Source organism: Pholis gunnellus, assembly GCF_910591455.1.
Source record: "Pholis gunnellus genome assembly, chromosome: 4".
Taxonomy (NCBI): domain Eukaryota; kingdom Metazoa; phylum Chordata; class Actinopteri; order Perciformes; family Pholidae; genus Pholis; species Pholis gunnellus.
In genome coordinates this window covers 12811835-13046425 of record NC_136530.1, presented here as the reverse complement: position 1 = coordinate 13046425, position 234591 = coordinate 12811835, and the positions used below count along the sequence as shown (strand labels likewise).

The following is a 234591-nucleotide window of genomic DNA, read 5'->3' as shown; positions in this document are numbered from 1 at the left end:
TAACGAATGTATAATAATGATAAAAAATATATTTAATACCTTGAAATTGAGTTACTACCACTCTCATCACTTATTGATTCAACTAACTAATTTAGCACACTTACATGAAGATGTCAAAGTATACCCCATTAAAAGAGAAGGAAGTTTAGCTGCAGAGGAGGCATTCAAGGTCAGTCAATGTCAATTAAAGGTTTAAGTCAGTGAAAGGACTTGCATCGGCCAGGAAATACATGACAAGTTATTAGATAGACCATCTTGGCTTTTTGTAACAGAAGTTACCATATTTGGACTGTGGAAAAGTGACATAGAGATGCCGTTTAGGGCTCTGGTAGATGCACAAGTAATTTGAGAGGTCCATTTGTAATTATCCATTTTTTTTATTATTTCATATCTGTGACTGGATCAATAAGACTGACCTGACTATTGCTCTAACATTAAAACATATCCTGTGAGAAGTAAATTATGCTGAACTAAACACTGCATGCAACATGCAAGCCCAAAACTGAAATATGCCCTTATCTGTTAAGCTTATTTCATCTCGTAATGGTACCCTGAAGGTGATGTTCTGTAGTAGTGACAAGGTAATACAAGGTAGTGCAAGGTGGTGCACCTCACCAAGGTTAAGTCAGATCTTATCACCGCGCTGGTGCGAGAGGGATGCTGTTTTGCAGGCAGTTGAAGTGGAGCAAAGAGGTGTAGGCAAAGGTTGGTTGATAATGCACTGATGAGCTGCAGCCCAACTCCCTGACTCACTGCCTGCTTTTTTCTTCCTTTGGTAGTCTTGTATGAATATATAAAGTGTCGGTGTATTATATTGAACTAGCTCAGGGTGACTCCTGTTTTTCGTTAAGTGGAGCATGCCACTTTAACTGTCAGGGTTAAAGGTTTCATTCACTGTGTTTGCGGCTATGGTTCTAAAGAAATTTGGATAAAATCACCAATTTGTACATTTTCTAAAATATCTTTTGTATTGTGACATTATTGTTAAATACTAATTTCACCACACTCTGTGACATTGAGCCCTGCCAAAAAAGCCATTTAAGGGCTAGAACTTCACTAAAACAAGCCTATTGGAAAAGTTAATTAATGAATGGCATGTATTTGCTATAAAACAGCACAGTTTAATTGTGTGAGTGCATGCGATAACACTGTAACGTCCCAGGTTCGGTTCAGGCCTTGCAACCTCTGTTACATGCCTCTATCCATCTCCACCATTTCTACACATAATAAAGGGGAAAATGGGGGATGTTTTACCCATCTTGCGGGGACACACATGTTTGTGTATAGTTATTTAGACTGTCACATTGTGGGGACTTGCATTCCTTTTGGGTGCAAATTGCACATCCCCATAACATTAATCATTACATTTTAGTGTAAAAACTTGGTTTAAGATCAGGCTAGGGTTTAGGATTAGGATGTTAGTGGTTATGGGTTAGAGTTAGGGTAAGTCTCTAGATAATTAATGCAAGTGAATGTCCCCAAAAGTTGTGAAAACATGTCTGCGTGTGTGAGTGTGTATGTGAAAGACAAACTGTTACATGAAGATCAAAATATAACCAGAAGTTCATAACATCGTCTTCAAAATCATGCCTAACTGGTAGACAGGACACGCCACTGTGGGTGCAGATTGCTCATTCACACTATGAGTACATCATGAATCCAAACAAGCCCACCCAGAACTATTTTTACCAGGCTGCACTGTAAATACAAATTAAATTGCTATGATGACAAAACAACCTTGTAAAGATCCTGTATTTGTGCAGATATCATATATCATGGAGTTGTTGTTTAATTGTCTGAGGGATGTTCACACCTTCGCCCACCTGAATGTCCTGTCAGGCTGTTGCTATAGATATCCACGCAGAGCACAGCGAGGAGGAGAAGGCAAAGACTGAGGAAAAAGTGAGAAGAATAAGCAAATGAGGAGGAAGATGCAGCAGAAAAAAGTCAGTCAGGAAGTAAAGAGAGCTTAGAGAGAGTGAAACAGTGAAGACGCCGAATGGGGAACAATAATCCAGCTGGTAGTGAGGTTATTAAGAGTGAGAGAATGTGTGAGAAGTGAAAAGAGGGAATGATGACAGGGAAAGAGCAGGAGAATGAGCTATCTACCTGCCAGCGCATCAAAGCCTTGTCGTGTCATATACTCACCAGCTCATACACCCACTCATCACCTCAATGCCTCAACCTAATGAGCCAAGTGCCTCTCAATGGCTCCCGTGCCAGCATCCTCACACAGGCATTGGAAGTCTCTGTTTCAGACAATGTATCACCCTGTACAGCAGTGTATCTATTTCCATTCACACTTGTCACAAACTGCACCCTTTACACTGTCATGTTACCTACTTATTGACTTTATCCATAGGTAAATCTTAATGCCACAGCATGCCTTTTGATGGGTGGCTTCTATCCATTGCACCTTAAAATAAAATGAGTGACTAGACATGGGTAGATGGGTAGTTCAAATGGGAGCAGATATCCTTTAACACCATCTCTAAGTAACATGTGTGTGGCAGGCATTGCATTACCCAATAGCATCACCTTTTTTTACACTCGTCCAATCCCAATGCTTTGTCCTGCACTTAAATGCATTTTCCTTATCCAAATGACATATCCCTTCACATATTTTGTTTAAATACCAGGTGTAAATGGTATAACACACTTTCAATTGTTATTTTATTTTAAATTGTTGTATTTGAAGGGTACGACATAAATACACTTGCCTTGCATAATATACATTGTGAACATGCCCAAAATTGTTTGAGGACCAAAGCACAGAACAGATCAATAGTTGTGGTTGTATTTCGACAGAAATTCAAGTCACCTTGGTCAAGAGAGTGCTTTCAGCGCAAAAACTCCACACAGTTGGTGCTGAAAGGATATTAGCGTAAACTGATTCAACCGCTAAAGGAATCTCTTAGAATTGCAGGAATGCTGTGAGTCTTTGAGGTTGGTGTGTGCTGGTATGTGCAGATAGCAAACCAGGATGTTGAGTGTGTAACCGTAACTGGTCTAAGGCAACCTAGTACGATGCCGTGTGGCACTGCCTCGGATTGTTGTATTAGTAAAGAGTGATTAGGATGGTTCAGTTTTGATAAGATAAAAGAAATTGTTGCAGAAGTCAAAGAAACAGTTCTCCAGGACTCCTCATTGTATTACTAGGAGGTTGATTACTTTTCATTTAACTTTGGTTCACAAAAGGGGTCGCAAATTTAATTCTTATCTGTAAATGAAATCAAAAGAAAATGGTAACCAGTAAAACTGGCAAGCATTCTTCCAGTTTGACAACTTTTCATGGGAAAAATGCGAGAACATGAAATTTGAAAAGAATTGTTTTGGGAGGGACAATTCCTGAGAGGTACTGATTGTATTAAATTTCACTCATGCGTTCAGCGGCTTACTTCTAAATCATGGAGGTTATTGTTGCCGTGGATTTCCAAAGAATCTCTCCTCAAAAGCCATATCTGCATTAATGTATTTATCGCTCTTACATGGACATAATAGCAATTACCCCAATATTCAGATTCACATTATACGTTTCATTATTCCTTTTTAATTGCTAAATTATACTGATAGTTAGTTTGTGGGATAACAAAGCTTGGTATGAATGAATACGATGCTACTGAGGATGTTAACAAATATCTTTTTTAATGTTTTAACTAGTACGGGAAAGTTCTCCTGGCCTTGTGTCAGTGAGAATACTCAGCTACATGTTTGAACCCATTGTCTCTTTCTGCTCTAGGTGTCATAATGTCCTTTATGTTTAAATTAAGTGGTAAACACAAATTATAAAAACAATATCCATGGAAATCCAATATGGCCCCGGGTAATTGAAAGGATGCGACTCAAATGCTGTTTTTAATCCAGTCCAGCCATATTTTCAGCATTCCAGCTCACTCTTATTGTTGCAATCTCTTCTCTCTTGTTTACATCTGCTTTTTTTTACATCAAAGTTTGAAAAAAAAAAAGTTTGAAAATTACGATGCATAGCAGGACCAGAGCAATGATGGATTTCTCATGAAAATGGTTTGAACAATATGCCCAGTCTCACTCTTGCCTATCATGTAATACTCAAGCTTCTCTTTCAAGAGCGTTATCTTTGACTGAGTAGTGCAAAGTTCTCCAAAGTTCTAATGATTTTAACGGCTGCAAGCCTGAGTCTCGTTCAACGTGTTCAACACAGGCGCTCTCATTTTCTTTGGAATACAAGGTGTCGAAACTGTCTTAAATTTTAAAGCAGGAGAGAAAAAGCTGTGGTAAGATATAGATGCTCAAGTTTTATATACTGTAGGTGTATAAGGAGATGTTATGTTTGTCTGCATAGAACACATTCATTCACTTAAAGTGCTAGTAAGTGATGCTTTATATATTATTAAGAAGGTTCAACCTTAATGTGAGCGGCTAATCAAGGGCCATGTAGACAGTTGGAAAGTGCATATGCCATTTGGGGGACACTTTATCCAAAGCACCGCGCAGTAAGAGGAATGCCACATTAGTGTGCTGACCTGTGGGGAATTGAGCCACTAAGTCTTTGTAAGTAATCACTAAGCTGCACAGAAGACTAGTTACTTACATTCGAAACCGAGCATATCTGAGCCGGTGCTGTAAACATCGGTGTCTTGTTTACTGTTATTTTTCATGGAAAACTAATATTTAGAAAGTTGTGCAACTCTTACTTAATTTTTTGGTATCATTCATTATATTGCAGGACATGGATGCTCCAAGATTTGCTTTACAGTGGATATGTATTGTTAATCTGTGAATGCCATATTCCCCTGTGCTGATCTACATATTGACAAGACAGTTCAGATGTTGAATGATGCGTAAGAAGAAACTATACGTGCAAACAACAAAAAGAGCACAAGAACGGAAAGAATAAACTGATCACAGTTGAAACATTCTTCATGTCATTAGTATTTCTATTGAACAATATATTTTAATACTTCATTGTAAAGTTATGAAACATGTTTTAGTGCAGACAATGCATACACAATACAGCATAATATGATATAAGACCATTACGACAGCCTTCACTGTTCAGCATATTGAGTGCACATTAGCACATACACTAGCAGATACAGATTATGCCTGATCTGAGTGGAAGCTCTTTTAGCGCATCATGTAAGCTAAGTAACACTTCTACAATCACCAATCAATGAATGGCCTTGTCTGACTTTTCTTCAAGCCAGTGGCTCCTGATTGCCGATGCTCAGACACACACAGACCGCCACTTCTCCTCTAATTAAACCACTCATCCAGCCACTCTGAGTGGCATGTGTTCCCTACACGCATGTGAACACGTTAAAGTGAGGACGGTCTAAGAGAGTCAGTCAGATGAGAGGTCAACTGAGCAGGGCAAAGTTGGAGAAGAAGAGATAAGGTGAATGATATAATGGAAGTAGGTGATAGGAAAAGGAAGGAATGAAATAGGAGGAACAGAGAGATGCTGTGAGATAATCAAAGACAAGGTGCAGTCTCTTGTTGTAAAGGAGAGTGGGTGGACCACTTCCCTTATCTTTCTTTACACAGAACGGCAGCTGTGGGGGATACAGACTCGAGCAAACACCAAGGGAAATGTTCAGGGCATAAGGTTCAAGGTGTCATTTTATCAGGAAACGGGAAGAGATATCAGCCCCAACAATTTCATACTTATCCCTTGTCCTCCGCAATACACTATATCAAGTGTCCACAACAATCTCAGCCCTCCTCAAAGGTATGACTAACTAAAACTACACCTACACTTCCCTTTAGTTGAGGTCAGCTGTTAGCCATCATGCACTGCAACGTAATAGAAACAATTTTTTTCTTTCCTGCTTAGACAACATTAGATCTATGACATCAAATTCACAGCAGAGTGCGATTGGAAAACTGCAGAAACGAATGCACGTGGTGTACAGCTGGAGAGCATGTGCTTGCCCTCTACAACGCTTTTGAGATTGACAAGTTAATTGACTCAAGGCAGAATACAAATGAAATAATTCTGCTCCTCTCACTCTGAGATTAACTGAGTAAGATTTGTATTAGAAACCAATGTATTTCACTGCTGTACCCCTTTTTTGATCGTTAGTGCTGTTACCCTGGAAATGGCTCCTGCAGCTGAGACACACTGGCCTCTATTAATACTTTGAAGTAGCTGGCTTTTTTCATTATTGAGGTTCTTTCTGATTCATCCACCTTGAAGGCATGGCAAGGTTGCAACCGACATTTTACCCATAAGATTACGTTAACTGTTTTATTGATTGGTTTTAATGATGTATTGACATGACATTGTATGACATGTAATGTCATCTCTTTAAACGCCGACAGTGATGGGAAATTGTAACAAAACCGCCAAAATATGCATTTGCTAAATATGCAAATTTCTTTCTCATTTCCCGGGAGACATTCCTTGACTGAAGAAAAGATCATTTATATTACATATGCTACATGTGACTCTTTTGGAAACAACTTAGATAACCTAGTTATAGAGCAACAAGGCACAAGCTCAAATTTACACCAGAGTCATCTAGACATAAATATTAAAATACATAGAGCATGTTAATACCTACAACATTGGGACAACAAGCTCACTTATACAATTCTAAATTCAAATTACACCATTGACTTTTTGATGTGTCTCTACTGACGCGAGTACACATTATCAAAGAAGTACCCTATTATCTGAAGTAAAGGCACAGACAGGCAAAGGACAATCACATTTTTAGTCCTGGGGACTTGCTTTAGTTGAGCTTTAAGGTCACACGTGGTCCTTTCTCGCTCAGTGGGTAGAGAATGGCTTCTACACTTCCAAGGTTAGAAGTCTGATCCCCACCGGGGCCACAAACGATGACATTTTTGGCTCTTGTGGAGTGCTTTCTGGAGTTCTTAATATATGCAGACTCGTCTCTTTGTTGTACCAGCCCATGACGCAGGAATCAGTTGAGGTCTGCCATCTCTTGTTGGTCACCTTGAACACTATAGTTGTTCTTCATTCTTTTTTAAATGTTTTGAAAAGACAGAAAGAATGGAAACAAGTATGTATTGACTCATCAGGTTGAGTGGCTTATGTACAATGGGATTTGTATTTTGAATCTGGCACAACCAGCAATGTGTGTATATTATCATGTTGTGATTCAGGTTAACAATAATAACACCTTATTAAACCAACATGGATATAAGAGTCCATCCATTAAGGTTATCTTTGCATGGACTCATGTAATACATAGCAACATTTGAGCATGTCAAGTACGCCTTTAAATTCAATAATGGTTTGTTTAATCTTAATTAATACTGCTTGTATTATTAGTAAATTATATTATTACTACACATCAGACTATTCTGAAGGATGACAAACACCTCACATCTTATCTTGTCAATGAATATAACAGTTAAGAAAAAGGTCTTGGGGTCACACGATGGCTTGGTCGTCAGCAGCTGCATCGGTATTCCCCCTGGTCCTCTGGGTGCTGCAATTCAAAAACATTCAGATCCACAGATTTGAAGACTCACTGGTGTGCATGTGTCTGTGTTTACCCTACGATGTATTGGCCAGTCAATGACCTGTACTGTGTATCTGTCTTCTGTTTATATCCCCCTGCCCATAACATGAATAAGTGGGAATTTGAGGATTATCATTTGCAAGTCCATGCAGTAAGGGGAAGCATGAATGGCCAAGCTCCAGCAATGGCCACATTTCAGCTGAAAGCATCTGTGCACCAATATATGGCATAGAGGAAAGCAGTCCTGCCACTTTAAAGATTTGATTAAGTAAAACCTGCAGCTGAAGTTGATTGATTAAACACCCTTGCAGTCTTTTTCTTTTAGCAATCAGCCAGCAGCAAAGTCGGGATGCAGAAAATACCTTATAGCTTGTTCATCCAGTGTGAGGAATTTCAATGCATTTGAAGATACATATGCCAGTTTTAAAAAAGGCTGTTAGTCACTGTTATGCCCTGAACTAGTCCGTTAAACTGTATATATGTACATAACATGATCTACAAAAAAAGTAAGATTTTAAAAGATTTGTGCATAATTTCAATCTCCACAAAATGACCAAGCATTTGAACACATGAACAGTTTTACAAATGCATCAGCGTCTGAATAATGGTTAATATTTTACATACAGATTTTTAACATCAACTTCAAATAGTCTAATCTAATAGTGTTCCCTTTTGAAAAGTTTCCTGCGTATAACAATGTCTTGAACCTTTTGTGATATGTAAATGCATGGCTAAAATAATTTACTGCTAGGTGTTTTCCAGTCCAGTCCAGGCTGGTTGAACCGGGAAAGACTAGTGCTTCAGCATAGATATGATGCTAACCAGTACAATGAACTAGACAAGCCCGGGATGAGAACTTTTGTTCCCATAGTCAAAAAATAGCTTACCCGGTCTGAAAAATGGAGGGAATTTTAAGCAAAATCTACTTTGCAGATTTCATATATCGTTTCATCAGAGAGAAAAAAATATGGAGGCAGGAGCAGGAAAGGGCAGCAGGGCCCTTGTTGAAGGCTCCACATCCAGGGGTGCATCGACACTGGAAGACTGCATGGCGGGTACAGACCCCGAAGATCTCCCACCCTCCCTCAAGTTCTACAAATGGCACTGGCTTGAATCTCCGTTGCCTGGCTTTATTCCACAGCCCTTAAACAGACTCCAGCAACCTCCACTGTGCTCTGCTCCTCTTACAGAGAACCAGAGGGAGGGCCGGAGGTTTGTTGGTGGGGGTCCGCCTCGGTCTTGTGAAGATATTGTTAATGTTTACTTACTCAACTCCAAAAACTGTGGAGCAAATTTTTGAAAAAACTCCCACATTTCGAAATCAACACAGTTGATTACTCGTCTAAAAAAATACCAGAAGTGAAATGAATGATGAAATAGCTTACCAAAATTGTAAAAGAAAAAAAGCATACCTTTGTTCAGACGTGGTAACGTTCCCCAGCTTGTCTAATTTGTTGTGCCAGTTTGCATCATAGGCTAACGTAAATCTCTCCAGGTTCAACCAGCCTAGACTGTCTGTTTTCCAAGCCAAAGAGCAATTCCACCACCTAGCAGTAGTAGGTGTAGGATATATGTGTTTTAACCGAGGGATGATGAGCTATTCTGTCTATTTAGAAAAAACGTCTTTCCCACTTTGAAATGAAACACAATTTCATCGAACGCCCAGATGTCCCAATTTTCCACCAACACGTAAATGCGGAACTGGAGACCATGAAAATAGATTCAAAACTACACACACAAAGGTAAATCCGTTCACACACATTTTACAATCTGTAAATAAATACAAAAGAATGTAACAAATATTAATTAGATATGTGAAGTTGAAGTTAAAGGTCTGTACTTAATATATTAATATGTATTCAGATTGTGATTTTACTTGTGTTCAAATTGCTTGTTATTTGTGTGTAGATTGGAATTTACGGACACAAATTACACACACATTTTTGTACACATTTGTAAATTTTATTTTCATTTGTAGATCATGTAATACACATTTGTGACCATTCTGAGACTAATTGTATTCCATAATAATAATAAAAAGAAGAAATCATCTTTCAAGACTTGCAGTGGAACTAATCCAATTCATCCACAGTCCCATAGAAAACAGTTGCATTTCCAAAATGAATCCCTCTTGAAACAAGATCAAATGAGTTGTTAAAGCACTCTTTTATTTGCAGTCTAGTATGTGATACACACAATGAACCTCACTCATAACTGTGACAAGAAGACGGTGTGCTTTATCTTTAAGATGTGCCGGCTGCACCAGGGCGGGGGAGGCTGCGTTGTAGCAATGCGCGGTGTGCATTGGTCTGTTTCATGCTACCTTACCTCCCCTCTTATCCCGGGTAAAGCCAGACTGACGATGCTACTGGACGGTACCTTCAGTGAGGCGTGGGGGAACGGCATGACTTCATCACGTCATGTGGAGCACTGCAAAACATATCCTCAAAAGCAAGTTTATACAGCCGTGTGTTTCAGCTTCAAACCTAATTTGAACGCATGCGGAAAAAAAGTGTTTCCAGTGCTCAACAAACAAATGACCGATTTTTCTGATAAATTATTCCGTGGTTATTTTTAATTCTGGAAACATTCAATGAGATGTTTTCATCCCAGCGAGTTAATGTAACATTCGCCAAATCAAGATTTTAACATTCAGAGCTAAATTAATGTTTTGTCTTTTTTCAATGATGTTGAAACAACGTGTCATAACGAAAGAGGGGGGAAGTGAGAAGAGAGGGGAGAGAAGATGGAGAGAGCCGTGAGTTGAGGGGAGGCTGGAGAGGGAGGGCTGGACGCATGACATCATTCCCTCAGCTTCCCTGCGCGTACAGAGCTCTGGTTTCTCCAAGTGCGCACGGCGGCTGCTGCTGAGGGAGCGACTCCTCCTGCCGTACCCAGACGCGTCCTGAGCGAACTGCGCTCTTGGGGTGGATATTAAAAACATTTATTTAACCCGAAAGAGGAACCCGTGAAGTGCTCCTCACTGGACCTGCCGCAGGAAAGCACACATTCAATACAAACCCGGGGATTATTGCTTGTTTTAATAAGGAAGATGTGAGGGTTTATAAGCTGAGAAGAAAGAAAGAAGAACTCCGAGGCTGACAAAAAGGTAGGCATACTTCCCTGTCTCTCTTTTTACCCTGACTCAGCCCAGCTACTTTTGTCTGCCGGGTTTGTTTTTTATACAAGAGCTGGGAATTTGAATCACGGCTTTGTCATTTTCTAAACGCTGGAACCAAAAAAATAGGCATGCGGGGTAGGCTATTTGGAGCGCGCGAGCTGTGCGTCCTTCTGCCGTCTTAACACCCGCGCAGAGACGCAAGTGCCCAAAGAGGAGCATCATTTCAGAATACTGCAAAGAGGCTCGTATGAGCTGGTGCGGAGCGTTGCGGAGGGGAGGGATGCTCGATAGTCCCGGACTCAGCGGGAGACCCGACTCTGCCACCGCAAAGCTGCTGCTGCTGGAGAGCAGAGAATATCTGCCGCTTGAGTAATATCCATCATTCTGAACGACGGTCGTAACAAGCACGGATTCCCTTTCATTCCACCACTGAGAGTTCATTATAATTTCAATCTCCCAAATAAAAAGAAAACACGGATGGTTCAGCAGACACAACAACGAATATTCTCAAGAATCTATCCTACACTTGTATGCGCTTTATGGCTCTGGAGCATAACGCATATTTGTGAATCATCCTTTTTTTTCGGGCGGAGGTGTGTGTCTGTGTGTGCGCGCGCGCGCGCGTGTGTGTGTGTGTGTGTGTGTGTGTGTGTGTGTGTGTGTGTGTGTGTGCAGGGGTTGGAGGGGGGGGGGGGGGGGGGGGGGGGGGGTGCTCCATCTAACAAGTGCATCTCCACAGGGGGGTGCTTCATTAGCCAAGTCAACCGCTAGAAGCTTTGCATTAGAATCCAGTGATATGAACATGCCAGCAGATCATGAGACATTCAGGTCTTACAGGCATCAATCGGAAATGCAATTTTTGATATTTCATCTCTCTCCCTCTCTCTCCCTCCCTGCCTCTATTTTATTGACGCGATGTCAAAACCAAGGTATAGCCTACATGTTGGACTTTTGAGACTACTGTAGTGTCGGTCTACACCACTGGACCGTGTTTGCGCATCACGTTTTCTTTTCAATGGCGTGTAAAGGAGTTGGGCATAATTCGATGTGCGCAACCCGGGCTTTCCACAGCCACCGAGGTGGAGTCAGCACGGCTATGACACTGACTTTTTCTAAGTGCTGGTGATGCCCTTGTTGAATGCTGGACACTCCGACTTCAATGAAGACCCTGTTGTATTTGTAAAATATTTGATGTTGCTTTATGTTGAATGAGGATTATAAATAGTCAAGAATATCTCAGTTTCAAACTTTCAAATTGGTCATCGTTTTAAAAGAGTTCTGCTTTTGTTGTCTTCATTGTTTGATCCCCTTTTCATGACGGTTCCTCGAAATTACGCACACGATCTGCTGCCACATAATTGATAAGGCTGCATTTTACAACATAATGATACATATTTAGAAAATGTAGAAGAGCCCTATGTGTTACCATTATTTCTCTCTATTGTTTTGCATTTCACATCATCCGGACGTATATTAAAGCATTAGAGAAGATTCCGAATATGAGCTCATTTTCATTTGGAGGTATACGTGTTGAAACGTTTGCTACTGAACAATCTTGTCTATTTTTTCCAGAAGTTGTGCATTTTCCATCTTGTTCCGTCTCCTGTTTCGATCGCAACGAGCGCATCCTGCGTTCTGCAAAGCTCATAAAAGCCAAAGGAGAGAACAATATCTCGCCAGCGCCCGGGTTGTTAAAAGAAAATGGCTTTATTCATTTTTCTTTGTACCCGTGGTAACTTAGTTATAGCTTTTTTATGGTGCCTGGAAATGGCTTAGAGGCTTGCAGTGCAATGTAATGTAATCAAATTTATGATGTTGCTGTGTATTACAATTCCCTGTTATGCTCTGTCACATGAGAAATTTGGAGCCACTCCCCCACCCCCCGACACACAGACACACACACACACACACACACACAAACACATAAAACACACACATAAACACACACATACAGCAGAATGCCCAGGAGCATCAGAGCAAGGCAGGTAACATCCGCCTTTGGATTTGTATGAGAGGGAGCACACAACACTCGCTTGCACCCAACCTCTCTGGAAATCGTCCACAGTCCTTTCTAAATCATATTCAGACATATGCCACCACAGATTTATTCTGGCAACCAATCATATGCTTCTTGAGTTTTTCCCTTTCCATATTTCATGCACATTTTCTTTTTTGAATAACAGTAAAGTTTTTCCTCATGCAAGGAAGACATTAACATATGTGGAGCTGAACCACAGTGATTAAAGAAATGATGTAATGCATGAGTTGGTGTAACACACAAAGACACACATTTGCATTCGCTTTCTGCTTGTCTTTGTGATGTCAAATGTGTTTCTGCATGACAGCCTCCGTGATATTTTAGGCTATTTGTAAGATGTTATTATTTCAGTTTAGATTATAATTCGTATCCCCAATTCAGCACGAATGTGTCTGTATGCTACAGTCCTCCCCCTGATAATAAGGAGGTTCGTTGTACAGGACAGCTTAAGTTAACTTTGATGAAATAGCTAATCAAAGAAACCCTACCTTGAAGATACCCTGTTTTTTTCTCTCTCCCCTTTTTCCTATCATTGATTTTCATACATATGACACTGCACTAGGTCTCAAAAAAATTACGAAAGATTTAAATGACTAAACTCTCATTGTGAAGCCTATTCATTTTTAGAGTGCACAGCGTCACCTTTTAGTGAGGTGGCTCTTGGTAGAGGCGGCAGGTTAGCTTTTCACTGTGTCCACCTCCTAACTTGACATCAATCAACCAGCCTCTCTGTATGTATGAGATGGGTGATTGGATGGCATGCCCAAGCATCCGTTGTTTTCTCCTGCAGAAATGCACTTCAATCATGCTCACCTGTCACCAGCCGGGCAGTAAAGATTCAGGCATGTGAGAAAGGCTCGACACACATCGCAAATGCAAATAGTGAGAGACATGAACCTGCTCACACACATATACTTTTTTATATTTAAAAGATGAGCATTAAGTCACATTCCGCAGTCTCATTACAGGCTACCAAGCCCAAGTGTGTGGCCGTGTCATTAATGCAGTGGAAATGGAAGCAGATGCGGATAGCTGGCAGAGCTGTTTAAGGGAGCCCAAACATGTAAAGCAAGAGGCAGAAAAGAGGGAGAGAAGAACATCTTTAATCATAAGCAAACTTTATGGTGAGCTTCGCCCATGTGCACTGCGGCAGTCTAATTACCCGGATAGTGCTTGTTAGTTGTCACCTCCAGACAAACAGCGGGCTATTTTTTTTTCTCTCATGTTTTTGCCCCCCCGCCTTTGGCAGAATTTGAAATTCAAAGTAACAAAATGTTAATTTCAGAGTATGCCATTTCATCCCATCCTCACCTCCACTAAAGTCATTTGTTATTCAAGCATATCAACAGTCAGGGTAAATAAAACAAGTATAAGATTGACATCTATAACCAAAACTCCAGTGGTTGCCACCACAGAGTTCATTTAGAGTGCGTTAAAATGATTAAAAATGAAAAGCAAAGTAGGGGTTGTATAATGTGACAAAGCCTTTTTGTACTCAGCCTTCTGTCCAACAGTGCCATATTGTACAGTACATCTTGTCAGGAAGCATATGGATCGCAAATCCATATGCAAATGAGTGCTGGAATATTCTAACAGCAGAGAAAGAAACTGTCCTTGCATCTTTTGAACACTGCTTTGTCACTTCAAATGGCTAAGATATAAGCTCTTTAGAGGAAGTCTTGACTGCCAGAATGAGGGCAAAAATGCACTATTCACAAGTTTTTTTTATGAACATTCTGACCTGGTTTAAGCGCACCGTGGAACTTGACACTTTAATGGCTTTGATGTGTACAAATTTCCCTGCTACACGTCCAACATGTCGGAAAGGGAAAAGCGGGATGGGCGATCTCAGAGCAAAGCAAGATTTCTCTTCCATTCCCTGGAAGGAGAGGAAGACCACTCACTTGTGAGGGATCGGACCCCTCTCTCCCTGTCAACCAACTTAAGCTTCATTTTAAAGCAATATTCCATAAAGAAATGTCTATTCACGTCTGCCAGCCACAATCCCAATCAAAACAATTCGAAAGGATGAAAGTGGCAGGAAGAAGTACACCTTTATTTTCTGTGTGGAAGGTTTCAGTGGGTTGTTTTCACAGTAATCACAAAAGTGTATATATTGTAGGAAAAATGTAACCTTGTCAGAGTTAAATTGAACTGGTGCGAGGCACACATTATAATCACTGAGAAAGTCTTAGTTCAGGTTAAAGCAGCATGTTAAGAGTACAAAGGCTCTTTTCTCAAGGATAATTGCATTTGTAATGTGTGTTTAGACAACCTGAAAATATAGGGGGCATATCAGTCAAAAGGGTCAACTATGGGGAAAACTGTAATTTGTGCAATATGTCCATTTCTTATATAATACATTTTTCATGTGAAAGAAAATATGGAAGCAGAAAAAAAAAATGATTTCACTTGATACCAATGGTAAATTGTGTGGTAAATATAAACTGAAATATATATTTCTTAAAGAATGTGTCGCTTGTGTTTTTTTAATGCTTAGAACAGGGGTTTTCCAAGTCTGACTTTGCAGGCACCCCTCAGACAAAATTGCGACAACTGCACCCAAAAACAACCCTCTGGTCTATTTACAAAATATAACATGAATTGTTAATATAACTTTATTATGAATGGACTTTGTCACATCTATTACTTTTCTTTCTTAAATATTTTGAATAATCAGTAGTTTTGGTATTACTAATAATGCTTTGGGAGATGAACACAGGGAGTACAATGTTGCTGTGGAGTTAGGGTCAAGAGTCATTAGCTGTGGGCGACAACTTTTTTTTGTTTATAATTTGGCAAATTGGCACCATTAAACGTATTTTTGTATAAGCTGTTCCGGTTTGCAGTTCACCCATGGATGTACAGGCAAGGATAGCTAAATTACTTTGATGACTGAATACAACTTAAAAACAGTGATTTCCATGGAAGATCTGGAATTACAAAGAAAGTCTTTTTGTGTGGATTTATGGACATTTATTCGCAATGAACCTCGGATGTAATGGTCCTCGGATAATGTAAGTCACGCTTTCTCTAAAAATATCTGTATCGTGTATGTGTGACTAGATTTAAGTATGAATTTTGATGCAAATTGCACAATTTGGGCATTACGGGCTATTTTAGCAGCTAAAGTTACGTTGCTGCACAAGATATTGCATGAAGTGAAACGTTAACTAAGCCTCCGTGCCTCATACAGCATATGACTACCCCAAACCCGCTACTCACAGTTTGAAAACCTCTGGTCTCTGAAGATATTCGTCAGTGTGTAACGTTAACGTTAACCGCCTTGAACTGGTATTGGGCATCCAAACATTGTGTTTCGGCTACTGCAGCCGTATGCATTGTTGCTGCACAAAGAAATACTGAAGAAAATATTCCCATTCCCAAATATTCCCATTCTCTGTAACTACAGTGAATGGCTTGGTAACTAGTTGATCTTGCGACTCTGTGTGTTACTGCATGCTTTGGAGCTCAACATAAATTAAAAATGTGTTGCTGTAGCATTGCAAATGATGACTCATTATGATGATACAGGTTATGCATGAGGTAGAATTTTTGTTGAAGTGCCTTTACATTTTGGAATAGCACCACACCCTTCTCTTTATAACTACTTGGAGCCAGTAGGTCTGAATAACTAACAAGCTGTCCGTGTTTGCCAGCTTGGCAGGAAAGCAGACAATTAAGAAACCTCTCTCCGAATGAGATAGATGTAAATCTCCGCAGGGAGAGAAGCTTACAGAGGGTTATTCACCACTGCAGCCACCACACGCCCCCGAGGGTCGTTACTCCTGAAGGTCGCGGTAGTGTTTCACCTCCCACTCTTTTTTTTTTGCCCATGACAACTCCAGCGGGAATTGCCGGATGTTTCCCGCCATTCCCCATACTGGTGAGTGGCTGCTGACGGTGGGGGTCTGAGCGGATGATGCATCTCGACAATGGCTGGAATAACAAAATGCTGTCTGGCCCGTTTACTACTAGCCTGCATCATAGTCAAAGGCATCATAAAGAATGAATGATTCATACACTCCCTGGGATGGTCCGTTATGTTTAATTCAGAACCGTACTGTAACTGTACCGTCGGCCATGGTCCTCTTGTGGCATGACGGGGTCTTCACCGGGAGTGGGTGGATAGTGCAGACGGCGAGAAGGAAGGGGTGTGGAGAATGTCACGCTAGAGCAGGACAGAATTAAGACAGAGAGAGAAGAGCATTGGCGGTGGCCTTGTACGTTTCATCTGCAGGCCCTAATAAAACCCTCACAGGCCAGCATTGATCTCTCCCAGAATAATCCATTTAGACTGAGCGTGCCTGGCCATGTGGGGCCTCTTCAATTATTTATGGCAGAATGCTGCGCAAGCTTCCGTTGGGATGCAACAATGTGCCCTGGGAAACCTGTGAACAAGGGAGACACAGAGGGTGGAAAAGGAGACATGGCAGATGGAAGGAGAGGACTGGTTGGAGAGAGGTGTGAGGTGGGACAGAGGAAGGGAAGGAGAGGTGGGGTAAGGAGGAAATGGAAGGCAGGTGAATTACACTGAGGGATGCAGGGGAGAGGTAGTTGAGAACAAAGTGGTAGAGGGGACAGATACAAAAGGGAAAAAAGAGAGGGAGAGAGGAAAGTGAGGAGAGGGGGGATGGGAAACATGGGATGTACATGCAGTGCTGTGGAGATGGATGCAATAATGGGAATTGAGAGTTATGATGAAAAGGGATGACTGACAAGTTTAGGAAGAGCTGAAACAAACCCAGATCAGAAGGAGGAATTAATGAAAGAATGCAAAGACGGGCTGTGTGGTCATGTAGAGATATCAGGATGAAGAAAAAAAAACAATAAGATATGGATGAGGGAGAGAAGAAGAGGAATGATTGGATGAAATCGAGAGGGAAAGTTGGAGGAAATAAGAGAAATGAAAGAAAAAAGAGACACACTATAAGGGATCTAAGGAAAAGAGTGTAGGAACAGAGGAAAAGGTAGGTGAAGGAGGAAAGGGAGGAAGGGAAGGACTGATTAGCTAGAAGAGGTCAGGAAGCATGACAGGAAACAAGGTGGAATTATAGATGAGACAAAGAGGAAGAGATGATTGGAATTGAGGCAGGAATAGATAGGAAGTGGGTGGAGAATGGGACCTTTTTAAAGCAAGTGATGAACAGCTATTGATCACGTCGGAGTTATGGTTGCTATTGTGCTAAGTGGAGACATGTCAGCTTCACTGTCATAGTCGATCATTATTTCGGCTACACCCACCTTTTAATGCTACACTTAAAAAAAACACACACAAAAATTAGAGTCTGTCTTGTGTGCAGCGTTATATTTTGTTGGACAAAAATCAAAGAAATTCTTCTATTGTGGTCAGAGAGTTTTCTTTTCTGGAGAATGAGCAACAGTGCTTGTAAAGCAAGTCGTTCCACCTGTTTCAAGATGACACAATACACAAGATGATTTGGACAAGATGATTCATCCCATTGGCAAATTCCTTTCATAGTTTGAAGGCTGAATGTTTTTTTTATTGTTTTTTTGCAGCATACTGACGCTGTATGCTCAGAGCTACGTATCATAAACTTCCCTCTGTTTGCCTGGTCCCTAGTCTGCTATTAGCAGATTCCCCCAGCATCCATTATCAAGCTCTCCTCCCATTGCTGTATTTCCCAGCACCCTATTAGTTTTTCACCCATTGCTTGCTGCTGAAGAGGATTTTTGATTCAGTGGAATTGAAATTTCCTTTTGTAGGGTTCACTAATTACGTCTGGCACATTTAAAGAGGGTATACCCTTATTCACAAGGGCTCTAACCCTTGTGACCTCTCTAAAGCTTTTGCTGCAACATAAGAGGACATTTTAGTCAAATATCCATAATTTGGACATGTGCTTTTCTACCTCATGCAGTAACAGCCATTGTACAAGTACCTCTTTTATTCATTTAGTATAATTTGCATTAGTACTGTAGTGGTAGTCATTTTAGAGGTCCCTCTGCATTTATCTTTTATCTACCTTACAATAAGACTGCGGGAATTTGATTTGAGTGATATTTAGATTCATAATCATGTGCCATATGCATATGCAACACAAACTCTCTGGCAGACCCACACATTGATTTCACACAAAGAGCAAAAGGAAAAGCAGCCTCAAAGCAATGGGGCCAAGTCTAACAGTACTTTAGCAAGCATGCAGTTAGGAAGAGGACTTCGCAAAGGATATAACATTGGCTGAGTCAAACACAGCCTAATCAGATGGGCTAAACGGTGTAGCGGGGTAGCTAATAGCCAACGATAGCATACCAGCAGGTTTCTGTTTAATTAGTAGGACCCCATTTTCCACCACTTGTCGTTCTCTGAAGCAGCCACCATGGATTTATTGTTGGTCCACAGCCATAGATTATGGGATTCTAGTAATTGTTTTGCCTTCGCTTGATTAACAAACCTGTGTTTTCTCCAGAGGCTAGCTCAATAGCTGCCTCTAATGGCAGGACCCCCAAACAAACTCCTAACACTAACAGGGTTGATTGCTATGGAGAATCGGAGAGGGGGCTACAAGAGAGGAAGAGACAAACCTTCCTCGTTCTCCTATTTTTGTGTTGTTTCACACCAACGAGACAGTTCATTAACTAAGGTGCCAGTGCTTAGCGAATGGGGCCACACACAAATCGGTGTATGGGGGGGGGCCCTGTTGCTGATGCATCCAGGTGCACTGTGTTTTGGGATTCCTGTCCAGCAGTGTGCAGGATGATTGATGATAGACATGTGGATGTTGCTTTTTAAACTGTGGCATTACTGGCATGTTAGGAATTTGAGTAGCCTGCCTGTTTTCTTTTCTCTCTTTCTCTCTCTCTCTTTTTTTTGAGGGAAGTTCAAAGGATATGAGGTGGGGGGGAAGTAGAGTGTATCACAGCTGTGGAGGAGTAGATGCATAATGATGAGGGGGAGGAGCAGAAGGGGTGATGGAGAGCTTTTGGAGCTCAGGGGTTTGGAGAAAGTGAGGGGATAGCGGGTGGGAGGTAAGCAGATATATCTCCTTTCATAAGCCCACCCTGGCTCGTGTCAGACCTTTACCTTTCATTAGGAGCCTTTCACAGATGCCGGGCTGGGAACGTAGCGTTCCCTCCCCTCTCCCACGACACCCAGTCTGAACTCTGACTCTAATCCCGAGAAGAAGTGTTTGGAAAAATCATCTTCTTCTCTCTAACTGTCATCACAAGGAACGCTCTAGTTCCTGGAAGGGTGAGAACAATTTGTTGCTTGTTCCGTTAAGTTGTTCCGCTCAATTCCCAGAAACATCCCGCATGACACTTTTTCTTTTTTTTACACAGCACAGGGCCATTTTCATTGTGCCGTTGAACTCTCAGTAATGCAGGATGTTACTTCACTCCAGCTGACTTTAGACTTCTCCTTGCCAGTTTTCCAGTTCTTTGTATCTGATTTTGGTTGTAGCTTGAAAACATTTTGCCAAGAAGTACAACACCTAGCCAAAGTATTCTCTTTATATGCCTCACTCCATGGGTTTTACCTTGTGGCTTTCCTCTTTGCTCTTAGATGTCTTAATCATTTTATGGTCACATGTTTTTTGTTAAGACACTGCTTGTTTGTTTTGTTCATGTAAGAAATCAAATGAATCCCACTGCTGTACACTTTGCATTCCGCCCTAATGCCCCCATACCTCTATTTAAACGGAGCAATGCTGCAGGATAGGCTGGATATAGGAAGGGGGGAATGCTTGCTGCCATTGTAACAGCTAACTTAAGGCCACAGTCTGCTGCCTGATTTTTACCTTTTTGTTGTCCATCAGTTTGTTGCCGTGAGCTACAGGATGCTGAGGTAGAGGTGCAGCGAGGCCTACTTAAAGGTAATTTATTTCTGCTGTCACTTTGTTGGGTGAAGAAGAAGTGACAAACGCGAGCTGGTTGTTTATGAGGCCTGGCTAAGTGCTGGCTGGGCAGCTTTCCTCTGAGGAAGTCGGCTCTCTGTTTAATTCATGTCCTTGGGAGGTGCATTGCTTTGTGGCATAGCGTGTGTGGCAGGCGAGCTAATGAGAGGTGAACCTATCTGCTTCTTATTCTCCATCTGTTCCCTGCTTTCTCCCACTTTTTGCCCCCCTGACCCCCTTACTTTCCCCCCCCCCCCCCCTTCCCCCCTTTCTTCCCCCCCCCCCCCCCCATCCATCCCTTTCTTTTTATACAGTGCTGAGCCCTGGAGTCAGAAAAGCACAAAATGCGCACAGAATCTCCTTCCAATCGCCCCTAGCTTGCCCTGCTTGTCTGGAATGGAAACACCTCTTTGCGCCAAATAAATCAGTCAGACCTTTGACAAACCCCAAATGGGACTGCCGATTTCTCAAAGCTGTCCCGTTCATCAGTTTGATTCATCTTCCCAGTGATGGAAGGCATGTATTCTTCTCATGTCATCTTCTTTTTTCTCCTTCCTACGTTTACGGTCAGTGAGTTAGCGGGGGAGGCTAGGTCACTGCATTCAGTCTTTAGTGTTTGAAAATAAAAGCCGTTCAGTGCAGTACCAGCGGCCAAGCTTTGAGCTCTTTAACACTCCGAAAGATGGACAGCAGAAGGACAGGCTGAGCTGAATTGCCGACCTCTCCGCCACCTCAGCTCCACTACATCCTCCAGCCTTTTCCTCTCCCTCCTGTATACCTTTTGTAAAGTGCTGTTTTAATTGACACAGAGAATAAAAGCTCCCTGGTTATCTGGCGGTCTGCTCTTGTTTCATGTCAATTGAGTTCATTTTTCCCCCTCCTGTTCCCTGTCCATCATTCCTCTTCTCTGTGTCTCTGCCTCTTGAGCTCTCCGTTATTGTCTCTGCGCTTCTGTTTCTCTCTGCCTCTTTTCTCTCTCTCTCTCTCTCTCTCTCTCTCTCTGCCACTCATTCAGCTCAAAAATCATTCCACTCCCCACTGATTGCCTGTGTTGTTTCTGTCTTCCCTCCATGTCGAGTTATTTACATCTCCCTGTTGTCTCACTCGTCTCCCGACTTGTCTCCCCCTCTCTCCTCGGCTCTGACTTCAAAAGTTGTATACGTTTGCTTCGTAAATTAAGAAATGAAGATCTCAACTGAACAATATAGATTCAGTTTGGAAAACAAAACAGGGAAAGTTATTTTAAAAACTTCTCCGCGAAAACGAAGTTATCTCCACACTGAATAATTTACATGTACAATAACTATTACATTTGCAATGAATGTTAATGAATCGTTAGCTGATGATCATGGTGATCAGATGATTTGTACATTTTTAACATGAGGTTATGAATATTTTGAACATGAGGTACGACTGATAATGTGTCATAATAGATGCTTTCTTAGGGTTTGTAGGTAGAATAGGTAGAATTTACTCTTTTGAAAATGCAGCAACTTGATTGAGTTGTATAGCCTATTGAAGGTATCTGTGCCTGACATCTTTAAATAATTTGCACATCGTATTTTACATAATTGATAATCACATAATTATCCTTAGCAAAGATGTATAATGCTCTATAATGGTTTTGGAAATCGCGCCAACATTAATGCAAGCTCAACAAAAATATTTTCAATTATGCACAAGTCTATATACATAGTGTTTAATAATTAAATACGTAATGTTTAATAGATAACTTACAGTTGATCATACCACAGCACACTGCCTCAGCACTACCGGTGCCGTCTGGCTTTGTGAATGCCTACGAACCAGCAGATCAACCTGTCCAGCTCTGGTACCCTCCATTACTGAGCTATCCGAACATCCATCTGACATCACAGAGGCAAACTTGACTCTGGAAAGCTCTCCCCCCCCCCTCATCTTCTGCTCTGCCGTGCAAGGAGAGGTTTTCTTTGACTGACACTTCGGTATGTGCTTCCTATGTTCGGGCCCTTCAGCCCTGAAAATGAAAGTAATACAATTTCACATACGTCTGTTAAGATAGCTCTCTACCTCAAAACTGTGTGTTCTTATCCTCTCCACTGCGGTCATGAGCAGGTGAATCTCAAACATGACTGCAGGCACACTTCCCCCTGTGATAGGAGGCAGGACTGACAGGAGACAGATAAATGGAAAATGTACTTTGGTTATTAATGGACCCGTTAACAACCGGGTCTGTAGATCACTTCAGCCAAGTGTGACACAGTTTTCCAAATGTTTTTGTTTTTTTTGCCAATGTTGAGTGCCACATACCAAATAGAGTTTAGACTAATTTGTGCACAATGATACCAGACAACTCTATGGCCTAATGGATAGAAACCACTGTGGATAAGAGCAAAATATGGTTTTCTGCATTGAACAGACACTTTATACTAGTACACAACATCTGCTGCTGGTGATGTTAATACAAAAACAAGAACAGTATATTTGATTGGCTAATAATCTTTATATGAGTCCTTGTCTTCCTATATTGCAAAAAATGACATGTCAATATTTTATGAATCCCCACTTTGCCTCATTACACTGCTGTTCAGTCTGTATGTTTCTTTCTATATGTCATCTTCCAAAAATAGCTCTTAAGTGCACAGCCTGTCATGGAACCCTTTGTACAAACGCAGTCCCACTTAACATTGATAGTCACCTATCGTGTAGGCTATTTTTTGAGTGCTTCTCCCTTTTTTTCAACCTTCACTCCCTTCCTCCCCTCCCCTCCCCTCCCTCTAACCACCCCGTTCTGTCACTCTGAGAAGTGACTTTAACCTCTGTGCAGTTTTTCACTGGCGCCCTTTGTTTTCATCTATTGTTCTTAAAAGCAATTATGACCATCAGACAGGCTCATTAAATATTTAGCTGCTGCTTTCACTGGCTTCACAGGAGCACACACCACAGATGTTCAAAGTGTCTTTCTCTGCAGCAGGGACGTGCACAGATATTTCATGGGGCAGTTGCTCAGTAACATAAAAGCCACTGTTTGACACAGGGTTGAGCGTGTGTATTTGAAGGGCAATTGTGTGTGTCTTTGTCCTTTAGATTCTGAAATGCAGTACAGATTTCTGTGTTTGTGTGCGAGCATGTGCATGTGTTATATTTTATGTTGGTGTATGTGAGGTCTGTGTGTGTCGTATTTATTGCTCTAAACATTTCTGCTGTGTGTGTGTTTTTTTCAGTGGCTGCCCCTCAGATTACCTCACTGGTCAATATTAGAAAATATATTTGCAAGTCCATCCTCCATTTCAACTGCAGGAAGAATAGGAATGATCAGTTGCTTGAGAGAATAATAAATAAGCTCCTCTGCTATTGATTTGTCTAAAGACACTGTGGGACAATAGCTTCGCAAATGATCTTTCCTTTCACTGCAACATTCAAGACACTTCGTCCACCACACATGTCACTTCCAAGAAGGCAGCACGGCAGCACGTCTCTCTGTCAGCGCCAAGCATTGATCCCCTCCCTCCAAGTAACCTCCACTTCTCCTTCCAGCCAGTACAAGAGATTGAGGTGCTCATGGAGCTGCTCAAACTGGATCCTCATATTTCAGCTGGATTGGATATACTCTAGAGACCCTTTCTTCTTGAGGTTAGCAGCTCATGTTATTGCAGCCCCCATCACTTGTCTGTCCAACCTCTCCTGGCAGACCTGTGTATCCCCCCAGGACTGGAAATCGGCGGCTGTCACCCATCTATTCAGGGGGGAGGGGGGGGGGATATCGTAGACCTGAACTATAACAGACCTATTTCCATCTTGTCTTTCCTGTCCAAAGTCTTTCAGAAACTGATCAACAAACAGCTCACCCACCACCTGGAGTCCTACAGTATTCTCACCCCCATGCAGTCTGGCTTTAGAACCGGCCATGGGTGCAACACTTAAAGTGTGAAATGACATATGTTCCATCGATAGGAAAGAATGCTGTGTGGCACTCAGCTTCAATAATATCCAACATGCCTTCTCCAACCACCTTATATTAAACACAAACAAAACAAAATGCATATTTTTTCAACCCACACTTACCACAAACTGCCCTCTCAAAATCTCCTCCCTGGAGGGATCAGAACTCCAATTTGTCGATTCCTACAAGTACTTGGGTATCTAGCTAGACAGTTAGCTAACCCTTCACATGCACATAAACACACCGTTTTCCAACGTCAGATCAAGGATTGGTTTTCTGTACCGTAACAAAGCATCCTTTACCCACTCTGCAAAGCACACTTGTGTGATGCTTATACAAGAGAAGATGCATTTGATGTGTCAATTTATTATTCTTTGAAAATCAATTCTTGCGGTTTTTCACTCCCTTCTGTTCCTGTTAAACCAGACAGCAGAGATGTATTTCTAATATTATTATATAATCATTTCAACTTAGTGTTTTCAACTTATGTTCAGCATGTTCATTGAAGGTTTTTTGAAGTAAATGTTTTTTATTTAGCACTCCCGTATAATAGAATATTACATCTAAAAAGCTGTAACATGTCCTTGCAGCATAGCAGAGTTTTGTTGTCTCAGCTGTTATTATTCAGAAGGATTTACTCCACATTAGCAGTCAGGGGTCCGGTGTCTTGCTCAAGGATGTTTTGGCTGTTCTAATAATGAAATGTGATGTGCCAGTTATAGGACTTCCAACCACCCTTCACGCTTAGACTCTCACTTAACGTTGACTGCAAGAAAGAAAGAGATGCAAGAGATGTTTAGCCCATAGAAGTAAAAAGAAGAGTAGAATAAATTCCAATTCAAATATACATAGTAGGATAATCACAGTGGCGTACATCAAAGACCACGTTCAGATTTCATTAATTCATGCAAAGTAAATGCAGTCATTTTACAGCACGTTTGTATTCCTAAATGCTATTGTTTCAAAGAAAAGTGCTGCACATCACAGAGCAAAGGTAATCTCAGATACAGTTACCAGGAAGTTAAAAATGGTTTCATCCAACAAAAGCAGAGTAAAAATAATAATAATGATAATAATAACAGCAATCTAATGAAAATGATGTTGCATGCTAAGTACCATTATCACAAACTATTAATAAAAAAGAGTCCTGGGCTCTGTCCTGCGGTCTGCCTGTCAAATACAGCTTGATCCGGGATGCCAGAGTAGAGCCAGGTCTCTGTAAAGATGGGGGCACAACAGTCTCCAACCTCCCGTTGCTCTGTTAGCCTGAAGTCTTATTTATTCATCTTATTTTCCTGCGACTGGACATCAGACAGCTCGGAGAAGACTGGTCGGTGGAATAGCCTCAGGTCCTAGCTTCCATGTCAGCTCTCCTCCTGAGGGGGTCAACTGCGCTTCAGGTGGCGTTTATTTTTCCTGGCTGGGTGGTCGGAAGATGAATTCATAACCAGATCAAACATTTCTGTTATTACACTGTACGAATACTTAGGGGTTGGGTTGTGGTTTAACACTTCTGATTCCGATTCTACTTATCAGTTCCGGTTCAATGATTCTTGATTCCGGTTCTTTGGGTATCTGGGTAGAAAAAAAGTCACATGCTTGTTTCGCAGAGAAAAAAAATATAAAAAAAAACGTTCATACTCTGGCATCATATCGATCAAAATCATTTTTCGGACGGTAGTTAAAAAAAAAAAATCGTCTGGAGCCTTGTATACCAGCTACTGAAACAATCCGACCTGTGACTCAAAACCGTGGTATGAAATGGTGAGTTTTACGATTCGTTGCACACCTACTCAGTCCAGTCCAGAAAGAGCGTCGATGTAATAGTTATTTTGGAACCAATAAGCAAAACAGAAATTAAAATGTATTCATGATTTCTTTCGGGATCAGAATTTTGAAACAGGTTCTTCGGGTCTTCCAGCTCCGGCATTTCACTTGCTTTCGTCATTGTGTGATCGACTGGCATGACACATAGTTGTGATAAATGTTGATAACGGTGCATCGGTCTACAAACCATGTACAGTGTGTACGGACCAATACAGCCCTACCGCTAGATAATATAATACAAAACATATAAAGTGCAGCGTTAAGGCTCAAGATTACATCACTGGTTTGGGCCAATATTCGTAAAGAATATTTCAAAGACAGTGAAGAACATATTCATACTTATGCGCAAGTGAGGTATGTTAATTGATGAAAGTCCTTGGTTTTAATGGCTATCTAGTAGTGAGTATAGAGTAGAAAGTGACAAGCTTTGATATGTGCTTGTATGGGCCAGCCAGCTAACCCTCTCTGAGTCTTTGCCTAATGGCTGATAATGAACAAGGCATCTTTGCAGAGATGACATGTGCATGTCCTTTACTGGGCGCGCACACACACACACACACACACACACACACACACACACACACACGCACACACAGAGAGGCTGGGCAGACTGCCCTTCAGAATACCAGGCCTGACATTAATCTTTAAATGACTGTTGCCTCTTCCCCACGACTTTCAATCCATTAGTGGCCACATCTTGAGATGGAGAGAGATTGCCGTAAAGAAGAAGGCAGAGAGGATGCAGGCAGCGTCTGTGTGTATGTATGTGATGAGGGTGGGTTGGGATGGTGGAGAGTGCGCAACGGAAAGGATGATGTCAATGATAATGGAGGATGAAGACAGAGAGAGAATGAAAGAGAGAGAGGGAAAGGTTGAGGCAACACAGAGGTATGAGAGAGAGAGGACATATGTTTCAGTTGCTAGGATGAATTTAGCCTCTTCTACCATTGTTGGTTTGTTGGAATATTTTGTATGGAAGTAGTTACATTATGTCTTTTATGTCCCACTCTCCAGTGGAGACGGTGGACCAGTGAAGGGGTGGGATGATGAGTTGGTAGGGGATTAGGCGTTTCTGGGCGATGTTTATTTATTTTTGACTAACTAAAAGCTATAAACACTGAATTTAATCTTGAGTTGAGAGTATTTTGTCTAAATATTGTTCTCAAGGCCAAGAAAGAAGTTAAACACTTTAGATGTTGTATTCCCACGCCTCTTTTTTTCTCCATCTCTGCTAATCCAAATCTGAATTGAATCCCTGCTGCCTCTCTTCCATCTCTACACACCTTCTTTCTTTCACTCTCCTTCTCCACTGTCCTCCAATATCTCTCACCTCTCTGTTCTTTCTATCTTGTTCCCATACCTCACTTCCTGCTCACGCCCTTCTTCCACATCTCCTTTTCAGTCTTCCATTCCTTCCAATTCATCAACCCACCCTCACCTCTCTCTCTCTCTCTCTCTCTCATAATCCTGCTTTGTTCAATTCTTTCTCTTCAGCTTTTAAGTCTGCCTACCTTTTTGCCTTTCTCCTTTTTCTGTAGACTGTCCCCGCTCATGCTCATATTCTTCTATTCCCTCCTCTTCTCCCTCATAACATACTCTCTTTTTTCTATTTTCTTTCCTCCCTCTCTCACCTTCCATACCCCTGCACCCACCCACCCACGCACACCCTCACCTGCTTCCTCCCAACTCTGTCTCCTCCTCTCTTCTTTCCATTCTCTCTCAGCCTTCTTCTCTTCCCCACATCCTCCTATCACCTCGTCTCCCTTCCTCTGCTCCTCCAGCGGTGAGCTATAGTGACTCTGACATCATTACCCTTGTTGTGACAGGTTTCATTTGTACCCTGTGGACCTATACATCAGCCTGACTGATAGTCCGGGGCCCGGGGCCAGCGGAGCCCCACCCAGACTGGGACAGAGTAACAGACAGAACAGTCCCAAAAACCACTCCAGCTTGGGTACCACTGGATATTTTTCCATTACCCTTTCTGATATGTCAAACTCAATGCCTGTTCAAAACATGCCCCAATCGTTGGCTTGCTTCAAGTAACAATCTGCGACAGTTTCTTGTAAATAAATATCCACTGTGAAAGATGTCAAAGTAGCACTCGCACTGTTTGATTGACAGGTGATCTCTGGAAAGCGATTTACATAGAAAAGCAAAGCTTAACAAACAGCAAATCATTAAATTTGGCATTTAGCCTTAAGCTAGTCTTTTTCTTTATGCACGACAAAATGTTTTTTTCATAGGTTTTGTAATGTGATGAATAGTTTTTCTGTTTACTGAATCAATCACAAATAGAAATCCTGTTTGAACCGGTTCTTTTATCATATGGTGAGTCTTGAAATGTCATCATATTAATTTGTATTGATTCTGGTGGAGTTTCAAGGTTGTTTTAACTCTATTTCTAATCCAATAAAGCATATTTCCCTCCACTTGGTCTTACAATTTATACATATATTAACAAATAATGTATTATATTTATTCTCACGCCAGTAAGTAGTTTAATTATTTAATACATAGTTCACTTTGTATTTTTGTAGGTCATGATTGTTTTCAAATACTTAATGTAGCGGTTCTAAATGAACTGTGTTTAATAGCGTGCTGAGTTTCAACAGCACCTTGAGTCATTAAATTATGCATAATTGTCATTCAGTGCAGTCCAGATCTCCAATCCCACAAGAAGAAATTGCCTTAAAATAATTACAACACAAACAAAATAATAAAAGTAATTTGCTGTACACACTATACAAAACACAACACAAACAACATTAGATATAGTGTGTATTATTATATAGTGATATCTATCAAGTGGCTTCCTGGGCAAAAATGTTGTTAGCATAAGACCTATGAAGAATTGTATTACCCCTGAGTTTCATTTTAATAAAAAATGTGATTTAGTTACGTAAGATTATACAATTCATTAAAGCATGAGTCAAAATAACAATGATCACTTAATTGAATCAAGTGAATTACTTTATTAGAACCTTTAATCTAAAAGACGTCTTTCTGTTTTGCATATATTAGACGTCTTCCAGTCAACCCGAACCCATTTCCATCTCTGCAGCCGTGTGAGTCCAGCCAATACATCAACAATACCTTCAGACGGCTCACAGCCCCATTGATCTGTGGTCATATTAATGTGCGGCTTATAAGCTCGCCGGCATCCTTTGTGGCCAGACAAAAATGAATCCTCTTGAGTATGGAGCTTTTAATGGTCAAACTAACCTGTTCTTTCACAATGGAACAGATCCCAATTGTATTCATTCACTTGTACAGACTAGAAAGCTTGGAAAAGGACCATTAGGGAAGCTTTCATTTTACAGGCGCCTGGACCCCCATCAAATATAAAATTGAGGTATTTAAGGGAAGGCATTGTGGGAGAGGTTTGAACATTAAACTAAGTGTTGCACAGTAGCCGAAATCCTGCATCACAATATTTTTGTCATGATATAACAGGATTGGATTTTTCGGATTTCTTAGTTCTTTCTTTTTTTAGATTTCGCTCCCTTATAAATTACCTTGGGATATTATGTGCTTTTGTCTGTGGAGAACATAATCATCACGGTGCAGCCCCTCAATAGTAAATCCTATTTCTAAAATACATACTCTTGAATTTCACGTAGCAATTATGTTCCAAATAAGCTTTTGTTTTAAATTAAGCCCTTCATAATATGTTCCTGTGAGCTCAGTCTCTGAGACAATCAAATGAGCTCAACACCTGGTAATGACTTATGGTTAGCTATGGTGATGGAAGATGTAGTGTATTTAGTCTGTGTGCTTAGCGTGCTGTGAGGCTGTCTGTTGGCTCAGCAGGGGTGTTTGTTAATAAAAGCTAGCTGTCTCTGTATTTAGTCAATATCCCTCCATTAGCCAAGAAAGGACTTGAGCTCATGCATTTTTTGTATCTACTATCCGCTGTACCCTTGCAGTGATAATGTTTGCCTGTTCATATTTCCGATCGTGTGCAAACATCTGCGTCGGTTTTGCGTAAATGGCCATTTTGGTGTGAGTATATCTGAGCCTCTGCTTGTGTGTATATGTGAGTGCTGGAGAAGGCGACTGACCACACAGAGGGCACATTAATCATTCTGGCTTTTTTATTCCCTCCGCTTCATGTAGTGTGAGTTGAGGCCTGATGGATGGCTTGTCTCTCGGCCTGGATTCCAAGAGAAAGGCTACAGCCTATCGACGGGCCAGAGACCCCTTGGGGAATCCCCAGCTTACCCCACAGCCCATACAACTTTGGATTCTGAGTGTGGCTCCTAATGTATTTATTCCACAGATGGTGGATGCACAGTCACTTTCTTAAAGCTGCAGTGCACAGTCCAAAAAGGCAGCACTTTAGTCACATGATTTCCAGGTGCCAGACTGTGAATCATTTATTCAAAGTATACAAAAGCGATAAATAAAATGAAAGCCCTATTACTGGCGAGACCAGATTTCTCTGAACAGAGATCACTGCTGTGATGAATTGCTCATCATTTCTTATCCATTATGCAATTATTCGCTATGCACCACTGACCATTCTCGACACCAAGACTTTAAGGGACAAACAATTTAGCAATGTAACTGGAAGATGCACCATGTAGTGCTTTAAAAGTAATCCGTAGAATCTTCTAAAACATACTGGTAACCATTGAAGGGAGTCAAAAAAGGGCTGATATGATCTTGCCTTCTAGTATTTCTTAAAAGCTGATGTGTTTTGTGCCAGTTGAAGGCTTGAGATGCTTTTTTGGTTTAACTCCGAACAATGAATTACAATAATCTAACCAAGATTAAATAAAGGCATGAATGACCTTCTTAAGATCAGGTCAAAGACCTGCTTTTTGAGATGCTCCTCAGCTGATAAAAAGATGATTGAACAACCCTTGTGACCTACTTTTCAATTGAAAGGTCACTGTCAAATATAATACCCAGGTTTCTGGCCGCAGCTTTAACATTTGTAGACTGGGAGCCAAGAGATGTTTTACAAAAAGCAGTTTAACGTTGGCGGGCCGAGGATAATTATTTCAAATTTATTTTAATTGCCTGATAAATATTGCCTACTTGACAATTTTTTAAATGGCACATAAATGTGTGTGTCGTCTGCATAGCAATGGCAATGAACATCGTCGATTACAATAGCGCACAGTCTACGCCCTTGGGCCCTCAGCAATACAACCTCCAAGTGTGAAGACGATCGGATGAACGGTTGTTGACAAAATGATTGGTGATCTTGTGAGAGCAAATTAAATGGATGGTGGAAATGTGCAGCCATCACAGAATATTGGTTAAGCTCTACCAGTATCTATCGTCCACAAGGTTGTATTTAAGGCTCCTTCCTTGCAGTCGATTTAATTCCTTCAACTGTCTGGCAAAAGAGGTGTTGCATTGACAATGGATTGTTAATTCTAAGGGAGACAGTTGCCCTGAATTACAACATGTGTGGGTCTGGAAAAGTAATTGGAATTGCTCATTTATGCAATCAACATGTTAATGGCTTAAACTTAAACTTTGCTTCACTTAGTTTTGCTGGCAGTCATGTTAGAGGTGATCAAAAGTTACAGTTCAAACACTTTTGAACTAGAGAAAAGAAGTTGTAGCAACAAGTGTTGCACTTCTGAAGATATTTTACCATATTGTTGTTGTGGCATGAGTGCAGATATAATATTTACTTCAAGTGAAATGCCAATGACCAAAAAAAGTTGCCATATTGTGTATGGAGAGCATCTCTAAGCATGGCATTGTCGTATTTGTGTTATCATTAGAGTGTAATAAAGAATAAGGAAAATACACAAAGATATGGAAAGTTAATTGGAGTTTCCTCAACATTTTTGTGAGAACCAGATTTCATGGGTTTTGCTATCTCTAACAATTCCCCCCTGAATAACTAACCCAGATATGCCACCACGTCACTTGTACTCTCTCTTTTGTAACCTCGAAATCTGTCTCTTTCAGAAACATGTCATGTGCTTCACTCTTTGACTTTCCCCTCTTTCCTAATAATGCCCTTTGATAACGTCTCCCTCTTTTTATGTTGAACATTCTCGAATATGCATAGCAAGGCAACATACATATTTTATACTTTTCCAGGCAGTCTTTACGTAGATCATCATTCATTCAGTGTCACTGTTGCTCTGACCATTAGACATCAGAAAAGAAGGCCCCAATCCCAATGTCCCCCCTAAAGCCTCAAACCCTGAACCCTCAGGGACTTACTGACGTCACCTGTTAATGGTTGAGTGTGAGAGACAAATGGGACAGCACTTTACTGCATTACATTACCACACACATAATCGCATTACCATGACAATGTCAATCAATTGTGGGTATTTATTTTATACTTTTTACTCCCTGATTTGAAAGTCTTCCAGGCTCTTTCCTCACAAGATGAGAGGTAATTTCAGATAATCTATTTACTTGTTTTTGTCAAAACAGCTTAAATGAGAAAATGAAATATTTCATGAATAAATATATAAAAATCTTCTTATTTCATGTGAGTTTTTATGTTTCATCTTTAACCCTTAATGTATCCGTGTAAATGTAATATTCCAGGCTGAACACACATGTGCCGTCCTCTTTCTTTGTACGTCTCCACGCTTCCACTGGTTACCCCGTGTTCAACGTCACATTGCAATGAATTGTGGGTAATTTCCTTGGGCAAAGTCTGCATCTAATACTGACTTACGAAAAGGGTTCATAAAGGGCTCAAAATGTCTGCGAGAGAGCCCTCAAACACTCGACAATTTGACAGTGGGACAGCCCTAAACCCTCTCGGACTTTGCGGGAGCGTGCCTCAAAGTCCATGAGTCCGTGACTGTGGAGGTTGGGATTGGGCCCAGCTAGTTGCCCTGATTGCAAATGTGTTTCCCTCTCATAAACAAAAATAGATAATCTATAGGACATGACGTCGATTGTCCTCTGTCACTGTATGCTCTGCTAGGCAATCAGTTTGAATAATTAGATACCGTCACATTCTAATGGTAATGATATATATCTTTGTTTTGCTGTTGATTTTAATGCTGCTGCAGCAATTTTGGGAGTTGCATGTGAATGATGTTGATGCTTGATGTCAGCTGTTGGATATGCCAACGTTTCTCTCATTGTACAAAAGTCAGACAGCATTTGGCAATTGAGTTATTGAGTTGTTTACGTTGCCCGGTATTTTGCATATACTTTGCATTCTCTTTCCTGTGTGTCTCTCCCAAATTCCAGAGAAAATAGAGCGCTGCTGGGTTAAGTTTCTCGGCTGGCCAATACTCCTGTTTGACCTTCATTTGGATTTTTTTTCAGCACCAGTTGCTCCTTGTTGTGTGATGATTAATAATGCAGGGACAGAATTAGCTCCCCTTTTTGTTTCTGAGGTGAGAGAACGAGATGGTTCAAGGAAGTACGGCAGAGAAAATTGTGAGTGTGGAGAGGAGCATTGTTTTAGTACAGTGAGTGCTTTGAAAGTTACAAAGAGAAAATATAAACAGAAAAAAAACAACCTAAGAGAAAAATGCGGGGGCAGAAAACGCAGCTAGGTATTCCAAAAAAATATGGAAATGAAAAGGGCCAGGAAAAAGGAAAGGAATGTACAGATGGACGTGACTGTAGCCTACCTCTCCTGTTTCTTCCCCCCTCTATGACTGTCTCCTCCCTTTGCTTTTGTCTCAGTAACTCAGCGTTGTCATTCACCTAACCTTGGTGGCAGAGTGGAAGGTTTCTTTGCGCCTGCCAGTTGTTCTTGGCACGGCAACGCGAGGGAATAAACCTCGACGCTTTCATGATGAGGCGTTTAGCAGATGTCTGATGAACAGCTCGACGAAACTTCGATCTCCCAAGGACGCTTTACCTTTGGGATCTTTGGTGGGATGTGAATGTTTGTGTGTGTGTGTGTGTGTGTGTGTGAAAGATCTGATTTTGAAATATCAAATCAGATATCAGATGTTTACAGATACCTGGCCAGGTGGCCCCAGTGCAGAGTGAGAGAAAAAAAAACTAACAGTGAATAGAAAAACAATGTAATCTGATACACAGCAGGAGATGTGACATGCTGACATTCCACACTGTAAACGCACCATAGCCAGCATTTTACATCAGTGTTTACACATTTAAGTTGCTCACTGTAACCCAAAAGAGCATTAGACATAATGCAGAGGATATGGCCTGAGTCATATAAGCATTACCACATACAGAAGTCTGACATATACAATAGGATTGCGGCCTGCCTTGTATAGGTAAATGGTTCGTGACAGACGCTTGTGTCAATGCAGACTGACACAATTGATTGTGACGGTCTGGGTCGACGTGTCTTGAGAGCAAAGGAAACGCTGTCTAGATTTCCTGGAGGAGATGAAGAATTTTACCCCCGGGATGTCTCAGCCTTGAACATAATCAAGCCCATCCACTGCCAAGGTGGATGGACTGCTCCAAAGAGGGCTGGAACAAGGTTAGATTGTGGATCGCATACCAAATGCTGAATGTTTGCAAGGAACAGAAGTTACTTCCAGTAAAAACAGCAGTAACTTTAAAACACAAAGATCCAGTTTAAAAAGAGCCTTATTAAAGCGATACAAGCCACTAGTATTTAAAAAATGCGGTTAATCATTTTTAAATACTTTGTAACTGATTTAAATGCTAAATTTGGAGTTTCTAATCATCCCCACATCACTGTGTTCCCTTAAATGACTTGTTAAGGCACAACACTACTATTTAATTATTTTGCTAACAAGCTGGGGGTGTCTGGAAGCTGGCACACAGAGTACGTAGAGTTAATTTTGACTTAAATAATGTGCAAAGTAATTTATCAAATGTAATGCTGATGACAAGAGGTTTTAAGTGTAGGCTTTCCAATTCAGATTACAATGTTGATTGCTGCAGTTTCCAGATCACAAAAAGCGAGGCTTCCTGGGGGGAAAAGGATGCCAAGATTATCAAGATAAGCGGATACTGTTAGCTTCCCCGGTGTACACTCATATGCATTAGGTAATTCATGTGATCCAAAATGTTGTCTTTTCTAGAGCATTTTAACGTACATTTCTCGCAATCCATACCATAACTGCATTATTATATGACATTGTGATTCAGTAGTCTCCACTCTGGATAATCCCTGAAAGTCATTCAAGCGGAAGTCCTTCAAGTGGCTCTGTGTGCCTTCTGGAGTATTTGGCAAGCCTCTTGCCTGGGTTAAATACCTTGTTCCTCCATTGATCTTTTTGCCTGTTTCACTGGCATTGGTGGGGCCAGCGCATTAACTTGATTGAAATGTGATGGCTGGTACAAGAGGTCGAAAGCAGGGGTTAACAGCTATCGTGGATAAGTCTCATTGTCACCCAGCGTGCCTCTCCGTACCAGGTATGAGGTGGCAAGTATGCAAAATTCTTAAACAGCCTCTTGTACAGGCATGACTCAGGATGCAAATTGGTAAGGCTCTCAAATCCAACTCTATCAGCGGAATGAGAGGGGAGGGGGAGGGGGCATCAGGGCACTCAGGCATTGACACATATACAAGTGTACAAAAGCGCACACACACACACACACACACTCCTAGCTCACTCTCAAGGTCAGGCAGCATTGGCAAATGGTAAGATAAAAGCATTCCTGGCAGACATGGAGCAGTCTGAGATAACATCACATTCAGACCCGACATGAAACACGAATGCAGCTATGTATTTAGGCTATGTATTTATTTATATTGGTGCCTTTTTATGAGAGCCGGTCTTCTTTTCATGATATTGAGACAAATTGCGACGTGGCCATGAAAGCTACTCTGCTGATTAACTCTTCGCGGATGGCTTTTTATCTGTTGGCATTTGATGTACGACATCTTTGTAAGGGTTTCGGTCGAATGCAATCACGGGCTCTTTCATTGCAGGGGCCCCCCCCTCAGATTGCCTGCTAGTTCTCGAGGGAGGCCATCCTTCAGAAAATATTGACTGTTGGACAGTGAGCGCCTGCGTGTGTATTAGGAAGGCTTCTTTAGTGAGAAATTGCAAATGCCTTTGTGTGTGTGTGTGTGTGTGTGTGTGTGTGTGTCGTGCCTGTCGGTCTCCATGTACTAATGGAGAAATAGGAGGAGAGAGCTCGCCAGAGGGCAAAGGTCACTCGTCTTGTAAAAGGGAGAGAGGAAATTCCATTTTCCTCGAAACATTGCTCCCAAATGCACCCGCTCTCCTGTCTCTGTGTTTTCACTCACTATTGATAGTCTAAATTTACACATTCTCGAGGAGGTCCCGAGCTTTCACAGACTTACCGCTCACTTGCTGCATATCTTTCAGCAAGGCTCTCCTTTCACCAGGCCCCACTCATGAGTAACTAGCCATTCACTTTTTCATGAGAACATTTTCCACATTTTGAAGGTGTCATCTTTGTCCTCATTGTTTTCCTTTTGCTAATTTTGTGAGGAGAAGCCGGGCTGCTTGTGCTTGAGAGAGGGCAACTTCAGCAAAATGTCCCTCTCTTGGTCCGCATCTTTCTTCTAACACTAACAATAGCTGATGTACCTGCACATCTCTTCCACATACGGTATGGACTCACTTCTGGGATGGATAGGCTCCTGTGGTTCTTACCTTTTCATTTCTATCGACTCATTAGTTATAGCATACATCTTAATGAATGCCTGCTGTTTGTGTTTTAAAACGTGCTGGAAAAAGCGCACTGAGTAGCGTGAGTTATCCTGCTTGTATTGTCAGGATTCTCAGGAGTCAGGACCGTCAATGAGCTTTAATAGGCCCTTTAGTCAGTTGCTGAATAACCGAAATATCTCTCTCTAAAATGAAATTCACAAGATGGTGAAAGGTTATGCTCTGTCATCCAAAAAGCCATCCAGCTTTCTGAAGAATGCCTGGTGGGATTTGAAGCTTTGTGACTACCATTATAGGTCACACTTGTCATGCATAGTCCCACAATGATACTAAACTGAATATCAAGTGACAGTAATGTGAGGAGGGTCAAGGGTTAATCGGTTGTTTGGCTTAAGGTTAGAAAAGGGTTAGGTTGTGGTTATGCAGAAAAAAATGGATTCAGCGGTTGTCTGATGATCGGCTTTCTTGGTTTGTGCATTAATGTGTTTTCACCCGCTCTCTGGTGCCAGCATTGGACTTTTCAATTGAATTGCTAGTTATTTCTAGCTGGAATTTTAGCTATTGCATTTGGAGATTGTCCTTACAAAGAAACCAGATAAATAACTGGGACAAGGGAACCCGCTGCTCATCTTGTTGAGGAGATTATTTTTAATAGGCATTCAACATGCGGTCAAAGGCCCCTTGTGTTGCAAATAAATCTCATATGTGGGATCAAAGTGTCCTAATTGTTTGACTATGTTGAAATGCAAAGCCAATAAAGCCCTTGCAGCCACGAATGTATTGAACCACCCGCACACAGCAGGTAAATGCTTGTAAATCTAAATGTTAGATGTTAATTAATGGTTCAGTGGTTAGTGGGCCTTAACAATTGTTAATGTTCTCCATCCGCAGTGTGTCCTTGAGCTAAACAGTGAGACTCTACCGTCTCTCTCTCAGTGTAAAACGTGCCAAAATAGTGAAATTCAAAAGAGCTGGAAGGATACACATGGTGCTCAGGGCTGGGCCTTTAAAAGTGGCCAAGGGGCAAATACAGTTGAACAGTTGCATTTCCTGAAACGAATCCTCAGACAGCTGGTGCGAGTTTATCTTACAAAGACAGTCACTAGCTAACAATAATCCCCGCCAGTGCTATGAGCTTTCTGCTTGAATGACAGTAATTATCACTTCAGTCTTGACGTGGAGACACCAACACGCTTGATGTCTTTGTTTAAACTAAGGAGAGAGCCCTGCCTCAATTGCCCACACAAACGTTACACTGCCAAACACAGTCGTTTAGCCAGATGTGCATTTAGTTTGGGTGTGTGTTTGTGTGTGTGTGTGTGTGTGTGTGTGTGTGTGTGTACTCTCAAGATCAATTACAACAGGTATTAGTCACATTTGCATCTGTTCTGGATTTTTGGAAAGGAAGTTTATAGAGAACAATTGGGAGAGCTGTTTATAATAGAGTTATACAGCTGTTCATGTGTGTTTGCATGTATTGTCATATTTATATATACAAAATAGCAACCAATGTCTGTCGTCCTTATTGGGGAAATAAAAGTAAAACAGAGAATTTCTTTGGCAAAAACATCGTTAACCATTATAGTTTATCAAAAGATAAAGCCTACTCCCCTCACATAAAATGAACACTGGCCTTTCCTAATATCTAATATTTCTATAAACTGAGAATAACTCTTTTTCCCTGACATCATTCTGTTGGAAAATAATTGCGTAACCATCCAACCTTTAAGAAGCATGATACATCCAATGTCAGGCACTTTTCAATCTGTATATGATTATAGAACAAACAAATTCACCCAAAATCCTCCGATTGTTGAACCACACTTAACCTAAAAATCCAAGCGCGATACCATGTCCATCCATCTGGTGTCTCTGGAGGAAGGTTAGAGGAAGGCTGGACAGGAGAGGAAGGTCAAACCTCACAATGCTTTTTCTGAGCTCGGGCTAAAAACATGTCTTTGCTCTGTGCAGGCTGGGATCGTATGTCATGTAGCGACTCTGCCTCGCTCAAGCGATGTGAGCATGTCAGGGAGAAAAAAATCAAGGTCTTGCCCTTTTTAACCGTGTTCCTCTGCTCTGGGGTAACAGCCCCTGGGGTAGATAATAATGGAGTAATCCTCTTATCTGTTGCTGCTTCCCTCACCCTCAAAGATCATTTTTCTTCTGCTCTAGTGTATCATTCCATACTGAGCTGGCACAGTACTGAATGTTTTCCCATTTGGGTTTTGTGCACAGTTTGGGCTCAGTTCAGATTACACTGGTGAAATGCCAAGAAAATGAGAATGTATCCAACCATTTTCAGAGAAAAGTCAGCTGGTATTAATACGGTAGCATATAGAGCTGCTCTCTTCAAGTAAATTAATTAATCATTTAATTGATTCAAATGTGTCAAATTAGTGAGATTAGTCTTTTCAATGCGAACACTTAAACATATCCTAAATCATTTAAAAAACAAGGAGAAGACTATTTCTCCTTGTTCCAATGGAAAATATGATATTTTGGTGAATATGTCAGTGACAACATGAAGCATTCTTCATTAAAATCATTTAAAAAACAATACTCACACACGCACTCAGTAGCTTCCCTGCAAAGCTACACACAAATTGGCACACATATTAGCGCCTCGGTCCAGGCATGTTGGACATGGTGTGCGAAAGGTGCCCTGCTGTGTGGTCGGTGACAAAGACTATTTCTGTACTCGCTCTCAGACAGAGAGACAAGCAGGATGTGAAGGAGATGAACTCTCATCACACTGTGCTAAATAGCACCAAGGGGCTCAAACCACACCTAACATTAGCATGCTCCTCTCTAAAGCTGTCATGCCTTTGGGCCACCAGGCTAGAGCTATTGAAAGGTCATATAACACCCACGAGTACAAGCCCTAATAGCTGATGCATAGGATTTTTGTTTCATTGCTGTTTTTTTTCAGGGATGGTCAATTTAGCATGATTGCTCTTTTTCAGTAAAACTTAGTTAAATGCAAGTTATGACTGGTGCTTTACAGCATTGCTCTGAAGAAAGTTCTGTGCCATTCCAACGATTCTTTGTATTGTGTGCCGAACATAAAGAAACAATGCTCTATCCGTAATATATTTTCGCTATTCATTTCAGCTGCTAATCTCACCACTTATCACTCTCCTGTTCAACCAAAAGGGGTAGAATGGCTCTCCTAGTTAATAAGGCATGCGCGTATTCCCTCTCTATGCAAACGTGTTTGTATTACCCCACTGTGATGATGGGTTGTAAAGAAAAGTACCCCGGTGTGATGATAGCTTCTGACTGAATGGCAACACCAGCTCCGCATTTGTGTGTGAGTGTGTGTGAAAAGTCACTGAAAAGTCCTCTCTCAGAGGGCCGCCTTCATCGGGAATCCAATCCAGCAGCCTCTGACAGGTGCTGACTAATTCTGTTCAGATAAACACATGAGAATATAGGGAATTGCAGTCCCACGGTTGAATTACGAACTGGATTGGTTCTGGAGCAATATCTCAGACAAAAAAAAATAGTCTAAAGTAAAACGTCTTCTTGCTGTAGAACTTAACCAGTATTTAAGAATCTCTTCCTGTGGGCTCGAAGGTTAGAAATGTGGTGTTGTGACAGCAAAGTCCTTTCAGATGGAAGGAAAGTGAGTGAAAAAGCAGTCTGTCCTTCCTCAGTCACTGATAACCAGGTTGTCCTGTTCACTTATTGCAGAAAATAGATTTTTCTTGTAAAAAGCACTTACAATAACATTTCAAGAACTTTGCTCAACACAGCTATGCAATAGAGTTCTTTTTAGCGTTCAACTCCTATTCTGTTTCTGTAGTCTCAGCAATAGAACTTCATACCAAGTGACAGGGATGATGTCTAATCCCTTTAGATTTGCCCCGTTTGGATCTCTATATGTTCCTTGCCAAAGCACAGGATTTTCATATCGTACCCACAATGCCTTTCTGTTCTCGGCACTTCCTGGTTGCACTCATCCACGGTGTGATATTGTATCACATAATAGAATCTAATAGAGGTGGGCGACAGGGGGACGTAGGGAGATGTATTGTTTGTTGGATGAGGAAGAGTGGGGCCCATTTGTCAAGCCGTTATCAGTAGCATCCCGAAATTTGTCAGAGTCAATAACAAGACCGGCTGTGCATTGACAGACAAGCCTCCAACGTACAGTCAATCTGTAATTCTTCACCAGACATCGATGTCTAAGCATCAGCTCTATATATTATGGCTTGTTTTGGCAGCGATTGAGGAGACACGTAGGGGACACCAGCAACAGGAGTGGAATACTAACTAAGTGTGGCCTGGAAGCGTAAATAGCAGGAGAGTTTAGACACAACAGCCCCTTCTTTTTTCAGAGTGTTTGAAGAACCAATATTGAATTTGGAGATAATGTGGCGAAGATGAAACACTGGCTGATCAGACGGCTATTAGCTGCATCCTGCCACTACTCGTTTAAGTGCTTTTTCGCTCTCCTCTCCTCCTCACATATGCTCTTTTAAGTGTATTCATATTGAATGTTGGGAGATACAAATCTTTAAATAGAAGAGTGTGTGTAAGAAGGGACCTTGTGGAGGAGGGGTGCAAAGAAAAACAAGTTGATCTTTGATGTCTGTGTTTTACTTAACCCTGCAAAAGAAGCCTTGATGAGATTCCAGGATCGATAAATCTCCAGGGAGTACACAAGATCAAATATGGGCCCTTCGTTCACTTCCACTTTTTACTTGTTATTCCCGATCCCCTCGATGGCTCTCCCGTATCTGTGCGCCTGTGCACCCCAGCGAGTGTATGACTCTGCTCATTGGCTCCAGTTGCATTTTCAACCCTGCGCGGCAGCCGCTTCCATAACATAATGATTACCGTTTGGAAAAAAAGTGCCTCCTGGGGATTGTGAAGCAAAGCTGTGGTTGAAAAATGATGTTCCCACACAATTATGTGTGGATAGTGTAATATTCCCCTCCCCCCTCTTCTCTGCATCTTTTGGTCAGCTGACAAAAGGAAGGAGAAACATACTCGCTGTTAGCAGCAGATTGAAAGTTGTGGTTGGAGTCGGCAAGGTGTGCCAAGTATCACAGCTGTATACTGCAATCGATGACCTGGCTACTAGAGAGCTGGGATCAATGATGCCCTCCCTGTTCACACTGCAGGCTTCTCTTGTTTTTTTTCTCGTGAGCATGTGCTACAGTCTTATTTTCTTCCGTTGCTCAGCCTAGGAGGTGAGATTAGTTGCAGCATAATTCCAGACAGACAGTTGGAGACGGATCAGCACTTAGTTTTATTTATTTATCTATTCATCGCCGATTGACTGCAAATCCCCTTTTTTTTTTCTGTCAGTCAAATTCTAAAGAGCTGCTCATGACCATGTGGTCGACCATAAAGCGCCCGGCCTTCTCAGAGATTTCATCCTCTATTACTGGCTCAGACGAACATGGCACAGCAAGAGCTAATTTCTGCCGGTTTGGAGGGCAATTGGCTCATCGCGTCTTCAAATCCCTGCAAGGAAGGAGGGTGCAAATTCCTGGTGTTAGATTGCGTTTAATTGGAAGCAATGTGAATGTAATGTAGATTGCCATTAGGTTGACACTAGGGCTATTGCTTTTAAGTGATTGGCTTGTTTGTTTATAAATTGCCTTGGGGCGGGTAAACTGGGTTATTGCTTGGGTCTCGTTACGGTGAGTGTGATTATTACGACCCAAGCTGCGCTTGGTCATACCCTTGTCTTGCGTGATACACCACCATCTCAAAATTCTAAACTCATGGACTCTCGTCCGAATGAGAATCGAGACGTTTGCAAGAGGCACCCAGTCCCGAAAGAGGCGGTTGGGGGTAGGCTAGGAGCGTCTCATTCACCCTCTGCCTCTTAGGTCTTTTGGCGAGCTGAGATCTCTAGAGAGAGAGAGAGAGGTTGTGGGAATGCCATCTCCCTGCTCTCGTTCCTTATTCTGTGGCCCTGGCTTCGACTCCGTCGGATAAAGGGGCCACCGGCACAGCCTCTAGTGTTTCAAGTCTGATTAATCCTCTGATTACGTTAATCCAGCAATGCTTCAATGGAGGGAAGACATCCCTCACCGGAAAGTCTCCTGCTCCAAAAGAGAACCCCTCTTCATGATCATCTTTACTCTGAGGTAAAAGGAGTTGCTTACTTGAAAGTGTTTAAAGTTGACTTTACATTAGCTTTGTGCTTGCTGCGTGGATCGCTGCTGGATCGCCTCCTGATTTGATTTCAGTCTAATTTCTGTTAAATTGACCCATGGCACATACTTTCTAAAACCTGTGTTCGATCGAGGTTCCGCTTATTGTATGAAGAGACAAAAGCTAGTGAAAGTTAGGTGCGGGAAAACGCTGTACCTCACACACTGTAAAATACAATAGGAGCAATTTCCTGATTCATCACCAGAGCACAAGCAATGAATAGAAGATGTTAATGAAGGTCAAATGACAAAATGCTTTCTCTGGGTTCAAAGTGAGGCTGGGTCTATTAAATTTCCCCCTCACCACGCACACACGCACACACGCACACAAACTAATTTATTTAGCTCTCTGCTGCCTAATGATTGGGGGACATTTACTTCGCACAGTGTCTCCTGTTCTACTGTTATTGTAAAGAGTTCCCACCTAATTAGCCTTTTGGACCTTACCCATCTCTTAAACACTAGATAAATAGGATGTGCTTTGCTGATGTGCAGTCCTCCCAGGCAAACCTCTGGTGTATTTAGGAGTGAATTTATTTTTAATTATCAAGCATTAGAGTTTAGCGATAATCCTGTTTCTCTCTGCGTGCTGCCTTATTAGTCTTCGGAAGGACAAATACATTTGTTTTGTTTATTAATCAGTTTGAGTGTTTGTAATTGCTGTATACATTTAGAGTTCTTTCTATTTATATCCAGCATTTCACTGCCAAACACAATCATTGGAGCTGTGAGTTTGAATCTGCCAATGAGCAAGTCCAACCTTCAGTACAAAAGTCTGTACGCGTGTGGATGTTCATTGTGTTCATAAAAAAAAAAAGTCCAGCTCATCTTGGTAGAAGCCAGGTTTAGCACCTCAAGCCTACATTTCTACAAGACACTCATTTTCATGTAACTTCATGAGTATGTGTGTGTGTGAATTTGACGAGTAGGAGGAAATGGGAAAAAAAGGAAAATAAAACTGGCACATAGTTCAATCATCTTCAAAGTAGAGTCTTTGAAGTTCTGTTTCCGTTTTAGGCTTTTGGTTCTAGGTGTCACACGGAGTGATTCACAGGGAGGGAGCAAGTCAGAGTTCGGTGTCTTGGCACATTGACACGACACGTCGCTGCGGGTAGGAACGCTGTTTTGCTATGAGATCAAGCCGCTGACCTTTTAGTTACACGATATATTCTCTCCAACATCAAGGCCACCCTGCTTCCTCTCCGGATGCAGCGCCCCAGAGCAACAAGCATCGCTACTAGCCTAAGTACTGCTGTGACACAACTCTGGTTGGATATCGCCCCTTGCAACCACACTGCTTCAAGTTACACAGGGCACCAGTCTAAATGGGCTTAAATTTTTAATTTGCGCTGGAGAACAGAGATCCCATCTTGGGAGGATAGCATATCTGTAATTTATTTAAGAACCCCACAGAGGGAGAGTTATTTTGGAGGCAGAAAGCTGGACGGGAAGTATCCGTGTGGCATTTTTTTGCTCAGCCCAAGGGGCTTGGAGGTAGACTCCACTCAGCAGTGACCTTCTCAGTGATGTGGAGGAGCGCTGAGGATGAACATTCTATTTGTGTTCCGATCCTCGGGTACAAAAACTGTTGAGTGCAGAAACTATTTCTCCTCCGTCCTGTGGAACAATGAAAGCGTTTGAATAATTGATTGGAAGCTTTGCTGAAACTCTGAAACCTTTTGCATTTTACCAGAGAAAAGCGATTCACCAGCTCTGTCACCTTTGCAGCCTGCCTCATCTTGAATTCCTCCCCCCGTTTGGAGACGCACTCCTCTGAAGAGTGTGGCGAAGAGTGCTCAACTTCCCTCGGTCAAACGCGTCGCCTTCGCTGGAGTGAAATAAAAGCTCTGTCGCTATTAATTAAACCGGGCCTGATTAGCACTGGCAGGTGTGGCAGGTGTTCTGTTGACTCAAACAGCGGCAACAAACATGCATGCAACAATCTGCAGCAATTGCAAATCACCGTCAAAGCTGCCACTTGTCCACGGTGGCGGGGTGAGTGTGTACACGGGTGAAAGTGGGGTAAAGGGGGGGCCGGTGCGTGGAGGCTGCTGGTGGTGGCACGCTATCATACAGTTCATCCTTAATGAGTATGGATTAGCAGGGATGATCCGGGCTTTGCAAAACCCCTGGTCCAGAGCTGGTGGAGGTTTTGTGTGTGTGTGTGGGCGAGCAAGTGTGTGTATAGCGGTGGGAGGTGACATCATGACTGAATCCACAGTCGGTTTGGAAATCTTTCCCAGAATCCTCCACAATGGCAGATAACTGTAATAATACATTGGATGATTTAGTGTGTGTGTATGTGTGTGTGTGTGTGTGTGCGCTCACTCATATTCTCCTCTCCCCACCAATCACCATGCAGTGCATCAGCCACCGCCTCCCTCGCAGATGAGCATAAGAGCTGATTAATATTTCTGCACGGTGATTTATTCAGATTTATTTGCGAGCTGTTGCCTGCGAGGGGATAACAAAACATGTTTGTTACTCTTTTTGTTTCTTTTTAATTTCTCAACATTGTGTAAAGAAGGAGCATTTAGACGTGGGAAATGGGATTTAAAATGTTATGATTATTTCATGATTGGACTGCATAGTGTTTTGGGATGCTTTGTTGATAATGCTAACCCCTCAAGGCATGGAATTTCTGAGCATGCGGCTACTCGGGGCACAAATTATGCCACAACTAGAGAGGGTTTGGGGGAAGCTTGTGACCGTCACGTCACCAGTTTGAATTTGCATGCTGGAAGTTCAGTCAACGTCTGTGTGGTGAAGCATGTGAATGAGTCAAACTGCTCTCTCCCTCAGCAACTACTGATGAGCTTCTCTCAAACTTTGCAATCGAACCAGTGAGGCTGCTCAAAGGCCAGCAGGTAGAGGAGTGCGTGTACTGAGAAGTTAGTTGAAAGAAATGTGTGCAATGTGGACCTGCAGTAGGGCAGACAAAAGTCTATATCCTTTCATCCCCGAATGAGTGAAACAAAGACTTCATATTGCAAGAGACGGGAAGTTGCCATTTCACATCCTGAAGCTTTGGCCTCTCTAAATGAAACGACTGATGCCCCTACACTTGTTTTGACCCAGAGGTCAAGGTAACACGCTGACTTTTCAAACACCCCATTGTCTCAGTTTGATGACAGCCATCTCTCTTCCCAGTCAGTTGCTAATCCTTTAGATTTGCAGCGGCCGCACAAAGACGTTGCAATGATACGGTTGCTGTCAGAATGAAATATGGGGCCATTGTCACAAAACAGCAAAGCGGTTCTTCTGCTCAACCCGAGACCTCTACGGTCGCAAACACACAGGGCATACCGGGCGGTGTACGAGATGGAAATCGCACAGTCAGGCAACAGTTTGAGTAGCAGCCGTGAACATGTGGCCTGGGAGATGATTTATAATAATTAATCTGCTGTGTCCAGTCCCAACAGCCTTCCACTCAAACCCCCCACCAATCCACTCCACACACACACACACACACTCACAACCTCCCCACCCCTTAGTCAGTCAGGCTTCACAGCTGTGACCAGCTCGGCACCTTTCCAAACCAATGTCACCAACGTCCCTATCGAAGGACATCGAAGGGGATTTAGTCCGTCTATCTCTCTCTCTCTCTCTCTCTCTCGCTCTCCCTGCTAAACCCCTGCCCTTTCACAATAGAACGCACGCTGTACTTTATCACGGCCATCGTATCATGAACCATTAACATGAGGGCCTACAATAACATTATTTATGGAGGCGTTAATATTAATATCGACCTGTGGGCTGTCAGGCGAGCTGATTTACTGAGCGGTGGAATGCCGGGCCATGTAGGGCTGGCAGGTGGACTAATTGAATATCAGTCACCTCATACAGCATGCCGATAGCAGACAGTCACCATTGAACAAGAGCATACACGGATGTCCAATCTAAAGAACTTACACGCATGACCTCACTCCAAACCAAGCACTGAGAACTGCCTTGTGTGTGCAAGTGTGCTTCACACAGGTCACCTCATAGACGTTTTTTTAACCGAGGCTGCACAGCAGTAGTTATGACTGGGGCTCTGCTGAGAGCACGTTATAATAATGGACGCTTTCGCACTTATCTGCACAAAACAGGCCCCGCTAATGAAACTTCAGTCTGAGTGGCTCATGGCTGGAGTGTTTCATCTGTGAATGGTGGCGTTTGAGTGTTGCGGCGCTGTTCTGACAGCGCACAGAGGTGCAGGATTAGTAAGCAGCCGTGGAGAATAATGAGGCTGCAGGACAAAGTCACTCTGGTTGAGTGTGGCGTTTGTTTTGAAGGCAACGTCCAATTTCGGTGGATTTTAGTCACTTTGACAAAAAGGTAAAAAGTATTTTACAGGAAACCAGTTGAAGAAGGGCTCTCTGCACATCTTCCAGCAGTGTTGCCGCTGAATCGGGTGCTTTTCAGTTCGAGGACTGAGCAGACGTCCAATGGGACAACAGAGGACTGGAACACCCAATCGACTTGCAGCATTTAATTGGGCAAAAACGTTCCTATTTGTTCACATGCTGTATGTAAATACATTTGACTGGATATTCATGAATTCATCCACACAGTTGAAATGAGTGAACACCAAAAAGTAGATTTTTAAATCTCTTATGCCCTTGTTGCAATGTTAGGCAAAAATCATTTTCACTGGTTTGATATGAGAAGATCTTTCTCCTCAAACCCTTCCTAGATTATTAAACTAATTTTTTACAGAAGAGTTGATGATTGAGATACTGGATTTATTACAGTGATCTCTCTCTCTCTCTCTCTCTCTCTCTCTCTCTCTCTCTCTCTCTCTCTCTCTCTCTCTCTCTCTCTCTCTCTGCATATTTAAACTTGTGCTGCTACAGCCTTTACATTGATTTGACTGCACTCAAATTGTTGACAATGAACAGGGTGCCCATTCTGACATGAATCCAACATGTTAAATCCGTGAGGTTAATGTTAAGGGGTGCATTTCTGACAGTGAGCATAACTCAACACTAACGTTTGATTGAAAGTCCCCTCAATGACACCATTAGACAGCCTATAGCCCTTTTTACACTATTGTCAAGATATATAGCTGGCTGGAGATGTAATGGTACAAAAACAAAGGAATGGTCTACGCAAGACGTGTGGACATTTGGTCTTTTGCAGTCTTTGTCTTTTATGGGTCAGAATGTTGCCTGGAGTACATTGGCAAGCATTTGAATGACTAAAGGAGGTTATTATCCAATGACTGTCTCATTATGTCTTTGTCAAAGCCCAAAGGGGCCTTGACTGGTGCCTCAGTGCCTTGCTAAATGGCCTTGATATGAAACAGTAATTTCCATGAAGTCGATTCTTCTTTTCTACATTTGCATTTTTCGGCATTTAGCCAATGCTCTTAACCAGAGCAGCTTACAGTGCATGATCAGGTGGAGACTTGTTCAAGGACATAAGAGTGCACACAGCCTTTGACAGCTGCTCATTGCGACTGCTGAAAGAATCTCACGGATGGCATTTGTGTTACATTTCTTTTCATTAGGACTCTTACTAAACCGAGGTAGCCTTTTTTTGACACAAACGTTGTAGTGTACATGTACTGTGACCATGTTGAGGTCAACTCCTTAATTAATTCCGGGAATTCCAAGTACTTCTCCTCATGCGTCGCGCTTTCGCGAGTATGCTCGGGTCGGTGTGAAGTACATTTTGTCATCAAAGTGTGTATACGTGGGCTCATGTGCGTACGTCCACGTGCTGGCAATTTGTTGTGAACATGCAGACCTGTACAGACTTGTCCACGTAGCGACCTACTGCACATGTAAACGCGTCCTGAAAGGGCACAGTATGAACAGAACTACTACTGGTCCCTGATGTCCGCAGCAGTCTGTGTAGGTTTCACGTTAAGATCAGGACAGAGAAAGGAAGGCTCAGTGGTATGTCAGTAGAAGAATCAGCCTGCTATCCATTGTGTGGTGTGAAATAAACTGAAATTAAGTTGATGTCATTTCTCAGAATACCTTTCTATAGTTATGAATAAATACAGGAGGAAAGACTTTCAGTTGAGCGGTGGAATGTGACTGTATGACATTGGCATTTGTGAAATCATTCAAAGGTCAACGGTATCAACGAGATGGCAAGAAAAGTTTGTAATTGTATCACCTCTTCCTCCCCAATGTTTTGACAAACCTGTAATTTTTCCGGACGGAACAGTCGGTGTGTACCGTAGACAACTGCCGAGGGCTCAAATTCCCTTTCAGTCACATATATAGAAGCAGCACCTAAGCTCTATTGTTTCCTCATTTCCCTTGACTTCCTTCCTCTCTTCCTCTCCCGATCTTATTTCTCAACTTGTCATTTCCTTTCTCTTTCACTCTCTCCTCCTCTTGGCTCGTTCCTTTTGTCTCCGCCCCCATTATCTCTCCTCTTGTCTTTTCCTCTCTGCTCATACTTAATTCTCCTCCGAGTTCCGTCTCTCCCTGCCTGTCTTCTCTTCTGTCTTTTCCCTTGGCTTGTGTTCACCTGTCGTTTCCTCACTGCTTTCCTCTCCTTCAACTTGGCTTGTCCCCTCCTCTCTCCTCTTGACTTATCTTCCCCTCCCCTGTCACTGTCTGCTCTCCTCTCTTTGAACTCGTCCTCCCACCTCCCACTTCTCTTCTCATTTTTTTTTTCTCCGTGACACATCCCTTCTGATTACCTCAACTTCACATTTTCCCGCCCTCCTTTCCACTCACACCTTCTCTGTGCTTCGCAGACGTTTCCTCTTACTCCCCCTTTCTCTCGCCATCCTCTCTGTTCTCTTCTCTTCTCCTTACTCTGGTGAAGATTTGGCTTTTAATTGCTTCAGGGCATATCAGTTCTTTTATCCCTGGAGAACAATGGGCAGTGAGGAGGTCAGGGTGAGATGAGGACGAGCGAGGAAGACCTCAGGTGCTACCATGGCAATGTTTTTTTTTCATTCAAAGAGAAAACAATCTCTTGACTTTTGTCACGTCAAGGTTGAAACTATGTTGACATTTCTTCATCTGATGTGGAAATGTGCAGTTTTTTACTTCTCTGGCAGCACACCTGTTGACATTTGCACAGAGTTGGTCAGCCTTGTGTTTTCTTGCTTTGGACTTTCTATTTTTCTCTGAAAGTTTCCTCTTCTTCCATTCGCAATGTACCCTGTGTGGTCATGTTGCAGGAGAGAAAATACATGGACCCATTTCTGAGCATGCATGTTTTCATTTCCCAATTTGCCATGCACCATGATGCTCGGCCATCTGTCTCAGCACGGTGACTAAACTCAATGCCAATATGTTGCAGGGTCACGAGAAAACAAACCGGAGCTGATTTCCACATGAGTGGACGAAGCATTAACCCCCGATCCGCAGCAAAAAACAGACACTGAGCGTCACGCTCTCGTGAGGAGGCCGAGATTTTCATTATCTTAAGATGTTGATTTAGGCTGAGTTTTTGCTTCCATGCTGTCCGGCAAACGCTTCATTCCGGCTTATTAATGGCGACTCGCCCAGCCAAGGGAGTGTCTCATGCGACGGGAGGAAGCGGTAGTGCAACAGCGTGTGTGCAGTGAATAAATGCTGTACATTAAACAAATTCCCCCCGCCCTCGTCTTGGCAGCCAAGCGTGTGGGGAGATTGAAGTATTGCAGAATCTGCTTCACTTTTTCTCCCTCGCTCTCTCACTGACACACAAACGCACGCGTGCTCATGTGTATGCAGCCACACATGCATTCGTTTCTAGACAATTTTTATTCTTTTTTACAAACCAGTGCTGCTTGCTGTCCAACCCGCCTCACGTAAAAAATGATTTATACACTTTAGTTTCCTCACATTCGCACCCTTACAAACAAACACATTTTCACTGAGCTTCATGAGAACTGCATTTGCCCCCATGTGTACTCTATAACATGTTCACAAACCCATGTTGTAACACACACACACACGCACACGGACACATTCATCTCTACTCTCCGCTGTGCTGCAGTCGGTGTATCAGGGGGATCCTTCTGCAGCCAGAATCTTAGTTGACACTGATTGTCTGGCGAGGGCTGACCTGACCCGAGTGGCCTGTCAGAATAAAGGATCATGTTGACCGTTGAGATAATAATACCCATAGAGGATGCTGGGAAACTGTTTTCAAGCAGCGTCCAGTTCATGAGTCAAAGACTAAGCGGGAGGAGGAGAGAAGTTAGCAGCATCAGGCTGAGGACCCGAAATTGACTGTCCCTTCTGCTGCCAAACATTTCCTTTTTCATCCTACAACACAGCATAAAGTTGTCTTGCTCATCAAGACTTTTTGAGAAAGTAAGCAGTTTAATTTCGGTTAATATTTTATTTTTTAATTTGATCCGCAAGTTGAGGTTCAATCTCAGCATCACACGGCAGACGTCCAGAAGCAGAACACTTGACAGTAGCAGCAGTCAGCATAGTTCAAGATGTTATGCCTTGTGGATAATATCATAGCACAGGCACTGCATTTGCACTTGGTATGAATTATGTGCTCTCATTACTTGCACACTATCTGCATAGTGATTTGATCTCTCAGTATGCGGAACTTGCATAAATATTGCATTTTCAACTCCCTTTTTTCCCCAACACGAACTTGAAGTCAAAACTCTGTTATTTTGAAAACTCTACCTCAACGAGCAACGCAGTGCATTTGGGGAAGCTCTCCTCCCTGAACCTCGGTTGTCCATATTAATTGATCACGCCCCTGACGTCCATTCCAGCAATGATATTGATATTATTATCTAGAAGAAGACTCTGGGCGCAGGGTAATGATGAGCTCCTCTGACCTTTCACTGGAGATAACCATGCTCAGCTGCTCAGCGGAAGCTCCTTAGGGTGGACCCATGGCTGCCCACAACTGCAGCCCTGACCGAGAGTATTGGCTGAATATCGAGTGAGGCTAACGTGCAGGAGACATGGCCTCCAGATGCATAGAAACTCACACCATGACCTGTACAAACTCAAGTCGACATGCAGTAAATAATCACCACCAACAAAACTAAATGCCCGCTCAAACCTGGATACACCCGTCCACGTACACAATTGCTATAGAAACCAAAAACGTATGGATCTCTTCCTAAGCGAATATCCAAACACGCATCGACCACGCTCATGCACACACATACACACATGCTCTCCCACAGATTTGGAACAGGCTCATTAGAGATGTGGAGGAGAAAATGATGAAGAAAGTCAAGAGGGATTTCATGCAGATTCGCACTCCACCGCTCTCAGGCAATCAGCGGCAAGCCTCCTCTTCGCCCAAGAACTGTCGTCCTGCGGTCACGAAGGGCAAAGAGGAGAGAGAGAGAGAGAGAGAGACTCATCTCTGCGTTTGTCGAATTCCCCCACCTACCACTTGAGGAGGCAGTTCATTTAGTAGTCCCTTTCATTAATGTTTCTCTTTCATTTTCCCTCTTTCTCTTTTACTCCCTCTCCCCCTTTTTCTATCTACTTTAAAGGTGCAAGTGAACGAGTAAGAAGAAGAAGAAGAAGAAGAAGAAGAAGAAGAAGAAGCCCCTGGAGCAGCTGAAGATATGAAGCTAAAGAGGTTTTGAAAACAACCCAGTTGTAAGTGAGCCCCTAATTCTTTTGCACAGTTCACCGCCATATTAGGTGTTATATAATGTGAATACGATATTTTCCATCCTTGTCCATCTCGGGTTTGAAACCACTGCAGATGGCATTTAACAATTGTCTGAAGCAAGTGAAAGCTTCAATATTGTTGAATCTATTTTGAAATGGCAATTTCCATTCAAATATTCATCAGGTGAGGCTTTTTTTTATGTTCAAATACCTTGTTCACAATTCACAAAGTGGGGTTTGAAAGGGGATCTTTCTACCCCCTAACTGAGAAAGTGCAGACAACTTCTTCTTCTCTAACAAATAATGTTTTGCTGTCACTAATGGACTCTCACACGGCGCACAGGAAGCAATGCATCAAAACAATAGAGAAACACACCCATAGAAAGCCGGATATATCACTAGATGCCTCTGCTTGGTCACCAAAGTCAGTGAAGTGTATTCTTACTGTACATTTCGTGCTGACTCATGTAAGCAATTCTGGGCATGGACGAGCACAAACCAGTAAAGTTTATTGAAGTGTGGTAGAAAAGGGACACTGCAGGACCATCATTATTTTCTCTTCCTAACGAGCACCATTACATGACGCATCGTAAACTGTCATCTTCCTCCACGTATTTCTGTTCTCCCGGTGCTAAAGGCATCCGTTCCTATTGACAGCGGAGCTGAGGCAGAGGGAGAGCTATCATCTACCTGTCACAGGAAGCTGGCACTGAGGAGCTCCTCCTGTACCTCTGCAATTCTTCTATTCACCTCACAGAATTGGCGGTTTTCAGACCTGGAAGCTATCATGCGTCGGTTTAGAAGTGCATACCGCTCAGTGCAGAAATCATTTTAAAAGGTTCCCACACATACGCTCTTTGAAATGATTTGACTAATTCTTTTTTGCACTGTATGCAGCATCTGACATCTTCTCGAGATTAAAAGCCTTGTAAAAAAAGAAAAAAACCTTGGCCTTCTTTAATTGAAATCAACTTCTGCTTTTAACTCTACTCGTCTCGTATCATTTGTTTGTATATTTTGCTTTTATTTTACTGGAATAGTCTCTTGAGATTAAAATCTGTCATTCAGGGAATTCCTGGACAACATGACAGCACAGTTAGTTTACACAAGCCGGAAATGTGCAAAGAAAATGCATTATAGCAACATTATAGCATGAAAACTTCAACATTTTTTTTACAGAATACAATAGTCTCTGTTTTACTATCATTATTCAATAAGTAATAATAAACAATAATCATCTGTGTTATTTCTATGTCGGAATGAAAACCCCATCACTTAATTAAACATGTGTGCACTGTATGTCCGTGTAGATTAATCTTACTCATCCAGATATTACACCATCAGGTCAAAATGTAATCTCTGGGTTGTCTGGCAAAATGTCCTCATCTCTACAGCTCCAGTCCAGTGGATAGTTTAATTTAGATCTGAAGAATATACTGTAGCTGAGTGCACGGCCATTACATACACTGCACACCCCATCCTCATTTCCATATCATAACTTGATTATTAGTGCTGCTGGCAGAGCGGTAGACATGCAGAAACTGCGGATGAGAGTGAACTAATGGGTGTCAGAGCAGATGCCGGCCCAGACATCCCCTCTTCATGTGCGGGGGGGGGGGGGGGGGGGGGGGGGGGGGGGGGGGCGGCCTGCTTCTCGTCACCTCGCCGCCAGAGGCCACCAGCTTGATAAAATAACAGCTGTATTTGGCATATTGGGCTGCGATGATAGCGAGGCCTCGGTGACTTGCTTCACTTGACTGCGGAAATAGTGGAGAGGCAAGATAGCACATCTGGACCCCCCACCACGGGCTCAACAAGCTGGAAACTGAAAGAGCACAGTGGTGGGTTTTCCTGCCTGACTGTGTGTCATTTACACATCAGCAAACACATTTCAGAGAATTTTCAAGACTGTCTGGACTTAAAAGCTGCTATTTGTAAACAAGTTTGATTAATATATTCATAGATGTAATCATCTATATCCCTGTTTCCTCAAACACAGAATGCACCACATTTAATTTGTGGCTGGAGATGCTCTCCTGGGCTGTTCTAAAAATGTTTATTTTGCCAATAATGTTCAAATTTGGTTTGTTTCTTGTCATCTGCATTACAAATTACAGAGGTGCCTTCCTAATACAATACAATGCTTGTGCTCTGGCCTCACCTTTCTGGATACCCATGTACCAAGGACTTTACCACAGCGGCCACAGGTTCAAATCTCGCCCATGGCCCTTTGTTGCATGTCATTCCCACTCTGTCCTATACATTAAAGGCAAAAGCCCCCAAAAATAGTATAAAAAAGAAAAAGCATATTAAAAGTATGTTCTGCAATAACATATAGCCTAGAAATAAACATTGTTCATTAAAAAAGAAAAGGGTTAAACACATAAAAGAAGAAGGAAATTGCGCATTAAAAAGTAAGTTATACCAGCAATGACATTACACCCACACTGCACATTAAAATAAGATTGGATCCTTGCATTGTTGCATGCCTTACATATTAATAAGCTTAATGGCCTGCAGATAAAACACGTGTCCATATGTCTCTGAGAAATGTGAGTCTGACTATAATATTCTAGAAACCAGGAGAACAATTTTGTAATGCTCCTTCAGGTTTTTTACAGACCACCATTAAGCCTCTGGTGAGGATACCTTCGGCGGTGCACTGATAAAAGGTCATCAGTGCTAGATTGCTTGCCTGCTTTGCCGGCAGGTGTAAGTGTTATTTTGTCTAACAATGCGATATCCACCTCTAGAGGGGGGACATCTAATTGGAGAAATTGTCATTGACTATATAGAGTGCTGCAGAATTACGTATTTTGTATTTTGATTACGATTTCTGAAGCATCATTGCAATTGCCAGAAGTAAAAAGCTAACATCAGACCATAAACGAACTACGCCCCAGTCGTATGACTTCACATCACCACCACTAAGCTTAAGGCGGACTAGTGTTTGGCCACCTGTAATCAAAAACCCTTTTTTGGACGAACAAAAGCTTCAAAATTGTGAGATATCTGCTGACAAATTTGATATCGCAGAACAAAACGTTAAAATCTCTTTGTCTTGTCTAAACCACAGACTTTTCTTTAATCACCTAATGAAAAACACATCCAAAAAAACACATTGACTTCAAGACGAGAGAACTGGAAGTATAAAAATACAAAGTCATTGCTGGGTTTTTGAACTTATTCCTGTTTCTTGATCTGAGGATGTCAATTTGAATTAGTTTGGTAGATTCTTCACTGGTTCAGTTCTTTCAGTCTGATTGAGTTAATGTGGAAACATGGCCTCTCAAGAGGCTTGTGGGTGCTTTCTTGGTTCAAAATTGCACAATTAACATTTGTCATTTGGATATACACCATTTAGAAAAGAAACCCTTCATTCATCAGCTCACCAAGATTTTGGTTTGTATATTTTGTTCAAATTTTACCTTTGGAGATTTATCTCAGTTCAGTCAGGAACACTCTCGTCATAGATTTGTAAACATTTGTTGCCACAAATGGAAATACAATCATACTTGGCGCTGGTGGCTCTGCTCTCAAAAAGCTCCCTGGATTTAGCCAAGCACCTACTCAGCCAAAACAGGGAGCACGATGCACAAACCCCCCCGGGTATACAGGAATGAGCCCGAAGTAAACTTTGAATACCATTTCAACCATTTGCAATGCAAAATGAACTCTGAACTAAAAAAGGGTGACCAGCTTTGCCAGCAGTACGGTCTGTAACAGAATTGGTGTAACAAGGATCGGTGAGGAGAGAGTCATGTTTAAATGAACCTCCTCGAGGTGAGAGTGGGCTGTGATTGGCGTGTGGCCGATTGGAAGCGATGATTCAGCTGGTTACAGCTGAGCGTATAGGACTTCCGTGTCCTGCATGAACCAACGCGATGCTTCATTTTGATGCTTACCTGTGCAATGCCACAGTTGTTGCTGATTCAGGACAGGGTGGGGTGGGGTTCTCTGAGCGTACCTGACTTGGCCAAATTCCTATGGCATTTGCACCTGAATGCAAAGGCAGCAGCGACTGTTAGCTGAGCTTTAAAGTTTCAAAGGAAGAGAGAGCAGCAGCTCTTAAGTGGCTCCTAGGATGTTAACAGCACAATTAAACAAAGCTCTGCTAATCTTTACAGCTGGCGTCAAGAGGCACTGTGTTCTCGCAGAGCAGTGTTATCCGTAGTAGTCCGACTGGTTGGATGATGTGCCCTTTGAGCTGCCACCACCCTCAGCGCAGCAGTGCCTTCACTGCACATGTACTGTACTACCAACAACCCTAATATACTGTACATCATAAAGAGAGACAAAGAGTACAGCGATGAATTAGCGTTATTCAATTAGATGCGCTCCACTTATTTGTTGCGGCATATAAAGAAATGTAAATGGACCTCAAGTTTGGAGGTAATGAATTTGATTATGCCAGTGAATGTAATTTCATGGCATTTGGGAATGAGAGATTTACCTTCTTACACTTTCCTCAGTGATGGTGGAATGCTGTGCAGCGTGATGCATTTTTAAAGGTCCCCTTTTCTGATGTATGTCTTGTATCATAATGACAGAATTTTCCGCTTTGTTTTATTGTAGCTTGAAACACATCCAAGCTTGATTTTCATTACTTGTTCAGTGCAGCTCCACCATCAATTCTGACAACCTGTCACAGGTTGGAGTTCTAACTCTTTTACTTTATACCAGCTGGAGGGCTCCGGCTGACCCTGCAGACACTCAAAACTTAACACTTAGCCCTCAAGTAGTTTGAAAACTATCCCGCTAAACTTTGGATGATGAACTGATGGATGGAAATAAACAACCTGCTGATGTGTCCTAATATGAAAGACTTGGATAGATATTTTTAGGGTGGGGTGGAGCGATGCTATCTTAGGTCTATTAATGCAGTCATTGCTGTGTTGCCCCAGGCCGTAGGGCCTAATCCAGAGGAGTGAGAGTGAATGGGACCGTGGCTCGGGCTTGCCAGACCTACTTAGGTTCTGGTTGAGAGCACAGTGCTGTGTGGGCGAATCTATTCTGTCCTGGGCAGGGCACAGCATAAACATTGCCCAGGGAACGCAGGCATGCAAGCAGGCAGGCATGCAGGCAGTCAAGCGGACAAGAGAAAAACTATAAGGATGGTTGCCTTTAATTTCCTTTCCACTGACTCCCTTCAACTGTCCAGGGCCTGAGAGCAAGAGAGGGTAAAGAGACAAGTGAGTGTGTATGTGTGTGTGGAAATTACCTGTAGAGATCTTTTTTCCGGGGCTTCACCAAAGTATGTACTGCTATCCACCCTGCTCTCTCGCTATTTCTCACACACACACACACACACACACACACACTCTCTCCATCACACTCTTTCACGGCAAATGTGCCCCGATCCATCCAGCTGACGGCCGTGAAGCAATGACTCGTGTGCTCTCTTACTGTCTTTAAGTGATCTGTGTTTGCTCCATGGCACTCTGGCGCTCCGACCTTCTGACCTTGCGTGTAAACAGAGCACCGCTACTCCCCCATCCACTACCCCGCCGCCACCATCCCCCACCCTCCACTACCAAATAAGGAAGACGGAGCCACTGAGAGCCAGCAAGTCGGTCAGCCAACCCACTGAGGAGGCCATTAGTGAGCCAGCAAGCCAGCGGAGGGGTTGGTAGAAAACCACCTCTGGCATCACTCATCACTCCCTGCCTCTCTGGCCTCACCCGCCTCTCCGCTGTGTAGAAATGCGCATGCACGCGCACTCACGCCATGTGCACAAACACTCGCTGCAAGGCACACTTATATCTGCACACAGCACCACGCGCACAGTGACCCGAAAGCGTTAAAGGCACTGAAATGTACACGCACACAGTACTCTGTATACAATGGCATACATTGAAAGGCGCATATGCTTGAATATACACACGGAGAAGGACACATTTGCACACACAGCACATTAAATTCACTCAGAAGCACACACATTTACAAAAGACGTATTCACGGGACGCTACGCATACACAACATGTAATGACATGTTGCTGCATACATACACCCCCAAAGAGCATAAATTATATGCTGTGTTGTTTCAGCAAAACAAATAGGTTGCTGAAAGATGGATTTATATGGTGGTATACCATTACAGATAACTATCACTCAGTAAAAGGGCTTATTACCACACTAAAAACGAGCCAGCACAGAAAACATTGAGCATGATAAGGCAATATAACTTTTATATGTCTATTTGTAGAAATTATAACTTTACGTCAGCAAAGCTGATATCTGATCTGAAGTTCACATTTGGTTAATTTTATCCCAAACATGATAGGATTGCTGTTTACACCAATAGTCCTATTATGCCTCTCATACAGCATTTGACATAAAACCCAGACTAAGGATAAAAATCTTTAATTATCTTTGCCACTTTAAGTAAATCATACCTCTAAATTGTGGAATACATTATTTTCAAAAAATCACATGGACTCATATCAAATGTGCTTGCAAATCGTACAGACTCCTCTTTGACATACAGTAGCCGTTGTCCATGACTGTGGAATATACAGTGTGTAATAAAAGGCAAATACTGGTCAAACCCTACACACGATAGGCTACACAACAGTGGAGAACATATGAAACCTTCACTAGTTTACAACATTCACAGTTAAACTAACTGTCCGCTCAGTCCAGTAATGCCAACTTGGAAATTGAAATGCACTGCAGCATTGGGCACCATATAAAACAACAGTGTTTAACAGTATTCGCAAGACACACAGTTAAAACACCCCCCCCCCTGTCTGGGTTTTAGTCTCTTTTCCCTCTGTCCTTGCTCTTTCTTCCGTAATTCTTTGGTTCATTTAGCTGCACTCTTTCACCTGCCTCCAAATGTCAGCTGAGTTCAACAGAGCTGGAGGGGAAATTCTCTCGGAGAGAAAGCCATATTGAGAGTGAGCCGGTTAAAAGAAATGCAGGAGAATTGAGGAAGAAAGCGAGGCAAGAGTAATTAAGTGTCTGGTATCCGAAAAATACTCAAAGAGGGTAATACAGACTCTAATGTGATAAACTAGCAAACAACACCCTATAATTTAGGTATTCATCTGATGTCTTCAACACAAAGACCATTGTTAGACTTGCGAAGTGGGAGTCTTATTATGTAATCATGCCAGGATGCATTTAATGACAGATTGGCTGCACGACAATGGGACTTTGCTTACATTTCTGTGAAGAGTGAACAATTCATAACACAAGACCAGTAAGAAGCAGAACCAAAATGTCACCAAAATTACAAAAAAATAATAAAAAAAACACAGGCCACAGACGCTGCACTGTTTTTGTTATCAATGGGGAAAAAGAAAGCCGAATTTAAAAAAGAACACTAAGCATTGAGTTGCAATGTAACATGTTCAGATATTGTTTGAATTGCTGTAAATTAAAATGTAAAGACAGATTGTAAGAACCTGTTGTTAGAAGGTACAATTTGAAACTTGCACAGCCCACATTTGACAGTGGAAAACATGATTCCTGACCTCCAATGACACACATACACGCATGTGTGTGTCACAGAGAAATGCAGTGGGCATCTGAAGAGCTCAAAAATTCCTGAAAGCGCAGAGAGAGCTATCAGATATATTCGTTGCCCAGCAGCGTGTAATTCATTGCATTCCCATCCCCTTTTCAGTACACCCACCGAGCTCCCATCTCCATTCTCAAACTCCTGTCTATCGCCGTGCTCACTTGTGTATCAAGGTAATGAATTCATAATCGCTCTCAAGCTCTTTGTAGATCTCTATCACGGTGGGAGATAAGAGGGAGCATCATTGCACTCTAATAGCCGTCAGTCTGCCTGTGTTCCTGCTTGCTGTTTGTGTGTATTTGTGTGTGTACAGCATGTGTGTGTGTGTGTGTGTGTGAGTGTGTGTTAAGCACATTACCCATCAACACAAACCCCAGCATGCTATCCTCCATTTTGGCTTCCAGGGACAAACAGGATTCTAGCCAACAGCACAGTCACTTATCAGTGTACTGTTGAGGCTACATGCCCACCAAAGGCGGACGTGCTTACCGTTCCTCTATCTGAGATGGATAAGCACTCAGCACCGGTCCACTTTCTCTCTTTCTTCCAGTGTCTTGTTCACAAGGAAACACCACACAGTACTTTCCAACTTAGCTGACAAACACTCAACCACAGGAAGAGTAAATATCTGAGAGGCTGAGGCAGAGCTCAGAGTAACTAAAGTTGAGACTGGGGGTGGCTCTCGAGGGCCGCGTGCACGTTTTTAATTGTGTTTTCGTGGGGTGATGAAATGTCCTCCATTTGAGCGCGAGCTGGCAGTAAGTGGGCTGTCGCCTCCAGGGACAGAGTGAGCGATGGCCCGCTGCTATCGGAGGTGATTGTGCCTCAACCCCTTGGGGTGACAGATGAACGGAGGGGAGCAGGGAGACAATAAGGAGAAGAAGCAACATTCCTCTTTTTTACAGTTTCACATAGTGTTAAAAACAGGACAGGGGGGGGGGGGCAAGAAAGAACGCATGTAAATTTGGACAAACAACATTTGAGCAGTGTTTACAAGTTCGTAACACTCCGCTCTTTTGTTGGCTTTTGAGTTGAGCAGGGATATATTGAAGGAAAACCGCCTAAAATTTGTTTTATTTGTTTAACAAAATAAAGTGTCCGACCTTGTGATGGTGGCAGAAATCTTTCTTATTTCCTAGTTGTATATGAAAAGCAAATAATATATGCTCTAGGCCTTTTTAAGGGGATAAAGCAAAAACTAATGCTTTTATAATCTCCGCTCTTAACAGTGTATTTTTAAAGTAATTATGACGACCAACTGGGCAATGTTATCGTTTACTGTCTGTTCTTGTCCGTGTCGATGGACATCCACATCATGTTCATTTTCATCACCCAGAGTCCTTTGCATACATAATGAAGAGGTACTTCTGTATAATTAGAAGCATTCTTCTCCCATGAACAGCTTTTTTCTCTGGCAATGCCGGTGTATCCTTGTCTGAGAACAGTGATGAGCACACATCGTGGTGTGGAGCACCGTCACTTGTAGCCATAACAGCTGACAGAAGGAGGCCAGCAGTTTCAACAAGGTTCGCTGGTCGTTCGGAGAATCTTCACATAGTACATGCTGTTACACAATTCGGTAACAAGACGCAGACGATGAAGCGCTTTCCCTCGAGCACTTGCCACATCTTCCGCTCTCTGAATTTACATGGCATTTATGAACACTCACAAGGAAAACAAAAAGTGGAGAGGGAGAGCAGGGGAAGAGAGCTCCTAGTGTGGAGGAGTCTCATTATTCTGTTATGGATTGCACATGTCAGGCGGTAAGTGCTCTTTTTATCCTTCTAAAGCACTAGCCTCGGCCACTGAGCGCATTTCCCTACCCGAGTGAAATTTACCATGTTAAGGCTCATGCCACCAGGGGAATGGCGGTGAGAGCTCTGGGTTGCCACTAAGATTTACCGGCCTGATTAAATAAGGGGCCGTAGTGTGAGTAAGTGGCCAAGGGAAAAATCCACGTAACATAAACACATGATTTTTATTCACCAGTTAAATTGATTAGACCCCCCCCCCCCCCCACACACACACACTTCACTCCCCTCTACACCTCTTTACGGTGTGTTACATGTCACGCTGGGTTTTAAACAAAGAGCAGAGAGAGGGCAGTGGAGGATTGCTTGTGGCTCAGGGTGGCTTTCTGCCAACACACAGCTAAGATGGGTCTTTTTTAAAAGGGCCTGTTCCCATCCATTACTGCCGGCATACCTTGAAAAGTTCACACAAAATATATTGCTACTCTCCTTCCAATTGGGCAGGAGAGGCCTTTCATTTGATGCACTGCGCCTCACAAAATGTAGCCACGTCCTAATTAAATCTAATTTCTTCAATTTCCCATCATACACCCTGGTCCTTAATGCTCCAGTAAGGTAATTTGACGTAGCCAGCAACCAGCGTTTTTCAGCTGAGCAGTGGTGGCTGGGCTAGGGGATAACTTTATTATTGTCTGTAAATCCCACAATCCCAGAGAGTCACTTTCACTACCGTGTGAGCAAGAAGGGATTTTGGCTGTAAAAATAATCATCAAAAAACGGTCAAATGACAAACAAACCAAAAATGTAAGTACAATATCGTAATTCAAATAAATGTAAACTGTTACTGTTATTTTACAGATTTAACTTCAATCAAGAAAAAAAACTGTGAAATTCCTGGCAGCAGGGGCTTCCAATTAAAATCTGAACAATTTAAGTATAACATCCTAATTCAAATAAATGCCCAAAACATTTTTTTTAGGAATTGATAAAGAGTGGAAAAGTGTCTTCAAATACTCATAATATATAACTTTAAGATTACTGTGAAGTACCCTCAACTGAAAACGTACAAATACAAAATGAATTGATTTAAAATGAATTAAAGTGGAACAGGAAACCTAATCACACATACTATACACACCACTGTTGCTTCTAAAACCTTTTTATCTAATGTATTCAGATGTAAATTTACAGTATTGACCAATTGCTTACAAACAGTACTTCAGAGCCCCTGCGGGTCAGTGGACTCTTGTGCTTTGCCTCCCTAGTGGACAAAGGGACTCCATTGTCACTATTCAAATTCAAATTCTACCAGCCAATCAGAGTTGCTGCTTCAGCTCAAAACCAATGTGATTGTGTGAAATCAGGTCCAAGTCCCTCCTCACTGATAGCAAAGTCAAAGGAGTAGGATGAACCAAAGGTTGTTGAAAGTCATTGTAAAATGTTTTGCTTTTATTTGGCATCAGTAATTACTAGATCAACATTTATTTGTATTGCAGCTAATTGTTTCTTGTGGTGTTGTTGTTTTGTAGCACATCATAGCTCAAAATTATTAGACAAATTAATTAAATAATAATAAATTATACAAATGTATTATCACTGAAATGAAAATAATGAATGCTAATTTGATTTGCTTTGAAATATAAACGGGAAAAAGGACAAACGGGACATGTCATGGTAGAATGGCTACTGAAAGCAATAAATAGTCTTTACAAAATTAAAATTAAGTAACTTTCCCAAATCGTGATCATGTCACAGAACACTTCCTGTTTGTTCCAGCCTTGTATTTTAGCTGTATTGCAGTTTATAGACTGTATATCGTGTGTAGGCTACTATGTCTACGTTTATTTATGATGCAACTGGATGGATAATGGCTACTTGCTTAATATGCACTATAGATCACTGTGTAGTTTATCTGGACATGTCAAGAAATTGACTATTAAATCCATATTGGTTCATTGATTACCCACATTTTAGCATTTTTGGGCCACTGACTTCTTGCATCTCACTCAGTGCTCAAGGCCATTCTTGCAAATGGAAATATGCTTTTTAACTTATCCTGTATCATATGAAATTAATTGATATTTTATTGCAAATCAGTTGAAAACTTTAGCCTCGCAGTTTGCAGGCTAAAAAACCCCAAATTTAGACAAGTAACATTAACAAAAATCAAATTAATAAACCGTCTTTCTCGTCCCAGTGCTTTATTTCCCTGCACCATTGCTCTGTGTATTTGTCGTCTCTTCATTCTGCCATCGCAGCCCAGATTTATGAAAATAAAAGATCAGCCGCAGTAACTCGTTTCGTTACAGGCCCCATTGTGTTATGATTTCCGACGGAACGTGCTTGAACGCACCGAGTGCTGGGATTTACGATTCAGGGGAAGTCAAGAGACGAAGTTTATGAGGTGGCATTGAACGCAGCACAAGGCTTCGAATTTTTTTTCACTGAAATAGAGGGGAGGGAGAAGGGGGGCATTTGACTCCTGTCTCCCCACCCCCCACCCTCAGTCCGTACGAGGTGGATTTGGGAAGAAAGGGACCAAAACCTGGGACGCGGAGATAAGGACAGACACCAATAAAGGGGATACACATTTGGAGATCCGCGCGCGGCGGTGTCGCGCACGGATTATTATAGGGTGTTTAATTTTCCATTCACGGAGGAGATTCTGGCTCGGAGCGTCTGATCTGTCTGGGGGGGAAAGGAATACAAACGCACGGGGAATAATAGAAGTGTTTTGTACTCGCTCCCCCCGTTAACAAGTGACTGCTCTGCTGCTCAAAGAAAGTGGAATATAGCGGAGTGTTTTTTTTCTTCCCACCGTCGTGGATGCGAAGTAACTGTTTTTCTAAAGGGAATACGACCGCTCACTCACCAACGAATACGGATTTAAAAGCTGTCCCCCCGTTAACCAACTAGGGGGGTAGCCTGAGAAATACCTTTCTCACATGAAGTAAGTGCTCGCAACTTTGAACCTACTTCTTAACTCTTGAAACGCATTGATATGAGTTTAGAGAGCAGGTTATTTATATAAAGGTAAATACATGTGGGAAGAGACTTCAACTGTTTTTCCAACTCTGCCATAATGCTGGACCGTTCTGTCTACCGGGTGTCTTTACTCTTACTCTTTGCCAGCAGACCTCAGTCTGCGGGGGGAAAAAAGAAAAATGTATTAACTGCTCTGCTCTTGTGCTGGATGTGTTTTAGAGGGAACTTGTTTGCTCTAACTTTTTTGTTAACGTGGTTTATTTGCGTTTTCTATATATAGAAAGTCAGTGATTTAGTCCGCAGTCTGCTCCTTAACGCAAGAGGTCCTCTAACTTTCTCAAACTGGAGACCCCCCAAGCGCACATACACACACACACACACACACACACACACACACACACACACACACACACACACACACACACACACACACACACACACACACACACACAGATGCAGGTAAATGTCCATCACTAATCTCAGGGCTAAGCGACAGTCCAGAAAATGTTTATTTTAAAAAGGAGAGGAATTAAATCCCTTTAAGATATCCATCAAAGGTGTGTTAGGGATTTTTCTATCCTGTGTTACAACAATGCTGTCGAAGTTTTGTATTTCCTTGCAATGTGTCTGTGGTGAGCTTTGTGTGCAGTTGGAGAAAAGCTTTTCAGACATTTCTCTGATGTTTGCACAATCGATATCCTTTTAATTTTTCACCACTACTTCTTTTGTCTTAAGGGTAATCGTCCTCCACGCAAAGTAACTTTTGTTCTGATTGTGTCGTAAAGTTTGGATACAGCTCCAGGCTATGGCTTTTTTCTTCCTTTTGTTGTTACGGCAGGTTACAGTAATTCAAGTGAGTCCAATTAGAATTGCAATGGATCTTAATTGTATCAGAACATTTAAGGCTAAACCTTCCCTGGGCCACATACACCCCTCCCCCCCTCTCTCCTCACCCTTCCACCCCAACAGCAACTGCAAGCCAAAAACAGATTCGTAATGCATTTCATTTACTGCGGCTTGCTGAACAGAAGAGCCCGAACAATGTTGTTTTTGTTCCCGAAGTTAATAGAAAATAGCAGAGAAGTATCTTGAAATGTATAGAGGTCAGAGGTCAGGCTCAGCAGCACCAGTGTATCAAGCTGGAAAATGCAGATGCAATTCAGTTAAACACATCACTGTATATTTCTATTTTTGACACCTATTTCACATCCTGATGAACTTAAGACAATTCCCCAATGGAGACTACAGAGACACATCTAAACCATTTGTAATGGAAATTCCGGTTTTTACCTATGTTGTAACTCCAAATCATCAGTCTTGCACTACAGTATTCAATCAGCCTGCTAGGTGGCATAAATGAACCCATTTGTCTTATGATGAGAGTCACATGTTGATTGTCAGTAGCGAGAAGGAGCCTTGTCCTTCAGAGTAATTGGACAACACTTACACCAAGAGGCTGTGAGTCCAGTGTGTTCTGGATTCTTAATGTGGCTTTAATTGAACAATTTATCAACCCCGATCACTGTCAAATAACTGCGTAAGAAAGACAAAAGGCAATGAAAATGCCAAGGATAAGCTGCCAGGCACAGTCGGCTGAGCGTGACCGGCGTTTCTGTCACAGCTGTGTCTGCAAGGTGCTGTTTTATTTCATTTTGCTCATTCATTTGTTTTTTTCGTCTGCAGAAATTGCAGATCGGTGCATTTGTGAGTGGCACGCTTGTAAGCAGTGGTAATTAACAGTGAGAACATGACGTAGTGAGAACATCACATCCACGAAAACTTATTTTATTGGACAAAACTTTTGATTTCTCCCCGGAGCTCCTTTCCCTACACTCGGAAGACTTGCTAATTGAATTGTGCCCCGGGTATGATGCTTTGTTCCCCCAAGTATAGAGGTCTTAAGGAAGTGTCCTCTGGGTTTTGAAAGTAATTTCTTTTGCAAGTATTACTTTCTGAGCTGTTTTTCTTTTATTTCCCCGAACTCGACAGGGTGTGTTCTCCCTCTCATTTGAGACGGAATCAAAGGGTATACGAGAGGGCGATTCTAGATCGCTACAGCCCTCACAGACATTCAATGTCATGTATTTTACTTCAGGAGAGTTCAGAAGTTCTATCTTTCTCCCTGTTTTATGTATTTTTTGTTCTTATGGGTTCTTAACATCAAGTGCATTTTTTACTACCAACTCAAGTTATTGGATTTTCTTTTTTATTGGCAAAGCGAGCAGAGCTCTTGATACGTTAAGAGGCTTTTTCTCATCAGATATTTTCCAGATGCTGCGCTGAAACTGAAACCTACAGCCAGTAAAACATTTTCAAGTGCCAACATTAGAAAACTGCCATTTTCAAATTCACACATACACATAGACACATACATGAACAACACATATAATACATAAGTATTGTTTGATGTAACAATGAACGACGATTCATAACTTCTATCTCATCAATTACTGTGTCTATTTTCCACTTGAATTCACACCCTGGTTGGGTTATAAAATGTTAACAGTCACAAAGAAAGTAGAACATTAATCAGTAAATACACATTTCTGCCTCGTCCTTTGTTCAAGATTTTAGGATTACTATTGCACAGTTACCCAATTTTCTTTTACCACCTAGTGCCCTGTTCATTTGATTTAAATTCAAATTGAAATTAGGAGCATTTTTGGTGGCATCGAGTGCTTTGCAATTAGTCACATCGCACTTGACGCAACAACACAGTTAATAACAGCTGCTCTGAAGTGACTGTCGTCGCAGAGAGAAATGTGCGCTGTGCAGAGGCGCTGTTGCACTCACAGCTAATTGTGTTTATTCATTTTAATATGCTCTGAGTGCTAAATCAGTGCTCTTCCAGCGACACGAGGTGCAATTAGTCTGGCTGTGAAAACAGGAGGCAGTGTGTCTTGTAAAGTGTGTGTCCCCCCCCTTCTCCCTTTTTGATTTGTGGATTAGCCTTCCCTGGTCAGGCACATTTCTTTTATTGCCACAAAGCCAGGGTGGGTACGTCTCAATGAAAGAAACATGTAACAACTTTATAGCATATCACAACATTGTTGCACATGCATAAAAACCTGCAGTAGGAAGTGAACTCTGTGTCTCTGGATACAGCAGTTGTGCATTCGATACGAGGCTCCGCTGACTATTGTCAGCAACGGCAAAACTACCAATGCGTTATGATGCTGTTATGCAATAGTCTTTCACACTCATATACATTTTAAAGCCACATGAGAACTCTGCCTGGTGTCTACTAGAATACTACAACTTACTGGTTTTAACAAAACAATGGGAGCTATTTGAGGCTTCAGTTATTCCTAATCTTTGATGACCTTTTTTTGCATTTACTTCAAACATGAGGCAGCCGATGTGTACTACTCTTGATTTGTTGACTAATTTTATTAATACTCCATGCATTAAAGTAGTGAACTGTGGTGCACTGTTGTTGGGTTCCTACATTTCCAAGAAGAACTTTTGGCAACAATAAGAACTGGAGTGACCTTTTAAGAATTGAACTGTAGCTGATATGAGCATGAAATGTAATTATTGCAGCCCTCAAGCCTGACTGAAACATTTTGTGTCTAAGAGTCTGTAAACACATATAGTGTTGCTTTAACCAAACCACAATGTAGAACAACAAAATAAGAATATTTAGTATGTAAACCAATTTGAATGAGCATTACGACACACCATTGGCTTGTTTCATGTTGAACCCATAGTATTTCTGAAATTAAAAAGAGGTCAGCTTTGTTTGTGCAAGCTGGAGTTACAAGAAAAAAAACCTCTCTTTCTGCTTCATAACACATCTTGTGCTGCGCCTGTATTACTGTAAATTAAACGGAGCAAGTAAATAATAGCTGACGGGAAAAGTACGTTATTTACCATCACAAGTATTTAGACATTAGAGTCGCTGCAGCCTCCCATTTTGAATATGCGCTCTCAACGCTGTAACGCACTTTGGATGAAAATGTCAGAACATTTAGACCTGGGGTGGTATTATTTGTCAGGACAGAAAGAGCCAAGCAGTGGAGGAGGAATAAAACAGAAGATTGAAGTCATGACAATTTACCACATCATCGTGGTTACACTTCTGGAGGCTGGTGTGTTGTTTCTGCTCAATCGACCTACATTTTCACCATGGCCATAGGGGTAGAAACATGAACCGGATGGCTGGCAGAGACATTATTGACCAATAGTTCAGACACCCCCGCTGGTTGCCTTGGGTCTGAAACTGGTAGCTTTGTCCTCAACAGACCTTGTTGGAGGTGAGAAATGGCCATGACCCTTCCGGCAGCACCCAAAAGTCATATTAACTCTCCTGAAGTCAAAAGGTCAGCACTCAACATCAAGCCAGCTATGGTTTTGGGCAGAGGTGACGTTGAGAGGCAAGGGCTGGATGGATTTTCTTCCTTCCTATATCTCCCTCAGTCAGTCTTTCTTTTCCCTCTTTCCTTATCTCCTCTGTGTACTTAACTTTCAACTCCTCACATTTAAAATTCTCCCATCTCTCTTGCATAGGAATCCAGTCTTCAATAATATGCAAATCTTTTTTAGATCTCAGTTGCTTATTTGTTTCCTGGAATGGACTGTGTATACTGCATTTTGTTCCGATCTTAAATGCGTCTGAAGTGCATTTACGCATGAGTTTTATACGTTTCATGCTTCTTTTGCGCGTTGCAATTAACTCCACACCAAGCTCACCACAGACGCACAACTTCTCCAGCATTGTTGTAAGACAGGATAGAAAAACCCCTTCGATATCATGACCAGTGGTTTGATTCAGACTGGAGAAGGAGTCTTAAGAAGTGAAGGTATAGCCGCTGATACACATAGTATGGCAGGGATTAGTAGAGTCTATCTGGTAACGTCTAGGGGAATACATCGACACACTGTTCTCTCCCCCAGCCTCCCGCCCGTTCTCCTGGTATCTTCAGGTTTTACAAAAAAATGATTCGCTCCAGCTCCTCCTGATAATCTGCTTTTGACGACGAGCAGTAAGCAGACCTCATGTTGATGCCTGCTACTCCCTCATTCACTCTAGTCTGCCTCCTTCTTCAACAAACATGGTGCATAGTTTGTTAAGGCCTGAGAGGAAACTGCACCAAACACTGCTCTATTACAAACACCCATTCACGCTCCTTTCCCTCTGGCCCTGATCCCATCCTCTTTATGGTTATGGAGTTAATGTGAACTGGTGTTTCATGGTGAGAAGTAATTAACACCCGGTCTGGGACGGGCATAAAATGGATGTGTCTGATCCTGTCTGTCTGTCTGCATCTCCTCTGGTCGTCTCCTGATGCGTGCCGTTGGGCTGTTCCTATATTAAGTGGGATTACCAGCTGGCCTCCCCACCAGATTGATGCAGGGTCCCCTTGGGGCGTCTGCCTCCTCCTCCTCTTTGCAAACTAGGTCTGGCAGGAAGGGCAGGCCTGCGCCCTGGTAGTTTGACCCCTCTGAGGTTTTAGACACGTGGTAGTGGGGAGGGGGCAGGGGGCAGGGGCCCAAAGGGTTCAAACAGGTGGAATTTTTTTTCTCATTTAAAATGCTGCTCATACAGGCCGTTAGATGGTCCACGCCAGCCTGTTGAGCCATCTGTAGGCAGCGTGTATTTGTGACGCAGGATGCGTTAAGAGTATAATGTCGTCCAGAAACATTTCTGTTTGTGCAATTTACTATAATTTGAGCTTGTTAGAGTCTTGTGAGGTGATACACTTTTGAACACTTTGCCAAGATTAAGTGGATGACAGCTGACTGGTAGGGAAGGCCACACACCTCATTAATTGACAGAAGTTGACTCTTGATTCTGCTGCTTTCTTCCACCCTCGTTCTTTCCACCATACAGCAAACAAGTGGTGCTTAGGATACTGTATGCCGAATGTCACTTTATTCACAGTTGCAATACTAAAATGTAACTCGGGCTGCAAGTGCAGCCATCTATCGTAAGTAGAAGCACATGAAAATATGCTTTTATGAATTAGCAGAGTAGTGTCTGACCTTCATTGCACCCTGGTTATAATACGACTCACAGACACAGGTCCACTAGAACATGAGCTTTTCCCAAGTTGCTGTTTCAGTGTGAAATGGTTAAAAGAGACGTACGTGGATTTGTGTGTGTGTGTGTGTGTGTGTGTGTTCTAAACGCTTTTAATCTGATGGCGCTTATTGTGCGCACACAGAAAGCCAAGGGCAAGATGGATTGGCCCACACCCACCCATCCGTTTGCCCCCCAATCCACCACCCTGTCCTTTTGTTCCTGCCTTCTCCACACATGCACACCCTCACCCAAACGTTAGGGACATCTGGTATGAGGAGGGGCTCCAGGAGGGGCGAGCTTTGGGGGAAGAGAAAGGAGTAGAAGGGGTAGGGGGGAGGGACAAGCGTGTGGGGAGGTACACTCAGCTGCCCCGGGGGGGTAGGAGGTGAGAGATGGGGGTCGCAAAGAAACATGTGTATGCGCAGGATAGTGGGGGTTGTTGTCACAGAGTAGAGAAGGGAAGTGGGCTAACTAAAGAGGAGTAGGCAGATAATTGATGGATGGAAGTAATTGTGTGTAATGCAAGCAAGGAAACATGGGCCTCTGGGAGGGAGAGCGATAGAGAGGGAAAACGAGAGGGAGCCACTGAATAGAGTAGAGGAAGGCGGGGGGGATAAAGAGAGGAAAGAGAATAATGAACAGAGGGAGTGTGCAAGAAATAGGAGGCTAGGGAGAAAGAGAGAGATGAGAGAGCGAGGAAGGGTACGGAGAGGAGACTGATAGGGAGAGAGAGAGAGAGAGAGAGAGTGAGGCAAGGGAGGAGGAGGAAAGGGAGGGGCCTGCTGTTCTGTTGCATCACTCAGCACTAGCCAGGGTTAAAAAGGAGTAACTACCTGCCTGTCAGGCTGATTGTTCATCCCTATGCATCAGGGGATACACGTCCTGGTTTATGAGAGATGGCGCAGAATCACTATGTGGGCCACTTAACCACAGAAAATGGCTCCCTGTGCATCTCTGGGAATATAAGCAGCACTGGCTCTTCGAGCCGAGGTGATTGCTTTGTATGCAGATGACGCCATCGTCTCCCTTACCACAAGATCCTCATTGTCACGCCAATTTTAGGTCTTTTGGTCTTCTCCGTTCGCAGTCTGGCTCAATGCAATCATATTGTATTAATAATTCCCTCCATCCAAAAAAATCCCAATCACAAGGCCTCCTGATTAATTACAACTCCAGCAATCTGGGCGCCTTTTCAAACAGCAGGGTGCCCCCATCTTTCAGTGAAATGGAAACAAAGCCTATGAACTCCGGTCTGGATACACAAATTACAGAGTACCAGTGGCGCGTAAAAAGAGAAGGAAGACAGAGAGAAGGCACCAGAGGCAAAATGCATTCAGTTTCTTCTCACTTTCTCACTGTGCATCACAAGCTTGTCTCCCAGACGGGGAAGAAAGGTTTGTCAAGCGCATCACGGTGGAGAGAGTAAAACCCTCCCCAGCCCCTGGGAAGATAGAAGGTGACATTTGTATGTAAATTGAGACAGGCGCTCTCCACTGTATTCCAGCTGACAGTAAACACAGTGAGCAACCTGCGGTTCTATTTGCTGTTTAGTTGTTTCCCGAACATTTTTTATTTTTTTTTGGTGTGAAAGATACTATTTAAAAAGGTTGCTTTCCACTATGTGGTTATGAGGAAAAGCTCCACACACATACATGTGTGCACACCCACAATTTCTTTTTTACATTGACTCCAAAGTACATTGACACAGCGACATTTAACAAAACCCCCAATCAACACACACCAGTAGTTTTATTTTGACGTGTTCTATTGGATTGAGCAACACATCACATCGTTGTTTAGAGTGCTAGCATCAGGTCGGTAGATATGGGTTTTTATTGTCCTGCCCTAGGCTTTGCAGATCAAAATAATTTAGAGCAGAGGAAGAGTCAAAATAATCCGAGCAATTCCAATAGGGCTCCAGCACCTGCATTGTCTGGACCCCTAAGTAACTCTTGAGTCTCAGTGTCAGAGAAGATAATCCTGATTAAAAAGTGATGGAGGCTGGGGGAAGAATGACAACATAGCAATCAGAGACACCAGCCACGATTTGGAAGATTAGCACTACCGGAGGGTGGGGGGGGGGGGCCTTGCTGCTGTCACCCTTTTGTTTATGGATCAAATCCATGGCGGAATAATGGTTTTGGAGATTTTATTTTTTTCCGTGTGGTTCTTGTACTCGGGGGAAGATTGCACTAAACTGGTTTATATTGTTTTTTGTTGGAGGTTTCAGTGTTTAGAATCAATCAATAGGTTGCTGTCAAGCTTTGTAATTTAAAAAGTGCCTCACGCATTGCAATATTATTTGATTTGGCTGCAGAGATGTTTGGCCAGGTGGTCACTAGACAATGGGACAGCTGATTTGGCGTCTCAGCCAAGTTGAGAGGGTCATTATGGAGACTCATCATCCCCCTGCTGTGAGAGGGTCACTGTTACCCAGTTAAATCAGCATTACATGTTCACAATCTCGCCTGGGATGTCCCAGTGCGTATAATGCATGTTTGATAGGGGCTTAATGGTACACAGAATTCACAGTTCTGTTCATCCACCAGTTTAGGAGTCTCGATCACTACTACTACTACAGACAGTAGTGCAAGTATGAATGAGAGACAAAATCCTTTTGGTAATATTTGGCCCACAGGCAGCTTTGGTAAGCTACTTTCAGAATAAAGATCAGTAACAATTCAAACACTACTGCATTACACCATACAAAGATTTGCCATACACTTTCCCTAAAGGCAACAAATCACAATAGGCTATACATGTGTAAAGTATCCCTTATGTGATGAAATTGACAATATCAAATACATAGAATAATATTTCGCCATTTATAAACATTTAAAGCACCCAAACATGTATCATCTCGGGGATCAGCACATCTGGATGATGCAATAACTTTACCCAGCAACGCTGACATACCATTCTTTTTGTATACAAAACTCTTTCTCTCCATTGCTTTCTGTCCGTTTTATAACATGAGTGGTGGAACAAGATGTGTCACTCTGGCTACTTACATATACAGGAATCAAATTGAACTACACTTAGTGGGCGTCTTTCTCTTTCAGAGATTGTCTTGTACTGTTTCATTATCATGCAACAGCAAGTTGTGTTCATCCATCTTGTTCTTGTGGGAATGTCCTGGCTGCTGAATACCTATCTGCAAATTCGAAGAGTGTTGTTTAAATCCCTCTATTGTGAAGTGTAAAATGTAAGCAGTCACCTGTAAACAGTTTATCCAGTTAAAGAGGGAATCGGGCAAGCAGAGTAGGAGTAAAGTAGCTGGATTATTTAAAGGGGAAATAAATAAGGCTGTTATCAGAGTCTGTCTATTTGCCACTGATACGGGACGATAGTGTGGACACGGAGGGAAGCGGGAGCCGCCGCTGCTCTGAGTATGTCTTCAGCCTGATGCCACCAAGTAGGAACTAGAAGAGATAGGAAGACTTCATATATACACAGATGAAGAAAGCCGAAAGAGAATCTTAGCTGACAAAACCAAACACAGTTGCAAAATGCAATACATAATTCAATTAAGTCCCATTATCCTAATCCTAAAACACAGTCTTTTTCAGAAACACAGAGTTAAAAGAACAGGTTTGAATGTTTGATCCCAGCGATGCCCAGTGACTCTCTTTGAGCAAAAAGCACCGCCTCCAGTATTTGCGTGCTCATTACAAGTTATTCTCAGTAAAAATGTCAGCTACAAAGCTAAAATGTGAGCACAAAAGCTAAAGGCTTGAAGCCAGCTCCCGGTCTACAGCCGTGACTCAGTCTTCTAGCCAAAGGGATGGGTAGGGAGTATCTGGAGATAAATCCATCTCCCCCCAAGGCAGCCCCTCCGACATTTGTCATCTTACAGCCCCCAATCTGTAGTCTCAACAGGGTGGAGGTAGGGCTAAAAACACGGGGACAGAAGGGAAGACAAAAGCAGGTCTGGCATGGAAATGGGGGTTGCTGTTTACAGCCCCACCATACTTGCCCTGGGGTAAGTGTAGTGTAAAACGAGGGAGAGACAGAAACAATGAAAGCAGAAAGGAGAGAGAGAGAGAGAAAGAGAGAGAGAGAGAGAGAATGGGGCGGGGGGGGATGAGACTGCAGCTTAGAAACAGGAGGTAGATGGAGAACAGAGGGTCTCCCATTTTCATGGAGATAAAGGAGCGCTAATGAATTTGAACCAGTGCCCTCCAGGGATACACCATAAGGGCAAAAATAGGAAGGAGCAGATTGGGGTTTAGTGGCTTTTTAAACTACAGCCAAACTGTCACACAGACACACAGGGGTGCTCCCGATTCTGCAATCACTAAGATGGCCGTCCCCCCCCCCCCCCCCCCCCCCCGCCTGCCAACTGCTGCGGTTAAGGCCCGTGCCAGGACCTCGGAGAGGATGTGATGCCAGAGGAGATATAACTGGCCGGGCTAGTACCGCTGTTCCAGCCAATGAGATAATTTATCTGCCCATCTAACTCAGCTTTAGTTACCTTGTTTGCACAGCACTGGGTGTGCTGATGTGCTGATTACAAGTCAGCCGTATGAGGTATATTGCACTAAAGTGTAGTCCGGACTTGTGTGACTCAATGGTGCAACATAGTAGCAACATTGTGAGTTAAGGGATTGTTTTTTTTTCCTTCCATAGCAGACTGAGCAGACTGTGGCACATAGACTCCCAGGGTCTTATTCTAAAAATGGATGCTTTCATGGTAGTATGCTTTGGATACGTTTCCACCAAAAGACATATTTCATATTGCATATGTGTGCAGTTCTCCCAAAGAACCACATTCAATGATCAGCTTTGCTTCATGCAAAGATTGAGGCATTGGTCAACCACAGAGTTAACATTTAGCCATGCTTCTGGAACACCAAGGATTCTGAGATTGCCCAGAGCCTGCACTTACAACCCTTATCTATCATTTTTACAACGTGTTGTTTTACAACACAGAGAGACCAACCTACCCCCATGTGGAGGTAATGGTCTGGCCCCTAGGCTGTGAGCCTGCGAGTTAATAATGAAGTGGGCCCCTCCATTGTAAATCACAGAGGGGTCTTGTTTGGCTGACGCCTTTGGGAGAATTGCATGGGAATGGCATGTTCTACGAAGGACAGCCCGGCTTCAGTGCAAGAAAGAAAGAAGGCAGCTTTGTACATGATGGATGGTGGCCTTTGCCTCTGTTGGTATCATATGGGATCTGAATATTAAAAGGGGACTGAGGAGATGAGGCATGAGCTGGGGTGTCATATTTATGTTCAGTCTAAGGCAGTTTGTCATTTTTTATTCTTCTTGGGTATTGACATTTCATCCAAAGTGGGGCTTGGGTGAAAAACCTTGTGGCCTCTTGCAGCTTTTGTTCCCAGGACAGGCTTTTGAACTTGGTAAAGCTGGTTGAGAAGATGATAATAGCTGTTTCTTAAAGTAGCCATATTGGATAGAGTTACGTTTTTAAATTTGAGATATTTAGCTGATACACTTGCATTGAAATTGTCAGAAGAACTGGATCACTAACGCACGAAGCAAGTTACATTTAGAGGCGTGGCGGCAGACGAGGGCAGAGAGAATGCGACGAGGTGAACGTGACTCTGGAGCGATTGATGAATTTAGATCAGAGAAGAGATCGGCCTCTGCCGAAGGACGAGAGGCAGCTCTCCACAGTAACAGCTGAGACATATGTCAGTATGCAGTATACATATATACTATGTATAAGTATATATAGTGTTGTGGTAGAGAAGGACAGAAGTGCTGAGGAGAGACGTAAGAAGGTGTGTTGTCATGCAATAAGCAATGACTTTAACCTGTTGGGAGGAACTTTCAAGTGTAGCAATGTTTACTAAAATGCTTCTTGCACACTGAGAGCCAACATTAAGCCTCTCAGGCAGAGTGGAGTTGAACATAGTATGTTTAAAAAAAAGAAGCCAGGAGGAACCTTGAGGAACCTGGGCTGTTCTTTGAAGTTAGCTATTTTCCTTCGCTTCAAGTGCGTCACTCACTTCAAAGCGGGAATTTCACACAAAATGTACTGATTCTTTTCACCCTCCTCTCCTTTGTGTAGAATTTACAGCATATCAAACCGGTCTGGGGATACTTTGTCAGGAGGTATCTGTAACCTAACATGACTCCGTCTATGTGTATGTGTGCGAGTCTGTTGTTGTGCCTCTGACAGCTTGCAGGGGCCTACATAGCTGTGTGTGTGTGTGTGTGTGTGTGTGATCGCGTGCATATCTACATAAAGAGGCCTGCGGATGATGCTCGGTGGTGGTCCGAGGCTTTGCTTTCGTTAACGAGATGGAATCCAGAGAGCGTCAGCCGAGTGTGGAGTCATGGCTAGATAGGTTTGACCCCTGTGGTTTATGGTTAAAGAGGGGGATTTGAATGTGGTTGATGAGTAAGATTTGTCACTATTTGAAGTCAGCAGCCTTGCTAAAGATATATATATATAAATATCTGTTTCAAATTCACATTCCAACGCCGGTGAAAACCAAATATGCACCAATCACAACTTCCTGTGTGCTAATGACTTTGATGTCAACGAGATTGAAGGCATGCACGGTGAAAAATGTCTGGCGTAGCGTAGAAAACGAGCGTTTGCTTGTGTGCTCACAGCTCAGAGGGGTTTTAGTGGGTATTAGCCTGTTCAAGCACCTTTTTAATTTATTCTGCCATGATTGTAATTGGAACCTCTACCAGCAATGGTCAGCAATGGCAAATAGATGAGGGTGTCCGCTCCGTTAACCGCAGCATGTGTTGAGTGTGTGTGTGTGTGTGTGTGTGTGTGTGTGTGCCTGCTCCCACATATTACACATAGTTGACTGTCTGCATGTGTCTGTATTAGTTTGGGATCATCACGTAATTTGTAACAGAAACCGTCTGTGCATCTGAAATTGTGTGTACAATTCACAGCTGCAACCTGGTGTGTGGGTGTGAGTGTTTGGCCGGGTGGTGAGGCGCTTTCCCCTTTCCAAACATGAGTGGTGAACAATGGCAAATTGTGTTCCATTCATCTGTAGGGTTCAGAGAGTGGAGGACCAGTTCGGGGTAGGCTATCCATCAGCTTCCTGCACATTCTCGCATGTGATTCCCTTACAGCCCGTCCACCGTCTCCCATTGTCACCTACCACCGGCTGCACTCCCCCACACAAGTCTTGATCCGAAGGTGACTTTGGCCCCCGGTCCTCTTGGCTTCAATTTATCTGCTGGCCAAACAACACTGTAATTGACTCTCGAATAACAAACAGGAGGACACTTTGCCCTTCAACAACCACGCAAGATACAACACAATTTAAAATCTTCTTTTGTTCATTTTTGACATTGCGGATTGTATCTGATGCACTTGAGATGCTTTCAAGAGTTCAAATCCTTGCCCACCGGCATCCAATGCCCCCCCCTCCTCCTCCCGAAGCCAATTTGTACTTTGGCTTTGAAAAGCAGCCAAATGCGTGAGATATTTTTACCCAGAGCCCATGATCTCGCTTGATCTGAGTCGGCACAGGTTGTTAGCTGAGGCGATTGCAAGCACTTGACCTGTTGGCGCGGGCGGCGTGGGCACACAACACTGGGTGCTGAGACAAGAGTGAGGAAGAGGAATGCAGATATGTGTGTGTGTGCATGCTTTACAAGCGAGCTATTTTTTTTTTCTACAAGGAATGAGAAAGAGAGATGGAGGCAGGGAGTAGGAGGAAGAGGCGGAGAAGGAGGAGGGGTAGATGCAATGATTCCTCTGAGACCGAGGCTGCCAGCCCTGTCAAGAGAAGACTGGAGAGGGAGGAACAGAGTGCATGAAAACAAGATGGGAGGAAGCATGAGAGTGAGAAAAGAGAGAGGAAGCAAATTGAAAAGTACAAGAGACAAAAGAAGAAATTGACAAGGAAACTGTTATGCAGTGATAGTGAGCAGTTGGCCAAAAAACTAAAGTTTGGCTGACCGAATGTTTTTTACCTCGCCGTTTGACGTGGGCCTCATCCGATTTTTTAATAATGTCCCACTTTTGCCAGTGGGCAATTGTGTACCACTCTCAGATTAGCATGCCAGCAAATTGCAGGGTAGGGGAGTACTGGAAGGACATGGCCGGATACCCCGCAAGAGAACACTCCCCTTTCCCTCCCCTTGTTATCGCGTCCCTCTCCCTCCCTCACCATTGAGGGGACGAAACAATGTGAGCGAAAAAGCTCTACAGCTGTAATCTTCCCTTGGAGCTTATTCAATGACAAAGTCTTTCCCCCCTCATTTCGGGCCTAATGTATTACATCCGCCCATCTTTACCTTGGCGTCCCCCTGCTCACTGCTGACTGTGTCTCGATTGCAGTCGCTGCCTTCGGAGGAGCTCTGTGGTTGGTGGAAATGGGCGAAAAGCCTCAGATGGAAACCCTATCAGCTGATAAAGGCGAGGGGGTGATATGTAGTTGAGGCAAGATTAAATTTCGTCCTGCCCCCACCTGATTTCGGAGGTTGTCTTTGGACTATTAAGGGCCCGTTTAATTCTGTTTGAGCTCCTCAAGTAAACACGGCGACATGGTGCAGTATCGTTTGCCCTGTCAGGACGTGTTTTTATCATTTGCTGGGGTGATGTCATGTCATGGCAGTGTTGTTGACACCAGGTGAATTATCTACCCTCCCGCTCTCATCTTTAAGCAGCACCCGACTCATCACCTGGCACTCCACAGAAAAAAACAAATCTGATGAAGCCGCTTGATGTTTGGTTTCTTTTATTCCTGCCAGTAAATGTCAGCCCGGGTGTCATCCGAATGGATGCGCTGCCACCGAGCTCCGTCTCCCCTTCTTTCTTCTCTCACTTATAACGTGGCCCGCGGTGGTTACTGGCGAGTTAAGCACGACGGGTATTGTAGTTTGCGGATCATCGCTGGGCATATCACTCCCGGCGCTGACGAGCCATAGCCGCACGCTGGCAGTGACTGTCACCTGACGCTGTCATCTTGTCCTTCACACGTCAGCTCGGATTTCATGGCAGACCGCAGTTTTGACAAACAGGGACTTTACACTGTCGAACAAGCCAGTCCCTCAGCGAAGGCCGTTGATTGGATTAGCATCGTGACATTGCTGTTGAAGTCTTTGGGAAGAAGATGGAACCCCTTTGAAGGCGCCCGGTGCAAACAGCTGTTGACAATTTTAGGGTTGCTGCTCGTGAAAGGAATGTTGTTGTGCTATGGCGTGGCAGCATTTAACCAAGCTAACTTTACTGTATTCACACCCGCGCCCCTTTCAACTTACCACATCTCAAAAGCCCTGTGGCGCTCCGCAGCGTTGTAGCATGGCATCCAAGAAGAACCGTTTCCCCCCTCGGCCACTACAAGCCTTCATGTGGCCATGTTGTTATTTGGTTTTAGTACCCCAGCTGTCACGTTTGAGGCTCCAACCACCGTCACATGGTCTTCAGATGTAGGTCTTGAGGCTCACAGATTTGTTGGTCTGTAAACCAGTGTTAGTCAAGACTGGATAATGGGAGACCAGACTGAAGCAAATTGTGGGAAGGTTTCTTCATTCAGCACTGTGGGTGTTTAAACTTGGGCACAACAGAATACAAATTATTCTGTACCTATAGCCGCATATAGTCTCACAGATATTGGTAAACCCAGTCCTAGGCTTGCCATGGTATTCAGTGTTACACCCTATTTTGTGTCCAATGACCACAAAATAGTGTAACAGTTTTCTTTTATATAGAAATAAAACTTATTTAGTCCATTTTTACGCACCAGCACCCATGTTCATCAAATTCTGGAAAAAATAAAGTAAAATACACAGCCATCCAACGTTAAAGATCAAAGTAAGAGCTCTAGAGATAAAGAGCCTAATCAATGAAAATCCTTTCCTGTCAAATGTCCGGTGTAATCAGTAACAACGGTGTTGTCACGAGTGTATTAACCGCTGGTAAAAAATGTCCTCATAGCGGCATCCCTACCGAGTCCCCATGGGCTGTGGTGTTTTTCCAACGTGAAAGACTTCTGTCTCCATTTCTTTTATTGAGCTCGAAAGATTTGCAGAGGATACAAAGTATTTTTAAGCACTGTGACTTCACATTTATTCGGCTCCACACACTGCCTCCTGGGAGCTGCCTGATAGATAAACACTTTTTTTTTCCAAAAGGAAATGTATTTTCATAGCCTTCACATGGAGACACCAAAGAACAGTCACATCATAATATGGCAAACCAAAAAGACGAGTAACTCTGGACATTACCAGTTCACAGCAGAGCGACATGATGGAGCACCGAGGACCCTACGGTAACAGTTTGGGGATGATTCGCTAGTGGTGGTGGGGTCACGTTTAAATCAACCAGAAAGGGATTGTTTTCAGTTATTGAAAAATCAGAGCCGTATGTTCATTTACATCCAAACTCGCACATTAAGATATGAAATATAGCATATATGTCCACATTGTTCCAGACCAAAGAGCAAAGTGTGGGCCACGTGAATCAAGGCAAGCGCTGCCAGGGAGAAATAAAGCTGTATTTTTGGAACAATAACAGTTTTAAGGGTCAGAGAGAGAGAGAGAGACAGAAATAACAAGCTGTAATGTAGAGGTCTTTTTTTATTTTAATGTCATCGTGTGTTCATATAAAAAAAATGTGCGGCAGGATGGTGAACTCTGGATAAATTTGTTTTGAGTTTTTGTACCCTGGAGTCATAATGTTTTAATTTGGCTCCGGCCCCCCCGGTTGTGAAATTTCCGTGGCCTGCTGCCGCGTAAACAAAACACATTTAGCATAATTGCACCTTTGGTGTATGCCTCTCTTCAAGGCAAGGTATTGATTTTCTCTCTCCCTCTGTCTTTCCCACTCTGCTCTTTGTTTTTCTTCTCCTCAGCTTTATTTTCCCTTTTGCATTCCTCTCTCTCTCTCTCTCTCTCTCTCTCTCTCTCTCTCTCTCTCTCTCTCTCTCTCTCTCTCTCTCTCTCCCCCCGTGTCCCCTGCCCTCAAACCATCACTCGCTCCGTCTTTCACGGACGGCGCTCAAGTGGAAAAATAGCAACAAGAATGCAGTTCGATTACAGTAGCCAAAATAATGTTCACCTTAATGACACCGAGGGCCCGACTGACAAACCAGCCCGTCTCTCAGTTTCATGTTGAAGTGGCAGCTGCTGAATTCAGGAAGCAAAGTGAAGAGCATTCTTAAAATATAAAATAAAAACACTTGTAGCTGTGATTTATCGTGCTGATTTGTTAAAGCACACAATAGCAGCTCTGCAGCATGTGGGAGGAATCCTACAGACGGCTTCCTCTCTGAAATTGGAGACGAGTGCAGTGGAGCTGTTTGGAGTCCTACTGTGCTTGACACACACCCACACAAACACACACACACACACACACACGCACAGGCACAGACACGTAGCTCATACACATTCTTGAAAATGTATGGAAGGATTTTTGCATCGGGGCCACAGATGGTGTTGCAGTAACTTTTGGCAAAAGACATTTCATCACATTTATACATGCAGCTTTAACAATAATTGAGAACCAGCATTACAGACAGTCTTGGATGAGGACCACAGGGTAGCTTCTGCTCTTCCCTCCTGATTATCAGGTTTTGAAAGAGACTTATCCCAGTCATTTGTTTCTGGGCTGGAGGGAAAAAGGTTGTGATTTCCATAGTGCACCTATTATTCCCTCACCTCTTGGATGTAAAGTGGTCGAATGTTGGTCTCATGAGTTTTGTATCCACAGAGCGTGAAAGCTTGAGGCTAAAGAGAGGGGATGTTAGTGGCTATGGAATGACTGTGTACAGGGCCTGTGCTCCTCTCATGGTGCCTCTGTGTCAATTTTCATCTGTCTCTCTCTCTCTCTCTGTTCCCACTGTGAGTTTCGCATTGAATTCAATCTGCGTTATTGAGCAAACATGCCGATAAAGATTTCCAAACATGTCAAAAGGTCTGTAACAGTAGCCGCCTTCTCTCTGCGTCTCGCTCTTTCAGTCTTGTCGCAACTCAGCTACTTTAATTAACGTCAGTATAAAATGTATTGACCAATCGTCCAAAGATATACGTACAAAATATGTATTTCCAACTTATTTTAATTGAAAAGCTATTCAGCGTTCGTAAAACACAGAAAGCCTTTCAGAATTATTTTCAGAAATATTTAACTAAATAAAAACAACCAAAATAACATGTGAGCAGGTTGGACCATTCATCTCTTTCTATTCACTTGCCATCCTGCGTGTGTGTTCTGTGCTGCCCTCTTGGCCTCTAGTCCGGCCTCTATTATCCTCCTGCCTGGATTAACCTCCGAAAAATGTGACAGAGAGGCTGGCCCCCCCCCCCCCAGACACACACACACACACACACACATATGGCCAATTATCCCTAGCCTGTTACAACAAATCATATCACTCCTGTCTGTGTCTAATACATGGCACAGATATGCTCAATGTGTGTAAAACCCGCATTGGAACCATTCTCACAGGTTAATTCCTGGCCACACTGCTACCAGCGTCGGGTTTGAAAATGTACCGTATCGTCGGAGAAATACACAACACCGCTTTGAAAATAAACCACGCCAAGTTCAAACGTGCAACGTGCGATGAACCATTCCTAATTACCATCAACATTTCGACGGCTTCACTCAAACACACTTTCTGAAAGGCGTACACAAACACACACACACACACACACACACACACACACTAAAGCCCGGGTCTCGTGTGATGACTTGAGGGATATTAACCCATGTTTGGTGTAGATGGTCCCGCACAAGTTAGCCCAAAGCTGTGAAAATACACGAGTTGTACAGCGTTTCTCCATGTGAACCACCTATCTCGACGATTGACCTGTGGAGGCGGAGTACTCGTGTACAAGTAGCGACATGCTTTGCGCTATCTCCTCTTCGTTTGCCTGGACACACTCTCGCGCCTCTGAATGTCAGCGTCCGTGTAATGTGACGTCGCCAAGTGGATTAACATACATAAGACATGCTTACAAGAACACGCATTGGATACACACTAGACACACACGGCCTAATGAGTCCACGGTCATAGTCAAAAGTCTCCCGTCGCTGCTGGCCCTTTTTAATGCACACACTTTTTCATTTCCACACATCAGCTTGACGTGTGCGTGCGTGCGTGTGTGTGTGTGTGTGTGTGTGTATGTATAATACGTTCGCGTGTGGCTGAGTGAGAGAGAGATGGAGGGAGCGATGCAGTCAGGAAGTCATCGAGGGCCCCTCAAGTCTGGTGGAATGCAGAATGAGGGGGATGGGCGAGCGTGGTTTGGTTTGACAGAGAGGGAGAGAGACATGGAGAGTGGGGTGTGGTTCTCTGAATTTTAAGACACACACATATACACACGCTCCACAGCAGCCTACGATATTTTTTACAGTATGAATAAGGCTCTCACAGATGTTCACTGTTTATATGGCCTTCATCAGCTCCGATTCAACCCTCCTTCTGAGCAGCTGCGCCAAGCACACACACACTTTAGACACACACACACACACACGCACTTATATACCAACAGGCTGGAACTTGCTATTTTTAGTCACTGCCTTGGGGTAATGAGGAAGCTGAGAGTGCAGCAACAGGCAGAGTGTAGTCTTCTCTTGGAAAAGACAAACTAATTTGCAGTTTTCTCTGTTCATCCAACACCTTTCCTCTCCTGTCTTCATCACGCCTGACTGGATACAACATCCATCCCGTAAGCTGATCGGGGTAGGGGTCCCAAAATGAGACCCTAAGCCCTTCCCCACCTGGTTTGGATAACGCAGGCGAAAGAAAAAATAATTTAAAATCTGCTTCTTTTTTTTTTTTTACATCACACACTCCTCAAAAATGTCTGATACTGACTTTTTAAGGCCAGTGGGTTAGTCATCCGTGTTTTTGTATTCATTGACAACAGTTGGCTGGAGCGCAGGATCCAATCTGTATTGCTGAATGCTGCCACCAACCACTGCCGTTGATTGAGGATGTAGCCAATGTTCTGGTGCTCCTCTAAAACACTTGATAGTTTTCATGCCAAACAAACTCTCAGTGGGGTTACTCAGAATTATTAATAATTTTGTCACAGGACTGAAATGTTGATATTCAAACAAACTGCAGCTTTGTGTTGGGCTACCAAAATGCTCAGTCACCAGCTGATAGTCATACTGTAATATCAGCTGTAGTGTAGCATAATCTTCAGTTATATGAGCTAGAGAGAGAGAGTGGTAGATGTGCTTCTTGTCAGCAGACATCCAACTCAACAGCATTTAAAATCATTAAATCTAGTCACAAAGTTGAGGTCTGGAGAAAGTCCAGAATACCAACTTGGATAAAGGAGGAAAAAGGAGAATTCTACCACACGGAGTGAACAAGACGTGAAACTTATCTAAAGACACAAACGACACACTGCGACATATTAGATGCTTTTGAATGGACATGTTGCTCGTGTTGTAGATTTGTCCACCTGTGTCCAGTTACTCTGGATGTTAACTGAATGTCCAGAGCCGGGAAGCACTAAACTAATAAAGCAATGTGTGTTTTCAGCGTTTTGAATTTCAATGAGGCTCAGATGCGTAGTGATCCGAGGGGGCTGGGAGGAGCGGGTGGGGGGGGGTTAGGTAAAATTGATTTTCGGCTGAGTAAAAGCAGATGCTTGAGAAGGAATGAGCGGGTACAGGCACACACACACACACACGCACACACACACAGACAGACACAGACGTCAGCAAGAATATGCCAGCACGTATGCACAATCACACACACACACACTCACTCAGACCACTCACACACTCATATATTCAGGAGGAAGGTTAATTGAAGGTTATAACTGGGGAGCCGAAGACGAGAGGCTTTCAGCGGAAGGGTGTGTGTGTGCGTGTGTGTGTGTTTCACCCCCTTTGCTTGCCCTGACCTCCCCACTCCCCATTTCTTACCCACTCTCGCTCTCTCTCTCCTCACCCAAAAGCCCAGTTAAAATGTGCAGCCATGCAGATACCTACAATCTCATTAATTCAACCCATCGGCTATACTGCAGTGCTAGCCCCCCCCCCCCCACACCTTCTTCCATATGCAAATGCTTTCTCTAAAAGGTTAATATAATCTGCAGCTGCTGAGGTTAACTATCTGCGGATACACTCTAAGAAATGATGTGTTGACACATCTCCCTGCTTTGTATCTGTCCATGAATCTATTAATCTATATACATTTTGTAAAAAATGTAATAAAGTATGCTACATAATAAGCGTGCTTGTTATTGACACATTATTTACATTATTATTGACATTATTTCACAAACAAAAGGTTCCAGTTAATAAATAGAAACATTGTGTAACGCGCTTTGCAAAGGTAAATAGGAAGCATAACACATTAAATGTCAATTTAGTCAGTGAAATGATGTCATTTAAAGCAACTTATTAATAACAGGTGAGCAGGTTAGACTAAGAATATATTACCCGTTAATTAGTATGTAATATGTAATATATCTTTTTATGAAATGGACAGACTATTATACTATAGAGAGAATATTTTTGTATAAGCACATAATCAGAACCGGAATGGCTGTGTGGTTTTCAGTGACTAACTTTGTCTCAAAAACACCAAATGCCACGAACGAATTTGTAGAAAAGGCCGTCCTGTAAAAAAGTGTCTTGTTTTTCCGCATGCATGAAACCCCATATTTTGCTATTTTGGTGGTCTAGCTGATGGTGAAACTATCCCTCAAATGGGACCTGGGTTGAAACTTGTTGAACCAAGGAAATCAGTCCGACTTCCTCTCCGCCAAAGTGGTTTTAAGGAATATGACTTAAATCCTGTGGCTGACCTGGATCTCTGACCTCCCTGTAGAGGAGAAAAAGAATACGTTCCTGTAAGCATAACAACAAGGCAACCATCCCATAATGAAATCTTCTGTTTATACACGTTGACCTCCTGTTGGCAGGAGTGGAAATCTTTCCGGGGAGACGGCAACTTGCTTAGGTGTCAAAACATGGCAGTCATTCTCTCCAGCTCTGGTTTAGCGTAGCGTTAACTCATGTTGGCATGTGTGTGTGTGTGTGTGTGTGTGTGTGTGTGTGTGTGTGTAGACATTCTGGATACAGCCCGTACGCAGCCTGGCGAGTTGTTTGTAGTGATGATTAAATGATCGGTATGTGGTGGAGACGCGTGTCATTGAGGATGAAAACCTTCCGTCGGTGTTGAGGATTGGCTCTACGTGATGGGAGGCTTTGATGGCCGTGTCTGTTTCTGCTAATGTGCATGTGTGTATGCGCATAATAGCACTTTGTATTCATGTGTGTGTGCATCCATATATATATGTGTGTTTGTGCATGTGAGGGACACTTGTGCACACTAGCCCTTTGTATCGGTGTGTATTAGTCTTTGTGTGCTTCTACGCTCCTTTTGCGTGTGTGCCGCCCCTCTATCGTCACCCTCTCAGAGCCTCTCTCCCACACACACTCATTAAAATGTCATCCTAAGCAGGGCCATCTATTCTATCTGTGGAATGCAGTAGGCTCGGAGGGAGTGAGGCGGCAGCCATATTGAATTTCTGGAGAAACGGAGATGCTGTCAGGGTGCAAGGCATAATGTACCTTTTTGTCAATGTGTGTGTGTGTGTGTGTGTGTGTGTGTAGTCCCGTTTTTTGAGTGTCTTTAGGGGTATAATGGTTCTTTCCAAACCATTCGGTGCAGGATGTTCAGTTTGGTATGCATCCTCTGTTTGGTGTATGTTGTGACCCAAAATTTTCGAAAAACGTCTGCTACTCACAGGAACAGACATTTAGGAGTGGTTGTTTCACACTCAAAGTTTTGGGGGTTATGCGAACACACTTGATTGTAGACAATACCAAAGCATATGGTCCAAGTGCTACACTCATTGGTCATAATAATAAACAAAAGAACAAAGCGCATACTCAACTTTGAAGTTTGTGTATGTTTTTTTTCTAATAAGCCCGTGGTATGTTTCAATATACGTGCAAACTAAAGCGAGTAGGAATATATCATAAAAGTCATAAAACCTTAATTGATCGACACATTCATTGACACCAGTTTTGATAATTGATTAATCATTTAAGTCTCTTATAAAGTAAAAATAAAAAAGACTAAAATTGTACCAACTTTTCAAGTGGGAAGCTTTGCAATCTAAATAAAATAAGCATTTAGAAGATGCAATCTTGGGCACTGGAATCTTGTAATGGATATTTTATTCTATTATTTTATTGTTTTAATTGTGTGCACTAAAAAAGGAATCAATTAAAACACAATTTGTTGTGGCATTATTGTTCCTATAATAACAACATGTGATAAGCCTGGTCCGGTTATCTATAAGTGTTTGTAATAACACTGGAAAACGTTTTATATCGAATTGTAAGGATATCCTAGGTCCTAGGATATCCCCTTGGAGATACAATCTGCAAACTAGAATAAGACTGCTACTAATGAATTATTGAATACCAGTAAAACAAACTTGTAGTATTATTGTAGTAATACTACTGAGAAACCATAGCAGATAAGAACGACCTAAAAGTAGAGACAGCTGCTGCAAACTCTGCTCAATACAGCCGATCATTATTTTAGGATTACATGGAACTTCACATCCGAGCTGTTGTCAAACTTCCACTTTCTCTAGTCTCCATTTTTTTCTCTCCCGTTTCCTCCAAACCGCTCCATTTCCACGGTAAACAGAAAGATGAATAATAGAATCATGATCGATTCGTTTGTTTCTGGCTCAAATGTCAGGGTGTCATTTGATACCTCCCCACTCCTTCACCACTCTTCCCGCCTGCCCGCCTGCTCATTACTCTGGGGCCAAACAACCGGCTTTCCTCCCTTTTTAATGATGATGATGAGGAGGAGGATGCCTCCCTCCCACCGAAACGTGCTTATTTAAAGAATTGCTGTTTGGTTTTACCACTGATCTGTGGGTTTCACGATTGCTTGCTATCTGTGTGTGTGTGTGTGTGTGTGTGTGTGTTCCTGCGGTGTGTGTGCTTTGCTCAAACTCAATTTTGATCGTGTAAGTGTGTTTTTACAGAGCCTAAAAGATACGACTGTGTGTGTGTGTGTGTGTGTGTGTGTGTGTGTGTGTATTCTGACCCTGGCGCTGTTAGCATAACTGTGTGAAGACCAGTCACTATGTTGTTATTTTCTTCCCTTCCTCTGCTCGCAGAGAGCAAAGGAAGCCTGGCAGACAGGGGGTGGATGGAGGGAAAGAAGTAGAACAAACACGAAAAAAAAAAAGCAGGCAGATGAGTGATGTTTGGATGAGAAGAAGGGGAGAGGAGGAGGAGGAGGGGGAGGGGGAGGGGGATGGGGATGGAAAGCAGCAAGGGAAATTTGGAAGAACTAAAGAAAACAAGTGATTGTCAAAGGAATTAAGGGAGGGCATGCAGAACAGTAGGGGAGATTGAATGACAACATTTATAGAAAAATAAGGAAAACAGAGGACTGTAAACATGAAACAGAAAAGCCTGAGGTGTACTTGCTGTTTTACTGCATCAAACAAAACAGCATGTTTGTGGAGAAAATCAAGCACATTACCGCCAGTGCTTGATTAAACTATGAATAAAATATCATTCATTTAAATATATCACATGATTGCTTGCTTTTTCTTAGTTGCTTTGTGGGAACAAGTCTCTACTGTTTTCATTTCAAAGCTGCAGCAAGCAGTTCGTGCAGTTTCAGGTTTGAGCTAAATAATATTGTTTTCGAAGGCCACGTTAGGGTACAAGACAATCAGTACAGAAAGCTGACAACTCTCTCCAGCCTACATTAGTAAGGCCGAGCATATTTTGCTTCATTCGGGGCTATTTGTTGTAAATGCTTAAATTGCCTGCTAGCGTTCTCCTGTTGTTGCTACCTGTGCGATTCAAAGCTGCAGCTACATACTTACATGCAGGAATTTGTTTGGTTTGACTTTTCGTTTCGGCATTTTGTGGGTGTTACATTTTTTTTTGTTACTTATCTGGATAGCCAAGACGAGAAGTTATCAGTTTGACCGCTGCTAAAACAAACCACGGACATGCCGTGCAGCACTTCCTGAGCATTAGAGGAAAAGAGGTGTCAGACAGCAAGACGAGGATAAAGCTGAATCTCAGTCAATTTGTGTAAGTAGCAAAACCGACTCATTCCCAGATGTGGCTAAATGCTAGAAAATGCTACATCTGGCAGCAATGCAGACATCTCAGACAGAGAAAGTGGAGGTGGAGCCAAAGAGAGAGAGAGAGAGAGAGAGAGAGAGAGAGAGAGAGAGAGTGGTGAAAACAAATGACAGTGAGTGATGGAAAGAAGATAATAAGGTAATGAAAAAGAAGAGCGAGAGAAAGTTGTGGTTTGTGTGAGTGTGTGTGTGTGTGTGTGTGTGTGTGTGCGTGTGTGTGCGTGCTGTGGGGCACAATAGCCCCAGTGTTATCTGCTGAGGATGATGAGGGAAGAGGGGGCAGCTGGTTCACATTTCCATGGTGCAGGGGGATGGCAGCCAGCTGCACTACAGCTCTGAAGTAGCCTTCCCTCACGCACACACACACACACACACACACGCACACACTGTCACTCTGGTGTAAAATGCTGGATATTGCTGTTGTCGCTCTGGGTTCATTTATGAGTCGACCTGGCTGTGAGCTATGCAGCAATGCCCAGGTGACTGAGGCAGCCTCATGGGACCTTGTTAGTGACAAACACACTCACCAGACATACACTCAATTCAGCCCACATTTGATAGTTGGGGCACGAAGCGTTCAACAAATGAGACATTTTGCTGCAAAACTTTACCAATCTTTAATTTGTGTGAAATAACTCGCTGAACTTCTTTGCTCAGTGTCTCTAAATCAACGAGAGTTCTGTCTGATGCATCGATGTTCGTTGTGTAAAGTGCTTTAAAAAGTCTTAATTGGCTTTAGGTGAATGAAACTAGCAGCGGAAACAATCATTTTGACATATTGTGGCATTTTGGCACCCTCTAGAGAGTGAGATAATAATGTAATAACAACGGCAAACGCCATCATCATAGTCTCAGAGGAGTTATTGTTTGTTTTTGCTCTCCTTAGCTTTTGTTATTTCAATTTTTTCTCTCTCTCTCTCTCTCTCTCTGATGCTCATTGTCTTTTTTCTGGAGCCTTTATTGTACCTTTAGGGTGGAAAGTCTAAGCAGTCACAAATATATGTCTTTATCGCTTCATCTCAATTCTGCTGGGGGGGGGGGAGGGGGGGGGGCCTTGGTGGGTTTCGGGGTTTATGTCTTGTTGACTCTTCAGCCGCTCATTTTGTGTCATTGCCTCTAATTTACCTCAGAGGCTTCCCTGCTATCATGCCAGCAAACACAGCGCTGAAATAAGAGATGAATGGGTAATAGCATACTGATTAATTTTATAGTACCTGTTAAGCTGGTGTGTGCGTGTGCGTTTGCGTGTGTGCGTGCGTGCGTGCGTGCGTGCGCGCGTGCGTGTGTGTGTACAAGAGATAAGTGGATAGGTAGAACATACTCGGGGCCCGTTGCATAACCCGGAGACGGAACACACATTTGTGCCTGAGTGGGTATTCATATTCGTGCACTCTGGTAGTAAAAAGCCGTGCTAGTGCACACTTACGCGCACTCACTCAAACACAGGCGCAGGCAACACGCGAGCGCATACGCACAAAGTCTCCAGAGAAGACAGACGAGGGGTGGGCTGACCAGATGGAGCAGCCTGCTTCTTGCTGAGCGAGCTTGACGACAGCTGAACAGCTTGAGGTGTACCGGAGTGGCAGGCCACAAACACACACATACACACACACACACACACACACACACACAGTCGCCTATCGTGCACACATATACTGTACGTACACATACATTGACACACTGCCTCACACACACTCATGTAGACTTGTCATGAAGTAACACACGTGGATGCTCATGCTCACACAAACACAGAGAACAAGCAGTACGACTTGAAAAGAGGCACAGTACACACTACCTATTGCATTCCATCATACGAGGCCTTCAGTCAGGTCCTATTTACGTGTAATCAAGAACTAGTGTGTCACGGGTGGTAATGACTTTTTTGGCTCACTCTGTCCAGCCCAGTGCTTAAAAATGTCTTGTTTATCTGGACAGCCTCTCCCAGTCTCTCCATTTTCACCTCTTCTCCTCCTCTCCTCCATCCCTCCCTCGCTACAAATCGTGACTCTCCAGTCAGCCTATTCCCTCAGCTGTGATTAGGGGCTTTGGATTCCAGCCTGCATGCATTTCAAGGCCCGGAGGCTTTGGAGAAAAAAAAAAACAGCCGTCTTTTTCAGTCCAATAAAGAACGGCGAGTGAGGCTGATCCAGATACGCGAGGCGAGCAAGCGAACAAGTTGTACACAACTCTTAGGGTGAACGAGCAAAACAAAAAAAGAAACATGAAAAGCAAAAGGGAAAAAAAAAAAAAAACGGGCTTCCTAGTTGAATGAAAGCCAGCACTCTTCCTGCGCCAAGAAGATGAGCTGCTTGGTGGTACGGCAGCCTGGCACGGATGTCATCTTTTTTCATGCTCCTTCTCAATTTTTGTTCACTCTTTTCCCACGATTCATTGCGCTGTTGTCTGTGTGCATGGAACTCGTTAATAATTCCCCCCGCTGTCGCCTTTACATGTGTCTCCCTGATGTTTTGATTCTGCGCCGTTGATAAGCCTTTTAGCAGCAAGTTGTCACTTTGCTGCAAAGCTTCAAATCATGCGTTTCAAAAGCCTGATGTTTTCATTCCACCTCTTGCACAACACTGCGTTAACTCGTTTCGCCGTGTTCTTGACTTTGACGGGTATTGACGACAAAAGTAATACCTTTCATCACTTTCTGCATAAAATGTCCTCAGAGCAGAATATTTGGTCTGTGACGACGACTCCTTGGCAAAGACACACCATGGAAAATGGCCACCTGGTGTGCTCATACATGAGGAGACAATGGAAGGAATCATTCTCGGTCCACACTTGGGAACCCATCGGCGGTGTCTTGGCGTCGGCCACAGTTTCATGTTTACCTCCTGATAGCTCCTCAAGAGAGAATCACAAGATGAGAATACAAGCTGTGGAGATCTGCTCCAAAAAATCTGCTTAGAACATGATGGGTGACACAAGAGAGAAGAATTCCAAGTAAAAACCCTATCACGCACGTCCAAAACAAGAGAAAATCTGTCTCGGGACTGGACAGACCACGCTTGAGTTTGGTTATGGATTACATAATACACATGGTAATCCATAAATGGATTACAATGTTAAAACGTCTATGATGTAGCTTTGGAGCTTCTTCCATGCAGAGTTGTGGGCCAAAATTCTGTCGGTTGTCTCTGGCCGGCGTAGTGTAAAATCACTGAAACTGAAAGGTTTTTGGTCCAATCATGAGGCAGGAGGGTCTGTTTCTGCCACGAGCTGCTGATTCAAGGGCGGAAGGAATACAGTACCCACCGCCACCACTGCCAAAGTGCTCTTGAGCTAAGTGCTCAGTGCATAAACAGTTACATGACTCTCTCACAGCCTCTCTGATTAGACATTGTTCTTCCGATCACTGTCGCTGGCAGTGGCTCCACGGCCTCGTCTGGGTCCAATATGATACATCCATCCGTCTCCATTAAGTCTATAACCCCCCCCCCCCCCCACCTCAGACTTAATCTTTCAGACTCATCTGCTCTGGATGTGGTTTTGCCTGTCAGTGTGTGTGTGTGTGTGTGTGTGTGTGTGTGTGTGTGTGTGATGGTGTCTCCCTCCCACTCATGTGTTTTCCCTCTTACTTTGTGATTAGGCATGTAAACGAGCTCTCTTTCTTTTTTGTCCGCCTTCCTCTCTTTTTCCTGCTCTTCAGCCGCCGCCACTCTCCATATGTGCGGTTGCATGTGCACATATGTTCTGTCTCTCCCCGCTCTCTCTCTCTCTCTCTCTCTCCCTCCCTCACTTCGTGCAGCGTGGCACACAGCACAGTAATACGCAGCATGGGTGTGGAAAATGACAAACACACAGAGGAAATAAAAGACAGTGAGACTGAGAGAAAAGGGGTCTTGTTTATGCATTAGTTGCAGGACTTAAAAGCCCCCCCCTCCTCCTCCTCCTCCCCACTCACCCACTCTGCCACCGCTTAAAGTCTGCATGGGTACTGCAGGCAGAAAGATAAACAAACCCGGTACCCCCCCCCCCCCCCCCCCCCATCCACCACCATCTCGACTGGAGTGTTGCTGTTTTGAACACTGAAGAATAGATTTGCTTTTGGGTTCTACAGGCCCCTAAAAATATGACATTTTATATGCCTCCCATAGCGTGCGTAAGACTCACACACACACACACACACACACACACACACACACACATATGAGATGTAAAGAATCTCCTCATACACATGCTCAGAGTTAAATCAGGCGGGGATGGATGGCTGTAGCGAGCGGTACCCTGCTGTGAAGGAATCTGTGGTGTAAAAAAGAAAAAGGAGGATTTAAAGAGGTTTACCAGCTGTGTGACCTCTCGCCTTTGACCCCAACAACCCCCCTCGACTCCCATCCCTCCCTGGGCCCTCTGCAATTCACTCTCAAGTCGACGGCACACAGAGTGACGGCGTGTCGTGGCGGGGGTTTAAAAGGATGGTGGTGGCGGAGGGTCATTGTTCGGAGTGAAAGGGTCAGAGGAGGGGTACTCAAATGAGCTGACTTTGTAGACACACAGAAGTGAATGTGAAAGCATTGAACACACATCGGAGAGGCCATACATGCGTGGCCTCTGTAAGTGCCTTTTCTTTATGCACTAATGTTTGGTAGAACCCCCGTCATGTTCATCATCTCCGCCGTTCCCCTGGCTTTTGCCCAGGCGCGTAACCGTCGTCCCCAATAACCTTCTGTCTGCCACACAAACAAACTCTTTATTCTGGTGGGTGGGCGGGAAATAAGGCCAGTTCACAACACTGGCTCTGTGTTTCAACAGTTTACTGCGGAGGAATACATTAATATGGATCATGCCACATTATTACCTCCCACTGAATCCCCCACCCATACAGCATCTGCCAACCACTAGCTAAATGCCCAACAGGTCACATGAGGCGGCTTGAGACTCCATGGGCGGCCAGAGAACATAGGACTTCTCACACTTTGCTGTCTGGTGGTTATCTAGAAACAAGGGACGGTTTTGTGGGAAATGCTCCAGTCCGGATGCTCCACAAATACATTTCTATGGAAATGTTGTATTCCCCGTTATAAGGAGTTACTCATATATTTTGCTTTTAAGGATGTATTTTAGTGATCTCTACTTTACGTGTCTTTTTTTCTTGTTCCGTCTTGTCTTTTTTTTTTTTCATTGATTGCCTGGTTTGCTGTACCACGCCATATTGGAAAGCCGGGTTTGGGTCTTAAGTGGAAAGTCCTGAGTCCCATTTGCTGCTGTCTGTTCCGTGGTTCTTTTGTAAAGTGGTTGTAAAAGAAAGTTGTCTCTCCCAGGCTTTCAGTGGTAGTAGCGCTGGTGGTGGGACACATGATGGGTGGACTGACAGGCAGCAAGACAGAGTGTGGGTCAACCTTGCCATCTGTCTCTGCTTTTCACAATGCCGTGTGATAGACAGGGGGTACAGACACTACCCTAACCTCCAGCCCAAACAGGTTCCAACCGCAGCCTGCTGCACATGGAGTTGCACAACGCTAATTGCTATGGTAGCGTGTTTATCTTCGCTCTACCATATAATCAGATCCAGTCGCTTCAATCAAGCGCAGTGAAAATGCAGCAATTTAATGTCATTTGGAAAATGAGTATCACGTAGGCAACAATCCCAAGTGGGATGTCTGGTGCAGCACTCGCTGGCTTGATGGTGGTCACTTTTCGTGTTCACTGCTTCTTTCAGTCAATAGTCGGATAATAGCACAAAGTAGTGCAAATTAAAATGCTACCTTTTCCAATCACACATGGAAAAAGGCTACATTTTAGAAAACTCCGGCTACCACAGCGAGGTTACTAAATACTATTTAGCCAGCTAAATTGGCTGGCAAATTACCAGGATTAACTCTATTGTCAATTAATTCCCTGTAAAGAAAAGAGCCTGAAAAAGATGACCATGCACCCTTGATGAAGAGAGGGGTTATTATCAACAGAGCCAATAGAGTTCCGCTTGTGTATTCAAGTGTTTGTGTGTGTGTGTGTGTGTGTGTGTTGCCATCTTTTATTTGTGAATGTGGTAGCTTGTGTGTGTCTATCTCTTTCCCAGTCTTATGACATATACAGGATTAATCAAAAAGCTGCCAGGACAAAAGGAGCCTTAGATATGAGCCGTGAAAAAGCAGCCCTGCTTCAGCAAAGGGTGGAGGCTCATATTATGTGTAACTGAATGATCACTGCCAAAGCCGAGTCAGATATCCAGTATTAACTATCTAAGAGCAAAGGCCCACAGATACTGCAGGACCAGACAGTTACACGGGTGAGTCAGCGGATGAATTTTCAAATAGTGCAGGTTTTATTTCTCGCATTTGCAACGGTGTTTTTTCAACTTCTATTATATTAAGCATGAAAAATAAAGACTTGCTTTCTGTCACATGCCCTTGATGGCTCTGTGGTAGAATATCCTCTTAATCATCTGCCACGCTGAATTTATAACGCATATGCTAGAATGCTAGAATTCCGTGGTTACGTTCCTCTTTAGCACACATCATTTTCTTATTTTTACATGACAAGCACCGAGTTATTACACTGAGCTCCCTTGTTGCCCTTCACTTTTAAAAGGATCACACTCAATGTTCATTTTCTGTATTAATTCAGTTCATTTAGATTTTTAAACTTTTAAAGCAAAGGGCCAAAAAGATAGGTCCAGTTTCCCTCAGTTGTGAATTTTCATAAAATGCCAGCAGTCATTTTGTTGTGTAGGTGTCACCGTTTTTTCAAATTGGTTTATATATCTCATCTTGGAAATGAAACTTCTCAAACCACACAGCAAATGTTTCACGGTGAGCCCTGCCAATTACACAGAGGAGTTTTGGAGACATTTTCCAAACACCCTGCACTGCCAGTCTTTCCCTCCTCCGCCTCCTCCTCAATCACTTAGAATAATCTCATTCCACCCCCCCACCCCACCCCCATCCGCATCCCATTTACAGAATGGAAATGCAGCGTTCCCCAAGAGTGTCCCAGCCGCCCTTAAAAAACGTCTTTCCCCACTTCCATGGCAATCTTTAAAGGGCCTTCAAGCCTCGGGCCAGTCGGTGCAATGCTTGTCAGACTCTATTGGCAGAGGGCCAGAACCTGGTGTCACCCCTCCTATACCCAGTTCTTCTTACCACCTCAATCTCTCTTGTACACAGACACACCGCATCCCCATCCAACTGACCCCTTTATTGTCAAGGACTGTCTCACACCCCCTGTCTCACCTCCCTTCTAAATGTGACCTATACTCTGTCCTATAATTAAATGCCTCCCCTGTATATGATATGTGAGCGGCCATTCCCAGACTCTTCCAAACCGAGGGGGCGGCCATTACAGAGAGCGCCACCTGTAACCTTTGGTCGTTACGGAGCCTAGCGGCCGGTGCGACAGACCAGGAGGGGCAGAAAATAAAAACAAGTGTTCCTCTTTGTGTGTGTGTGTGTGTGTGTGTGTGTGTGTGTATGTGTGTTTGTGTGGGGATAACGTCACAGGTGTAACCACAGGCAAGGTTACACAGGAGATAGATACTGTGTCCCCCCACTGTGGTCAACAAATTGGCTGTGCAATAAAGTCCACATTTAGGAGGTCAGTTTGCCGCCCAAGCCTCCCAGCTGCCAGTCCGTTCGCTCCCACTGCACGACCCCGATGCTTGCTGCTGTGCACTCAACCTCAACCGAGGTGGATTTCAGCTAAAAGCCTCACAGCCCTGGGTGTTTATCGGAAGGACAGTGCCGCCTCATAATGCTCAGAGTAAACCCATTTCCCGCCGATCGAACTCCGGCCAACACCTGGAGAAAAACAAAAGGTTGAAGATTCAGTGGGATTCTAGTAATTTCATCTAAAATCTTTTTGTAAACCTCCATTTCCTTTCGGAGATGGGCTCTCACAACAGCCATTTTCATCATTTTTCCCGAAAGCTATGAAGGCTGCCTGAACATTGAACAGACAACATCACATAACACCAATTTTGAGTCTTGGGTTGACTCGTAACTTTAAGAATGACCCTTATAGAATGCTATATTTTCGTGTCAACACTCTTTTCACAAGAAAAGTTGACTACTAAGTTAAGAAAAATAATAATATCAGCAGTTCTTTGCAGCAAAATCTCCTTAAAGAAGGCAAAGTGGAGCTCAAAATGCTCATAATACCCCCGAGAAAGGTTATGGTGCTCCCAGGGGGCCAGCAGATGGCCGACACAAGGTGTCTCTGAGGTGTCAAGCACCATTTCTGGGTCTGAAAGGTTGGGAACAGTTGAGGGCAAAGGCTCATGGGAAAGCTACTCCAAGGAGAGGTTGCTATGGCAGGGCATTCTGCAATCTCTTAATGAAGTCACGGCAGCGCAGCTCTCCCTACCTGTGCAAACAACCTTCACTTTAGGCCCAAAAAAATATGCTCAAGCGTTGCCATAATGCAAAAATACTTCTCTCATATAATATGCTCTGGGGTTTATTCTGTTGGTAAGATCAAAGAAATGTGAGTTACATGTACGTCAGACACTGAAATTGCATATAATTGGGACTATTAGTGTCTCTGCAAAAGTGTGCATCCTAATGTTACAGTTTCTTGAACATTCTGTATTTTAATTCATATAATAATGGCATCATCCCACCCTTTCTGTACCTAATATACCAGACATGCATTGTCACAGAAATAGTCGTCACTTACTACTACCTGTTGCATGCAGTGCAGTGCATTCTACTGTTGCGTTTCGTGTAAAACAAAGTTTAAAAAAGTGAATGCTGCAGATGATATCTTGCAACATGTACTGGTGTGTTTTCCTCCTCCCCGTGAGCTCTTTCTGCTGGGGCTCCCCTACATGAAGGACAGGTGCGCCTTGTTTTGAAAATCCTCTGACGCGCATCTCTCAGGATGGAGAGACTGAGCAACAAAAGAGTGAAGCTGGGAGGTAGATACACACTGGGGGCATTTACATAATAGCCCTGCAGTTCCATGCAAATTCATGTGATTCCCGACCAAACATCTGCAACGCAAGCATAGTTTAGTATGCATGAGTTTGAGAGGGAAGGGGAAGGAGAGAGAGGAAATGAGGGAGATTAGGGGAGGGGGTTAGATGGAGAAAAAGAAACCAGAGATGGAGGATTTGAAGGATGACTAGTTTGATCAGGGGGATAAATTTAGAAGCTAAACACACCTCCCTTCACACACGCACACATACACATATACCTCACACTCTCTCTGTCTTCCACTGTATACATAGCTTTAGGATATCACAGGACAGTGTACACCGGGGTGGGTTTTCCCTGTTTTGTTTTTTCTCATGGTCGATTTTGCCTCAACATGTAGCCAATATTCTCAAGTAGAAGGCTACACTGGTAGAGAGAGAAAGAGAGAGACCTTACCAATGACACATGGAATCAATACTGTCAGGATTTCAGCATGGTGAAAAACAGATGGTTGCTATAGACCTGTTTTATAGCTGAGGTTGGGGTGTGTGTGTGTGTGTGTATGTGCGGGTGTCTCGATCTGCTTCTTACAAAGACACACGTACAAAAATGTAGAGGCACATAAATAAGTTCCCTCTAAATCATCACATACCTATATGCCAAATGCACACACACACAAATGCAAAACACAGAAATCAACTGGACACATGCAAATATAAAGGACCAATCTATATGTACATATATATGCACACATAAATACATGTGCATGTCTCATCCATGTATAAATAAATACTGATAAATATATGCACACAAACGCACATTGTTCACAGAGGCACAAATGCACAAGCACAAACACTGACCTATGCAACACATAGAATGAGCCTCATCATAACACGCATGGACCCACACTGACTCACTAAATGGACCTGCATCTTACACGGGTGTGTTGGGGTCCTTCTGTAGGGTAGGAATCAATGAAAGGCAGTAAACTGGTTGATGTAAAAGCCCGTAACTCTTGAGCTGATGCGTAAAAACTTAATCCAAGGTAAAAGCCTGCAGAGGGAGAGACGGCGGCTGAAGGCTGAACATAAACAGCTGAGGTGAAAGAGGGCCATGAAAAAGGCAGTATTCGCTTGAAAATTTGTGTTTTTCCGTCGTCCTACAACAGAAAAGAGCACAATTGACTGTCTTATTTTCTATATCAATCGTCGACTGCATCACCCTCGTTCTCTTTTAAATCAAAAATCAATGATAAAGAGAGTTTATATGCCATTCCTGTGATATATATACGTCACCAAAACATTTTCAAATCCACACGTTATCATTAATATTATAATTCTTCTTAGTCGTATTATCGTGGCGGTACTAACTGTTTCAAGTCCCCCCTCTAAAGTCAGCTAGCGATTCACAGTTAGCCAAAGCCATCAGCTGGTCAAACCAAAGTAAGCGATGTGGACAAGAATAAGCATGCAGATAGATAATATGGATCTTTCTACGGTTATCTACGTTATCTAACGTAGTGGATCAAAGTGGCAAGTGTAGCATTATCTGCTTAATGCAACATTATAGCCGCTTAGTGCAGATGGATGTGCATTTTTCTGTTGGTCTGGAACTTTATGCTGTAGTATCTATCAGCCGTTTCATGTGACTAGACAGTCAACAGGATCGTATTCTGATTCTGGAGACACCTTTGTCCTTCTCTTTGACACAAACACTCACATACTTTAAAGTAATTACTACCTTATTTGATTTAAAAATAGTTAAGACATGGCATTAGTGGTATTTTAGAGTCACTTAAAGACCTTGGCCAGGCTTTTGTTGGAGAAGATCACTGATGCTATGTCATTAGTGGCCTTTTTTTTGTGTAAATAATGCTCCCATTTGAAAAAATGTACCTATATAGCGCTCAGCTCATTTTACATGACCCGTGTGCCCTTTATAGAAATACTACTTAATGATACTTCTCCTTGGCTGGATATTTTGCTCACATTAGCTGCTTAAGCTAGAAGGTTTAGGACTTACTGTAAACAGGGCCTGTCGGAGTCCTGGAGCCAAAAAGTTGTTGTTGACACACACATTCTAGAAGCCAAACAATGCATGAAACCATACTCCTGCAGAAAGTCCAACTTTTTTTTTGGGACAAGACATCAAACACACTGTTTTGATGATCAAGCCCAACCAAACTGAGGGCTTTTTAAGTGTGTGTGTGAAGTGAGCTTACTGTTCACCTCATAAAAGGGATTATTAATGTGCTCCCTCAGGTCATAGATGTTTTTCTACTTGTTAACTTCACATCTTTGCAGTGTGTGTGGGCAGAACCATTTTTAACAGTACAGTGAATATGAGTGGACGGAAACGGCTCAGTGTCTTAAAATCACAACTCTCATGGTCTCTTCTCGGAAAATGTACGTATTTATGTACTTTGTACGGTTTCCTTTTTCCTTTTTTTAAATGTTTCTTGGCCCATTGTGGTGTGTGTGGGTGGGTGTGCGTAGGTGTTCACATTTCCCCTTTCCCTTCGCTGCCTTTCTCAATCTCGGTAATCGAATGCATTAGTATCAATATTGCATGGGGAAAGGATCTGAATTCAAAGCTTGACCATGTCAAAGTGAGAGTCCCTGATAGCCAGTGACTGCCACTACTCAGTGGAAATTGTGCTGCCATATTGGCTGTAATTACTGAAGCCTGGCGACTGGTTAATATCTGGAGTCATGGCCAGATTAGATCTGAAAAAAAAGGCTCTCGCTTCAAAATGTATTCATTGCCCATCAGTTGGAATGAATCTAATGAATAGACGTTCACTGTAAGGCCGTCCAATCTGAAACAAAAAGATGAGCAGCACTTATTGCATTTCTTCACGTGAATATGCTCAACGCTGTGAATTCCACCGGATAGTCAAAAGCCTTGTGATCGTTTTGTCTCATAAATGCTTATGACGATGGCGATCAACTGATCAACGTAATGCCAATATTCACTCACCAACTTCTGGGAAAAATATACTCAACTTGGTGTCACACAGCTGGTCTTCTATGGTAACCTCTGTACAGCTGCACTGGACACTTGGTAGTTGCTGTAGGGCAACTTGATAACACACTTGAAATGGAAACGATGCCAGTGAGAACTTGACTGTGCGACTCTGTTGTCACAAGATTGCTGCTAATAATAATGTCCCCCTCATTACAAAGGCCAACAGATCTAACAATCTAACAATATTAACTTACAGTTGCCAGCATTGGCAAATGAGTTTGTAGTGCTTTTACTTTTCCAACGCTTGTCTTGTAACACCAAAAACAATTACTAACTATTCCTAATTAGCTTGATTTCCCCAAGAAACTAGTCAATTGTTGCGGTTGTCCTCATCACATTGAAATCCTCAAAACATGACCATTAGCAGTTTCCTCTCAATCACAGCTTGTAATGTGGCAGCAGCTGAGGTAATGGTTTATCAATTGATTGGCCTCTCTGCTCGCATTGCCGGAATGCTCAAAGCTGCCCATTTCTAAAGGCAAAGTGATGAATTATTTTAGCGAGAGTTGACAGGTTTTTCCCATGGAGGTGCTAATGGAAAGGTTAAAAGTTTGCTTTGATGCTATTTTAGCTTCAAAGCTAAAATCCCTCAGGGAGCAATAAAGACTATGTGTAGGCATCTATATATTTCAGTCTAAACTTCTTTATCTATTCCTGTTTTTTTTTATTTTTACAGTTCAGAAAAGTCAGCGTTGAGCTGTGTAGACAGTGTCTTGTGGTTAAACTGGAGCACACACTTGTCCTCAGGTCGTGTTCGGCAAGGCCGTTCAACAACAATAGCTGTTGTAATTGTGTTGTGAAGTTTGTATAGCAACCAGAGGTGGAGATAGAAAACCATGCCCTAAAGGGAGGGCCATAAATCATAACCTAGGCACTGTGTCAGGATAGATAGAGTAATTCCCTACAGGCATGGCAAGATTCCCTCTGTCTCCACCAATGTTTACAGTCAGAACAATAGGGGCATCATTCAGAGGTCTGTAGATAATTTGATACTCCACCACTCTCGCTCTCTATTCATGTTTCTGTATTTCCCTCAGTTCTCACCAGTGACATCACCTGTCCTGCAGGCCAAGAAACTGTGGGAGGGAAAAAAAAAAACAAGCAAGGACACGCATGTTAGTCGTGTGTGTATAGTATTGCATTGAAAGATGAGGTGAGCTTCTAAAACACACCCACTCTGGCACGGTGTCGCCACAAAGGACTCATTGTTGATCTATCCCTTTGTGTTTTTGTATGTGCGCGTGTGTCATAAAATGGGTTTGCTGCGTGCGTTTGTGGTTTTATTTTAAGCGTGCCTGCTGCTGCTGCTGCTGCTGCTGCGTGTCTTGTCTGTTTCACCTCGGCAGTTGAGGAGCCTGGTCCAGTAGCTGTGAAGGGCGGGGCTTGTATCCGCCCGCTGTCTGAGGTGCTCGGTTACGCCGCAATTAGCTGTGGTTGTCTCGCCTGCTAGCACTGTTGTCGACCATGAGAGTGGGTTCGTCAAAGTTGCCTTGATTTCTACTCCACATAACATGATACTATTAACATTACAATGTTTATTTATGTATAGGTAATGGTGTTAGTGAGGTAGTTTATATTATGACTATATATTCTTCTATTCCATTGAAATCGTTTGCCTGTCTCACGTACTTCTGATCCTGATTGCATCTGAATGATGACGAAATTGTAAATATATATAGCTATGCTATTTTAAAAGTACATTAAGTTCGCATTTCAGCCATTGACTCTCGTGTCAAAAACACATTTGCAGCTAAGCAGCTAAGGATATTCTGAAGTATTCAGAGATAGTTTGAAAGTGGCTGTTTCGTGGATCCAAACCGTAAAACTGCGCAGACAGAATATCACCTTAACCTTTAGGTTGCCCTGCTTTAGGGCACCTGCAATGAACTGCACACTGTCTGCACAGTTTGTACTGTATAGTACCCCGTTAACCACCCAGTGTGCACGTAATTAATCTCACTTCCAGAGAGTCACCCTCACCCCTCCTTGTGCTCAGCTGAGTAGTAGCATCCCTGTAGCTGAGAGGAGTTTAGTGTCTTGCACAAGGACACTAAAGCAGATCAGATGCTGACAGAGGTGCTTGGACCTGGCTCCTGACATCTGGGTCCCACGAGAAGGAGCGGTTTTGTGTTTACAGCTTGATTGCTGACGCAGACAGCAATCTTTTGTCAAGAAATTGACAAACTCATTACATTCGTGTCATGGATCGCTCACTTCTTTCTTTCCTTGTCTCTTTATTCACGTCTTTTTTAATTAAAGAGTATGTATAACCACTTGGTGGTGGCTGTATGCTGCGCCAGACATATCAATGAGAGAAAAAAAATGGTGTGTATGTGTGTGTGAGGTGGGAGGCGTCCCTATCCCTTTTGTGCAGCTTGAAGGATTAATGGCAATTTGACTAAAACAAAGAGACGGTGCCTGGAATATCATTGGGTGTCTGTGTAATTACAAGGCAATGAGATAAGCAAATAACGACAAGATCCTGTGATTAGGAAAGAGAAAAAAAAAAGACAGAAAACAGTGACTCCCCTGCTAATTAAGGGATGTGAGAGGAGGCTGGTTGAGAGATAGGGAGGTTACAGGGTTTGGGCTGCGTGACACTTTGCTTCCACCCTATCACTTGCATTTAATTCTCACCAGCAATGATGTTGTGACAAGCTCAGTGCCCTAGTCTGTGTTTTTATCGAAAGTCTAATTTTCCTTCTCTTTTCTTCCTTTTGCAGAGTGCCAAGCCGTCCTGCGTGAAGACCCCCAACCTTCCCCGCGCAGTCGGGGCCTCGGCTCTCCGGCCGGGTCAAAGATCAGTCCCGCCCCGCCCCTCCCTGCCCCCCGCCCCCCCTCCCTACCGGAGCCAAGATGGCCGACGGCGGTGCTCCTCGCCTCTCCTTGCCACTCCTGCTGCCCGTCGCCACTCTGCTGCTATCGCTGCTGCTCACCAGCTCCCACGCCTTATGTGAGTATCAAGACACTAGACTAGCCATGCTACCGCTGATAACTTCTCAGCCGTCCCATGTAGCGCCCTTTAGAGGTCCACCGTTCTGACACACGGGGTTAGAAACGGGGAGTATTGCACAGAGGTGGAAGATGGCGAGTAAACATACACTCAAGCCTTTCACAGAGATTCTTCAGCTGCTTTTTCATACTGTCCTTTTGAGTTTGCCTTTGGTGAGCATGTAAGGCATGTATCTCAAATTGTTGTTGTCTCATCTGGGAAAGGCTGTCTTCATCCACAAAAGGTATGTTGTTTATAGGATGTCTCTGCCTCAGCCAAAGAAAGTAAAAATGTCACTACAATATCACGAGGTTTGACTTGAAGCGCCAATCTTACACGCGCATTAGTGTTTGTATGGTACTGTAGCTGTTGATAGACAGTCCGCTGTTGAGAAGACTGAACATTGGATTTTTCCGATATCAGATTTTTCTGTGATACAGATCAGCACCACTTGAGCATTTTTAAAAAAAAATCATGGATGTTTCAAAATATGAACACCTGAAGATATGATTCCTGTCTGCATAAATTGTCCTTCATAACTTCCCATGTCAGGAGCAGAGGAACGTCAGTAGTCTCTTATCCCACCCTGTCAACTCTTGCTTAGGATTTGTTCTGCACCATTTCCCTGTTAAGATGGGCTTAGAGCAGCATTAAGGAAACAAAGCAAGAGGAGGCTCTGCAGAGAAATAGAACAAGAGTGATGGCGAGGTGGGGAGGCTCCCCCTTGGGTTTCATTGTTTGTCAATCCTTTATGTGTGTGTGTAGGTGTGTCTCTGCGAGCGTGTGTGACGTGGTGAATGTGTGAATGTGTTTTTGTTAGTGTATGTGTCTAAGGAAAGACTGAGCTATGACCTTGTCTCATTTTGATTGGATCTAATCTCATTATCCTCCTCCTCTCTGTCTGTGCATCCCTCAAAAAGTCACCACAACGGGGGAGAGGCAGCTGGATTAACTAGTTCTAATTCAAGTGTCTTCATACAGCAGTTAAATAACAAACGAGGTTTGGACCAAAGTGCTTGTTCACAAGTGGAGTAGGTATACACTTTATGTGCACGCAAATTAGCGAAAGACAAGAAGCTACATTCCGGTTCCGAACAAATTGCAAAACTTGATTGAGTCTGCAAAGACATAATGAAATGAGGAAGATCCAAGCAATGAGACATAATCCATAAAAAGAAATGTCAGCAGGAGAATATAAATCTGTCTCAAAATGGCACTTAAAAATGTTATTCAGCAGATGTGACAGTTTAGGCATACTGCTGCACAGTCTTTACGCCGCAACCCAAATTTTGTGGAAGTTGAGTCATGCTTCATTTTTCTGTCTTCGGCCATTTGCGAGGTAAATGCATTTTTTGTTCTTGTTGGCTTCTCTGTCTTTTCTTTTGCCTGAGTTTCTCACATTCGCTGAGTGTGTTCTCGGGTAGTTCAAGATATCACGAGGAGGACTTGATTTTTCTCACGATGCAACAGAGCTGTCTGCTCTTGATTGCATGGCGGTTTGAGTGTCTGGTAGCATAATTTGAGTATCTCTCAGCTCAGCTGGCCGAAAACATCGGAAATTGCACTCAGACAGATGTCAAACAGATGTCTTTGTTCCCTTCCTTTTTTGCCTTTTCTGTCTCACCGACTGGGCCACACACTCATGTGCAGGCTTAAAGGAAAGCAAAGGTGCAAAAGCTCCGTCTCTTAACGTGCTGCATATGAAGGCAGTTTGTTGCATGTTCTTCTCTTTCAGGTCGTTTTTTTTTCCTCCACTTGAACTGTTTCACAGACTCTTGTTTGCTCACTCTGGTTTGAATGGCATTCAGTGCAGTCTGCTTCATCTTTGAAGGAGATTAGCTCCCACTCCTCTCTCTCTCACTCTCTCTTACACACACACACACACACACACCTACACACACACACACACACGCACACTTACAAATACACTAACAGGAGGGCACTCTCCCCATCTGTCAGTATCTGCCAGTCTTTGTCTGCTCTGCCTGTGGATATAATCGCTGTTTTTGTCGAGCTATCCCACTCTCGCTCTCTCCTACTGTCTCATTGTCTCTTGCTCATGTTCACGCTTTTTTCCAATTTTTTTTTTTGCTTGTCCTTCCCCCCTCCGGGTCTCTCTCTCTCTCTCTCTCTCTCTCTCTCTCTCTCTCTCTCTCTCTCTCTCTCTCTCCCCTCTCGCATTGCCCCACAATTATGTCTGGAAATGTATGCACTCACTCACAGGTTTCTTCTTTTGCTCTCTGTCTTTCACACCCACACACACACACACACACACACACACACGCACAGCCCAGGGGTGCAGTTGTCCAATTATCCACCAGGTGGACCGAGAGGACTGGGGGGGGGGGACAGAGACACTGACCCCCACTTCGTATCAACACTTTTTCCCTCCCACACACACCCACACACACAGTGGATGCCAACCTTTTTTTGCAGAAAACACCAGCTGAAAGCATGATGTCATCCCTGCCTCTCTCTCTGCCCTCCATTCCCTTCCATTTAAACTCATAAATCACAGCGAGAAGGAGACATTTTTAATCAAAAGAGAAAGAAAGATGCCACAATAAATCCTGCCACCTCAAACCTTAATAATACTTGGCTGCCTGTCTGTGTGTGTATGTCTATATCCATCTGCATGTTTGCATGACATGTGTGTGCAGGTGTGTGTGTGTGTGTTGTAGGTAGAAGATCTATATTTGTACATGTGTTAATAAATGGCAGTGTTGTGCATTAATTTAATGAGAAAACCCCAAAGTAATTGTGTTGTAATATTCATACATTTTTTATTGAAAGAATTGCCACACACACACACACACACACACACACACACACACACACACACACAAACACAGGAGGGAAATAAATATTTTCAGTGGACAAAACCAGCAAGAATACATGCAGAGTGTGCACAGGCAGGTAGACAGACAGGTAGCCCGGCCAATAATTACATTTGAGCCACATTAAATAATTGGATGGGCTTATTGCAGTCCTGCGACAGCCAAATATACCAGATGTTTTTCCTTTTTTGTCAGAGTATTTGATTGATTGATTGCTGTCGGGATGATTTCAACAAATATAACGACAACAAAAAAAATACAGTGCCCACCCTAGCTTTAAATGTCTATCTTATAATATTTGTTAGTATTCAGATTTATGTTTTTGTTCAGGAAGATAACGTTAGTTGTCAGCGTTCTTTCTGGCTTTTCACGTCAGTGTACAGTGTTCTTCCTTCTTTCTGTTGGCCTTTCTGAGGTCTCAACAGTAGCATTCTTGGCAAAGTACTCCTAATAGTAATTGGCCAGAACCCACAGTGATGGGGTGAGGGTGTTCAATTATTTATATTCCTTTGAAGCTGCCAATTTAAAAAAAAAAATGAAGCCCCTTAGTGGAGCCGTTATTTTCTCGTTCTTGTTCCCAGCGCCTCTCTGTTTCTCTCTCCTTGTTACTCTCAATTTCTCTCTTGTCTTTCCCTCTCCCTCCCTTACTTTTATACTTTCCAGTCAAATTCTGTTTGAGCCAACACTGTCAAGTTAAATTCAATGTTATGTGCACCCTGCTGTGTGAATGCTTGGCCCCATGCTTTACTCTATAGACTGTTTTTCTCTCAAATCAGAAGAAAACAAGTTCATTTTCAATTGAGTTACAGGCATCAATCCCTGCCTCAAGTCGCCTGTTGGCGCTGTCTACATTCTGAGAGTTTTTTGTTGGTTGCTGTACACTTACAAATGGTAGAACAAAATTAGATTTACTGGGGCAAGAAAACAATCTTTCCTTCTTGTTAAGTGTCCTTTGGAAAGATCTTAAACTCTGATTTTAGATTCACTTTAAAGTCACCAGTTCTCTGATGTGAGCTTACGCTGCATGTGAGGTCACAGTACTTGCTTGCTGGACGTGGAAACATGTTTACCGCACAAGACGACCGAACAGTGTTGACAAGAAACGTAACCTAATGTACTTTATTGAGATATACCTCCAATAGCACAGTTTTCTGTCAGCACAATGGATCAAATAGCTTTCCTCCAAACTTGCAGCCACATCGCGGGTGATCCTTGTATCTCTTCTTTTGTTGCCATCATCTCTCCTTTATGCCCCAGTAGTTTGAGCAATGTTATATGAACTCAGTTTGACAGAACAATACGAGTGATTGACATGCGTGAAAGGCGCTATCGCTCTGCTTTTTTCTCTTTTTTTCTTCTTCCAGCAGCGAGGAATTCAACACACCACCAAGGTGGCTTTTAAAATTGTAATGCCTTCAATGCTTTGATGAACAAGTTTAGATCTTCAAAGGTTTTTGAAACCCCTCAAAGAAAGATATTCCTCGATGCCTGACTGTTGCGCCGATGCTTTTTCATACCTTCTGTCTCAGACTGCACAGTGGATGCCTTTCCTTGTATATAGCTTGACTTGGATTTGAATACAAATATACTGTGTGCTTTTTTATTTGTGCTTTATTTTCAGTGGAGAGATAGAGGATTGTTTGGTCTCTCTATTTTCTTTATTCCCGTCCTTTTGTTTTGATCTGACCTATAACACATTCGGCAATTGGAGGTTTCCTCTTCATTTAATGTGCCAACAAGTGTCAATTGTCTCAAGTGAGTCTCTAAATGACACAAAATTGTTCCCATTCCACCTCCTCTGTGTGTGCTCTGTGGCCATTTTCAAATCAGACACACACTTAAGCTTAATTTCCCTTCCCTCTCCCTGAGGAATTGAGCCTATTTCTTTCCAATGGGTGGAAGGATACTTAGTGTGTTTCACTTTTTTCTTAAGCCTTCAACAATGGTTTCAATGGGACCAATTTGTGCATATTACGAGTTTGCCACTCTTTTTAGAAATGCAGCTTCGCTGTGACAGCAGTGTGGTCGGGCTAAGTTTTTCACCTCTGGGTACTAATACTCCAGAAGTTATATTATACTGGGTTCCCACATCCTGCCACAAGTCCCTAATGGACCGCAAAGCCCGAGCCCTGCGAGTTTGCTTGGAGTGCAGTCAACATAGATGGCACACTGTATGATGCAATGGGGAAGGGTTTGCACAAAAACATCACGTCTTTACTCATTGCATGTACTATGAGCAGTGGAATCTCTGTTTTCTCCAGTGAATACATTCACTAATGAAGTCACATTAATTTCATTTCTTGGCAGTGGAAATCAGTTGCTTTGAGAATTGTCGTGAAAGATGAGATGATGCTTTAAAGTTAGGCTTTTCCACTAGTTTCAAGAAGATATTTGTGACATGAAAAAAAAGAAATGAATTCTATTCAAACAGGCAAAAAGACTCCTACATCTTTATTCAATCCTTGAAAATAAAATATCATTTTAAGACACGATTTGACACAAGATGAAACGGACAATTTTCCACTGTGGGAACTGCCTGTACAGTCAAGGCGGCACAAACTCGCTTTGTGAAACATTATATCCACAACTGCTTGGCACCCCCAGCTGCCCCAAGAGCAAATCTCAATTAGCCTTTCTTCCTTATATTTTAATTGGAAAAGCAACTGTTTCATTAACCAAACTTGCACATCCAAAGTAAGGGTTACACAGGAATGGAGCTCAATATCGAAGTGATTTGGTGATCAAAAGTCAGTTTGGACAGACACGGATATAAACTGCAACATGTCTGGTTGGCAGAGACGCACAACAGTGAGGTGGGAGTTCTAGTTTCATCCGGCAGAGCGTACATGCTTATCACGCACACATTCAAGCAGTTTCAGAAATTCACACCTCACCAGCAGAAATGTTCCCATCAGAAATTGGCGACAGACGGACCAACTTCTCTTTCCCTCCTTTCTCTCCTTCTCGCCTGCTTCAAGTTTTTTTTTTTTTTTGCTGGAGTCTGCTGGTCTATGTTGGCAGTGATTGCTTGTGAAAACCTCCAGACAAGACAAAGCATGACGGCTCTAGAGTAAAGGCTTGGTTTCCATGGCGATGGCGCTTGCTCAGGCAGCCTGCGAGAATTGGTCCTGATTGATGGGACTCGGTTGTTTAGGCTTGTAGGGTGTGTGTGATCTAGAGAACCTGTTCGTACGTATGTTGCATTAAACGTGCTGTTTAACGCACGGTGGAATCGATCTATCGCTCTCTCTCTCTCTATCTGTCTGTCATCCCTCCATCCCTCTAACCCTCCGAGAGTATACCTGTGTGTGTGTGTGTGTGTGTTTGTGTCTTTGTGTGTGTGTGTGTGTGCTGATAAAGGCTGCTAGGGTTTTAAGTCAGGTCCAGGACTGACGGACAGGCAGCTCTAGCAGCTTGGCGGCCTGCTGAGTCTTTTGGATAGCTCTTAGGCGGATACTGCAAGCTGGTTAAATCTCTACACCTCAGAGGTCCACATTGCTGGAGTTCAACGTCAGCAACATCTCTCTGCACTGCTAGTCCATTCGACTTGGTCTTTTACTGCTGAACAATGACCTTAGAATGTTTAGAGATTACTCAAAGCAAATCATATTAAATCAGGAGAAAATGTCCAAAAGTTCCAATTAGACTTAGTGGATAATGAAAAAGAACGAAAACATGTTGGGATGCCAAACTGCTCCCCCGTTCAGTCATTAGTTGCGCTTACTTTTTCCTGTGTGTGTGTGTGTGTGTGTGTCATGTGTCTGCTGTTTCACTAATATGAAAATTAAGTTTAATCTCAGCCAGAATTAATGAGTAAATCTACTTTAAGTCAGTAACACACAGTCATTCATGTTCCTGTTATCCACTTTGTAAACATACTAAAAAAGACAGGAGATTGTGGAACACAGAGGCATTAGAGTGGGATGAAAATATACGGAATAGGTTATACGCTTTTAACTTGTTGCTTGTATCCCGAGCAACTACTAAAAAAAAAAAGTAAATTGATATCATTTTCATCTGCATCATCAACCTGACCACACCCTCTTCCCAGACTGCCACGTGAGTGGCAGGAGAAAGTGTAATTAGTTTGCTTGTAGTGTCACCACTAATAAAACCAAACATTCTCTTCAGACATTGCTGGAGAAAAGGTCTCTCTGTGATGTGAAAGATAGCCATTTGTAGCAAGATGGATAGTGCCTTTTCCCAATTCTCTGCCTTTTCCTGCAAATCTCTAAATGGCCGTGCATCATTTTGTCTCCCACTTTGCTAATTCAGCGGATAATGGCTCCTATTTATGACCCAAGAAGCTTTTCTCCGTCAATTACTGTATTAGTAATACAACCAGTTCCATCCCTCCTCTTACTCGCCCTCTCCCAAACGACAACAAAAAGGAAGTGTAAATGGAGCTGTCTCATATTCACATACCCACCTCCCACTTTCCACCACTCTATAATCACAGTGCTGGTGTATTCTGTGTTATCAGGTCCAACAGAGGTGGCGGCCAGTAGCAGGTGGTAGCTGTATTAGCTTAACAAGCGTCTGTGTGCACAGTGTGAGGTTTTTTTTTCTCCCCCCCCCCTCTTGTTGGCCGATTGTGTTTGCCTGGATCTATTCTATTCTCGGGGCCTTGTGAAGATAGCCGGGCCCCCATTGCTGGTTATTTTAGCTCGGGCCATGTTACCCCGCCAGGCAGATAAGGACGGGTCTTGTGTGCTTATCTGGGCAGTGCCGGACCTCCGTCTGTCTGAGGGAAGCTTTGGGGAATAAAGAGATACGTAGGTAGAAAGGACAAACGGCCACTGCAGGCGTGATGTCCTTTCAATGTCATCTGCTGTTAACATAACGCACACTGTTTGATGGAGACTTTTATACAAGGTACTTTACAGCCAATGAATAGTGTACATTTTTAAAATAGGTGGCACCGGTGGGAATCCAACCTCTGGGTGCCCTGGGTATACGTGCACAAAAAGCAGAGGTTTTATAGTCATGGAGAATGGAAATATATTGAATGGTTTTACACTTTAAATTGTACATCTTTGATTTATTATCTACTTTTACGCAGTAGATCTAAAGATGCCTGATGATTAAAGGGGCTAAAGGTAGCATTATTTAAAAAAATGATTCAGATAATGACACAATTACTGTAAATAAAGAAGGCTGCCAGCTTTTGCCAGCTTCAAAATCAGATTGTATATAATATGGTACCTATTTCAGATGAAGTCAACCAGATAGTCCATCGCAAAGTTACTTACCATAAACCTTACTACGTCACATGTGTAGGGGAGAGCAGTTCTTAGATAAAGGTTTTAAATAAAAAAGCTACATGTTTTATGGGAAACATTTCTCAGCCCAGTAGCACTAAAGACCACTGGACTGACATATGATATTAATATGTTATATTGATGCTGCACATTACAGAGACGGTCCTTAAACAGGAAAGCCACATGTTTGATTCCCTACAACAGCCGGTGTGTGTCCACCTCTGTTGTCCATGATTTAGATGCTGAATCGACACAATGCGTGAGACGTTGTGAATAAGCCTGTAATAATAATAAGGTGTGGTCTATGCCACCACCCATTATTGGGACTTTTTTTAAGCACTTCAACCCTGACGCTACTCAACCTTTTTCGAACCTGCAATTACTGACAACATACCAAGGTTCAAATTCCAGAAAAATGAAAGTCAATAGTAACTGCCAGCAGAATCCCAGAGGCACACAGACGATGAAAATTGAAAAAAAAAGGTTAATTACGCTCATCAGAGTTCACACAACCACACACTGCATGCCTGTAGTAATTGTATTATAGTAGACATTCATGGGCCGTTTACCCAACCTGGGTTGATTGGAAGTTAAATAATGTTGATGACGTTGAAAAATATTAAACAGACTATCTGACTAGTGTGAAAAAATGAATAAAGTAGAAAGAGCACATAAGTGAGCAAGTGACTGTGTGTGAGAGAGAGAGAGACAGCAGACCTGAAACAGTACTTACGTTCTATAATTATGTGTCATTTTATGGTTTCCAGGAGAGTCTACGCCACTTTTATAGTCTGTGTGAAAAGGGACAACATAACATAAATACCCACTGAACATAGTGTGCAGAGATAACAGGACGTCATATATAGTTCAAAGGACAGTAGAGGTTATCAGTTTACAGCCATCATTTTCAAAATGCATTCAGGCAGTATGTATGAAGTGTGTGGAAATCCTCTTCTATAAGGAGGTGTTAGCATTGTTGTGAAAGGAGAAAACTTTTTAAAAGTTTCTGATTTACGATATATGCTACACTTTCTGTCCTGCCCTCCCGCTTTACATCATCTATTCTAGTCCCTGGTCCTCCTGTCACCTCCTCTCCACTTCTAGCTTTCTCTTTTCCACTGACCTCCCACCTCCTCCTGCACTCCTCCTCTCCGACAACCCCTATATTTCAGACTTTTTTTTTTCTGGTAGCTCCCCAGCTTTCTTTAAACCTTCCCGAGGTAACGTTGAAAACAGTACATTATGAGAAAATCCTGGATCTGTCAGGAGTTAAATCCAGACCGACGTGCGGGCTGGTGCGCTCATTGTACTGTACATCTCCCTCATCCTGTGAAGCAAGAGGGAAGAAGACGGAAGAAGGCGACTGGGTGGAAATGTCGAATGGTCCAAGGGAAAACTAATCAAAGAGCGCTGGCCTTCAGCAGAACCACTGCCACAGGCCTGCTCTGTGTAAATCCCTTTTCTGTCCCGACAGAGGGCACATTGTAACGGGAGGTCAACTGCAGAGGAGCTGTGTTGTGTAAAGCTGCGTTGTGCAGTTTCAGAATGGAAATTGAGATTGTAAAATGCTAAAAGGGACCATTGTTTGCAACGGACAAATAAAGGAGGCCTACTCCTTCATATGGGCAGTGCTCACATCGTCCCCTACACAACCTCCATAATATATACGCCTGTAAAATATAGAGTAGATGATTTATGTTAGACTTTCCATCTTTCATTTGGTGGGTAATCTCTGACGTGTATAATCTTATCAGAAGGTCAGTTTTGTTCATGATTCCAGCCCTAATGGTGCATTTAAACAATATGCAACAGGTTGAGAACACCTCTTCAGCCAATGCTCCAATGTTGGACATGTTTGGAAGATCATCATTTCTTATGTTCGCTTGATATTATTTTTGTTATTACTGCCATTACATATCATGATCAAAACTGGGCTCTTTTAGATTAGAGTATTCTTTTAGAATGAGGATTTAGAAAATCGTCCTTCTATCGGGTTATTTTTGAACAGATGCAGAGTAATATTTGAGGGAGCCAAGAAATGGTCAAATGTGATGAGAGGGCCAGGAATCAATATTTTCAACATCAAAATGATTGCCAGCAATGTTTTTGAAGTTGAAGAGTTTCATCCTTGCCCTTTGGCTGATTTATTTTGCTCAGCATGTTGTCTGTCAATGTCCAACACGCGCAGCCAATCAGGATGATGTTTCATCATGTGACCATTTAATTCACAAATGCAATGAAGTTAGCACTTTAATTGAAATGCTGTGTGCACAGTGGGAGTAATGCCTTTAATCCTGGCAGTGTAGTTAGTATCACGCTCTACCCCTAGAGCTGCATATGCCCCAAATTATCCAAGAGAAAAGAAGGAAAGAAGTGGACAAAAGTCTAAGCAAGATAAAAGTTGCTCCGCTCTTCTGCTTGTAAATAACTCTAGCTGCCTACCATAGTCTGAAAAAACTAAACTATAGCATTTTTTTGTAGTTAATTTGACCATGGATTGCACATATTCTTGCTTTCAGAGATAATCTTGCAATCACAGTCATCTAAACTCGTAAAATGAAGGCTAAGTGTGTCTCACGATGGCGCAGACTTGTAAGCAGGGCAGAAACACATTTTGGTGTTTGTTATGACGTGCGTAGGTCACTCATCCTTTAGAAATCCTCTTCTACTCGAAGAAATCCAGCTGGTAGAGGAAACTGTGAAAACTGCTTTTGAGATTAACTAGCCGCCGACCGCTAGTTAAACCAGTTTGTGTATGCTGGTGTAATATTTGCGTCAGGGATATTTGGCTTGTTAGTTGGGGGCGGTGAGATGAACTTTGCATGCGGTGCCTCCGCTTTCCTGAAGCGGTACACTCACCCTTCTTCTTTTCATTTCCCTTGTCCTACACTATTTCTTTTTGCCTCGTTCTCTCTAAATATCCACTCTCTATCTCTCCTTACTCAATAATACATGCAGGAACTCTCCTTCATATGTGTTTAGTAGTGCCTGGAGACTGGTGTCGGCCTATGGTCCCTTAATTATTAATTTGACGTTATGCGCTAGCCGTTTGATCATCCTCACATATCTGTATGATTCCAATTTAACGAGTTCCCCAGGAGAATCTGGGTTTTTTCTCTCTCTTTCTCTATTTCTATCAGGCTTGTTGTTTTGAACCCTCTGCAACCAAGACATGAGTGAAGAAATCTGCACCAAAGGCACCAAAATGTCCAAATCTTTTGATGGACAGTTTAAACAAAGGGTCTCAGTTCTATGCCTGCAAAAATGTTGTCATGGTCCAAGTGAGAATTGAACCAATTCTTGTGGGTTTGTCAGCGAAAATACTCTATCAAACAGCAAAAGTAGTGTCAAACTGTTTGAATCATTTAAAATAAAAACAAAACCCCACATGCAGTGCCTCGTCTTCCTCAAGCCCTTTTCTTAGAGTTTGCTACTGTGCTGATAATATTCAGATTCCACTCTCCCTATGGAGAGATCTTTGAGCTACTAATCATCAGCACCTTGGTTGGCACACGATCAACATATAAATTCCCAGCGTCATGATTTACACACAGAATTGCACAGCACTGAAACTAGATGAGGAAGGGCACTCTTCTTTATTTCAACCTACGTGTGTACTGCAGGGGGTGATTCGGGTTGACGGTGTGGTCCAGTGGTTAAAAAAGCAACTTGATTTGATGTCGATAGGTCATTATGGATAGATGGTGAGCTGTCGGTCTGTTTGTTTGTCTGTTCTGAATGTCTGTCTATCTATTTAGTTTGTATCTCTCCAAAGCTGAACCCGGCTGTCTCCCATTACATATCCAAGACTTCGCTCTGCTGAAGAACAGTGTGTGTGGGTGCAGAGTGAGAATAAGATGCAGAGGGGCCTCGGAGAGAGGAAAAGTGTGGGATTGTGTAACATTACAAAGAGGTGCACTCGTATCCGTGTGTAGAAATAGACATTTGGTAGTCTGTCTTTTCGGAAGTGTATTCACTGAAAACAACTGCGCGTGCTCATGTCTTTCTTTCTGTCTGTCCGTCCTTGTCTTCCCCAGCATCACCACGGTTCACTAAAGTTCCCGTCGACCAGATTGGCGTCTCGGGGGGCGTGGTCTCCTTTGTGTGCCAGGCGACAGGCGACCCCAAGCCAAGGGTTAGCTGGAACAAGAAAGGCAAGAAGGTCAACTCCCAGCGTATAGAGGTGAGTCAACGAGGCCTGCTGCTCACCGCTGTGAGGGCTGTGAGGGCAACTTTATTGTCGCTGTCCCGTACCACGTCACTGAAATGTCATGCAACACTAATACATCACTCTTTTTAACCTTTATTTGCAGACATACACTTTTTTTTCAACGCTGCCCTGCACTACTTTTCACATTACAGGCACATGTTGCAGTTAGAAAACACAAAACATGTTTTTGTTTGCTTTCTACACTCACGGTTTTCACAAATAGTTCTGGACAGTCCAGTCTTTTCATGCACTGGCCTCTCTGAAGGTCCACCAGTGGCTACAGTTGCCCAGTAACGCAATGCAGAGCCCTCCCATTCCTCCCTGTCTGTCCTCTTTGCACTTGACTGACTTTGTCTCCGTTGTCACTTTCTTGTTTCCAGCACTGGTTCTTTTTCTGCATACCGCCCTGTCTGTGTGAATGCATGTCTGTGTGTCTGTGTGTGTGTGTGTGTGTGTGTGTGTGTGTGTGTGTGTGCGTGCCTTATTCATGATGTTTGTTGTTGAGTTCTCGGCAGGCGTCCCAGATGGCATCTCTAAAAGTCTTGATTGATGCTCAGTGTCTCTTAATTAAAAAGTTGCTTTCGTTAACGTCGGCGGCGCACAGAGATAGACATGCACACACTGCAGCATGAAGACAACCACAGGGGAGGGGGCTAAAAAAGCAAAAAAAAATAATGACAACAACATCAACAGGGGGAGCAGCAGCGTCTCAACAGAGGACAAAATAAAAAGTTGCGTTTGTACGTTCCTTTCTTCTTCATGCTAAGTGGGAAACAAAGCCAAGGGCGTGAAGGAGCCCGCCAGAACGGACGCTTCTCTTCCTCCGTTTAGCAGAAATGAAAAAATTAGCAAAGGGGTTTTTGAAGTAGTTCTGATTTTTTTTTCTCCCACCCCTGTTCTTCCCTCTCGACAGCCGCTTTGATATCGATCACGATGCCATGCTCTGCAGTGTTTTTAGCCTAATTAGTGGCTCAGCCCTGAGATGTGCAGCAGTGGAGCAGCAGGGCTGCTCACGACGTGCACTCGTACCTCAAAGTCATGCTTCGCTCAGAGATCTCAGCACTGAACCCTTCGTTGAGATGGCGTAAGCTCCTCTAAGGAACGATCGATGTTGGAAGAGGAGGTTTGCCGTGAGACCGGCAGACAGGCTGACCATCTTCTCGAACATTTCACCCAACTGAAATTAGACAAATTCTAGCCATTGACGCAAGCCTTGTGTTTCTGCTTCTTGCTGCAGGATACATGGCTGTTGATGTGTTTTTCAGGACCTATTATGTCAAAACTGCCGTTCTCTCAGCCACTGGCATCACATTTTGAAACATAGACACATTTAAAAGGTCCCTATTAAAGTTGTGCTACTGTTTGTAATGAGGAAATTATTACATTTGTTTTGATTGATTAAATCAAAAGATAAAAACTTTATTGGCAGGTCCAGACTATTTCAGACGTACTTCATTGATCTTGACATTTAAAACATCCCAGTGCTGATGTCCAGTTAGGTAGAAGACTGTGTGGATTTACATTTTCTTCGTCATGCTAATACTGCACTTTGCCATGTTTTTTGCTCTACTAGAATGATACATATCTTTAAAAACTCACATTTAACCAAAATGACACCACTTTATTGTGGAATTGATGGAAAATGCCTTATGTTGTTAACGTGAGTAGCCCACAAAGCATATTAATGTTTATGTAATATTTATTTGATCATAACTACAGCTTCTCTCTATTCAATATTCTCAGCACATGGTGCGCGAGTGTTGTCTGATTTGGGTTTTAAGAAGCACTTTCAGCGACGGGCTTTACAGAGAACAAAGAGCATAATTACAGATAGAAAAGAGGAGACGAAAACAGAGAAAAGAGAGAACATCACACGCAAAAATATCGGGCTGGGTTGGATTGTCAAATCAAATCAAGTTTTTATTGTTCCACATTTTACAAAGCACACCACACAGTCCTGGTACTAGGAGCAGTGAGCAGCCACTTAAACCATGCGACTTTACCTTTACCGTGCCGGGGAGCAGTCTGGGGGTTCAGTGCCTTGCTCAAGGGTACCTCGTTCATATGTCTCTGGTTTTGGGTCAAGTTTCTGATACATTTTGACTTCTTTGTTAACCTAGTTGCGTTTGAAAAAATAATAAAAAACTCATCCCCCAAGAAAATAGCTTACTCTAGCGCTCTATGCTAATACCAAGTTAAGTTCAAAACTGTCTAACTTAACCTTGTTGTTGACTCTGCCCAACAGACCATTGAGTTTGACGAGGGTGCCGGTGCCGTGCTCAGAATCCAGCCTCTCCGAGCGCCACGTGACGAGAACATCTACGAATGCGTTGCTGAGAACAGCGAGGCAGAGATTACTGTCAACGCCAAGCTGTCCATCATCCGAGGTGAGTCCTGCATTATGAAACAGAGTGCAGAGGGCTAACCACAAAATGTATCATTAAAGTGGGCGTCCGTGAGCTCCTCAAGTTTTTTAAGATGACATCTTGCCTTGGAGTTTTTGCCACTGAGTGAGGGCTGTACTTTGCTTGGAGTTTCTGTACTCTAGTATTTGTCTGGTAAGCCATTTTGGCTTTAGCCGGAGAAGCCGTTCAGCTGGGTCATAAGTTGCAGATAGGACTCTTCTACTGATGTGATTTTATTAGATTTTGGCACATTAAACATACAAAGATTGTCTTCTTGTGTACTGATACTACTGCATAAGCTACATCATTGACATGAATCATCACTCGAGAAGCTTAATGAATACATGTGGAAATGTGGAGGATTATCTCTTAAAGCTTTTGTGCAGACGCCTGTCACGGCCTAAAATAGACTCGTACTCACAGCAAATGGACGGTGTGAAGGCTGTTCATCAAGGGTCCATCAATGTAATGGAAGTAATCAACTGTCCATTCATTGAAGAGCTGAACCTCTATTTGCCCATGATGAAAACCCATAAGATCCCTGAATGAAAAGAAAAAAGATTGATTGGTCACCCGCACACAGTCAGGGCACAGTGGTGGACAGATGTGTTTGGAGATGCACACAGGCACATTCTCACAGATAAACAGGTGTGAAATAACAGCTAATCTTTGAGGACCTTATTAGTAATCTGCTCCTATAGGTACAAGTTTAGATTCAGCAGAGATATTATACCATTTGTTTAGCTCTGGCTTGCTTAGAGGACATAGAGGACGGTATCATAGGCAAGCAAGCATGTGGTCGCACACTCCCGCTTTCGTCTCTATCGTTCTACCTGTCTCTGTCTGTCTCACATAGACACACGCACACACACACACACACACACAATCTCTTTTCTTCTGTTCTCTCCTGCCGCCATCTGCCATGTTTCCAGGGCTGGATGAAGCTGAGCTATTGCTGGCTGGCTGGCAGCACACGAGCTAGGCCTTCTTGCCTGTCAAATCCACAGGCAGTGCGGTGGGGTGGGGTGTTGGACCAGGGATTGGAAGCCTGGCCCAGCATCCTGGGTTAGTTATTGTTAGCAACAAACCCCCCCACCCTGGAAGCATGCTGTTGGGTGCTGGGGGGGTGTGAGTGCCTCAGGTGCCCTTCAAAACTTGATGTACAATTTGGATTGTGGTACTTAGAATTTGAAATGACATGTGCGTTCCCATTTCTACTCGTGCCATACATTGATGTGCATTGAGTGAGCAGGTAGCAGTTTGGTGCTGCACTTAAGGACTTCTGATTTCTAGGATCCTTGAATCTAAAATGTCCTTGCAGGATCATGTTTGTAGCTTTTATATGGCGGTACATGACCCAAAAGGAATCACGCTTTCAGCCTGCTCAAAACAATGACATTAAATCATGTTTATTAAACATATGCTATTCACAGTCAAAACCCAATTTATTTATGGGGAACTGTGAAAATCATGTCCGGAAAGTCCTTCACAAAGAAAGAGTGGACACATACAAACAGACTGGAAACAAGAAATTGAAAACAAAGAACAAGCAGAACAAAGTTTAAACTACAAGCCCAGGCTTGTGCACGTCAGTGTGTGCAGTTGTGTGAAAGAGCACAGGGCATAACCCAGGGCGGTCCACAGGAGCAGAAGGAAAATGAAAAGTTATTAGAATCAGCCCGACAAGGTTTCCTCTAGAGCCCAGAGGAAGACAGCATCGTTCAGGCCCAGGCAAGACCCGGCACTGAAGGGGGGGGGGGAGTGTGAGGATGGAGGTTGAAGGTGCGAGACGAGCAGCAGAGGTGGAGAGCAGTACGTTCCTTCTGTTCTCCATGTTTAATGAGGTCGGGTCCCCCTGCATTAACCCAATAGGAAGGAGATATGAAAAGATATAGAGAGAAAAATAGAAAATATGGGAGAAGAGACGGTTCAATTCATCGGTAGAAAGTGAGAAAACGATTGAGGATGAATTTAGCGAGAAAATGCAAGTAGTGATGTAAGTAGAGCAAACCAGAGGGAAAAATAGGTGAAAACAAAAGAGAAGCGTTGGCCAAAGATGAAGGGAGACAAAGGGGAGTGCTGTGGATGAGTGGCAATGTAGAACAGGTGAGGAGGACAAAAGCCGAACCTTGGGTTCTTGGAACAGGGGCAAAGGATTATGGGATATGGGACAAGGCACAAGGGACACATCCACAGTAAACAGAGGCGTTGTGGTGTGGGATCTGGAGAGGCAAAAAAATGGGTCACCACGGTGGCTGACTTGGCCAGAAAGCCATGGCATGCATTTATGAGGAAATACAGCCCAATGCACACACACTCCCAGTAACAAGTCGAATTACATCGTTAAACCAACATGCATGGCTTATACGACAATGTCTGTGTTTACATGGACATGAAAAATTCATTCATGAGGCTTATCCCAGGTATGATCATATTGTGGATTGAATATTTACATAAGCGCAGAGTAATTGGGTTATTCATATCCCCCGTATAAATGATACATCTTAGTATCCCGGTTCCTAATTACTGCGTTTTATTTGCGCAGGCGCTGTGATGTTTACAAAAACAAACCAGAGATGAGAGCGACTAAACACTACGCAGTACATTTACGACAATTTTAATTGCTTATTTCTTCTCCGCTAATATAGCCCAAAGAACTTCAAACACAGCCTCTTTTTATTCTCGAAAGATAAAAGTGTGTTTTTCTTTGTCGCTCCCGAAGTGAGGCGCTTTTTGCTGTCGCCATTGTTTGTATTTCTGTTGCATCACTTGGCTGAAGTGGCCCCTGCACAGGTCGTTGTCGGCGCTCAATAACCGGAATTAGGCGTATACATGCAACAGTATCGCGGTTCCTTTCGGACTTCTCCAGCTGAGGTTTCTCATCTACAGGATAAGGGCTTATCCAGGTTTCTTAGAGGCTTCAAGATAGGATTTGTACATGTGCAAACACATAAACGGGATACGGAAAAAAAAAAAAATCATAAATAATTTAATGTCGACAAACTCATTGTAATGTACACACTTATTATCAAACGGTCACGGAACTCCCTGAACCCATAAATGATCATTAATACTCACGTCGTCCATATGTATATATGTATAGTCACTGCTCAGTAGCACACATATACACACACAGAAGCGTGCAGTTTTTTTTTTGTCACGGCGCAAAATAATTGAATAGGAAAATGAACACGTGTACACTTCAATGCTTGGCAGCACTGATAGAGATATGCGCACGTACAGCAAAGATACACACAGATACCGTCGATGTGCATGCACGTCACCACTTTCAACACTTAATGTGCTGACACTAACTTTCATTTGCAAAAAACATGTACACATTGCAGGATACAGACATTCTGTTGTCTGTGTTCGTGTGCATGTGCGTGGATGTTTTTGTTGGTGGCAATGGAAGGGTGCATTTAGGATCGACTGTGACACCTCCTTGCTCCACTGCCTCAGCTGAATACCTAAGATGGGGGCCATCTGGCTCCACTAAGACTTGCACACAGTCCTCTGGGAGTCCTTGGCGAGGGACTGACAAGCGTATGAAGCACACTCTTGAGATCTGACTCGACTTGCAGCTTGCTCTGTGTTTTTTTTGTCTTTTTTTTTCATGGGAACATTCTTTTTCTGTTTTTTTTTGGATTTGCCTGTTTTTTAGAGTGTCAAAAGGACGGCAAAGTTGCCACTGGGATACTGTCAGCTCATGCTGTTGATCACGGGGAGTTATCTCGACTGCTGCAGTCTTTAGTTCTGTGATTACTGTTGCAAATTGATTCTCCCCCTTGGCATCCCAACGAGCAAAAACTGTGATTGATGAGATTTGGTCTCGTATTCTTTTTTTTTTTCGCTAAAGAAGTTGTGAATATGATGTTTCTATGCGTGTGTTTGGAAAACCCACCGTTCAGATCACAGTAAGGTTTTAACATTTAATAATCATGTTAGGTGATTTAAACCTCAGAGATGAAGCCATGGATCTGCAATTTTTAATGAAGTGACAGTCTGCTCTGGGCTCTTTGAACCATCAGGCACCAGAGACTCACCTCTGACACACACACAGACACACACACACACACACACACACACTCAGATCAGTTCTCTGGTCTGGCTCTGTGTATGCCAAGTTGCCAGTCTGGTTGTCATCCACAGCACTGATTTAGTTAATATATATTTGAAGTGGTCCTTTAGTTTCGCCTCCAACCCCTCCTAACTTCACCCCTCCTCCTCTTCTCTCTCTGGCGAAAGCTTCTTCTCGAGGATTATTTGTTCGACGGTAGAGTAGACACGGGTAAATGTCAGATGGGCAACATTTACATATAAAACCAACACCTGCCAGGGCGGATGCAATCTCATGCACACCAGACTTTGATCTCGGCTTTCAGTTTACAAATGTTGGCAAAGAGAATAGGATACCGTGTCGGATTTGGATTCGGCCATGTCAAGCCATGTTAACAGGAAATGTACACCAACTTCACGGTTTATTATGTTGTTTGTACAAGTGGAGTTTTGTTTTCTAGCTACATGTGGATTCAGGTCAAAACAAGCTGCATGTGCCGCTTCAATTGCGGGTTTTAAATTGACTGACGACTCTGCCCATGCCACCCTGTGCTGGTCATGTTCGGGTATTACAGAGGGAGTTGGGGCGTGGCGCGCATACTGTTTGATCAGGCTCTCTGCTAAATGGCCGCTCTCTTGCGAAGTAGCGGGTAATGATGAGTTTTAATGGGCTTCTGGATCCCGATTCATGAACAGTCTGTGCACAGATCAAGCCCAGTGAATTCTAGACACCTCTTTTTATGGGAGAAGGGGTGAGAAGGAAGGAAGGGGGGGGGTAAAGGGTGTGGGAGGCAGACGGAGGTGCAATGATGAGATGGAACAAAAGTGTGCGGCAGCAAGAGGGAAGAAGAACTGGAGTGAAAGTTAAAGGGACGGAGACCAATCAACCTTTCAACCAGTGCTGGCTCCGGGCCAAGCCTTAAGACATTCTATTTCCTGTCTCCACCTTGGCTTTTTGTTCTCCATCTACCTTTCTCTCTCTCTCTATTTCTCTCTCTCTCCCACGATATCTGTACCATTATGTTCTTGACTCTCTCCTTTATCTCTCTCTTGCCCAGTCCTTCTCTTCTTTCCGTCTCTACCAATCTTCTTTCTTTGTATTTCACCGGCTATGTGTGTGAGAGAGAGAGTACAGCCTGTTGGAGTGGACAGCAGGCTGGAGGGTGATGTATGTAATGACTAGTGAGCATGTGTGTGATACAGCCATTTATCAAGTGGATTATAAACATTCTGATGTGTTTAATAAATGCACAGTATGTCACAAAACCGCAGACCATCCTGCATACCGGGCAGAGGGCTTTAAGTCCCTCAAGTCCTTTTGTAGACAAAAAAAAATATTTTACCTAAAATGCTTTTGCAAATCTGACAAAAATGAATCAAAATTGGCTTTGAAATCCTTGGATGCTACCTCAGCTAAAATGAGCAATACTAAGGAGAAGATGGAGAGAGGAGGAGGACAGAAAGGGAGAGACAGAGGTTGGAAAAGGTACGCCTCACATAACATTAGGTTATGTTACGAACGGTTCTCATCTTTACAGCTTTTAGTGTATGTTTGCAATCAGAGTTAAGGAAGAGTGGGATTTCTCCTTGCGTGTGTGATGCAATCCCATTTCAAAATTGTTTCAGATTTTAAAAGTCTGAGCCCAGGCTACGACAGACAGGAAGAGACAGTTTGAGAAAGGAGATGACAAGAAGAGGGAAAAATAGAGAAAACCTCTCCTCCTTGCTATTCATTTCATCAGTATTCCCTGTGCGTATCTAACAAGCACCAGCACAAATACACATTTAGGTTTGTGAAATATTCCCTCTGAGTCCATTCGTGACCCCTTGGGGTTTTTGTAACCTCTTAAAGCTACATTTTTTACATTTTCTCACAAATATATGGGTTGTTAAAAAGTAAACTCTTCTCTCCTGAAACTTACTCTTTGCAAATGCATATTTTTCAGTTTTTTTTACATTTACATTTTTCTTCTGCATTGATTTGTCCGGGGTGAGTTTTTCTTCTGGCTTTTCCCTTTGTAGTGCTGATGCTCTGCTGATTTGGTTCCAGAGGGTTGAATGCTTATTTTTGTTGGTGTTCAGAGGAAGAGGTGAGTCCAGGGCATCAGTCAGGCTGGATGAAAAATGAATAAGACACATAGTGAAACATGAGCAGGAGTGTGCATGTGTATGAGAGACAGAGTTAGTTGTGTCACAGTGTTTGTGGTGTGTTTAAGTCTTTTTTCCTGTGTGCGTGCGCGTGTGTGTGTGTGTGTGTGTGTGTGTGTGTGTGCGCGCATGCATGCATGTGTGAATGTGTGTGTGCGCGCGTGTGTGTGTGGGAAATAAGGAGAGGTAAGAGAAAGAGAGCCAGCAGGCAGGCAATGGCTACCCTGTAATGAGACAGTGAAGAATAAGCTTGGCAGTATCAGCAACAGATCTGGCTGTTCTTCCTCTTCCTTGCTGCCTGCCTCTGAGGTGATCTTTGCCCCCTTCCACTCGTCTCATACACCTATAGCAAGAGCAAGACAGATAGGGGAGGATAAATGCAGAAAAGAGTGGCAGGAAGGTGAGTAGAAAAGCAAAGAGGCAGATGGAGGAAAACACTAGAAATGCTGGAATAAAGATGAAGAAATTGGTACCATTCCTATTTTCTTATTGCACTTTTGTTGTACTTACTGAGTTCAAGGCAATGAGTCAATGGTCTCCAGACATGTAAGAAGAAAGAAGACATGACTCTGGGAAGAGAGCCTGAGATCCAAACATACCTCACATGACCGAGTCGACGCTGAGCTAATGCAATGTACTCTCTCAGTTGTTTTTGCCAACTGCTTATCTCTAGCTTGTCCCTGACAAACAAGTCAATTCTCATTCCCACTCACCGCCTCCACCAGTAAATAATACATCCGAGTAGCACCCATGAGTGCAGGTTACCGGCTCACAGTAAACCCATTCTTGCATGAGGCACCTTTTTTTTCACTTGCAAATGTTAACCGTCTGCTCTCCTTTTTCGTAAAATCACGATCACGTCAAAACAGCTATTTTTGTTCCTTTTTTTTGGGACTTTTCTTATTCTCTTACATTTGATGAGGATTATGTCTTGACATGATCATGATGTAATGGTGCTCATGAGGTTCTACTCCGTGCTTTGTCGGGATTCTCTAACTGTTATTGGTGTATAGTAGAGGGCAGGCTTGGCACAAACAACAACAAAAATAGGCGGATGTTGACCAAATGTAGAGCCCTCATGCCCCAGATCTCTCATTAAGGCTTACAGAGTTGTTTGTTTCTTCCTTAGAAGTATTTCTTTGCTTTCCTTCAGCGACTCTGGCACTTCCTTTCCACACGTGGAAGATCTCCCAACACACCTTTGACCCTTTTCTCCCCCTGTTCCCCTTCATACCTCCATATTGGCATTTGTATGCCTGCCAGACTATTGCCAGCCTTCTATCTTTCTCTCAGGTAGAAGGAAGTTTGCTCCTGAGGAAATTCACTCAGATGCGAGTTTATGGCCTCGGAATCCTTTGATCCTCGGAACCTGTAATGCAGTAATCATGTGTGATTGAAGGATGAAGAAGGGGGACACAAGCTGAGCGGTAGCAAGAAAGATAAAGGTGAAAGAGGGAGAGAGAAAGAGATGGTGCTGATGGAGCGGGATAAGTGGAAGAAGCTTGCCTCTAGCCAGGGTTGGCTGGCTCCTGAACCTTCGCCATCAATTTCATATAATTCCTGCTCAAGTAGAGTGACCTTGGCCACCCTAGGCATCTGGCCACAGCCAATATAAGACACTAGGGTAGAGTAAAAAGGCGAACAAAAAGGAAGAGATGAAGTGGCAGGGAGATGGAGAGCAAGGGGCAAGCAAAATAGGAGTACGGGTCTGGCTGATTTGTTTACTTCTGGCTAGAGAGTTTAGATAAATAGATCCTTTGACACAGCAACGAGTTGGCCAGGAGACTAAATTGAAAAATCAGGGTCTCCGGGACACTTTTACAACGATAAGCACTCACAGGGCTGATTGTCCTGGCGCCTCGCCCTGTGCCAGTAGATACCCCTATGTTTCCTCCCATATCCAGTCATTTTCCTTGATGAGATACAGATAGTGGCAAAGCAGAGTAGTTTCGTCATTTTTTTTTTAATTTAGCCATAGCCACCTTCAATGTGTACGGTCCCAAATATGACGAATGCCACTTTATCTGATGGCTGTAAATTCAGATTAAATTTCAAAGGGCATCACTGACATGATGTAACACTCTACATAGCATGCCAAAGCATAGATACATGTTGCAAAGTAATCAAATCAATAAAATAAACTTAAATACAAAAAGTCCTACAAATCAAAAGTTGGTTGGGACAATACCAATAGGAAACAAAGCAGAACTAACAACCAACCAACTGCATTAACAATGTATGGGCGATGTTCATTTTCACTCCCTGTCCTTCAGGTTGTGGCAGGCAGCAACGTTGGCTGCTGCCAGCTCACAGCTCTTAGTATCCTCCTCTGAGAGCTTTAGAATATGTTGGGTTCTTACATTTAAAATATATATATATATATATTTCACTTGTGTTTTTATATTTCTCACATTTGGTAGAGAAGTGTAAAGCTCTGTGTATATATAATAATTGAAATGTAATGTAATTGAATTGATTTCCTTTGTCTCCACTCAAATAATTAAAATAAAATTCATTGTTACATATATGTTGACTTGCTATTTGTAAGTCAACTTTGATTGAAACTATTATTTAGAATTCTTGCATCATGCTTTTCATTATATTTCATAAAATGTGTGGCAGTATTTTGATCTTGGTGATTTTGTTGGATGACTGAGAATCCGTCCTCGGTAATTCTAGCATGTGTACATGCACATATTCATATTAGTGTGCAACTGGACATTTTTTTTAATTAATCTGATGAGACAATAAAAATAAAATAAAAATACCAATATTAATAATAAACACATTTTGGAACAGTACATATTTAAAATATAAGATGAGCATGTGGAATCTAACAAAAACTCAATATCATTGAAATAATAATATGCAGGTACCAAATCAGCAATCCAATCTCCTAGAATTAGTGGAGGTGCTCCACACTTAAGCATGAGAAAGAGGTGGCTCCTGTGGAAACAGTGTGACTGACGACCCTTGGAGTGGCCCAACTCATGCATAAAGAGGAGCAGAGGGATATGGCCTGGACCACCAGCTGCTTGCATATGCATGAGCCACCAGCCCAGGTGACTGAAGTCGTACAACGCGGAGGTCATGCTGTGGGCCCTGCAGGATTGGCAGAGTTGAAAAGACTTAGAGTCCTGCATGCTTCACAAGTGCCGTGCCTACGCTTCCTGCGCTCAAAGTTGGATGGCAAGCTTAACCGCGTTATTATTACTATTTCCTCTATGATGAAACGAGTGTAATGTGTAATAAGTCTCAAACTACTATTATACAAGACAATGCATGATCAAGAAAAATATTCGAATCTTTTAAAGCCCAAGACTTGTTTACATAATTGTTCGAGCATTGCAGTTGTGAGTGAGATGCACTTGAGACGAATTGAGAACAAGAGTGTGAAGGAAATAGCGTTCAGAAAGAGGCCAGTTGGAAGATGCTGTCCACGACCCACAAACCCATACACACACATGTTCTGTTACAGCCATCTCTTGAAATGTGTTAAAATGTCTGTGTGAATGGTGGGCGTCATTGTGTAGATACATCTGAAGGGGAACATGTTTTTTGTTTTCCTTTTGTACACTTATGACCTTTCATTTTCCGAACATTGACCATCCACCAATTTCTTTGATAATGACTTATTTATCCAATATTTCAACTCGTCTCTCCCTGGCGAAGGCCCACATCCTTTGTGACCCTCATTGCCATGCCCGCGCTTTATTGCTGCCCCTCATATTCACGAGTGTTGATCTGCACACCAAAGGTGCCTCTAAATTAGTCTCTAGTAGCTTAGTGCACTGAGCTACTGGCCCAACCAGACAATTACCTCACCCCAGCCCCACACACTCACCCCCCTCTCCAAAACCTTTAGCAATTACTGTCGGTCTTGTTTTCAAGTTTTGGTATTTGTTTGGGTTAGATTAGTTGCTTTGGCAGAAACGCCACAGTACAGCAGTTCAGCCCTCTAAATCCGTGATTGTTTTGGCCCAATGTTGTTTGGGAAGCTTAGAGAGGCCTTTGCTCTACATGTCAGGAGTAGAAAGTCTTGAATTGTACACACATATGTGTATATATATATATATATATGTGTATGTATGCGTGTGTGTGTGTGTGTGTATTTCAGGAGAATAAAGCTGAGCTCTTCTTGTGATTGAATGAGATGCCATGCATTGCATTCTCTACAACAATTCAACAACAGAAGCCCATTTTGAGAGGCTTGCACAGCAGCATTGCCGCCCACACCGTGTGTTAATCTGACGTCAGATTTCAAGGTGCCCACTGCTGCACACACAAACTTGAATAAACACACACTCACACACTCAAAGCCACCCACCCCTAAACCAGACCTGACTGGTTGACGTTTCTTTTCGATGAGGCATTTCCTTTAATGGCTCCGGCCTCCCCTGGAGTTCTCCTGTCTTACCCCGGACGCCTCAGCAGCCTGACGAGCGAGAGAGAGAGAGAGAGAGAGAGAGAGAGAGAGAGAGAGAGAGAGAGAGAGAGAAACTTCCAGCGGTTGAGCCGTTGCCTTTTATGTTGTTGTTTTTTTGTTCCACCTCTTCTTCTTGCGAGCAGAGAATCTTCTGAGCTGTCCTAGACAATTACTTGTCTCTCTTGTCTCTGCTGTGTCTATCATGGTGGCTCACCACATCAGGGAAATGGCCTGTATTTTATGTTTTACCATTGAAGACAAGACCCGGCTTCCAGCAGTTAAATCCACAGGGCAAAGACAGCGTTTCAGTCATGAAGAAATTGTCAAAACTCCTTTTCATCAGCTGTAACACATTAAAAATGAAAATGCGTTGCAATTTCGGTTCACGAGTTTTAATGAAAGTAATATATTGTTATAATTCAAATCTTAAATCTTGATTCAAGATTTCATATTTTTGCTTCCAATTTTATACTGTGAGTTTTGAACTGCTCACCAATGAGACTCTGTGCAGACAATGGTGCAGCAACTCAGGCCAGTACCACTATCTTAATAGGTACATGCAATGCATGAGTCCAATTGGGCAATGGTGGCCGAAAGGTGAGAGAAGCAAAGCGTGGTGACCGCAAGATTGTCAGATCAATCCCCCAGACCTCAGGATAAATACCTTAACCCCATCTGCTCTGGTGGAGCTGCTCATTGGCCAGCAGACCAGCAGATCAGACTGTTGTTGTACTGGACAGCTTCCAGGTTTCAATGTACTGGACATCTTCCAGTTGTGAATGTGTAACTGTGTGAATGTGATCAGGGCGTTCCTGGAAAAGAGCTCTTAGTGAAATAAAAATGATTCACTTTCAGAAACACTGCCTGCAGCAGCAGCAGTGTGCTTATTTGAAAATGTATCAGCCAAGTGGTGTGTTGGTTTATACGGACATGGCCTTCAAATCTAAGAACAAAAACATACAAATCACAAAAGATTGAACATGGTGTAATTCCAAGCAGAAAGAATGTATTATTTCCTTTAGTCTTGAAGAGCAGGATGTTATCTGTTTATGATTTCTGTCTAGTGTTATCTATAAACAAGCTTTCCTTTTCTTGGTTTGGTTCCTGGTGTTTACCATCAATTCCCCTCTTCTTCGATTCTTTTGGCGTTTTATATTTGACAAAGCTGTGGTCGTAACTGCTGCTTGTGCTTTTTTGTCGCCCTTTGTTCCCTACAATATCCCCCTCTTGGCTTCTATCTTTCTTTCTTTGGAAAACAAGCTGTCTGCTTGTTAGCTCAGCGGCGCTTTATGAATGTGTCCTAATATGGGCTCAGAATTGGAGGTGGTGTGGAAAGTATTTGCAAATCGCCAACAGTTAGAACTGTCAGTGCAGTCACTTTGAATGCCAGACCAAAGTCACTCGCATGTTTACATTTTCCCAGTGTAGCTACTTAAAATAGGGTTAAATCGCAAGAGTCAACGGTCACTTAATGGAACACCCAGCTGCTTTGGAAATCAAACCTGTGACCTTATATATAATACTTACAAAAAATAGTCTGAAACAGCTTTAGAGACCTACAGGGTACATAATCATCACACAGTTACCTTAAATATACCATCCTATGGTCCAAAAGCTGACCCAACAAACTCATTTCGCGGTTCGATAAGCAATGCTGCAAACTTCTGCCTTATTTTCAACGTCCCTCCCACCTTTTTCAGTCTTGCTGTCTCACTCTCTATGTTTGTCACTCTTTTCCTCTGTCTGGTCATTCAGGCTTTTTCCTCTCACGCTGTATTTCAGAGATTTGGATGTAAATGTTGCCCTTGGTGGCTAGATGTGCTAGGTGTGGAGAATACCAATGGGATATCAGACGTCTTTCTGGGAACAGAGCACGGGGGTAGAGGTTGAGTGCTTGCTGTATAATAACCATTATTCAGCTGAGATGGCTATCCAGAGAGGGCTATCGGTGCTGGGGCCAGAGACACTGTGATTAGATTTCCCCTGTGTTGCTATTCTTCTCCGTCCCTGGATCTTTCTTTGTCACTGTTCCTCTGTCTATCGCTGTGTATTTCTCAAACAATCCCGATGGCTATAGAATTCGGGGAATGTGAAATGCGAAATGAATGTGAAAGATGCATTGAAGATAGGGAAATTTCAGAATGTTCTTGAACTTCCGTGTTGTTTGGTTTGAAGCTATACATTTGGCTTTTATACCATAATCATAAATTACCATCTGTCAACCACAGACAAGAAAGCTGCTGAGTGAAACAGACCCGTGTCCGTATGGGATAAAAACCACACACCTGGTTTCACACTTTCTTTTTTAATAGCTGGAGGCTTTTAGCTGCTTTACTTCACGGCACCACCAAGTGCAGAAAAAAACAGATTGATCTCTTCCACAACATGAAGAATACAAGTATATGGTCCTGAACAAAACAGAGTGTCCAAAATACAGTTGTTCCCCAGCTTTACTACAGATCTTCCCTCTTAACACACTCTTACTCCTCTCTGTTCTCTGGCCTGAACACTTGTGGCTGTGTTGTGGGCGCAGAGCAAATGAAACTGTACTGTCTGTATAGCCAGCAGCTGGGACTGCCCATTAGTTAAATATCTAGTTGTGTGTGAACGAGAGTATGCCATTAGTATTCTTCACCATCTTCCACTATATTTATCATCCTCTCTCTCTCTCTCTCTCTCTCTCTCTCTCTCTCTCTCTCTCTCTCTCTCTCTCTCTCTCGCTCTCTCTCGCTCTGTAGCTTCCAATCTTAAACTCTGTTTTCTTTTGCTCGCTCACCCTGTCTCTCCCCCAGCGGTCCCTCTGTGGTATCAATGCACAGACCTGCTTAAAGCCTGTGTCTCTATGCTGTGGCGCTGGGTAATCAGTTAACCTGATTAAGCTGCTGATGAAATTAAATCATTTCAGTAAGTGAAAATAATAATATGAGTAATGGGTGCGGGGGATGGTGGAGCACCCCAATGCATTTGCTGCAGTGCCAGCCAGTCAGGTTTTACTTCTCTCTCTCTCTCTCTTACTATAGCTCTCTCCTCTCTGTAAGATAATTGATGGCTCACAACAAGTGCCTTTGAAGCCACTGTATCAGACATTTTGACATCACATAAAAATGAATGACATGTGCGGTATTATAAAATGAACGTCGTATCTTAACCAACACTCAGACTTACACTCCCAGGGTTAGTGATTCAGTTGCCTGTGCAGCTTACACTGTAGAGCAGAGCACCAACACACTGGGGTTAAGTGGCATGTGTAATACTATATAGCAAATTGGGTAAAGCATATTAACAGCATTTGAAAAGTCGGAGGTCTTATTCTTTGTGTCGGTCAGTGGGTAGAGAAAAGCGCTACGGTTAAGTGCTCACTGAGTAGAGATTAAGTTGGGCATGCTATTCATGGCACTGTATTACATTGTATTTGCAACAGATGGTGAATAGTTAATTATGCTGTATCGCACAGCAAGTTTCAAGTTTGTACTATTCATCAGTATACTTTATTTTGGGAAAAGTGCCCACTAAATGTGTTTTTTGATCACAAAGCCCTTTTGTACAGTGCTGTATGACCCCCTACATACAGTTATAACTATACCAGGCAAACAATTTTGGTTTGATAGCAGTAATTCACTTGGAATAGGATTAGGCAGGAGAGTTAAATGAGTCTAAAGGGCAGACCTTTTAAGAGGGCCACACTTAGCATGATAGAAAACAGAATGCAACAGCAGGCATGAGTCCGCAGATCAACAGCCGGGCAGTGGCTATGCTAACCAGAGGCTGATTAAAGGCTTTGCACCTGTCACTTGTAATGATATTAAATGGTGAAGTGCAGTTAAAGACAATTATGGATAATGATGGCACTCAAGCCAACCCAAAAAGAGAATGACACAAATCAAAATCCAGAAAAGGTCAACTGCAGCCTGTAGGTTTAGCTTTGGAGTCATGCTGAGCCAGCCAGCTGTTGCATGGAGTGGACATGTAGTGCTTGCCGTCACAGTAACCCTAGGCTGCTGTTTTTCCCCTTGCAAGATGTGAAAGCCTTTTTTCAAAGACATATGCATTGAGCAAGTTGCGATGTTTGAAACTTGGTTGAATAGTTCTTCAATGTTGTAAACATGTTTTCTGCAGATGAATAATTTTTCATCGGATTACCTACAAAATGGTTTCTGTTGTCTTTGCAAGGCCTTTGTCATTGCTGCTATACATCACAGCAGTGTAGAGGACCAAACTGAGCTGCCCAAATGCCAATCATCAGCATATGCTGACAAGTATGCGAACACTGACCAATTTCCAAGTCAATGGGATGCTACAAAAAGGCTTTTGTGCCGCTTCAATAAGGTAGGCCAACAAAGAAGGACGGTTGCATGCCGGGAAGAGAAAGATTCCCGTTAATCAACCCCAACTTGTCTGTTGAAACAAAAGTACCTGTGGAGTAGTCAAGAGTTTCTTTCTTCTTTTGTAACCCAAAGAATGAGGCTTCTTTTGATATCTTTAAAATTAGGAAGATGGTCATCAGTTTTTTCTTTGTTCATATTTTAGCTTCAGCATTTACACTGTAATAAAGAAAATTTGAATGTGACTCAATGTGTGTGTCGGTGGGCTAAAACAAGAACAAAAAAACAAAAAAATCAAAAGTGATGTGGTACTTTGAGAATTCTTGGCACACTGCAAGGTGTAACTGCAGCATGTGTCTCGTGGCTCTATTGTAGGATGGTTGTTGGCATGAGTGGCAAAGCCTGCTTCCGGCAATAAACAGCAACGTTGCCGTTGACCAATATCTCAAATGCGTCAATTCTATTTGTACTGTGAAGATTTGTCATCACAGAGAACCCCCAGTACGCATCATAGAAATGCAATTGCAAAGCCATTATAGGAGACTGGCCCTTTGGGAATTCTAGGATACTATCAGCCCATGTCATTGGTCGCCGTCTCCCCTCCACAGTCAGGCTGGCTAACCCTGAAGTAACACTCCCTCGATGAGTGATCTATTTATTTTTGCATGGCCGCCTTTATCGACTCAGCCTGTAAGCTTCAGGGGGAAAGATGGTATCAGATTCTATTCCTAGGCAAGTAAGTAATCGGCATACATGCCGTTTATTCAGGAATGGCTGCCGGTGCTGTATCAGGTCAGAACAGCTGTATTGATAGTATCATAGCTCCATGAATCCCTGCTTCTTGTTCACTGCTGTTTTGGTTGGTTTGCTTGTTTGACCACCTTTTTCTGCCATCCCTTGCTCCTTAAGGTAGATTCCCTTTGTCAATTGCCTAATTTTATGTGTCTCAAATTCACTTACTCTGTGTATTTTTCCAGCTTCATTATTGTAGTCCTTGCAGGCCTCTGTCTACTGTTTTCATACCATACAGGCAGCGTCAACGTGACGCAAAGCACTGAAAGGCCTTGGCAAAATCAGATACATCAGATATAACACCGATAGAACAGGCCGTTCGCATTACAGATCTAGCTGGAGGAGTACGAGAGTGCAGCACCTTTTATGGCAACTTATACATTGATCATTAATGACACGCAGAAGAGGGAGTATATGAGAACATATTGTTCTGTCTTGTTCTGAGGTTAGTAAAGTGATGTGTATAAGCTTGTCATTGATTTCTAAGCTTCAAAGGAACTTGGTGTAAATAGATTATGCATGGATGATCATAAATAATCATGGAGAGGACACAGCATGGAACCTAAAAACGTGTAAATGAATGTACCTCTTTGAACCTAGCGATGAAATATCCACCGCGCTCTGCTGATGGTAGCCTAAGTTAGTAACCTCTCTGGACTTATTTCTGAGAACCTCTGGTTTTTCCTTCTTGTCATTTATTTTCCAAGATTCAACATTTTGAAATCACATATGAACTCTAAGTGTTTTTATCTTGGTGACTAAAGAATAAAAGATTTAAAAATGTTAAGATCAAATCAATCCCTGTACGAAAAAAGGGAAACTTCCAACCGGCTTTGTATCATCGCACTGTGGATGGTATGTGCAAATGAACGATGTTCAGCTTCCCTCCGTGTTACCGGCACCTAGAACTCCCCCTTAATTGCTGGCGAGCGTCTGCTGGATGACGCAAACACACTTACCACCCACATAACAGCGATACAAAGCCGGTTACTAATCGGCAAAGCTTCTCCTTAAAGGCAGACAGACCAACCCTTCCTTTTGATTATTCGTCTGACTCAACTTACTGTCCCAATTTACCATAATTTAACACTCCCCAGGTGTCGACTACACCACGATGATGTCTGCAGACTGGATATGAAGTCATTGGCTCTCTAGATTAACAGTGACCTCTGCTGTGCCACTGGCTAGCATCTTACTCAGTCAATCTTCTCTAAGTTGTAATGTGACCGTGGGCTTCTGATGCATATTACAGCTCAGGGTGCTTACCCCAAAGGCTCTCATCATCTAAGAATGAGTCACAGCTCTGGCTCCAGCCGGGGTAGATGTCAAGCGATTTGGCCCAAGGGACTAATTGTCCCAAGAGAGCCGTGAGCGTGCATAAGGAGAACAATGACCACAGAGCACACTGCACTGTTGTGTCCTTTCAGTGAAATAATTGCTCAATCATGCGCGAGTATTGGCTGCAAAGACACCACGATCTTTGCTGGCTAGTGTGATGGTTCTTGAGTAAGTGTGGCAATAACAACAGTCCAAGAGGCTTAAATCGTACCCCTCCACACAACCCTTGCACCTTTACTGCCAGAGTGAAATCTGACTGATTACATCTCTCAATTGGTATTCAGGCCTCGGCTATTGGTGGTTATAGTGTGTCTCAATCGAGTGGTGGTTTTTCAGAGCTCTGTGTAACCACAAATTGACTTGAGTGTCATTTGTTTCACCGAACATGGGGAAACTAGATGGGGAAATTGCCGGGATTACCAGGCTTTCCTTCCGGTATTACTTTTCACTCTGTTGTCTCCTCCTCTGATCTTCTGTTTGCATTTAAAGACATTTATTTACTACTTGTTACACTGAGAATATGTGCACGGAGTCAGTCTCCTTCTTAAGGGCATTCAATTATGACAAATGATTCTGAATGGAAAAGCTAGTTGATAGTGCGTATGCGGTCTGTGAGTATCTGGCTACAGAATGGTTTCTCTAACGTCGTTTTCTGAGAAAGAGAGAGTCAAGGAAAGCACAATCCCTGCTTTTCCTGGTGTTTGTTCTTAATCCTCGCTGATTCCTCAATGTAGCCCTCTTGGAGAGCCAGATTCTTAATGAAATGCAGTTTACATTTTTATTCAAGACGTATCTTCTCAATTGGTTTATTCATGTGTCTGGCTACTTTACATGGCTAATCTTGCATTCCTAAGGTGCATTTGTCTTATTGGTCAAGGGTACATTGGGATTAGAAAGTCTCTTGAGATAAAGAGAAAATGTTGCATACAGAAGCATGATTGGGCTTAGTAGTCAGCCTGTTTAGTTTAACATTTTTAAACTAAATTTGGGAATGAGATTGTATGATTTCAAGGTTTATGGCAACATGGGCTCTATCCCAATGTAATAGCCCATGTATTAATTCATGGAAAATGATTGTAAGTACACTGAAGTACACACAATACTGTGTCCAAAAACTTACCTTTTGACATTCATTTTGTCTTAGTTTTATTAGGTTTTCCATCATGTTAATATAGAATTACTATTCATAATTGGCATATTTAAAAAAAAACACAGACACACAAAGTATCTTATTGCTACAGTTGCATTTTATTTGTGTAGCACACTTTCTAATTACAAAAATTACACACTACACATTTAGCAAATGGTCAAAATGTCACCCCTAGCCAAGTCCTACAGCATAAAAATGTATTTTGCCGTTTTGTTTTAGTGAAACTATTGTGTGTCATAGCTTAATTTCTAGCATAATGTAAAAGTGTGCATACGGTTTACAACCACTTTGAATGATAGGACTCACACACCCTCTGTTCCTGTTCTTTTCACAGAGGACCTGCTCCCGCCAGGCTTCCCTAACATTGACATGGGCCCTCAACTCAAAGTGGTGGAGCGCACTCGAACAGCCACCATGCTCTGTGCTGCCAGTGGCAACCCTGACCCAGAAATCACCTGGTACAAAGACTTCCTGCCCATTGACCCCAGTGCAAGTAATGGGCGAATCAAACAGCTACGCTCAGGTAAGGAAAGCCCAAGCATTATGTTGCTTTCTTTTTTCACCTTACTCACTTGAAGATTCCTCTGGACATTTTTGGCACAACTCAATATATTGCTTTGAAAACAAAAACAAATGTATGTTGACCCAACTAAACTTGTGCATTCACCATGTTTAAAGCATGAGGGCAATGAGCATGAGCTTTGAGCCTTTGTGAATGATTTATTTTTAATTCATTTTATTTATATAGCAGTTTTTTTCTTCTTAATAATGGTTCAAAGTGCTTTACAAAATAAATTAAAACCAAACAAGGTGATGATGGACAAATAAATCCAGCTTCATGTCTGTTGTCTAACCTCTGTCTCATCTGTCTTTATCTGTTTCATGATTTTGTCAATTGTCTCTGTGTGTCCTTTCTAACTGAACTAGACTGCTGTTTGGTTTTCTCTCTCTTTGAGTGTTTTGTCTGTATTTGTGTCTGAAACTCAGATGTGACTCATATCGCAGAGTCTTCAACACCTTTCATTTGGCCGTGACCCATAACACGAGTGAAAACTGAAAAAAGAATAACGATAATAAAAATAAACTAAACAATAAATAAAACTGAAAAAAAGACAAAATATTTGATATTTTACAATTGACGATAAGATTTTTCCAGATGAAATGCCTCTTATTAGAATTATAAATTGATGTTACATTACATGAAACATCACTGCTCCTTCCATGGAATGTCATGGTAAAACTGCTAAGATACTGCAGTAGGACACAAGACACAATTATACTATAGTCCCTTTAAATTCTTGCATGGCAGTGACTTCAACCTCAACCTAAAATGAACTATGTTCTTTCCCTTTTTTTATTTACTTTCCTCTTGCATTGTCATTTTAAGAAACCTTTGGTAAGTGTCTCGCAAAGCCCAGAGAGCCCATCCACTCTCCTTGAAGCAGATGGCATATTTAAACTACTTTCCAAAATGCATGCATTCCTTGCTCTCCCCTCACCCTTGTCCTCCTTTGCCACTTGTTCCCTATGTTTCTTTTACTAAACTTTTTATTTTCTTTCGCCCACACTCCTTACTTTGTCCTCTTTCACCCGCACCATAATGGAACTTCGAAAGGCAAATCAAGGACAAGCAGCAGATTGAGTTGGGGAGGGGGTTAGGAATCATAGTCCACCTTTGAGCAGCACAGTTTTCATTTATACGGGGAAGAGTACATACAAGTCTTTTGAGGCAACATTCTGCTTCAAGCTAATGCTAATATGCATAGTAAGACTGGCACTGCCCAGTTCAATCACCGTGTCTACGATATTTTAGAAACTTCACTGGGCTATTTGAGGTCATAAGTACCCTGTGCCAGGTGACCTTGTAAGCTGTGGCTTTACATACTTTTCCCTCGACCATATTATCCAGAAATGAGACTGCTGATGCCTCCTGTCACGTCCATTCTTTCTCTCTGCTGCTTTGCAAGACAGCAGGATTTGAGGAAATAATTGGACTCTGCTTGAATCCAAGACAATTATGGCTTTGCAGTCATAGCCTACAGTATTTTTGTCTTCTTGGTGAGACATACAGCAAACACTTTCCTCCAGAAAAACACTGTTGTTTTGTAGTCAGGTGTAAATAATCAAACTTCGCTTCTCACAATAACAGCTTTGTTGTCCCAAAATAGACTTGGAAACTGCAGCAATTGCAGAGAGTGGCTGAAAAACTCTTGAGTTCTTTCCAGGTGAAGGTCTCAGCAGGACCGCTGTATTGCTGAATCCCACACTTGGGCTAGGTCGACCCTCTGGTCTTGGCCAAATGCTTTAGGAGAGCATTTTTAGTCTCTTGCCAAATTGGCCCACATCGCCACTGGCTTACAGACCTGTAGCTAAGACTCTATTGCCCATGCTAGAGAGCGAGGGCTCAAATGATAGTTATATTTGGCCACATTTTGTACTCCTCCATTGAACTACTTAAAAATATACCCAACCACTTTAAGCTGGGTATATTTCACTTATAGGTCATGTGTGTATGTAGGAGGGCTGAAAAGGAAATTACTTTCCCTTGTTTCAATACCAAGGCTCTCGTAATGTAATGTTAGTGCTGGGGGCTTGCCTTTTTTTCTGTAGCCCTTTCACTGGAAAGCTCATTCAGCACCCAGGCAGGATTTATGCTGATGAGAAAAAGGCCTGCACGCTCAAGCCCGCTAGGCTGCCATCTTCTCATGTCCTCAGCACTTCGAGTAGCCATCTTGGGTCTTTGGGTTTTAGTATTTTTTGATAATAAATGTATTTCCAAAAATCCCAAAACATTCTCACTGTGTATTTTCAGATTCTCCTGTTGATCAGATTGCTGTTGACAATGTTTGGGTGCTACCTGTTTGCTTTTTTGCTTCAGGCACACTCTCAAGCCTCAGGGGGTAACTCTGATGGCTGCTTTCCCATCGAGGGAGGTACAATTTAGACTTTTGGGAAGGAGATGGGGGGGCAGAAAGGGGAACATGGGAAGCAGGTTGGAAAACATGAGTTTGAAAGCATACTCAGCCTCCAGCTCCAGCAAAAGAATCCCCCACTTTTCTCATGTGACCTTCACTCCGTCTGATGTTGAAGTGTGCATACCAATCTGACTTATTCCCACCTAAAAGAAAAGACAACATTGTAACAATGCTGTTGAATATATACATATACAGGAAGATAGGGCATCCAGCGCTTGTTTGTTGGATAGCGTCCTAGCTGGCTGACTCGTTATTTATGGGCCAGACCATGCTGTGCTGGCGGGGCAATGATATTTGCATCAGGGTCCCCTGAGGGGCTCCTCTAGAGGTGTGGAGGGAGCTTGACATTTCTGCCCAAGTCCCTGTGGCTACAGACCCCAGGCCCTCGCTGGCCTTGTCAGACAGAACAGATTAAGCAGAGGCCAGAGAGACAGTGATTGGGAGGAGTGCATATTCATAAAGATTAAGGTCCTCTTTAATACAAAGGTTTACAATCATGACCTGACATTGGATGGCTCCTTTACACACACACGCACACACACACACACAGATGTATGCAGATCCCAATGTGAATCATGCTGAGTTCAATTGCACTTAATCTGAAATGAGCAAGAAAGCGGTCACATTTGTTGACATCAAAGCTGCTCTGCAGGGAGTGGCTAGGAGCTCTGCAGATGTGGCAAACAACAGACCTGCTGCAACACCACCAAGATCCCAGGCGGGTTTCTGTGTTTATGAGAAGGTCAGCCAGACGCCCTCTGGAGGGTAGTCTGACTTTGACACTCGGCCAATCACCCAACCCCACCCGCCTCACACGCAGATGGGCAACATCTCTGGCCAGATTGCCTCTGGCCAGACTACATTTTCAATAATAATTTTAATATATTCAGAGGTTTGTTTAACAAAACAGCTGGGGTGTTCTGTGGAGCAAATAATGCCGCATTTGATAATGCGAGGAGGTCAGCGGCCTGTTGAGTTATATTTAGGTCATCGTCACCCTAAGCTGATCAACCACTGGCCTACCAAAGCTTAGAAAGGGAGCTTATGGCCATATGGTTGCATGCCCGTAGTTCAGGTGGATTTGCCATTGTAATTGAATACAGACTGGTTACTCCAGACCCATCCTGCCTAGTCAGATCCTTGGCTATGTATATTATTCAAATATTCGAAGTTCCAATGACCTAGGTCCCTCATGTCCTTCTCATTTGTTATAGTTTTTTTTCTTTTTTTGTGGAACCAATTCCTTTGAACTGAACTCCCTCTATCTATTATCCCTCATCCTCCTTATTACTTTCCTTTCTTTTTTTTCCCTCTTTTGTCGCTCAGTCCTTTTATAAGGTCCACATCTGATGGCCTTCTCTTTACAAACCTGCTTTATTAACCTTATCCTAACCTCAACCTAACTTTAACCCCAACCTCAACTAACCTAGTAACCCCTTAACCCCCAACTGAAATTTCATCACAGCTAAAGCAAAATAAATCAACAGCTTCTGCAGCCTCTAATCTAACTCTAACTCTATAACAATGTAACCTTCCCAGAGCCCTATTGTCCTTTTGTCTTGTGATTATCTATGATTATGTGGTCTCTAAAATCATTCCAGAAATAACTCAAATGTAACTGTTGTTTTGCCTGGGTTTTCAATGATTCTAAACTATTAATACTAGACTAGAGATAGTCAATGATAAATGATGATCTCTATGAAATGTGTTCCGAAAGACGTTTTCCACTTTCATCAGACAATTTGGAAATTTGTAACCATAAATTAAATTATAAAATTAGATTTTAAATGACTGTATGGTTAGTGGCAGCAAATGCACACTTTCAGAGTATGAGCATAAATCTTGTCTATAATTGGCAAAACGTTGACATATTTTAAGAGTTATACATAAACACAGTGCAACACAGTGTACAGCAGTTTAAATAAAGGAAATGAACACCTAGGTACATTGCAAACCAGGCAGAACTTCAGATCACCTACCTGCTGGTATCACAAAGGATGCCTCTGTCTGCAGAGCTGCAACAACAATCCAATCAGAAGGTATTGTAAATGTCATGCCACTGCCCAGCCACCCACACATCTTAATGTGCTGTGAAGGATATGAAAGTTACTGGTACCACGTAACATCTACAAGCATATTGGTACAGCATCAACAGCAATGCAGGCTCACTTATGATTATGGCTTTTGGATAGTGACCGAAAGATTGAGGTTGCGGAGGCGAGCGGCTGTAATGAGTTTCCTCTGTCAGGTGGCTTGGCTCATTCTCAGAGATAGGGAAAGACAAGCAGAGGGTGCCTGTAGTCGAGCTGCAGCTCCTTCACATTGAAAGGCAGCCAGTTTAGTTGGTTTGTGCATCTGATCAGGACGCTTCCTGGGCATCTTGCTTGATTGACTGGTAGGAGACCCCGGGGTAGGCCCAGAATACGCTAGATTATACAACTCATCTGGCTTTGGAACGCCTCAGGATCCCCCAGGAGAAGCTGGAAAACGCTGCCGGGGAGAGGGACATCTGGACTACCTTATTTAGCCTGCTGCCACCTCGACATGGCCTCAGAAAAGCAGCAGGAAACTGATAGATTGATGGAAGGCATTGTTGGTTAAGCCAGTTAGTAGGATGCTGGCATATGTTGTATTCAACATGCAAGAATGCATGCACTCACTCACAAGGGTGGAGTAGTACATGTAGTGTTAGGCTCAGTGGACAGTGCGTATACCCTTGACCCTCAGCTCTGTGCCTGCAGGCCGTCTATGCTAAGTAGGGCACCTCCCCTGGCTTGGCACTGCCCTGCTGGCACTCTCAAGGGATGGCCAAGGGCACGTTGTAGCCATGAGACATCCTTAGATTTAGAGAGGGAGACGAAGAGAAAGGCTAGAGGGCGAGAAACTCAGGGAAAGACTGAGACACACAAAACCTCAGAAATAGGGCGAGAGAGAGAGAGGATTGGAGAAACAGATAAAGAAAAGGGAATTACAGCAAAAAAAATTAAGAAAACAATGAATGGAGAGAAAAAAAAGACTGGAAGGACAGTTTAATGCTTGGCAGAGAGGGGGTTGAAGTTAAGCTGGCTCCCCTTCCCACACTCAAAGCTCTGCCTGTAAGGGATACATTTTACATCACAGCAACAACACGGGCTACGTTTAAAAGCCCACCAGCCACTGACTGGACAAGCTCAATATTTTATTGTCCCTAATGGGACATTGGCTTGCAGTCAGGCATGTAACACAATACAGACTCACAATAAATAAAGAATAGGGGAACATGCTACTCTCAATGAAATGAAACAATGGAAAGCGCCAGGAGACTGAATGACCAGGGAGGAGGGGGCAAGCTTGAGGTGAGGAGTCTATCTGTCACAGTTAAGCAGGTTTACGACTTGTAGGACAAATAAGAACTTCAATCTGTTTGATTTAACTTGTGGTTGCTTGAAGGTACAGCCTGAAATTCTAGTTCAGTGGAGACTCCATCAGCAAGTTTGTTTCATGCTAATGTAGATACCCGGTATAGATCAGTGGCGCCTTTTAGTTGTTAGCTTCTTCAGCTCTGCCAATGAAGCATTGTGTTTCCTGTCTTGATATGTCTATGGCAAGGAAGGGAAACAGAGAAACTAATAAGGCATTGGAATGTGCCAGTCATATAAAGCTCCCCATATCTTTGTGATACCAGCCGTCACAGGTGTAATTTTGTCCTTTTTCCAAAAAAAAAAAAAACACCCATATCTGAAAGCCCCATAAGAGATTACCTAATGGTTTGATAATCTAGTTCCAGTGATCCACCTTCCAGCCCAAATAACTCCTCTAACTATTACTAACCTTAACGTTGAACTAAACTGATGTTGTGTCTTCGTCTTTTGTCTCACCTCCAGAGGGTACCCCGATTCGAGGTAAGATGTTTAAAAAAAAAAAAAACTTTTAACTTATATTAAACCAACAATAACCGTTCCTAACTCCACCCAACTGGCATCATAGTGGGAATTTCATGTGGGCTTTTCCGCTTAAACAATGACTCTTCTCTTCTATATCCATTAACATTAATATGTCGTCTGTGTTTGGGCTCTGTGTTCTCTGTACACACTGTTTTGTGAGCGTGATCATATGTGTTTCACACCTTCTTGCCTCATGTCATCCTTTGATGTGCAGTTCCTCCACCTCTGTGGGTGTTCTGTGTTTGTGCCCTCCTACTATCACCTCCACATCGTCAGTGTCAGAAAACTACTGAGCAATTCAGATTGTGTTGCAGTTTGGTTATAATACACGATGGAGAAGGTTAAAAGCAGAGGGGAGGGACGGTGAGGGTTATTACTTGGCGGTTTGTTTGCTTTGTGCCTCTGACATTTATATTGTTTGGACATGGGGCTGAAGGGTGGGGGATAGATGATAGGAAGTTGCCGGGTAGGACCAGGCTATTGAATACTTGAATCGTAGCAACCACTTTTCTTCCTTCTTCCTCTCTGCTGTGATATCCTCCTCATCCTTCCGTTCACTGACACAGCGATAGCCACATTCTGTTTATTAATACACCTCCATAGCTTTCATGAGCCCTAGCTGCTGATACTCATGGTATGTCAGGGGAAAGGCCAGTAGAAATTACCGTTGATTTAGTTCTGTTCCCCCCCTGTAACTGTGCGGCTCAGTAATTTATACCGGCAAAACTAGGGAGGCTACTGCGTGCAATGGCCACCTTTTCAAAACAGGCAACATGTGCATCCTTTTATAATACCACAACCGGCTCTTATAATGTCAGAGGATGAACAGGAGGATATCAAGGTGGGAAGGTAACGACGGTAAAGCAGTGTGATTCCGATGAATTTTACAGCAGCTTTGTCAAATATTTCTTCCTCTTCCCTCATTTTTTATTTTTCATTTCTACGGACAATTTAACTCTCACTTGTAATTATCCACCAGGCTTTGTTGCTGAATCATTATCTCCCAGTTGATTCGGTGTGATTGTTGAGTCGTCTTGTTTGTTTGTTGTAAAATGCTTTTGTTCCACAGGCTGAGCAGGTAAGTGAATACCTCAGTTTGCCATGTGTGTCCCTGTATTCTTTGGGAGAAGCTGAACGTATTTAGTCTCACAATTACAGTTTGGTACAGCTAAGGGAGTGATTCATGTGACTATCGAGCTTCTCCATCTTCAACCATTCCATCCAAGCCATACGTGACACGACATTCCAAACACAAGCATGTTTTCAAACATATGAACACCTGATCTTTTAGACTAAATTCAGACCCTTCACTCCTTAAAAGCCCTCAACCCAGACCTCCCTGCTCTGCTTTGCTTAAGGTCTCATTAATCACATTGTGGCGAACTAAAGCAAGCATGACATATGAACTCTGCATTTGCATAATAAGATGATAAGCTGCCTGAAAAGGGTAATGTCTCCCCATACCGCTACCGCGTGCCGACACTGACTCTCAGTCAGGGGTGTGTGGTGCTTATGTAGGAAGAAACCAATAGCATCGGATCGGGAGAGAGATGCAAATGTAATCAGGCTGTCTGAGAAGGACACAAATGGTTTTGTTTGCATAAGTGCATGTACACACAAATTTAGACTTCCATCTGCTTTAAGTCGCTCTTGCACTCCTGAAAATGTACCTTTTTGGAAAACATTTATTCAGGTTAGGCGTCACTTGTCTTAATGATGAGTCATTTTACACCACTCTGTGTCAATGTTATTTATATAGCCCAATATGACAACGTACACATTTGCCTCATGGGGCTTTACAATCTGAACAACATGCAACACCCTCTATCTTTAGACCCTCGATGCGTAATATAGGGAGAGAGAGAGAGAGAGAGAGAGAGAGAGAGAGAGAGAGAGAGAGAGAGAGAGAGAGAGAGACACAGCTTGAACGCTCATGTGTTTGTGGGACAACAAACAAACAGAGAGTGAGAGAGATGCAGTGAAGTTTTCTCGTCCTCAGTACATGGACTATAAGTACAAGGCTTAATAGATTCGATGAGACTGAGCTGCCGGATGGATAATCGTAAAAGGTACAAGACCTGGAGTAATCAAAACACAAGCCACTCACTGAACGTTGAGGCAAAACCAGAGTTAGACTGTGTGATGTAAGCAGGGAGCTTATGCCAGAGGAAGGTGGCACGATAGGAAAAGGCCCTGAAGCCTGCTGACCCAGAACAGAGCACTGAGGTTGAGTATTACCATAGGAAACATACTTTGTTCTTTCATATCAGTAAGAGTTTTAACCACGTGAGAGGGCGAGGCAATATCGATGTTAGATTGTCACGCCTTAGAGTGTATACACGTGGTGATCTATGGCGTTAAAAGCTGCACTGAGCTCCTGTAGCAGAAGCACTGAGGTGGAATCTGAATCCATAGTAAGCAGAAGATGATTTACCACTTTAGTAAGTGCAGTTTCAGCGGAGTGACAGGCCCTGAAAGCAGGCTGAAAAGTTTCAAAAACATGACATGATATGTTAAATATCAGTCCCAGCTCTTTACTCGGTCGTGAGACATCTCAGCGAATTTCAGCAGAGATGAGCACTTCCAACCTATGGACGTATCTCTCTAGAAGAGACACCCTTACTGCAAAGGTACTTAACACAAAGCATCGCTTTAGCACGGTTGCGTTAGCTGTGGGTCACGAGATGCTGCTGTCGTGGGCTAGTTTCGGCTCGGAGCTAAACTAACAGGGCAGCAGTAGAGGCTACCCTCAATGCTAAAATGAAAAGTAATAAGTCTAATGTGAGCTGGACTCAGCACAGAGAAGTGAAGTGGATAGATAAGAGAAGAAAGATTCACGAGAATGAAAGCAAAAAATGAAGGAGGAAGAACGAGTCGACCACCGTTGTTCACGCGAGGCAGCGTCACAGCGCTGATAACCAAAATGTGAAATCTGCATTCAATTTGTTTCCGTACAAAGCCACCCAGGTTGCTGGCCTAGAGGTAAGCGATAGGTGGAAAGGTATAGCTGGACTCCCTACCGGCTTCATTACTGATTTCATGGGAGCATTACAAGCCACCAGATGGGCACTGACAACAATGGCGTCACACGTGGGACCCCATGCTGGTGCGATCACAGTATAATGACCTTGGCGTGGAGGCAGAGCGTGCCCGAGTGACAGAATGAAGACAGAAGGAAAGGGAGACGGAGAGAAAAGCTGCTGGTTCACTTCAGAAATCCGTACATTTCGGCACGTTGTTGCTCTCTTTAGTCACCCTCTGCAGACACAAGAGGTATTTTAATTGATGTTCAACGATACAACAACAACAACAACAACAACAACTGAAGAGTTGTTTTATGGAACAATGCTGAACCAGCTTTAGCAAAACTTATATAAATATATACCAGCCAGTAAAGTGGGATCCTACTGGGCTTTGTTATATTTATGATGCGATAATGATGACGGGAAAATACAAACATAGTGTGACACAGTGTTTGCATCTTCAGCTGCATTGTCAAACATGACAGGTTTGGCCTGATAAAAGTTCTAAAGTGCGTCTGTAAACCTCTAATTGTAGTTGCTTTATGATAGTGAATCTAGATATTTGTTGTAATGTATTAGTATAAATATATTCGTTACAGATCCTCCTGAATCATTAAGGTAGTTTAAGGTATTGTGCCCAGCCCTTTTCTGTGCACTCTAGTGAGTTTGATGTGTGTACTGGAAAGGTTGTAATGACATGACCGGGTTTTAATTCCACTGTAGCAGAGCTTTAGTGAGCAGTGATGAGAGGATAGAGATGAGAAACGAGAGACGACGAGGGACATGAACTGAAAATCAGAGATAAAGTGATGAAAAGAACAGTGTGCCACTGGCAGGCCTTAGTGGGCTGTGGAAAGAGCAAGAGGGAGGGAAAGAAAGAGTTTGACTTGGCCAGCCATTTTGTTGATCGCCTAAACAAATCAATCAAGGCCCGCTGGAGCACACTAATTGAATTACACAAATGGGACGGGGACAGGGGGGGGGGGGGGGGGGGGGGCACATGGCAAAGCTGCTACAAAGCAGCGACAGGGGTGGGCAGACCCCGGCTCCAGGCACTTTCTGAAATTAATCATCTATGCTTGCCCCTCCTTGCTCTTCTTTTATCCCCTCTGTTTTTCTGTACTCGTCTGTCTCTTCCACTCTTCGTCCCACCCGTCTCTGATTGATTTGTTCTTTGTCTCTCTGTCTTTTTTTTACCACCCCTTGCTTGTCTTTTTTTCCCTTTTCTTCAGATTTTCCCCACCGCTACACTTTTTTTGTCATTCCCCTATCCCACCTAGGCTAAAATTAGATCCATATATGGGTTTGTAAATATTGATATTTTGTTCAAAATTGTTGATATTTTTCTGCTCGTCAACAGCAAAAAAAAAGGGCATTAAAAACCTGCAAATAACTTTCATTTAATGTTCATTTAAATTTAAATGTATAAAATGTTAACATACAAAAACAACATACTGAAGACTACCGGCCCAAAGTATCCAGCTTCATTCCAAGAATGTCTTATCCAGAATCTGAATTGGCCTTCAAAAACATGTATTTTGTTGAACTCTTCCCAGGCAGTCTTACTGTTATCACACCTTGGCACCTCCACCTCTTCAGATCAGCCTGCGGCATGCAGCGCTGTTAACCAGGGCAGCTGTCACGGGCTGGGACAAATGTCCCAGAATCACTGCCCATTACAGCCTTCTTTATCGAATGGATGACGGCAGTGAACATGCTGCCCAAGACAGCCAGGAATGGATGGCAGTGGAGATTGAAGGTTGTGCGTGTTGGTGAGCAGGGAGGGTCACTTTGACTGAGATGGAGACTAATTGGTCCGCATGGAAGTGAAGTCGTTATTATCGGGGACTTTATTTGCCTCAACTGTAGCCACTGTTTGGATCCTAATGGCGCAGCATACATCATGGCATAAGACGGAAAGAAAAAAAAAATGGGACCAATCTTTTCTCCTCTGACCCAGAAAAACATGACTTATTACTCAGCAGGGGTGGCCCTAGCTGGGGTGCAGGGATGGTCGGTACGCCCTGTAAGTGGAGATCTTAGGTTCAATACCCACAACCGCTCACATAATGTCCTTCAACATTCATGTGTCCTTTTTAAGTGTCCTTCAGCAAGATTAAGTATCAAGTAAAGTAGTGCCCGCTCAGTAATTGCAGCCTTGTCGCTGGCACTATAGTGCTGCTGTCACATTTGTACCCGGAGTACATCAAACAATCGGGTGAAACATTCAAACTGTGCTGATATTGCATGAAGTAAACGGAGCCGTGCTTTTATTGATCATTGGCGAGCAGAATAGTCAACTGTCATGAGCAGTTTTTCATGTTTCCGAATGAAATCAGGTCAAACTATTTTCTTTGGTATGTGTTTGTGATAAAACCTCATACATGAAGACAGGGAAGACATGCCTTTTGGCCCCATGTACGCACAGTAAGGGCCATCCGAAATTGATTTGTTTGTCAAAAGGCAAGTCTTTATCAGTAAAACCCCCATTGTGTTAACCGACTTGGTGTGTGGTTTTTATTGTGCTTGTGAAAGATAATTTTCATCATTTATTTCTTTCCTTGTGTTTCCCTGTTTTCCTGATAAAAGGGGAAAAAAATGCCAATGGCCACTTGCGCTTTGGTGAGCCGCAGGCTGGCAGGGTAGACCGAGCGCAATTATGCAAAACACGGAGTCATATTTTAAAAAGAAAAGAAAAAAATTGGTAGGAAAGGGACACATGCTGGTGACAAAGGGTGGAGTTTGTTTTGTGTGCACACATGAATGTACATGCTGCTGCTTGAGATAGGACATCAAAGAGGGTTTGTTTGGATTTGTAATTCAAAAGCCCTTCGAGGTCTGTTTAAATGCTCATATTATCACACTTTAAACTGACTGCCTGGTCATTCTATTATACGGGTACAGAAATCATAAATGGCATCAATTTAGATTCATCTACATTCTTTTTTTTTTTAGGTTATCAAAAGACTAAACATATGAGGAGAGTGTAAATGACAAAGTGGACTGAGGAGATAGGCAACTCATGTAACACAGGCGGGATATTGCAACTCCACTATGTGTGAATCTGACGGAGAGAGTCGCATAAAGCACCCCCACATAGAATGAAGTTGTGATTTCTCTTTTAGTCTCCCTCTTCTGTCCCTCTACTTCTGGGCTTCCTTCATCAAACATTTGTTCGCACAAATCTAATTTTATCCAGGGTGTGCAATTTTATTCATCAGTATGTTGTTGTTGTTGTTGTTGTTGTTGTTATTCATTGTTTAGTGTTGATCCAGTTTAAGATAAATCGTAACTCACCTAGATTTCCCCATGGGTAAGATGAATGCCTGTTCTCCTTGTAAGAGTCAAACTTTCAATTTTGAGACAGAATAATAATAGACGAAAATAAGGAATATGATATATGGATGAGAAAAATTCTCCATTCCTCCTTCTCTCTCGGTGTTCCTTTACATCTCTTGCTTCCTTTGTCTCTCCTTCCTGTCTCTCCTCCTTGCTTCTCCTCCCTGTCCTCTTCCTCGCTTTTATCTTACCTCACTTGTTCTCTCTCTCTCCCTCTCTCTCTCTATCTCTCTCTCTCTGTTCTGCCAGCAGAAGGAGTCTTTATGTGTTCTTCACAGACCCACTAAATAATAGCTAGAATATGTAATGAAGCCAGTAGGGGCTTGGAAACAATAGATAATGCCACCTAGCGAGACGTCTCCACCAAAGATGGAGAGGAAGAGATGAAACTCCCACTATTCCCTCAAACACTCCCTTTTTCTCTCTCTCCTTGCTCCCTCTCTTCCGCCAGGAGGTACAATTCACAGCAGCCAATGTTGGTTTTAATTGGCTCTCAATTAATTTTGTTTGGCTCATTATTTGTCACCCTCCGCATGTTGGTGATTGTGTTTTGTTGACCTTCAGACGACATTTGTGAAATATTATTTTCAGATGAAGACATTTCTATTTATTGGAGGCATTTGCAGACCTTCAGCAGTTGGCACACAGCGAATGAAAACATATGAAATATAGAGCATTTCCTCTGATTTAACTGTTTGGTCCACCACAAGCCTTTCAGCATTATTATTTATGAAGCGTTGAAACAATTGCACAAACGTCAACCTAAGCCTTTCAAAGATTTTGTAATTCAGCGCAGGGACCTACGGCTGACGAGCCGCTGGCAGAGCTTTCTGGAACGGTCCACCTGGAGTTGAACTTCACACAGTCCTTACTTTGCGGTCTCCCCGGTGTTGAGGCGGTAGGCTTCTGAGCACATTCCAAGCCACCTGCCACCAGGCTGGCATTTGCTGTTGCTAGCACACATCAAACACATCCAAATCAGATCCTTGCATAAAATGCAGAGCAGAAACTCTACCACCTGCACTCTGCAGGTAGACATTTTCATTTGGTTCATGAGCTGTGTGCCAGGAACAGCTCCCTCTGGGGGATGAGGGTGATCTGAGCTGTTGAGGGAAATGAAGAGATTTTTGTTACTTCAGGTCCGTTTTCTTTTTCTCAGAGTAGATATCTCAGTACTGACTCCAAGGTGTAAAAATACTCTTAGGGTTAAAGGCCGAGGCCAAGGTGGAAGAGTAACTAATCTTTATAATTAAGCCGGATCGATGGTCTCATTTGTGGCACAGTTATTAGACCAATGTTCCAGGATAGTAGCTTTGTACAACATTGTGTTCTCTCTGCTTGCTGATGTGATGGAGTAGGTTATGGTATATTACAAAGAATCCTGGGCAGCGGCTGGCGTATTGATGCTGCCTGGCTAAACGCTAACGAGCGATGGTGCTGTGTTTGTCAGGGAGGCCTGGGCTGCAATCTGTCTGCTGAGCCAGCCAGAAGCCCTAATGATATCATCAGGAAGTGCCGTCAACAGCGCTCTAACGAGGAGTGATCTGACGCCCGCTGTTTCACCTCCCTCCTCCGTGCCCCACGCCCCTTCTTCAGTGTTGTTGTCGAGCATTTAGCTTGGGTTTATTTTCAAGGGATGAAATGTAAAAAAGTGATACTATATGGAATCAGTTTGAAACACGTAAGCCAGACGGGGTTCATTTCAAACCGTGTACCCGATAATAAGACTGAATGAATGAAATGCATGCGAAGAGTAACAAAACACATGAATAACAAGTAAAGACAATACAAGTAATTAAAAACAACCCAAACACAATGGTAGTTGGTTTTATAAGTTGATATCAATATATTTTTTTATTTACTTGTAAATGTTCACAATATAGAATGTAAGAAGTGTCTTTTTTTCTGATGAGTCACAATTCTTTGAGCAGTTTAACGACAGGGGGGGGGGGGGGGGGGGGGGGGGGGGCGGGGCAGAGTGTTCATGTGGATGTGAACTATATGTCTGGATATTTTCCCATGACCCCTCTTCCCCCCCAACGCACACATACTCTCCCTTGTGGAGTGCTATGCAAAGGGCAATGTGTTAGTCTCACTCAGTTTACAAGACCATCTCAACACCCTTCTACATTACCTTTCATCACACTTACATCATCATTTTGTTCTTATGGGATTTTGTTAAGAGGTATCATGTCTTACATCAGTTGCGTACTCCGGCATAGCTACAAATGTAGTGTGACTGATTCAGTCCATATTTGTGTTTATTGAATCCCACCTCTCCTTATTTGTGGATGGCTGAGGCTAGAGTGGAACCCAGTTTGCCGTGGTACTCTGCATTAGCATTGTAGAGAGAAGAGATTGTTGACAAAATGGTCCTGTGAAATTCAAGATACCTTGCATTAAGCGGATATTGTCTGACTCCTTTATGCACTGTCACTGACAAATGGACTAATCACATGCTCCCTGCTTTCTTCCTTTCTCTCTTGTTCTCTCTCTTCCCCCCCCTCCCCTCTTGTCTTTTTTTCCCCCCATGTTGTAATATTCCAGGTGCCTTGCAGATCGAGAACAGCGAGGAGACGGACCAGGGGAAGTACGAGTGCGTGGCGTCTAATGTGGAAGGCGTGCGCTACTCGTCCCCTGCTAACCTTTATGTGCGAGGTAGGGAACAATCCGGCCCCAGAGCCAGGCCAAAAAATAAAAAACATCCACCCTTTTGAACTAAAATGTCTGAACGGTGCAGCTCAGCTTTAAGTAGCATTACTGTTGAGCTTAACAAATGATAAGCTTTGTGTATTTGCACAAAATGTATTTTGCAAAATAATATTACCCGAGTACTATAAATCTTTTAGCGTTGATAGTTCTGCCTGCCCAAAAATGTCATTTCATATGCACTGAAACTTCCAAATGTAAAACTATAATTGACCAACTAATGTTCTTCTCTGTTATGATGTTATGCTCCATTTTGTCTTTGAATGCCGTCCCCTACTCGCTCGGAAGGAAATGTGTAGCACAACAAGCCGTATGTCTTTACTTTATCAGTTGTCAGACACCTGCAGTTGTGTGCCCGATAAAATGTTTCCACCTCCGTCAAAGTTATGGAACCCAAAAAGAGTCGGAAAGGACCTCTTTTTGATTAGCTTTTTTCAGGTACAGGAGCACAACGGTAAGTCTTGATTTTGATTGAGTGGCAAGGTATTTGTGCCCACCAATCAAAATCTCAACCCCTTCTCCTTCTCCAGATTTGGGGGGTAAAAGGATTCCCTTGTGGTGAATTTATAGAACAGGACTCTTAACACAGTCCGCTGCTCTGTATTACATAAAAACTGTTCTATTGCATAGATTTTAAATAATGCACTTCCTCTACTTTTTCTTCATGGTGTTCTGGAGCATAAATCCATAGTATTCCCCTGTTTCGTCTTTGGGGTATTATCTTTAAATCCTTTTGCAGTCAGGAGTAATTTGGGCTGGCATGATCCAGCAAAGTGAAGATATGAAAAATAATCAGTCACAGAGAACGTTGAGTTTCATGCAATGAAGACAAAAGCCTACCCTCTACTACTAATGCTAAATGACAATGAATCCCTGTTGAGGGAGCTCTGATAAATTGAAGCAGATGCATTTTCGACATGTATTATTTATATTGTGCATATTAAATAAAGATGCCTCGGTATCTCCTCAGTTTGTTCCCTCTGCTGTGTACCAAATAACTTTGTTCCCAATAAATAATTCACTAGCCTGACATTATAAAATGGGTCAGGGAGCTGCTTTTTCATTATTACTGCTATTATCAGACCCTGTGAAGTAGCAGCATAGGGAAGAAAAAATGCAACTGTGAGCAGTATAGGGTGAATAATGGTTCATCAAGATTAGTGTCTCTTCTTGCCAGCATTCATCCTGGAGGCTCATGCTGTCTCCACTGTGATGCAGTGACACTTAATGTCAAGTAGCTATCCATTTTTTTCCGCGTGCAGCATGGTAGATGTTAAAAGGTTTGTGGCAAATTGCAGTCAAGAGCTCTGCAGGAGTCGTTAAATAACAATAATGGGAACACTTTGTTGACACAGCACTGGGATATTTAGTAGCTCCTTTGGTCAAAAACACGCAGCTATACCCTGATATCATTTCCAACAATTCATGCAATCTTCATGAACACTGGCTCCATCAGCATGCTTTTAAAACCAAGGGTCATAATTAGTCAGGTACTTTCACACTATGTAACACACTTGTTATGCCTTGATGGTGTCAACCTTTGTCTGTTTTCAGTTAACTTTTGTCAATCAATTCTGATACTTGATGTTGACTGTTTTGTTCACAAAGCGAAATGCACTCGAGATTAGCAGCTGTGGTAGGGATCAATTTCCAACAACAAAACAACAAAACAATCCTAAATTCGATCTGGCGCAGACTGTACCAGGGAAAATTGAGCCTACTTCCCAAACAGCAACCATAATGACAGTGTTACTGATTGGCTTCTAACAACATTTGCTGTCACTGTCTTGAACTGCAGCTGCTAATTTCAGCCCAAACTGTGTCTTTTTTTTTCTTTTCTATCTCTCATTAGTTTTTCTTTATTTTCTCTTTATTTGGTTTCCTTCTCTAACAAAAGCAAATACAGCCACCACAGGAGCCTCTCCTTGTGGCTATAAGGAGCTTGTGAAATTTTGAATTATGAGTATGGTACGCTTGATTTGACTCCAGTGGCGCCTCACTATTTTTTTCTTACCAGGCGACAGTGCGGCCACTGGGGTGTATCTAATTGTTTTGGTTTATTTAAGGGAGGGGGGGGGGCGGGGCAGGCAAGTGTACTTTCAAGACGGGTGTCACTGATAGCAGGGACAAGGGAAAATGAGGAAAAAAAGGATTAAAGAAAAGGGAAATGTAGCTGCAGCTAAACACCTTGAGGTGGCTTTTTTTACTCTCTCTGTGTTTCCCCTATTTTTCTCTTCTCCTCATGTCATTGTGTTCTGCATCAACCCCTTTACATCCCTCAGAGCTTCGAGAAGGTTGGTGTGTTTTTTCTTTTTTACTTTTTTGAACCCACATTTGAAAGAAAAAAAATCAACATGTTGAAAAATTTTAGCTATATTTGCCTATTACAGAGCTCGGTACATTTCTAATTTGAAGAAATACTAATCAGTTTATCCAAACTGCTAAATGATTATGAAGGAAATGTTTCTTTATTACCAAGGAAGAAATGATGAAAGCAAACCTGATTAGCTCGGGTCTTGTTAGTTTACTTTTATGTTTGCATTGTGGGGCCTTTTCTCGTTTTGCATCCTTTGGTATTGCTTCTGCACCGAAAGGCTTTCTTGCATGCATTGTCATGGGAACCCAGCACGTGGAAATAACAGAACGCGTTGCATGCTGGGAGAATGTAACTGCGCTTGCATGCTTGTACAGAATCCCTTTGGCCGTGTTGGTCTTTTTCTTTCTGCCTTCCCTGTGTTTTGTTCAGTTGTTTCCTTCTCTTTCTTTGTCTTTTCCCTGATACCTTTTGGCTTTCCTTTATTTACTTTAATGTTTGTGTTGTGTTTACGGTGTTGTTTGTGTGTTTTCCTTTTGTTTCAGTTCTGTTCCTGACCTTACTTTTCCGTTAAAAATGTTTGTCTATTTGTGGTTAATTTGTTTGTGAGATTTGTGTGTCTTTTTCACAATGACGCTGCTCTGCTTCTTGATTCTCGGAGTGCAAATGCAAATGCCGAATGAAATAATAAGTGTGTATACAGCCAGTGTTCCTGTCATCTTGTTTATAGCGATCCATTACTGAAAAAAAATGTTCACCTGATTGGGCCTGATTGGGTTCCATGGTGATTTCAGGCAGCCATTAAGGGATGCCATTTACAGTGCCGTGTGGATCAATAACAATATAATGACTTTGACATCACATTTGCTGTTGCTTAGCGGGTGCTCAAAGATACTTTTATTTTCAAATGGTGGCAGCTAGATGAGATTGGTTTTGTTGAGTGACTGCTGTTTGTGTTCCCTTCGCAGTCATGACACTCAATCAAATTATAATTTATTATTCAAAAGCCCTCCTCCCCTAGTACACACACACACACACACACACACACACACACATACTCATAAAATATAATTGATTTTCAGGTTGATGTGACTAAGTAAGAAACAATTATTCTCTATCTGGACTACAACTAGATGCCCAATTTACACATTTTTTTAAGTATTCATACTGTACTTCAACAATAATTAGGAGAACTTGCTAAATGAATAAGACATTAACACAAACCGAGTTTCACTGATATGTATTGCAATTGGCTTCGTACCAACATCTCTTAAGATATTCCACCTAAATGTTAGCATCAGCACATGCACCAGGTTTTCCAAGACATTTCCAAAAGAATCAGATTCCGATGTCACCTGCTGCTGTGCTTGCCTGTCGATTTTTTACGTCCCCAGTAGTCTTATGAATACAGAAGCTATATCATTTTTGAAAAGGAACCACGTTTTTTTTGGCTAGTGTTCCAATGCGGTTCAACAAGTCTGGGAAGATCAGGCATGTCATTCATTCAGGTGGAGGAGATAACACACTAGCTCCCCTATCAGTCTCCTCTGAGAGCGGGAGAATTTGTGCGTGTGGCTGTCAAAGTGTGCTGATCTCCGGGAGATTAGACTGATCTCTGTAAAGTATCCGGAATGTTGAGAATGACTACTGCTCTAAAATCAAACAAATAAATGCCTATGCTTTTGCAGCCTTTTTTTTTTAATCCATACGAGTACATGTGTTTTTCCCGGCAAGCTGCAGCAAATTTACCTCAGGACATGGGCATTTTGACAGTTGCAATTTATCTTCAAAGTATATGCAAGCCAGCAAGAGCATTTGAATCTGCGTTTTTTTCCTTGCCATTTTTTATTAACTCCAGAGCCATTTTGTTTGGCATGAGACCCAAAATATCAGTGAAAGAAACTCCCATCAAAAATATTATAGCTATATATAGATGTATTTATTTCCATTGCACCAGCCACATCATTTGTCCTTAATGCAAGTCATTAGACAAATACATATAATCATCCCCTCTGTTATCGCAGACACGAAAGTTAATTTAAATTCCGACACCCCTATGCACCAATTGAAAAAGACTATCTATTCGTAATTGTACAAGTTGTGTCTGATGAAAGCTGCCAGTCAATAATCTGCCATTGCTGCCCTCCACATAATAGTGTCCACACAGCATGGCACAATCCCATTGTAATAAACAGAGTTGTGATGCCTGACAATGTCTACAATCTTGATTTGTAAGGATAAGTCCGAAGAATAACACTGATGCAGGAAGACTGTGCTGTGATGTACGCATGTGCATGTTTGCCCTCCTACGATGGTATCTGCCTGATTTTGAATGTGCTTGCATGTCCTGCTATGCATTTGTGTAACGTTGGGAAAGAAAGCTAGATTACACCTTATGTTCTCACCGGCCAAAGCAAAATCCTGCCATCTCTATTAGATGTTTGTCTCAAGGAGTCCTAAAGTTAATAGCCACCCCTTTAAAAAAAAAAATCACGTTGCCATCAGAAGTGTATTTATTTGTCATACAAAACAGAAGTTGCATTACCTCCTATTCTAATGCAAATATATGAACACACTCCCTTTCTCAATCTGACCGATAATACTCACTAAAGGGATCACCACAGTGAGGGGACATTCTGGCGGTTTCAATTGGCTGCTTGTCATCATTCCTGTAAGACAACAGAAAAAAGTCATACACTCTGAAATCCCCTCAATCCGTCGCTTGCTATAATTAGATACCCCTGGCATGATTCCTGTCAGTTTCCTTTAGGTAATAATTTCCATTTTGATAAGCCACCAGTAGTGACTGTTTTGCATTGACGCAGCCAAGGTATGTTAATAGGCGGCGACCCCTGCGGTTTATGAATGCCGTAGGCCTCACCCAGCAAGTGTGACTAAAGGATCTCCATACTGCGCCTGTGTCCTCAGGCAGCAAGAGGGTGTAATCTCAGCTTCAAGGTGACACTAAAGGCTGCACATTATTTTGGCTTCCCCCTTCATTTTGGGGCAGCAAAATCTGCCTCAACAAAATGGCCGATGATGTCCACCTTCTGACCTCTGTTTTTTGGCACAAATCCCTCCACAACACCGCCCACTATTAGCGTTAGTGCAGTACTCTGGCGTTCTCTCTCGACTGCTTCTCACCTCGTCCACTGTAAGGCTTCTTGGCTATCTCTCCACATTGGGGCTTGAAAAAAAAGATTTTATGTTGCTAGGTGTCCAAATGAAAGCTATATGTTTGTTTTATTATCTCTCAATTCCAAATGGGCCGACTGGGCTCCTGGTCTCTGGGAATGAGGAGCCTGTCCATGCAATTGGGATTCCTTATTTGCTTTGTTTCAGTGGCATTGCATGTTAAGTGTAGGATAGCATAGGTGCCCTCTTGAACATTCAGTCATTGCATACAGGCCTTTTGTCTAGTTAATGATAGGGCAGTGATTCCTTTGCATGTGATACTGACATTTAGACGCACAGTTAATGTTCTCCCTAACGTGTCTACTGGGTTTAAAATTCATCGTTATCTCCACCCAAGACATCGTGTAATATGCTGTAGCATCAACTGACCTTGAGCTCTTGATCTTCTGCTGTAACCAAAGACCAAATGTATTTTTGTGTCAGACACACGGTGCATGCTGTTGACGGGTAGACTCTCCCCCGACTTTCCGTTTGTGTTTTTCCCCAGTGCCATGAAAACTTTTAAGAAAGGACGTTTTTTTGTGTATTGGCTCAGTGATTTGCATATTTCAAATTCCACTGGCAAGCCACAGCCAAAAGTGACCAGTATTTGGCGGGTGTTAGTTCCCTCATTGCCCTGACAGTGTAGGTACTCAAAGGTGAACGGAGACATCTTCCTGTGGGGAAAAACCTCATTCACTCAGCCCCTTCAGCTCCCGGTCCATTGGCTGACCTGAGTCCCAGGGAGAGAAGAGCACCGCCGTCAGGCACACTTTGATTGGACATTTGCCCTTAAAAATACAGACCCTGTTCACTCTATTCAGGTTTCAACAATCTTTTGGATTTGAGACAAGATTAAAGCGGACACAAATCAAAGCTGAAAAACATCTAATAGTATTGGTGCATACCTCTTTGTACACAGCTGCACTCCGGTACTGTCTATGCTGTTCGGACTTAGTTCTTTTCGTGGATTTGTTCAATTTGATTTATTTTTTTGTTTTTGTGTGTGTCTTAAACAATGCTATACTTGGGAATGAATGGCATGCTTGGATGGGCTTGGGTGACATTTTTGGATTGTATTGGTTCCCTGGTGTCTGCCCAAGTGGATGGGGGCGCACCTGTATATGTCACTCATGCCATAGCCACACCCATGCATGTCTGTGTGAGGAATGGGCTGCCCTTCCACCTTTGTTGTTTCGTTAGGCTTTTTTTTTGGACAAATTATAGAATGCAGAGATATATTTCTGTACCTATATGATGGGCTTTTTGCCTTTTTTTCCAGTTCAACATGTTTTTTTTTTTTAGAATATCTCCTGTCCCAATCAGACAGCATGATATCTCAACCAAGAGGTCATGCTACCGTTGTTTGATTAGACTTAAACAGTCAGATCAGGTCAGAACAGGTTATGATTCATTGATAGGTTTTTCAACAGATGTTTTGTAGCCATTAGTGCTTCTAATGGAGGCATTTTACTTCCAATATATGGAAAATGTTATCTGTTTTAGGGACTCTTTGAATCTGCTATTGACCATTTTTTCTTGGTACATTTTATGCCAAATCAGTGTGCGAGTTTCTGTACCACAAAAGAGCATTTCCTCAAAGGTCAGCAATGAAGTTTTTGCCCTCAAGGTCAGGTTGTGTCTTGCCCAAGTAGTAACATAATTGACATTAACAGTGAATTACAAGACTTGCATGTAGAGTAGTACAGAGGAGGATAAATGAAAAGCTTTGGCTGCAGAAGATTCCCTCTATAACTGTAATTGACTCTCCATGTTATAAATACTTTTAAATGTAAAGCAGAATGCTGGGGTTTATATAACTAAATATGACATGGCTGTTAAAAGCCAGTCACAGTAGATGCGTTTTCACCTTGAAGATATTGTACATACTGCTAGATGGCCTTTATTTACTAACATGTTTGGTCCCTGCAGACTACATGTGAACATGCTTGTATGTACATTTTAGTGATTATTTCAATGCCCAGGTCAGTAAATGTCAGTTCTCTGGTAAAAGTCCCCCCCCCCCCCCATCCACGAATCTCCCCTTCCCACAGACACACCTCACGTTCCGCCCACCCTACGACTTCTTTACATCTGCATTGAGGTGCAATGTTTAAAGCGGGGAGGAAGGGAGGTGTAGTTGATTCTTGTTTTTAAGCCCCAGTGTGTGAGACCTCCAAACCCACTTTGAGCCATGGTCTTTTTTTTGTTTTGTTTTGATTCAGAACCACAGTCTCCTTATTCTATCCCCCACTTATGCCCTCCTCCTGCTCCTCCTCCTCCTCCTCCTCCTCCTCCTCCTCCTGCTCCTTCCCTTTCTTCGACCACCCAAACCCCTTCCCCTTTGCGTACTGTACAGTATGTCTGCGTGCCCATACGTCACTGTCTGTCTGCTCGTCTCTCCCTCTGTCTGTCTTCTCGTCTGCTGTCTTGCTGCTTGAGTCTGTTTTGTTCTGCCTTGTGTCTTGTCTCTCGTCCCTGTCTTTCCTGTCTTGTCTATCTGTCCGTCTCTAAGTCAGCTCTTCCATTTAGGTTGTCATTTTTTACTTCTACATCTGCACTACTTTGCTTCTCTCTCTTTGACGTTCTTTGCATCCCAACAAACATGTTGACATTGTCCAGATGTAGATACTTTAGTTTGCAGCAATTGTTGAAAAGGAGTTTAAAATAGTTAGTAGGAAGTTATAGGCCTCTGTAGTAGTCAATAGTTATAACATATCTTTTTAATGAATTCATTAACCTAAATATGTACTTAAACATAAAACCTAAATAATATGTTGTTGTTTTTTTGTTAAAAATAAGTTAAAGTCCTAATAATTATTTCTTGATACCACAAGAGGGTTTTCCCTATAACCATCAGGCATGTAAAATGTCTGATTTTCCTATGATTTTTGAAGGAAGTTTGGCATTTGACCAAATAGCAATATGGGCAATCCCCAACTCATCTTGGCCTCGGCAGAACAAAGACTTGTGTTGCTCTCCTGAGATTCATATAGGCAAGGATATCCTGCATTAAATGTCACTCTGAAACTTCCCTGCTCATGTAGCGTTGAACTTGGCCACCTCTTGCATGACACTATATGTCAAGTGCTTGCTGGGATGCCTTTCATGAACACACAGTGTTTTTGCTAACTCATACTCTTTCACTTGCTAACTCTTGCATACTGTACACACGCACACTCATGCCTATACCAACGCAGAAAATATATACATCTATGTATATACACATATACACACACACACATGCAAGCACACAGTACCTTTCACGCCCTCCCTCTGCGTCTCAGACTCATTGTCAACCTCCTTCCACTCAACTCCTATCCATGAGATTTGAGGTCCTCCCTGTCTCCCTCTATTAGCTGTCACTCTGCCCTTAAGCATCTACCTTTCTCTTTCCCTTTCCCTCCATCTCTCTTTCGTGTTCTCTGGATTTCTACTCCCTGTTGATCCAGTTCTGTTTCTTGACTCCAACACTCTGTGATAGTAGACTCTCTAGCTACAACTAGTTCTTTTTCTATGTATTTCTAGGCACACACCTTGTTCCTCAATACTTATTTTGTGTTAACTGGGACTGCGATGTGACAATGTGCCACCATCACATTTTGTCACATTTGCTGGAGAAAAACAAAGTTTACACAGCATTGAAGTGGGTTTCCCCCCTTCACCCTCCTCCAAAACCTTCCCCTCTCTTTTTCTTCCTCTGTCACTCTTTGCTCCTCTGTTCCCTTTCTTCCTCTCCTCAGATGCTTTATCCTCTATCTTGTATTTCTTCTTTCCTCTCCAATCGTCTTTTGTCTGGGCATGCTAGCGACCCTTCAGTTATATTCCTCTATGCATTTGATCTCAATTTTTATATCTGATTTTGTTATCATTTACTCCTTAATTTACCTCGGTCTATTTATGCATGCTGTCTGTGAAACTGATAGCTGCATCTATCAATGGAACCGTGTCAGATCTTAATAAGGCTTTGTCCAGTGGATCTACCCTAAACCACAAAAATCTGATTAAAGTTTCTCATCTTTATAAGATATATTTATAAGATATCTAGGTAGAAGAGACAGGCTTCAAGTGCAAACCTCCGCTAGAATGTGTTTAGAGATCTTGTAGAGATGGTCAATAGCCCAGTAACCCTACACTTCCTGTGCTGTGGGAGAAGCCTGTAATGGCCTACTTCCTGTTTGGCATGTGTGCCTGAGAGGACAGGAAGTTCCAGGTTGCCATGGTTTATGTGATAGCATTATCACATGGCCTTTACTACACACTTTCATACTTTGTGATCAGGTTATGCTGTAGGTGTATATATATGTCAGCAGTTCAGTTCCAAAGATGAGAAACTCGTAATAGATTTTTGTGTCTTTAATTGTGCTGTGATGGGTCAAATATTGGTCAATGGAACCTTGTTGCTATGAATCGTTGCTTTATTGTTAATCTACTTTGTTGTTGAAGCAGTTCTGTTAGTTTAGTTCCTTCTCATTATTTGTATATTTTTTTATGTTTTGAAAAGTCTACTTCTTTTATTTTCTGTTTCAGTTCACATGTACCATGTTGAACCTTTTGTGTTAAGTATTTCCTTGAGAAGGGTCCATTTTCATCGGCCTCTCCTGTTACCTCTCTCTTTCTCTTATTTTTGACTCCCTTGCCCTCTTTTGTCATCCTCTCTCCTTCCTCATGCCTTCTCCCAGTCCGGCGGGTGCCTCCACGCTTCTCCATTCCACCAACGAGTCAGGAAATCATGCCCGGTGGCAGTGTGAACATAACATGTGTGGCGGTGGGGTCGCCCATGCCTTACGTCAAGTGGATGCTGAACTCAGAGGATTTGACACCAGAGGATGAGATGCCAGTGGGCAGGAATGTTCTCGAACTGAGCAGCGTCCGTGAGTCAGCCAACTACACCTGCGTGGCCATGAGCAGCCTTGGCATCATTGAAGCTGTGGCGCAGATCACTGTCAAATGTAAGCGATAACTGTGCTTGTGAAGAGGTGTATTTTAAGAGAAGATGAACTATTCAAGTCTGAAATGATTTACAAAAAACTTCAGTTACAATGTGTATTGATTTAATATCCTTGGGGCATTGTGAAGGAATTCAGAAGTTCTCCTTTTTTGATGCAAATTTCTTTGATTAGGCACTGTCATGATCATTTTCTGTCTCACCTCTCCGTCATGTTTTGTCACCATAACAGCTCTCCCCAAGCCTCCAGGTACCCCTGTGGTTACTGAAACCACTGCCACCAGTGTGACCATCACCTGGGACTCGGGCAACCCAGACCCAGTGACTTACTATATAATCCAGTATAGGGCCAAGTCCCCAGACAGCAAGTATGAGACGGTGGATGACATCACCACTACACGTTACAGCATTGGTGGCCTCTACCCCAACACAGAGTATGAAATCCGTGTCTCAGCCATCAACACAATTGGCCAGGGTCCTCCCAGTGAGCCAGTAGAAACCCGGACTGGTGAACAGGCCCCTGCCAGTCCACCACGAAACATTCATGCCCAGATCATATCCAAAAACACCATGGTGGTACGCTGGGAAGAGCCTGAGGAGCCCAATGGGCAGATCAAGGGCTACCGTGTTTATTACACCATGGACGATTCCCAACCCATGAGCCTCTGGCAGATCCATAATGTCCAGGACAGCATCATCACCACTATCCAGAGCCTGGTTCCTCAAGAGACGTACACAATCAAAGTCCTAGCATTCACCTCTGTAGGCGATGGACCCTTCTCAGAGCCCATCCATGTCAAAGTACTGCAAGGAGGTAAAGATATTAAATCTGATTTTGTGTTTATTCTTTTCTTTCATTGTTATCGTCAAATTTAGTGTCGGGCAATCTTGCATTCAATAGCCATCTATGCAAAGTTCAAACCAAGTTGTTAAGTTTAAACTAAGTGATACAGAAAATGGTGAATGCTACATCTGTTCTGTAGCTTTCTGCTTAAGGAGAAGACTTTGACAGCCAATGAAGAACATCTTCAGCTGTTTTTGTGCATCAGCAGCACATTTTCGGAAAAAACTTTAGACAGACTGTGCCTGCTGCCAAGGAGACAAGTTTTCTCCCCTGCTGTGCAAGGTCCACCCACACATCTGCGGCCTCTGCAAATGATGACAAAAGTCTGTTTGATTATGTTAGTCAGAAAAAAACAGTCATATTTGAGAAAGAGAAAAATGAAAACTCTCCGTAAGCTTCAGGAGGCTGAGAAAAATCACTCCACCATGCTGAAGGAGACAGATCCACCTTCAGAAACCAACCCTAGACTATGTAGAGCACTTGTACCTTGCATGCCATCGGGGCACACACTATAATCTACTCCGCTCAATTTATCTCTATCTTTTCCTCTGCCATTTTATGCCATTTTCCATTATGCTAATCATGTTAGTGTGTTGATAGAAAATATGCTATTTTGTCAAGAAATCACTGAACAGGAAAAAAGTACTTCATTAACACATTCTTAAGATGTTTTACAGTACCCCTGTTGTGTGTATAATATTAATTTCTTAACCAATTTCTAGTATCATTTCCTGCAACAAAGTCCTCTGCTATGTTCTTCAGTTCCAGGTCAATCATCCAAATTTCAGGTTGGTGCTGTTTCTGATACCAGCATTGAACTGACCTGGGAAGCTGCCTATGACAAAGAAGGAATTATAAACTATGAACTTCGCTACATGGAAGGCAGTTTTGGCACCCAGGTAAGACTTTTGGTGTTTCATATTGAATTTCAGTGCCTATACCTTTTGTACTGAGAGGTGTACATCATCCCTTTCAACCTAAATTTTGCTTGAAACCACTTTAAATCAAACTTGTAAATAACAATACTCTCCATTAATAGATGAAGAAAACATTTGGACCCGCATCTTCATATGTTGTGGAAAATCTCCGCCCAAACACAGAGTACCACTTCTCTCTGGCAGCCATCTCTATCAAAGGCATTGGAGCCTTCACCAATGACATAGCACAGAAGACCTTGCAAGCCAGTATGTAGCCCTTTATTCAGTCTTCTCTCATGTTCTATTTGTGGGTTGGCTAACAAAGGGATATTCCCCAGTGAAGCAGTAAATGATGTATGCCTTTGCAAAATGAATTCTGATGAGGTTTTGTGTTTTTTCCCTTTTACTGGAGCTTGTAAACTTTATTTTCTCAAATGTCGACTGCATCATCAACTTTGTACTATGACTGTTTTTCTCTGACACAATCAGGGTTCAAAGCTGATTGAGAAATGATGAACTACATGACAAACTGACTCTTAACTAATTCTTTTTTAATTCTTGTTAAAACCTTGACCTTGATTTTGTTAACCTCTGCAACAAAATGATTATGGCATTTTCCACCTTAAGTTAAGTGCCATTTTTACAACAAAAGGTTCATTTTGTGGCAAGTTACGGTTGAAATGAAGCTACAAATGGCTAAAGTCACCTTTTTAGTGTTTTGCAACTCTTTCATTTTATAATTAATTTCATAAATTGCCTCTAGTGCCAAATATGCATGAGTGTACGCAACACTTTCAAAAAAATCAAGTCTGCTTCGACTGACAATTGTGGCGGTTACTTATTTCCCTTTCACTTTTGTTCATATTTGCTTTTCCTTTTTCAACAGCAAGTGCACTTTCTTCCATGTGACTGAGACACAAAAAATGTCAGCTCTCCTCTAAGACCGCCAAGGCTTTCATATGAACTGTGTTCAGATTGGGGATGGGGAATTTGGGGTTGGGTTTAGTCATCAAAGAAGAAAAAAACTATCAGTACACAAATGCTCACTTCCAATTTATTCCAGTATATCAGTTCTGGACTTATTATTTTATTTTACAGATGGCAGGAACACAACTGAATTATTGAAACCAGCCAACAGGAGTGATATGATAACTCAGTAATGCAAGCTGTAGAGAAAGAAAACACACACAGCTTATCCAATCAAATATCCAATACTAGCTAAAGGACTGTTGTGATGACAGGGTATGAAATGCATGTCTTTTGGGTTTACACATCACACAAAGATAAACAATGATGTTGTGCATTGACATTCAATACATTAATGGTAAAGAACCTTGAAACGTAGCTAGATTTAGAGTATTAGGGACTGGTCTGATGTGTGGATCCTGCTGATAGTCACAGACAAAGATGCATGTATACATTCATTGTCAGAGTGGCGACCTTTATTGTCAATAACCTGGCATAGGACCTTTACTGGGACATAGGAAAGCCATGGCGGTGGGAGTAGACCTCTTTTAACACATTTTCTGTTTCTACCAGTGCAACTTGTTGGATGTGCCCCCACAACTGGGCTGTGGGGGCTTTGGAACAACCACTTCACAGTTCTTTTTGGTACTGCTGGGCAGCAGAGCTACACAGGAGAGCGCCAGTTGCATGCAATATTCACTCCTACCCACTGGGGGTGATGCTGAGAACCTATCACTGCACCGTTGGTCTTTGATCAGTCCCGGCATGAAAATGATTCATGTTCATTCGGCCCCATTTCTGTCTTGGCGTCTCTCGGGTGTCTGTGCGCATCCTCACCTGTCGATGTGTGTTTATGTTTTCCTTACCACTGTTTTTGCATTTGTTCTTGACCGGTAACCTGCAAGCTGATTTGATACACTCCTCTCTTTCTCTTACATCACCCTATTTCAGCTGTGTGTTTCTCTCTTTGCTACTTGTTCCCCTGTGCAATGGAACAAAAGCTCTCCTTGCAATGGCTTGACGTCTCCTTGCTCACTTTGTGTCCTCTTCCTTTTACGTTGAGTCTTTTGAAACAAAGTTTTGAGTTGGATTTTTTATTTTTTTTATTTTTCTTTCTGGGTTATCTAAAATAATATTGGTTTGACATCACTCCAGACAGTAGCTTGCTGCTATTTTCATCTTTCTGTTGGGTTCTTGCATGAACCCAAGGCCACTACAGCCACAAGAAACAACAGCACAGCAGGCAGAGCAGACAGCACTGACAAACTGTTGCCCGTTGAGCAAATATGGGGAAGAATAAGTCTAACTGGTGTCAGAAGAGTCACAGACTAAGTCAGACACAGCAAAAGAATTCCCACATCACAATAGATAACTTGATTTCCTGGATCCTTTGAGGTAAGTGATTGAGTGGTTTAGGGATTCAGTCTGCCATTTGTCAAAAACCTTCACAAATGTATTCAATTAACAGCTGTTTTTTGCAGTGCTTTTCTGAAACACCAATATCGAATTGGAAGCATAGAGTAAGCATTCTTTACACATGATACGGTTTCATTTAAAAATGACGTGTCTTCTGTTTGGCTCCTCATACGTGTCAGAAATAGCAGCATCCCTATATCTCTATGCATCCAAGTCAGTTGGAGAGCCCTGTGCCTTCACAGCGTAGTGTAACATAGACAGTATAAACTGTCATCCTTTTGGAAAAACTCCAGAAAAAAGGCACATTGTGTAAACAGGGAGCACATAGACCACACATGAACACACACGGTGCAAAGAAACACAATGGTCTCAAGTTTAAGGGCAATGAGCTGACATTAGCCAGACTCCCGAGTTCTGTGCAATCACTTTGGGAGTTGCACACACACAGACACACACACGCATTAAGAAAGCCCCCTCACATACACAGTATGTAGAATAATTTCACACAAGAAGCCCTATTTACTAGTTTCTTGACTGAACTAGCTGCACAGAGATACATTTGAAGATGAATGATATGTTAAGAAAGGATCACAACATACTCAAATGAAAGTGAAATAAACTACAATAAAATAATAACCTACACGATTATTTTTTCAAGAACATATTCCAGAGCAATGAGTCATGAATATTGTTTCATTGACTTTTGGCATTGTAAGTGCCATGTTCTCACAGCCCTACAGAACCATTTCAACCTGGATCTGATCCAAATACAGTGTCAGGCAGACTGAAACCCTTTTCCACAAAGTAAAAAGAAAGACAGACGACATGATTCCACTGTTTATTGTCTATTTTCTGTGGTACAAAATGTTTACAGATTGTTGAAGTCTGTGCTCAGGCAGCAGTACCAGGGGCTATTGTCATGGGGACTACTCTGTCAAAAACTCGTGAAAATACGCTGCAAATATAATTAATACGGATGGATCTCAGTCCTTATTTGCTTCATGGTGAGTGACGCCAAATAACTCCTCAAATCAAAGAGGACCAAATTCATTTCATTGGCTCTTCTTGTTTAAAATTAAAACAGGCTGAAATAAATTCACGAGATGTAACTGACAACTGTAGCCCTCATTCAGAAGCAAGGCCTCTTGGGGTATGCTGCCATAGCAGACCAGGTTGAGAGACTATTTATGTGAGTACGTTCAGACGTGGCCGGAGTTGGTCCACAACCCGAGAGCTGGGAGGGATCCCAGTATTCTTTTAGCTGTTACCCAGTTGCAAAGCAGGACCTAAGATGGACCCTGCGAGTGGATGTTAGGGGACTGCAAGGCCCCGGAGTGGCAGATAAGAATCCCATTTCATAGCGTCAAAATTAATTTCATGCTTTGCGATGAGCTATGAGCCAGCCCCCTGGATTGTCAGGCTTTGTTACACATTTAGATTATACCTAGAACCTGCCAGTAGCTAGTCAAGTGCTATCTCTCAAATTAAAGTGGCAGATTCTAAATCCTCTGTATTTAGCCAAACAAGCAGTTTAGCCCCCCCACTTACTGTAATTGCAGGAGGTTTTTAGATATATTGGAATATCTGTGTGAGCCACAGCACGGCCATTTGGCACTGGGGGGATTAATTCCATAATGATCTACAAATATGAACATCCTGTCATTGGAAGGCTTCTAATGAAAATACAATTCAAATGCAGACATGTGCTTATACTCCGATAGCAAAAGCATTGGCAATCTGTGTCATTTTAAGAATTGACAACAGACACTGAGTAATGGCCTGTGTAGCTAAACTGTTAGCAATGTGTGCCATTTATATCCACTGAGGATGTTGCACTTAAAAGCACGTTTAATCTGAAGGTAGTCATGATGATTAGGTACGCCACCAGAACTTGACATTACAGACTTTATACCCAGAGCTCTTCACATCACAACAGACTAAAAAAGTCAATCGGTGGATATGAATGCAGACATGACTAATTATTTGTCAAATAGCATTTAGGAAACTCTTTCAGGGAAGCTTCAAAAGAACCTCCAGAAAGGCATTAGCTGAGTTTCTTCTTTTGTGGTTGTAGTTCTTCTATCCATAATCCTACCATTGGCCTTCATGGGATATACACTTTATTAAAGCTGGGCCTCTGCCAGTCTTAAACCGTTATCAGGCATGAGGATGTCTGTGCACTGTGATAGCCTGGCCCCTGTCAGATTCACAGCCTTTTCCGCACCACAAAGATTGAGAACTGAGCAATCATTCTTGACGTGGAGAGTTTGCAAATACAATATGAGAGGAGGAAAGAAGCTGAAAGGCTCAGAATCCAGTAAGACCGTAAGTAAATAAGCCCATTGGACACAGAGAAGGGCTTGGGAACTGTGGCTGAGGTCCTGCCCTATTTGTTGTGTGCTGGAACATTCACTCTTCACTGGGAGGAGGCCTTTCTGATAGTCAGAACCCCTGTTTTTTTATTTTATTTAATTTTTTAAAGCCGATCTACCCAAAGTGACACTGCAGTCAGAACACTATCGTTAAACTTTTATGAATTCAGTAATACAAGCTTTCCGTCTTGCTTCCTCTATTCTTGTGTCTTGGCATTCTTGAAATGGCAGGAAGCTTTACAGGAAACCTAAACACAAGGCTATGAAATGGGATTTATTTGAAAAAATAAATCGGATGGTTGTCAGTGTACATGGCCAAGTGCAGAAGAGCAGAATATCTTGGGAGGGAGTTTTCCCCCTATGGCTTCCCCTCTCACAGTCTTGTGGACCCTCCGGCCCAAAGATACATGAGTATTAAGCAGCCCTGGCTACAGCACAGAGCCAACTCTCTCCCTCTCAATAACCTCAAAATGGGTCCAAAATTAACTCTCAATAAGTCTAAATTAAAGCTATTATTTACTAATTTGAAAACGGGAATAGATGTCAACACTTCTGGCATGCTTTCTGAGAGGGAAAGTGTTGCGGTTCACTGACTATAGAGTAAGCACGCTCTGCTAGTCAGGTGCTGCTGGTAAGAAAGTCTTACAAATGTAGTATTTGTGGGAGTCAGGTACGTATGATGCAAACAATGCTTGTGATTTATTTTTGTTTGTTTGTTGTTGTTTTTTTGGAAGTTAAATGTTATATTTTCAGTTCATGCTGAGTATCTTGTTTTTTCATGTTTTTTCATGAGTTGTCATTTTGAACCTCAACTGTTGTTGTGGTTCTTTCTTTCGAGTCACCCGGGTTACAGAGAAATTAATTTCCCAGTACCCTCCTTCAGTTCATAATTTATTTTTTCAGCCTTTGTTTTGGAATGAGAACATGCTCCTTGTTTCCATGGGTTTCATTTGAGTTGATTTCCTAATTTGCTGGGTGTGGAATGCCTTTTTTTGTGATGATATTTCATTTTTTCCGGGATTATTGTGCTATTCTTACCTTACATAACAGACAAAAATGTAATAATGAATTGGGTTTGTCACACCAAGATGGAGGGAATATATTCTCACAAAAAAACAGGGATAGAGGAAACCCGACTTGGATAGAAATATTTTCATACATGTCCTTTTATCCGTATAATACCAAACTCTGGATAAGAAGTGAAACGTTTTATCGCTCCCTGCACAGCACACTCTCTGGACGAGCACAAACTGTGTAAGAGCTTGGCACAGATTAGAAGCGAGAGGCATTGAATTTGATTTAGAAAGTTCACAGATGTGTAGGTTTTAATATGTTTTGGAAGAACACTTCAGACACAAATAACAGCCACCGTGTTGGAAAGCTTTTATACTGTTACAAATTAAAAAAGGACTACACTACCTCCCTACTAGCTTATATTTAGGAAAACATACCTTGTTTTAGTTTATGCTCATTTGGCTAAGTTCTGGTACAGAAATCATCTCAGTAAGATGAACCTGACAATGTGTCAGAGAAATCTTTATCGAATAAAAGTTAGATAAAATAAAAACATAATAATGTAATATATTCATCTTTTTTATGCTGGTTTCATGGACATGGCAATATGTTATTAATCCTCATGTGGATAGCCGAGTGACTTAGTGGTTGCAATAATCGCAGAGACGCCGAGGGAGGAAATGTGAGTTATTTTAGAGATCAGAACTTACCTTGTTGCTATATTTTTTTTTATTTCTAAGGACTAAAGCCTGAGCTCAGTGCCCGGAAAATAAAATGCACAATAGAAATGTTCAACCCTGCCCTTTTGGCACTGCACCGTGAAACATTCAGAATAGTGAGTACAGGCTTAAACTAGGATGACATGAGCAAGACAGTGCCCCACCTCCTCTATTGTCATACATTGCAGGACAAAAAACATGGCTTCTGTTGGAAGTAAGGCTGTTTTTGCAACAGGATAAATTAGTTTTCTGGTAAATCCAACAATTTCTTGAAAAAGTCAGACTGCTGGGTCACTTTCGTCAGTAGCAGTAATATGTCAGTGCTCAAGCAGAAATTCAACCCCATGATACTTAGCCAGAAATCTTGTACCAGAACCAAATGTTTGCTTGTCCAGCGAAGGCTAGCCATCTTGATTCATTATTACAAAAGCTTGTGCCATTGTCCATGTATGCCTCTTATGTTGACATTTGCTTGATGATTTTTATTTGAAACATATTTTGCCTAAATCTTTGTTTTGCATTTTTTTTTTTTTTAATTACTCTTATTGTTTTTTTTTATCCTTTTATCATTTTCTTTATCTCTCCCATCTTTTTATTTTTTTGTTTTTCACCCCTACCTTCCCCCTTCCCCGTCCTCCTCGTCCTCGACCCCCTTCCTTCCTGTCCTTTCCACCTCACCAGAGCCCTCAGCCCCCCCTCAAGACATTAAGTGCAGCAGCTCCAGCTCCACCGCCCTGCTGGTAAGTTGGCGCCCCCCGCCTTTGATGAGTCAGAACGGTGTCCTGGCGGGGTATAGGGTGCGCTGCCAGGTGGTGGGCCTGTCAGAAGGCGGCAGTGACGACGGGGAGCCCATGGAAGAGCCCACAGTCCCTGCCACTGAAGAGCAGTTGCTGCTGCAACGATTGGAGAAGTGGACCCAGTACCGCATCACTGTGTCCGCCTTCACTGTGATCGGGCCAGGCCCTGAGAGTGAGCCCCTGATCTGCCGCACAGACGAAGACGGTACATGAATCTCTAATGTGTGGAAGCTAAAGTTAATGTAGAAATAAAGGTATTGTTGTTAGTTACATGGGGAGTGTGCCCTCGGTTGGGAATGTGTGTGGATGTCTATGTGGGAAGAAATTGTTTCCAAATACTCAATACATTTTGACCAACTACAACTGCGTAAACCGTATGAAAGGAAAACACTTTGAAGAGATAACACACTTGGGAAATCAAGTGTGTTGCTATTTAAGCATAACTAACCAAATATAATTCATAATGGCTGCCACATCCCATATCCTGCCTCTATCTGTAGGCTTTTAACAGCATCCCATTGCTCAGCTGAGACTCATAAGCATTTATGAGTGCTGTACACTGCAAGGCATTATCGGCCTGTGCATTAACATTAGGTTGGAGGTTAAACAAGCAGGTGTGTGTCCACTAAGGTTGCAATTCAAATCCCCTTACTTTAAAACATAGTTGAGGATGCAAAAAACTAAATTATACAAACAAATAATTAGACAAATAAATACAATTTCACAGTGCTGGTCATTTAATACACTTTCCTTTACATCTACAACCACTGTGTACCACGCAAAGGTTGGAACAGAAAGGCGAAGAAACAAAAAAGGATAACATGACAGTTGGTTGGCAAAAAACAAATGAGAATAGTTCAATGCATGAACTATAAAATGCATAAAGTGACAGGAAAAGATGTTTTCATGTCACAGCACATCTGAATCATTGACGGATGGTTGACGTTGGTTTCTATTCTCCACGATCCATTTCACATCCATTACCGCAGCATTTTACGCATTTTTCTGACACTGATGTGCAACGAGAGCAACAGTAGAGACAAGCTTAAATTGACACCGTACCTGTTTTAAAAGACACCAGTATCAGGATTTGAAAGCCACAGCGCACTGACAACAGCCATAACACATTTTCTGGTGTCATTACAATAATATCATGTGACAGACAAGTGCCAGGTAAAGAAATAGGAGTCCGGGCTAAAAGGTAGAGAGGATTTTGGTAATAAACAAGATTGGTGCATGATCCTGGGGAAGGTGGGGGAAATGGGGTTGTGATTTAGGGGAGAAGAAGAGGACTTGAAGTGTTGGTGGACGAGTTAATGGAAGCAGTTTGAGTGGAAGAGTTCTATTAATGGCACATCCATCTCAGAAAGGGCCAGTCCGTGGCACACCGAAAGGCCTAGAAGCAAGGCCTTCCATAAAGGCCTGTCATTATGACTGAGAGCTTCCCACTGATGGCAGACAGACACAGCAGACACAAATTGAAAAGGTGGAGACAGGAGAAAGTGGTGGCAGTTTGCGCGTGCGTGTTGCGGGAAGACACTGGGGTTTTTTTTTTGTGATTGTTTTTCTTAAGATTTCATGGATACTTTGTGTGCATGTGTGTATCAGGGGCTTATTAATGTCATGTGGGCCTCTGTCGTCCTCCATTGCTCTTAAGAAGCAATTTCACTGAGATACAGTACTGTTTGTTTATTGCACTTGGTTAATAAGGAACCTCTACTTTTCCATATCCCCACTCACATCTCAAAATACATATAACTAAATTATTCTGATTTGAGTTTCTGTTTTTGTCACCCACAGTTCCCGGGGCTCCTCCAAGGCGAGTGGAGGTGGAGGTCCTCAACTCCACAGCACTAAAGGTGATGTGGCGCTCCCTGACGCCAGGCAAGCAGCACGGTCAGATCCGTGGCTACCAAGTACACTATGTACGCGTGGAAAATGGCGAGTCACGGGGCCCGCCCCACATCAAAGACGTCATGCTTGCCGATGCCCAGGTATGACCATCTCTCAGTTTCTGTAGAACAAGTCAGCTACGTCAAAGAACTCTCAATTCCACCTAAAAGCATGCTTTTACCATTAATCTATGCTCTTCTTTCTCACAATATATTGCAACGGTCTGCCTTTGAATCTCATCTTTAATCGTGATACAAATAGACAATAAAGCAGATTAAAGCAACACAGCTACACTGATGCATTTTTAAAACTTCAGAGGACATTTCAAAGAAACTTTGCCAAACTTTCTTTCTCATGTAGACTGCAAATTGTGGACTTCCTCCTCTCTGCTTTGCAAATATTGCTTGAGTATGGGAAGAGATATGGGTGCTCTTCCCCGTTGGATTTCATTTCATATTGCTATAATATTCTTTTCCCCTCAGCCCACAACACGAACTGTAATCAAAGCTTCACTCGTGTTGTCCTCCCTCTGCTGCCTCTATGGCTTTTATTAGGGATGTCTAGAACCCTCCTTTATAGCAACATCTGCCATGAAATGTCTGATTGTGTGCTTGTATCAAACTCTAAGAAAATGCTGATTATAGTATTCTGTGCCTTTGGCGGGGGGTGGGGGGGGGGGGTAAAATTGGCATGAAAACATTTCACCAAAAATCAGCATCCACTGACAGCTAGAATGGTAATGGAACCCTGTTTGATGGCCTTTTTTACAAAACTTGTTGGAGAAATTCTGTCAAAATGAGACTTTTGTGCACAGTAGCAATCATCCAAATGGAAATTATAGCCTTGAACCATAAAGTAAACAACACAGAAAAGAATGGTTGCATGCAAGTTCGACATATTTTGAGAACATGAAGGAAGAAACGCCACCAGCAACACATTGACATTTTGGTATTTAGCGGTCCACAAATTCAAGAGTAGAATGAGCTTAAATAACTTGATTATATTTTTTATTTGATATTCTTTTTAGGATATTTTAAAAAATGACCTCATCATTAAACCCTTTAAAGCTACAGTACATCATGATATCAATACTGGCTGTAGCTATCAATGATTTGAGGTAATACTGAGGTGACGTAATGTTAGCCGCACAGTAGCATGGTTAAACATCTCCAGGCCCCACAGGCAGACCTACACAACTCTCTGCTGCTCAGTTCCAGCTGCTCCTCACAATATAACCTTCAAACAGCTTCCCTCTTTCCTGACCTTGCAAAACCAGTGACCTATTTCTGACACCAACCCTCTGCTCCCAAACCTCTTATGCCCCCCGTCTCTCACAATCCTATTTATTCCCTTTCTCTTCTTTCTCTTTCTGTAAAAAAAAATAAAAAATATCACTCTCTCTCCTGCACTCTCCTCTTTGGCGGGGGGGTTAGTGGGAAACGGACGATACTGCTGAATATGTGAGTATGAAGTATTGCCTGAGTGCTTTTTGTAGCTGAAAGGGTATAAAGAGTGGGTATTGCATCAACCTGGTTGGCTTCACAGTCTACACAACGCTTCCAATCTTTATTTAATAAGTTTGGATAACAAAGTGGTTCAGAAGTTTCACCTCAGCTGTCTGGCCAGCCAACCTCCGGACTATCTCTGTATGCCGCTAAGGAAAAAAAGGACAAACTTCGATTGCTTGCTAGCTTCAACAAAACGAGGGCTGATGCAATATCCACTGCCCACTGTGCCTGGAATGCTAATGCTACTTGTGTATTGCTGTGTGTTGAAACAGTATGTTTTGTCCTGTGCTCTGGTGGTGTGTATGTGTTGTTGTTTTTTCCTTTATTGTGTGCGTTTTTAAGCCATATTTTTCTTTTTGAATATCTGTGCTGCCCTAAGTTCAAACTTTTTTTGTGTGTCTTTTATTAAAAATATTGAGACGGTAGTTTACATAATGGTCATGTGTGACCGTTGAAACCTGCTGCAAACTCCTTATTACATCTTTGATGATCAATCTCAAGTGCAACAAATTGCACCCTTACTTTGCATCCAGATGTGAAACCCAGTGCATCTGCACTACGTGAATACCATCTCAAGTACTAGACAGTACTTATTGCTCATTTACCTTTATTGACCTCCCCCATCCCTCTGCCAACCAGCCTGTTAAAATCCTCATTCTGCATTCGTTCAAACCTGCTCCCCTGAAAGATTCATTAGAATTGATCGGAAGCCTCTCTTTGAAGAGGACTCAAGGAAACTTAATGGCTAAGGTAAAAACTGCCAGTGAATGGGCAGGATGTATTCAGCATGCATTTATCACAAAGTTAAGTTGTCGATTGGAATATTGCAAAAGGAATGAGGGCGCTACTTGCCATTTACATACCTAATGTCCCTCCTCCACCTTGGCAACTCTAACAATTAACTTAATGGAACAGTCTCCCATTACTCAGGGGGAAGCATTACATTTAATGCATGCTTTGTGAACACTGAGGACCAGGAGACACATAGATTAACATCCTGTATAAAGCAGTTTGAGCTGCTTGAAGGGGGGTCAAATCATCAAAAATTCAAGACACATTTTGACATTTTCCTGTCCATCTCTTCCCTGTCTCCCATAGGAAATGGTCATTGGAGGACTCAAGCCAGACACCACTTACTCCATCACGGTGGCAGCGTACACCACCAAGGGGGATGGAGCGCGGAGCAAACCCAAACTGGTGGTGACCAAAGGGGCAGGTCAGTCCAAGGATCAATTATTTATTTGTTGCTTTGTTTACTGAAAATATGTTCATGCAGCACTAAAGGTAGCATGTTCTTTTTCAGCCTGTGGCTGAGGGGTACCTTGCTCAGGGGTTCCTTATCTATGCCATCCAGCTGCTACTGCTAGGCTGACATCTCTGCCTTTGATTAACATTGAAGGGATCCTCATTTACAGCCACATTGTCGTGCCTTTATTGGGCCAAACCTATTCGGAAGATTTGGAAAAGCAGACATGAATAAAGGAAAATTTGGACATTTATATAAGTGTATTAGGTATCCTTATCAAATGTCTTATGTTAAGACGTTTGTTTCAGTAAATATATGTTTTGTGTCATTTTCAGCTTCTGAATTTTATCTCAGTCTTTTTTTTCAAAATGAATCATTCTGAGGTACATTTGGATTCAAGAACAGTTCAGTCAGTTGAATTGATGTTTGCTTTTACCAGGGCAGTATTTATGATTTGAATCATGTTCAGAAGACTATCCACAGATTTTTAGAGATCAAGGGGGTGATATGAGGTACGTGGTAGATTTTTCAGACAGATTATGACAGCTTGAAAACCCCTGTTGAGTCGTTGGTTTGAGCTTTAAGGATGAAATACTGGAGGCTAATGCCTGCAAACTACAAAGCCTTGTCTTCTTCAGTTTTTTCCGTGGTTATCAACGGGCAAGCGCACCACTTGAACCGGGCCGCTTGAGCCTGTTTGGAATAGCAGCTACCGGTTACCATGAACATGATCTGAACCTGTGAAGCAGGCTGCCTGCGAATGTGAGAGCCTTCCTCGAGAGAACTTGAGGCATCGAGCCAAGATTGGAGCGTCCTTTTGTGTGAGCATCTGTGTCAGTCAGCTTTGGGAGGCTCCAGAGAGCCAATATGTACATAACTGTGCACATGTAGGCGTGTATGTATACACACACACACACACACACACACACCTACATATTTAGTCACTCTCACATACTCATGAGCACTTACAGTCTCCACCACCGATCTCACAAATACATTATATGCAGACCCATACTGTGGCACAATCATGAAACAACACACACCAATGGATACACACATGTTGGGGCATTCTCGCAACCCAACACACACACACACACACAAACATAGGCAAATGTCCCAGGTCCCGACAGGTGTGTGTGACGCTGCCAAAGGGGCTTGAGTGAGTGCTGACACTCTCCATCCCCCTGTCAGGGTTGGCTGACTGATATGCCAGTCTAGCACACTCTGTCTGTCCCTCAGAGGGAAAGCCTCTCCTTTGTATTATTGAAGTGTAAAGAAATGGTTTATGCCAGGGGGCAAAGATAAATGGAAAAAAAGGAAAGGGTGAGAGGTAGGGAGAAGCCGTTTTCAGAGATGAAGTGGTTGTCCCTCTTGTTCTGATCGATGCCAGGATGACCTGGTGCAGCTATTCTCAACCAGTGGCCCGCAGGTGGGCCTCAGAGCCCCATCTAGTGGGACGCGTGGGTACTGCCAAGGGGTCAGATTCAATAAAAATATATATTTTTAGTCATTTACAAATTTCACATTTGCCATGTTCGTGTTCATACTGGACAAGGAAGCGCCACGATTGTTGGAGAAGTGCCGCCGGCTACCTTTTGGTGCCAATGTAAACCAATTGGGCTTATCACACAAAGATGCGCCGAGGCGTGGGAGGTCTGTGGCCAGCTCGCGATCTTCAGCGATAGTTTTGGTGCCGGGTCTATTTTTTCCGCATGACGCAAGCGAATCTGGCAAGATAACACACAAATAATCCACTGTAAATTATTTAAATTATTAAATTATATATTAAATGTGATATAAATGATCTAATAGTCGTGTCACTGCTGTTTGTCATTGTGGTTTATACATTACGTCCTTATTCCATATATTTGTCAGTTGTGTCTAAACAGAGAGCGAGTGTGACGAGCAGACACACAAGCAGACAGAGAGAGAGAGAGAGAGAGAGAGAGAGGGAGAGAGAGAGGGAGAGAGAGACTAGTTCTATAGAAAAGAGCAGAGGAGCCAAATTGCTTAATGCACATCCGATGTGGACCGCCAGGCTACTGCTCATGCGACAGTTGACGTAGCGTGGCACTTGCATGTACTGTGAACCCGACGTTGTCGAGCTAAAATTCCCCCGAGTAGACAGTGCAAGGTCTGCCCCGAAAGCAGTGAAACAAAATGGATCGGTATTTGAAAAGAACAAGTGATGTGGAAGACAACCCTATGCCTGCGAAAGCTCTAAAGCGTGTGGTAAGGAAAAATGACCCCGAATACATTAAATTTGGATTCATAAGGGCTGGCAGTGATGCTGAGGCGAAAGCACAGTGTGTTGAATGTGGTAAAATCCTGTCAAATGAAGCGGTAAAACCATTGAAGCTCCAGGGACACTTAAACACAAAGCACCAGGGATGGGATAGGAAGCCAAATGAGTATTTCATTAGAAAAAGAGACGGGCTTCAGGAACAACAGAAAAACATCACATTTTTCCTTATTTATTTGGGAAGGTGGTCCATAATACATCAGCACGGGCACATGTTACACAGTCATTTAATTATAAATTAGGATCATATGATTAAAGGCCTTTCTCATATTAGACAGTCAATACTCTTATACTCACTCTTATAGCTGAACTCTCAATTTACATTCATTTAAATGTAGAACCTGTGCTACATACAAAAAAAGATGTACTTTACATCCTAATTTGGACATGGTACCTACTGGAGTACATACTAAAAATGGATCTCAACATGTATCAGATTATTCTATGAAGCCAGATTTAGTATATGATGCTTTAACATGTGTGATGTTCGCCTTGTTTCGATGTCCTCTGCAAAACTGCTCTTTCAAGTGGTTTACTCATTCATAAATGAGAACCCTTTAATAAAAGAGTGATGCAAATAAATACAAGATATTCTACTAGATTAATGCTTTTGCATGTATGCACTTTTAAAACACACACAAACACACATAACATATACAACAACTTTTAAAATATTTTTACAGACATGCACTTAAAGTGAACAACTGTCCCTAGAAACTATGACATCAGAGTCTTGTTATTTTTAAGAAAAACATAAAGGCCTAAAAAGCGACATCAATATAGAACATCATGACTAATAGAGCATGTTTTAGTGCCACTTAAGAGTCGATTCACATCAATGGCCAATTTTTTCATCTTCCAGACATTCTGACATACCTCTCTGGTAGTTTGTTGTATCACAAAGCTTCCAAAAGAATCTATCTTTTGGTTTTTATAAAAAAAAAAATAGAACTGTGCACCTATTTGTGAGTCACAGACAAACAACAGTCATTCTGTGGATGTAACTGTCTTTGTTTGTTGAATGAAAGCCAACGTGAGAGAACATTTTGGAGGGGACCAAAAGGAGTTTTTATTGACAAAAGATTCAAATGTTTATGTCTGAAAAATGTTATTCCACCATCCCATCTGCACATTGTGGAGTCTTTCACTGGGCGGAAAGGAGCAGCAATCAATAACCATCCTTTTTATCTTCTTTTCTTGCTCCAGTTCAAGTGGACAATATACATTGTTCTCTATATTAACAACGTTTTCAAAAAACCTAAGTAGAACTAAACAATCAACAAACTTAAAATAAGTACCTAACATTCTATAGAGATGGATAGATAGATAGATAGATACTTTATTCATCCCCCGGGGGAAATTTGTATGTTACAGCAGCAAAGATATACTTCAGCAAACGAAGTAACAGAGTAAAAATATCAAGTATGAAAAATGCACAATATATACAATAAAATAACAGAGTAGAACATATTAAATATAAGAACATAAGAAAAGAAAATAACAAAAATACACAGTATATACAATGAAATAGAATAGTGTTAAATTAACTAACTAGGTAAAGAAACAGTAGTACAAAGCTCAACCAACAGCAAACAACAGTGTAGCGGTGTGTAGTCATGTGAAGGATGATCTGGCCAGAGGTGATTTATTGTACAGTCTTAATAGCAGTGGGCAGGAATGTTTTCCTGTATCTGTCCTTGTGACAGCGGAGTCAGTCTGTTGGAGAAAGTGCTCCGCTGTCCCTGGGTTCCCCAGCACCACTAAGTTGAGATCCCCCGAGCCTACTGTAAAGTGCAAGGGGGAAAAAACTCTGATGTGTGTGTAGATCCTCATATAAGGGAGGAGCGACTGTTCATGTTATGGGAAAGCACTATAAACATGAAGTAAAGGCTCATAAGGGAAAAACAAAATATCAAGGAAGTGCCAACGCTCTACATGTAGTAACACAAAGCCGCATTTGGCAACTTCACACAGTATCTGTGGCTCCGATTGGCAGCAAAAGATAAACTGAATGTTGAAGATTTACAAATCAAGTCATCACAGTCAGAAAAAGGTGATGTTGACCAACCATTTCAGTTGTCTACTTGTTGTACAGTATATACAGCGCTGTAATAATGTTAATAGTGTGATATGTTTGGCAGCTAGCATTTAAGTTTTACTGTCTATCATTTTGGAAGTTTTATTTGTGCTCTTTGTAATTATGTGAAGTGGTTTGCAATATTAATTATTCATATTGCAAGTCAAAGTGGATATATAATCAAATGAACTCAGTCACACGGTTGTTAGACAGGCACTGGAGATATTATTAGGGTACCCTGCCCTTTCAGTATCTTGACAGCTCACAAACAGCCGTCGCCTAACCTCTCAGCACTTCATTTAGATTTCTGCCTCCTGTGAAAGGATGCTTAGGGTTGCATTGTGTGCGCGTTGGAAAGGGTGTAAATACTTATTCCAATACTGACTGCCGACAGCTGACTTGAAACATCAGCCCTGATCCTCTCATTGCATGTTTAGTAACATCCTGATTGTTAATTTTGTCCGGTCAGAAATCATCAGTGTAATAGCCCTGTCTCTTCCTCCTCTCTGTTTCTCTCTCTCTCTCTCTCTCTCTCTCTCTCTCTCTCTCTCTCTCTCTCTCTCTCTCTCTCTCTCTCTCTCTCTCTCTCTCTCTCTCTCTCTCTCTCTCTCTCTTTTTCTCACTTGCTTCCTTAATAAATGGGCCGTGTGAAATGGGTTGCAAATTTGACTTCATGGCATTTCCTGCCCTACCAATTACTCCTCTCCATGAACCTTTGACACATACACACACACACATACGCTCCTTCAAAAAGCAGACCAAATTAAAAGCAGAGGGAAATGACAATGGAAGAGTGATGGACCTTCAAGGTTAAAAAAGACCCTTTACACCCACAGGTCCTTAAATATGTTAAGTCTCCTTAGCCAGGCTGTAGCCACTGGTTAATCAGTGGGAGATTTAGTTTCTATCATCAAGGAGTGCTGCTCAAAGCACAGACCCTTACATTTGAGGTGACAGATAATTCTTAAAAAGTGCACTTACAGTATGTGCACCATGACATTTGCACACAAGCAATATGTAATTGTGTTTTTTGGTATATATATTTTAACGTGAGTCTGCAAAAGAGAGGCAGGAAATGAAAGGGAAACCTAATCGCCGCTTTCTCGATCAGGCTGAGTAAGTGTCAACAGCCGGCTGTTAATTCTGTGGCCTGATGGGAAACGTGTCGGGAGGCCCACAAGGAGGGATTGAACAAGGCTCGACCCTGAAATGGACGTAGAGAGAGAGAGAGGGGTGGAGGGGGTGGCGGAGGAGGTTAGGAAATGAAAACGGGGATTGGGCAGTGTGCAAGGGGAGAGAGATGAACTCTAGAGTAGAGGGACAATCAAAGTGTCCAAGAACCCCAGAATCACTCATGTACACACACACACACACACACGTACGCATTTCTGCCCCCTCATATCCCTATTGGGCCCTCTTTTCCACAGATTGCTCCTTGTCCCAAGTCACCTTCACCATTCCACATTCACTCATTTTTCCCTCCTTACCATGCCCTGGTTCTCTCTCTCTCTCATCACCTGTAGCAGCACACTTGCACACAAACTTAAACAAATACACTGCGCACACCACGAACAACCCCACCTCCTCCCAACACCAATCTGCTGGCTCAGTACTTGTGATCCCTCTTCCCAGTGTGCAACGTTAAATGTACAAATAATAAACGACTTTCAGGGCCACAAAGGTTGTAATGGATGCATTTGGGAGCCTGTTGAGGTTAGAAGCTAAGCACAGAAATTTAGAATGGAACCCCCCCCCCCACCCTACACACACACACACACACACACACAGGATCATTATCTCTGATTCTATTTCCTTGATTAGCGGTGAACATGAAGGCAGAGTGGGCTTTTAAATGACACCAACCTGAGCTATAGTATGTACCCAGAGAGTATTAGGAGCATTCGTCTCACCCAACACTCGGCGCCCCCGCCTTTCCATTACCGGCAAAGACTCAGCCGACTAGCCACCATCCACCCACCAACCCCCGTCTTCCTCTCGCAACAACCCTCAGAAAGAAGACCATTAGCAAACGGAAATGAACAATACGAGCATAGGGAGTGGACTGTGTAGAGTGGATTGCTTTGTGTGTGTGTGGTTTACTACGTGCACATTATGACTTGCATCTTGCCGCAGGAACACATGCTATATGTAGGTACATGTACACAGACACACACACGTAAAATAATACTATTCCACTGAGAAGACGTACGTTTGCCTCAGACTAATGTTGGCTCCTCCAAATTACTTTTAAGTCCATACTGGGCAAAAAGCCAAAGAGCTCTGTATGCAGGTGGAATGGTGTGCTGGAGCTGAGTGCCAAACCAGGGCCTCCTGTATACCATCACACACATCAACACATACACACTGCCCATTATGCACACAGATACACACAAGCAGATGTACATAAGACGAAAACTGTAAGAAAAAAGGCTCAAATAGATGCTGCAACGTGAATGCATGTACAGTAACGGGTAACAAACAGTGGATGTATAGTGATGAAGAAGGCAAATGTATCCATAATTGCAACTTCTTAAGATAATGATGAAATTTATGTTACACATTTGAAATAGAGTTAATAATTTGTATTCGGCTTATTCAGCGTTTTTAATTTATGCTGAGAAAGCTCTCACTGCCAGGACAAACCAATTTGCTGCCGACCCAGTTTGCCGACCCAGTTGGCGAGCTTTTTGAATCAGAAATATACAGAGATTGCCAATCTTCTCACGAATGGTCTCACAATCTCATACAGAGGCATGAAATTAAATTGATAATGGTAAATAAACTATCATTGTTGTTGATATCATTCATCCGGGTGTAACACTTTTGTGATATGTAACCTTTCAGCTCTAATGCTGATCCTGTATTTGTTTATAAATGTATCGTTATGCGTTGTTAAACATGTTTTAAATCCAAGATATTACCATTCATTTTGGTTTCAGATTCACTTTATTCTCAAATTCACTAAATAAATAAGGAGATTGGTGGTAGACGCTACATGAGAAGAAAAAGACCTCCGGCACATGAAAAAACACACCTTGGCTTAGAAAAATCAATAGAATATATTTTATTAAGATTTTCTGTTCAGTCGAATTTCTCAGATACACCTCCTTTTGTGTTCAACTCGAAGTTTCCCGTTTCTTAGAAAGTAATAACTCTTGACTCAAATTGACCAACTCAAATATACAATGGACATTTTTTCTCTGAAAGATTTTCAGTCAATTTTTGTCAATTGTCGGACAAAAAATAAATAATCTGAGACCCCCGAAAAAGTTTGAAATACAATTGAATCCTGTTTGGTTAAGTTTCCTTTGAGTTCGTTCCTGCTGCCCCTAGCAACTTTTCAACTTTTCTCACCCTAAAGCATACCCTGCTTCATTGTTTATTTTACTCTGTAATGGGACCATACTTTACAAAATGAACATGATGCTGTATTGAAGAAGACTTGTGATTGAGACCATACACTCGTGTTTACAATGGTAACTGAGGTAATAAATCAAGTGACAATTAGGGTCATTTTCTCATAGTCTTCTTTACCATCAGACTTCTTTTTGCAACCAGAGAAGTCGCCCCTGCTGGCTGTTAATAAGAATGCAAGTTTAAGGCACTTCTGCATTGTCTTCACTGCTCAGAACCGTGACTTCACTTAGCACAGTTGCATAGTAAGTGCCCGCTCGCCAGGCGTTTAGGGAACATCTGTAAAGGCTACAGAAAATGACCCGGTTACAAGTACATCACTGACAGTGTGAATATCTGCAATTGTATCCTTCAGTTGTATTTGACAGTTGTCTGTCCTGCCTTGTATTTCGGAAAAAAAAGAGGGACGTAGATGAGCGAGTCAAAGATGGAATCTGTTTACAGAGAGATGGGGCTCAAGTGTGAATCAGCAACACTCATCTCTCACAAAGCTTTGACGGCAACTTGAAACTGAAGGCTTCCATTAACTGCTGCAGCCTCCATCCCACGGATGGGGCCTTAAAAGGAGAGTTAAGATGAGACGTTTGTCATCCATAAGAGCAGCAAAACTGGGCCACTCTGAAGAATGGTGTCTAGACCCCGAGTGTAGATCATCCATTTTACAACAAGAGATGACTCTTACAGCTGAAAGAGGCACTGTTCTCTGCTTAAAGTTTTAGTGATGCTTTGCAGTACCAGTTTTGGCTGGAGCTTACATGTATCATGAAATGGTAATGGAGACAGCGATCACTCAAGAATTTAGAGGCTCTGAGGACCTTCGATGTCTCCATCCAACTCAACCTGACTCAGTTTGTTAGGGTGGTTGAAATTACAATTGTGACTGAAGTGCAGATTCTGTAATCTATTTACATTTGCTATAGTCACGTTTTGGCAGTCCATGTCCACTCTTACAGTATAATTGCACAGGTCTAATCCAGGTATTTGTTTGCTAAACGCTAAATAATGCGCCAGCAGAACAGATGGATACAATAAAAGTCCCACCTCCCCTTCTACCACCGCAGGGGATCTTTTCCTGCTGTTGCATCAAGCCAATTGACTGGAGTGACATCTGTATGCTGCAGGAATCAATAGCAACATTGCTGGGGCTTCAGTGCCTCATGATTTAGCTGAAGAGCATTGAAACAGTGTGCTTAAAGTTGATGCACTTTAGCACCGAACTAACTGAACTTCTGCTATCAACTGTTGGGTTCTGAGCTATATCTTGCTTAGTAAGTAAGGAGCAGCATAAACTGTATTTTTCTAATTTTTAATTATAATAATGAAATATATTTTGAGTTATTATTAGTATTCTTAACGTTGCTGTTTTTTTAGTTTTTTTTCAAGTGACCCTACAGGAATAGGATAACAAAAGTGGTGTTTGCCTTGTGAAAGGTACTAGTAGTTTCCTCAATACAGCTACAGCTGTAGTATCCCTGGTGTCGGTTCAGTTTGTGATAAATATCTACATGTATAGTGTTAAAGCCTGTCACTTATTCATCTTTATATAACTGGAAAGCACAGAAACTAAGATTTGTTTTTATTTCTTTGTCTGTACAGTGCCTGGTCTTCCCTATCTGTCAGTGGCACAGGACTCAGAAACATCAGCTGTGGTTCGCTGGGACCCTCCAGATCTCACCAATGGCATGGACCTGCAGGGTTACCGGCTCCAGTTTGGCCGGGAAGATGTCTCTCCTTTGGCCACACTGGAATTTGCTCCCCAAGAACGACAGTACTCTGTGGGCAACATTCACCGGGGGGCCACTTATCTCTTTAAAGTCTCAGCCAAGAGCAGGGGGGGCTTTGGGGAAGAGGCTGTGGTAGAACTCAGTGTGCCCGAGAAGACGCCAGGGGGATACCCTCAAATTGATGAGGTTTCCAACGTGACATGCTGCTCAGTGCGGCTGTCCTGGTCTCCTCCCGTGCTGGCGGAGAGGAATGGGGTAATCACAGAGTACACGTTGGCCTATAAGGAAACCGGTACAGGAGGAGCGCCGCTGGAGCTCCGCTTTCCCCCCAGCCAGTCCAGCTATGTTCTCAACAGCCTCAAACCGAACTCGGCGTACGATGTGAAAATACGTGCGCACACCATTGTAGGTCCAGGTCCCTACAGCCCGCCTATCCAGTATCGGACGGTGGCCTTTGATCCAACAGGTAGGACTTGTCTGTTTCTTCTCCAACCCGGTTGGCAGGGGGTTGGAAATTGGCAAAAAAAAAACAAAAAAAACTGGGCCACCCCCTCCTTCAACCGTCTCCACTTCTCCTCAAGAAAGAGAAAAGATTGATATTAAAATAGTTTGCCGTGGGATACTCACTTCACTAACCCAAACAAGGTAAAGCCAAGTCAGTAAGTTAAAGTCAGTCATTTGAGAAAGAGGAGAGCAGCCTAAAATGTCAAGGTAAGTGTTGTTTGGTCAGACACTCCTGTCAGTCATCCTTGCAGCCCTTTGCCAAGCACACTCACGCAGCTAAAGCCATCTCACATCCTCAGTTTGCAATCAAGGTAGGACCTCAGTCAAATCCAGTCACTCCAAGAGTATGTTTAGACTATTCTAAGAAAATGACAGAAAGCTGATTTTGGTTCTTTATTTTATTTTGGGTTTTGGGTTTGTTTTGAGATATCCCCCCCCCCCCCCCCCCCCCCCTCCTCACCCCTTTCCTTCCTAATTCCTCTTTTCCCCTTCCTCTGTCCCTTAGTGGGACAGTTTGTGGCATGGCATCCCCCAGATGCACTGCTAAGGACTGTTGGCATGCTGTGTTTTGAGTCTGTCTCTATGCCCGCCTGGCAGCACATTGGCAGTGTCAACCCAGACTCAGTGGCGGCGTAGGGACAGTTGGCACTGGGACCACATAGGTCACTTGTTAATCCTCAAGTGGTCATGGGTTCAAAGACAGTGTTGAGATGGGTTGGCACTGCCCATGATGGCTAGCCAGTGGGTACACCCTTGTGCTCCATGGGTTTGTCATCCATGAGTCTTACGTGCTGTCTGTCTTAACCAATGGCGTTGCCCTTCTCACAACCAATCGCAGCTCACCGTTACACTCACTCTCCAACCCAAAGGACCGTTGCAGGGGAACGAAAAGAGTTTTTATTTTTTAAACCAAAGGTTCTTCTTTTGTTTCTCTTTCCTTGGTCTCTCTACATGTTCGATTTACTAAAGCTGCTCTGTCTTTTTTTTTTGTTTTGTTTTCTTGCATTTGTCAACTCAACAGATGTTCCAAAGAATTTCACTGTCAAGTGGGCCACCAAAACCACAGTAGTCATTGCATGGAAGTTTTCTGAAAGCAGGTCTCCATACAAATGCACGGTGAGTTTAATGTAGGGCAAACAAAAAGAATTCAACTGTCAGCTCAGTGATGTATTAATATAAAATCATTCCTAAAAATTCCTCTCTATAATTTAGAAGTGATTTTCATCTGTTGGTCTGAAATTGAAAATAGCTTGATTTTACACCAGTGCCGTGTTTTAGTGCATTTGTTTATTTCCGTGCATTAATTCAACTCCTAATCATTCTTATTTCCAACATACCCATTTCTTGACTCATGTAATCATCTCAATGCACATGCATTCTTAGCTGTCTATTACACCACCAATGTATTGACCTACCACCATGATCATGCATCCAACTATCCCTCTTACCAATTATCGATTACGTTTCTGGACCATCTATTATCTCTAGATTGAGTACAACCGTCAAAAGATGGATGTGGATGCCAGGCAGATGAGGGTTCTCGTCACCGGGCTAAAGCATAACACCACCTACGAGTTCAGGGTGACCTGCCAAGAAAGCATTGACGGTGGACCAAGACACCGTGTGGTTGCCAAGACCGCACCTCTCATCCTGGTCAAGAAACCCAAGCTGGACATCTATGCTGAGCCTGACAACATTCTCACCATGTCCTTCCCACCGGTCGATACCAAGGATGTCAAGTGAGTAAAGCTTGCTGAAAGATGGGTTCTGCAGGCTCTGTCTGAATTATCTTCGAGGGTTGGGGCATTTAGGTTTAAGTCTTGAGATGTTTGAGATCTGATGTAATATGGATTGCGATCTCAAGATGTCTGAGATGTTGGAATTGGAGATTAAGCTTTAGGATTTCTGAGACACTTTGCTCAACCCCTCGCAAGTATTGAATTTCTACTTCATTTTCCTGTCAACCATATGACAAATGCTTTAATTTACTTTGGTGCTGTGTTTCCAGGAACTTCTATGTGGTTGTGGTGCCACTTAAGAGGACCTCAGGATCCGTCAAAAACCTGAAGAACCCAGATGAGATGGACATGGAAGAGGTAGGATATTCTAAAAGCAAAAGATGTGAGCCTTTTCGGGCACAAAAGAAATGATTAGGTTAATTGTGTATACTGGGCCAAACAGAGCATAAGTAAGCAATTTAATAGGTAGATGCTACTTCAAAACATCAGTAATACATTCTTCTTTTGAAGAAACTATATTCCTCTCGCTCTATTGGCAAAATTGTGTGTTTCTAGGGAGGGATTCAAGAGACACTTGTTTGTGTAATGACAGTTGCATATGCTGGGCAAATTGTACTGCGCACACCATGTACCAGACATGGGCACACACAACACAAACATAAGTACATCTCAGCTATGCTAATTCATCTCCCCCAAGCATGCAGCAGAGAGAGAATTACACAGTCTTCTCCCACTCTTACCATCTTACCATAGCTCCAGGTCACCTTGAGCGCCAGATCAACAGCAACCATCCCTATTGGATTTGGGATTACACACATTTCCTCTGCTTAGTGCCTGCCTCTGTCTGCAGTTTGAAATGAATGAGAGGGGTTGGATGTTGGGGAGTGGGGTTGGAGCCTGGTTAGATGGAACATTGCCAGAGACTTAGCAGCTGTTTGAATCTAAGGGTGCAGTTACCTCTACCTCGTTTTCTTTGGTCTTTGTTAGTTCAGTTAGTTATTGTGCAGAAAAGAAAGTGCTTTATTTATTGGAAAAATGTGATAACCTGTAATCCTGCCACATTGCAAATATTTATTAGTGGAGCTTGGATAGTTTCATAATTGATTGACCATACCACATACACATACTCTAATAGTTCTCAGAATTAAAGGGTTGACTTACTGATGCCATGTTATTTTGTGTGTTTCTCTTTTTTCATCATTGAAAGCATCTGCCTCCCTTGGTCTTTCTAATCTGTTGTCTACAAACACTGCAGACGCTAAACAAACATTTGACAGCATCAGAAAACATTATTAGCCCAGACTTAGCTGTTGTCAATAGGAACTGCAATAAGGGGATACCTAGAGGATACCAAAATGAACACGTAAAAAAGCAGAGGCAAACTAATGCCCGTTTTCATCAATCAGCTGTTGCGGGAGGTGACCCCAAAGCGACGTTCACGCCGTCAGCTAGCTCAGCTGGACCAGAGGAAGCCCTACATCACAGCCTGCTTCAGGCAGCTGCCCTCCAGCTTCACGGTGGGATCCGACTACCGCCACAGCAGCTGTGAGAACAAGCCTCTTGAACCTGGCCAGGAGTATGTCTTCTTCCTGTTGGCTGAACTCAATGCCACTGGGGTGAGTTACTAGTTTAGCTCAGTTCAACACAGTTCAGTTGACTTACTTTTAGTCAATTGCTTTTTCTCGGAGTGGATTTAATAATTCACTTCCGTTCATTTGGTAGTAGTTCGCTTCAGGTTTGTTCATCTGAATCTAACACATTTCATTTTTGTCCAGTTTCTGCTGCTAAGTCACTGAATTTCATTCATCGTGTGCATACACCACGCTGTGAGTTGGACTGTGTTTAATGTGCTATGTCAACTTCTCCCTGATCTTTGTGTTCAGAAAATGTTTGCTACCAGCCCTTATACCGACACGGTGATGACTCCCAAGACGGAAGTGGAACCCCTGCAAGTAGAGACTGGTGACGGACTCATATGGGTGGTGGGCCCAGTCCTCGCCGTGGTCTTCATCATCTGCATCGTCATTGCCATTCTCCTTTATAAAAAGTGAGTTGGTTTGGGAATTGTAGTTTTTGTGACGAATGCAGTTGGACCTTGGCGGTTTAAAATAACATTGTTCAACCTCAAATGATAGACAATAACACTCAGGGTTTGTATACAAGGCGCTGCTATTTTGTAGTGTGTGGCCAGTATAAAATGCTTTATTCTGGAAACTTTTACAACCATTTTCTGATCAAGGTACCAGGGAATTGAGCCCTTTAGCTTTGCATCGTTGCTGCCTTTACACAAGCAATATAACTGCAATCCATGTTTTAACTGAATCAGGGTAAATGTGCTGGAAGTCTCAGTGTTCTTTCTAATTCCAGCAACACATAATGAACATGTTCCTGGCATTTGATGTTGAACAAGTTATGTACGGTGTTACAGGGGAATTGGGCTGTTGGAAAATAATTGCATGTTAGGGAGCATGTTGAAAGGGGGGCCTTGTTCTGTATTCAGCATGATATAAAAAAAAAAAAAACACAACATTGTTGCATGTAAATATGAAAGAGCTTTTCTTGTGAAAAAGATGGTTGGGGGAATAGAGGTGGTTGGAGAAAGGAGAGAGGAGGAGATTCCTTGAGATGGTGCTCAATAGCTGAACTAAGAATGCTACATTCTACCAATCGAGGGATGTCACAGAAATGCCTATTTCTTCAGGAAATAATGCTCCGTAAAGGTGTCATTCCAATGTTGTCCAAGTTACTTCATAGTCATTTTGAACCGTTATTGCTTTAATTAATAATTGTTCAGGAGTGAGTGACCCTATTTTCTAGTAGTGGAAATCAAGCTCTGCATTTATGCCAAATGAACAAGGCAGCTCTCCTCCTGTCTAAACAAATGTACTTCCAAAACATCCGTCTACAGTTAATATTTCCCCACTTTATTTCACAGTTAGTTGTAGCTTAGGTCTCAGTGACTGGAGAGGTCGCCTTACATACCAGGGAAGATCCCTGAATTATTTCACGGGGGCTGGTGTGAGCCACACAAGTACAGATTGCTACTGTCAGATGATCCTTGACTGTCTGACCTTGCCTTAGGTCAGTCTTTGTGGTTAGGGAGAGTAACATCTCTCCTTGGATCTCTCTCTCTCTGTTCTCTCTTCTCTTTCTGTCTCCCTCACTCTCCCATCTCCCTCCCAATCTCTCCCTGGTGAATAGTGTTCCCCAGGTCTGCCCTTGGCCCTGACATTCCCCTTACCCATCTATATCTGCACCCTCGCACACACACATATGCACACACGCGTAAATAGGCACCCAGACACAGGCTCACGAATATATGCACTTACTTGCACATTTTATTGAACACTCACTTGTTCTCACACACACTGATACATGTGCACACACACACACACACGCACGCATGCACTCACCTCCTCCAAATGCTGATGAGCTTTATCTCGCATTTTGCGAGCCCAGCAGCGACCCCTGTGCATTTTAAACTGCTCTCTATTGATTTATCTCTCTTCTTGCCTCCCCCCCTCTCCCTTTCTCCTTGTGTGTTGTGTTTTCACCATCTTTATATATTTATTTGACTCCTATTGCTTTCTCTGGAAACAGCAAACCTGACAGGTAAGGTTTAGTCATACTTTATTGCCTTATACAGGGGAAGACAAAATAGCCTGCCGCAGCAAAAACGATGCCTTTTAATTAGTGAAGGTGAAGGAGAATTTTGCGCACCTGATACAGAGATTTTTCAGCTCACCTGTTTTTGATTGGGTTTCACTCTAGCGTTTCTTGACCCGCTGCATTATCAGTCAGTTGGAGTTGCTGAGTTGTTTAGGTATCATCATTAGTAAGAGTAGTGACTGCTTTGCTTGATCAACTGCTCACTGAAAGTTGTTGTTTTTTGTTGTACGCTTTCCCCTCTTTCCACTCTTCGCTTGTCTTGCTTTCCAGCCGCAAGAGAAAAGAGTCAGAGCCGCGCACAAAATGTCTGCTGAACAACGCAGACATTACACCCCACCACCCTACAGACCCTGTGGAGATGAGACGCATCAACTTCCAAACTCCAGGTACAGGAAGGACACACAACACTTACACTGAGGAACATAAACGGTCTCATTGTAAAATTCAGCAACCTCTGTCGGTGTAGTTTAACAGATATACTGTATTCACAACATGTTTGGCCGAATTTGTCTACATTGGACTTTCTGTAGAAAATAGATTTGAATTGTCGCTGACAATATAAAAGATGTGAAGGAGCTGTGGGTGTGACAGCCTGTCAATCTTGTAAAGAGACCTTCCTAGTTTTGCCTTCAAGGAAAACTGGTATTTTACAGCTTGGGTCGTGGGTTACTACAACATTGTGTTACAAGAGACTGACTAGAGATTTTGGACACACCTGTGCAACGTAGTCTAAGTGTTTTTACCCAGCGGCCCCTCTTAACAACAAAATAAATAGAAAAGTAAAAGCACAAATAGCTCTGCATTACGAGTACATCATGGATTATTGAGATAGCAATAGTTAATGTTCTTTATTTACACCTCCAAATAACTGGCCTGCAAAGAATCCAACAACTTTTTTTATTTTCTTGGCCTAATTGGATTTGCATTCTAAGACAGTGGACACTTATGTCTGTTATCTTTACAATGCCAGTAGTGAGTACAACATTAGGCCAGTCCAAAGGTTTCAGAGTTGTAGAAAAAGAACAGAATTTGAAGAAGCTACTTACCTCCATACACATTCATGGAGGCCGCTGTAATGCAATTTTTATCCTCCAAATACCAAAGTTTTGCAGGAACTTCAAAATCCTCACTTTTACGACCTACTGAAATGGAAACCAAATGTTAAAATGTGGCAAATAATGTTCGTTAGCACCTGCTCGAATCCCACAAAACCGTTATTGGCTGTTAAAAGCTCATATTTGGCCAACTGCTATTTAATAAAGCAAATAAAGACACACACCTGCAGAACACCTTCCTTTTTAACACGTTCTGTTTTTTTAAAGTGAAAATGTTTTACTCATGTGCAGTTATCAGTTTTAATATACACATAACTTACATAGTGAAAACTGATTGTAAGACTAGCACACACATGCGTACCGCCTACACAGAGATTAACTATTCGCACATGATGCAACTTAAAATTTGAATTTATGCTGCCGCATATATGTCCGTGAAGTACTCCCACGTCATTCTGTTTGACATTATGTGCCTTCCATAACTACCTGCAAGCCATGTATGTGTGTGTGCCATGTCCTCATGTAACAATTAGCCATTTATGAATAACAAACAAGTTGGAGAATGATGTCTGTTGTTGGACTTATTGTTTCTATGTTTTTGTGTTGAAAAGAAATCCTGTTTTTAGGTTATCCTGGGTTTTGACCTGCTTTCTCTTCTGTCTCACTTTCCGTCTGGTTTTCATCCGAGATAAAGCCTGGTGTTAACAACAGAGCGCATTCGATCCCAAACTCATTCTCTAAGGCTTCTCCATCTTCCTCCTGCCTCCGTTTTCAAACCCATTATCTATCGGTCTGTCTTTCTGTTATTTAGCCTTCTGTTATCTAGGCCACAATGCAATCTATAGTTTGTTGTAATCGGTCTGAATTATATTTTGCTTTTTTGTGTGTGTTGTATATGATTCAATTAAGTTCCCAATGCATAATACTAAGCCATGATTTGTTTAAAAAAAACATATATATATATATAAAAGTGACATGGGTTTACATGCAGCACATTTCCAGTTTTGGAAATATCCGAACATATTAGAGGTTAGTTACCTCCATTGTTAGTTTTCCACAAGATGGTTTGGATTATATTCTTTCTTCAAGGTCTTAATTTGACCGAGTAATGAGAGACATTTTGAAAAAATTTCGGTTTATTTCAAATGTTCTCACCAGCCCAAGCCAATGGGTTAAAAGAATAAACGCCTCCATCTTGTGTTCCCTCGTTTCTCCTCCCTTTCTCTTCCCTCCGTCTTTCTGTCTCCCAGTTGTCTCTCAATTATCCATCCGTCATCCACGGCCAGTCTCTGCTCCATCAAAGGGCTCAGATTTCAAAACGGAGCATTTCTCTTTATCTTCTTTGGTAGCCCAGTCATGCTGCCTGAGTTTGTATCTTATTTACATGAGAGACACGAGGATGAAAGGAGATGCTGAAACCTGCTTCTGCATAATTAGAAGTTCAATTTTCTTCTCCTCATCTTTATCTCGCCTGATATTCAGAGCCCTATTAGTGGTTCAGCAATGACAAGGTTTTATTGGCCATTCCTGGTATTTGTCTCTCTGACTTCCAGCACTTTCAACTGTACCCTCAACTGTCCTCCTTCGTTCCTTAAATCATAGAATCTCTTGTTACAATCTGACTCTCACATAATGTTCACCAATGCATGCTGAGAGTCCTCTTTATACTGTATATGAAAAGCCTTCTCATTCGACAGCCCTGTCGTTGTTCCGCAGAATTGGACGATGTCGTTATCTCTGCACCCGAGGAATTTAATTTGAATGGACGTTTTAGCCCAATTAAGTGGGCCGGTGAGCATTTGTGAACATCCCCATCAGCTAATAGCGACCATTGTTCAAATGAGCATACTCCCAGTGCACTTATCCACGGCCTCTGCTATCCAGCAGAGCATATGCCGCATCGGCAATGTGTGCTCGGTGACCCCTAGTGCTGGGGAACAAAAATATGTTTTTGATTAGACTTCCTATAAGCTAAGCTCGGCCAATGCGTTTCAGAGAGAGTGTGTACATTGCGTGTGTGTGTGCTTGTGCGTTTCTGCTTTGAAGCCTGTAGGTCATGTGACAGCCTCACAGTGACATCCCATAATTCCTTGGGGCGCAGAGTGGCTCGTTTTGTCATTATCTCCATTGGTGCCCGGGGTTTAATTGTCAAATGGGGCCAAAGTAATGAAGCAGCACGACTGAGTGGATATCTACTGTCTATCCCCAACCAAGCCCCCCTTTTGCTACAAGTACTCGATCTTTTCTCTCTCTCATATTTTTTGTGTCGGCCTTTTCTCTGTTTCTCTTTTTACGACTTCGGTGAAAAGATGGTCAACTGTAACAATGACAATTTATATATATATATATATGAACTCAGGTGAACACTCTGGGTTTACTCTTTAACATATCTCTGATATATTTTCTATTTATACTTTATACCACCTCGATGTGTTGCAATACAGCATCGCATATGACACTTCACGCCCCCATAATTCTCTCAGAGGAAGTGGCTTCCACATTGAAGCATGTAAAAATCAAACATTTTCTTGCAGACGGCATCACACACTTGCGAAACCCACAGACACCAGCCATTCGCTTCCGTGCAAAAGCAACCTACTTGTTTCTCCAGATTACAGCAACGTCTGCAACAACCGTGCCCTCCTCCTCACCAAGAGTTCTGTCGAAACACACACACACACACACACACACACACACATAAAGATAATCAGACACGCCTGTGCTTTCCCCCCCTGCTGTGATGAATGACGTTTGGAGACAGTGGATCAGAGCACCCCCTGCTAGGCTTAATTAGTCATTGTCACAAATCAATTAGGCAGAGGGGGATGTTCGATGTCTTCATCTCTCAGCGCTCATTTGGCGCCACTGGCCTGACGTCCTCTCGCTGAGACGTCAGTGCAAGGTAAACCCAGCAAAACTCATTTTAGCAACTTATATTTTGCAGAATTTAGAGATGCAGTGTTTAGGGCTGACATACATCCTAATCATGTTCGTATTTCTTCATTATTCCTTGCGCTTGTTTTGGCTCCCAACTGGGATTGTTGTCATTCCTGCCTTTTTACTGTATCAATGTTTTCGTAAATGTGTTATGTTTTTTGGGACCAGACTTTTTTCGGTAGGAGAACAGAGTTTATTTGAGAAAAACAAACATCTTTTTTGATTTTGCCCACGGATCAGATTTCCTTGCCTTCGTCTTATACATGCTCTGGAACAAATTATCTGTACTCTTTTGGATACAAGTTGCCATCTTTGGGTGATGTGATCACTGAGCTGTTAATCTGAGTTCAGCTTTCAGCCCTGGCAAAAATTTGTTTCCCTCCACTTGATCGGCAGCTTGGCAGCATCCCATCAAACTGTATTCCTTAGCCACATGTTCAGTTAACGTCGTCACAGATGGCTCCTTTCTGCTTGAAGGGCTGAGACGACCTCAGTCTACTCGGACATAGCATCGCTGGCTGCGGCCTCAGAGGACTTCTCCTCTGGTGCAAATAAGACTTTGAACCATCGCAGCATTCCTCAGAGCTCTGTCTCCAATAAGCTGTGGCTCCACAGCTGTCAGCCAAGAATGTGGACACTTTTCCACACCTTTCATTCCCAGTGCCATTGTCTCAGCACCAAGCCGCTGAAGAAAGAACCTTTCTGAGTTAGTTTTCACCAGGAAACATAAGCTGGTTTTCGCTTCTCTGTGTCTTCCTCATTGCTGTCAATGGGACGTTCCAGCGGGTGTTCATGAAAGCTTAGAGATAGCAAATCAATTTTCTTACCCATGATGTCTATGACCGTTGATATGGGGCTTTGCAGAAGGGTTTTCTCAGCAGGCTGATGCCCTTGGCTAACCAGTCTGGAGGACTGTAGCTGATCTGATCTGATCTGAAATTGTAGCCCTACTTTTTCACGACTGTGTGGCGGTCTGGACTCAAGTCTGTCAATCAGGCCTCCCTGGGAAGGGCCTTAGTTGACTGATGGTAAACTGTTGGTACAAAAAAAAAAAAAATCCTTTGTGTCTTATCTCCTTTTGTCATTTTGCACACTTTTATATTTTCTTTTACATAGCATCTTCTGTTACATTACAACCTTTTGAAATCATTTTCTCTTATGTTTGCTGTTCTTTACAGATTCTGGTCTAAGCAGTCCTCAGAGTGAAGCAGATTTTGACTATGAAAGTTAGTCTCTATGCTTTTAGCATTTGCGTACCAGCTTTTCTTATCTTTTTTTTTTGTTTTAAGCTCGCTTGCCTTCATTTACAAATACATACAGTAATTTGCATTTGTTTGTTTTTTCACATTATGCAGCAAAATTTCAGCACTAATTAATTTGATGTTGGTTACTACTGGTATACTGGGCTGTTTTTTTCCTTTCCTTAATTGAATGTCAGTCACGATATTCACTTGGGCTGTTGGCTGTGCATTAATCCACCATGCATAAATAACCTGTGCGAGCACTTCTGCTGATGTAGAGATGGTTGAGAGGTTGTTTTTTTACAGGAGTACAATCACTGTTATCCCTCTTTCTCTGCCTCCCCTTCCTCACCTCCTTGTTGTTGTTCTCCCTTCTTCCTCCTCCTCCTTCACCACCACTGCCCCATTTCCATTCTGAAGAAACAGGGTCTTTTCTGTGCTCGGAGATAACGAGCAGAATTAATTAAAGCGGCGGCAAACAATGGCTCGACATTTGATCACCCCCTCTCGCTGCTCACTGTAAAAGGATCATCCGGGAGAAAAAGCAGAGTTTCTGATTTTCCGCTTCCCCATTTTTCGCCATTTATTTTCTTTGCTTACCCACAGTCAGACTTCTTCCCTTTTATATGGAAATACGCAGCATCATAAATAGGCTTTCCGAGAGAGACTGTTTTGGCTTATCAAAAAGAATCATTATATTTCTCAGGCGCATCGGGATATTGGATATGTGTAATTAGACGCTAGTTTATTTATCTGTGTTCATTGATCACGCTGGTTATTGCTGTGAAAAAATAGAAGAGTCTGTACATGGATAGTAAAAAGCCATGGTGAGGCGGGGGGTTGTGTTTAAGAGAAGGGTGAGCGTTGGAGTGGGGGTAGGGAATAACAACAATTTTGTCCTTGACTGACTTTGCTTGAGTACGGGTCACGCCAAAGCCTAGTTTTGAAAGTGAATCTTTTCTCGGATAAACACTGCAATGTGCCGCGCAGTGTGTAAACGACAAAAAGAATCAGAGAACAAAGCGGACGCGATCGACTCATTTGTCTTGAGAACACAACACATGGGTGAGGCTGGAAAAGAACACTGAGAGAGAGAAATGGTTGCACAAACAGAATGGTTTAGCTGTGAGGTGAAAACATGACAACTTATAGGGATGTATAGCGCTATGTTGGCAAAAGACAACGTGGAATAAAAGGTCAAATAATGGAGTTAAGACTTTTGCAGTTGTAAGGATTCAAATAGTTTTCATACACGTTTTGTTAAACATTCTACCAATGTTTTAGGGAATAAACAAGCCCTAGTATGTAAAACCTTCAGCCTTTCCCACTGGCAGTGCATTATGCTTTATTTGGATGTATACGTAAACACTTTGGCCTCGTATATCTCTCCAACTGTACCAGGCACTTATACATGCAGACAGTAATGCGGGCAGTAAACAAAAACTGAAATGAATTGATGGAGGTTGAGCGTCTCAGTAACGCACACACACTCACAAATACACATAGAGACACACAGAGTAAACTAGAAAACCACACACACACACACATATTCTTTGATCTCCTCTCAAACAACCCACTCTTGTTCTCTCAAGGAGAAGTGCGGGCCCCTCATTTGCATACGCATTTACTTATTCCGCTCATAATGTCTGATACCTTTTCCCTTTGAATTCGAGGCAAGTAAACTGACAACTAAATTAAATTTGCAATATTTTTCTTGATGCTGATCTCAATGAGTTCCCGCACCAGAAGTGATTAGTAACTCTGTCTCATTCTCAAGTGATGCCACCGCAATCTGCATGCTTCGTCAGCTCATTGAGAAACTCAAGTAATAAATAAACACACAGTTCTGTCCGAATGCATTCGTATCGTTTGAGTTCTCCTATTACCTTACAAGGTTGTGTTTCAGTTTATTTGAAGATATTGAAAAGGAAAATAATTTCAACACCGGCTTTAAAAAAAAATCTAAATGGAAGAAAACTATTAATTCAGTAAACATTTAAATGAAGATGATCATTCAGAAGTGCATGGGTGTTTGTCAAGTCGGCTGTTAATGCAGTGTGTCCATTCATTTTCGGAGGGATGTCACGGCATCCAGCGTCATCTCCATTTGTCTCATATATGCATTGTAATCTGTGTTAATCTTCGTGTAATTGATGCTGCTGCATTGTTCTGTCAGTGTAAAATAAATTACCATTACTAATGAAGACTGTCAGCGCAGAGAGAGTTGGGCTCCCTCTCTTAAGCGTAACAAAAGCAGCCAAAACACCAGTGACCCCCTTGACATTGGGGGGGATAGTAGGCATTGTGAGAAAAGGGAAATTATGGATGGTTAATGTGATTATGCCGATTTGCACGCCCAATTAAGCCTTTGTAACTTTTCTGTGTGAAGAGCTTTCAACATGTTGTCGACTTTTGACCCTCGTCACTCTGCAGGACGAGAGACCTCTTATAGGCAGGCTGCACGCAGGGACAGAGCCACAATCTATAGCTGCTCCATATTCCATTACATGGTCTCAGCATTATGCTCCTAAATGGATTAGTGACTGGAGTGCACAGCAGTGCTGATAATATTGTAGCATCAGCGACACAATATTCAGTGGATATTGAAGCGAGCCGGAAAAAAAAAACTCAAACAATTTTCCCACCCAATTGGAAAGCTCGTTCTTTCTGGGAATTGCTTGGGTTAAATGTCAAAAGGATCTGGAAGGATAAAGTAGTGGGCATGCAACTGTGAGTTCTTTTTTGTGATTTCGGGAAGAAAGTGGTGTTCATCTTAGAGCCAATGTTCACTGTTTTTTTTTTGGGGGGCGGCAGATAGAAGGAAATAGTAGAAACAGCAGCTTGCTTGCTTTGCACCGGCTGGCTGGAATGGAGCAGCTCACTGTGTCACTCAACATCACTCACACTCCTAAACCTCCTTACCCCCCTCCCACCTCCCTCCCCATGAGCCCCCAGGTCAGGGCTCCGTTCTTCAACAAGCGCCTTTTTATAGAGGCAACAGTCCAAATTGTCACCGAACAACAGAGCACAACAAGAGCCTTACAGGATAAGGATACAGTCGTACTGTATCCCTGTGGGATATGTTAGGTCTGATCCACATTGACTGTTTAAGAGCTTCCCTCTCATCTTTCTTTTTAATTGAAGATTGTGTCGAAAGTAATAAAGTTTAAATGTTGAAAATAATAATATATAGTATTCACGTATCAATATTGAGAAATTACTTGGATCTTCTTTAAGTAAAAACATATTTCCATAACATAGTTTTTTTCCACCAACCAGTTATCCAGTGTTGAATTCTTCTTACTCTTAATTATCTTCAATGAGGAGTGAAAGGGAATTTGCCAACATAAGCATTCCATTCATTCAAAGACTAAAAAAAAAGGCTGTTGTGTTTCTTGTCTGTGATCTCACCATCAAAAACTTTTTCATCTTGTGTCATTTTTAACTCATTTCCAAAGCTATTAAAGAAGATTGATGTCTTCGGATGTTTTTCTCTGGCTACACTCAGAAACTTTGGTCCACCTATCCATCAGCATCATGACCATTGTGGGAATAAATACACTTTGGTCTGTGGGTGTATATACTAGCAGCTTCTTTAGAAGATAATCAGCCCTGCTCGACAGACCTAGCTGTTTTTGAGCTCTGGCCTGGTCCGATCAAGTGCTTGTAACATCACCAGTCTATACGTGTTTGCTGTGTGTGACATTCACCATGTTCTGCACAAGCTTCCCCACCACTAAAACCCAACTTCCATTGTTATGTAAGCAACACATTCTCACCCAAAATCAGGAGTTGTGTGATTTGAACTTGTGTGTCCTCTCTGCTGTACTAACGAACTTTCCATCCTCTCTTCTCCTGTGTGGAAATTCTCTCTCAATTTTTTGACAATCAGGTATGATGAGTCATCCTCCCATCCCCATATCAGAGCTGGCTGAACACACAGAGCTTCTCAAGGCCAACGACAACCTCAAGCTCTCCCAGGAATATGAGGTCAGTGGGCCAAAGGGTTCAAATGTCAAAGTTTCTTCAGAATATTGAATCCTGTCTGATTGTGTTTTCATTGGAAGGGGACACAAGAGTCCCTTCATTCCCTCAGGGAAATGTCTTTCTCTTTCTTTTTTTTGGCGTGTCAACAATGCTCCAGCTGGTGGCGCTTGAGCAATTACGAAACATCAGTTATTCTTTGCCACGTATGTCTTCAGATATATTTTCAGCCTCTACATGGCAAAACAAGACAATTGTCATTTTTGTATACTATATCCCTTGGCGGGTTGTTGCAACTCCTCAAATTCTTTGCTGAATAAAAGAATCATGCGACTATAATGCGCCCAGTCCTACATCAGGAAACAGGAAAACAAGAAGCTGAATCTTGCTGCTGCAAAATGTCCTTTTGTGACATCTAAGATGTGTGTTGGGTAGGTGCAGGTGAAAGATAGAAACATTGAGAAATTGGGGACTTGAGGGAACCTATTTGAAAAAAAGACCAGAAATTACAGTCATAAACATTTACTTAAGGAAATGTAATTAACGTAATGGCTCTATAAGAAGATAAATCAGTGATTTGAAATTCGTCACACACACACACACACACACCAGTGAACTAAGAAAAGATGATTTTTCTTCCAAAATAGAGACATAGACTGGTGTACGCACAACTCAACTAATGTGTTTTTGGGAAAAAGCGCAGTGGCAGTTAGGCTTTAACATAGTCCGTTTATATGTGTGTGTAGAAGGGGTAGCCGAGCTGTCTGAGATCTGAGACCGCTGCGGTTATAAATGACACTAGAGTTGATTAGAAATCAGGAGTGCTGAATCAGCTCTCGTTTGCATACAAGCAATATCCCCTCCTCGCCATTCCTAAATCACTGTGCCTGTCGCCTTGCTGCACGCCAAGCTAAGGTAGGAAGCAGGTACACCGGCATAGATTGCTGTCATCATGCCTGCCGGGGGATGTGGGTGGATAATGACTTCTCATAGCCATCCAGTATTTCTTGGGTATCTATTATTCATAAATCCACACCCGAGCTATGTACCAAGTGGACAAGCTTGTTCCATTCGGGGGGAAGAGAGACGAGAGACGTGATGCCAAAGTTGACGTGTTGGTACAACTACAACTTCTAATTACTTGGCTTTGAGAGAACATTAAACCCCCCCCCCTTCTCCGTTCGTCTCTTCTCCCACTCTGTCTTTTTCACTCTCTCCGTCCCCTTGCCCCTTCACAAAACCACCCCCCAGGAAAAATAAATGACCAAATTAAATAGAGAAGTGTAATTTTAATTTTGTTATTTTCTTGATGAATGGCTGCTCGTCCGGGCGCCCTGGCTTGCCAAGCACAGCTCTACGGGGCTTTGACTGATTGGTTTTTAGCCAGGCGGGATGTAAGGGAGGAGGAAAAATGGAGCGAAGAGGGTAGAGAGATGAGGTGGGGAGGCTTGGTTAATGATGAGGATTCAGTGCGGGGAGAGAGAGAGAGAGCAGGGCAACTCAGCTGGAGAGCGGAGATGAAGAGGAGATAATCTGACACGCAAACGGCAATGAAAAGGCAGCCACAGTTTTACCTGAAGATACAGACGCCGCTGAGTTTGTTATCCATCTTCTCTCTCAGGCACTTAAGAGCCATGTCCTGCAAAGCCTCCCCGCTTGACAGGAGCTGTCATTCATCTTCGAATGTGTCATCATGGATCAAAAGGAGGAGGAAGAGGGAGAAATTCTAGTTGTTGCAGAATTTGAGAATGGACTTTTGCCATACATGAGTCCTAAATGTAATTTATGAAAAAAGCTATTCAAGTTTGAACTACACAGATGTGGTTTTCAATTTTTGAATTGAGCGATGTTTCAGGGAAGTGACCCCAATCTTTTTATGCACACAGACACGCACACACACACACACACACAGTCAGCCTAAAGGTAATCTGAAAAGAAAGAGAAAATAGCTGCAGGGTGTCTGCTAGAAAAGGAGTGTAAACATCAGAGAGGAGACGGGAGATGGAGGAAGAGATAAAGAGAGAAAGAAATATGGGCAAAAAGTGGAAGACTTTGAAGATGGAGAGATGCAGATAAGGGAAACAGGGACAAAGAAAGAGGGTTAGAGACGAGAGAGCAGAAAGAAACAGATGGAGCGAGCCTCAAACAGAGGGAAGCTCTGATTGCTGTAATGATTGCATGGAAATTGTTAGATCAGGTTTCCAATTGGACTTCATTCAGCTTCAGTCTCTCTCTCTGCACCCTACATGCTGAAGCCCTAACTGCAAATAACCTTCACGCCTCCATCCCTACACCAACAGAGCGCCAGGCGCCTATAAGCAAACAAGGAACCGTAATGGAATACTTAATTATCCTGACAAGGGAACAGAATATCTATCTGGAATTCTTGAATTGTAAAGAGGCGGCTCTTTTCCCCCGAGTATCGGGCCTCGCTCCAAGCCCTCTCCTCCAAGGGGGGAGAGCAGCCGCCTTCATCAATATTGTTATTTGTCATTATACACCTGCTACATTAATGATATCGATAAAGTACGGTGCGCAGCTTCCGTGAGTATTTAAACCAGGCAGTGAGCAGATTTTCATGATACCGTGTTCTTTTTTTCCCTTTGGGGAAATCACCCTCTCAATCTCTCTCCCTCTCCCTCCCCCCCTCCTCTCTTTGATAACATTCAGGTCGTACTGTTATTGCCCAGCTCCTTCCAAGGCTCTTCTGATTTCTTCTTTGTGTGTGCATGTTTTGCCCCCGCCAGTCTATCGATCCAGGCCAGCAGTTCACCTGGGAACATTCCAACCTGGAGGTGAACAAGCCCAAAAATCGCTACGCCAACGTCATCGCCTACGACCACTCCCGCGTCATTCTGGCTCCCATCGAGGGTAAGGCTCACACTCATCCTCACACTCTGCACCTACACCACCTCAGAGATGAGCTCAGCTCATTGCAGACCATTTGGGAAATCCTCATAATTACAGAGTCAGTTTGAGTAATTAGGAATTTATACTGGATAGACCGGGTGGGACTAGACAGTGAAGTCTAAACTAGAACAGTGTATAGCAGTGCAGAATAGATCACATTAAATACAATTAAGACCTTAAAATAAGAAGAATAAATACACTCGACTCGGCTGAATTATACAAGAACTGCCTTGAGTCAACGCAGTAGCTTGAAGCAAAATATCATTCAGCCTAAAATAGATTGAAATAATTTATAGTATGTGAAGTTCAGATTCAGTTCAGCAGCAACCAGTGAGTGTAAAGAACAAAACAACATTTGGTGGGAGGCCAAACGGGAGGCGAGTTTCAGCTCAGCTTGGTCCTGAGCAGCTAAGCAGTTCATGGAATCATATTATTTTTGTGGGGTGAGGCCGGGACTTGTATCAGCTCATCTCTGGACCCAGCACTCGGGGGGCCCAGCACCAGCAATTTAACCAGTGTTTTCACCGTCCCATTTGTCTCATCCGATCGGCCCCACTCTCATGACTGCCCTCTAACTGCCCACAGACACAGTGCAGAGAATCCCGCAGCGAGAAGAAACTCTTCCCCTGACTCCTAAATCTCAAGGGACGTTGTCAGAGGTAGTCACCCTTCACCGCTGACATTGTTCTGGCGTTGCATCACCAGAAGAGATCCAGACTCCTCAGAGTAGTGCCAAACTCCCGACTCCACACTACTCTCTCTTTTGTGAGAGCGAACTGCTCCGACTAGATTTCGACATCTCGCAATAGTCAGGCCAATTTGAGAGTACGACAACATGCATAACAAAATCATCCCAGGAAAAAAAAAAAATGCATCGTCCATAAATGCATAAATTAATCAAGTCTGAAATTTCTATTTTACACTGCAGTGAGTTTGCCATTAGTCGCAGCAGTAGAACAATTCATGCACGCCGCTATTCTCTGTTCACTTAGCTATGACTAAAGCCAGGGCACCACAGTCGGATTGCGCTACGTGGTATCCGTTTTAATGACATTTGCCTTTCTTTCTTTCTTTTTTCCCTTATTTCCATTCTTTCTTCTCTTTTCTTCTTTGGCCTCCCCTCGTCTCTCTCTCTCTCTCTCTCGCTCTCTCTCTCTCTCTCTCTCTCTCTCTCTCTCTCTCTCCTTGTTGTCCACACTGCGTCTCCTCTCTTAAATTAGCCCAGTCAAGTGTTTCATTGTTTGTTGCTTGAGTGAAGAGATGTCAGTCAGAGAGACGTGACTCTCCAACACAGATGCCGCCACACTGCAATCTCTTTTCAACTGACAGGATTGTAGAAGTTGGTGAAATGAAGATGGGGGGGATGTTCCGTCTTATCGCTGTCAAATGCTCAGTGTTAAACATGCTCTAATCTCAGATTATCCTGTTTCCATTTACGACATGTTGGCTTGAATCTTTTTTCTAGAACATTTTAAAATGAAGGGACACCTTGCCTTTCAGGATGCAGGACAACACACAAACCCTGATGACGGTTTTCGTCCTGCACACAACTTTGGCATTTGCTATCATGAGCAATCCTGATGAAGCACTGCAGTGAACTACATAGTTTAGCTTTGAAGTGTCCCATTACTGCTTAGAGACAGTAATGGGACAGATAGTTACATGCAGTCAGTGGAAGCAGCGTTTGGCAAAAGAGCCTACTTCTGCTATACACATCCTTGTCGTTATGTTTCCAGTACGCATTCGTCTACCCGACAACGTGGAGGCGTTCCTTGCGGCTAGATTTAGTGGACCGGTGTGCAACAAAGCATGGTGGCGGGCTGAGAGGGATGGTTGCTGGATCTACCTCCTGGCTGTTGTTACTTTTCTCTATCCTCCATCTACAAGCACACTCCATTTGTGGTGGTGGTAAATCAGATGGGGGCTGCTACAACATATCTACAGAAACCAAGGCAGAACAACAGAGGTTGAAAAATAAGATGACAAAAGAGCAGTAGAGGAAATTGTGACTGAGGCAGTTGCTGCATTTGAATCCATTCAAATGGAACAACGACTCAGGTTTCCTTCAGCTCTGCCGTAGCAGACGGGGAAAAAGGTTGCAAGACTGTTTTAACATTTCATTTAATCTTGTATTGTGTCTTGAAATTGTGTTTTCAAAACAAGCACTAAGATCTATTGGGCAAGAACAATACCTAGAATATTTTAAGTCCCAAAGGCTGACAGAACAAGACACTGCCTGCTCTCTGGACAATTCCAATGTTTCCAGCGATCTCAGCCAATTTTCACTTGTTTCAACATTAAGAGGTGTGAGAACTCATTACATGAGCAATTTACTTGTTTTCATTTTATTTCCAGTCTAGAGTCTTTACACCATCATTGATTGGGAAACAGAGTTAGTGTGTGTGAAAACTGGGAATTATCGAGGCAGATGGCACAAAAAGTGCGATTAATGAGTAAAGTTAAATAATGAAGAAGAATATGTGTCAAAAGAAGAAAAGTTTTTTTTTTTTAAATATCTTGTTTTGTTGTGGTCTAAATCTAGGTATCACAGGTAGCGACTATATCAACGCCAACTACATTGATGGCTACAGGAAGCAGAATGCCTACATCGCCACCCAGGGTCCATTACCAGAGACGTTCGGGGACTTCTGGAGGATGGTGTGGGAACAGAGAGCAGCCACTGTGGTTATGATGACCAGGCTGGAGGAGAAGTCACGCGTAAGTCCGCTCAACACATTTTTTTTAAGGGATGTTTCTTTTCAACGATCCCCTGCAGTGGCCTCACAAACCACTTTAGAACCTTAAAAGGAAATCCCTGTTTCGCAAGACAAAAGCTTTACGGTTATTTCCCAGTTTCACATCCGAATGGTTATTGGTAAGTAATCGGACTTCATTTTCTTGAGATGGATTGCTTTCAGAGAAGAGTAGACATTTGAAAAAGGTGGTGAAAGCAGCAGGGGAGGGGGATGAAATGGAGTTAACTCAAAGATGGTCTACCTGTTCACATCTGATAAGGTAGGCTGCTTATCCACTGGGAGAATCTTTGCTATCGTTTCTCTCCTTATTTGCAGTGCAGGCGACAAGCTGTTGCTTGTTCCCTTCAGAACTGAACGCTTAGCAAGTTTTAGTGCTCAGAGTGCACAGTGCAGGAAGCTAAAATAAAATGTTCTGCAACCGAGTACCACATAGTTTTTACTGTACTCGTGACCAGTACCTCCCACAACCATCTGTTGATAGTGGAAGTTAGAGGAAAATGTGCATGAAGAGCACAGTGATTTAGGAATAAGATGTCATGGTATGATCACACTAGTCCACTTTATTTAGTATTTGGGTTTTCCTTTCACACATTTATGTCCATATGTTTACACTGTTATAAACATTCCAACTTTTTATATGTGCCTTTGATATAAACACTTTATTTAAGCCAACTAACTCCAGCAAAGAAGAGAAGACAGATTCAAAGTAAGAAGGCAACAAACAACAGCACTTTATAACCAAACGAACAATCAGATTAAAATTGGCAGGTGGCATAGGGACTCTGTAGAACGCACCGTCTGCTTTGACGTTTGACAGTTTGATATCAGTTCTGTCTGTTTGCCCCCAGTGACAGCTAGTCATTATGTAAACAAAGTGCCTATCTTATGAGCATTTTTCTAAATTATGAGACAATAATGCAGGTGAGCGCTGCAAAAAAGTGGTGTGAGTGCACCCTTACATAGGACGGATCGACAAAGACTGTACTCTTCGCTATCAAGGAATGGACTACTCTAAATGTTAAGAAGCCAACTGTGATGTTCCATCCTGTCAACTCAAACCTGTTTCAACATCAGGCTCACTCACCCCAGGTGTCTCCGCTCATTTTCCCTCCCTCTATCGCCTTTCAATTGTTTTCCTATCCTCCATTCTGGCATGTGCGTTCCACTCCTGTCAAACGTGATCAGGATTAGCGGGCGGTAGAACTTGAGTGTCAGATTGAGCAAGAAGTGGTAGAGAAAGCTGGAGAGCAGCGCATCTCCCTCACTAGCTGTCACTTCTCATCTGAGGTTCGCCAGTGCGTCACACCCCATATTGAATGAATTTGGATTAAGTAAACTGACAGAGGATTGATGGGGGAAGCAGGTGTTGTCTTTTTTAGATATACTGTAGAACCACTGGACGAAAAAGTCAAAATGAAACATCCATCTAGGATTTGATTAAAAGTGTTACTCCTACTAAAGCATTTACAAGAATAAGAGTTATGAGGATCTGAAATGACAACAATTTATCAGGCTTTTATTTTGATTATCAAATTAACTTCACACCCTGATGTTTCGCATTTCTGGTGTACTTTTTTTGCTTTAAGATGTAGAGAAAGAAACACGTAGGATTGATGGTAAAATTAAGCTATAAGAATAGAGTTGCTGTGACAGTCTGGTCACATGTGTTCAGTCTGCTGAGTGCCGTTTCTCAGATTTGAAGTAGAGTGAAGATATCCTGGTGTGTCTGCCAACACCGCGTGGAGTTTAATCCACAGGAGGACTTGCTTTATGCGCGCGAGTGCATGTTATTATGTCAGACCGATCAAGGTTTACATTTTTCTGTACCCCTCCTGTCATGTGCACGATGTTTTCCAGAAGTGGAAACTCCATTTAATAGAATGTGACATAAATATCTCTCTCTCTCTTACTTCCAGATTAAGTGTGACCAGTACTGGCCCAGTCGCGGCACAGAAACCTATGGTATGACCCAAGTGACCCTGTTGGACACCATAGAGTTGGCCACTTTCTGTGTCCGCACTTTCTCCTTGCACAAGGTAGGATGATTTATCGCTCTTTCTCCCACACACATATGGTATGTACATTCCAGTATACAGAGGGCTGATTAATGGGACACACCTTGTAAAAATGACACAAAGAGTGCATAGGCAAAAATAATGATGGCATGAATCGTTTACTGTGTGTCAATTGGATGTAAAGGTATATACATATATATATATATATATATATGTAACCCTTCGTCCGCATTGTCCTTCCAGTCCACCCCTTTTACCTTGTTCAGTGCTCTCGCTGCTCAATAGATCATCTGTTTATGTGCATCTGCCAAATTGGAGCACTTACGTAAAGTGAGCAGAGGAGAAACTCAATATACATAATTGGCAGACTGCTCATATGCCCACAAATACATGCACACACACACACACACACACACACACAAATTCAAACACTGAAACACACCGGCAGATACGGAGTCTGCACACAGACGAGAACCTTCTTCGACTGAAGCGTTTGCACATGTAATCTCACATGCACACTCATACACAAACATACAGCAAAGGACACGCACAAAACCAAAATACATGCATTTACATACCTTTGAACCACCTGCATAAATATGATGCCAAACACAGACACACACCTGCAGACATTAACATCGCACATTAAAGTGCATGTAAATACAGACCTTCATGCAGAGATACAGAAAAAAAGAAGAAAGAAACACAGATGCTTGTACATGCATGACAAAACTGCCTTTGGAAGGATAAGATATTTCCAAAATGTCCCCCTTAACCAGATAGCACCACACAGACGTCACAGCTGACTTTGTAGCTTTGTAGGACTGTCAGTGGAGCAATGATCACCGGGGCAAACCAGTGACGGTAAAGATAGCAACATATCAGCAGCCACGGTGCTTTAAAGCTTGCTGGTTGACATTCAGTACCATTTACATTCTGCTGCTCTCAGCCCCCATCAAACCCACCGATGGGATTCTTTTTCTATCTATCGTCTCCCTCCCCCTTATAACTGCAGCAATTGCTGTGATTTCTCACTGAGCTGTTTTCACTTTATATCTCTCAGAGAAAAAAAATTGCTGTGTTGAATTTGTGTGAAATATGAGGTAGCATAAGCTGGCATTACACACACACACACACACACACACACACACACACACACACACAGTGCATCTATAAAGCAGCCACTGTGGTACCTATCCATATGTATCCATATGTATGTCCTGCAGTGATTCCAAATTGTGTCTACTGATAAATCCTGAATAAAAAAATATATTTTTCAGTAAAACAAGTACAAACCATATCAATGCAACCTACCTCAACTATAGAAATGGGGAATGTCCAAAAGAAAATAAAGGAAAATAAGATTTAGGTCAGTTTGCTTTTAATTACCATGCTCATTTATTCATTTATTCAGCAAGGGAAAAAAAATCCCTCTGTCAGGGAAGCAGAAACACCGCATTGAAATGCAAACGGTTCCTCCATTAGAGGATCTTCTGAGAGGAAAGAGAGGAGAGGAGGACAGAAACATGCACAGGAGAAATGTTTTTCTCTCTTCTTATGCTTCTCAAAAAACCTTCGTCTGGATCCCAGCTTGTATCTTTGATGCGTTGAGTTTTAAGGAGGGAGCTGACAGACGGCTGTGTAATGTGGGTGTTTGCTGCATGTATCTGTAGATGTTATGAGCGGCAGCAATGTGAGAGCAAGAAGATATACAGTAATACCTGTGCTGTTCAGTATAGAAATTATTGTACTTATTATATTATGATGACTCCATCTGATCAGCCCAAAAGGAAACATATGCCGTCTTACTGCACCAAAATATGTATTTTAAGGTTGAAACACTCGTCCCCTTTAGATGTGGCTGTTCAAAATGTGTAGTTTTCAGGCTTCAGAGAGCACAGCACACGTTTCTTCATTCCAATCATGACGCACAGGCCTGTCGAGCTTGATAGGCCTGTGCATCACATGCACAAACCAATACAAGGGATGTGAACTTGTGCAAATTAAGACATCTGCCTGTGTAGACATGAGAATTAGTTTTTCATGTGGAGATATTAAGGCTCAAAGAGATCTTCAGTTTGAGGCATAGCGTTTGTACTGTACAGGCCGGAAATTGTGGGTTTGACTCAGACTACCACAGTCAATGGTTGAAGCACGTTCTGTGGAAGCAAACAAAAGGCGTCCGGTAGATTAGTCGGATTGAAGGCAACTGGTTATACAGTGCACCATGCCTATAGTGGCCATAAAGCGAAACCGGCACACTAACACGCATAAAGCCAGTTGGTCGGTCATTCCAAACAAACCTCCACCACTGTATCCAACCCCACCTTTCTGTTCTTTCCAGAACGGCTCGAGTGAGAAGCGGGAGGTTCGTCAGTTCCAGTTCACGGCGTGGCCTGACCACGGAGTGCCAGAGTATCCGACCCCCTTCCTGGCCTTCCTCCGTAGGGTGAAGACCTGCAACCCGCCTGACGCCGGACCTATCATCGCCCACTGCAGGTCAGTAGCGACTTTTTTTTTTGCTGTCGGGGTTGGTTGAAATGCTCCCAACGTGTTTTTAAACTTTTATGTAACTGGAATTCATGTGCCCAAGTGGGACAGTTTTATGTGCCCCTGTGGTTATCGTGATGCCACTAGAGTAAAAATGAAGCCCTATACAGGGAAAAAGGAATTTTCATTTTTGCCATTGCACCTAGTGTGTGTGTGTGTGTGTGTGTGTGTGTGTGTATCCATGAGTGAATGATATGGCAGAGCTCCTGAGTGACTGCTATTATACATTACATAACACACATTATACAAACACATGCTCTCTTTCTTACCAGATCCTCCATCTTTTCTTCTCTCCATTGGTCACATCATCTTTCTTCTTAAGGCATCCCTTTTTTTTCTGTGCTTTTATTCTCTCCACCTCTGTCTCTTCTTTCCCTCTCTCTGAAAAGCCGCACAGTAATCCCTTCCCATCTTTCTTGCTTCTCCCTTTTGCTCCTTAGCCCTTCCTCCTTTTACAAGTGATATTTCTCATATGGCTTATTCAAATCGAAACCTTCCTTTTTGTCAAGATAAGAAGGGAAAGTCCAAAGCACTTCACAATAGAACTGAAATTTGACAGCTTGCTTTGCTCAGTCTCCATCACTGTCCTCTTGTTGTTGCTTCTGTCATGTTTGGTTGTTTCTGTATTCCCTCCCTTGCGTTCACTATATCCTCTCCAACACAATTAATACAATGTAACACCACAACAAATCACCAAGCATTACTGGACATGCATAATGTTTTAATTATTTTAGCAGAGAGAATAACCTTAAATTACACACAAAGACCCCTGAAAGTTTAATACCCTAGAAATAAGAGCAAGGGAGAAATTCAATTCTATTAAACAAATGTGTTAAAACCTTGGACTTCTCTTTCTTCTCATTCCTCTCCCTCCACCTGTAGTGCGGGTGTCGGCCGGACGGGTTGCTTCATTGTCATCGATGCCATGCTTGAACGTATCAAGCACGAGAAGACGGTCGACATTTACGGCCACGTGACGCTGATGCGCTCGCAGCGGAACTACATGGTGCAGACGGAGGACCAGTACAGCTTCATTCACGACGCACTGCTGGAGGCGGTGGCCTGCGGCAACACTGAAGTGGCCGCCCGGAGCCTCTATTCCTACATCCAGAAGCTGGCGCAGGTGGAGAGCGGCGAGCACGTCACTGGCATGGAGCTAGAGTTCAAGGTACTGGAAATGGAGCAATTTCCTTTGTGACATGATGGCTATTTTTTTAGGTACTTTGCTAAAGCTGAAGGTTTAAGCTCTATCTCTTTCTTCTTTTCAGTTACAAACCATGTATGTGTATGACAAAGTGTTTCATATCAACTTGAACTATTACTGGGGTCTTACATGTAAATTACAAGATTTTCACAGGTGACTATTTTTGAGTTTTGACAAAAACAGGTAACAATTAAAATTACTAACGTCAGTGCAAAAACTCACGCCAAGAGAGTTACAAACAACCTGCAAATCAGATCAGAAATAGCAAACATGTTAGATCAGTGTCTGTAATAGCTTTTCACTCTTTGGACTTAATCTTAACATGAAAGTCATCAAGTTAAGTGTTTAGTTTAGTGAGCTCTGTCTGAAGCAACTATAAATCTTTTAAATGAGGCTGCCAGTTGTATCTTTTATCTATTTAAGTTATTTTGAATCCCAATCCAATTTATTTGCCTTTCATATTTCTTGCTCTTCATCATTGTTTTGATTGTGCTTAATAATTGGTTCCAATAATGGCTCTTTTGATTTATGTTCTTATTCTATTATACATACATTAATATTATAAATGTATTTGCATTTTGATACTTGGACAAAACACATAGTGGTTCTTGAATAGCAACTGGAATGGTGGAGACTGGGGAAAAGATAAAAAGGATGATGACAGCAGCTGATTGGGGGACCTGGGAGAAGGGTCGTGTGAAGATGCAGTTTCTAGCAAATTGAGTTAGGACTTAGACAAAAGCAGGTTTATTTCAGCTTGTTGCTCATACAGACATAATGAAAGCAGATTGAACTAAGTGTAGAACACGGTGAGCTTAAAGAGTGAAGAACATGAGATGTACTGTATGTCTTTCCTGCCCCGGGTAAGAAGAATGGAGATGAAAACAGTTTTATCAGCCATCTATTTGTCAGTTTGTACTGCACATGCTGGCCAATACGATCTCAGAAGAGTTAGAAAGCACATTTTTTATTTTCTGAGCCTCACTTCATGACTTAGTGGCTTAGATACACACTATTTTAATTATTTTATTTTCAAAGCTAGAAAATGGAAGTATTGAAGCCTTTCACAGTTTGGCCCAATGTTCATTTTGGAGGATTTGGAATAAGCAAAGAAATTGGGTTTAATCTAGCAGGCACAAGACAAAGGATTTTGTCTGGAAGCAGCATGAGTTTAGGTTTCTGAACAAAAGAGTGTATACTTCTTTAGAGAAATTCATGACAAAGCAGTAGGTGAGGATAAACAGCCGGGCGCAGTGTTTACATAGATCTCCATTAAAGATCTTAACAATCGGCAACTAATAAACCCATCTCAGCTTCAGCGCTCCAGTCAGTATCTGCTGACCTTGAATTGCACACACGCTCACTCTCCAATCATCCATCATCTTCCCATCGCCATTCACCAATACGGCCCCCCTGCCAAGAAACAATAATAGTGCTTGTGTGTTTCTTAACTCGCTGGCGCACACCGGTGATGAAATCTCCATCGCCATCTGTAACAAGGATAATGCTGAGCTGGCGTCAGGTGTCACCCGGGGATTAATAACGTCTACACTATAGTCAGGATAGAGAAGAGAGGTGTGCGTGAAGAGGGGTGGGGGAGCTAAGTAATTAATACTTGATGATGACAAATGGAGGTGGATCGCAGGGCAAGTGGAGGGAGGAACGTTTGGCTAATGAACAAAGGGACGACTGTATGCTAACTTGGCACTAAGGAAGTGATTCGACAGAATGCTGCACTACAGGGACGGATGGGAGAGCATTGTCATACTCAGGTGGGAAACGGTGTCGTACAGAGTTAAGCTGAGACTGTTGGGATTCACAGGAGTTCAGCAGGGAGAATGAACCGGGAGGAGGGACTTGTCTGGGAGTTGTCAGACTAATGCTTTCTGGCACATGTGCGTGAATAACAAGCATGTTAGGGAAATATTGTTGCACTGAAGATGCTTGTGCACACGACCCACATGCAAGATAAGTATTAAGCAACATACAATACACAAACACAAAAAGGAACTACTGGCAATTATTTTAAGTGAAATAAAGGAATAGTTTTCAATTCAGCAGCAGAGTTTTAATTTTGATCCAAATGTAAACAAATCTTACCAAAAACAAGATTCTTTTCAGTTTTAAATTTAAATAATGGCGAAAGCTTACAAGAACTTCCAAATGTGTTGTGTTGCATTTTAGCTGCATCATAAGCATTATTAAACATCTGTTGTTTAGTTGTTTGTCAGGGTTACTGCAAGGGCAGGTTAGGATTAGGATGATCACAATTTTGTAAGCCCTAAATTGTGACTTATAACACCAGAAGTCATTATCCCTGTTGTGGTGAGACATGCCTAATGTACACTTTCAAGTGAAAAGATACACTGTGCTTTAAATGTGAAAGGAACTGGCATCTGTGACCAGAGGAACCCGACAGTTGGTGCTTCTTTGCCCTGTTGGATGAAAGGTTGCCAGGTTTTGCTCCGTTCCCTGCACTTCTGCGATGTTTGGCGGTGTAGCCGAGGGCCTCTTTAGTGCTGCCAGGCCACCTCAAGCCTTTCCAGGTGCCTTTGTGAAACACAGATCAAAGGGGGGACAGTAGCAAGGGATGAAGGGAAGAGGAGACGGGCTGGACGGACTCCAAGTGGCTGAGAGGTACTGGTGCTATAGGGAGATTAGAGGGAAAGAGAGAACCACGCTCTAATAGGAAAAAGAGAGAAATGGCAAGTTAGGCCTTGTTTACACTGAAACTCAAGGGGAAACACTTTTGATAACCATTGAGAGACGGGAAGTCCTGGAAATAATTCTGCATTCCTGACTACTTTTTAGTTTGGTCAGATGAAACTCTCTCTCCCCTCCCGCTTGCGATGCTGAAAGGGGCCCTAGACAATCTGATTAGGGTGTCTGCGGGCAAACGGTAACAAGCGAGCACACACTCACATAAATGCCTTGTTGAGACATTGAAGCCGAGAGGAGGCGATCATAATAGTGGCTGACCCACAAACTACCACTGAGGTCCCTATGACGATGATGATGTAGCAGTACAGCTTTTCCTTTTTATCATTACGCAGTCAGTGTTGGTCTCTGTGAACAACCCTTTGTGAGTCCACGTTTTATGCACACATTCCACACTGCCGTTATCAAAGGCCCTGGTGACCCACTTTTAGGCGAGTTTTTCGTACCGACTTGATCCAGAGGCTTGTTAGCCTGGGTGTGTGGCATATTTTCCGTCGTTGCATCTGACCCTTCAGGACCCCACAAGTTGCAAAAGGGGATAAAGTTTTTGAATTGCTTTCCAATAAACATGTTCTTGATCAACAATGTCCCTTTGAAGCTGTGTCATCATCGCCAAAGCAGATTTGGTTGGGTTTGCTTTAATACTTTCTGTCATTGATATACTCCTCTCTTTATCTGTCCCGCATCTGTCCTCCCCTCTCTCCTCATCTCCCCGTCTCTCCTCCTTTTATCATCCTCTCCTGCTATTCTTTCCTCTCTCTTCTATTTCCTCGTATCTTCTTTCCTCTTTGTAACTACCGTGGCTTTTGCCAATTTTTTTCCCTCTTCCCCTCACCACTGCACTTTCTTTTCATCTTCTTCCTCCTCCATACCTATCATGCCACACTTTCTGTGTGGCATTTATCTTCCTTCTGCGTTCTTTGCCTCACTCTATTTCCGTGTATTCTTTCCCTTTGATTCCTCCATCTAAACCTCCATCTTTCCCCTGCAGCGTTTGGCCAACTCCAAAGCCCACACGTCACGCTTCATCAGTGCCAACCTTCCCTGTAACAAGTTCAAGAATCGGCTGGTCAACATCATGCCCTACGAGACCACGCGCGTCTGCCTGCAGCCAATCAGAGGCCTGGAAGGATCTGACTACATCAATTCCAGCTTCATCGATGGATACAGGTAGGAAGAGGGCAGAGATGGCAGGAAATGTGCCAGCAGGAGGCATGTGTGAGGTGATTCCCTGGAAACATCTTTATTAATTCAAGACATCAATTTAACATCTTTCTCTCTGAGAAGTTAGACTCACATTTGTGAAGAGAAGGCACAGCCTATAAGGGAAATGGGGATGTGATTTAGATGGGAACGGAAGATGTATATGCATTGCTTCTGTTGTCTTCACGATTTTTAAGGTGTAAGCAGTGTAATCCCCATAAATTGCATCAGTGGTGTTAAAAATGGTACTGATTAATTATACAAGCTAAACATGAATGGTTTCACTGTATACAGGCAACAGAAGGCTTACATCGCCACGCAGGGCCCTCTTGCAGAGACTACGGAAGACTTCTGGAGAATGCTCTGGGAGAACAACTCTACCATTGTAGTCATGTTGACCAAACTGAGAGAGATGGGACGGGTAGGACATGAACACACATCTCATCATGTTATTTCTTAATATTTATTTGTGTAAGGTTTAAAGGAGTCGAAAGAAAAGAAAATGAAAACAAAAAAAGTCTTGATTAAATCATCATAACATAAATGAACAAAGGGTTTGTCTAACCATTTTGCTCAAACAGGAAAAGTGTCACCAGTACTGGCCGGCGGAGCGCTCTGCCAGGTACCAGTACTTTGTGGTTGATCCCATGGCGGAGTACAACATGCCCCAGTACATCCTCCGAGAGTTCAAGGTCACAGACGCCAGGGTAAGACATACCTGGGAGTGTTGGGGCGTGGATGTGTTGCTGGGTAACTTCTGTTGTTTGGTTGTGTAGATATAACAAGTCAAACACTTGACACCGTTTTTTTTTAATATTTTTGTATTGAATTGTTGTCAGCAAACTTAAACATCAGTCATGGATATTAATCTTTCAAGGTCAGTCCCTCGGAGGGGCACGAGGGGCTCTTTATAGATTCTCCATTTCATACTGACATTCAATAGCAACACTGAACCAGCGTGTAGGTCATGAATAATCGTATATAATACAAAGACACCACTTTCTCTGTAGGCTCATAAGACCAGAATGCAATTCAGTACCAAATTATGCTTTAATTTGCCACAATTGCACTGGCTGACCCATCCTTCACTGGAGTGTGGGAAATGTAGGAGACCAAGCAGGTTACGGAAATGTAGGTCACATAAACACAGTATTTTTTTCATCAAAGGTCCCTTTGGCTCTGATATTGTAATTTTTCCTCTGTAGTTAGATAGGTTTCCACACAAAACAAGATATCATAATGACATAATGTTGAAAGTAACTTCATTCACATATTAATGAGAATTCACAACCAAAGTGACTTTTCTTGCCCTGAACTGTTTATTGCCTACTTCACACTACTGCAGTTATCTTTTTACCTCAGGATTTCTTTTTTTGGTCCAATTAGGTCGGACATTTTGAAGCAGCAGCAGCAGCGGAACCGTAGCGCAGAAATAAAACAGCTTCCTCTTGTTGTCAAACAGGCTGACATATCCACTGATTTCCCAGGCGGTGTGGCAGCTAGTTAGCAGTCATCCTGTTGGTATTAAAAAAATGAATATATTCTATCTCCGCACACACACACATGTACTTATACACAAACTGACACACGGTGTGGAAATTAGACATAAATGCGGTTTTAAGCTGCTATTTTTTATACTTTTTATTTAAATGTTTTTAACACACAAGGACAAATACATTCAAAGCACACACACACACATTTTTACCCCCCCAAAAAACCAAACAACATGCAAACATTTTGTCTAATGCACTGTCCAGGGTTCTTTCAGAGGATTGTTAAAGGGTGCTAAATCATCAAAGCAGCCAGCAGACAGTCAAAGCTTATCGTCAGAGTTAAGGATCAAAACAGAGAGGATGATATTAGAGATATGGTATATGGAGGTGTGAAAGAAGAAAGCGTTGTGTTGTCGGTTTTTAAACTCCATATTACTGATTTTGTATGCGTGTGTGTTCGCATGTACATTGCACGCCTCTGCGCAGTAATAGCATAGACTCTATGCCTCAACACTCGCATCTAGCGAGCCAGTCACGTATTTAATCACACAATTTGACACGCCGCGTGGGCCCTCAGGTTGCGTGTTAAATTTTCCTCTCTCTTTTTTCTCTCCTCTTTCTTCAGCGTGCTTGGTTCATTGTGTTGTTGTCTTTGCCCCTCTTTCACTTTTAATCCAACCGCTGAGGCAAAATGTTTCTAGATGAAAAACAAAGGCAAGGCACGAAAGACAACATGCAATGCGTCATAGAACAGGGGCGACGCGAGATGTTGTACAAAGAGAGTCAGCATATGGCTTAGCTTACTAGAATCCAAATCAATGAATTTGTCAAGAACGATAAACGTACAAGAATACATCTTGGCTGCATCGGTGCAGAAACATATCAACAGCTAAGACAGCAACACAGTGCATGCTGGCACACGGGTCATCAGGACTTTGCATTCGGAGCACAAAGATTCAATAGACAGATTATGTAGATCCTTTGACATGTAGTAGCTGCAGATGTACCATCTGCATTCAGCATGCTCGGGGGATGGTTAGCTCACGGCAAAAAATTAGAATTAATGAATGAATAACGACGTAGTGCAGCAACCATGACAACATCCATGATGAACACTTAGTGTTATCCCAATTTGATGTATGTCATTTTTGACACGCTTGAAAAGTGAAGCCCACTAGCATTCTTTGTGTTGGCCATCAGGATTGGCCAATCATACAGGCGTCTCTGAGGCAAATGCACCTACTTCTCGTTTTTTTTATTATCTCAGTAAATGTGTTTTTTATGTGATGTTCATTTAGTAAATGATGGTCCTGTTTAGAGTCAGATAGACAACAAAGAAGGATATACTTAAGCGAGTGGCTACCCTGTGATTGGAAGGTGTTTGTATGGCCGGTTTAGTATCGGAGGCAGCGTGGGCAGAAGCCTGCAGTTAGCTCTTTACACACTGCTGTGCGTTAAGCTATTCTAAGGTTGTAGCGAATTAGATACACATTGATTGTTACCTTTCTGTCTATTTACCAATTCACTGGCTCTGTGCATAAATGTAATTTGTGTATCATTATCAAGCTACTCAAACAAGTGCAGGAAATGTGCTGCAGGGGACATAATTCTGTTTTAACCTGTTTCACGCAGCTCACATTCTTGCATGTTACATTGATTCTATAAACATACTTGAGACAAAATCACTTTTAACCTAATTTTAGAGTCTATAATTCTACCTCAACTAATAGCAGCATAATAAAATGGACAAATAGATCCCAGTTTAAATGACTATTCATCAAATTGTGCCTTCGTAGTGTGAAGAAATGGGAAGGAAATGTGTGAGAATGATACATCCTGTCTAATGTTCGTTGCACAGAGAAGTGAGAAACATCTGGAGATATGCACAACTCTTTGTTGCCTTAATCGCTTACTCTCGTGAGAAATGTATTCTCCCCAAGACAACTTTAAAATAACTTTCTTTACAAGGACACACATATTGACAGTGCATTCTCTGACTCGATGATCAGCTCTCTCAAAATATAACCGATCAATTCCCTTCTCTAGTGCGATGCCACCTGATTGTAAAAAACTTATTTAAATGTTTTGTTTGCATTGGATTCGAACGCAAGTGCACCAGTAACACAAGATTATACGAATCAATATAACATTAAATTGTTAAGATTGACATTTTGGCTAGCGGGCTTGTCAGCATGTCAAGGTTTTTGTTTTCAATTTTCATTGTCCAATCCCACCTCCTGCTCCGCTAGTCCTCCGCTCTTGCTTCTTACCTCCATCCATCAGGTCGCTCTATCGATCGCATCGCAGGATTATCCTATTCAACATGGTGTCTGGGAGAAGACGCTTGTCATGGCAGATACACTATTGATTAGCTTTAACTAAGACCTACTCATGCCACACAAAGAGACAACGGGAGAAAATAGAGATTGGGTCGGTGGTAGAGGAGTGTGGTGGGAGAGGGGAGGACACACTGTCCCTCTGTGGTGCGATGTGTGTATCGTTGTACTTTCATTTTTCTGTACTGTGTTTATCATCAACAAATGCTACACTTAGTATGATGTTACCGCATAGTAGATCTTTTATCTAGGTTGTATCACCTGCATAATGTTTTTAATTAAAAAGGTGTAAAAGAAAAACCCTTTATTTTCTCTGTGTTTGCAGGATGGCCAGTCAAGGACAGTAAGGCAGTTCCAGTTTACTGATTGGCCAGAGCAAGGTGTGCCCAAATCCGGAGAGGGATTCATTGATTTCATCGGCCAGGTGCATAAAACCAAGGAGCAGTTTGGACAGGATGGACCAATCTCTGTCCACTGCAGGTAACGGATCTCACTGCCATGTTGCATAGTAATAATTAAATCATTTAAGAGGGTTTCTTTAAAAGAGGGCCGTGATACGCCATGTTTCTAGGCACTGCAACTCAACGCCTCAAATTGCAAAGACAGACAAGATTTAATATATTCTTAAATTGGTTATTGTTTTTGCAGCGCAGCAACTCCTGCGGTGCAGCTCCAACAGCATGACAAAATACAATCCCTCCTCACCTTTTTGCCACCGCAGTACGCTACCTCTGCACCCCCACAGGCCCATGTCCTGCATAATTGATAAGGCTGTGATGTGGCTCGGCATTTGCAAAGAGGAGGCACATGAAATGATATAGCCATTCTGTTTGTTTTTTACGATAGCTCCGTGATGCATTTTTATCACTGTGGCTGTAGCTTCCAAGGTAACCTTCATCATTAACTTGACATGCTGGATTCGGGAAGAAACCGATATTTGGTAGTGGGCAACACCAAGGCCTTTGGTTTTTCTTATTCATCGATAGACCTCGAGTGGGATTCATCTGAATGAGTCGTTGCCTTTTGTTGCCAGACAATGGACATCTTTAAAAGGCTTGTTTTTGTATGCTCTGCAAGACTAGTAAGGAAAAGATATCTATAAATTCCTTTAATAAAGGCACGCACCTGTATGTCATCCATTATTCGTGGGTTCTCATGGTTTGGCATTCAGAAAAAGCTTTAAGACAACAATTATTGTTATGAATGTGGTAGTGTTTAACACGTTGAATTACTTCCTTGCTGTCTCATAAACATGGTTTACTTTTTTGACGGATTAAGTGTCACTAGTTCTCCACATTTCTACCGCAAAGGCGCCATGATATCATGAAACATGACATCACCTCCTCTGTATTAAAAAGCAATGATGTCACCAGCAGTGAAATGACCCCTTGGGAATTGCAGGATGTGTCAGGGAAGCTCCAATAAGACTGAGTTATTCCTCCCTTCTATGAGTCCTACGAGTTATTGTAGGGGGAGAGAGCGAAAGGATCGGTTATTGCAGGAGGAATTGTAGGACACGAATATTAAACTGGTCTGCAAGAGCCCCGTGACTATGTTGAATTCAGCTGCCAAATGCACAGTTAAGGCATCCTTGACACATCTCAGTGAACCCTGTTAGATTTCTTTAAGCACCATAAGAGGATTAATACAAAACGCCTTCAGCCTAGAGTGTAGTAAATCATTAAAAGTGTGTGCTGTTAATTGGGTACTTAAGTCACCTGCAGTCTTTTGCAGTAATTTTGTACTTTTTTGTGTCACTGTCTAAAGGCGGATATATCTAATTTTGGAAATAAGTTTCTCTTGAACAGTGAAAAAAAAAGAATCAGGCTTTAGGTTTCTTTGTCTTGTCACCAACATAGCCACCTCCTGCTCCTTCCTATCATCCTCTTCCTCCCTCCTTCAGGCTTTTCATCTCCGAGTGGAGAGCTTATGCCTTCCTTTTCTCTTACTCTTTCGTCTTCTGTCACCGGCCTTTCCCGTCTGTCATCCCTCTGTTTATTTCTTAATCTTCTCTCTCACTCTCTCTGTCTCTCTTTTCCTCTCCACCCATCCATCCATTTCCCCCGGCCCTCCTTTCTCCCACTCCCACCCTCTTTTCTTCTTCTTCCTCTCTCCTCCTCAGCCACTATCTAATAGACCCACATGCTTTTTGTCATTAATTGCCTGATTACTTCCTGTGAATGGGGACACCAAATCCTCTCAGTCTGCAACGGCTCGGCGAGCCTTCAGATTTGGAGAGTTGATCTTTCGAGAGAGAGAGAGAGAGAGAGAGGGGAGCTCTGAGTGAGTTTAAGAGTCCATGTGACAAGCTGTGACCGACTCCCAGGAAGAGGCTTTGGGTGGGCTGAGAGATACTGCGCCGTGGGAGGGTTGGTCATATGTTCTGCATGATACAGCTCAATACCTACTGTGTTCGATATTCATTTATAGTTAAATAATACAAGTCATATTTTGTCCTATGTCTAGCTTTGTCCCCCAACAGACACATACTTGTGGGCATACACACGCACACACACACACACACACACACACACACACACGCACACAAACCAAAAGCTAGCAGCTATAGCTTTCATTCTTCACTCAACAAAATTGCTTTGGAGGTTGGAAGAAGCCCAAATAAATCTGTTGTCATATCAATTATTGTTCCATTGGTGAAGTGGAAGTCATTTCACAGCAAAGCAGCTTAGAGAGGCAGCTCTCAAGTATTTCAGGATCCGAGTTAAGACGCGGTATTTCTGGAGAGCAGCAGCAGGCTGGGTTTCTCGACACATGGGAGGGGCTTAATGAGACAAAATGTTTGCTTGGTTGTTTGTGTGCCTGATTTGGAGTGCGTCCGTGTGTCCTTGAGGGCTCTTTTTGTGTTCGGCGAGAAGTCAAAGTGGACTCACACATGCAGATTGCGTCCTTGCCATCACCGCAGGATTTCTGGCCATCAAAGTTTTAGAACGGTTAACTCTTTGAGGCAGTCAGAGCTGCAAACGTGCAGCGCTTTACAACTAAATCCTGTTGTTATTTAAAGATCATTTTGCAGGTCTCGGTTAGACTAATATAGAGTCACAAAGTTCTAACAAAACCTACGTAATATGGGACTAGAGAAGAAAGGAAAGCAGGAATAAAGATTCACCAATTAGTCCAGACTATCTATTACCTCCTTATTCATTTACATTGTCATTATGCGTTTCCAGTGCTGGCGTGGGCAGGACCGGAGTCTTCATCACCCTCAGTATCGTCCTGGAGCGAATGCGCTATGAAGGCGTGGTTGATATCTTCCAGACAGTGAAGATGCTCCGGACACAGAGGCCAGCCATGGTCCAGACTGAGGTCAGTGTTCACACACACACTCAAAAAAACATACACGGCTTCTAATTTTGGGGATAACGTAATTCTACTATAGTTTAATGTAGTTTGGAGACTAAGTGCCATAGATAAGTTAAAAGACCTGCAGCAAGTAAGTTAAACTTGACTCAGTTCATTTACTTTGAATTGAAAAATGTTAACCTCATTATTTTGCAAACTCTTTAAACTAAAGGTGAGATTTAATGCCTCTGCGCCAGCGACAGCCGCGGCCAGAGGTATATTGTCCATCTGTCTGATCACACGTCTGTCCGGTCTGTTCCTGTGAACGTGATATCTCAGGAACGCCTGGCGGGAATATCTTCAAATTTGGCAAAGGCATCCATTTGTACTCGAGGATGAACTGAATAGAATTTGGTGGTCAAAGGTCACTGTGACCTCACAAAACAAGATTTTGGCCATAACTCAAGAATCCATATGCTAATTGTGAGATGAGAATTTCAAATAAATGTCTAAGAGAATATAAGTGATGACATTGTATCAATATAAGTGATGACATTCATGGATGTAATTTATGGCTGGCAGAGGCAACACGAGGCGGTAATTCAAATTTTCTGATGCATTTTTTCTTGCATGTTTGTGTTTCTTTCCAACAGGATGAGTACCAATTCTGCTATCACGCAGCTCTGGAGTACTTAGGAAGCTTTGATCACTATGCAACGTAAAAAGCCATCTCTTCCCCCCAGAATCCTGTCGCCCCCCTCAACAGTCTCCTGAGCCATAGAAACTTTGAAATTTTAAACGACGACAGCAGACGCCGATAGCACCATCACTAATTCAGACATGCCAAATAGGATCCCATTGTAGATTTTTAGAAGACGACGCCCAACCAACCAGTTGAGAATAATTCCAATTCGAATAAGAGACCCTTCGTGAGGAAGCGCGGAAAATTGCCCATCATCAAGAAAAGAAAACCCTCATCAGGAGTGGAAGCAGACGCTCTGGCTCAAGCTGTGGGGCGGGTATTGATCAAAGTGTCAGACTGCTTACCTTACCTCAAGTGTTTCAATGTGGAGGACATTGTAAACATTCGTGGAAATTTCTCTTCTCAAAAATATCTTTGCGATACAACGGTAACGAGCAACAGTGAATGAAGAAGAAGGCAACAGCAAAAATCAATGAGAGGCAGATGGATGTAGCCAAGACGGGGTGACTTTATTTTTTTTTTTTAAAGGGGTTGAAGTATTTCTATCAACACATTTTGTGAGTGATATCCAGAGAAATGACCAAATTGCGGTTGCCCGTGTGAACCCAAATGGTTTTTCCCGAAACTCTGGTAAGACAAAAAAATCAAAACAGTGGAACCGTAACTCGCACGAGAACACTACCATCTAGCATCAAATACACCTTGAGTTTTTTTACACTGTCCCACTGATGATATGCATAATTGTGTGGAAAAAAACACCCAACTAGTAAAGTATACATCACATAACTGCCTCTTCTCGAGCGCTAAGAGCTTAGAGATTACTTTGTCAGTGGTCTTGGGGAAGGAAGCAGCAAGATATATCTTAAGATCAGTTAGTTTCAGGAATTGTGAACGTGTGTAAAATCAGTATCCCAAGCCAGGTAACCACAGTGATGGTGAGATACCACATTAGAAGTGCCCCTGGAGGCTCCTGTCTCAGTCACCAGAGACATCGGGGAAAACCTTGACTGTCGCAAGAAGCTGCGGCCGGGTCGTCTCGCGGATGGTCAAGGTGGGAGAAATGGCAGCCGCATCCCATGATTTTTTACAATCACTCTTCTCTTTGGAACCATTGCATCATGGGGCTTCGGTGTTATTTCCACCATTTTAAACAACAGATAAATCTGGTGGGTCGAGAAGCTTTGGAACAAACGGAACAACCAAACAAGGATTGCCGCAGAGTCCGGGCTTTCTTTGTGTACAGTGACCAACGCTCATCATCATTGTTTCAAACTTTTTTGTCTTACGAGGAATTATCTTTTTTCTGTTTCTTGTTCAAATCTTCGGTCAAAAACCAAACATGCTGCTTATCTCGTGTATGCTGTAAGTGTGACTCTTGAGGGAGAGGAAACTGACGAACAAAAGATGCCAACTCTGCTAACCGCTCGCGCCGTGGCGGGTATGACTGAAAGCGCATCCATATGACAACAAGATCCAACAGTGTTTTCACCCTCTCCTTTTTTCCCCCAGCCTCCTCTATTATCATCTATTTCATTGTGTAAGACACTCAAGTGTGGCGGAGGCCTGTTGCAATTACAAAGCTGTACTTTCATGTGGTTAACAAATTGGCCTTTAGTTCCACTGTATGTGTGTTTGGTAACAGGTGGATGAACAAAGTAGTTGCTTTGGTTTTGTCCTATAGGTGGTGTCTATGTGGGTGACAGGCCATATTGAATCTCGATGCCATGATGTGATAATGAAATTCTTCGGTACAACTTACTTGCACATCCCTAAGGAAAAAAGACAAAAACCCCTAAAACATCTGCAAGTTGGATTTGACGCACTAATGTATTTGTGTCTGATTTAAAAAAAGAAAAAAAAAAAATACAAGGTTTTCGAAATTACCAAATTTTCATTTTGAGATCAGTGCTTTGGAACAGACGAGTGTACGGATTCTGTGGAGGATTCTGAGGGTGTGCACAAAAACCAGAGCGATGGACAGAACTGCGTGTAATCTTTTCTTATTTCCAAAAAAGCCTTATTGTTATTGTAACATTATGAAAACATTACTGTTGTATTATGATGACTTATTTTACATTACATAGTTGACTTTTTATTTTAGTTTCGGTTTAGTTTTTTAACAGAGATGTTGTATCCCATTTTTTTTAAATTAGCAGGAAAAGAGAAATGCTTATTTGTTCATATTACGTTGAAAGACATTCTATTTTTTCACTGTAGAAATGTTAAGTATAACATGTCTGTGTGTACGTGTGCATATATGTATGTACGTATACATATATACTGCACACTCACACATACATATATATTTAAATGCAGAATATAAAGATATATCCAAACACTTAGTATTAATGACATTTTTCTCCTCATCTTTTTTTTTATACCACCCACTTCTCATGTTTGAAAATATCAGTTTTTATTGATTTATTTTTGTTTGTGTATTCGTTTTTTTGTAATCTTAGAAACCTTGTGCGTTTCTTAAAAAAAAGTGGAGGCGATGTCAGTGCTTTGCCTGAATCACTCACCAATGTTTAACTTCTACCCCTGGGTAGATCCTGTGCCGATGAGGAGATGCCATTTTTAAACCTTGTTGAGATTCTTTATTCATTCTTTATCATTAACTTGTAGGCATTAGTATTCTTTTGATTCTTTTAGCAACTGTTGAATTATGAACTGGTCTACAAAATATCTAATCAATCAAAAAATGTCATAATTGAACTTTTTTGTTTACTAAATCAGCCCAACTTGACTTGCTGTACCTATATGACCATGTACAGACTATGACCCTCACAGTTTTTAAGAAAAATCCTCCTACGTTTTTTCTTTTTTTTCACTTTTATTATAATTTTCTGACATAATGTGCTTTTCATTCATTTTGTTAGATATCCACTATGATCTAGAATATACCTGTAAATAAACAAATATATAGAATATATGTATTTGTATCATTTGACCCTCAAAATCTCATACTTTGAGTGGGATCAGAATCACATGGAGGTTCTGCTCTTATACGACTTCCTGGTGTTTGTAAAGCCTGTTTTCGCTCCTTCTGAAATGTTCTTTCTCCAGCCCTGCTCCCTGGTCTTTAATTACCACTCGCTTTTTTCTGCCTTTAATTTCCCCTGCTAGCAGTTAAACTGGGAAACAAGCCAGCTCCTGTTCTCACACCTATAGCCTCAATGAGGGCATACAATCAGCATCAGCGATCTGCTGGTATAATTTAGCGGAGGATGGGAAGTTAGTCCACTCCTTAACCATTTGAATTGCTAATCAACCATCAATTCAAGGCCCTGTTACATTCTCATGCTCAATGTGGACATTAACTTTTCCCTGCCCCGGCATTAGCAAGGGTCTACTAGAGATAAGATGGACTTTTCTCTCTCACAACATGGAACTTCAGAAACTTGAGGGGTTTCAAAATTGATTCTTTTTTAATTATTAGACGTCCTCATCGTAAATTCTAACAATAAAGGGATTTCAAAGGTGGACATTCTTAAATGTATCCACTAATGGGAAAAACAATAGCACCCAAAGGTGATTTTCATTCCTTAAATGTTTGCTACAAAGCCCCAGTATGTCCCAAGCTGTCCAACTGCCTACAATGACATGGTTTAATCCACAAATATACCATTGTCTTATGGACAAATGCAGCTATGCTAAAGGCCATACATAGTTCAGTTGCAACATGCCATGTTGATTTATTTTCTCCCTAGAGCATTTTTAAGTGTTGTATAGAACCATACCATGTGTTTTTGTTCAGCCATGTTTCTCTGTGGGATGCAGAAAGAAATCAGGACTCAATGAAACAGAGCAGTGCAATGCAACCAAGGGAAGACCAAGACAACCAAAAACTTGCTGCAAATTCACATTTCCAGCACGTCATTTCTGAACAGTGGGAACCTTGAGATGTTTCATAATGAACTAAAATCCTGAACTGAAGTCTTTTGGAGCTCAAAAAGACCGTTAAAAATGGCCCCAATGCCAAAACTGAAACCATGGAAGTCTTTGGAAGCTTGTGCACCGTGTTACTCTTTTGACTTCATGTAAAGATGCTAGACTTTTGAAAACAAGACACCAAATTTACTGGAATATGTCGCAGAATATTTTGGGGGGGAGTTGGTGGGACTAACAAAAAAACAACACTAACAAAAAATGACATCGAAAAGAATAGAGCATATACAGTACATACAGGCAAAATGAAAAAGAACCCAATCTCAGTAAAATAGTTTTTCCTTTGTATAAGGGCCAAGTGCTATCACTTTCAAACTGTTACTTCTAACTGAAACAATAATTGGTTTAAAGCCACTGTGTATGTAGATATGTTGACTTTGTATTAAAGAAATGTTGTCTGAAAACCATTTTGCGTGTAATTTTTTGGCTGATAAAGTATATTATAAGTTGGCGTGATTCTTCAAGATGTCTTTCCTCAAGTCTGAACATCTGCCTAATGTGCCTATACATATCCGGATCTGTGTACAATATGCAAACAGCTGGTAAGAGTTATTTAACTACAATACGTCAATTGCACCGGCACTTACTTTGCACTTACATCATTCATTACCTGCATGGAACCTGCATCGAAATCTGTGCTACGAGAGCTCGCAGGACAAGTGATGAAGCACAGAGATGGTGCACTTCTTTTGTTGATAGATGGCTTGATTAGCTTCCTTCTATATTTGTCCACCAGCCTCTTTGCAAACATATCCCGATGGGTCCCTAAGCCCCTCTTCAAGCTTGATAAATGTCACCCAGACAGGTTTATATTGGTGCAGAGGTAAACCTTCACCTGGTGGTACTTGCGCTCTCATCCATCTTCAGATATTTCGTGACCTAACATTAAAATGTCCGCAAATTAAAAGGAAAATAATGCTACCAAACCTCACGGTATTTGCCTAACACTAGTTTGGATTACGGCCCACAAATTACATCAGTATACTACGGGTATCCATGAAATACTTGGTGTACTTATACCACAACAGTACAGGGGGGAAAGAAAGTGGTTAGGTTATAAGGGGTATCCCCTTTCAATAGTCTCTAAATGATGGTATGTTATGTTACCTTTTTATGAAAAGCATGCATGAGGTGCTTTAGTCAACGCTCACAGAATGTATAACAAAGCATTTAAAATGTGTGAGAAAACTGAATTATTACAGTGTAAGTCAGGGTACGCTGGCTGTAATATTTAGTGGGTTCTTGCTTATCTCTTTTACACTGTAATCACAGGTATATTACAGGCTGTAAAAAATAGTCTTGTTTAACACTTTAACAAGGTAATTACAATGGTTATGCAGGCTTTAATTAAAAAATACTTACAGTACTTACTTATTTATAGGTACAGAAAGCCCAAATGTGTTAACTACCTAGTAATTATTTCATTGCTTCCATGCAGGTACTAAGTATTTACACTGTAATAGACTAAAGTGGTGGTTTGGTGAAATATCTCAATATTTCAAGTCTTCTCTCCTCAGAGACCTCACTGTTCATTGCCAATTAATTCACACATGCATCGGTTGCCGATGATGTGCCAACGAGTTCCTTGTCACCTGAATCAGCAATCTGCTAAATCGCAAGAGGAATGTCATCTATTAAGGCTACTATACGCAGAATGACTCCCTGTTTCAAGGATGATGTTACTAATTGTCTGCTCAGAAAGCTGTTTCAGTCCATTCTTTTCTAATAGGGGCGATCCAACAGACCGAGTGTGAGGGCAGGCGAAGAAGTGAATTAGGGCGGTGATTATGCAGTGATTCAGACAGCAGCTCATTAGGACCCAGCTAAGCAAGCAATCAACGAATCAATGTGACAGTGGACCCAAAAGCCACAGAAATTTGTAATAAATGGCAAAGCGATAAATTGGATTATCCACAGCCCCGTGGCCAAGCTCTTTCTGTTGCAAATGACAAATCAATCCAATTGTGCCACAAAAAAAGCCAAAAGAACCAGAAAAAGGGGCCTTGAGTTGCTCTGGACGCGGAGGTTATCTGTCTGAGATGTGCCTTGTTAAGGTTGTGGTTTTCTAGAGGGCATTTCTGTATGATATTCAGGGCTCTAAAATATTCATGACAGACCATTAGGTGTTTATGACCGCCTTTTATAATCAGAGATTTACCGACATTTGAACTCCAGCCAGAATAGTAAAGGTGTCAGAGGGGTACCGTGCCACATGCCTACTGATTCACAGAGGAGAAGGCAACTCAACATTATTCTCTTATCACCTTATGGTAGAACAAGTACAAGACATGGATCCACCCCATCTACATGCATCAAATCATTATCTCTATCGCCGAATGTCATTATCATGACTGGAGCACATGGTGAAGAAACACTGAGATAGATAGATAGGTAGATAGATGGATGGATGGATGGATGGATGGATGGATGGATGGACGGACGGTAACAAGAAATCTCTGAAAAATAATATTGCATTCATCCTGTCGAAACTGTATTTTGGCTTCCCCTCCTGAAGACAACTCAGACCTGGTTCTAAAAAGGCGTTGCTGCCATCTGCGGGACATTATATGCTATTTCATCATTGTGGGAAACACAATGAAGACCAAGTTCCGTTCAATTAAATCAGAGATCAACGTAACGTATTGTCTTCTCTAGTGCTAGCTTATAGCTTTCTCTATCGTAATTCCGTGAGTGAGAGACATGCTTTGTCATTTCTTTCATTGTCATACACATTTAGTTTTGATACACCGACACATGGAATCTGTGCATTTAAACAAATAGTTGTGGCTTTGATCAAAACAACTGAAGTTTCACCCTGCAACCAGATTACATATGAGACCTACTTTGTTTTGAAAAGCACCTTGAGTGCTGCATTCCCCCCCCCCTGCTGTTTGAGCATCTGCCAGCAGTAAACGGTGACATGACTCCTGTCCTGTGTTTATGCTCTTGTGCTGTTATTTCCTATAATCTGTCTTATGATCCCCTCCATCCTCTCAGTCGCTCTATTTCCAGCCAGAGCTCTACCACTGACTGATTGCTGCTATTAACACAGGTTCCTGTTTGGAGAGGGAAGAAGGGCTATACTCTCTCCTTTTCCCTTTCTGTCTTGCTCTTTTCACTCACTTCCCTCATCCACCATTTCTATTTCCTCCTCTCTGTTCACTGTTAGACACCCCCCCCCCCCCCCCCCCCCCACCCACACACACACACACTTCTCTGTTTACATTCGACACGTAGCAATGCCAGGGGCCTTGTTCTAGGGATGACTCTGCTGATAGATCGATCCAATGCTGGTCCAGAGTGTAATATTGGATTTTTTTTTTTTAAGGCTGTGTTAGGAACAGGGGGCTTTAATTTTAAAAGACATTGGCAGGGGAGAATCTTATGAAAGATGATCGAGTCCCAAAATGGCAAATTTAGGATTTATATATATATATACCAAGTATTAACTACTTTGGTGTTGCATTTTGCTACATTTTGCCATGTTGGTGTCATCATTTCTAATATTTACAATGCTGTTGAACCTGTTTCAGGAACATCCTTGATTCATGTATCATTACCATGAAGAAAGGTTGACACATTATTTTGTGTTGAGGTTTTTGCTACATATGCCTACTCAAGGACAAGACATGTCTTTGGCAAGAATTGCTCATAGATAATGACTTGGATTAAGAGACAGTAACCATTCATGGCCAACACCAATAGTTGTAAACTTTGTACTCAAACAGAAAAGTCTTACATCTGCAGAAAACTGTTCTTCCACAGTTGTTTAAAAAAAAAAAAACAGAAAACTCATTTGGTCTCAAATGTCAGTTAAAACACTCAGTTCCTCACAAAATAGGCTCAGTACTGTGGGGATAATGGTTCTGTAATGGGAAACTGAGCGTACGAACGATGGCAGAGAATAAAACCCCACAGTGCTATCTGTGATGCTCTCAAGTGAATTGTACAGTAATGATGAAGGATACATGAAACCATCAGCAGTGGAACCATTAAAGCCTCCCTGTAAACATGTCCATTTGAGCACAATTAGATCAAATTCCAGCAGAGAGAGGAGCTGAGAAATTGAGTTTAGGCTAAAAGATGATGGTAATTGTTATATGATTCTATTTTCACTAACACAGGTGCAGCCATTAAACAGGGCTCACCATGTTCAACATCTCATCCTAGTGGATCCACACATGGAAATTTGCATGGTGCTCAGTCAGCCGCATGAACCCGCAAATATGAGCCCTGTAAAAAGAGGGCGTTCACTAACCACTGCTTCCACTGAAGCTCACCACGTAATACATCAGGCTCTCTGCCTGTGTTCTTTATGTTGCGTTTATGTGTTTTGGGGGCAGATTCAGTCTCTGTATGACGTTATGACTACTATTCTGTATCTATCTTCTCACTGCGGTTGTGTGGTGTTAACTTGCAGTGGAGGGCATGAGATCTTGGAAGTGCATGACCTGGTAAAGTGGCATGCTGAGGCAGAATTCAGCTCCACTGCATGTGTGAGAACTTGTTTTCTGAAATGCATCATGCCTAACCTTCAGGACCGGGCCACGGGGATAAGATCCTCCAAAGAGAAGTCAACTCTCTCCCCCTAGTGTCCCAGCTGTTCCAGTGCATCTTGAAGAAGGTGTACTGTTGTAAGGGTTGTATTCTTAAAGATGTATTGTTACTGTGGTCTTGGTTTTGTAGCTCAGGCCCTCAGATCTTTCAGTCATGATAATGTTGTGCTCACTGAAACAATTGCTGAGATCTCAGAACACAATTACTTTGGTGTCTACATTATAAATTGAATTAGAAATAGGCCCAATAGGGGAACAATTAGAGGAAGGTCAGACAAAGATTTTGCAAGATTACAGACGCTACCTCTTTATTTGGAAGTGAAAACGAAAGTGAGCCCACCTGTAATGTCACTAATAATCCCTCTTACCCTAACTCACAGTTAGGGTAAGTACGGTAGGTCAGAGTTGAAGCAGGAAGTCGGTAAAGTGTACTGGACGTTTACGATACACACTCTCTTTATCTCTTCAAACTCCTCACT

At 42.5% G+C, this 234591-nt stretch overlaps 1 protein-coding gene across 1 annotated transcript; it reads left to right on the top strand.

Annotated features, from left to right (window-relative positions):
• The first annotated feature begins 10493 nt into the window (after positions 1-10493).
• Positions 10494-229956, top strand: ptprsa (protein tyrosine phosphatase receptor type Sa). The gene is made up of 37 exons (XM_079158092.1): positions 10494-10584; positions 52384-52492; positions 104461-104690; positions 116865-117010; positions 119283-119424; positions 138012-138200; positions 144516-144533; positions 153485-153595; positions 163817-164086; positions 164315-164896; positions 165689-165825; positions 165966-166110; positions 173012-173332; positions 174928-175121; positions 176454-176480; positions 177627-177744; positions 187164-187757; positions 188817-188911; positions 189284-189534; positions 189804-189891; positions 190941-191150; positions 191418-191581; positions 193135-193146; positions 193474-193589; positions 198374-198421; positions 202329-202426; positions 205168-205291; positions 207873-208048; positions 210003-210122; positions 212446-212600; positions 213534-213819; positions 217565-217743; positions 218071-218197; positions 218358-218483; positions 221931-222085; positions 224794-224929; positions 225559-229956. The coding sequence occupies exons 3-37, from the start codon at positions 104594-104596 to the stop codon at positions 225625-225627; spliced, it is 5826 nt and encodes a 1941-aa protein (XP_079014218.1). The 5' UTR covers positions 10494-10584; positions 52384-52492; positions 104461-104593; the 3' UTR covers positions 225628-229956.
• Positions 229957-234591: the final 4635 nt, after the last annotated feature.

Excerpts from the sequence above, each read along its gene's own strand:
- ptprsa (XM_079158092.1), top strand. The coding sequence starts at position 104,594 with ATGGCCGACGGCGGTGCTCCTCGCCTCTCCTTGCCACTCCTGCTGCCC. Across the intron at positions 104,691-116,864 it reads CACCAGCTCCCACGCCTTAT|CATCACCACGGTTCACTAAA; the intron begins GTGAGTATCAAG and ends TGTCTTCCCCAG. Across the intron at positions 164,087-164,314 it reads GGCGCAGATCACTGTCAAAT|CTCTCCCCAAGCCTCCAGGT; the intron begins GTAAGCGATAAC and ends TCACCATAACAG.